This window comes from Loxodonta africana, chromosome 11, assembly GCF_030014295.1.
Source record: "Loxodonta africana isolate mLoxAfr1 chromosome 11, mLoxAfr1.hap2, whole genome shotgun sequence".
In the NCBI taxonomy this organism is placed as follows: domain Eukaryota; kingdom Metazoa; phylum Chordata; class Mammalia; order Proboscidea; family Elephantidae; genus Loxodonta; species Loxodonta africana.
In genome coordinates, this window is record NC_087352.1 from 18,176,606 (window position 1) to 18,428,014 (window position 251,409).

Genomic DNA, 251,409 nt, shown 5'->3' on the forward strand with positions numbered 1-251,409 from the left:
TCAACTCCTGACTCCATCTCCTGGGTCCCCACTCCTCGATGTCCCCTCCTCTACATCCCCACCGAGCACAGCATCCCCCCAAACTCCTCCTTCCAGGTTCTCAGAGCATGGGGTGACCCCACTGTCCCTCCCTTTACCCCTCTACCCAGTCACAGGGCCAAATTCCTGGTATCCTCTTCTCTCCCTCCCCACCCCCCAGAGTCCCCCAGGCCCAGTCATGTCCTCTCACTCTTCCTAGTCACCTCCTCTTTGTCACCCCGTCCTCAACCTCAGGACCCTCCCCCCAGCCTCCCGGCCTCTGGTCTCCCCCTCCAGTCCATCCCCACAGGGCCCCAGAGGGGTCTTCCTATACCCAGAGCTGACCTACCCTGCCTGCTCATAGCCTCCCTTCCCCACTGCCTGCTCCCATCAGCCTTCGGCCTGGTGCTCAGCTCACTCGAGGCCCTGCCTGCTCTGGTTCCTGGCCAGGATTCTCCCTCATCTCTTATCACCTCCTCAAACAACTGTGACAAATATATGTGCCTTAAATGTCCCAGGCCTCGTTCCAAGTGATCTCTAGTTCCGGAAAGGGCCTCCCCCCACTCTTCATCGTCTAATGTTGTTGTTGGGTGCTTTAGAGTCCGTTCCAACTTATAGTGACCCCATGAGACAGAGGAGAACTGTCCCACAGGGTTTTCTTGGCTGTAATCTTTACGGAAGGAGCCCTAGTGGCACAATGGTTAATGGCTCAGCTGCTAACCAAAAGTCAGACACAGGCAGGCTGAGAGCAAATCAGCAGGTTTACTGAGGCAGCAGCAGCACTGGGGGGCAAGGGCATGGGGAAGGGGTTGGTCTCCAAGGGGTCCAGGGAGCGGGGGCCTGGCCCTCCCCTGGCACAGGCAGCCAACATGGACCACACCAGGCAGGCAGCAGATGAGCCCCAAGGTGGCTGTGGTCCTCCTCCGTGGGGTCAGTCTGTCTGCAGCCAGCAGCCCTTTTCCTCCACCTCTTTGGTCACCACCAGCAGCACCTCACACAGGCCCTGGGCCAGTGCAGCTGCCAGGAAGGCCCTGTGTGGGAGGAAGGGGGAGGCTGAGGCATGGGAGCCTGGTGGTCCCTTCTGGGACATGGAGTTCAAACGCCCAGGCATGACCTCACAGTCACTGCTGCCCTGGCTTACCTGACGCCGTCCTCGTCCCCGAGGACCTCGGGTGCCCGCAGCTTGGAGTCCAAGTTATAGTAGATGCCGTCCACCTGGCGCAGGGCCACCCAGTGCCGCCGGCGCAGTGGCAGGGACAGCAGTCCCAGCGACACGGGCGAGGGCAGGTTCAGGATCAGCCCCAGCACCTGGGGCAGGGCCAGCTGGGACAGGGGCCTGTGTCGGGGGGAGGACACAATGGTTCCCAGTGTGTATCCACTGGTCAAATGTTACTGAGAGTGTGAGTCCCAGGTGGGTGTGGGCAGGGGTGGCCTCCTGAGCCCAAATCAACCCACACTTTCCTTTCATTCACCCACCCAACCAAACCTTCCACTCATCCATCCAACTTCCATCCACTCAACCAAACCTTCTACCCATCCAGTCAACCTCTATCTACTCTTTACACAGTCACCACTGATCTATGTGTTATCCACCATCCATCTATCCACCCATTTACCCAACCACCCAGCCGTCTGTCCAAACCTCCCATCAACCACCTAAGAACCATTCACTATCCAACTACCCTTCTACTATCCATACCCATTCATCCATCCATCTACCCACCCAAACACCAGCCAGACAGCCACCTACCTAACAACATATCCACCCAACTCCTCATCCATTCTCTACCCATCCACCATCAACCTATCCATTATTGATTCACTATGGAAGCCCTGGTGGCGTAGTGGTTAAGAGCTATGGCTGCTAACCAAAAGGTTGGCAGTTCGAATCCACCAGCTGCTCCCTGGAAACCCTATGGGGCAATTTTACTCGTCCTATAGGGTTGCTATGAGTCAGAATTGGCTCAGCGGCAATGGTATTTTTTTGGTTTTTACCTAGCCCGTGTGGTGCAGTGGTTAAGAGGTTGGCTGCTAATCAAAAGGTTGGCATGTTTGAATCCACCAGCTGCTCCTTGGAAACCCTATGGGGCAGCTCTACTCTGTCCTGTGGGGTTGCTATGAGTCAGAATCGACTTGATGGCAACAGGTTTGGTTTTTGGGTTTACCTACCAACAAAGGAGCCTTGGTAGTACAGTGGTTAAAGAGCTTGGCTGCTAACTGAAAGGTTAGTGGTTTGTAAGCCATTAGCCACTCCGCAGGAGAAAATGTGGCAGTCTGCTTTCATAAAGTTTACAGCTTTGGAAGCCCTATGAGGTGGTTCTACTCTGTCCTATAGGGTCTCTATGAGTTGGAATTAACTCGACAGCAACTTTTTTTTTTTTTTTAACCTACCAAGAATCTATCCTTTATCACTCAACCACCCCATTCACCCACCCACACGTCCACCCAACATCCATCCATCCATCCATCCAACTACTCAACTACCTATTTTCTCTCCACACCCATCAATTATTACTCAGTCACCCATCATCTATTCATGCACTTCATAACCCAACCACCCATTCATTTATTCACCCAATTACCATCAATCTAATCATCATTCATTCATCAACTCATCCCATTGACCATTTAGTCACCCCCTCTTCTACCCATCTACCAACCATCCACCCACCATCTACCATCTACCCTTCCTTCCTCCTATCCACCCATGCCCTCAGCCACCCTCTTCCCTGCTTTATTTCCCATTTACTAAGTGGCCCTCTGTGCCCAGCCCAGCTCCCATGATGCAGCGCTCTGGGTCCTACCTCCTTCTGTCCCACCACACAGCGGCCAGGCCCAGCCCCTGTAGGGCAGCCATAATCACATTGACATCATAGTTGCCGGTGCCCAGGAGGCTGCGATGGGGGTTCAGCCGGGAGTCTGGTGCCAACCTGTTTGGGGGTGGTCAGAGCCTGAGTTGGGGAGTCCCTGGAAAGGGCTCACCCTCCCTACAAAGCAGGAGAGTCAACCCAGCCTTTGGACTGTTTCCTCTCTTCAACCCCCACAACTCGTCAGCCCCTAGGTCCTGTCCCTCCTGCCTGGTGACTCTCTCTGCCATGTCCCCAAGGCCTCAGCTCGGGCTTTGTCTTCTCCCATCTGAACCCTCACCCCAACCTCTTCCCTGGCCTCCAGTCTCTCCCTCCAGTCCATCTCCTACATGGCCCTGCAGGGCTCTTTCTACACTCAGAGCTGGCCCTCCCTCTCCCCTGCTCACAGCCCTCCCTGGCTCCCTAGTACCTTCAGGATGAACTCTCAGCCCCTCAACTTAGCATTCAAGGCCCTGCACACCTCTTAGCCTCAGCCTCGCCCCACCCCTTCCCAGCCACCTGTTCCCCAACCCCATCACCAATGTTCCAGCCTCTCAGCCTTCCCTCCAGCTGTTCTCCCAGCCCGGGAGGCCCGGCCTGTCACCACTTGTTTCTGGGCCCCGCATCCTCTGAACAACAGTCCCTCTGTTCTCTATCTGCACCCTCAGTGGATAGGGCAGGGGAGGGACAGAGTAGGGGAAAGTCTAAGGATTATTTTCCTGTGTCTCTGTTTCCCTTCCCAGATCGAGGGCTCCCGCAGGGTCAGACTCTGTCTGATTCACTTCTGGGCCTCCAGCATAGTCTTAGCATGAAAGAGCTGATTAATCCCTGATTTGGATGATGAAGGAGCTGAATACATTGTATAAGAACCAGTCTGAGGGCTGGGACTCAACCTGAAGACACTGGGAGGTCTGGGAGAAAGACTATTCTGGCACCTTATGGGGGACAGGCTGGGAGGCTAGGGTGTGATTACAGGCTGGAGAGATCAGGGCCCGAGTTGGGGCTGGTGCTGCAGGGACAGAGAGGAGGGGAAGAGCAGAAGGTAAAGCAGTAATAAAGCAATGATGTGTGAAATCTTGAACAGTGAGGAGAACCATGCCAGGCTGCAGAAAGGAGGAAGCTATGCCAGCAGGAAAGAATAGCTTGTGCAAAGGCCCCGTGGTGGCTCAGTGGGTAAGTGCCTGGCTGCTAACTCACTAGCAGCTTCATAGGAGAAAGATGTGGCAGTCTGCTTCCATAAAGATTACAGCCTAGTAAACCCTATAGGGCAGTTCCATTGACTTAATGGCAATGGGTATACCTGTGGTAAAGGAGTCCTGGTGATGCAGTGCTTAAGTACTCAGCTGCTAACCAAAAGCTTGGCAGTTGGAACCCACCAGTTGCTCCATGGCAGAAAGATGTGGCAATCTGCTTCTGTAAAGATTACAGCCTAGGAAACCCTATGGGGCAGTTGGAATCAACCTGAGGGCAATGGTTTTGTATACTTGTGGTTACAGTCCCATTCAGGAATAGGTTTACTTTCTTATGTTAATGAGGCAGTAGGGTGTATCATAAATTAACCTTTTTTGAGATATAAGAGAGCAGATTAAGCAAGCAAGCACAAACAGAGGGGAAGATACATGCCACATGATCACCAGGGAACCAAGAAACAGAAGCTAAAAAGAGATAAGGACTTTCTCCCAGGGCAGAGAGAGAGAGCCTTCCCTTAAAGCCAGAGCCCTGAATTTGGATTTCCAGCCCTCCTAAACTGTGAGAAAATAAATTTCTGTTTGTTAAAGCCACCCACTTGTGATGTTTCTGTTACAACAGCGCTAGGTAACTAAGACAAGCAGTTTGAGTTGAGGGGTGCAGTGAGAGACAAAGCTTTAGAGATGGGTAGGGACTAGAGCACACAGGCCTTGGATCTCAGGCTGTGGGGCTGGGCTTTGTTCCAGGGTTACTGGCGAGCCATGGGAGGGATGTGAGCAGGGTCAGCTCTGGGGTCAAATGCAGGACAAACTAGAAGGGAAAGACTGGAAACTGGAAGCCCAGCAAGGAGGCTGGGACAAGGGTCCAGATGAGAGAGGGTGAGGCCTGACCTGGGACTGAGGCCATGGGGGCAGAGAGGAACAGGAGGAACATCTCCACCAGCCCAGGTGGGGTGAGCAGGACAGAAAGCCCCCCTGGCTCTGCCCTGCCTCCCTGTGAGACCCAGGCGAGTGGCATTGCCTCTCTGAGCCCTGTGTCTCCAGGTGCCAGCAGTTCGGGTGGGTGACAGTCACCTCTTGCAGATCTCATCGGCAGCCTCCTGGCTGAAGAGCTGCTGCTGCAGGACGTTGTTGAGGGCGTGGACGGCACACAGCTCCAGGCGCTGCCGCTCGTGGTACACGGAGGGCTGGCTCTGCCGGGCTCCTGGGGCCTGGGACATAACGTCCTTGGCTCCTGCGGTGGGGGGGCGGGGAGGAGTGGGACTCAGGGATTAGGATCTGGAGGCCCAGAGGCTGAGGCCCAACCTCCCAGCAGGCCCTTGGGGGCACCGCCATTGAGGTGGGGACTTGGGGGAGCCTGGGAGGACACTGGGCCCCGACCTGCTCCGTAGGCACAGAGGTATCTCCATTCCCTGCCCCTAAAAACAAGGCTCTCCTGTCCACCTAGCAACAGGGGACCCCCCCCCACCACATCCATAAGTAAAAGGGTCCCTATATTGGTCACCTAGCAACAGAGAAACGCCCCCCCGTCCCTAAGTAACAGAACCCCTCCCTGGTTGCTTAGCAACAGAGGACCTCCACCCCCACCTCACTAGGTAACCAAGTCTCTATTCTGGTTATCTAGCAATAGAGGACTCCTCCTTCGCTGTCTCTAGGTAACAGGGTCTCTTCTGGTCGCCTAGCGACAGAAGACTCCCCCTCCCCTGTCACTAAACAACAAGGTTTTCTCCTGTCACCTGGCAACAGGGCCCACTAGCTAGTCACTAAGCAACAGGGTCCCCTCCTAGTATCACCTGGTAACCAAGCCCCTTCCCCGTACATCAAGCAGTAGAACCCCTTTCCCTGACCCGTACCCCAACCGCGGCGCTCGCCCGTTGCCTGGCAACGCCGCTCACCCCGCCTGCCTCTCCTTTCCCCCGAGCCAGGGGCTCCCGCATCCCCCTGGGCGGTGGCTCTGTGTTCCGAATGCTGGGCGGGCAGCGCGGCGCTGACTGGGCAGGCCGGACGGACTACAGCTCCCGGCGGCCCCCGCGTGCCGGACTACGACTCCCGGTGGCTCCCGCGGAAGCGCAGGCTGCGTACGGAACGACCGGGCCGCGTGGACGGTCACAGCTAAATAAGGTGGGACTACAACTTCCGTCGGCCTCTGCGGCGAACCCGGAAATACACCTCTTAGAGGCCCACCCCCTCGCGCAGTGTGGGTACTACTGCGCCCCGGCTTCCCAGAGGATTCTGGGAAATGTAGTGCGTAAGCTCTCGCGATAGCTGCTTGGCTTATTGGCACCCCCCCCCCAGCCCCGCCCCGCCTTGTGCCAGTCTCTCGCTTGGCGTCACGTACGGTGTGCAGAGGCAGCGTGACGTCACAGGAGGGAAACTAGAGCCCAGAGAGACACCCGGACTCTGCAGGGGGCGGAGCCACCAATCTTTACTGAGACAGGAGGGAGATCTGGGGAAACTGAGGCCAGGGGAGGCGTGGGACGGCGGTGGGGGGGGTAAATGATATGCGGATGTTCTCTCGGGAGTGAAGAAGCTTCTCAGCAGAGATGGATCCCTGGCTTGGAGGGGAGCTGGCAGCAGCCTGCAGGGGAGAGGCGGAGAATTAAAGACTGGGACAGAGAGAGAGACAGAGATAGATATAAGGAGCATCCCAGCAGGGTTGGGGGGAGAAGTCCCAGAGAGAGGGGGACAGAGACCCAGAGAGAGGAGGACAGGGACCCAGAGAGAGGGGGACAGGGATCCAGAGAGAGAGGGATACAGAGACCCCCAAAAAGGACGGATATTTAGAGAGGAAGAGAGACCTAGAGGGAGGGGATGGAGACCTAGAGGGAGGGGATGGAGACCCAGAGAGAGGGGGACAGGGACCCAGGGAGAGTGGGTACAGAGATGCCGCGGTGGGGGGGGGGGGCCGAGGGAGACAGAGACCCAAAGAAAGGTGGTTAGATACTCAGAGGGGAACAAAGACCTAGATGGAGGGGAACAGAGATCCAGAAGAGAGACATGGACAGAGAGAGAGATATAAAGTTTCAAAGACTTGTAGGGGAGACAGTTAAGGAGCCTCAAATACAGACCAACCAGAAGGGACAGAATCAGAACCAGGCAGAGCCTGAAACCCACACTCTGTGGAACACAGGTGCCCAGGCCTCAGGGCAGGAGGGGCCCCTGACACTGGGGAGGGGCACAGCCGCACCCAGGAGGCTGCGCCAGAAGGCGGTGACCGTGGCAGAGCCGGTGACAGCGCCTGGCTCAGCAGGGTTCTCTCTGCGGGTGTGCACGACAAAGCTGCGGCCTGCTGGGCCCGGGGGTCCGGTTAGTTCCACATCCACCACGTGCATATCCGGGAGGCTGGGGCGGGCAGGGTGGTTAGTTGGGCTGGCTAGGCCTCGGCTGGCGCCATCCCCTCCTCGGCTCGGCTGGGCTCTGGGCTCACCTGAGGTCAGCCACCAGCACCCCGATGACGCGGTCGAAGCCCAGGCTGGGGGCAGCCAGGGCAGCAGCTGCCATGGTGTTTGAGTTGCGGGGGGCCCAGGGGCACAGGCCTCGGACAGGTCCCTGGTAGAGCACCGTTCGGGGCCCAGTCCTGGGGGCTGCGGCCAGGGGCCCCTCTAGCCGGAAGCCATCGGGGTGTGTGGCCATGGTGACGCGGAGGCTCTGGAAGCAAGACCTGGGGTCAGGGGGCCTCTGCAGGCCCCCTCCCAGTTCCCAGGGAGCCCTATAGGCCCTCACCTGAAGGCCCCCTGCCTTGTCCAATCTGGTGATGTCCTCAGAGCCCCACAGGGCCCCCCGGGCGACAAACACGGCATGGCCCCAGCGATGGGAGGCCTCCTGGAGCCGCTGCTCTGTGGCCTGGTCAGCCAGGGCTGAGGGGGACCCCACCTGGGGATGCATGAATGGGGGAGGGGCTGAGGTCAGGGCGTGTGGATGAGGTGGGGTTGAGGCTGAAGGGACAAGGTCCTGGGGTCACAAGGAGGGGCTTACCAGCAGATTCGCGTGGCGCAGGATGTGTGCCCCAGAATCATGGATTATTTTGGGGTGGGCCACTTCCACCACCACATCAGGGTGCCTGGAAGAGGGGAGAGATGGGAGAGGGTATGGGAGAGGGCTTGGCCCCCTGCCTCCCAATTCCTTCACAGGCCGTATGCGCCTGTCTCCTTTTACGTGTGGGTGAACTGAGACCCAGAGAGGCTAAGGGTTTTGTCTGAGATACAGCAGCTGAGAGCAAAGCAAAATCTTTCAGGAGCCCTTCTGGACCTGACGAGGTCACTGACCTCTCCCTGAGGGCAGCAAGATCCTGGAGCTGCAGAGAGGGGGGCACAGTCCCTGCCATTCGTCCTTGGTCCCGATTCCAGACAAACACAAGTTCTAGGCCCAGTTCTGGCCCCTGAGCCAGCAGGTGTGAGACGAGAGACTGTCCTGGGGGAGAGGTGGGGGAGAGGGCTAGAACCTGTGAGAGGGGGACAGAGGCGCAGAGAGAGGGGGGATAGAGACCTAGAGAGAGAGGGACAGAGACGGGGGGGGGGCAGAGATCCACAGAGAGAGGGGGGGCAGGGCGGGGGGGGCAGAGACCCAGAGAGAGGGAGACAGAGACCCAGAGAAAGAGGGGGATGGAGATCCAGAGATGGGGGGACAGAGACCCAGAGAGAAGGGGACGGAGACCTAGAGAAAGGGGGGCATGGAGACCCAGAGAGAAGGGGATGGAGACCCAGCGGGCACAGATAAAGACACAGGAGGAGGGGGGACAGGGACTTGGCCTTAAGTAAGAGGTCTGGAGAAGGAGGCCCAAGATGCTCAGGACTCACCGAGGCGTCCGTAGCCCACCACCCCCACCCTCCAGGGGGCTCTGTCGAGGGCCATGCCTGGACCTGACAGCAAATGTCCGAGCTCCAGCTGCTTCTCCCTGTCCCCCCGCCCCCAGCCACCACACACAGGAGGCCTGGGCAGTGGTGACCTTTGGACATTTGACCCTTGGGCCTCTCTGGAAACTTCCACTGAGCTGGGGGAGTGGGTTTGCTGGAATGAGGGTGGGTGAGGGTACTTCCCTTCCCTCCGAGGTGCCCTGAGTGTGCTGGTTTGAGACTCAGGGGCCCCGCATGGCCCCCACTCTATCCGGGCCACCTTCCTGCCTTGCACCCTCCTCCCTTCTTGCTGTTGTGGAAAATTTCCTCTGCAGTCCCCCGCCCCCTTCGGGCCGGCCAGGTTGCCATGGAAACTGCATCCTGCTTGGGGTGGGGGTTGAGAGTGCTGGGAGGGAGCGGGAGGAGCTGGGAATAGGGGACTCTGGACTCTCAGCTTGGTCCTCTTTCTGGGTCTCTCCCTCCGCCTTGGCACCAGTGTGCTTCTTGTCCATAAAAAAAGAAAAGAACAAAAAGCTCTGAACCCGTTACTGCCGAGTGGATTCTGGCTCCCTGCGACTCCCTGTGCGGACCCCTTGTCCCTCCCTGCGGTTCTCTCTGAGTCTCCACCGCGGGGCTCTCTCTTCTTTGTCTCTCTGTCTCCAGCCCTCCCTGCCCCTGCTACGTCTCCTCCTGGCCTGGTCTGTTGCAGTTCTGTCCCCAGCCTGGACCCAGTCTGCCTCTTCTCCCCAACCCGCCTGGCTGGTCCGCCTAGCTGGTCCTCGGGTGGCCTCAGCCCCGCCAGCTCCTGCGTTTCCCCAACCTGCCCTAGCCATGCCCTTGCTCCAGTGGGCCCTAGTCGTGGCCCGGCCCCTCCTCGCATCCCCCAGCTCCCAGGCCTTACCCAGCACCTCCCTCCTTCCTCTCATTGTCCTTCAGTTCACCTTGACTTTTCACCTTTCGCTCTCCCGCGCCAAGATGCGATCAGCCACACCCCCCCTTACATCCTCACTACCATGCCCTTCCCTCCCCGCCCAACTCCAGGGGCCAAAGAGATGGCCCGAGGCCTGGAGAGTTCCTGAGTGGCCCCCAGAACGCGCCCTGCCCGGCTACTGCGCCTCTGGGGTGCCTGGCACAGAAATGGCGGAGGCTGAGGCAGCCCCGAGCCCTGCCCCCAACTACCACCTGGTACCCGCTGCAGTGTTTCCATGGCAACCAGGATCCGCGCTGAAAGGGACCAAGAGGAAAAGGGAGCATGAAAGGGAGGCTGGGGGCCTGGGGACGCCCAGAGTCCTAAGTTGACAGGTGGTAGTGGCGGAAGCAGATAGTTGCAAACTGATAGGGCCTGAGACCCCAGACACCTCGCCGCCTGGGGAGGCTGGCGGGGGTGGGGGGGGCCTGATAAGAGGAGAATGTGCCTTAAGAGCCCCAGTGGGGTGAGACAAGATGCTACAGGGGCAGGAACAGTCAGGGGAGAGGTGCCGGCAGGGCTCCTCAGGCCTCCCCAATTAAGCCCTTTCTGCCCATCGCCCCGCCCCCCCCCATGGTCGTCACTTGACCTGGGCTGGTGTTCCACGGTGTCTGCCCACGTGAGGGGAGCAGGGGGGCCTGGAAGGGGTGCCTCCCTCTTGTGGTATGCAGCTGTCAGGCCCCCTCAGGCTCTGCTCACCCCTCTGTCCTCACCTATCTAGACAGGCAGCTGTCTCTCTCCTCTGTCTCTGTCTCTCTCGGCTGAGACGTGGGTGCCTGGGTCTCTCCTAGACATCACGCACTCCCTCTGCCCAGCAGCTGCCCCTGGCAGAGGGCTCTGTCCCTTCTAGGCAGCGGTGTCCCCTCTCCCTGTCCCCTCTGCTCCCCAGGCCTGGACAGAGTCCTTCCTGCCTCTTCACTAAAAAACAAGGAACAAACAGCTTCCCTCATGCTCCTGGGGCCTTGGCTACAGCCGGTACACTCCCCGTTCCCCCCTCCCCCAGTCACGCCACCCTCCACCCCCACACAACCCTCTTTCTACTGCAGCAGTGTCTTGAGTGGCTCTGGGGTCGAGACCAGCACATCCTGGTTCAGGCCCCCTCAGTTTCCTCTGCTGTGAAGTGAAAACCAAAATAACTAATCCTGTTGCCATGGAGTGATTCCAATTCATGGCAACCCATGTGTTACAGAGTAGAACTGCCCATAAGGTTTTCTTGGTTGTAATCTTTACAAAGCCCTGGTGACCCAGTGGTTAAGCACTCGGCTGCTAACCAAAAGGTTGACAATTTGAACCCACCAGCAGCTCCGAGGGAGAAAAGACCTGGTGATCTGCTCCCATAAAGATCACAGTCTAGGAAACCCTATGGAGCAGTTCTTATCTGTCTTATAGGGTCAAAATGAGTCGGAACGACGGCATGCAACAACAATCTTTATGGAATCTGACCACCAGTCTTTTCTCCGCAGTACCAATGGGTGGGTTCGAACAGCCAACCTTCTGGTTAGTAGCTAAGTGCAAACCATTTGAGCCACCCAGGGACCTCTGGGAAGTGAGGAGGACATTACCAGTGTCACATGCAGGGGTGAGACTGAGACCCATCTGGGGCTTCAGGTCCCTCCTGGACGCCACAGACAGGGTGAAAGAAGGGGCCTTCTCGACCCGGGGGTACCAATCCCTGCCCACCTTCTGGACTGTGCTCCCTGGGACACTTGGGTTTTCTGGCCTTTCACCCCACCCCCACCTCACCTTCATTTTGTTCATAACCCCAAAAAATATATTTTTTTACTTTTTCCGTGTTTTTTTTTTTTTTTTAAGTAATTACAGAGCAGGTAGTCGTTGACGCAAACCTCCCTTCAGTATCAAAAGAGTCTGTGGGGTGGGTTAGGGCACCGGCGAGGGCGAAGGGGTGGGACTGCCCCCCCTCAGCCAAGGAGGGCAGGGCTGGAGTGGAGCTTAGCGCTGGGAGACAGGGCCCAGGGTGTCAGGGAGGCTCGGACGACGCGTTCTGTCTCTTCAGTTTCCAGGGCAGAGGGGTGGGAGGGAGGGGCTGGCGTCAAACTGCAAAAAAAATGAACCATAAAAGGAGGGTAGTTGGCGGGGCGAGGGGATAGGACACCCCTCCAAAAAGCTCCTCTCTCCCCTGGAAGAAGGCGGAGGGCTGGGCAGGGTGGTCAGGAGAGCAAGGAGAAAAAACCCAGGGTTCTGGCCTTTCTCCTAAATTGTCGGTCACCGGGGACGCGCGGCTAGAAGGCCCACGGAGAACCCATTCCTGGAGGCGGCCCTGTCCTTGCCGCCTGGCCGCTGGGTGGAGTCCAGTAGCAGCTGGGGCTTACTGCCCGCCTTTCCGCACCTCCTCTGCGTGTCCGGGAGGGCGGGTGGGCGACACGGAAGGGGGTCCTGAGTCTGGCCCGTCCCCCGTGCCTGGGCGAAGGGTTCCTCGCGCCCGGCTTCAGATCTGCGTCTCTTGCACGTTCTCCTTGGAGCCGCTCTTGAACAGCAAAGGTTCGTGGATGGAGTTGAGGCCCGGTGGCCCCTTTCCCCCGCAGCCCCCGCCCCCGGGGTTGCTGCTGTAGTGCGCCTTGAAGGCTGCCGCCACGTAGTGGTGGTGGTTGAGGTGGTCGCGCTCTAGGGCGGGCAGGGCCAGGTGGCTGTCCCCGCCCACGCTGCTTCCGCCCGCCGCAGCGGCGGCTGCGGCCACGGACACGGCCGAGGCGGCGGGCAGCTCGTCCTCCACGTTGATGATCTCCACGGTGCGCGTGGGACCGTGGTGCTTATGGAGCTGGTGCTGCTTGCGCAGCTTGTAGAAGGCCACGAGCATCACCGCGGCCATGAAGGTGATGGCCACAAAGCAGCCAATGATGATCTTGGTGGTCTTCATGACGTCGTCCAGGTCCTTGAGGGCGTTCTCCGTCACGTCCGTGATGGGCACCGTGAACGCCTTCTCCGTGGGCCGCGAGGAGCGCGGAGCGGGCGCCGTGGTGGACGAGGCGGCGGCGCCCCCCGCGTCCCCGGGCCGGCCCCCGCCCCACGCTCCATCCGTCGTGGGCCCCGGCGGCTCCTTCTCTGTGCCGCGCGGCTGCAGCGACTCCTCGCCAGGCTGCGTCTCCAGGGTCTCCACGGTGACCGTGGTGAAGTAGGTGTAGCCGCCGCCGCCCCCGCCCCCGCCCCCCCCGGGGCCGCCCCCCGCGCTGCCGCCGGCCGCCATGGGGTCCACGGCCGAGACGTTGAGAGTGGCCGAGGCAGTGGTGTTGCCGGCTGAGTTCGTCACCATGCACGTGTACTGGCCCGTGTCCTGCACGGTGACGTTGGTGAAGTTGAGCGTGCCGTCGTGCAACACCGAGATGCGCACGCGGTAGGAGCCGTGCGTCATGAGCGTGCCGTTGGGCGTCAGCCAGTTGACGGAGGTCATGGAGGTGCCGGTGCGGCACTTGAGCTCAGCCGCCATGCCCTCGGTCACGTTCAGGTCCGTGGGCGGCTCCACGATGACTGGCGCGTAGCACGTGAAGTGGGACTGGTCCAGTTCGCCGATGTAGCGCCCCTTGAGGCCGGCGGGCGCGTGGCAGCGCGCGCAGCATGTGGTGTTGCTGGGCACCGTCTCCTTGAGCCACCAGCTCAGCCAGAGCACATCGCAGTTGCAGTGCCAGGGGTTGTGGTTGAGGTGCACGCGCTCGAGGCGGTGCAGGGGCGTGAAGAGGTCGTGGGGCAGCGACATCAGGTTGTTGTGCGACAGGTTGAGCTCCTCCAGGGACTTGAGGTCATCGAAGGCATTGCGCTCGATGGTGGCCACCTGGGCGTGCATCAGCCACAGCTTGCGAAGGCTGGTGAGGCCCTGGAAGGAGCCCGGGCGGATCAGGTCCAGCCGGTTGCCCGACAGCTCGAGCTCCTCCAGGCGCACCAGGGCCGTCAGGTTGGGGATGTCCTTGAGGTTGCACATGCCCAGGTTGAGGTAGCGCAGGTTGACCAGGCCCTCAAAGGCTGCCTCCGAGATGTACTCCAGCCGCTTCAGCTCGCCCAGGTCGAGGCGCCGCAGCGAGGGCACGCGGTTGAAGGCGTAGGAGGGAATGCTCTCGATGGGGTTGTTGCGCAGCCAGAGCTCTCGAAGCTTGGACAGGTACTCGAAGGCCTGCGTGGGCACCGTCGTCAGCCGGTTGTCGAACAGCTCCAGCGTGTTTAGGCTGGGCAGCCCGTTGAAGGCACCCACCTCGATCTTACGAACCAGGTTCTTGCTCAGTTGTAGGATCTCCAGGTGCCGAAGGTGTTTGAATGTGTCTGTCCGGATCACCTGGGGGGAGGGGGGACACTGATCAGTGCTGCTAATACTGATAATAAGAATATCAACAAGTGTTGGTAACGATGCAGAGCAACCAGATTGCTCACACTCTACTGGTGGGGGTAAAGAATGTTACAATTTTGGAAAACAGTTTGATAGTTTCTTACAACCTCAAGCATGGAGCTGCCTTATGACTTGGCCATTTCACTCCTTGGTACTGACCCAAGAGATGCGAAAGCATATGTCCGTCTTTACCGTGGAACTACAGCCCCAACTACGAACAGCCCAAATGCCCATCAAGGAGGGAATGGATGAACAATAGGGGGTACCTCCATACAACGGAATAAACTATTGGTACACTCAGTAGCCACAACAATGGGCTCAAACCTACTAATGATCATGAAGATGGCGCAGGACTGGGCACCAATCTGTTATACCTAAGGCCACCATGAGTCGGAGATAACTGGACAGCAACTAACAACAACATTGATACATTCAACAACTTCGGTGAATCTCATGGACATTATGTTGAGCGAAAGAAGCCAGGAACCCTGCGATAGGGTTCCATTCATAAGATGGTTTAGAACAGCAGAGCTATGTGGTTACCTCTGAGTGTCTGTGTGATGCACAGGGAAGACTGGGAGGGGGCATGAAGGAACTTTCTGGAGTGATGGAAATGTTCTCTATTGGGATGGTGGTTACTGGCTATATACAACCATCCAAATCCCCAAACTGTACACTTAAAATGAGTGCCCTTTATTATATGTAAATTAAACCTCAATGCAAAAGATGAAGACTAGCAGTCCTAACAGCTAACATGTATTGAGCATGTCCTTAGTGCCAGACACAGTCCTGAGTGCTTTATGGGTAATAACTCCCTGCAAGATGGGTATTATCACAAATCCTTATTCAATCCCTGCTATCCTGAAATCCATAAAGCTCTGCAAACCAGAATATTCTTCCTCACTTTGGCACCAATCCCATTTGGTGGCAAAACCTAATCAGAACTCCTGTGAAGCTATTTAAAGCATTTACTGATCCCACTCATGTGACTATTCAAACATTTCACTCTAGAAATATTCCCATGTTTGATGAGGGTTGAACACCCTCCGGGGCGTTACAAACTATATGGTACATATTACCTCTGTAATATCGAAATCCACCATCCGTCCATCAGTTTGTCCTACTGTGGTGGCTTGCGTGTTGCTGTGATGCTGGAAGCTATGCTGCTGGGATTTCAAATACCAGCAGGGTCACCCATGATGGACAGGTTTCAGTGGAGCTTCTAGACTAAGACAGACTAGGAAGAAAGGCCTGGAGATCTACTTCCAGAAATCAGCCATTAGAAACCCTATGGATCACAACAGAACATTGTCCAACAGAGTGCTGGAAGATAAGCCGTCTAGGTTGGAAGGCACTCCAGATACACAGTGGCCGCAACAATGCACCTGAGCGTACCAGTGGTGGCGAAGACGGCGTGGTACCCATCAGTGTTTTGTTCTGTGTGAACACAGGGTCGCCATGACTGGGAGCTGACTGCACAGCAGCTAACAACAGCAACTGTTGGGGAAAGAGGCCCAGAGAGCCAAAGTCACCTGTCCAAGTTTACGCGGCAACTAACTGGCAGAACCTGGCTTTGAACTCAGCTCTGTCTGCTTCTAGAGCTAATGCTTTTAATCCCACAATGTTCTGTTCTGTTATACATGGTGTTGCCACGAGTTGGAGCCAACTCAATGCAACTAACAACAGCAGCAACATCAATATTGGAATGCCAAGCACACCTGGCCTCAAGTGTCTCATGGGAAGAAAGGAAGGATTATGCCTAATCTCCACCTTAGCGTGAGGAAACAGATACAGAGAGGTGCAATGACTTGCCCAAGCTCACACAGAGGGTGGGGCGGGGGAGAGACTTGGGATTTGGACTCAGGCTGTACAGAATCAAGACTCTGAATCCCTGAGCTTGGTTACTACCTCTTGGGGCTGGGGTTGGGAGACCCCAGAAGGGGCAGTGCTGGATGTGGGAGGCAGGATCTCATAGGCTCTTCCTTTTGTGATGACCATGCCTGTCATACTGAGGCGAAGAAGGCTACGCAGCCGCCGGCTCATATTTTTGAAGCCTAGTTAACGATGCAGGAATTCTTATGCTACAATATCCGCGGCCATTGAGTGCGTTCTGACTCATAGCAGCCCTAGATGACAGAGTAGAACTGCGCCATAGGGTTTCTAGGGCTGTAAATCTTTACGGAAGCAGACTGACACATCTTTCTCCCACAGAGTGGCTAGTGGGTTCAAGCTGTCCACTTCTCGGTTAGCTGCCAAGCACTTAACCACTGCTTCAATACTGAGGGAGAAATGGAAGACTCCAAACAGCATACTGTGTGATCTCAACTTCACAAAGATAACAAAGATGATGAAGACCTGGGTATGCACATATATGCATGAAAAAAAAAAAAAAAGACTGGACAGAAATATTCCAAGACTTAGTAGTAAACTCCAAGTGTCGGGGATGGTGGGCAATTTTTATTCTTTTGTTATTTTTTTCTTTGATGGGCAAAAATTACATTTATAAGAAGCTGGGGAAAAAAAAGGTTTTTTTCAGAGGGCTACTTATACAGAACAACCAGAACGGAAATACCGAGAATGTTCACACGTTGTGAAGAGTGTAACCGATGTCGCTGAACAACTTGGGTAGAAATTGTTGAATGGGAACCTAAACTGCTGTGTAAACCTTCACCGAAAACACAACAAAATATTATTAAAAAAAAAGACTATACCTGACAGTGTCACTGAATTGTACATGTAGAAACTGGAATTGGTATCTGTTTTTGCTATGTATAGTCTCAACAACAACAACAACAAAAAAGACTATACCTGATGCACACCAATGCTCTAGTAGCCACATTAAAACAAAACACTAGGTGAAATAAATTTTATTTTTTTACATAATTTTTACTGTGCTTTAAGTGAAAGTTTACAAATCAAGTCAGTCTCTCACACAAAAACATATACACCTTGCTACATACTCCCAATACTCTCCCCCTAATGAGATAGCCTGCTCTCTCCCTCCAATCTCTCTTCTCCTGTCCATTTCACCAGCTTCTAACCCCCTCTACCCTCTCTTCTCCCCTCCAGGCAGGAGATGCCAACATAGTCTCAAGTGTGCACTTGATCCAAGAAGCATACTCCTCACCAGCATCCCTCTCCAACCCATTGTCCAGTCCAATCCATGTCTGAAGAGTTGGCTTCGGGAATGGTTCCTGTCCTGGGCCAACAGAAGGTCTGGGGGCCATGACCACCGGGGTCCTTCTAGTCTCAGTCAGACCATTAAGTCTGGTCTTTTTATGAGAATTTGGGGTCTGCATCCCACTGCTCTCCTGCTCCCTCAGGGGTTCTCTGTTGTGTTCCCTGTCAGGGCAGTCATCGGTTGTAGCCAGGCACCATCTAGTTCTGGTCTCAGGATGATGTAGTCTCTGGTTCATGTGGCCCTTTCTGTCTCTTGGGCTCGTAATTACATTGTGTCCTTGGTGTTCTTCATTCTCCTTTGATCCAGGTGGGTTGAGACTCATTGATGCATCTTAGATGGCTGCTTGCTAGTGTTTAAGACTCCAGACGCCACACTTCAAAGTGGGATGCAGACAGTTTTCTTAATAGATTTTATTTTGCTAATTGACTTAGATGACCCCTGAAACCATGGTCCCCAAACCCCTGCCCCTGCTTTGCTGACCTTCGAAGCATTCAGTTTATTCAAGAAACTTGCTTGCTTTTGGTTTAGTCCAGTTGTGCTGACCTCCCCTGTATTGAGTGTTGTCCTTCCCTTCACCTAAAGTAGTTCTTATCTACTTTCTAATTAGTAAATACTCCCCTCCCACCCGCCCTCCCTCCACCGTCTCGTAACCACAAAAGAATGTCTTCTTCTCAGTTTAAACTATTTCTCAAGATCTTATAACAGTGGCCTTATACAATATTTGTCCTTTTGCAACTGACTAATTTTACTCAGCATAATGCCTTCCAGAATCCTCCATGTTATGAAATGTTTCACAGATTCCTCACTGTTATTTATCAATGTGTAGTATTCCATTGTGCGAATATACCATAATTTATTTATCCATTCATCCGTTGATGGGCACCTTGGTTGCTTCCATTTTTTGCTATTGTAAACAGTGCTGCAATAAACGTGGGTGCGCATACATCTGTTCATGTAAAGGCTCTTATTTTTCTAGGCTATATTCCGAGGAGTGGGATTGCTGGGTCGTATGGTAGTTGTATTTCTAGCTTTTTAAGGAAACGCCAGGTCGATTTCCAAAGTGGTTGTACCATTTTACATTCCCACCAGCAGCGTATAAGTGTTCCAATCTCTCCACAGCCTCTCCAACATTTATTATTTTGTGTTTTTTGGATTAATGCCAGCCTTGTTGGAGTCAGATGGAATCTCATTGTAGTTTTAATTTGCATTTCTCTAATGGCTAATGATCGAGAGCATTTCCTTATGTATCTGTTAGCCGTCTGAATGTCTTCTTTAGTGAAGTGCTTGTTTATATCCTTTGCCCAATTTTTAATTGGGTTGTTTGTCTTTTTGTGTTTGAGTTTTAGCAGAATCATTTAGAATTTAGAGATCAATTTAGAGATGTCGTAGCTGAAAACTTTTTCCCAGTCTGTAGGTGGCCTTTTTACTTTTTTTGTGAAGTCTTTAGATGAGCATAGGTGTTTGATTTTCAAGAGCTCCCAGTTATCTGGTTTCTCTTTGGCATTTTTTGTAATGTTTTGTATTCCGTTTATGCCTTGTATTAGGGCTCCTAACGTTGTCCCTATTTTTTCTTCCAGGGTCTTTATCGATTTAGACTTTATGTTTAGGTCTTTGATCCATTTGGAGTTAGTTTTTGTGCATGGTGTGAGGTATGGGTCCTGTTTCATTTTTTTGCAGATGGATATCCAGTTATGCCAGTACCACTTGTTAAAAAGACTGTCTTTTCCCCATATAACTGACACTGGGCCTTTGTCAAATATCAGCTGCTCAAATGTCGATGGATTTATGTCTGGATTCTCAATTCTGTTCCATTGGTCTAGGTGTCTGTTGTTGTACCAGTACCAGGCTGTTTTGACTACTGTGGCTGTATAATAGGTTCTAAAATCAGGTAGAGTGAGACCTCCCACTTTGTTCTTCTTTTTCAGTAATGCTCTACTTATCCGGGTCTTCTTTCTCTTCCATATGAAGTAGGTGATTTGTTTCTCCATCACATTAAAAAATGTCGTTGGAATTTGGATCGGAAGTGCATTGTATATATAGATCGCTTTTGGCAGAATAGACATTTTTACAATGTTAAGTCTTCCTATCCGTGAGCAAGGTATGTTTTTCCACTTATGTAGGTCCCTTTTAATTTCTTGCAGTAGTTCCTCGTAGTTTTCTTTGTAAAGGTCTTTTACATCTTTGATAAGATTTATTCCTAAGTATTTTATCTTCTTGGGGGCTACTGTGAATGGTACTGATTTGGTGATTTCCTCTTCGGTGTTCTTTTTGTTGATGTAGAGGAATCCAGCTGATGTTTGTATGTTTATCTTGTATCCTGACACTCTGCTGAACTCTCCTATTAGTTTCAGTAGTTAGGTGAAATCAATTTTAATAATATATTTTATTTAGCCCCATGTATTTTTTTTTATACAACACTATATCAACATGTAATCAAGATAAAAAATTATTAGTGAGCTATTTACATTCTTTTTCATACTAAGTCTTCGAAATCTGGTGGGTGCGTGTTTTATACCCACAGTGCTCCTCCATTGGGACTCGCTGCAGCTCAAGTGCTCAGCAGCCACATGTGGGGAGCGGCCGCCTGTTGGACCGCATATGTTTATATCTGGTGCTTTCTCGGGCCTCCTTTATAAACACAGTTGCATCTTATCCTCCCAGCAGCCCTCCAGAGAAGGGATTATTATTGCCCCATTTTTGAAAGGAGGAAGTGGAGGCCCCCAGAGGGTGTGATACGGGCCAGTCCTGTGGCAGAGCTGGTCCCAGAGCAATGCTGTTCCCATCTGACAGATGGGTACACCGAGGTTGTGGAGGTGGCACATCCGAGGGGAGCAGCCTTCAGAGCCATCTCCCGCTCCCAGGCTACGGGTCTGTCACTTGATGGGCAGGTGGTAAAAGCTACTTCAGGAAGACATAAAGGGGTCAAGGTGGCCAGCACTCAGTGCAGTGCTGGCCCTTATCACCATGTTATTATTATTATTGTTATTGGCTTTTAGTGACCAGTGCTGCACCATTGGAATGAGGGCCTGAGCCTTCTAACCCAAGGCGGTGGCACACTGCCACCTGTGGGGGGTGGCTCTTGGGTGGCAGCCCTCTTATTGCAGGTCCCTGAAGAAGGGCAGTGGCAATAGTGTGACACCCCCAGGACCCGCCCCCACCTTGTCATCCCCAGGCCCTGTCCTCTGACCTCTGACTCTCTGCTCTGTCCCCCCTCCCACCTAGACACAACCTCACACTACTCATGGTGACCCCATATGACAGAGTAGAACTGCTCCATAGGATTTTCTAGGCTGTAATCTTTATGGGAGCAGATCGCCAGGTTCTTTCTCCTGCAGAAAGGCTGGTGGATTTGAACCTCTGACCTTGTGGTTAGCAGCCACGTGCTCAACTGTTGCGCAACCAGGACTCCTTGACACGGCCCTGGGGGGTCTTTATACACCCCTTGCTCACTTGTCGCTCCCCTGCTCACGACTCTCCCAGGGCTCCTTGTCCTTCGCAGCACAACATTCTTCCACCCCACACTGAGTTGGACACAGGACATGATGAGAGTGAGGTCCCATATAGGACACCGCCCTGCCCTCAAGCAGCTCCTTGGCCGGCCTAACCTCCCCCTTCCTCTTCCACTCACCCCTCCCCACAGCCCCTGTTCTAGGAATTTCCTGAACACAGCAAACAGGAGCTTGCCTCTAGGCAGCACTGGCTGATCCTCCTGCCAGGAACACCCTTCCTACTTTTTTTTCTGGCCACTTCCCATCTGCCCTTCAATGCCTGGCCCCAGTGTCACCTGCTCTGGAGGGTGTCCAGGCCCCAGCCATCCTTCCTCTGCTGGTCAGAGCCCCCCACTGGGCTCCTACAGCCTCCTGCGAGCTCAGCTGTGCTGAGCTGCCTGCGTCTGTCTCATCCACCACGGGGATGGGGTGGGGTGGGGGGGATTGGGTATCCACCACAGGGACTGCAGCATAGCAGCACCCCATAAAGTTTTGGGTTGGTTTGTCACTTCTTGTAACAAAGTACATTTGAAAGTAGCCCCTCTCAGAATCTCAAGTCTCAGTACCCCCTTCCCTGCGTGGAAACTGGATTTGCCCAAGAAACTTAAACCTGAGGCACCTCGCCTGATGAAGGAGTCTTTGTGGCCTTTTCCAGGTAGAAGAGACAGATTAGGAGATACATTTGGGCCCTTAAAATTATGCAATTCTCAGGTTACTTTGAATGGTTTACAGGGACTACTTTCTCTCTCTCTCTGCCTTCCACTCATGCTCCCATCTTTCTTTCCATACATCCCTCCAACCTACTTCCCTCCTTCCTCTCTCTCCCTCTCTTCTTCCTTCCTTCTTTCTTTCCCTCCCTTGCTCCTTCCTTCCTTCTTTCCTCTCATCCCTCCATCCCTCCATCCATCCATCCATCCATATACTCAACCGACCCATCCTACCTTCCTCCCTCTCATTTAATAAACATTCATTTAAGTCTCCTGTGTGCCAGGCCCTGGGCTGGGTACTACATCAGATATCACAACAAACAAAGCAACTTTTCAGATAACTTTTTTTCCCTGATGATCAAAATAATATGTGCTCATTTTGGGGGAAAGTATAAAAAGAAGAGAAATATCAGCCAAAATCTTTCTAGCCAGAGTTAACTCATGTTAATCATTTGGTACCTGTTCTTCCAATCTTTTTTTTTTTTTTTTCTATGCATCTGATGTAGGGATATATTTTTTCATCCTTTCATATTTTTTACAAAGTTGTGGTGACACCATGTACCCTGCTGGGCCCCGGGTAACAATATTATAGCATGTGCATTCCTCCATATTATTAAATATGCTTCCAAAACCTGCTTTTAATGGCTGTATTGAGTTCTGTCCCAGATGAAACCAACAGGGTCAACTTTATTTTCTTCAACACTGTTCTGCCTTCTCTCCTTCCTACAGTGAACATGGCTCATTGGAGAGCTGAAGGAAGGCGGGGGTGAGTGGTGTCTGTGGGCGCTGGTGAAGAAGCAGCCTGCAGGCTGACACGCAGGAGACATTCCAGAACCTGACTTTAGGGGAGGAGGAATGGGTGGGAGCAGGCAGTGGGTCTGTGAGGGTTGGGGGGGGGCTTGACCTGTGTCCCTGCACCCCGCCCGGGGCAGTGGGCATCTCCTGTCCTGGGGTGGTGGTCTGAGGAAGCCTGGCCCACCCCTGGCCCCTGGGAACATCCGGAAGGGACTCAGCCCAGCGCCCCTGCCCGCCCCCGACCCCAGTGTCCTCTGTCTATGCTCATCCCATCCCCAAAACAGCAGCAACAAAAAGCTTCCTGATCAAATAAGTTTGGGAACTCACGCTCCCTCTGGGAGGCTCGCCACAAGAGTTACAGGTTCTCTGAAGTCTGGGTTTCCCAAACAGTACCCCGCAGAACCCTCTTCATGGAGTGCTTTTATTGTCTCTGAGAAATGCGAGTATGCATGGAGCTGGCGCTGTTGCTACTGCTGTTAACAACAACAACCCTAACAGGATGAGGGGGTTGCAGTCGTTGCTAATCACCAGGGAGAGAATGAGGGGGACTAAAAGGTCAGCCTTGAGAGTTGGACAGAGAAGCCGAGAACAAGGAGCCCAGGTGCGGGCAGGAGCTCCCTGGAAAGTCACCCCCTTGCCCTGTCTCAGGTGCATTTGGGCAGCCCCAGGGCCTCCCCAGGTCCCTCTGACAACAAACACATCTGCGAGCTGCTTGTTGTTGTTAGTTGCCGTTGAGTCGATTTCATCTGATGGCGACCCCATGTGCGCAGAGTTGAACTGCTGCGTAGGGTTTTCAAGGCTGTGACCTTTCAGAAGCAGATTGCCAGGCCTTTCTTCTGAGGCATCTCTGGGTGGATTCGAACTGCCAACCTCTGGCTAGCAGTCGAGCACTTAACCGTGTGTGGCACCCAGAGGCTCCACCAGTGACCTAGCACCCAGAGTCACGAGCCATGGTCTCAGTGACAGACATTTCTGCACACTCCATTCCTTAGGCAGGGACAGAATCCAGGTACACAGAGGCCCGGTTACGCATTCAGTAGCATTCATGCAATCCCATACAAACACACAGCCACGTACAATCCTCCATACATAGAGCCTCAGGCAGTTATACAATCACAACTATTGTTGTTGTGTGCCCTCCAGTTGACTCTGACTCATGGTGACCCCATGTGTGTCAGAGAACTGCCCCGGGGGCTTTCAAGGCTGTGACCTTTCAGAAGCAGATTGCCAGGTCTGTCTTCTGAGGCGTCTCTGGATGGGTTTGAATTGCCAACCTTTTGGCTAACAGTTTGTGCCATTCAGGGACTGTTTAGGGACACGCTATGTGCCTCTCAGCTGCACCTCCCTCTTCCCAGGGACCTGTTCTCAGTGGGGCCCTGCCATCCCATCTCCCCAGTCAAAAGCCAGAGAGCTGGCTGCAGCCTGAATCCCCCGACCCTCACTGCCTCCCAGTGGAGTCAGACGGCAAGTCCTCATGGTTCTATCCCGTTTTTACTTTTCACAGCCACCTCCTCTTATCTGCCTCTGCGGCATCGGCTCAGGTCCTGTCCTCTCCCCTGGACCCTCCCTCTGGCCTCCAGTCTCTCTCTCCCCTCCAGTCCGTCTCCAGGGTCTTGCTACACCCAGAGCTGACCTTGCCTTACTCTGTTCTAGATCCCTCCATGGTTCCCCAGTGCCCTCAGGAAATTCAGCCTGGCACCTGAAGCCCCCTCTGCCCAGTCTGGGGTCTGCCTTCCTCTCCCTTCCCCTCTTGCATAGCCCTCATTTTGGCTGATATCAGTTCTTGGAACTCACCAGGCACTCCACTTTTGCATATGCTGTTACCTGTGCTCAGGATGCCCTTCCCTTTTCATCTACCTGGAGAACTCCTGCTCATCCCCTTGAACCCAACCCAAGTGGCCCTTATTCATCCATTGCTTACTTACTGAATGCATGCCAAGGCACTGCAGATAAAGTGGTTCTGAAGGAGCAAGTGTGAGGAGGGTCATTCCTTTCCTTACCTATGGAAGGCATCACGTCATCAACCTCACAGTTGTTTTGATGACTCAGGATAACCGATGGTACTCAGCGCAGCGCTTGGTGCCCAGTAGGTGCTCACCGAGCACTGGTGATGAAAGCCAGCTTCTGGCCTGGGCAATTTGTACCCCTCATCTCATCTTTTCCTCCACTGCCCCTGCCAAAAAAACCCAAACCTACTGGTACCTCATTGATTCTAACTTATGGCAACCCCATACGTGACAGTGGAACTGCCCCATAGGGTTTTCCTGGCTGTCATCTTTAAGGAAGCAGATCTCTGGGCCTTTCTTCTGTGGCGCCACTGGGTAGGTTTGAACCACCAACTCACTGGTAAGTAGTTGAGCGTTTGTACTACCTGGGTGTTATTAGGCATATTTTTCAGAGAAGGGAACAGCTCAGCAAGTCACGTGCTCCGGGTCATGGGCCGAGGAAGTGGCAAGCTGGGCTTTGGACCCACATAGGCACTCTCCACCCTCACTCTTTTGCCTCAGTTCCAGCTCTGTAAGGTCAAGCACTCTGAAGGGCTGCCCACCGGGATAGGGTGAAGCTAAGACTCTGGCCCAGAGACTCTGTTTTCCAAGCGTCCTGGCTTCCCCTGGGGCTTCTGGATGGAGTGGAGCCTGCAGGCTGCTCCCAGCTCAGCCTTGGCGAACTTTGCCCCTGTTGAGGTAGGAAGGGTGTGTGTGAAGGGAGATGAGGGGGCACTCCCAAAGGGGAGGGTGGTCCCCCTGCCAATCACTTTAATAATGTACTCGAGAACTAAGCAGGCTGGGGGTGTTGCTGCAAAGGGAAGCTGGGTTTAATTAAAAGATGTGTGGTAGGGTTGCTTTAAATAGTGAGTCCCCCCAGTCTGTCCTCCCCTCACCCTCCTCTTCTCTGCATGGTGCCTGTGGAGCAAAAGAGTGGGTAAGAGTCCGGGCTGGGTTTGAATCCTGGCTTTGTTGTTAGTCGGCTATGTGATCTTAGGCAAGTGTCCTAATCTCTCGGAACCCACTTTCCACAAATAACATGGGGGTTATTCGTGAGTCTTGGATGAGAGAGATCGTGAATATGAAGTGCTTGGGACGTGGAAAGCATGAAATGATACGTACAGGTACTCCCCGGCTTACGATGTATTTGAGCTGTGACGAAGCACACTTACAACCATCCTTTTTTTTTTTTGTGCATCTTCTCATTAGTACTATGTAGTACGTACAGTGTTGCAGCTCATAATTTGCTGATGTTATCATTCTCATGTCAACCCCCAAAGACAAATAAAGACCTGATTTATAAAGATACTGATAATAAAAGGCAATAATAATGAAAACTGAAAAAAAAAATGAGGTATTTGATTTACATCAGAACCGACTTACCACGGAGATGTAGGAAAGGAACCCCAAGGTAAATCAGGGACTACCTGCATTTTTAAGTCGCTGACTCAGCTGATAGTTATCATTAGTGGCTATCCTGTCTCTGTGCTCCTTGTCTCTTCCCCAGCATCTTCCTTCTATATTGGCTGTCAATATCATCTAAAATGCAGCTCAGACTCCACCACACCCCTGCTCACAGTCCTCCTGTGGCTCCCTATCACCCTTGGCTTGGTGTCGGAGGCTCTGCCAGACCTGTCCCACCGCCCTCTCCTCTACTCCAGCCCTGGGGAGACTCACGGCGTTCCCTACCCTCATCAGGCTTGGTCCACCTCTCTGCCTTTGCACAGGCTGAACCCTCTGCCTGAAACACCATCGTCCCTGTGCTCATTGGTCAGTTTTGACCGCCCTCCCCTGGGGAGCCCTCTATGGGTCCCTGCCCTTCACTAGTCACACACATTCTCCTTATTAGACCCTGTCACACTGGGTTGTAATTTGGTTTAACATGTCTGTCTCCTTGTCTAGACGGCAAGTCCTTATGACCAGAGACTGTCTGAATGATTTCTGCATTTCCGGCACCCATGGCGGACTTCAGCCAGTCTGTTGAGTAAATGGACTAGAATGGACGTGGTGCTTGTCCGACAACACCCCAGCTGCGTCGGCCAGTTTGTGCCTGTACACCTTTTAGACTGGGTGGCAATGTCAACATGTGGAAACCCACAGTGATAGAACTTAGGGGCTGAAAGTGTTCTGGTTTTTGTTTCTGATTCCAACTTATTTAGCTTTTTGACTTAAAGTCTATGTGTCTGATATTATTAAAGCTATGCTAGCTTTCTTTTGGCTAGTGTTTGCCATCTTTTTTCAGTTTAAGCCTTTCTGTCCTTATGCTTTAGATGTGGTCTTTTGGATTTTGTTTTTAATTCAGTCTGAAAAATCTCTGTCTTTTAGATGGAAGTTAAGCCTATTTATATTTATTATAATTACAAATATATTCGGAACTATTTCTATCATATTATTTGGTGCTTTCTGTTTGTCCTGATTTTTATAGCTTGTTCTTTCCCCTTTCCTGACATTTTTTGGATCAACTGAGTTTCTTCTTATTCTATTTCCTCCCTTTCATCTTTTAGAATTTGTGTATTTTCTTATTGTAGTGGTTAACCATAAAATTTAACATGCATACTTACAGACCAAAGCCAGCCGATTTCTCTGCTCTCATTCCAAACAATACAAAGTTGATCCCATCTCTGACTAACGCAGAGTGCCATCCTGGGCAGCTTCCCAATAAAGGAAAAGGGAAACTGGTATTCGTTAAATGCCTATTATGTGCCAGACCCTGTGCTAAATGCTCTGAGGTCATGGTCTCATTTAATCCTTGTGGGAATCTTGCCACGTGGGTGTTATCAGCCACATGCCCTGCTTCCCTTCATATCTTACAGTTTACAGCAGAGGAATCAGAGGTACAGCAAGGCAAAGTCACTTGCCCTCCATCTCACTGCTCCAGAGCAGCAAAACCGGGATTGGAAGCCTGCATCTCTTAAGTCCAACCACGAGGTCTCCACCACTCCTGGCCGCCTATAAACCAAGAAGGCTGTCTGTCTGTGGGTGTCCCTGTGTTTTCTGTGCTGCAGAGTCCTGTCCTACACTAACCCATGTGTGGATTTGTTCATTCAACAGACATTCCTGAGCACCTGCTATGTGCCAAGCGTCATGCCGGGCTTTGGGATCCAGCTGTGGACAAGGCAGAGGCAGCCTTGTCCTCCCAGAGCCCAACCTTGAGTGGGGACAAGAGATGGGAGATATTAATTATGCAAATAATCACATGAATGGCTATGGTACAAGCAGATCACAGCAGGAGAAGGCACTGCTGTGGCTGCAGGGGAGAGGAGGGGCCTGGGGCCTCTCCACGGCACAGTTTGAAACCCCCCAGACCAGGCCATCTCAGAATCCTTTCTGATGACTTGCACCAGGCCATCTTCAGGGCCACAGACACAGAGCGGGATAGGCTAGGTGGAGCTTGTTCTTGAAACAGGTAGATAGCTTTGCCTTGGGGGCTCCCTCAGGGGTCCACAGCACCCTGACCTCTTTGGCCTGACAGGATGCTGACATTCTTCCGTGCTGCAGAGACGCTAGGCATGGCCTCAGCGTGTTCTGCGTGGAAGGTGCCACGCAGGGACCATTCATTCGGACAAGGGGGTCCTGAGGGTTCCCTGGGGTCTGGCCTAACCTCCCATGTCCCCAAATCCCACTTCAGTGTCCACACTGCCTGACCTCCATGCCCACCCAGGTCCCTAGGTGGTGCAAACGGTTTGCACTCAACTACTAACATAAAGGTTGGACGTTTGAACTCAGCCAGCAGTGCCATGGAAGAAAGCCCGGATGATCTGCTTCCGTAAAGACCACAGCTGAGAAAACCCTATAGATTAGTTCTGCTCTATAACACATGGGGTCACCACGAGTCACAATCGACTCCCAGCAATAGGCTTGGTTTTTTGGTTTGGTTTACCCCTATCCATAACAGGCTCTTCATCAGGTCTCAAGGACACAGACAGGAATCGGGTGAGGCCAGGTGGCCCCTGACCTGGAGAAGCCCACCCTGACTGCCTCCCAGTCCCCACGGGGGCCTCCTGCCCCAGCTTCATCCTACCACTTGGCCTATTTGGGGGACTTTTCACTTCAGTTGTGGTAGGAAAACATGATTAAAGCTTAAAACAAAACAAAATCCACTGTGTTCTGTTGGATTTTTAAGAAAATAAATTGTCACAGAATTCTTTATTAAAAATCTAATCGTGGTAAGAACATGATTAAGGGAATTGTTCATCTTAACACCATTAAGATAAATTGTTCTCATACATTCGGAATATAATGAGCTGATAACAAAAGCTTAGTAAGCTTACTGTTGAGTTTTCTGTGTTAATTTTTTTACATTTATGATTTAAACAACATTGTTATTTTTCCCGTGAAATGATTTTATGACTCCTTCTCATGTTTCTTCCTTTTCCCTGGGATAAGGGGCTTGCACCTCCCTCTTCGACAGGGACACCCCAACCTCCAGATGTGACGGGCAGCATTGCAGCCCTGAGTCCAGCAGACTAGGGAGCCAGATCGGGCTCCTGACTCACAAGCTGAGCTGCTCGGGCCAGATTCTACCTCCCGGGGCCTCAGTCTCCCTTTCTGTAAAGTGGGGATGGGAGTGCTGACCTGGGGCTGAGGTTTAAGAGAGAACAGGCAAGTAACGTGGCCACACAGCCCAGGTCCAGGTACAGAGGGGGGCCCAGGAGGCAGCAGTCTCCTCCTTCAGTAAATTCCCATCATCACTGTTTTGGTCAATATTACCTCACCCCTCACCCTCAAAACAAATCCTAAACTTGTCCTGCTAGGATGCTCCGGACCCATGCCAGGCACTGACTTGTAGTTATGGGGGTGCCTTCAGGGTCGATTACATGCCCTGAAGAGCCACCCTGGGGTGAGGCAGCTGAGCTAACGTCTCAGTCTCCACCAGTGTCACCGCCACAGACAGGAGCATCCCCCGTCCACAACCTGTCCCATCATGGGGGTGCGAGGGGCTCCAGCCAGAGCCCAGCAGCCCCCATGTCTACCCGAGAGGAAAGAGCCCAAACCCCACGGGCCCTCGGGACCCCACGGCCTTGCTGGTCACAGCCCTCACCACTTCTTTGTCCAGATGCCTGCTCCAGACAGACCTGTCCTCTCTCAGCCCCGTCCCCCAGGCCTGGGCTCTTCTGTTGTGCTGAGCTGTGCAGCCTAATGGTCAGGGCTCAGGCCAGGACAGGAGATTCCTGATCCCACCTCCACCTTGCCAGGCCTCTGTGACTCTGGGTGCATCCTAGCCCTCTTGAGGCTGCTTCCCTATATGTAAATTGGGAGGATAGGCTCTGCCTCCCGGGTTTGGTGTGAGAAGGAAACGCCTTTTCACATGTCAGGGCTCATCACAATGCCGGTCACTGTCCCTTCCTGCTCACTGTGTCTAGCAGTACCTGGCACAGAGTAGGTACTCAAGAAGTGCATCAGGGAAGTGAGTGGGTCCTGAAGGAGGCCTAGGAGGGGCCAGGCAGACTACAGACAAAAGGCAGAGCAGGGTGTGGGGTTCATGAGCTACAACCTTTCTCCATGGCTTCCTCTCGGGTCTGTTTCCTCTTCTGTGAAGTGCAGGTGGGGACGCAGTTGCGGGGAGCGTACTGTGACCCAAGTAACACGCGCGGAAGAGTGCCTGGCACGCAGGGTGACTGTGGCTACTAAAGGACAGGAAGGGAGGCGCGGTCGCGCCTGGCGCCCAGTAGAGGGCGCTCCCGAGTCTAGTGCGGCTGGAGAGCACATGGCGCCCCTGGAGTGAGGGTGGCAGCACACTTGACCCGGCCTCACACACCCGAGGCTTTAAAGCTGAAGGACCACGTGGTGACGCTGGCTGGGATGGTGGAGGGGGTGGCGGAGACTGAGGCTGGGGGTCCTACAGAAAGCTGGGGCGAGGGTTCCGGGGAGAAAGAATGAGGTCTGAGCTGGGATGGATGGGCTGTGGGGATATGGAGGGAGTTGGGACTCCAGTGATAGTTCTGTAATGGAATCACCAGGGTTTAGGGCCTGGATGGTACCAGTTCCGAATCATCAGGAATACTGTTTGAGAAATCAAGTCCCAGTGGTTACCAGGGGCTGGGGAGTGGGAGGCGGGAAGGGGAGATACTGCTTAATGGGTATGGAGTTTCTCTTGGGGATGGTGAAATGTTCTGGAAATACATAGTGGTGGCGGTTGCACAACACTGTGGACATACTATAAGCCAACTATAAACAAATTTTACACTGTCGTTTTTACCACAATGAGAAGATTTAGGGAAGAAAAAAAGAAATGAAGCTCTACATCCAGCCTGCTGGGGTTAAATCCCAATTCCGATTACTAACTGTGGACTCCTGGATGACAGTCTTACCTGTTCTGTGCCTCCGTTTCCTCATCTGTAAAATGGGGATAATAATAGAACCTACTCACAGGGTAAACAGCCCTGGTGGTGGAAACAGGTAAGTGCTCGGCTGCTAACTGAAAGGTTGGCAGTTCGAACCCACCCAGCAGCTCCGAGGGAGAAAGACCTGGTGATCCGGTCCAGTGAAGACTAACCAAAACCAAATCCACTGCCCTCCAGTCAATTCTGACTCATACTGACACTGTAGGACAGAGGAGCCTGCCCCACAGGGTTTCCAAGGTGTAATCTTTTTTTTTTTTTTAATTATTGTACTTTAGATGAAGATTTACAGAACAAACTAGCTTCTCATTAAACAGTTAGCACACATATGTTTTATGACATTGGTTACCAACTCTACGACATGTCAACATTCTCTCTTCTCAACCCTGGGCTCCCCATTACCAGCTTTCCTGTCCCCTCCTGCCTTCTCGTCCTTGCCCCTAGGCTGGTGTGCCCCTTTAGTCTCATTTTGTTTTATGGGCCTATCTAATCTTCGGCTGAAGGGTGAACCTCAGGAGTAACTTCATTACTGAGCTAAAAGGGTGTCTGGGAGCCATACTCTCAGGGTTTCTCCAGTCTCTGTCAGGCCAGTAAGTCTGGTCTTTTTTTGTGAGTTAGGATTTTGTTCTACATTTTTATCCGGCTCTCTCTGGGACCCTCTATTGTGATCCCTGTCAGAACAGCCAGTGGTGGTAGCTGGGCACCATCTAGTTGTACTGGACTCAGTCTGGTGGAGGCTGTGGTAGTTGTGGCCCCTTAGTCCTTTGAACTAATCTTCCCCTTGTGTCTTTAGTTTTCTTCATTCTCCTCCAAGGCTGTAATTTTTACGGGAGCAGACTGCCACATCTTTCTCCTGCCTAGAGGCTGGTGGGTTCAAACTGTCAACCTTTCTGTTAGCAGCTGAGCACTTTAACCACTATACCACCTTCTCATAAAAATTTCAGCCTAGAAAACCCTGAGGCAGTTCTACTCCATCATATGGGGTCGCTGTGAGTCAGAATTGACTCTGCAGCACCTCCCCACAACTCCCAGGGTAGTTGTGAGGGTGGCATTCACTACCATGGAAAGGGCTTGGAGCTGCCCTGGGGGCCGGCACACATCCCGTCCGCCTGCAGGCCCCCATGTGGAGGAGTATCATCTCCGTTTCCTGGATGAGGCGGTGACTCAGAGAGGTGATGAGGCCTCTAGAGCCTGGAAGGGACTGGGCAGATGGGCATGCCGTGAACTGAGGATGAGATGGGGGTGTCATGAGTTGAACTGTGTTCCCCTAAAAGATATGTTGAAGTCCTAACCCTCCTGGTACCTGGGAACATGACCTCGTTTAGAAATAGGGTCTTTGAAAATGTTGTCAGTTAAATTAATATGAGGTCATAATGGGGTAGGGTGGGTCCTAAACCCATCTTAGTGGTGTCCTTATGTTGTTATTAGCCACTGTTGAGTTGATTCTGACTCATGGCAACTCCAGGTGTGCAGAGTACAACTGCAGAGTACAAGGCTGTGACTTTTCAGAAGCAGATTGCCAGGCCTTTCTTACCAAGTGCCTCTGGTTGGGTTCGAACTGTAACCTTTCAGCTTGTAGTCGAGCACTTAACTGTGCCACCCAGGGCCTTCAGGTGTTCTTGTAAAAGAGAAGAAAGGCACAGAGACAGACAGAGGGAAGACAGCCATGTGATGATGGCTGCAAGCCAAGGAAGGCCCGGGGCTACGGAAGGCAGGAAAGACAAGGAAACATCATCCCCTAGAGCCTTCCTAGAGAGCATGGACCTGCTGACACCCTGAATTTGGACTTCCAGCCTCCAGAACAAGACAAGACAGGAAGCTTCTTGTTCTCATAAGCCACCCAGGGTATGCTCCTTTGCTATGGCAGCCCCAGGAAACTAGCAGGGTGGGTTTCCTGCCTCTCAGGGCCTCAGTCTGCTGGATGAAGAGTGGGGATGATGGTCCCCATCCCGTCCCTCTCCTGGCTTGTCATGAGGTTCAGGGCCACATGGCTCTCTGCAAGATGGCAAGCAGCGCCACGCACTCCCTAATGTAGCCATTGGATTTCACGCACCTACAGAGCTGTGGCTGCTAACCAAAAGGTTGGCAGTTGGAATCCACCAGGCGCTCTTTGGAAACCCTTTGGAGCAGCTCTACGCTGTCCTGTAGAGTTGCTACGAGTTGCAATCAACTCGATGGCAATGGGTTTTTTAGACAGTGTGTCAGGAGCCCTGGTGGTACAGTGGTTAAGCGTTTGGCTGCTAATCAGAAGATCAGAAGTTCGAATCCACCAGCTGCTCCTTGAAAACCTTATGGGTTGCTATGAGATGGAATTGACTTGATGGCAACAGGTTTACAGTGCATCAGGCCCTGCACCAAGGGCTGGGGCCAGCGGCCAGTGAATGCCATCAGCAAACTTGGGAGTCGTGGGAAACCAATGGAGCATGTCCAGACAGGGGCTCCAAGAAGGCACCTCTGGGCCGTGATGTTTCACTGAGTCAAGAGGGATGACGATGACCGTAGCAGTAGTCCTACTATTCATGTTTGCTAGTGCTTCTCAATAACCAACCATACATCAGGCACTCTGCTAATAAAAAACCTGCTGTCAAAGAGTCGACTCCCACTCATGGCGACCCCGTGTGTGTCAGAGTAGAACTGTGCTTCATACGGTTTCAATGGCTGATTTTTCAGAAGTATGTCACCAGACCTTTCTTCCAAGGCACCTCTGAGTGTACTTGATCCTCCTACCTTTTGGTTGGCAGCCAAGAGCATTCAGCGTTTGCACCACCAGGGCCTCCACATTATTTCATCTAATCTGCCCAACGACTGCAATGCCTCAAAGAGCACCTGGCACATGGTGGCATTCAATACATGTTTGTTCAAAGAATGAATGCATCAAACCTTCTCAGGCTGTTATTATTCCCATTTTACTGATGCCAAAACTGAGGCCCAGAGAAGTTTAGTAACGTGCCTGAGTTCACCCAGCTGGGACCCAGTGGGGCTGCTGTGATTCAAACCTCAGTTGTGCCCCCACAGTCGTAAGCACTGGCATTACCTAGGTGAATGAGAAGGTGAATGAGAAGGTGGAAGAGTATTCTAGGTAGCGGGAATAGCATGTGTGAAGGCTCTCAGCTGGGAAAGAGCAGAGGAGGGAAGGCCAGAGTGACCAGTGCCCAAAGGCCCAGGAGGAGGCTGAGGCAGTGGACGGGCCACATCCTGAAGGGCACCTGCCCCTGCCCTGTGCAGTGTGTTATCCCTCTGAGTCAGCTCTCTGGAAGTCCTGGGGAGAGAGCCCTAGGGCGCGTGGTCAGACCAAGACTGAAGCCAGCCTGGCACTGACTCTGGCTCCAGACTATGGGTGCGCCCACCACATGCTGCTCTTACCTCAGGGCTTTCATCCCTGAACTACGTGAGAGAGTTCAACCAAAGTCTTGGCTCGAAAAGTTTCTACCCAAAAATCAGGCCGTTGTCTGCCAATCTGAAGGTTGGAGGTTTGAACCCACCTAGTGGCTCCACAGAAGAAAAGCCCTGGCGATCTGCTTCTGTAAAGATTACCGCCAAGAAAACCCTATGGAGCAGTTCTACTCTGTAACACATGGTGTCGCCATGAGTCGGAATCAACTTGACGCCAAGAAAACCCTATGGGGCAGTTCTACTCTGTAACACATGGTGTCACCATGAGTCAGAATCAACTAGACGCCAAGAAAACCCTATGGTGCAGTTCTACTCTCTAACACATGGTGTCACCATGAGTCGGAATCAACTCGACGGCAACTTTTTTTTTTTATACTTTAGATGAAGGGTTACAGAACAAATTAGCTTCTCATTAAACACTTAGTACACATACTGTTTTGTGACACCAGTTAACAACCCCACGACATGTCAACACTCCCTTCTCGACCTGGGGCTCCCTATTACCAGTTTTCCTGTCCCCTCCTGCCTTCCAGTCCTTGCCCCTGAGCTGGCATGCCTCTTTAGTCTCGTTTTTTTTATGGGCCTGTCTAAGCTTTGGCTGAAGGGTATACCTCAGGAATGACTTCATTATTGAGCTATAACGGTGGCTGGGGACCATACTCTCAGGGTTTCTCCAGTTTCTGTCAAGCCAGTAAGTCTGGTCTTTTTTTGTGAGCTAGAATTTCATTCTACACTTTTCTTCAGCTCTGTCTTGGATCCTCTATTGCATTCCCTGTCAGAACAGTCGGTGGTGGTAGCCGGGCACCATCTAGTTGTGTTGGACTCAATCTGGTGGAGGCTGTGGTAGTTGTAGTTCATTAGTCCTTTGGACTAATCTTTCCCTTGTTTGGTTTTCTTCATTCTCCCTTGCTCCAGATGGGGTGAGACCAGTGGAATGAATATCTTAGATGGCCACTCACAAGCTTTTAAGACACCAGACGCTACTCACCAAAGTAGAATGTAGAACACTTTCTTTATGAACTGTTATGCCAGTTGTGCTAGATGTTCCCTGAGACCATGGTCCCCACAGCCCTCAGCCCAGTAATTCAGTCCCTCAGGGAGTTTGGATGTGTCTATGGAGCTTCCATGACCTTGCCTTGAATGGCAATGTTTTTTTTAAGAGCCTCAAATGGAAGCAATCTAAATGTCCTCAACCGAAAACGGATATATAAATGCTGGTATGTTCAAAGGAAAGAATGCTATACGATGATGCTAAAGTAGAAATGAAAAAGCCATGGCCATGCACAGCAGCAAGGAGGAATTGCACCAACAGTGTGGAGAAAGACAGGCACACCTGGGTGGAGGCGACATGATTTCATCTGCACGCAGTTCAGAACAGGGCAAAGCCACCCTTGGAGCCCAAAGTCAGGTGAGCGGTGAGCCCTGGGGAGAGGGGAGAGGGGCTGGGCTGAGAGCAACGAGGACTTCAGCGGGGAGGGCTCCTTGTATTGACTGGACAACAACGGGTTTTGCTATTTCTTGACCTGGGTGGTATTTACATGGCTGTGCTTTTTGTGATAACTTTTTTTCTTTCTTTAAATTTGATTGTGGTGAAATACATATGACAAAAAGTTTGCCATCTTAGCTATTTTTTAAGTGTAGAATTCAGTGACATTAATCACATTCATCATGTCGTACAACCATCGTTACTATCCATTTCCTAAAGTTTTACGTCCCCCCCTAGCAGAAAATTTGGCTCTGCATTTGTCTGTTCTAGAGATTTCATAATGGGTGGGATCCTACAACACGTGGCCTTTTGTGTCTGACTTATTTCACTCAGTGTGTTTCCAAGGTTTATCCACATTGTGGCATGCATCAGGACTTCATTTCTCTTTATGGCTGTGTAACATTCCATTGTATGTATCCCACATTCTGTTTATCCATTCACTTGTTGATGGACACTTGGGTTGTTTCCACCTTTTGGCTATTGTGACTAGTGCTGGAATGAGCACTGTTATATAAGTATCTGTTTGAGTCCCTGCTTTCAGTTCTTCTGGGTATATACCTAGGAGTGAAATTGCTGGGTCATACGGTAGTCCTATGTTTAACTTCTTGGGGAACTGCCAAGCTGTTTTCCACAGCGGCTTCACCATTTTACATTCCCATCAGCAATAGGTGAGGGTTCCAGTTCCTCCACATCCTTGCCAACACTTGTTGTTTTCCTGATGACAGTCATCCCAGTGGGTGTGAAGTGGTATCTCATTGTGGTTTTGATTTGATCTCCCTGATGATTTATTGACTGTGAGAATCTTTTCATGTGCTTGTTGGCCATTTGTACATCTTCTCTGGAGTGTTATCTTCTCTTGGGCTGGACAGTTATGTTTTAAGTTCTACAGTGTACTATACTTTATAGGTCCCTGGGTGACAGAAATGTTTTGTGACTGACTGCTAACCGGAAGGTTGGCAGTTCGAATCCATGCAGCGGCACTATGGAAGAAAAGCCTGGTGATCTGCCTCTATTAAGATTACAGCCAAGAAAATCCTATGGAGCACACTTGTACTCTGTAACACATGGGGTCGCCATGAGTCAGAAATCAACTGGACAACAATGGGTGTTGCTGCGCTTCCTAATAAAAGAGAGTAAACAAAGATTCTGTAGAAGAATCTTGATCCAAAGGGGGAAATGTGAAAGAGAATTTCAAATTCTCATGGACTCCAGACTTTCTGGAGCCATGAAGGCTGGATGAACCCCTGCAACTATTGCCCTGAGATAATCTTTAAACCTTAAACCAAAAATATCCCCTGGAATCTTCTTACAGCCAAACAGTAGTTTAGCTTAAGTAGTAAAAATATCTGCTTTGAGCACTGTGTGGTTTTAAAGAACTAGCTATATGGGATCAAAATGACAACAGCAACTTGCAAGATTACATAGGAGCTTAGGAGGCATCGAGTTTATGTTAAAGGGGGAAGAACAACTCAGAAAAGGAGGGTGAGAATGGATGCACAACTCGAAGAATGTAATGAATGTCACTGAACTGTACATGAAGAATTGGTGTGTATTTTGCTGTGCATATTCTCAACAACAACAAAGTTAAGAAAAAACTGATAAAATATCAGGGGTCCCATTTGACAGGTACAGAAACTGAGGCCCAGAGAGGTGACGGGATTATCCAAGGCCACATGGGTGGGACGGGGACTCCTCCCCTCGATGATGTTCCTGAGGGAATGAGGGCAAAGCAGATGGGGTTGGGTGAAAGCTGGGGAGGCCCCAGTGGCACACGCAGTCCCGGCAGCCTGGGAATGAACAGCAAGGGGCAGCTCCTCTTTCCTGCCCAGGTCCTGCTCAGGTCACCTCTAGGTCAGGTCACTAACCTGCAGGCAGGGGGCTGTCCCAGTTGACCCCAAGAGAGGCCCCTTCTAGAGCTCTTCTCCCACCATTAAAGGGCTTTGCTGGGAAACATCCGTATCTATTCTTCATGCTGCTGGAGGGGATCAGCAGCCCAAAAAATCTCAAGCTGGTGGGTAATTGAAAAGCCATTTCTTGTGTTTGCCTTGGTAATGCCCTATGGCTTTGTCTGCACTTTCAGGGCCCCTGCTTCCCTGAGCTGGCTCCTCGGGGCAGGGCAGAGGCCTGGTGGGTTCCAGGGGCTGCTTCCTAGCTGGGTGACCATGGGCAAGACACTCAGAGCCACCTGAACCTCCGGTTCCACATCAGTAAAACAGGAGAAGTAATCCCACCCTCCTGGGAATACGTGAGATAATGAGGGAAGAGGATTTTGGCTCAGACTCAGGGCAGGGTTTTCTCCCCTTCTCCAGGGAGAGGCGAGCAAGTCCCAGGACAGACTTTTTCCTTATGCTTGTATAACATTTCGTATTCAGTATCTTTAAGTTTATGGGGACAGTGGTGGTTCCGCAGTAGAACTCTCACCTTCCACAGGGGAGACCTGGGCTGGATTCCCAGCCAACGCCCTTCGTGTGCAGCCACCACCCGTCTGTCAGCGGGGGCTTGCGTGCTGCTATGACGCTGAACCAGTTTCAGTGACGCTTCCAGGCTAAGACAGGCTAGGAAGAAAGGCTTGGCAATCTACTTCTAGAACTCAGCCAACGAAAACCCTACGGATCACAATGGTCTATTCCGTAACCGATCATGGGGCTGGTGCAGGACCATGCAGAGTTTTGTTCTGTTGTGGATGGGGTTGCCATGAGTGGGGCCACCTTGATGGCAGCTAACTACATTTTTAATTTTTTCCTAATTATAAAAAGCAATGAATGCTCTCGCTCAAAAAAAATTTAGGGAATGAAGAAAACATAAGAAAGAAATGAAACACCCCTTTTGCAACGCTTCTGCAGAGAGGAAGACACTGTTCACATTCCTGGGGCTTTCTTGGTCTTTTTCTTTTGAATTCATTTTTTAAAAAGCAAATTGGAGATCCTACTTGCATCCTTTATAAGCTCAATATTGTATCTTGAGGATTTTGCTGTGTCATCTGATATTCTTTGAAACGCCACTTTAAATAGCTGCATAATAACCAAAAAAAAAAAAAAACCAAACCCACTGCTGTTGAGTAGATTCCGACTCAGGGCAACCCCATAGGACAGAATAGAACTGTACCATAGCGTTTCCAAGGAGTGCCTGGTGGATTTGAACTGCTGACCTCTTGATTAGCAGCCGTAGCACTTAACCACTACGCCACCAGGGTTTCCAGTTGCATAATAGTCCACCTTAATATTGTAAATATACAGTGATTCATTTAACCCATCAGGATGAAGCCTGCTTCTAAATTTTGGCCATTGGGCCTTTCTTAAACATAACTCTTTGAAACACCTCTGATTATTTCCGTATACAGTAAAACCTGTGAAAGCCAGAACCTGTGTAAGGTGGAAACCTGTCAAAGAAGGAAAACTCAAATATTTCCCACTATGCAGCCACAGTAGTCAAAACATCCTGGTACTGGTACAACGACAGACACATAGACCAATGGAACAGAATTGAGAACCTAGATGTAAATCCATTCACCTATGGTCAGCTGATCTTTGATGAAGGACCAATGTCCATTAAATGGGGAAAAAACAGTCTTTTTTAACAAACAGAGCTGGCAAAACTGGATATCTGTCTGTAAAAAAAAATGAAATCAGACTCATACTCACACCATGCACAAAAACTAACTCAAAATGGATCAAACACCTAAATATAAAACCTAAAATGATAGATCATGGAAGAAAAAACTGGGACAAAACTAGGGGCCCTAAAACATGGCATAAATAGAATATAAACCATAACTAACAATGCACAAACACTGGAAGATAAACTAGATTACTGGAAGCTCCTAAAAATTAAACATTTATGCTCATCAAAAGACTTCATCAAAAGACTTCATCAAAAGAGTAAAAAGAAAACCTACAGACAGGGAAAAAGTTTTTGGCTATGACATATCCGACAAGAGTCTATTGTCTAAAATCTCTGGAATACTTCAAAACCTCAACAACAAAAAGACAAATAACCCAACTGAAAAATAGGCAAAGGATATGAACAGACACTTCACCAATGAAGACATTCAGGTGGCTAACAAACACATGAGGAAATGCTCTTGATCATTAGCCATTACAGAAATGAAAATCAAAACTACAACGAGATACCATCTAGCCCCAACATTACTGTTAGAGAGGTTGCAAGGAAACTGGAACTATTACGTACCGCTGGTGGGAACGTAAAATGGTACAACCACTATGGAAAATGATATGGCGCCTCCTTAAAAAGATAGAAATAGAGACACCATCTGATCCAGCAATCCCACTCCTAGGAATATATCCTAGAGAAATAAGAGCCATCACATGAATAGACATATGCATACCCATTTTCATTGCAGCATTATTCACAACAGCAAAAAGATGGAAACAACCTAAGTGCCCATCAACCGAAGAATGGATAAACAAATTATTGTATATACACACAATGCAATACTATGTAACAATAAAGAACAATGATGAATGAAACATCTAACAACATGGATGAATCCTGAGGGCATTATGCTGAGTAAAATTAGCCACAAAAACAAATATCGTATAAGACTGCTATTATAAAAACCCACGAAAAGGTTTATACACAGAAAAAAACAATCTTTGATGGTTACGAGGTAGGGGAGGGGTGGGGAGGGAAATCACTAACTAGATAGTAGACAAGTGTTAATTTTGGTGAAGGGAAAGACGACACACAATATAGGGGAAGTTAGCACAACTTGACCAAGGCAAAGTCATAGAAGCTTCCTAGACACAACCAAACACCTTGAGGGACTGAGTACTAGGGCTAAGGGCTGGGGACCATGGTCTCAGGGGACAACTAGGTCAATTGGCATAACAGTTCATAGAGAAAATGTTCAACATCCTACTTTGGTGAATAACGTCTGGGGTCTTAAAAACTTTTGAGAAGCCATCTAAAATACATCTATTGGTCCCAGCACACTCAGAGCAAAGGAGAATGAAGAAAACCAAAGACATAAGGAAAATATTAGTCCAAAGGATAATGGACCACAGCCTCCAGCAGCCTGAGTCCAGAAGAACTATGGTGCCTGGCTACCATCACCAACAGCTCTAACAAGGATCACAATAGAAGGTCCCAGATAGAATGGGAGGAAACTGTAGAACAAATTTCAAACGTACAAAAAAGACCAGACTTACTGGTCTGACAGTGATTGGGGGAACCCCCAGACTATGGCCCCTGGACACCCCGCTAACTCAGAACTGAAGCCACTCCCAAAGCCCACCTTCCAGCCAAACATTAGATGAGTCTATAAAACAAACAGTAACACATGTGAGGAACGTGCTTCTTAGTTCAATCAAGTATATGAGAACAAATGAGCAACATCTGCCCGAAAGCTAAGACCAGAAGGCAGGAAGGGACAGGAAAACTGGACGAACGGACACTGAGAACCCAGGGTGGAAAGGGAAAGGGGGAGAGTGCTGGCACAATGTGGGGATTGCAACCAATGTCACAAAAAATTTGTGTATAAAATTTTTGAATGAAAAACTAATTTGTGCTGTAAACTTTCCCCTAAAATGCAATAAATTAAAAAAAAATCCATATTATCAACCAAAAATTTAAACACACACATAAAAAGATATAGAACACATCCGTGTGTGCCTAAGCAAAGAATTGCTTTAAAAAACTCAAAAGAAAAAGGTCTTGCCTCTGGGGGGGAATAAAATTCCACTAATAGAGAATGATAGAAATGTGGTAAGACTGCAGCCTGTCAAAGAAAGAAAACTTGCCAGACTTGGAAAAACAAGGCAGTTCTGTTGAGTTCCAGCTCTCACAGGTTCCACTGTACCAGTTGATGTTGAGTGGCTTCTGACTCATGGAGATCCCGTGTATGTTAGAGTGGAACTTCTCCAGAGGGTTTTCAGTGGCTGTGACCTTTTGGAAACAGATTGCCAGGCCTTTCTCCCGAGGTATCTCTGGGTGGATTTGAACCACCAACCTTTTGGTTAGTGTTGTCGTTGTTAGGTGCCATCGAGTCGATTCCGACTCATAGCAACCGCTTGTACAACAAAAAGGTTAGTAGTTATGCTCTAAACCATTTGCACCACCCAGGGATTCGGATTATTTTCCTAGGATGGCTGATTTGTTCCTCAGGATAGAGCCATACTTCCTTGTCAAGGGCGTTCGCAAACATTATCTTGTATGACCTCACAGGGGAGCCCCTGGGAGGACACAGGGCAGTCTGTTAAAAGCCTGTGGTGGGTCCAGTAGTACTTTGTTAAATTAAGTACATGGGTCTCCTTTGACCCAACAATTGCCCCCCTGGGCACATATTCCAAAGAAATCAGCAGGAAGCTTCCAATGGGCTCCTGAGTGAGGCTTTGTGTGGGGGCACTTCAAGGTCACAGGGTTGAGTCTGAGGGGGAGGTGGGTGGTACAGTGTGGTGGGTGCGGGGAGGGGGGGACTTCTGCAGGGCTAAAGCAATAGGGGCAATGGGGTGGATGCACACATGGATGGCTCTTAAAGACACAGAGCGCAACACAACACAACAGAGAGACAAAGGGAGCACTCTAGATCACAGTTTCATTTACATAAATTAAAAATACATGCACACGAAGCAACAATAAGCATTTTGCAAGAACACACACAAGCAGAAAGATCCCTGGTAAACACATTAGGGGGATTAGCTGTGGGGAGGAGGGGAGGATACGGAAACGAAGGAGAAAGGGGAGCGGGAAGGCTTCGTCCTGCAGCCCAGTGGACTGGCGGTGGCTGAGCCCAGCCTGGTGCCCGGGGTACCATGCTGAGCCAAGGCTTCTAACTGGACCCACATGAAGCCGAGGGGTACCACGCTGAGCCGAGGCTTCTAACTGGACCCACATGAAGCTGAGCAGCGGGGCGGGTCTGGGACCCTGGAAGCTGAGGTCCCTGGCACCCAGCCCCGTTCTGCTTCTCCAGAGAGCTGCTGCAGGGGCAATGGCATCGCCCTGGCCTGTGTGGCACTGAGGCCACTGGGCAGAGAGGAGTCTAGTCACCAGCCTCTGCCTTCCAAGGGGTTGGGCTGGTACAGGACCCAGAGAAAGTTGCTGATTTAGAAATATATATATATATATATTTCCCATTAAAACAAACAAAAAACAGTTGCCTTCGAATTGACTGTGACTCACAGCAACCCCGTGTGTGTCAGAGTAGAACTGTGCTCCATAAGGCTTTCAGTGGCTGATTTTTAAGAAGTAGATTGCCAGGCCTTCCAAGGCGCCTCTGGGTGGATTCGAACCTCCAACGTTTTAGTAGCCAAGTGTGTTAACTGTTTGCGACACCCAGGGACTTCACATTTTGCCCATGAAGGGCACTAAAACCACCACCACCACCACCACCTACCATCCGTGTCATTTTATAGGAGGGCATTTTAACCCTCAGCAAAGGTGGAAGGACACAGCCCAGATAGAGACCGCTGTCCCTTGGTGCATCTGCAGTCCACGGGAACAGGTGATGGAAACCTCTGATCAGCCCAGGTCCTCCCCGCGCTGCAGGGCCTTGCTTCTGCTCCCGCTGACAGATGGTCCCGGAACTCTGCCAGGCTCCCGGGGCAGGGAGCACACTAGCTGGCCTTCCACCCACTGACAGAGATGTGCTGCGCACCTACTGCGCACCAGCCTCTACTCTAGGTGTGGGGACACAGTAGGGGAACAACATGGAGTCCCTGCCCTCACAGGAGGTGACAGTGAAGTGGGGGAGCCAGACAATGAGCAAGCAGCCATGTGCTGGGGGAAGCTCTCAGGTGTCCAGAATGCAGCCCATCCTTGCCAACACATGTGTGCGTGTGTGTGTGCGCACACATGAGTGCCTGTGTGTACATGTGTGAGTGTGTGTGCGACAGTGTATGTGTGTGCTGTGTGTGGTATGTGTGGGTGTGTGTGTGGTGTGTGAGTGCATGTGTGTGTGAGAGAGTTGTATATGTGTGTGGTGTGTGTGTATGTGGTGTGTGAATGCCTGTTATGTGTACATGTGTGAGTATGTGTGTGAGAGTGTGTGTGTGGGGAGGTCACTGCTGAGGTAAGGAGGACTAAATTTAAATGAGTAAGACACAAAGACCTCACGAACCACTGCTTCTCTGCTTCTCTCTCCCTCTGACCCAGTAATTCCACTTCCAGGGATTTACTCGAAGGGCAGAATTCAGAATGTTACGGGGAATGAGTACCCAGGATTCCCACCGCAGTGTTGTTTGCATCAATTAAAAAAATTGCAAATACTAAGGGAGTGGTTCAAGTAACCGAGGGGAGTGGTGGTTCGGTGGTAGAAATCTCACCTTCCATAAGGGAGACCCGAGTTACATCCCTGCACCTCAAGCGCAGCCACCACCCATCCGTAAGGGGAGGCGTGCATGTTGCTGTGATGCTGAAGAGGTTTCAGCAGAGCTTCCAGACTAAGACAGACTAGGAAGAAAGGCCTGTGATCAAATTCCAAAAAATCAGCCAACGAAAACCCTATGGATTACAACAGTCACATCCTGTTGTGCTTAGAGTCACCATGAGTTGGGGATTGACTCAATGGCACCTAACAACAACAGCAGTTAAGTAACAGGACCCCCATGTACTGCAGTACTATGCGGTCATTGAAAATGATGTTATAGAAGATTTCGTGTCATAGAGAAAGATGTTTATGGTTATGCTGACCCGTTGCTGTTGAGTCAAGTCCAACAGATAGTGAATCTATAGGACACAGTAGAACGGCCCCCTAGGGGTTCCAAGACTGTAATCTTCATGGAAGCAGACTGCCACATCTTTCTGGTGAGTTCGAACCTCCAATATTTCCGTTAGCAGGGGAGTGCTTAACCACCATGCCACCCAGGGCTCCTCATGCCTATGCTACCAGGTGACAAAAGCTAGTTGCAAGCCAGTATGAAACGATGTGATTCCATTTTTTTCTTAAAAAAAAGAAGTGCATGCACGTGTAAGCAAGAATCTGTTTACAAAACTCTGCCTAAATCACAGGGGTCATCCTCCAGGGTAGACCTGATGTTAGGTGACAAAAACAAGCCTTGACAGATTTAAGAAAGTTGAAATCATAGAAGGTGTCTTCTCTGACCACAAGGGTATGAAAGTAGAAATTAATAATGAGAGGAAAACGGGAAAATACACAAACATGTGGAAATTAAACAACACACTATTCGCCAACCAACAGGTCAAGGAAAAAATCAAAAGGGAAATTAGGACACTAAGTCTGAGGTACAACACACGGAGAATATGCGACAAAACTCTGGGTGGAAGCTCACCCACCTGTCGGCAGCTACCTGTGGCTGTGGAATGACGGCTGGCTTCCCCCCATCCCACGCCCCGTATTTTTACTTAGGTGTATTTTCTAGTTACTCTAACTTGTATTTATTCTGTAATAAATAATTAAACATTATGTTTACATTTGCACAGAAAGGAGCCAGGAAGGTATTAAACTCAAATGCAAACAATAGTTATTCATATCTAGGTGATGGGACTGAAGGTGAGTTTTTTTATTTGTATAATTAAAAAGTTATTTCCCCCCCGCCCCAATGTCTGTGATTGTTCTCAAGGCAGCCCCACTCCACTGCTAAGGCAGCTCTTTTCTGGACAGTGTCCATCCAGCGAAGCCAATTTGACTAAATGTGTACAAGCCTCTACTCTGGACCTCTCTCGGGGAATCTAGAGTCTGGGGAACAATGGGTGGTCTCCAGGGTGGGAGTGCAGAAACCCCTGGGGGTGAGAACCGAGTTAGAATTCCTACTTATATCTTTGCATCCTTTGAACTTGTCCACTTTTATGTATGCTTTATAAAGTACTTTTTTTTTTTTAAGAGATGGATGCAGAAGACCTACCCTACCTGTTGCCATTGAGTCGAGATTCTGACTCATAGTGACCTTACATGGCAGCATAAAACGGCCCCATAGAGTTCCCTAGGCTGCAATCTTTACGGGAGCAGATCGCCAGGTCTTTCTCCTGAGGATCAGCTGGTGAGCTGAATCGCTGACCTTCCAGTTAGCAGCCAAGTACTTAACGACTGTGCCACCGGGGCTCCTTGCAGTACACCTGGCCATGCCTTATCTATCAACTAATAGATGTCCATGGGGCATACATGTATGTTCTGATGGGACGTGATTACATGGGCCTGGAGGCCAGTGACCTGGGACAAAGGGCAGCAGACACATAGGCAGACAGGTCTGACCAGCTCAGACCCCAAACCTTGGAGTCATGTTTGGTTTCTCTCTCTCTCTCTCCCCGTTTCTCTCGGTCTCTCTCTGACTCCACCTCTCTCTCTTCATCTCACTCTGTCTCACTCTCCATCTCTCTCTCCACATCCAATCTGTTGGAAAATCCTATTGTCCCCACCTTCAAAACAGATCCCGAATCTGTCCACTTCTCACCAGTTTATTAAACCACCTCCCCCACAAACACCTGGGTCTGAGCTGCCAGCATCTCCAGCCTGACCCCCTGCATCAGTCTCCTCACTGGCCTCTATGCTGTCCCCCTCCAGGCTGTCCCCCACTTGGCAGCCTCTGCTTAGAGCCTCTTCTGGCACCAAGACCTCAATGCCCGTGACCCATAGGGCCCCACATGCCCTAACTGACATCACGACCGCCCTCTCCGCCTTGCTCACTCTGCTCCAGCCACACTGGCCTCCTCGCCATTTCTCAGACTCACCAGGCTTGGTCCTGCCTCAGGACCTTTGCACAAGCTGTTCCCTCTGCCTGGACTGCTCTTCCCAGATCCCCAAAAGTTCACACCCCACCTTCTCCACGCATTTGCTCCACTGTCCCCTTCTCAACCAGTCCCGCCCTGATCTCAGTGTCTTAAATGCAGCACAGGCAGTTTCTCCCGCACTAACCAGCTCTCTCCCCTACTCTCTTTCAACACAGCTGACTTATTTAACACGCCTGTGTCTAGAGCCCCAGCTCAGCAAGGGCAGGGCTGTCGTCCGGTTTGCACACTGCTGCCTCCCAAGCACTGGGAACAGGGACTTCCACAGAGAACACAGTGAAGAGATATTTAATGACAGAAACCATGAAGAGCAAGGGCAGGGGCGTCTGCTGGGGAGCTGGAGCCCCAGAAGAAGGCGATGAGGGAAGGTTGACCTGGGGGGACCAGGTGAAGGAAAGGGTGGCCAGGCCAAGGTAACGGCCTCAGAGAAATCGGCATCAGCTGAGTGGCTGGCAAGGGCCGGGCCCAGCTGGTGAGGACTTGGTTCTTAGTTAAAGAGTCATCAGGGGCTTTAAGCAGAGGAAGCACCAGGAGGCTTGGACTTCGAGAGATGGCTTACTTTGGGGTGGTGGTGGCATTTAGAGTTAGGAGTTGGCTGGGACTCTGGGAAGGGCCCTGGGTGGCCTAAACAATTTGTGCTCAGCTATTAACTTAAAGGTTGCTGGTTTGAATCCATCCAGCAGTGCCACAGAAGAAAGTTCTGGCAATCTGCTTTCATAAAGCTTACAGCCAAGAAAACCCTGAAGGGCAGCTCGGCTTTGTAACACATGGGGTTGCCATGAGTCAGAATTGACTCAAAGGCATTGGGTTTGGTTTTTTGTTTTGAGGTTCTGGGGAGATGCTGTTTGGTTGATAGTATTTATCAGTATCCTCCCAGGTCTGCAGGTGGAGACCCCGTGGTTCACCCCTGCCTGCCCCAGCACCTAGCAAATGTTTGCAGGACTGCATTGTGCACTGAGCTCTCTGCAGAGAAAACGGGCTGGCTTTGACTACAGGGACGTGGTGTGGCCTTGGGCTGTTGGTTGGGTGGACTCAGCTCCTCACCACTAACACACTCTCAGATGCTCCACAACACTCTTCACTTCTGGCTTCGGTTCTTTGAGCATTCATCCCAGCCTGCTGTCTCTTCCCCTTGCAAATGTAAGCTGCCCAAGGGCAGGGCAGGGCTTCTTCTGACTTGGGCATTAACCAGAGCTGGACTTGGTGCTGAGCCTGGGCTGTCAGTGTCTGTCTAATGTTACACAAATGAATGAGAGGAACGAAGGAGGGATGGAGAGGGTACAAGGAAGAGCCTCTTTAAGGGCAATGTGACAGATCAGCGTGGCTGCTGCTGAGGGATGGGAGGCAGATTTAAAGTGAACTAGTAGAAATGGTAACCTTTTGGAGGAGGCAGCTGGTGAGGGCCCTGGGGTCAGAGAGGTGCCATCCTGCAGGAGCTGGGGTGGGGTGATGTGATGAGAGACCTTTTATTTTGGGAGTCCCAGCTCCAGGTTCACCGGTCCTGGCCCACACCTCCCAGAGGAGACAAGAGCCTCCTTCCCTTTAGAAGCTCCCTTGACACTATCGCCCTCCCTCAGAAGGGAGCACTGGTTCCAGGGTCTCCAGGACAGTCAGAAGGGGGATGCTGTCTTCTGTAGCCCCTCCCCAGTTACAGAGCAGGAAGAAATACAGTGAAGAGAGGAAGATCAGATCTTGAGGACCTGGGAACCTAGCTTTATGCGTGGGGGTGGGGGAGGCCTGTGTAAGGGCAGGGGGACTGACCCAATGCCTCTGAAAGAGTGGTTCTCAACCAGGGGCCATTGTCCCCAGGGAATATCTGACAACACCTGGGACATGTTTGTCATGACCAGGGGTGGTGGTGCTATTGGCATCCATCGGGCAGAGATCAGGGACAATGCTCAACATCCTACCATGGACAGGACGGCCCCACAACAAACAATGGTCTAGCATCAAATGTCAACCAACAGTGCCAAGGTTGAGAATCTGCTTTAAAACAACACAGCTCTGCCCCCAAGCATCAGATGTGGCCCACCTTAATCAGGATGAACAAACGTCCAAGCGCCTACCATGTGCCAACAAGCACCCTCCCTGCATGTCCTCCCACCAGCTCCCAGAAACGGATGTGAGCCCCTTATCCACAGGAAATGAGGATATAAATAACTTGCAGGCACTGAGTGCTTGCCAGGTGCCAGGACGGATTCTAAACCCCTGACAAGGATTGAATCTATCAGCCCTCACACCAACCTCACGAGGCAGGAGCTGTTATCACCCCATTTTCCAGGTGAAGAAACTGAGGCTCAGCCTCATGCCACCCCTGGCCCAAAGCCACGCAGTGGGTATGAGCTGCTGCCGAGAGCTCAGACTCTCCCGGCCCATCCCTGGTGGATGGGACGCTCAGCACACCCGGTGACACCAGGGTCCAGGCTGTGAGAGCAGGCCCCGCTGGAGACAGCGCCGGGGCCGGGAGAATCAGTCAGCCGTGGCCGGCTGCCTGAGAAGTGGCTCGTGTTAACCCGCTGCAACCGCATTTCTCAGGTGCCCCCAGGGGGCAGGAGTGAGGGCCGGCCCCTTTCGCAGCCTCCTCCGTAGCCCCGAGGCGGAGGGAGGGAGTCTAGCTCGAGGTACAGCTCAGACACCTGCCATCCCGCGTACCTCCCCAGCACGCACGTACCCCGGCCCGGCTCACCTGGATGCCGTTCTCCTGCAGGTTCAGATAGCGCGTGTTGACCGGGATGCTGGCCGGCACCTCGGCCAGGTCTCTCCGCGTGCAGATCACCCGGCTGGCCTGGTTGCTGCACGAGCAGGCTGCGGGGCAGGAGGTGGCCGGCGGGGAGCCCCCTCCTGCGGCCGACGTCACAGCCATGCCGCCCCCGCCGGTCCCCAGGGGCGGGGAGAAGAGCCAGAGGAAGAGCAGGGCCCCGTGGGGCCAGGACATCCTACCGGGCGTCAGCGGGGGGCAAGGGGAGCCGCGGGCGCGCGCCATCCTCAAAGTTCATGCTCCGTTCGGACGCCGGGGGGCTGTGCGGAGAAAGAGGGGAGAGAAGCTTAGTGAGCAGCCAGGGACCCCGCGCAGCCCACTACCACCACCTTCCAGAACTACCCTCTGCCTACTTGGGAGGGGAGGGAAGGACATAGAAGAGACAGGCACACAGCGCAGGCGGAGGGAGGCAGAGAAGGGTGGCTCAGCCGCTCGCTCCCTGCATCATCTTCTCATATCCTCTTCCCAGCCGGGAAGATTTGACTCCCATTTTGCAGACGGGGAAACTGAGGCTGGGGGGAGAGGAAGTGCTTAGTCCCTCAGCCAGTAAGTGGAGCAGCTGGGATTTGAATCCAGGCTGAAAAGTTGTTGTTGTTGTTGTTTTGCATGGTTTCATACATACAGATAAATGGAGAGACAGACAAGACAATGGGGACAAAGAAAGGGTGAAGGACAAAGCCAGGGAGCCCGGATTAAGATCTGGCTCCCACTAGAGCACCCACCCATGCCCTCTCACCCTCTGCATGAGCCTCTGGGAGGTGTGTCTGAGCCTTCTATCCCCTCACCTCAGTCCCACACCCCTGTCACCTCAACAGTTGCCCTGTCGGGCAGCTTCTCCCACAAGCTCCCCTTTAGAGTCTAGCTCAGATCCCTCTAGCTGCTGTGAGGCCCCTTGGGTGACTGAGGAGCAGAGTCCAGGTCAGGACAAGTGCCATGACGGTGGGAGAGTCTGGGTTGGCTGAGGAGCTGAGGAGCAGAGAGCCATGCCTGGTTCCCAGCACTCCTTGGGGAGTGGGGGAGGTGAGGGATGGGAGGTCACAGGGGGTGAGAAAACCTGGCTTTGAGGGCAGGACTGGGGGTGACAATGGGGAAGAGTGGCCTCTGGAGGCCTGGCTGGGAGGCCCAGGCGATTGCAGGTGCTCTGGGCGTCTGGTGGGCCCTGTGCCAGCGGCTGCCGCAGGACCAGAACCATGCTGGGAGGGGTGCTGGGGAGGGGGATAGGGCCTGGGTTTCCAGAGGGGGTCAGCAGGGGGAGTTGGAGGAGTCTGAGGGGTCACTGCTGCCCCTTCCCAATCTGTCCTCCCACCCCATTTCGATAGGACAAGGGGGGGAATGGGCTCATCATAACAATGACAATGATAATAGTAGCAGCTCCCACAGATCGAGTAAGTCCTTTCTATGCGCCACACACTTCCTTTAAGCCTCACAAAAACCGCAGGAGGAGGCTGTCTGGAAGCCCATTTTACGGAGGAGGACACTGAGGCCCTGGGAGGGAGAAATGGCTGGTCCAAGGGCACAGAGCTGGCTGGCTAAGTGGCTGAGGGAGACTTGAGCCTGGGTCTGTCCCCTCTGGCTCCACACCCTCCCCTCCACGCTGTGTCTCGAGTACACACAAATGCACCCACGTCACAGGCTCTGCCCCAGCACACGCCAACCCCCAAAGAGTTTCCCACAAGTGGTGGGAGGGGAGCATCCACACAACACACACACACCAACACGCTCACACAGACACCCTGGAATGGTGGATACAGAGCCACTCCCACATACCCACACGGACACACGCACACATGCACAGGGACACACAGACACACAGACACACACGTTCACTTTCCTACAGCTTCCAAAATCATCTTCGCCTAGATAAACACGCGTGTTCCTGTGTCCCTGTGCAAGCCAGAACAGAGCTGTGGGGGGCGGGCTGGCTCCGTCTCTGTTCCAGGACTCATTTTCCACCTGCAGGGCTGGGGCTGCGTGTGCTTGTGCCTGTGATGGGGGTGGGGGGCTGAGTTTCTCCGAATGTCTCCCCATCTCCTGTGTGTGACCAGGACTGCTGTGCTTGGTCCTCCTCCTGTGTCCACCGTCCTTCCTACCTCAGCAGCAACCCAGTCCACACCCTCCGAGCAAGGGGCCCGCGCAGCCCAAGCTGTCAGGATTTGAGGCTGGGGGCCCGGCCCAGAGGCCCCTCGGCATGTGGACGCCCACGGCACCCCCACCCAGGTCCTCTGCGGTGCGCATTTGTCCCCTTCGCTCCTGCTGCCACTCCGCAACACCGCCCCACCACGGCTTCCGCAGCATCTCCCTCCCCTTCCTTCCTTCGCCCTCCGCCATCTCCCGTCCTTGTCTCTCCCTCCCCCCAGCGTTCCCCCCCAGTGAGAGACACTCACCCCGTGGCTTGGCTCCCGCTGGGCCTCTCCTTGCACCCCAGGCCCCCCTCCTCCACATGCCTCCAGCCAGCCGGGGGCTCCGCCTCCCCAGTTCTCCGGCGCTTGCCGTCGAGGTCGTTCTGGGGGGGGCGCAGGGGCTTCTTGGGTCTCCCCGCGCCCCCCCCTCCCTGCCTGTCGCCCTTCCCACCCCTCGGGGAGGCCGTCCTCAGTGGCTGCAGCGGCGATGGCCTCCTCCCCTCCCCGCTCGCTGCCTTCTGCCACCCCCACCCCACCTCTACCTTAGAGCTTCCCCCGCCGCAGCCTCCTGTCTCTCCACCCCGACCCCGGCCCCCTTCTCTGCTCTCCCTGCCGCTCGTGGTCTTCCCCGTCAGCCTCCTCTGGCCCTGAGCATCGCTTTCAGGCCCCCCTCACAGTCTCGCCTCCCCTGGGACCCCCAGGCCTCCTCTCTCCTTCTCTTCCATTTCTCCCTCACTCTCGCTCCATCCCCATCACCCTGTTGTCCTCCGGTAGCCTGTCTCGGTCAGGTTCTCTATCCGTCTGTCCGTCGGTCTAGTCTCCCTCCGCTGGGCTCGGTCTGCCTCCCTCTCTTTCTCCGCGATTACAATTTCTAGTCACACGGCAGTGCAGAACCAAGCTGTGCCCCCGCTCGCTCCCTCCCCATCCCCTCCCTTCTTTCTCTCCTTCGGAGAGGGGAGGGCGCCTCTCCTCCCTCCTCCCAGGCCCTTCTTCCCTGCTCCCGGGAGCTTCCCCCTCCCCCGCTAATCAAAGGCTCCGTTATCTAATTAACCCATTGGTTCTGGGCAGCCAAGGAAGGTCGGGGGGGAAGCGGGGGAGGGAGGTTGACGGCTGAGCTGCCCAGGGAAGGGGTGGGGGTTTGGGCTGTGCCAAGCTTGGGCCTCGTGGCACACAGACAACCTCCCAGGCAGCACAACCTTGTCAGCTGCACAGCCACCTCCCTGCACCGCCACCGCAGACCCATGGCTTACACAGGGTCCACTACAGGCCCCCTGTATCCCAGATACTCCTCAAAGGCCCCCATCCATATCACACAGCAATTGACTTCAACACTACCACCCCTGACATACCAGTGAACCTGGAACCTTACCACAGTTACCCCAGTCCTTCACTGAAGGCCATTTATGCCCAGATACCACAAAGAAACCCACTCCCAGATGCATCTCTCTCCCCCTGGGCCTTAGCCAACACGTCATATCTGCCTCCTGATACACGTCTGCAGAATGGGCAGGCAGCCTCACTCCTTCATTCAATCCATCACCCACTTACCCATCCACCCACCCACTTACCCATCCACCCATTCACTTACCCATTCACCTACCCACACACTCATTCATTCATCCATCCATCCACCCACCCATCCACCACCCACTTACCCACCCACCCACCCACCCACCCACCCATCTACTCATTCATCCATTCCTTCATCCATCCACTCACCAACCCATCCACCCATGCATCTTGCCACCCATCCACCCACCCATCCATCCATTCATCCATCCATACAACCACTCACCCACCCATCCACCCACCCATCCATTCACCCACACACCCTGCCATCCATCCTCTTCATCCATCCATCCATCCATCCATCCATCCATCCATCCATCCATCCATCCATCCATCCATCCATCCATCCACCCACCCATTTATCCACTCACTTACCTATCCATCCACCCATGCATCCACCCATCTACCCACCCTCCCATCCATCCATCTGCCCACCTTCCCATCTATCCACCCACTCATCCAATTATCCATCCACTCACCCACCCACCCATTCATCCATCCATCCAACAAATATTTACTGAGTTCCTACTATGTGTCAGACACTGGTATATAAGATGCTGATAAGTGCTACCTACACCCTCGAAGCCCAGGACACTCACGGACCACAAAACACAAGTAGCGATGGTGGAGCATCCTGATTAAGTGCCTGGGCACCTGGATTCAAATCCTGAATCCCTGCTGTGTAACCTGGGGCCAGTGACTTCATTTTTCTGAGCTGCAGTTCCCTCTACTGTGAAACAGGGATAATAAAAGTACCTACCTCATAGGGCTGTTGGGAGGCTTACATAGCTAACTGCTCAAGGGATAAGTCTACCTTCAAAATAAATGCAGAATCCAAGCGCTTCTCACTTTCTCTCCTTCCCTCACAGCTGCCATCCTCTCCTGCCTGGATGACTGCAGTCATCTCCTCTCCGGGCTCCTGGCTCTGCCCTCCCCCCAACCAGTGTTCCCCACAGGCAGCCACAGGGATTCTGTCAACATCCAAGTCAGCTCATGCCCCTCCTCTGCTCAGCACCCTCCTGTGGCTCCTGCTTCACTCAGAGTCAAAGCAAAGTCTTCGCTGGGATTTTACAAGACCCCGTTCCTCAACCCAGCCTGCTTCTCCAACCTTATCTCCTGTCACCTCCCTGTAATCACCAACCATGGGCCACACTGGCCTCTGCTGTTTCTACAAAGAGCTGTGTACACTATGGCCCCTGGGCCTTTGCACTGGCTGTTCCCTCTGCCTGTAACGCTCTTCCTCAGTGGTCCACAGGGCTCCCTCCTCCCTTCCATTGGGTCCTGCTCAGGTGTCACTTTCTCAGTGGGGTCATCTTGGCCTCACCATCTCCCTCCAACACCCTTCTCAGCTTTGTCTCTCTACGGAGCACTTACCACCCTCTGACCTTTAATTTGCCATACACTTGAGTGTAAGCTCCCCAAGGGCAGGGGCTGTGCCAGTTTTGTGCACTGTTCAGTGTCCAGCACTTACAACAGTGTCTGCCACCTGGTAGGTGCTCCATGAACACTGGCTGAAGGAAGGAATAAATAGCTCATCATTGCTGTTATTCTGTTCCTCCCCAGTTACATCTGCATTCCCTCCCACACGCACACACAGACACACAGCCTCCTTCTACACACCCAGCCCAGGATACACTCTCCGCCCAGGCCTGCCTGCCCCACTCGGGAGATCCTCTCCCACCCCAGGGGCCCTGCCTGGCAGAGGCAGCATGTCCATCTGCCACCGATGCAACTGCCCTCAGCTCAACACATCATGTTCTAGGCGTACCTCTGTGCCACAGCACCACCTGGCCAGCTAAGTTCCGAACAGCGGGTCCCCTAGGCGTACCTCTGTGCCACAGCACCACCTGGCCAGCTAAGTTCCGAACAGCGGGTCCCCTAGGCGTACCTCTGTGCCACAGCACCACCTGGCCAGCTAAGTTCCGAACAGCGGGTCCCCTAGGCGTACCTCTGTGCCACAGCACTACCTGGCCAGCTAAGTTCCGAACAGCAGGTCCCCTAGGCGTACCTCTGTGCCACAGCACCACCTACCTGGCCAGCTAAGTTCCGAACAGCAGGTCCCCTAGGCGTACCTCTGTGCCACAGCACCACCTGGCCAGCTAAGTTCCGAACAGCGGGTCCCCTAGGCGTACCTCTGTGCCACAGCACCACCTGGCCAGCTAAGTTCCGAACAGCGGGTCCCCTAGGCGTACCTCTGTGCCACAGCACCACCTGGCCAGCTAAGTTCCGAACAGCGGGTCCCCTAGGCGTACCTCTGTGCCACAGCACCACCTGGCCAGCTAAGTTCCGAACAGCGGGTCCCCTAGGCGTACCTCTGTGCCACAGCACTACCTGGCCAGCTAAGTTCCGAACAGCAGGTCCCCTAGGCGTACCTCTGTGCCACAGCACCACCTACCTGGCCAGCTAAGTTCCGAACAGCAGGTCCCCTAGGCGTACCTCTGTGCCACAGCACCACCTGGCCAGCTAAGTTCCGAACAGCGGGTCCCCTAGGCGTACCTCTGTGCCACAGCACCACCTGGCCAGCTAAGTTCCGAACAGCGGGTCCCCTAGGCGTACCTCTGTGCCACAGCACCACCTGGCCAGCTAAGTTCCGAACAGCGGGTCCCCTAGGCGTACCTCTGTGCCACAGCACCACCTGGCCAGCTAAGTTCCGAACAGCGGGTCCCCTAGGCGTACCTCTGTGCCACAGCACCACCTGGCCAGCTAAGTTCCGAACAGCAGGTCCCCTAGGCGTACCTCTATGCCACAGCACCACCTACCTGGCCAGCTAAGTTCCGAACAGCAGGTCCCCTAGGCGTACCTCTATGCCACAGCACCACCTGGCCAGCTAAGTTCCGAACAGCAGGTCCCCAGGACAGCTCCATGCACCCCTCACTAAATGTCCATGCTCTGGGGAGAGCCATGCCTTTGTCCCACATCTCAGATACCACCTCTGTGAGCTATGCTCCTGGATACAGCTGTGTGCCAAGGGGACTCCTGGGCCCGGGTCCCCCCAGATACAACCCGTCAACTCAGGTTAAAGGAAGGCTGGCTACCCTCTTCTGAGCACTTACACAAAGCCAGGTGCTCTGTAACCATCTGACACGTACAAACTCACTGGATAAAAATCACACGTAATGGTAATGTCCGCCAGACACACACACTGACTAGACTGTTGAAGGTGCTTTACTTGCTTTAACTAGTTTAGTTCTCCCATCAGCCCTCTGAGAGGAGACTGCTATTACTCTCATTTTACAGATAGAGAAGCGGAGGCACAGAGAGGCAAAATCACTTGCCGAGCGAGGGCCAAACACATAACCCCTCCAGGTCAGCCTCACCAGAGACAAGGGGCCTTGCAACCCCCAAGCTTGTCATGACAGCAGCAAAAATTCCCACAAAAGGTCTCCTTGGGCCCAGAGAAAGACACAGGCATTTTGACCAATGGCCTTTCTCCCCCAGACCCCTGCCCTGGCCCCCACTGCACAGGATGTGACCACACACCTAACTTACCCCCACCCCATCTGCACCTGCAGCTAGGGGAGACTTTGTGACCTGCCTTCTCCCCTAGCTTGCGCCTGAGCACCTCTGATAGTAACTGACCGAGTACTCACTATGTTCCAGGTGCCAGGCTGAGCACTGCCCATGCCTTGAGGCCCTGGCTGCTCACCATGGCCTTCAGAGGAAGGGACTGTTCTTATGCCGATTCAGAGGGCTGGAGACACTTGCTGATGGTCACAGTATGTATAAGTGGCAGAGGTGGAATTGGAACCCAAGGCCCAGCACCTCAGCCATGTCCCCACAAGGCTGCTCTCGCCCTGGTCCCCTGGGACAACACCAGGGTACCCTTGCTCTCCACCCCCACTTGGTGAAAAGAAGAGAAACAGATGCAAGAGGCCCCCAAGAGAGAAGAGGTGGAGAAGGCAGACAGAGGCAGAGAAAGCAAGACAGAGGAAACAGAGAGAGACAGAGGCCTGGAGACAAACAGGAACACGCACCCACGTGGGGCCACAAGAGGGGGAGAGATGGAGAGTGTGAGAGGCCAAGAGTGGGCTGAGGTCCAAGGGAAGGCTGAGGCACAAAGGGGCCCAGGTACCCAAGGTGTGGGGCCGAAGCCCTCAGCTTCAGCATCCTCCCCAGCCCAGGCTCTGAAAGATCTCAGGCACTGCACTCACCCGCCTGCCTGAGAGGATTCAGGCAGATGGCACATCGGAAACTCTGGGCCCAGGGGATGGAGGGCAAGGAGAAAAGGGAGGTAGGGAACATTCCTGTCAGACACACTCATTTTTCTGGGGGAAGTTCAGAAGGTGAGAGAAAGCATAGGAAATTGACTGCCATCACAGCGAGAGGGATGGAGGTTAGATCTAAAGAAGAACTTCCCGACTGCGAGAGACTGGGGCGGAAGTGGAGCCTGGAGCCAGGAGGGTGGAAAGACATCAAAGCCAGGAAGAGTTGGGCACTTCTTTCTCTGGAAGCCCTGTTACATAGAAAAGGCGTGGAGCTGCTAAGGTTTGGGGGGAGGGTATTGGATGGATGAAACAACTTCACACGAGAGCTTCCGAGCCAGTCTGCGTCCTAAATGCTTTTAAAATAGAAGCAACTCCACAGCCCCCAAAATTGACAGTCCCCCACTTTTAAGGTGGAAGAAAACTTGGGAGAAGAGGAGTCCGGGCCCCTAATAGCTGCTGATGAGGAAACGGGGCTGGGAGGGCTGAGCTCCTCCTGCCTTACCCAGGCCACCAGCTAGGGGGGCAGGCCCTGGGGACCACAGCAAGGCTTGCTGGGGTGGGGGGCAGTTGTCCTCTCCTGTCTTCCCGCAGGTCCCCACAGAGGCATTAACCAGCCATTCATTGGGTCTTTCCTGTGTTATCACTGAGTGGCTCCTCCTACCCTCTGCCCCTTCTCACTTCCCCTCTAGCCACAGGCATCTCCATCCTTGAAGCTCCTCCCCATACCAGGCACCACCCCTCCTCAGGGCCTCTGCCCCTTCTGTTCCCTCTGCCTGGAATGCTCTTCCCTGGATCTAGATGGCTCTGTCTCCATTCTAGTCTCTGTTCTAATGCCACCTCAGAGGGGTGTTCTGTGACCGCCTCCCCATGTAGCTCTAGATCCATCCCTTAACCCACTGCTCTACAGTCGATTCCCACTCAAAGCGACTCCATGTGTTACAGCATAGAACTGCCCCATAGGGTTTTTCTGGGCTGTAATCTTTACAGAAGCAGATCACCAGGTCTTTCTTCCACGGTGCTGCGGGGTAGGTTCCAACCGCCGACCTTTCAGTTAGTAGCCAACAGCAAAATGTTTGCGCCACCCAGGGACTCTTAACATGTCTTTATTTTTCTTCACAGCACCTGTCACGACCAATGTCAAACCCCAAAACACCAAACCCATTGCAGTTGAGTTGATTCTGACTCATAGCCACTGTATAGGACAGAGTAGAACTGTCCCATAGGGTTTCCAAGGCTGTAAATCTTTACGGAAGCAGACTGCCATATCTTTCTCCTGCGGAGCAGCTGGTGGGTTCGAACTGCCAACTTTTCAGTTAGTAGATGAGTGCTTAACCACTGCGCCACCAGGGCTCCTTGGCCAATGTTACCTGCCTACAATGTGATTTGGTCACGTTTATGGTCTGTCTCCCAAGGGTAGGGGTTCGTGTCTGGTTTGTTCCCTGTGGCATCCGTAGTGCCCAGGACAGGGCCTGGACCCCAGTAGACCTCAGTATTTGCCAAATGAATGAATGAATGAGTGAGCGAGTGCACTCCTCCTGCCGCTGAGCCCACCATGGGGCGAATGAGACCCGGCAGCGAGTTGGAGGTGCAGGGGGAGACACACAGCGCTAAGCGAGAGGTGGGCACATCTAGGAGATGCCTCCCTCGCTGAGTGGTGGTGGGTTCAGAGGAGATGATTCTAAGTTTCAGTGAGCTGGAAGACAAACTGGAGTTGTGCTGTTAAGAAGGAAGGGTGTGCGGGGAAGGGGGATCAGCTGTGCAAAGGGCCGGGGGCAAGGGTGCAGGCCCAAGTGCAGGAGCTGCATGGAGTCCAGTTCAGTCAAGAAAAGGGTAGTGATGGGGGTGGGCAGCAGCGGGGCGTCCAGACCTTCATCTGACCTCTGATCTCAGGCTGAGGGGCCGGGAGCCAGGGAGGGCTGGGACAGGATGAGCGGTCAGCTCTGGGGGTAGACTAGCAGTGGAGAGGCTGGAGGCAGAAGGAGCTGGGGCGAGGGTCAAGGGGGAGAGGGTGAGGCTGGCTCTGGGGCCCAGGGCATGGAGAGGAGGGAAAAGGTGAACCCATTTGGCAAATGTATCAAAGCAACAGAACTTGGTGGAGGGCTATAGGAGGTGAGTGCGAGGGAAGAGCTAGGCCACAGTGTCCCCTTCTTATGGATCTGGGGGTCAAATTCTTAAAGCCAGGCGCTCCAGAAAAGGGAGAGGGCAGGGAAGGTATCAGACACAGGAAGATGGAAAAGTCCCCAAACCCAGAGCCCCAGCCCCGCATCTTTGCTCCTAAGAGGCAAGTGTTCCAGTCCTTCTGGGAGAGGGCCTCGTCCTAAACACAACCACGGTGGAACAGGATGGCCTGCCTGCCTGGGTCCCAGCCCAGCTCGCTGTCTGTGTGGCCTTGGGCAAATGCCTTGGCCTCTCTGGGCTTCTGCTGAGTTTCTGTCAGACGGGGGCCGTGCTCACAGTCAGTATGGCACAGCGCTGTGGCAAGGGGGCCCTGGACAGGGCCTGGCACATAGCAAGAGATTAATAAATGTGACCTAGGACTCAGAGCCTGGGTGGTAGGTAGGAGAAGAAGAAAGCTCAGGTTCCAATCCCGCGTTGCTGCCAATTTTCTGCTGGGAGCTGTACATGGCTGCTATTTCCTCACCTGAGAAATGGGAATTAATACGAGATACCATAGGACAAGTAATACGAGGGTGGTGCAAACGATTAACATGCTCAGCTGCTAATTGAAAGGTGCCATGGCAGTTAGAGTCCACCCAGAGGCACCTTGGAAGAAAGGCCTGAGGAGCTACTTCCGAAAAATCAGCCATTGAAAACCTATGGAGCACAATTCTACTCTGACCACAAGGGGTTGCCATGAGTTGGAGTCGACTCAACAACAAATGTTTACCATATGATAAAGGGCGGCTGTGGTGGCTGGCCAGGACACAGAGGGCTTGGGTTAGTAGCTGAGAGCCGAAAGCAGCTATTTTTTTATGGGATGATTTCAATACGTTAATCCAAGAGAACTGTCTGTGATGATGGAATGTTCTAGATCTGTGCTGTCCGACAGGGCAGCCACCAGCCAGGTGTGGCTACTGGCACTTGTCATGTGGCAAGCATGACTGAGGAACTGAACTGTTAATTTAATTTAAATTAATGTAAATGGCCACATGTGGCTATGTGGACACGGACAGCCGAGTGTGAAACTCAGCTGTGACCGCCCAGTAGGTCCAGCTAAACCTCAGTCCTGACTGGAACCATTCTGCCTGCCACCCAAGAGCAAGGTTCCTTCTATCTGAGCACCTGTGACAGGACGCCCAGGGGAGCCAGGGGATCGAAGCTGGCTGGAAAGAGAACTTTGGGGAAAGCAAGCTGCCTGAGACCAACGGCTCTGTCCCGCCTCTGTAGCAAGAGGGCTTCTCTGTGCCAGGCACTGGGCTGAGTGAGTTGGTGGATTAGCTCATTTAATCTGACTAAGAAGCCCCTGAGGGAGAAACTACGGTAGTCCATTTTACAGAAGCGCATACTGAGGCTTGGTGAAGTTATTAACCTACCCATGGACACTCGGACCCAGTCCAGCTCCCAGGTAGAAACTCTGTGGGTAGGGCGGAGGGGGCATAAAACTTCTGAATCATCCCGGAGAGAATCAGGCCCTGGCCTGGCATGGGTGGTTTTTGAAACAGTGTTCATTAGCCGAGACCTCCATGCGGCTGTGTCAGGGCATGTTTTCGGGCAGGGAGGGGGTCTTACTCTGGCCTTGTCTCTCTTCTCCGTCCCTCCTTGCCATCAACCCAAAACGTGCTGCTTCGATCTGCTTTCTGTCTCAGGGTTTTGCATAACTATTTCATAAAAACAAACAAAAGGGTTCTACCAAAAATAATAAAAAGTTGCAGTGTGCACACAGATCACCTGGGGATTTATTAAAATGCAGATAATGACTCAGTGGGAGGGGCTCAAAGGGGGGCCTAGGAGTCCAAATTTGTGGCAGGCTCCCAGAGGCTTTGCATGCTGGACCTGCTCTAAGGAGCAAGGCGCTAAAGGGTTGCCAAGTGCCGTCCATATTCCATTGCGTGATTAATAATGACCCTCCACGTTCTGTATAGGGGTGTGCTTCAAGAATGGGCTTTGGAATCAGCCAGAAGACCTAGGTTTGAACCTCGACTGCCACATTACTAGGTAGACTACTAACCTAACCTTTGGTGGTTTGAACACACCCAGCAGTGCCATGGAAGAAAGGCCTGTCCATCTGCTTCCATAAAGATTACAGCCAAGAAAACCCTATGGAGCAGTTCTACTTTATAACACACAGGGTCGCCGTAAGTTGGAGTCAGCTCGACAGCGATGGGTTTTAATCTTGGAATGGGGACCTCGCCATGGGGGCCTCGGTTTACTCATCTGTAAAATGGGGATAATGGATGCCTTACCTCCTGGGGCTGTGGCGGGGATTCACCTGCCCAATAGTGGTGATGGGCTTAGCCCATCGCCTGGCATGTGGAAAGCTCCCAATAAAGTTATCTTGTAGCTATGAACATCATCAGCCTCCTCAATATTGTCAAACCATCATTGTAAGAGGAGGAAGCAGAGGTGGAAAGAGCTTTGGTGTCAGGCAGGCATGGGTTTAAACCCTTAGTCAGCCACTTTCTTGCTCTGGCCCCTCCCCAAGGCTCTGTCTTGGTGTCTGTGAAGACAATAAACTTGACATGACAGGGATTCAGGGTGATGATGCTCAGTGCTGGACACTTCACATTAAAAGTTATCATTTATTCCCACTAGGTGAGAAGAACACATCTTTTCCCTATTCTGTGACTCAGTTTCCCTCTATATGTAAACCTAGCTTTTCTGGCTGGACCAAATGCTCATTTGTCAGGGAGAGGGGGCCTATAGGGTCCCTGGGTGGCACAAATGGTTTTCCACTGGCTACTCATCTAAAGGTGGGCAGTTCAAACCCACCCATTGGTGCCGTGGAAGAAAGGCCTGGCAAGCTGCTTCTGTTAAGATTACAGACAAGAAAACCCTATGGGCAGTTCTACTCTGTCCTATAGGGTTGTTATGAGTCAGAATCGACTCGATGGCAACAGGTTTGGTTTTTGTTTTTTGGGGGGGCCTACAGAATCAACTGGGGGGTCTCTGTCCCCACACAAGATTCTGACACCCCCCTCTTGGAGAGGAAAGTCCACAGTAAGAATCAGTGTGGCGACCCCCTTCCCCTCTGAGGTCTTAGTGCATTAATAGGATTGAGGACTGAGAAGCTGAGGACCCCAAATTATAGCAACTCTGTATCTTTTAGTCTAACCTTCTATGAGTCTATTGTATGAACAACCTAATTATTGTTATTATTGTTGTTGTATGCTGTTGAGTCAATTCTGACTCATAGTGACCCTATAGGACAGAGTAGACTGCCCTATAGGGTTTTCTAGGCTGTAATCTTTATGGGAGCAGATTGCCAGGTCTTTTCTTCAAGGCAGCGGCTAGTGGGTTCCAACTGCCGACCTCTCAGTTAGCAGCCGAACAGTTAACCATTGTGTCACCAGGGCTTCTTTTATTATTAACAGTCCCAGTGTCCATGTGGAGGGCCTGAGGGACCAGAATGTTCCCCTCTCTGGGCCTCAGTTGCCCACCCTGCGCAACAGTGGTCTCAGTGGGAGAGGTAATTTGCAGGTTATTTGATGCCTGGCTTTGAAGTCCCAGCTTGGCCACTCTAGCTGTGTGAACTTGGGCAAGGGAGCTCTCTTCCCTGGGCCTCAGTTTCCCCATCCATAAACTGGGTATGATGATCACAGGGCTTCCTCCAGGACGTGAAACGCTTTGCACAGAACCTGGCTCCTGGTAAGCTCTCAGGAAATGTTAGCTATTCCTTTACTACCTGCAGTTCTGCATTACAGGGGTCTAGAGGGGAGGGTTCCTCTCCTCTTTGTGTCCCTGCCTGGGGTTTGCCCCTCCAGGAAAGCTGTGCCTGCTGCTGCTTTCTGACCTTTGTCGCAGTGTTTGAATAAGAGCTGTGAGGCTTAAGCTCGAATCCCTGGGCAGGAACATGGGCCAAGACAGACAGGGAGTGGCTGGGATGCTGCCAGCCCCAGCCCAGCCTGGCTCCATCTCTCCTCCTGCCTGGGTCATACACACGTGTCCAAGTCCCCATCAGGACCCCAGACACCACCAGACACTCTGCTGCAGCACCGTCACTCTCTGCAACCTCTTGGGGACCTAGCTGTCCCCAGGGATGGATACTCCCGGACTCCTGTCTGCCCCCAACTGCAGAGCCCCCGCCAGCCCATCTCCCAGGCTTCCAGCGTAGCCCCTCCCCCTCGCCTGTCATGGCAACAGTCCCTTGTGGGTTTCCAGGCAATGAGGGGGCATCCTGCCGTGCCTCCTACTACTCTCCACCACCCCGTCTGGCAGAGCAGCCCCATTCTCAGGGACCAGGAAGGGGGTCTCTCCCTAATAGAAATGGAGGATCCCGACGACAGGAGGTGGTTTCCTGCACCCTGACAGGTGTGAGGTGGAGGCACTAATGCCGAACCTGTCACCTGCACGGATCTGGAGTGGGGGGCAAGTGAACCCCGCATCTGCTCCTGGAATAGGGCGCTACAGCCATCATCATCACTAGCAGATAAGAACCACATCCTGTCCCCAAGGATGGCCACAGCCCTCCACCTACACAGGATCCAGGTGAACCCAGCCAGTGCCTGTGCCTTAGAAAGGAGCCACGCTCACTCAGATGAACTTGGCAGTGTGCAGCCACTCCACCCTCCACCTCCCCCCGCCCACATACACCCAGGGAAACCTCTTCTCTGCCTATTGGTAGCCACCTGACACACGACAACCAGTGCGTGGGGGCTGTGGCCAGCCAAGGTTGCCGGGCTGTAGTATGGTGACCTCGTGAAAAGCTAACTTGGCAATGTTGCCTGGGATGGGAGGTGTCACACACACTTTGGCCTCAGAGTGCTTATCTGTGCTCTGTGCCCTTGTGGTCCTAGGGACCCCAGCTCCTAAAACCCACCTCTCTCAGGCAAGGTATCCTTCCTGGCCTCAGCAGGGGAGGGGGGTAGTTTAGGCCCAAGCAGGGCTGGGCCCCAGACAGGCTCAGTGCTCAGAGGATGACCACGGCAGGAGAGGGGGCAGGGAGAGATGCTGGCCAAGGGTCCCTGAATCAGAAAGAACCAAGGGGAGGGGTGTGGAGAGAGTTACCGCAGAAAGAGAGCACACAGGAGTGGAAAAGAGAAGAAAAGCTAGTAGAGGTTGAAGACCCAGGTGACTAAGGCCAGAGCACGTCAGGGTGTGTATAGGAGGGACAAGCCCAGGAGGCCAAAGAACAAACAGCTGGAGGGACTGGGCACTATTATTACCCTGGGGAAGAAGTTTCCAGGAGCTGGCAATCTGAGGTTGTATGTGAAATCGCTATTTTCTTTTTCCATGTTGCCAACAAATTAAACATTTTCAAAGGATGGGGGTTGGGGACTAACACTTCTGGCTCACAGAACACCAGAGTCAGGACTCAGAGCGATGGTAAGACGCTGAGGAAGGCCACGAGATTGCCAGAGAACCAGAGCAGTGAGGTGAGGGAGGCCCACAGCGAGGCTCGGAGAGCGTGGGGTTGAAGCGCAGAGCAAGGTATAGAGGCAGGGCGGGAAATCGAGGCAGGGTCTCAGGCGCTTGGGTGTATTCGCCAAGGCTCTATAAATGAGTGCGCAGGCACGCACCCATGAGCCAGAACTAGGAGGCATGAGGTGGGGTGGAGTGGGGGGGAAGTGTGGCAGGGGAGACAGGTCAGACAGGGGTGGGGGGCGGTGGAAAGCGGAGAGACGACGAGGGAGGAGTGGGGGAAGGAGGGGAGACCAGAACCCGTCTGGTAGAAAAAGAAGCCGCGGACGACTACACATGAAGGCAGACCCCTGGCCAGCCTAGCAGAGAGAGGGAGAGTGATGGGGAAGTGATGAAAGAATGAAATGATGAAGCGAGAGAGCCACGGGTCAGAGCAGCAGGACAGGTGCTCCATGGGTGGGCTTGAGGAGAGCAGTGGGCAGGGCCCTGGAGGAGTGAGGTTTCAGCCCTCCCAGCCCTCCCAGTCCCTCGCACAGCCCCTGGCCTGTGGACCTCCCTCTCTCCACGTGGCCTCTGAGCGTGCGTGTTCACCAGTGTGTACGTGCGTGTCCATGGGCCCCCGTGAGCTTGAAGATGGCTCTCGTAGGAGATGTGTCCATGGCCCTGAGGCCTGGTGTCTTAATTTTGTTCTCCCCTCGGGTGCTGAGCCTGTCCCTGAGCCCCTCTGGCCCTGCTGGAGCATTCTGCCTACCACCTCTGAGTGTGGCTATTGGTGCCCTGGGGAATGATGGGGCTGCAGGTCGTCAGCACACAGGTGCATTCTTGCTGGGTGCTCGCGTGACCCCAGCAGGCATCTTTGTGGCTGTTTTTAGGCAGCAAGTGAGGCTGGGTCTCCGTGGCTCCAAGGGCATCTCTACGACCCGCACTACGTGTCTCCCTGGCTGAGTCCACTGGACGACCCTTCCTGCGGGCCTCTCTGACCAGCAATGATGTCTCCCCTTGTGTGCCGCTTTTGTCTTTCCTTCGGTGGGACTCTCTGTGTTTGACTCTGTGTCTGCAACACTCCCTCTCTCTCCTGGCCCCTGGCTGACTTCAGTATCACAGCCATGTCTCTAACTGGGTCTCTCTGAGCCACATCTGGGGCTCTGGCTGCCTGTGAATGACTGATCGTGCGTGTGTGTGTATACGCGTGTGTGAGACACAGAGAGAGAGCAGGTGCACCTCTACCCACACATGCTTCTGGGTCTTTTTCACACTCTAAACTCCACTGCCCATTCCTTTCAGGATCCCCTTTCTCTTCTTTCTGCTCAGAATCCCCAGCCTCTGCTCCTTTCTCCCCAGACCTATCTCTTTCTGGGACCCCCCTCTCTGACCTTTTTTCATTCAGAGACCTCCCCCCATCCCTGTTTCCTCATCCCGCAGTATCTCCCAACCCCAGAACCTGCCCCGCAATCCTAGACCCTTCTCGCTGGAACCTCTCCTCTCAAAACTTCAGGTGCGTCGAAGTCCATCTAGCCTTAGGGAGCCCAAGGCCCAGGCCCTGTCCTGAGTCCCTCCCACTTTTCTGTACCCCTTCTTCCAGGGGCTCCTCACCCTCTGGGGCCAGGGGCCCAATCAGTCTCTCCCCAGGGCACCGAGTCTTCTGGGGCTGGTTTGGGGTCCCTCTGAAAAGTTTGAAACTGTGCCTCTTGTTGCCCCCTGCACCTCTGGAGGCGGGTATTTCTGGCTCTTTCTTGTAGGTACCCTGGGCAGCCCCACTCTCCCTGCATCTGTGTCTCCCTGTGTCTCTGCCACTCCGCTGGCTTGCTCCCTTGCTCTGTGTGGGAATGGTGTGTGCTCTCTGTCTCCCTGACTCTCCCTTTCGTTCGGAAATTAAGTGAGTAACTGTGTATGTCTGCCTCTGCTGCGATGTTCCCTAATTGTGTGTGTGTGTCTGTTTGCGAGTCTGGGTCCCCCTCTTCCCCTCTGCCTGTGCCTCCCTCTCTCTGGCTCCTACCCATTCCCTCCTTGTCTGAGTGTCTCTCTCACACCTCTCCGTGGCTTCAGTCTCTGTCCCTCCTTTCTGTGTGTGTATTTGGAGAATCAGGTTGCCAGGATTAGAGGACACCCAGGGAAGAGAGGGAGGAAGGTGGGAAGGGGAAGAGGAGGCTGTGAAATGCAGGTTAGAAAGATTGAGGAGACAGAACAGAAGATGCTACAGGAAGAGGGAGGCGGCTGGTCCTGGCCCCCATGGGAGGGGTGGATTTTAGTGGGTAGAGGATGCTGCCGGCTGCCTGGACCAGGAGGGGAGCCGGCTCCGGCTGCTCCCAGCTGCTGCTGGAGCCAGAGTTCCTGTCTGGCGGCTGCGCGACCGGGACTGGGGATGTGAGGCGCATAGCAATGGGCGCTGCGGAGGCTCCACTGCAGCTCCCAGCTGGGGCGGGGGGCAGGGAGGGGCTGAGGGGCAGCCCTGAGGCTCCCACCCTCTCCTAGCTGGGCTCTCCCCAGGGGAATTCCCCACCCCTCGAAAGTGTGTTCAGGAGAGGAGGCTGGAGGCTGTAGGGCGCAGGGCTGGGAGAATGGGGAGGGGGCTCTGGAGGAGCTCCAGAGCAGCAAGGTAAGGTGTCAGGGAAAGGCAGGAGATGGGGGTGAGGAGAAAAGTGTCAGGGTAGGAGAGGTGGGGGGAAAGTCCCAGGGACTCAGAGCCCTGGGGAGAGACTGGTCCAGCCCCTGGCCCCAGAGGAGGAGGAGGAGCCCTTGGAAGAAGGGGCAAGAAAAAGTGGGAGGGACTCAGGACAGAGCTTGGGCCTTGGGTTCCCTGGGACTAAATGGGGACTTCCAAGGACCTGTGTGTCTGAGGAGGAGAGGTTACAGTGATGAGGGTCCTAGAATTGGGAGGGGTCAGGGAGTGGGGGATATTGTGTGGTGAGGAGACAAAGATGGGGGTCTCTGAACCAAGAAAAGTCAGAGAAGGGGGTCCCAGAAAGAGATGGGCCTGGGGAGAAAAGGGCAGAGGCTGGGGGTTCTGAGCAGAGAGAAAAGAAAGGGGTCCTGACAGGAATGGGGTGGGGAGTGGGGGTAGAGGAGAATGGGGATAAAGTTGGGGTCTCATGGAGACAGCGTCAAGGAAAAGGGTATCTGGTAAAGAGGATCAGAGATGGGGTGAGGGATCCTGAGGAGAAAACGAAGTGCAGTTAGAAGTCTTAGCAGAGTGGGGTGGGAGGATGGGAAGGCTTAGGAGACGGCAGCAAAATCACGGGGGGTCCCCAAGAAGGGGGGGTGAAGGAAAGTGGGAGAGAGATGGGGTCCCAGAGAGACATGTGCAGAGGACAGAAGGCTCTGAGGGTAATGGGATCAGGGAAGGGGGTCTTGGGGAGAGAGAGGGATGGGGGCTCTGCTGTCTACCAACAGGGGTTCGGAGACCCCAGAGGGAGAGGGGCTGAAGATTGGGGAGGGGGCTGTTTCTCTCTCCAGTCCCCCCTCCGTCTTTCCCATTCTCACTTCCCAAACTCCCTGGTTCTCCCCGGTTGCCACGGCAACCGCTCCTGCCAGGCGCGGTCACCAAGGAAACCCCGTGCCCGCCTCTCCCCCCTCCCCATCACTGGCGTGCCCCCCCACCCCAGGCAGCAGCGGTGTGGAAGGTGGGAGGGGCAGTGGGGGGGAGAACACGGACTACTGCCTTAGAAGGGGGGACCAGGACCTACTCCCGGCGAGACCCTCACCCTGAACCTACATCCTTGGTCCCACAGCTGGGTACGCAGCGACCGCCAGACGAACGCCGTCCCCCCCGCCCCTCCCCCCCGGCAGGCGGCGACCCCCCAACCCTGAACTCGCCAGGCTGGAGAACCCCTCCACCCGCCTGTGCTCTCCGCCAGGCCCCGCCCACTGTACTCTGCTGTCCCCCCAGAGGAGGCCTACAGACCACTGTCCCCCAATTAGAGAATGCCCCCCACCCGCCCCCCGCGGTTCCGCCTCCAGCCCCCGCCCCCGCCCGGCGCCCTTCAGCGGCTACTCACAGCGAGGAAAGGGCTCCTTACGGGGGGGCAACATGCCCGGCCAGCGGGGGGGACCCCCCCAATGAGGCACAGGGATTCGGGGTACGAGGCCCGCTGTGGGGAGGCGCGGGGGGCGGGGCTGCGTCCGGCCGGGGGTCTCTTGCGCTCGCCCCCCTCCCCGGCTCCTGGATGGGGAGGGGGCTTCCGCAGCGGTATTGGTGGGGTTGGGGGGGCCGCTCTGCCTCCTCGCCCGGCCCGGCGCCCTCGCCCGCCGGCCCGCCGCCCGCCTTCCTTCTTGCCTTCCTTTCTTTCCTTCTTTTTTCCCTTGCTTCCTTCCTTCCAGCCTTCCTTCCTTCCTCCCTCTTCGGCCCGCCGGCGCCGCTCTCCCCCCACCCCACCCCCCCCAGGCCCCGGCCCCGGCCCCGGCCCCCGCCTCGGACGGTGCGGCAGCGGCCGAGAGCAGCCGAGAGCGGCGGAGACGGGAGCGGAATACAGATGATGGTGGGAGCGGGCGGAGGGAGGGGGAGGGGAGGCTGCCCGGGAAGGGGGGCGGAGGGAGGGAGGGCAGGGAGGAGGGGGAGGGAGGGGAGAAGGGAGGATGGGGAGGGCAGAAAAAGGAGGGGGAGGAAAAGGGGGAGGAACGAGAGAGGGGGAGGGAGAGGGGAAGGAGAGGGAGGGTAAAAGGGGGAGAGGAGGGAGGGAGGGAAAGGGAAGAAAGGAGGGAAGGAGAAGAGGAGAAAGAAGGGAGAGAGAAGGGGATGCAGGAAAGAGGAGGGAAGGAAAGAAGATAGTGGGGGTGGGAGGGAGAGAAGGGGAAGGAGAAATGGGGAGGGAAAGGGAGGAAGAAGCGGGAGAGAGGAGGGAAGATGGGGAAAAGGAAAGAGAAGGAAAGCACTGAATGAATGGGGCAATGGATTTGGGAGGGAGGAACGGGAAATCTGTGCTGGGGAGCAAGAGGGGTTGGGCACAGAATGAAGAAGAGGGGAGGAAGAGAGGGAGAGATGGTGAGAGGGCCCTGGGCAGGAAAAGACCGAGAGCTGGAAAGTGAGGGGATGGAGGAGGGAGGGAGGGCAGAGAAGGGCGAGGCCCTGAAGGGACAAGAGAAAAGGCAAAGCTTTGAGGGGATTATGGGGAGGGGGGATCTAGGGGGTGGATGGAGAAGAATGGGGGGTGATAGGTGCTGTCAGAGAGTGAGAGAGAGGTTGGGACACGGAGGAGGCAGGAAGGAGCGAAGCAGGGCAGAGGTGAGAGGAAGGAACATGAAGGGAAGGACTGAGGGGGGTGAGGGAGAAATGGAGAGACCTCCAGGGAGGGGAGAGACTTCAGGGATGAGAAGAGAGCTCAGGGGAAGGGAGAGATCTCAGGCGAGGGGAGTGATGGGGTGGGGAAGGGGGTGTCTCTTGAACCCTACTCTCTGTCAGCTTCATCCTCACCCCAGCACCCAGAAAGCAGGCTCCTCAGACCTATTTTCCAGATGAGGTCAATGAAGCTCTCAGAGGAGGGGGTGGGTTCAAGCCCAGATGCCTGTGCTCTGGGAGCCTGAGGGAGATGGAGCGGAGGTGGCCCTGGCTTGGAGCCCCGGTCCCCAGCCTGGCCAAGTAGGTTCTGACAGGTGAGCCTGCTCTGGGCGGCTGAGAGTGCTAGCCCCACAGCTCCTCCTCGTGTTCCTCTCACCTCCCTAGGTGTTGCATCGGGCGTTGGGAATACATTTAGAGCTGTGAAACACACTCGGTGCGGGAAGGGGGCAGGGAGGGTGCAGAGGAGGAGTCCGAGAGGTCACTGCGCCCCCCCCCACCTGCTGCCTTGTCCATCCCCCCAAAGGCCTGGGCACTAAGGTTGGGGAACATTGGGAATTCAGGGGCAGAAAAACCCAGAAGGGAGCTGAAGGAGGCAGCCCCAGACCAGGGCACTGACCTTCCTCTCAGGTGCTGAAATTAGGGCATACATTTCACCCCTGCCTTGTCCCGGCAAAAAAGTCCAGCTACTAATTTAGAGCATGGAGGCGAAAAGACAAAGGGTCCTTTCTCCAGTTCCAGGATCCCACAGAGATCAATGATGCTCCCCTTTTGCGCTTCTCCTTCCAGAGCCCCAGGAAGGGGCAGGTGACTCCCTGGGCAGAACCCAGCACTGGGCAGCAAAGGCCAGTCTGGGCAGGGGGGCGGGTGGTGGTGGCAGGAGGTCTGGGAGGCTGGCAGGAAACTGGGCCAGACAGACTTCTGTGAGGAGCCAGGGCGGAAGCCAGGTCCTGAGTGGGGAGGGGAGGTGAGGTCACAGCTGGATTCGTAAGAAACAGTTGGGGTGGGAGTGGTTAACACAGAAGAGACTGGAGAACTCCAGGGTGGAGAGATGGAGCCAAGGGCCTGAGAGCAGCAGGTGGGATCGCAGACTGTGGGTTTAGGAGTGCAGAGAGGAGCATGTGCGCCCTCTCCCCTCAGTGTAGCACCAAGGAGTGCAGGACCAGCGACCAGCGTGTTGCCCCATCTGCCCATAATAATAAGGTGGCTGGCAGGTCCTGCCTGCTCACAAAGGGGCAGGCCTGTGCTGAGCACTTAACCAACATCTCATTTATCCCTTACAACACCCCGTGAGTGACTCCTCGGGATCTGGGCACCAATGGGCACCAGGCTAGAGCAGGGTCTTGGGGGCTCCTACTTGGCCCAGTGTTAACCCTTTAGTTACTAGGAGGTCAGTGCTGGAGGGGCATACTGAGAGCTGTTTGCCAACTGGTAGGCAGGGAAGAAATGGTTAAGTGCCTGACTATTAGCCAAATGGCTGGCAATTAGAATCCATCTAGAGGTGCCTCAGAAGAAAGGCCTGACAATCTGCTTCCAAAAGGACACAGCCTGGAAAACCTTATGGAACAGTTCTCTGCACAAGTGGAGTTGCCATAAGTCAGAACCGACGCCTTGGCAACTAAACAACATGTAGGGCCCTCCAGGTCCACCCTGTGTATCAGCCCTGCCTGTCAGGTATCACTCTCCGCATTTGACATCCACCCCCAGTGTTTAAACCATGCATGCTGCTGGGTGCCAGGCACTGTTTGAGGCCCTGGGAACAGGTGAAGAACAGGACCAGGTAGGCCCCTGCCCTCGTGGAGCCTACCTTCCAGCCCATAGGATAACTCAAGGGCCCGTTTCAGGACCAGTAGGTGCTATGAAGAGGGCAATAAGGAGGGGAAAGGCTGATGGGGAGCTGAGAGCGTGGACTTAGGGTGACCAGGGGAGGCCTGCTTGAGGAGGTGACTTCGAGCTGAGACCAAAATGATAATGAGGAAGAGAGAGTCTCACGGAATTCTCAAGGAACAGCCTAAACTCATGGCAGCCCCACATGTGCAGAGTAGAATTGTCCCATGAAGTTTTCCAGGCTGTGACCATTTGGAAGTAGATTGCCAGGTCTTTCTTCCAAGGCACCTCTGGGGTGGGTCCAAATCACCAACCTTTTGGCTAGTAGTCAAGCACCTAACCATTTCTTCCCTATCTACCAGTTGGCAAATAGCCCTTGGTGTGCCCTTCCCCCTCCCCGCCAGACAGAAGGACTAGCAAGCACAAAGGCCTGAGAGGAGAGCAAGCTTGGCATATTTGAGGGTTGGAATAAGACCTGTGTAGCTAAATCATCAAGGTCCCTGGGTGGTGCAAACAATCTTTAGTCAGCTACTAATCTAAAAGTTGATGGTTCGAACCCATGCAGCAGTACCATGAAAGAAAGGCCTGGCGATCTGCTTCTGTACAGATTATAGCCAAGGAAATCCAATGGAGCAGTTCTATTCTGTAACACCTGGGGTCGCCGTGAGTTGGAATCAACTCAAGGGCAATAGGTTTGGTTTTCAGGTTTTTAGCTAAATCATTACAAGAGACAGGGAGAGTGGAAAAAGATGAGGATGGAGAGAAATGGTCCAGCCAGGACTCGATACTCCTAGCACAACCCAAAGTTTAGCTCAAATGCAAAACCGAATCTCCATGCTACTCTCTGTCCCCTAAACTTCGCCCTAAAGCTTAACCCTAATCTCCAACTCTCGTGTCAGTTCCGAGCAACCTGAACCCTGACCCCCATTTTTCATTCGCTTCTTCACCATCTACTGGGGCCTCTGATGTGCAACGTTCTGTTGTGATCCACAGGGTTTTCCATGGACTCAAACATACCAATGGTCGTGAAGATGGCGTGGGGCCAGGCTACGTTTTGTTCTGTTACACATGAGGTAGCCATGAGCCAGAGTCGACCCAACAGCAGCTAACAACAACATGATGTGCTAGGAACTGTATTAGGTGAGTGGGGGTGCGCTGAACCCGGGAACCATCACTAGTAGTGGAGGTTCAAAGGTATTTTCACTGTGTCAAAAAACCAAATGGAAATTATACATTTCCTTTGGGATAGGGTTTCAGAAGTTAACACAAATACCACATTGCCCTGCTTCAGGCTATAATTTATATACACATGTATAACCAAAAAAACCGAACCCAGTGCCATCAAGTCGATTCCGACTCATAGCGACCCTATATGTAGATATAAATGTGTATGTATACACATATATGTATTTTAATCCACTCAGTGTGTTAACCGATCAGAAGCTCTGGTTGGCAGCTAGGGATACCTCTGATAAACTAAATATGGGGAAATGAATTAACTTTGACTTAACGTTTGGTTTGGTAGGAAAAGTCTTTCAATGTGAGATTTACGGGGGAACGATGGCTGATGAACCCATTAAAAAAAGTGTATTTTTTCAACATACTTTTATTGGTCCCTAGGTGGTGCAAACGGTTCGTGTTCAACTGCTAACCTAAAAATTGGCAGTTCCAACTCATTCATCGGCACCACGGAAGATAGGCCTGGCGATCTACTGCTGATAGGGTTACAGCCAAGAAAACCCTGTGGAGCAGTTCTACTCAGTTACACATGGGTTCACCATGAGTTGGAACTGACTCAACAGCAACTTACAGCAACAACGACGTATTGAGCAACTACCAAAAGCCAAACCAAACTTGTTACTGTCAATTCCAACTCATAGCAACCCTACAGGACAGAGTAGAACGGCTCCATAAGGTTTCCAAGGAGTGTTTGGTGGATTCAAACTGCTGACCTTTTGGTTAGCAGCCGCACTCTTAACGACTGTGCCACCGGGGCTCCAAGCAACTACCATGTGCAGGTAAATAAACACGATTGTCCCAGATGGGAGGCCCTAGACCATAACCCTAATTCTAACCTTCACTGCCTCTATTCCAAACCCTGACCTTTGACTCTTAGGAGGGATGAGTGAGTAGTAAAAAAGTACGGAGTTGGATGCTCGATTCTCACAGCTAAATACCATCCCTGTTGTTCACCTAGTTTCCAAAACATATGTCTTTGCCTTAGTCATAGTGGCAAACTGTAAATTCCAAAGAACCCAACCCAGTATGATTCCAAAGATGGCTGCAATAATATTTCTCATCCCACATGTTCTTCTTACAGTGCAACTTTGGCACTTCCCCACGTGCCCTCCCCTTGAGACTGGGAGGGTTTTTGTGACTTTTTTGGCCGGTGGAGCGTGGTAGAGTGACCCTAGGTGACTTCCATGGCTAGGTCGTAAAAGGTGATGCAGCTTCTGCTCCATTTGCTGTAATATTTGCTCTTGAAGGCTTTTGTTGTTAGCTGCTTTCGAGTTGTCTCTGGCTCATGGCGATCCCAGGCACAACAGAAAAAAATGCTGCCCTGTTCTGTGCCATCTTCGCCATTGTTGGTATGCTCAAGTCCATTTGTTGTGGCCACTGGGTATTTTGAGTGCCGTCCGACCCAGGGGGCTCATCTTCCGGCATAATATGGAACACTATTCTGTTGCGATCCATAGGGTTTTCATTGGCTAATTTTTGAAAGGAGATCACCAGGCCTTTCTTTCCATCTTAGTCTGGAAGCTCCACTGAAACCTGTCCACCATGAGTGACCCTGCTGGTTCTTGAAATACCAGCTTCAAGCATTATAGCAACATGCAAACAGGTGGCAGTTGAAGCCTTTAGCTCTATATAAGCTGACTGACTGCACTGAGGCTGCCATGTTGGAAGGAAGCTCAAACTAACACAAATGGAGAGCCCACATGGAGAGGCCTTGAGACTACAAGATGAGAGAAAGATGCCTGGCCATCTCACAGCAGCCATAGCCTCACTCTGTTCTAGCTCTAGTCATTGTCTCACTGTACCCGGTTTAGAGGCCCCAAGTCAGAACCACCCAGCTGAGCCCTTCCCAAATTCTTGACTCACAGAAACCTTGAGAGATAATAAAACGATTTTGTTGTTTTAAGCCACTAAGTCTTGAGATGATTTGTTATGCAGCAATATATAACCACAACAGTCAGCAACACAGAATACTAGCACTCCAGTCCTTTACCAGACAGGACAGCCTCAAACCATCTGCTCCCAGAAGTGATTGAAAGTTTGGGCTGAAATGGGCTTGTACACTACCTCGGTATTGCTTTCTAGGTATAGTTGTTGTTGTTAGGTGCCATCGAGTCGGTTCCAACTCATAGGGACCCCCTATACACCAGAAGGAAACACTGGCTAGTCCTGCGCCACCCTCATAATGCTTGAGCCCATTGTTGCAGCCACTGTGTCAATCCATCTTGTTGAGAATCTTCCTCTTTTTCACTGACCCTGTACTTTACCAAGCATGATGTCCTTCTCCAGGGACAGGTCCCTCCTGATAATATGTCCAAAGTATGTGAGTCGAAGTCTTGCCATCCTGGCTTCTAAGGAGCATTCTGGCTGCACTTCTTCCCAGACAGATTTGTTCATTCTTCTGGCAGTCCATGGTATATTCAGTATTCTTCGCCAGCACCGTAATTCAAAGGCATCAGTTCTTGTTCAGTCTTCCTTATTCATTGTCCAGCTTTCGCAGGGATATGACGTGACTGAAAACATCATGGATTGGGTCAGGGACATCTTAGTCCTTAAAGTGATATCTTTACTTTTTAATACTTTAAAGAGGACTTTTGCAGCAGATTTGCCCAATGCAATGCACCGTTTAATTTCTTGACTGCTACTTCCATGGGTGTTGATTGTGGATCCAAGTAAAATGAAATCCTTGACAACTTCAGTCTTTTCTCTGTTTATCATGATGTTGCTTATTGCTCAAGTTATGAGGATTTTTCTTTTCTTTATGTTAAGGTGTAATTCATACCAAAGGCTGAGTCTTTATTCTTCATCAGTAAGTGCTTCAAGTCCTCTTCACTTTCAGCAAGCAAGGTTGTGTCATCTGCATAACGATGGTTGTTAATGAATCTTCCTCCAATTCTGATGCCACATTCTTCTTCATATAGCCCAGCTTCTCGGATTATGTCCTCAGCATATAGCTTGAACAAGTATGGTGAAAGTATACAACCCTGATTCACACCTTTCCTGACCTTAAACCACGCAGTATCCCCTTGTTCTGTTTAAACTGCCTCTTGACCTAGGCTGCTCATGAATACAATTAAGTGTTCTGGAATTCCCATTCTTTGAAATGTTATCCATAATTTGTTATCATCCACACAGTCAAATGCCTTTGCATAGTCAATAAAACACAGGTAAACATCTTTCTGGGATTCTCTCCTTTCAGCCAGGATCCATCTGACATCAGCAATTATATCCTTGGTCCCACGTCCTCTTCTGAATTCTGCTTGAATCGAGCAGTTCCTTGTCAATGTACTGCTGCAACTGTTTTTGAACTATCTTCAGCCAAATTTTACTTGTGTGTGATATTGTGTTCAATAATTTCTGCATTTTGTTGAATCACCTTTCTTTGCAATGGGCATAAATATGAATCTCTTCCAGTGGGTTGGCCAGGTAGATGTCTTCCAAATTTCTTGGCATAGATGAGTGAGCACTTCCAGTGCTGCATCTGTTTGTTGAAACATCTCAAATGATATTACATTAATTCCTGGAGCCTTGTTTTTGGCCAATACTGTCAGTGTAGCTTGAACTTCTCCCTTCAGTACCATTGGTTCTTGATCGTATGTTCCCTCCTGAAAATGACTGAATGTTGACAAATTCTTTTTGGTACAGTGACTGTGTGCATTCCTTCCATCTTCTTTTGATGCTGCCTGCATTGTTCAATATTTTGCCCATAGGATCTTTCAGAATTGCAACTCAAGGGTTGAATTTTTTCTTCAGTTCTTTCGGCTTGAGAAATGCCTGGTGTGTTCTTCCTTTTTGCTTTTCTATCTCCAGGTCTTTGTACATGTCATTATTATACTTTGCTTTATCTTCTCAAGCTGCCCTTTGAAATCTCCTGTTCATCTCTTTTACTTCATCGTTTCTTCCGTTTGCTTTAGCTATGCTATGTTCAAGAGCAAATTTCAGAGTCTCTACTGACATCCATTTGATCTTTTCTTTCTCTCCTGTCTTTTAAATAACCTTTTGCTTTATCTATGATGTCCTTGATGTCATCTCACAACTCGTCTGGTCTTCAGTCATTAGTGTTCAATGCGTCAGATCCGTTCTTGAGATGGTCTCTAAATTCAGGTGGGATATACTCAAGGTCGTACTTTGGTTCTCATGGACTTGTTCTAATTTTCTTCAGCTTCAACTTGAACTTGCATGTGAGCAATTGATGGTCTGCTCCACAGTCAGCCCCTGGGCTTGTTCTGCCTGATAATATTGAGCTTTTCCATCATCTCTTTCCACAGATATCAATTTGATTCCTGTGTATTCCATCCAGTGAGGTCCATGTGTATAGTTATCGTTTATGTTGTTGAAAAAAGGTATTTGCAATGAAGAAGCCTCTGGTCTTGCAAAGTTCTGTCATGCAGTCTCTGGCATAATTTCTGTTGCCAAGGCCATATTTTCCAACTACCAATCCTTCTTCTTGGTTTCCAGCTTTCGAATTCCAATCACCAGTAATTTTCAGCGTGTCCTGATTGCGTGATCAATCACTTTCAGACGGCATAAGTTGGTAAAAATCTTCGATTTCCTCATCTTTGGCCTTAGTGGTTGGTGCGTAAGTTTGAATAATAGTCATATTAACTCGTCATCCTTGTAGGTGTATGCATATAATCTTATCACTGACAGCATTGTGCTTTAGGGTAGATCTTGAAATGTTCTAGATGTCATTCCCACTAACAGGAACCAGGCTTTTTGGGAAAATGGCTACTTCCAGGTTTGGGGCAGGGCAAACACAAAGTAAGCCTGAGACATCTTTTGTGTCAAAAAGGCAAAGAAGTGCTCAGAGACTAATGGGACCATGTCAAAAGGACATAGGAACCATCTTGAAGGGGCTTCCACTGGCAAAGTTGGAATAATTTGCTCATCAAAAGGAATAAAGACTATAATTCATTGTAGTGTATGCACAGACACACACACACAAGTTGCTAGAATTAGATAATCATCATTTTTGGAACCCCCACCGAAAGAATTCATTCCTGCAAGGATCATCAGGATAGTCACATGTTGCCAAAGTGTCCCTCTAAAGATTACTCACTAATTGTGAGGGGGAAAATATATCTTTATAAATAGAAAGATATAGTGGTCACCATCTTAACAAAGTGATGAAACTTAGCGTCAGTATAGTGGGACAACCTGACATATGTCTTTTGGTGTGGTGCAATATGAAGGACACAACAGCACTTATGAAATTTTCTTGCCAAGAGTGTTTAAATTGAATCTAATTAAATCGCCAGACCGGTGGTTCCCAAACTGTTTGCCAAGGTACCCTGGGGGACTGTAGTAGTATAATGATAAGTGTTTAGCGACCTATTAACTGGGAAAAGGATCTGATTTATAGTGTTTTTTCATTGCTATGATGTAAATACTTCTACCGTGGCCAATTTCAAGCTACCCATGTGATGCAAATGTTCTTCCTTCTTTGAGAGCCAGTACCAGCTGGCTCCGGCACACAACTGGTGACAAGTTATTTAAAATTTTCAAGTGAGACACAGGGGCACTCAATATCTGTTGGGCACCATGTGACTTACTAGCTCAAGGTAGTTTACAGTTCCCACCTTTGATCGACCTACATTTTTCTAGATATCATATTTTTGTGAGGCTGTGTTCTGGGATAAAATGCAAGTGTTGCCCAAAAATCTTTGTGGAACAGGAAATGAGGATGGTTGTGTCCAATCTGATCGCAAGGCTTGAGGGGTTGTGCATAGTCCAACAGCTGCACATATCCCTGTAGCAAGTAATCAGTGTCATTTAAGAATGAAATAAAATATTTTCATTTTCATTCGTGTCCATTACTTTTTTATTTGGTTCTAAGTTGTTAGAACATAAACATTTTTAAATTATATAGTCCTAAGTACTTAATAAGTGGAACAGAGAAGTGTTTCTTTTAGCCTAGGGACACCATGAAAGAATTACTGTGACACTGAAGGTGCTGTGAACTGAGAAAGTCTGGGAATCTCGCTCCAGATCTCATTTCCATCTTACAGGTTATAGGTGGAGGAACAAGTTAAAAGATACCTTGAAGAAACCATCAGACAAAACCAGAATGTGGGCAATTCTACAAGACAATTGGCCTGGTCTCTTCAGATAGTCAATATCATGGGGAAAAAAATGTTGGCGGCCATATTAGTTTTCTAGGGCTGCCTTAACAAATTATCACAAAGTTGGTGGCCTAAGACAGCAATTTTTTCTCCCACAGTTCTGGAGGCTAGAAGTCTGAAATCAAGGTGTCTATAGGCTGTGCTCCCTATAGAGGATCTAGGGGAGAGCACGTTCCTAGCCTCTTCTAGCTTCTGGTAGTTGCCAGCTTCCTTGGCTTGTGGCCACATCACTCCAGTCTCTGCCTCTGTCTTCAACTCCCCTTTACCTCTGTGTATCTCTTATAAGGACACTTGTCGTTGGACTTAGAGCCTAACCAGATAGTGCAGGATGATCTCCTCATCTCAAAATATTTAACTTAAGCACATCTGCAAAGACCCCGTCAATATAAGGTAACATTCTCTGATTTCGAGGATTAGGACATGGCCATAGGTGTTTGGGAGCCACCAGCCAACTCGCTACAGGGGAGTTGCTCTAGATTAAAAAAGATTAGTAGATGTACCAACCAAACGTAATGCATGAACTTTGATTGGATTCCCTAAAAGTCAGTCTCTGGACAAATGGGAAAATTTGAATTTGGACTTGAGCTTGGAAACATTAGGGAATTAATGTTAATTGTCTTACATGTGATAATGACATATTGTGGTTATTTAGGAGAATGTCCTTATTCTTAGGAGATTCATGCTGAACTATTTAGGGGTGAAATGCGTGTCTGCAACTTATTTTCAAGTGACTCAGCATTTGACATGTTAACAGTTATTGAATGTAGGCGGAGGGTGTATCAATGTTCATTAAAAGTCTTTTCAGCCGAGCTACTGCCACAGGGATCACAATAGAGGGTCCTGGACAGAGCAGAAGAAAAATGTAGAACAAAATTCAAATTCACAAAAAAAGACCAGACTTACTGGTCTGACACAGACTGGAGAAACCCCAAGAGTATGGCCCACAGACGCCCTTTAACTCCGTACTGAACTCACTCCTGAGGTTCAACCTTCAGCCAAAGATTAAACAGGCCTATAAAACAAAACAATAACACACATAGTTCAACCATGTATACGAGACTAAATGGGCACACCAGCCCAGGGGCAAGGACGAGAAGGCAGAAGGGGACAAGAAAGCTTGTCATAGGGAACCTAAGGTCGAGAAGGGGAGACTGTTGATATGTCGTGGGGTTGGCAACCAGTATCACAAAACAATATGTGTATTAATCGTTTAAGGAGAAACTAATTTGTTCTGTAGGCTTCTACCCAAAGCACAATTAAGAAAAAAAATTTTTTTAAATTTTCTCTATAGTTGACATTTTTAATAAAAGACTATGAAAACATATTCACAACACACATATATCGCAAATATATCAAATGCAAAATATAGAAACAACTTCTAAAAATCAACAAACAACAACAAAACCCACTAAAAAAATAGGCAAAGATCTGAATAGACACTTTATAAAAAATATGAGCGGTTGGTAAATACATGAAAAGGCATTCAGCATTATTAATTATCAGGAAAACACAAAACCACAATGAGATAGTACTTCACATCAACTAGAATGGGTAAAATTAAGAAGACAACAACACCAAATATTGGTGAGGATGTGAAGAGACTGGAATTCTTATCCATTGTTAGTGGGAATGTAAAATGGTCTGACTACTTTGGAAAAGGGGTTGGCAGTTTCTGAGAAAGTCAAACATAACCTACCCTATAACCAAGTAGTTTTGCTCCTAGGTATTTACCCGAGAGAAATGTGTCCACACAGTCCACATAAATACTTCAGTAAGAGTTTTTAGAGCATCTTAATTACTAATAGCACGAAACTAGAAAGAACCCCAATGTTCATCAACAGGGAAATAGATAAACCAATTTAGCATATCTGTACAGTGGAATATTAGTTAGCAATAACAATATTAGTCATTCGACAACATGGATAAACCTCAGGTATTATACTCAGCAAGAAAAAGCCAGACACAAAAGTCTATACACTGAATGATTCTATTTATATAAAGTTCAATAAAAGGCAAAAGTAATCTTTGGTAATAGAAGCAGATTAATGGCTGCCTATGGGGTGGTAGAGAGGGATTAATTGGAAGAGGGCATCAAGGAACTTTCTGGATTGACGGAAATGTTCTATTATCTTGAACGGGGTATAGTTACATATGTGCGTAGATTTGTGAAAACTCACTGAATTGTATCCTTGATATTTGTGCATTTCACTGTATTTAAATTATTCCTAAAAATAATTTATTGACCTCTACATGATTCACAAAAATAAATTCTAGATGGATTATAGATCTAAATCAATACAGCTTTTAAACGAGAGCATACGGGAGTACCTTCATGAGCTTGGAGTAGGAAAGCTTTCTTAAACAAGACCAAAAAGAAGTTAATCCTGAAGGAAAAAGTGGTATCTGGACAACATTAAAATTAAGAACTTCTGTTTATCAAAAGACCATTAAGAAAGTGAAAAGGCAAGCCACAGACAGGGATAAATTCTTATCTGGAATATGTAAAGAATTCCTTCCAATCATTGAGAAAAAGTCAGACAAAGTAATAGCAAAATGGGCAAACTCTCATACACTGCTGGTGGGACTATAAATTGGTACAACTACTCTGGAAAACACCTTGGCTGTATCGTCTAAGGCTGAACATGTGTATATCCTATGACGCCTAGTGGCCCCTGACTCATGGTAACCCCTTGTACAATGGAACAAAATGGTGCCTGGTCCCATGCCATCCCCATGGTTGGTGGGGGAATCAAACTGTCATGATACGTAGGGTTTTCATTGGTTGATTTTTGGCAGTGGATCGCCAGGACTTTGTTCCTAGTCCACCTTAGTCTGGAAGCTCCTCCATTCAGCATCCTAACAACATGCAAGCCTCCACTGACACATGGGTGATGGCCGTGCATGAGGTGCACTGGCTAAAAAGCGAACCTGGATCTCCTACATGGAAGGCAAGAATTCTACCACTGAACACCGATGCCTCTTCTAGGTGTACACCTGCTAGAAATGTGTACATTTGTTCACCCAAAGACATATACAAGAACTTTCATTGCAGCACTGCTCACAATAGCCAAAGCCTGAAAACAGTCCAAAAGTGCTTTAACAAGAGAATGGATGAGTGAATTGTGGTATATTCAAAACATGGCATTCAACATAGATAGCAAGGAGAATGATCCACAGTCAGGCAACAACATGGATGGCTCTCACAAACATAATATTGAGCTAAAGAAGTCAGCCACAAAAGATGAGTCCATTGATATATAAAATTGTATGTATACATATACATACATATACACACACACTCATATATTATCATATTCATAGCAACCCTATAGAACTGCCCCATAAGGTTTCCAAGGCTGTAAATCTTTATGGGAACAGAGTACCACATCTTTCTCCCTCAGAGCAGTTGGTGGGTTTGAACTGTCAACCTTTTGGTTGACGCTGTATTTTTCTCTGGGTATAGTATATATATTTTTAAAGGTGTACTTTTTTTTTAAGTAACTTATAATCATATCAGTTTCCTACTACTACTGCAATAAATTACCATAATCTTAGTGGCTTAAAACAATGTAAATTTTATTTTCTTACAGTTCTGGAGCTCAGAAGTCCAAAATCAGTCCCACTGGGCTAAAACGAAGGTGTGTTTCTTCAGGAGGTCTTAGGGGGGGAATCAGTTCCCTACTTGTTTCCAGCTTCTAGAGGCAGCCTGTGTTCCCTGGCTCGTGGCCCCTCATCATGCCAGCCTCTGCTTGCATCATCACATTGCTTTCTCTTTCTGCTTCCCTTGTCATATCACTTCCTCTAACTCTGACCCTTGTGAGTACATCGAGCCCACTCGGATAACCCAGGGTAATCGTCCCACATCGAGACCCTTAACTTAATCACACCCGCCATGTATGGTAAGATAGTCACAGGTTCCAGGGATTAGGACGTGGACATCTTTATTCTGTCGCCACAATAATCATGAAGAATAGGTGGGAAACAAAACAAGCAGAGAAAGAAAAATAATTTTCCATACTCTTACAATCCAAGTGCAATCACTCTTTAGCAGTTTAGTGCATTTCCGCTTTGTCTTTAAATGCATAGTTAGGTTCATATTTCACATAAAATGTTTGTTTGCATTTTGCTTTTGTTCACTGAACATTACCTCAGAAGCATTTCTGTATTAATATATATTCTTCAAAAATGTCACTTTAAATGGCTGTGTAATATTCTATCAAGTGGATGTAGCAGAGTTAACCATTCCCTTCTAGGTGAATACTCTGGTAATTTCATTAAAAAAAAAAAACACTATTATAAATAGCACCATGTATATAAAGCTGTGTTCCCAGGCATCTAAGGGTATGATCATTTTTCCTGAGCTTGACACCTACCACCAAATTGCTTTCCAAAAGGGGGGTAACAATTTACATTCTGACAGCCAACTATGGGGATGAGCGTCTGTTTGGCTGCACTCTCACCAGCATTCGGTGGACCCTTAAAACATTTGTTGCTCATTTGATGAGTAGAAAAAAGAATCACTGAGTTGTTTTAACGCATGCCTGTAAAAATGGCGTGGGGGAGGTGTCTGACCGCCTCTAACTTCTCAAGGCGGAAGGAGAATCAAGATCAACAGCCCAAGGCTGATTCCTATGAGGTGGAGGTCTGACATACCTCCTCTCCCCAACTTTTTACCAGTTTTGACACCAGCTGTCCCTCTCACGGAACTCCCTACTTCTCTGCTGGGTTAGGTAATTCATTGCAATGGCCACACAGAACTCACAGACCATAGTCACAGTTAAGGGACTTATTGGGGAAGTAACAGGTTACAGTTCAGGATCAGGAAGGACTCAGGATACAGCTCTTTGATCGGGACAGCCTCTTCTCAGCCTTCCCTGCAGGCAGGTCCCTCAGCCCCTTGGCCCAGCCCCTGTCCTGTTTGGACATATGTTAGAAAGCTCTGTAGCTCTACCAGTAAGTGCCTGAGGGCACCGCTTTCTGCCAGGAAGCCTCAGCCTGCAGGCACTCAGCTCTTTAGCTCCATGGGTTGGCAAGCCTAGCTCTACCAACAAGTGCTAGAGGCAACCCACTTAGCCAGCAAGGCTCGTGATCAACGGGCTCAGCTTTCTTGCTCTATGGGCTGGGAAGTGCACTGCACCATTTTCTCCTGGTCTGCTGGTTCTGCTGCCTCTGCTGCCACCGTTTCTCTGCTGCTGCTCCTTGCTGTCTCTTCACCGTTTCTGGTGTTACAGCTTTCCCTGTTTCCTTGGTCCGGAAGGTTCTCAGCACAGGGATCCCAGGTCCAAAGGACATGCCTTGATCCTGTGTCTTCTTCTTGGTAGTGAGATTCCCCCGTCCACCTCTCAGATGGCTAGTTTTAAGCCTAGCGGGATGGCAATCATGACCAATGCCCTTGTTAGGGTTCCATACACCTTATTTGCATTATTAGCAAGCTATCCAATCCCCTTGGCGGGCCACAAGCACCTCATTTGCATAGCCTCATCCAATCATTTGGTGTGAGTTACAAGACCATAGCTAGGCCACATAAAAGCAATCCATCACAACACAGGTTACCCCGGCTTTTCTAGCCATGGTTCTTTAATATTTGGAGGATAGCTTCCCCCTCCTAGTCATTTTACCAGTCTAAAACGGTCATTAACAATTCATCCTTCAGTAGGGCACAGTCCTCAGGGTGAGGTTACTCAGGAACCGGCCATTCAGGTCTGCTGCAGGTATCCAGATGATCTGGTCAGGTTTTCCAAAAGTTGTCTCACCTCACTCTGTCTGGCCTCTGATAAAATTTAACTGAGAGCAGATTATTCCCTAGCTAGAAGCCTCATGAGGTATCAGCATATCAAAACCTTTAAGGGACTTTAGGTTTGGCCACTGTACTCCAGTCCAGCAGTGCCTCCCCAAGTCCACTCTTTCACAGCTATTGCTTCTACAATTACATTTTTCACAATCACAATTAACCCTGCTAACAATCAGCTCTCACAAATGAATCATATAATCCTATCAGCATCTTTCCCCACCCTCTCTTTTCCAGACCCATCAGGAAAAAAGGAATCTATTCAGTGAGGATCCTCCTGTGTCCCCCCATTTTGAGTATATGCACACTCATGAAAGCATGTAAGCCCAGCCACTTCATGTCTTTATCTCCCCCCATTTTAGATAGCCAATGTTTAAATTGCCCGTCCCTATGGGCAATTTAAACATTTTTTTTTAATCAAACCAGTACGCTGAGGAGACAAGCATGTTCTTTGGTTTGAGCTTCAGACTCTGAAAAATTTTCTATACCAGTTGGATCTTTGAGCATCTGTATCCATAAGGAAAGACCAGTTGCAGCAATCTATACCAGCTCATGGTGTCACACATCTTTCTCTTTATTTGGCTGGGTTCTGGCCAGCTCATCCAAGCTAGGTCAGTGAGTACCAGCCTTAGGCTCAGGAGCTTGCACAACTGCCTGCACTTCAGACCAGCCAGCCCTTTCTCTGTCTCATCCCTATCCCCTGTGGTCTAGGTCAATGGGTACCAATGGAACATGTCCAAACTCAGTCTGTCTCTTTATTGCTATGCCTCCTCGACTTCCACTCATTAAATGGACCCAGGTGGCCACCACAAGTGAGCACACTGGGCTGTCTACTTGCTGGCTCCCTTTAATTTCCAGTCCTGTTGCGCACTGAGTTTTCCTGCCTCAGTGCACCCAAAGGGAAACCACGCTCAAAATTCAAAATAGTCATTTTTTTTCCTGCAAGTCCTTCTTTCAAATGCAAATTTCTTCTTCTCCAGCAGTTCTGAGTGGGTCTACAAGTCTTTTCAAATGCAGATTTCCTGGGTGGGGCTCAGGTTTTTGACCTAAGCCCACAGTACTCTATACACAGGGCTACTGCATTCAAACCAACAGCCTGTGTTTCTTTCGGGCAAATCTTAGTTCCCCTTTTAGCATATCCAATCAAGTATTGGCTGAAGGGTGAGTTATATGTTCTCTGTAATTTATAATACCCAATACATTTTCATTTCCATCATACATTTTAGGTCTGTTTTACAACTCTAGGTAGGGGAAACATTCAATACCCATAGTACATTCAGACAAACTATAACCCTTTTTAAAACTTTCCAGTTTCATCTTCTCTTCTATGCACCTTGACTATCTTCCCATTCATATGCATATGGCCTTGGGCCTCTAGCTGGGTGAAACTAGAACACCCTGGCCCCCTGACAATCATCTTGCTTAACTGGCCTGGCTTTTGCCTCAAGCCCCTACAACAGATGCAGCTTTTCTCCCCTCAGCTGTGGCTTAACATCTCTTACTTTCCTTTCAGCATTACAAGTAATAACAACCAAAGTAATTGTCATGGATTGAATTGTGTCCCCCCAAAAATATGTGTCAACTTGGTTAGGCCATGATTCCCAGTATTGTGTGGTTGTCCTCCATTTTGTGATTGTAATTTTATGTTGAGAGGATTAGGGTGGGATTGTAACACCACCTTTACTCAGGTCACCTCCCTGATCCAAGGTAAGGGAAGCTTCCTGGGGGTGTGGCATGCGCCACCTTTTACCTCTCAAGAGATAAAAGGAAAGGGAAGCAAGCAGAAAGTTGGGGACCTCCTACCACCAAGAAAGAAGCACCGGGAACAGAGCGTGTCTTTTAGACCTGGGGTTCCTGCGCGGAAAAGCTGCTGGTCCAGGGGAAGATTGATGAGAAAGACCTTCCTCCAGAGCTAACAGAGACCGAAAGCCTTCCCCTGGAGCCGATGCCCTTAATTTGGACTTATAACCTGCTAGACTGTGAGAAAATAAATTTCTCTTTGTTAAGCCATCCACTTGCGGTATTTCTGTTATGGCAGCACTAGATAACTAAGATAGTAATCCTTTAAGAATCATCAGTTTCACTTCCCACACCCCTTTGTTCTTTCTCTTACAAAGTTCCATACTTCTGTGAGTCTGGAGCCATTGCAACAAGTCCCACTCCCGACGCCAACTGTAAAAATGGCATGGTGGAGATGTCTGAACTCCTCTAACTTCACAAGGCCAAAGGAGAATCAAGATCAACAACAGCTCATGGTTTCTATGAGGTGGAGGTCAGACATATCTTCTCCCTCCAACCTTTTTACCGATTCTGACACCAGCTGTCCCTCCATGACAGTTTCTACTTCTCTGCTGCGTTTGATAACTCATTGCAGTGGCCACACAAAACTCATAGACCATAGTCACAGTTACGGGATTTACTAGGGAAGTAACAGGTTACAGTTCAGGATCAGGAAGGACTCAGGATACAGTTCTTTGATTGGGACAGCCTCTTCTCAGCCATCCCTGCAGGCAGGCCTCTTTCTGGCCCTCAGCCCCTTGGCCCTGCCTCTGCCCTGCTCAGGCAAGTGTTACAAAGCTCTTTAGCTCTACCAATAAGCGCCCCACTCTGCCAGGAAGCCTCGACCTGAAGGCGCTCAGCTCTCTAGCTCCATAGGTTGGCAACCCTAGCTCCACTGACAAGTGCCCAGAGGCACCCCATTCCACCAGCAAGCCTCCTGCCCAAAGGTGCTCAGTTTTCTCACTCTGTGGGCTGGGAAGCCCACCATGCCATCTCCTGCCAGTCTCCTGGTTCTGTTGCCTCTGCTGCTGCCATTTCTCTGCTGCTGCTTCTCATCGTCTCTTCGCTGTCTCCAGTGTTACAGCTCTCTCTCTTTCTCCTGGGTCTAAGAAGTTCTCAGCACAAGGGTCCTGGGTTCAAAGGATGTACTCTGCTCCCATGTCTTCTTGGTGGTGAGGTCTCCCCTGTTCACCTCTGGGATGGCTTATTTTAAGCCTAGCAGGACAGCAAAAATGACCAATCCTCTTGTTAGGGTTTCATACACCTTATTTGCATGGGCCCTCCTCAAGACTTCCATGCACCTTATTTGCTTTACTAGCAAGCTATCCAATCCCCCCGGTGGGCTACAAGCACCTCATACGCATAGTCCCACCTAATCATTTGGTGGGACTATAAGATCATGGCTAGAAAGGCCTTTAAACAAAATCCATTGAATCGCAATGCCCTTGGGCTTTATCAAAAGGAATGAAATGAAACAGTTATCTGGGAATTGCTTTGGCTTTTGCTGCAAAGCTTTGTCAATGACCCAGGTATGCAACTCACAGGAACTTACATTAAGGAAATAATTAGAGACATGAGCAAAAACATACACGCAAGGATGTGTATATCATAGCATCATTTATAAAAGCCAAATTTGAAAACAACTTAAATGTTAAAAATTCACAGGTTATATGTGATCTTGGGAATGTCATTTTACCTGTATCCTGTTATCTTCATTTCTAATCACGCCTGCCCTATCCACTTATTAGTCAATTCTTTCATTTATCTGATATATGGACTAAGATCTGTGCTGACAGCTGGGGATATAATGATGCACAAAACAGTAGTAAACAAAAAGCTGCCCTCTTGGAGCTTACAATTCAATCTAGTAGAATGACCTACTTTAATGAAGGGTTTCTTCACTTCAGTTCCCATTTTTAAAAGAGTGGAGTTAGAATAGATACCCACCATGTCCTTCCAAGTCCAAGTTCTAAGCCTTTAGTTAATCTACTTATTATTCCCCTCACTAGACTCTTTGAGGTAGTGTAGTGGGTTATCAGTTATCTTGTTGTCCTAGTATGTATTTTCTCCTCTTTTCTGGTAACAGCACCCTGATTTTCCTTTGGGGAATTCTGTCTTTCTTTTATTCTATGTGATCTCAGTTGGGCTAACTCCATCCTCAATCCTCATCATGGTAAATGGGGAAGATATTGAAGTCCTTAAGGATTTCATTTTATTCAGATCCACAATAAATGCCCATGGAAGCAGCAGTCAAGAAATCAAACAACATATTGCATTGGGCAAATCACCTCTTTAAAGTTTAAAATGTCACTTTGAGGACTAAGGTGCACCTGACCCAAGCCATGGTCTTTTCAATTACCTCATATGTATGCAAAAGCTGGACAATGAATAAGGATTACAGAAGAAGAACTGAAGCTTTTGAATTATGGTGTTGGTGAATAATACTGAATATACCACAGAATACCAGACGAACAAACAAATCTCTCTTGGAAGAAATACAGCCAGAATGCTCCTTAGAAATGAAGATGGTTAAGACTTTGTCTCACGTACTTTGGACATGTTGTTAGGAGGGACCAGTCCGTGGAGAGGGACATCATGCTTGATAAAGTAGAGGGTTAGCAAAAAAGAAGACGACCCTCAAGGAGATGGATTGACACAGGGGCTGCAACAATGGGCTCAAACACAGCAATGATTGTGAGGATGGTGCAGGAGTGGTCAGTGTTTTGTTCTGTTGTACATGGGTTGCCATAAGTCAGAGACAATTGGATGGCACCTGACAACAACTACCACTACATTCTAGAGATTCTGGGAAGGCAAATGAGTCAGCCCTGGCCAATGAGAGCATTGAATTCTCCCAGACAATGAGAACCAATCTTGTCACCTTTTCTGGAGTTATCAGGAAAAAGGTGTTGGTTTAAGACTGGAGTTGGTTAGCTGGTAGAAATGCAACCTGGAGCTGCCAGTGATCATCTTGCTGCCCTCAGCACTGCTGCATACATTTGGGCGATCTGTGCTCTGCACAAATTTAGATCGTGCTCCTCTTGCCAAACCTTACATCCTGAGTGCAGGACTGCTGGAAGTAGTGCCTTTTTAATATTTATCAATCCAGAGTCAGTGGCTTTTTGAAATTTTTTCACCCAAGAGGTCTGTTTTTTGTTCTTGTTTTTTTAAAAATAATTTGGCCATAAGACATTTAACCACCCTGCAATAGTAGAGAAGAGGCTGCCTGAGGATGAAGACAGAGTGAAAGTCGAGTAGAGAAATGGAGAGATGTATTCCTGACAGCAATGTTTGGGTGCCTGATCCAACCATTCCTGATGCTGAACCCAGTCCTGAACTTTTCAGTTACATGAGTCAAGAAATTTGCACTTCCTCTTCTTTTTTTGTTTAAACCATTTGGGGTTCTGTTATGTTCCTTGCAAGCATAACAGAATTGACTGATGATGTGAGGGTCTGCCTGCCAACTGTTTCTAGCTTCTCATACTGCTCAGCACACCCTCAATGTCCCCCCACACCCCTGGTGTCAGTTTCCTTAACTCTAACTTGAAGGAGTTGAATAAGCAGTACTTCAGATGACAATACTGATAGTACATACATGATTTTATAGAAATCCTGCTACATAAAGTAGAGAAGGCAGAGGTTTTTTAAAAATTTTTATTGTGTTTTAAGTGAAAGTTTACAAATCAAGTCAGTCTCTCACACAAAAACTTATATACACCTTGCTACATACTCCCAATTGCTCTCCCCCTGATGAGACAACCTGCTCCCACCCTCCACTCTCTTTTTGTGTCCATTTCACCAGCTTCTAACCCCCTCTACCCTCTCAACTCCCCTCCAGGGAGGAGATGCCAACATAGTCTCAAGTGTCCACCTGATCCAAGAAGCTCACTCCTCACCAGCATCCCTCTCCAACCCACTGTCCAGTCCAATCCGTGTCTGAAGAGTTGGCTTCGGGAATGGTTCCTGTCCTGGGCCAACAGAAGGTCTGGGGGCCGTGACCACCGGGGTCCTTCTAGTCTGTCAGACCATTAAGTCTGTTTTTTTGTATGAGAATTTGGGATCTGCATCCCACTGCTCTCCTGCTCCCTCAGGGGTTCTCTGTTGCGTTCCCTGTCAGGGCAGTCATTGGTTGTAGCTGGGTACTGCCTAGCTCTTCTGGTCTCAGGCTGATGTAGTCTCTGGTTTATGTGGCCCTTTCTGTCTCTTGGGCTCATAATTACCTTGTGTCTTTGGTGTTCTTCATTCGCCTTTGATCCAGGTGGGTTGAGACCAATTGATGCATCTTAGATTGCCTCTTGCTAGTGTTTAAGATCCCAGACGCCTCTCTCCAAGGTGGGATGCAGAATGTTTTCTTAATAGATTTTATTATGCCAATTGACTTAGATGTCCCCTGAAACCACGGTCCCCAAACCCCCACCCCTGCTATGCTGGCCTTCAAAGCATTCAGTTTATTCCGGAAACTTCTTTGCTTCTCGTTTAGTCCAGTTGTGCTGACCTCGGAGAAGGCAGAGTTTATTGACCCCATTCTCTAATCAAGATAATGGCACTTGGGAGAGATTAAGTGATTTGTGCAAAGTCACATAAAACACATTTGTCCAAAGTCACAGGAGCACACAGCTACTGGCATTTGAAACTTAGGATATATGGCTCCAAATTTTGTGCTCCATTTGTAGATGGGAAGCTTAGATCTGTATGGAGGAAGCAACTTTAAAATCACCGAGAGTGGGTAATTAGTGTCAGGCTCTTGTAATTTCCACCTGATGCTTCTTCCTCTGTATTGTGCAGCCTCTTGGCTGATAGGAACTGTTACGGATTGAATTGTGTCCCCCCCAAAAATGCGTGTTGTAAATCCTAATCTCTATGCCTGTGGTCATAATCCCATTTGGGAATGGGTTGTCTTTGTTATGTTAATGAGGCAGGATTAGTGAAGGGTATATCTTGAGTCAATTTCTTTTGAGATAGAAAACAGATTAAACAAGCAAGCAGAGCAGAGATAAGGGAAGAAAGATGTCGAGCCCCATGAAGATTGCCCAGGAGCAGAAGCTCAAAGAGACAAGGATCTTTCTTTGAGCTGACAGAGAGAGAAAGCTTTTCCCTAGAGCCAGCTCCCTGAATTTAGACTTCTAGCCTCCTAAACTGTGAGAAAATAAAATTCTGTTTGTTAAAGCCACCCACTTGTGGTATTTCTGTTATAGCAGCACTATATAACTAAGTAACCATAAAAGCATACGGGAAAAAAAAATCAGTATATATTTTCCCCACAGGATTGGCAAAAATTAAGTTGACTGATGTATTAAGTGTTGATGAGGCTATTAGGAAGCAGATTTTCTGGCTCATTGCTTGCAGAAGTGTAAATTGTATGCCTACCAATGTATCCACACACCTGCTATGGCCTTAACATTTGTGGAGGGTACTTCCCTGCCCCTTAACTCTGCACTTGGCCACTTGATTGCTTCGGCCAATGGCATGTGGGTGGAAACAACTGTCTGTCAGTTTTGAGTCTAGGCCTTAAGAGGTCTTGCATGTTGCCATTGGTACGCTTGTGCTTCTACCATTGCCATGAGAAGCTTTCCCTAGTAGCTGATGGTCCCTCAGGCTGGGCCCCAGAATAGACATATGGCAGAGACCTGAGCCAGCCAGACCTACACAAGCCTAGATCGACCACCACATAAGCAAAAACAAGTGATTGTTGTTGGGAGTCACTGAGTTTTTGGTATTTGTTATACAGCAATAGTTGACAATTACAGGAAGTGTTTGTTAAAATTAAAGTGTGTATACCCACATGACCTGATAATCCTACCTCTCCTTAATGACCCCAAGGAAACATTCATGGACCTAAGGAAAGCTATAGAAAGGTCCTTACAGCAACGCTATTTGTAAGAACAAAGAAACGAAGAATAACCAAAATTCCCAGCAAGAGAGGAATGGATAAAGAAACCATGAGTTTTTCACACTCTGGAATACTACTGTAGCTCTTAAAAGGAATGGGACAGTGCTATTTAAATAAATCTGGATAGATTTCCAAGACATATTGTTGAGTTAAAAAAGCAAGCTGCATAACAATATGTACAGTATGATCTCATTTATGTTACAACACGCTCACATGCTTGCTCAAAACAATACTACTCATTTACTATACAATACTACACATACACTATATTACTACACACACACACACACACACACACACACACACACTTTAATAGACAAAGCGCTGGAAGGATCCACCATAAACTGATGACAGTGGTTACTTCTAGGGAAGAGACTTAGACTGGAGAGAGGTGATCAAAGAGGACCTTAGCTTTATCTGTAACACTTTTTTTTTTAAAGCCAGGACAATCTATCCATATACTACTTGCACAATTGAATATTTTTAAAAAGGAAATAAATATATATGAATATACACGCACATACATGCATAATGCGAATATAAAGATAAGGCTCTATTTTAAGGAGCCCTGGTGGCACAGTGGTGAAGCACTCGGCTGCTAACCAAAAGGTCAGCAGTTCAAACCCACCAGCTGCTCGACGGGAAAAAGATGTGGTAGTCTGCTTCCATAAAGATTTACAGCCTTGGAAACCCTATGGGGCAGTTCTACTCTGTCCTACAGGGTCACTATGAATAGAAATTTACTTGATGGCAATGGCTTCGGCTTTTTCTTTTTGGTGGCACAGTGGTTCAGCCCTCAGCTGCTAACCGAAAGTTGGTGGTTTGAACCCACCAGCAGCTCTGAGGGAGAAAGATGTGGCAACCTGCTTCCATAAAGATTATAGCCTTGGAAACCCTATGGGGTGGTTCTACTCTGTCTTATACGGTTGCTATGAGTCAGAATCTATTCAATGGCATCCAACAACAACAAAGGTGCCCTAGTCCCTGGAACATATAAATAGGTTATATGGTAAAGAGGAATTAAGGTTGCTGATTTTAAGACAGGGAAATGATCTTAGCTTATCCAGGTGTGTCAAATATAATCACTGCCCCCCCAAAAAAAAACTCATTGCCATGGAGTCAACTCTGACTCATAGAGACCGTGTAGGACAGAGTAGACCTGCCCCATAGGGTTTCCAAGTGTCTTAGTCATCTAGTGCTGCTATAACAGAAATACCACAAGTGGATGGCTTTAACAAAGAGAGGTTTATTCTCTCACAGTCCAGTAGGCTACAAGTCCGAATTCAGGGCATCAGCTCCAGAGGAAGGCTTTCTTCTCTCTGTCAACTCCGGAGGAAGGTCCTTGTCATCAGTCTTCCCTTGGTCTGGGAGCATCTCAGCGCAGGAACCTCAAGTCCAAAGGACATACTCTGCTCCCGGCACTGCTTTCTTGGTGGTATGAGGTCCCCAGTTCTCTGCCTGTTTCACTTTCCTTTTATCTCCTGAGACATAAAAGGTGGTGCGTGCCACACCCCAGGGAAATTCCCTTTACATTGGATCAGGGAGGTGACCTGAGTAAGGGTGGTGTTACAATCCCACACTAATCATTTCAACATAAAATTACAATCACAAAATAGAGGACAACCTCACAATACTGGGAATCATGGTTGAACCAAGTTGATACACACATTTTTGAGGAGACATCATTCAACCCATGACACCAAGGGTGTAAATCTTTATGGAAGCAGACAGCCACTTCTTTTTCCCGAGGAGCAGATGGTGGGTGTAAACCACCGACGGTTTGGTTAGCAGCTGAGTGCTTTAACCACTGTGTCACCTAGGCTCCTTAATGTAATCACAAGGGTCCTTAAAAGTGGAAGAAGGAGGCAAAGAGAATCAGAGAAAGAGATGTGACAATGGAAGTGGGATTAGAGAGACGCTATGTTGCTGGTCTTGAAGATGGAAGAAGAGGCCATGAGCAAAGAAATGTGAGGAGCCCCTAAAAGCTAGAAAAGGCAAGGAAATGGATTCTCCCCTAGATCTTCCAGAAAGGAGTGCAGCCTTGCTGAGGACACCTTGATTTTTGTCCCACGAGACCTGTGCCATACTCCTGACCTCCAGAACTGTAAGATAACACGTGTGTGGTTTGTGGTAATTTGTGATGGCAGCAATAGGAGACTATACACCCCTGATTCCCACAAAGACACCTCCATTTTTAGTTGCAGAACCACCTTTCCCTCCACTGGGTCCATGTGATTGGGGTTGGACTGATTTCCCCTCAGGAATGGGCATATGACCCAGGCATGGCCAATCAGAGAGAGCACTGTCTCCAACCACAGTGATTGGTTCAAGGACAGGCATGTGACCAAAACCAGACCAAAGCACTCGATATTTCTGGGGTTGCTATGGGTTGCTATAAGTCAGAACTGATGGCACAACAAGTTGGCTGGATGTGAACTTAAAGTTGCTGATGGTCATATTGTCACTATGGATTAGGATCTCTTAGCAATTTCAGAAAATTTGGAAAATCCACCATTATTTCTTTAAAATCTTTTTTGCCACATCCTCACTTTCCTTTCTTTGAGAGTTAGACTAAATATAGATTAGACCTTCTCACTCTGTTCCCCATGTCTCCTACCCTCTTTTATATATTTTCTGACTTGTTTCTTCATGGTATACTCTGAAAAATTTCTTTTGACCTATGTTCCAGTTCACTATTTCTCTGTTCAGTAACAATGATTTTACTACATACAATGATTTTACTTTTCATCCTATTCACTGTTTTTTATTTTTTAAAGTTTTGTCTTTTCAAAGCTTCTAGATAATTTTTTAATAGTTTCTTGATCCTTGCAGAAAATGTCAATCTTACATTCTATACAAACAAAGCATATTGGTTTTTTTTTTTTTTTTTTTTGATGTTTGTGTGATAATCCCAGTATCACAGTATTAGTGGGTCTGTTTTTAGTGTCTCTTATGTCTGTTGATTCTTGCTCATAGCACTTTGTCTGCTTAGTTATATCTGTGTTCTGCTCACTTTCATTGAAAATATATTTACAATGCTTTCAGGTCTTTAATGAAGGTTCTTTTCACCAGAGATAATATTTTGGGGTGTGTGTATGTGCTATTGACAAGAGTTTAGAAACACTATCTGAGGTCTTTTGGATCACCCAAGTAAATAAGCTTCAAATTTGCAAAAGACAGCAGTTTATTTCTAGTCCCCTTTACACTGAAGATGTAGCTCTTGCTTTTCCAGTTTAATGTGGACTCCCCACTTTGGCTGACCCTGAGCTTTTGTTTTTATTCCCCTCATCTAAGAAGCCATTTAGATACAAATTCAAATTTGCTAGGATTGTAAAATTTCTTCAGGGGCTTCAGTACTCTGCTTACTTCTTTGAGTTTCCTATATCCTTTCAGTTATAGTTTGATAGGAAGTACAGCCAGAATGCTCCTTAGAAGCGAGGATGGCGAGACTTTATCATATTTACTTTGGAGACAACATCAGGAGGGACCAATCTCTGGAGAAGGACATCATGTTTGGTAAGTAGTAGAGGGTGAGTGAAAACGAGGAAGTTCCTCAGTGAGATGGATTGACGCATTGGCTGCAACAATACACTCAAACATACCAACAATCATGACAATGGTGGAGGACTGGGAAAAGTTTCATTCTGTTGTACATAAGGTCACTGTGGATCAGAGCCAACTCAATGGCAATTAACAACAAACCAAACCTGTTGCCATCAAGTCGATTCCGACTCATACAATAGCAATGATCTGATAAATCCTTACTATCTTATGATATCCTCAATGCTTTTAAGATTAAAAATAATTTCACCTAATTGTTTCATTGGAAGGGTTGGTCTGAGTAACCTAGCCTGCCATTATCAGCAACCTCAGTGACTTTGTCCTCTCAGCTTTGTCTAATTTTCTTCCTAGTACTACTTGATATTAGTATTTTTAAATTTACACTGTCCATCATCTAGGTTGAAAGCTCCTTGGGTGCAGGTACTTTGTCTTGTTCATTGCTGCTTCACCAGCACCCAGAATAGTGTCTGGCACATAGTGAGTATTCAAAATGTTGAACGAATGATAAAAGAGTGATTTCACACATCTCTTTCTGCTATGGCTACAGTGAGCCAAAGCAAGAGGACTTAGGGATTCAGAAACATGGCACAATTCTATAGCTTGTTTGGAGATCTTTCAGAACACAACCCCAAATCAAGATCACAACTTACCACAGTGGTGTAAAGAAAAAAACCTTCAGTACTTCCCAGGATTAGGTATTAATAGGCTGGGTGGTGGGTCTCACTTGGAATCCATAGATTTTAGTGTCCTTTTTACTCTTTCAGAACTTCTCCACCCATCTTTGCTTTTGTCTATGTCATTCTTGTATCTCACAGGGTCAAGTGACTGACTCCCTCATTTCCTTTGTCTTTGCTCTCTCTTCGTCTCTATTTCTTGGTCCCTATTTCTGTGTCCTTATCATTCTCTTGTGTCTTGGTTATGGTCTCCATCTGTCTCTATCCTCCTCTGTCAGATACAATTCCAACTCTTTCTGACTGCCAGTACCCCTACTCTCTAGCTTTATCTTCAGGATGTCTGCCAACCCAACATTTTTATCTCAGTCATTGACCCCTCTATCTTTGCCCCCGTTCTTTCTTGTATCTATGTATTTTGTTTCTACGCTCTGTCCCCACCGCCTTTGCAACTGTCCCTTCTATCTGCTGCCATCCTCTCTGCCTCTATCCATCTCTCTGTGTCCCTGAATGTGCTGTTCCTCCCACTCTGGAAATGCCACCACTATTGCTCTCCATTCTAAATTTGTGTATCCTGTTGCTGGTCTCTCTGAATGTTTCACCTGTGTGTCTTCTCTGTCCCAGACTTTGTCTTCTTTTACTCCGAATCCTCCATCTCTGTCCCTTACCATGCTTCTGTTTTATTTCTGCCATGGTCCCCTCTATCTCTGCCTTTGAACCTTCTCTCTCTGTCTCTGTCCCCTCTACTTCTTCCTTCCATCTCTCTCTGCCACTTTCCATCCTCTTTCTGTCCTCTCTGTGTATGGGGCCACTCCTTAGCTAATATAGACTCCTGTATCTCTAAAAATCATCACTTTTCTCACTGCCCCTCTGTTTGCACATGTTCCCTTTGTGCCTGCCACTGTTGCCTCCAACTTTGTCTCTTGTGCTTTCTCTTCTATTTTTGTCACATTTCCCTCTATTATCTGTTATCTCTGTCCTCTCTGTCACTGCCCCCTCTAACTCTGTCACTATTCTATCTGTATCACCTCTGAGTCTCTGTACTCTGTCTTTGACTTTCACCTCCTCTATGTCTGTCACTGTCCCCTTTATCTCTTTCCCCTCTATCACTGTCCTCTTGGTTTCTGTCCCTTCTCTTCAGACCCTTTGGTCTCAGTCCCAGACTCCTTGGTTTCTGTCTCAACCCCCTCAGTCTCTGTCACAGTCCTGTTTCTGTCTCAGGCCCCTAAATCTTCATCTCAGTTCCCTCAGCCTCTTTCATGGTCCACTGGCCTTCTATCTCCTCTGCAACTTTCATGCCTATCTGACTCACCCTCTTCTCTGTTTCTGTCACTTTGCCTCTGACTGTCCTTTTCGTCATTGTTGACTCCACTCCTGACATGGTTACCCTGTGGACTTCTCAAACTCTGCTCTTATATCTCTATCGCTGTTCCACTATCCCTGCCTTGGTCCCCTCTGCCTTCAGGCGCTCCATCCGGGACTGTGGGCTCTGTCCCCTCCTTCTCTACAACAACCCCCCTATCATTTCTGATCATGGTCACTGTCTCTCGCCCTTCCTCTTGCCTCATCTCCTCTGTCACTTCCTGCTTGTCCTTCACCGTGGCTTCTCTTCCATCTCTGAATCATCTTATGTTTGTGCCAATTTGTGCACGTGCAGGTCTCTGTCCCTTTAGGCTCTGTTTCTCCCAATCTGTCTCTGGATATCTATCACTTTGGGGGTTCTAGGTCTCTCTGCTTCTCAACAAAATTTTCAAGGGATTTCATCCTCAGGTTTTTTCTGGGACAGAGGGGGTCCACCTCAAGATCCATGGCGGTCAGTCAGGCAGGCCGTCCTTTCTCGCACCTCACGCTATACGCCTCGCCTCACTCCCTTTCCCGCCTTTTATCTATCCCTTTAGCTAAAAAGAAAACGGCGCACGCGCACCAACCGCCAAATCGGACAAACTGAGCGCCACGCGCCTGCGGGGCTCGCGGGAGCTCACGCGCCTCCGCGATCGGCCTGGCAACTAATGACGTCACGGAGGCCTCGCTCCGCCTCGTTGGTGGTCTTCCAACCAGCAAGGGCTTGAGCGTGTAGGTGGCCAAGCGTTGCCAAAAGCCAGGTGGCGCGCGACGCTGAAAACCCTGTAGAGACTCGTGTCGTCATGGTAACCCTGCCCTATCTAATTGGATTCCTGAGTTATTTGATTGGATCCGGTTATCTGATTGGGTGCCTGTGGAATGAATGCCTGTACCTGACTGAATGCCAGGAAATTTTGACCTTCCTCTCAGCATTTCTCTTCCTGCTGGGTTTCTCTCAGAAGCGCTGGCAATGTGGTGATGGAAAGTGACTTGAGTCGCCAGGGGGCGTGAGGGCTCTTGTGCACGGCGCCGGAATTACACCAGAGATTTCTGACTAGATTAGCTTTCTCTCAGATAAGCAGTTCCCTTTCCCCTAGCCAGAGGGCGCCACAAAGTGCTGGGCCCTCAGAGGCCTTGGTGACATTACTGCTGGCCCTGCTCCTGATTGGCTATATCTCTCACTGCAATAGCGAGTCATAAGGGGAGGTCCTAGGTGGCCCAGTGGGTTTGAGCTTGGCTGTTTACCGTAAAGGTTGGTTGTTTGTTCCACTAGCACCATGGAAGAAAGTCCTGGCAAAATGCTTCCATTAAGATTACAGCCAAGAAAACCCTATAGAGCAGTTCTACTCTGTAACACATGGGGTTGCCATGAGTTGGAACCAACTTGACAACAACAAGGGAAGGCCTTGAGAGCTTTATCAGAAGATAAAAGAGGAACTGTGTGCCCAGGAATAATGACCTTTTTCTCAAATATTTAAGTATTTGCAAAGGACATCCACCTTATTATCTCTTCTAATCTCCATAATCGTCCCCAGACGTGTGAACAATAGTGGGCACCTACTGCCCGTATGGACCGGTGTAATGGACACCTATTTTTTGTGCCTGGTTGACATCTGTTACCCCTGATTATCCTATCACCATAATCCCATGCATAATCCACATTCTTTGGGTGAACCAGACCCCCTGACAGGGATCCAAGTATTGGAACAAGAGTCAAGTTTGGCCAATCAGAATAGTTCATCCTTCTGCTACAATGATTGGCATAGAAGTGGACATGTGACCCACGTTGGGCCAATGAAAGCTTATCATGGGACTTTTGTAGCAACATTCAGGAAAGTGGCTCTGCCAAATTGCTGAGATGAAAGGATATAAGCTTCCAGCTGCCAAGGGCTCTTTGCCACTATGAGGGAAGAGACCTGCTTGAGAGGGAAGCCAAGATACAGAAAATTCTACCTCAGACATAAAGAAAGATATATTCCTGATATTTCTTTCGTTTCCTGGATCCAACCATACCTCAGTTGGCTCAGCCATATAAACTGATGCTCCCTTCATCAAAAAAAAAAAAAAAAAAAAAAAAAAAAGGCAGAGGACTTACTAGATAGCAAGACTTATAAAGCTAAAATAATAAAACAGAGTGGTATTAATGCAGGTGCAAGAAAGACAAAAACCAATGAAACATGATTTAAAAAACCAGGATAAGATTCACATTTGGTTTATGACAAAATGACACGGCAGTATGGTGATAAAAAGATGATCTGTTTGAATAAATAGGGCTGAGCCAATAGATATCCACATGAAAAATAAAAAGAATCTTGACTCCCTTCCTCACATCATACACAAAAATTGATTTCAGATGGATTATGGATCTAAATGTTAAAGCTTAAACAATAAAACCTCTAGAAGAAAACACTGCAAAATATCATCAGCACCTTCAGGTTAGGCAAAGAGTTCTTAAGCAAAAACCGAAAAGCTCTAATTATATAAAGGGAAATGTTGATAAATTGGAATACATTAAAATAAGAACTTCTGTTCATAAAAAATGCCGTTAAGAAAATGAAAAGACAAACCACAGAAGAATATAAATATTTGAGAAAGAAGTCATATGCATTACATATAAAGAACTCCTACTAATCAGTACAGGAGCCCTGGTGGTGTAAATGGCTAATCGCTCAGCTGCTAACTGAAAGGTTGGTGGTTCAAACCCACCCAATCTCTCTGCTGGAGAAAGACCTGGCAATCTGCTTCTGTAAAGATTACAGCCAAGAAAACCCTATGGGGCAGTTCTACTCTGTCACATGTGGTCACTACGAGTTGAATCGACTCGACACAACCAACAACAACTAATCAATAAGAAAAGGCAACAAACCAATAGGAAAATGGACAAATGATTTGAATTGGCACTTCACAAAAGAGGATATCCAAATGGCCAATAAACATTTTGAAAGGTGCTAAATTTCATTAATCATTGGGGAAATGCAAATTTAATACACTAAGATACCAATACACGCCCCCCACACAAGAACTGCTAAAACTAAAGACAGATAATATCCAATGTTAGCTAGTAAAGGAAACTCTCACATACTGCTGATGGGTATATAAATTGAGACAATCACTTTGGAAAATTGGTTGGCAATGTCTAGTAAAGCTGAACATACACACACCCTGTTACCCAGCAATTACACTTCTAGGTCTATACCCTACCCAAATGCCTGCATCTGTTCACCAAACAGCAAGTACCAGAATGTGCATAGCAGCACTATATGGGAGAAAATCACATCAGAAACCACCCAAATGTGGATCAACCATAGAATGGATAAATAAATTATAATATATTCACATAATGCACTGCTACACACTAATAGCAAGGAACAATCTATAACAACCGGCAATGACATAGATGAATCTCACAAATGTCATTGAGTGAAAGAAGTCTGACACAGAATTCATTTCTACGAAGTTCAGAACGCAGGCGAAATCAAACTATTTTTGTATCAGAAATCAGGTTAACTTTGGGGTGAGAGAATGATGTAAAGTGAGCATGAATGGCTTTGGGGACGCTGGTACTGTACTATTTCATAACCAGGGGGCTGGTTATATGGGGGGCCCTGGTGGCGCAGTGGTTAAGTGTTTGGCTGCTAACTAAAAGGTTGGCAGTTCAAATCCACCACCTGTTCCTTAGAAACCCTTTGGGGCAGTTCTACTCTGTCCTATAGGGTCGCTATAAGTTGGAATTAACTTGATGGCAACAGGTTTTGGTTTGGTTATACAGGTGTGTCTAACTGGCAAACTTTCCTTAAGCCATACCCTGGTGATTCATGCATTTTTATGTACCTATGTTATACTTCAATCAAAAAAAATTTTTTTAAGGCCAACTTTCTGTCACAAGTTGAAGAGCCTTGACTAATACAAGTGGTCACGCTGTTTTTATTTCTCTTTTTCCCCACTGGAGCCCTGGTGACACAATGGTTAAGAGCTTAGCTGCTAACCAAAACGTCAGCAGATTGAATCCACCAGCCACTCCTTGGAAACCCTATGGGGCAGTTCTACTCTGTCCTATAGGGTCCCTATGAGTTGGAATTGACTCAATGGCAACGTTTTTCTTTTTTTCTCCCCATTATCAAATGAAATTGTGGGAACTTTCCTGTGTTTCCTCCACCGTTATACGCTATGGTGGGTTGGAGATGGAGACAGTTTTCATTTAGCATTAAGTTCCTGGATAAAAGAAACTCCACATGGTCTTGGTAAAAGCAATACCAAAAAGCTTGAGAGCCTAGGCTTGGACCTGTATTAGTTTTCTAGGCCTGGCGTAACAAAATACTACAAATTGAGTGGCTTTAAAGAACGGGAACTTATTGTCTCACGATTCTGGACGCTAAAAGCCCAAATCGGGGTATCAACTGTATTGATTCTTCATGAGGGCTGTAAGAGAGATAAACTGTTCCATACCTCTCTCCTAGCTTCTGGTGGCTCCTGGCAATCCGTGGTGCTCCTTGGTTTGCAGCCATGTCTGCTTCCATCATCGCGTAGCCATCTTTCCTCTGCCTATATCTGTCTCTGTTCGCCTCCTTTTTAAGACACCACTCAGATGGTGGCGTAGTGGTTAAGTGCTACAGCTGCTGACCAAAAGGTCAGCAGTTCAAATCCGCCAGGCGCTCCTTGAAAACTCTATGGGGCAGTTCTACTCTGTCCTGTAGGGTCGCTATGAGTTGGAATCAACTCGACAGCATTGGGTTTTCTCAGATGGGATTAGAATCCACTCAACTTTGGTATGTTGTTGGGAGGTGCCTTCGAGTCAATTCCAAGTCATAAAGACCCCGTGTAACAGAGTAGATCTGCCCATATAGGGTTTTCTTGGCTATAATCTTTACAGGAGCCAAGTCTTTCTCCCCTGGAGCCACTGGGTGTGTTGGAACCACCAACCTTTTGGTTAGCAGCTGAGTGCTTAATCGTTGTACTACCAGGGCTCCTTTTATTTCAGTATAGCCTCATGTTAACTGATCACATCTTCAAAGACCTTATTTCCAAAAAAGTTTGTGTTCACAGATACCGAATGTCCAGACTTCAACGTATCTTTTTGGTGGACACGACTCAGTCCGTAACAGAGTTGATCCAGGGATTGGGTGTGTCTTTGGGTGACTTCTCTTTAGAAGTTTTTTTTTTAATCAACTTTATTGAGGTGTAATTTGTGTACAATAAAACATACCAATTTTAAGTGCACAGTTCAATGAGTTTTGACAATATATACAACTGTGTAAACCATCTCCACAGTCAAGATATACCACTTCCAATTTCCCTAGATTCATACTTTGCGTATTCCACATTCTGATTATTAATGGATGCTTGCCGCTGTTCTCATTTTGAGTTGTGCCACTTCAGCAAATGGAGGTCCCAAAAGGTTTACTCCATCCATGTCATTAGGCCAACTCTATTTTGAGGAGGCAGCCCTTCCCCAGTCGTATTTTGAGTGCCTTCCAGCCTGAAGTTCCATCATCCTAAAATGTTTCCTCATGCCTGTTTGCAATTAATTCCCCCATCCCCAGACCCCTGGCCCCAGGAATCCGTTGATCTGCCTTCTCTCTATATAGATTAGTATTCCTTTCCTAGGATTTCACATAAATGGAATCATACTGTATGTATCTCTTGTGTCTGGTTTCTCTCACGAGGTGTAGTTGTTAAGCACTCAGCTTCTAACTAAAAGGTTGGTGATTTAAACCCACCCCGTGTCTCCACAAGAGAAAGGCTTGGCAATCTGCTTACATAAAGATTATAGCCAAGAAAACCCTGTGAGGCAGTTCTACTCTGTCACATGGGGTCACTGTGATTCGGAATTGACTTGACAGCATCCAGCAACAACAGGATTCCATTCTATGGGAATATCACATGTTTAATTTTATAAGGTTTTTACAGGCCAATTTTTTTAAGAAGTAGATTGCCAGGTCCTTCTTCCTACTCTGCCTTAATCTGGGAGCTCTGCTGAACTTGTCTACTGTGTATGACCCTCCTAGTATTTGAAATACACGTGGCATAGCTTCCAAAATTACAGCAACATGGAAGCCACCACAGTATGACAAACTGACAGATGAGTGGAACATTGTCTGGTATAGTGCTGAAGATGAGCCCCTCAGGTTGAAAGGCTCTCAAAATACGACTGGGGAAAAGCTGCCTCCTCAAAGCAGAGTTGACCTTAATGACGTGGATGGAGTCCAGCTTTCGGGACGTTCATTTGCTGATATGACATGACTCAAAATGAGAACAGCTGCAAGCATTAACAATCGGAACATGGAATGTGTCGAAGTACGAATCTGGGAAAAACGAAACTTGTCAAAAATGAAATGGAACACGTAAAGATCAATATCCTAAGCATTAGGGAGCTAAAAGGGACTGGTATGGGTCATTTTGAATGGGGCAATCATATGTCTACTATGCCAGGAATGACAAATTGAAGAGGAACAGTGTCCCATTCGTTGTCAAAAAGAACATTTCAAGATCCCGAAGTACAATGCTGTCAGTGATAGCATAATATCCATATGCCTATAAAGAAGATCAGTTAATACGACTATTATTCAAATTTACCACCAACTACTAATGCCACAGATAAAGAAATTGAGGATTTTTACCAACTTTTACAATCTGAAATTGATCAAAAATGCAATCGAGATGCATTGATAACTACTAGTGATTGGAATGCAAAAGTCGGAAACAAAGGAGAAGGATCGGTAGTCAGAAACTATGGCTTTGGTGATAGAAATGATGCCAGAGATCACGTGATGGAATTTTGCAAGACCAATGACTTCTTCATTGCAAATACCTTTTTTCAACAACACAAACAGCAACTATACACATGGACCTCCAGGATGGAATACCCAGGAATCAAATAGACTATATTTGGAAAGAGAGGATGGAGAAGCTCGGTATCATCAGTCAGAACAAGACTAGGGGCCAACTGTGGAACAGACCATCAATTGCTCATATTCAAGTTCAAGCTGAAGCTGAAGAAAATTAAAACAAGTCCATGAAAGCCAAAGTATGACCTAGAGTATAACTCACCTGAATTTAGAGACCATCTCAAGAACAGATTTGACACATCGAACACTAATTACCAAAGACCAGATGAGTTGTGGGATGACATCAAGGATATCATATGGGAAGTGAAAGGTCATCAAAAAGACAGGAAAGAAAGAAGAGACCAAAAGGTATGTCAGAAGAGGCTCTTAAATTTGCTCTTGAGAGTAAAGTAGCTAAAGTGAAAGCAAGAAATGATGACGTAAAAGAGCTGAACAAAAGATTTCAAAGGGCCGCTTGAGAAGACAAAGTATTATAATGAAATTTGCGAAGACCTGGAGTTAGAAAACCAAAAGGGTTTTCTTAAGCTGAAAGAACTAAAAAAATTCAAACCTCGAGTTGCAATATTGAAGGATTCTATGGGCAAAATACTGAATGACACAGGAAGCATTAAAAGAAGATGGAAGAAATACACAGAATCACTGTACCAAAAACAATTGGTTGACATTCAATCATTTCAGGAGGTAGCACATGATCCAGAACCAAGGGTACTGAAGGAAGAAGTACAAGCTGCACTGAAGGCATTGGTGAAAAACAAGGCTCCAGGATTTGACAGATAACCAGTTGAGATGTTTCAACAAATGGATACAATGCTAGAAGTGCTCACTTGTCTATGTTAAGAAATTTGGAAGACAGCTACCTGATCAACTGACTGGAAGAGACCCATATTTACGCTTATTCCAAATAAAGGTGATCCAATAGCATGTGGAAATTATTGAACAATATCATTAATATCACACACAAGTAAAATTTTGCTGAAGATAATTCAAAAATGGTTGCAACAGTGCATCAACAGGGAACTGCCAGAAATTCAAGCCAGATTCAGAAGAGGACATGGAATGAGGGATATCACCATTGATGCCAAACGGATCTTGGCTGAAAGAAGAGGATACCAGAAAGATGTTTACCTGTGTTTTACTGACTATGCAAAGGCATTCGACTGTGTGAATTATAACAAATTATGGATAACATTGTGAAGAATAGGAATTCCAGAACACTTAATTGTGCTCATGCAAAATCTATACATAGACAAAGAGGGAGTCATTCTAACAAAACAAGGGGATACTGAGCGATTTAAAATTAGAAAAGGTGTGTGTCAGTGTTGTATCCTTTCACCACACTTATTCAGTCTGTATGCTGAGCAGTTAGCCTGAGAAACCGGACTATGTGAAGAAGAACACGGCATCAGGATTGGCGGAAGGCTCATTAACAACCGGCATTATGCAGATGACACAACCTTCCTTGCTGAAAGTGAAGAGGACTTGAAGCACTTACTGATGAAGATCAAAGACTACAGCCTTCAGTATGGATTACACCTCAACGTAAAGAAAACACAAATCCTCATGCCTGGACCAATAAGCAACATCATGAAAATATTGAAGTTGCCAAGGATGTCATTTTACTTGGATCAACAATCGATACCCATGGAAGCAGCAGTGAAAAAAATCAAATGACGTATTTCATTGGGCAAATGTGTTGCAAAAGACCTCTTTGAAGTATTGAAAAGCAAAGATGTCACTTTGAGGACTAAGTTGTGCCTGACCCAAGCCATGGTATTTTCCATTGCCTCATATGCTTGTGAAAGCTGAACAATGAATATGGAAGACTGAAGAAGAATTGATGCTTTTGAATTATGGTGTTGAAGTATGAACAAGTCTATCTTTGAAGAAGTACAGCCAGAACGCTCCTTAGAAGGAAACATGGCAAGACTTCGTCTCATGTACTTTGGATGTGTTATCAGGAGGGACCCGTCCCTGGAGAAGGACTTGGTAGAGGGTTAGCACCCAAGAGGAAGACCCTCAAAGAGATAGACTGACACAGTGGTTGCAACAATGGGCTCAAGCATAGCAACGATTGTGAGGATGGTGTAGGACCGGGCAGTGTTCCATTTTGTTGTCCACAGGGTCGTTATGAGTCAAAACTGACTCAACAGCACATAACAACAACTTTATAAGAAATTGCCAAACTGCTTTTCAAGGTGGTTGAAGTGGGTTGAGTGGTGGCCCCTAAAAGATATGTCCATGCCCTAGCCCTTGGAACTTGTGGATGTGTCCTTATTTGGAAAAAGGGTCTTTGCAGATGGAATTGTTGATTTTATTTTTGTTGTTGACTTGTGACTTAAGAAGCCCTGGTGGCACAGTGGTTAAGCGCTCAGCTGCTAACTGAAAGATTGGCTGTTCGAACCCACCAGCTGTTCCGCAGAAGAAAGATGTAGTGGTGTGCTCCTGTAAAGATTACAGCCTATGGGGCCGTCTACTCTGTCTTACTGGGTTCATAGAGAACTGACTCATGGGCAAGGGTCGTGACTTAGGGGACCCCATGTGTTACAGTGTAGAGCTATTCCGTATGGTTTTCTTGACTGTAATCTTTATGGAAGCAGATTTCCAGGTCTGATTCTTCCATGGTGCTGCTCTGGGAGGGTTTGAACTGCCAATGTTTTGGTTACCTGGCCAGTGCAAACCATTTGTACCACCCGGGGACCTTTAAAAAAAAATCTTTTTTATTGTACTTTAGATGAAGGTCTACAGAACAAACTAGTTTCTCATTAAACAGTTAGTACATGTATTGCTTTATGACATTGGTTAACAACCCCCACAACATTTCAGCACTCAACCAGGGACCTTTTTGAAGATGTAATTAAGTTAAGAATCTCAAGATGAGATCACCTGGGTTTAGTGTGGGCCCTAAAATCCACTGAGGGCATCCTTTTAAAAGAAAGGCAGAGGGAGATTTGAGACACAGAGATACACAGAGGAGATGAAAATATGAAGACAGAGGCAGAGATTGGAGTGATGTGTCTACAAGCTAAGAAAAGCCATGGTTTGCCAAGAAGCTAGGAGAGAGGCATGAGAACAGACTCCTCCTCAGAGCTTCTAGAACCAACCCTGCCAACACCTTGATTTCAGACTTCTGGCCTCTAGATTAAGTAAGACTGAAATCTCTGTTCTAAGCCACCTTACCTGTTGCCCTTGAGTGGATTCTGACTCATAGCAACCTTATAGTACAGAGTAGAACTGTAGGCTGTAGTCTTTCCGGAAACAGACTGCCACATCTTTCTCCTATGTGGCGACTGGTAGGTTCAAATTATTGACATTTCTGTTAGCAGCCGAGCACTTAACCACCACACCACCAGGGCCCCTCCTAAACCTAGTTTGTGGTCATTTGTTACAGCAGCCCTAGGAAACTAATACAGTGGTGGTATCATTTCTCATGGTAGGAGAATTTTTCAAAATGGTGTCTATGGGAAAATGGATGTGAATGAACTCTGAGTAGCCAAGGGTGGAATGTATTGGACATCTACCACTTTGAGAGACTGTCCCTTACCCATTGTCATGTGATTCATTGGGCTGTCAATCAAATGACCCCATGTTCACTACTAAAGAATGTTGTGGCTTCAGGGAGGTGAATTCATGGCCCAGGCAGGAAGAGATGGAGTCCTGAGGGGGTTTAGGCTCGAGACCATGCGTGCCAAACTGTGTGTCCTGGTCTTCTGGATACAACGATTGCCTGAGATGGCCACCTAAGGCTTGGGCAGGACCAGTCAGAGTCCTTCTCCTGAATGCTATAGAGACAGACAAGCCACATTATTAGATGTCATCAAGCCCTATTTCAACTCATAGTGACCTCATGTGACAGAGTAGAACTGCCCCATAGGATTTTCTAGGCTGTAATCTTTACTGGAGCAGATCACCAGGTATTTTTCCCACAGAGCCACTGGGTGGGTTCAAACCACCAACCTTTCGGTTAGCAGCTGAGTGCTTAACCATTGCACCACAGGGCTCCAAGCCACAGAGCAGAATAAAAGGGATACCCAATACCCAGAAATCCTAGGTTTGGAGTGTGTGTTAGTTCCCTTGGGCTGCCATAACAAAATACCACAAGCTGGGTGGCTTCAAACAATAGAAGCATATTGTCTCACAGTTTGGAATCCAGAAGCCCAAACCAGGATATCAATGGTTGATTCCCTCTGAGGGCTCAGAGGGAGGAACTGTTCCATGCCTCTCTCCAAGCTTCTGGGGCTCCTGGAAATCCTTGGCATTCCTTGGAGTCCCTGGGTGGTGCAAACTGTTAAGCGCTCCACTACTGGTTGAAAGGTTGGTCGTTCAAACCCACCCAGAGGTATCTCAGAAGACAGGCCCGGCAATCTGCTTCTGAAAGGCCACAGCCTTGAAAACCCAGTGTGTTCTAGCCTAGCTTCCAGGTCCCAGAGAGGACACGAGCCATAGGTGGAATGAGACCCATGGTGTGTGTTTATTCTGGCGATGAGAGCAGCAGCAAGTCGGCGGGGGGGTCAGCCTGACATGGGGTAGGATGAAGCCGTTGTACTCTGCAACACGTGGGTCTCCATGAGTTGGAATCTACTTGATGGCAACTAACAACAACACAGAGGCCAAGGGAAGGAGGATCCTGAATCTATTTCCTCTGAAATCATCCACTCTGGGAGATATTGCAGCAGGTGCTATTAATTTCCAGCCCCCAAATCACTCCCCTGCCCGTCCTTTTTTGCTGGCAAACCCATACCCCACAATAAAGGCTAGGGATGACAGATGTTCATGTCCCCAAACTGCCTTGCAAATTAGGTGGCCATGGAACCAGTTCTGGCAAATGAGAAGTCAGAGAACTCTTCCAGGTGAACACAGAAGGGGAGACCCCTGTCCACATTTTCTGCTTTTGACAGCACTGCGTGAGAACATCATGCAGACAATTTGTACTTGGGAGGGAAAGCCAAAATGAATCTTGGAGATGCTAACCCAGTGCCTGACGTTGCTGAGCAGCTGAACGAACTGTCTGTCTTTGAAAGATCTGTTATATGAGAAAAAAGAAATCTCTAGCATGGGAGCTCTTTTAATTGGGAATTCTGCTATTTGCAGCTGAAGCCATCATCACAGATGCAGCATTATAAGCCTGAAGCTCCAAGTGGCCACCTTATTATCACTGCAAAGACTCACCTGAGAACAAAGCCAATAAGGAGGAAATCAGGAATGAAAGAGTTCCTTGAACACCTTGATCCAGCCATGCCTGAAGTCATCTGTACCACTTCAAACTCTACTGTTTGTGGCTGAAGGTAGTTTGGGTTCCATTTTGTCTCCTATTCTCCAAATGGTCCCAGATAATATAATATTTAGGAAGCAAAGCTCAGATCAATTAAGTTGTCCAAGGTCACCCAGTCAGCAACTGAAAAAGACATTTGTCTGAACACAGAGCCAGTGTGTTCCAGCCCAGCTTCCCAGTCCCAGAGAGGACACAAGCCCTATGTGGAGTGAGACCCATGGTGTGTGTTTATTCTGGCGTCGATAGCAGCAGCAGTTGGGGTGATTGGCCAGACGCGGGGTGGGGCAGACAGAAGGGTGTACACAGGACATAGGTGTGTGTGTGTCTGGGGAAACACAGGATTGGTCCGTTGACATTCACAGAGACAACAGGGGTCAGGACACCAAGTCTTAGACAAACAGCAAAGGGACAGATAGAGAGAGGGTTTTAGGGGGCAGGGGTCCCCCAACATGCATGGCCCCTCGCCTCGAAGGGGACCCCTGGAGAAAGGAAGACTGACACAGTGGAGACTGAATGGCCCCCACCCTGGAGACTGAATGCCCCCCACCCTGAAACAGGGAGCTGGACCGGCCTGCCTCCCGCCCTCACACCTCTGGGGGTGGGAAAGATGAGGCCCAGGGCTGCCCCGCACCACGCAGCTCGGACGTTATGGCTTCAAGGAGATGAATTCACGGTCCGGGCAGGAAAGGATGGGGTCCTGAGGGGCCTGGTCCAATCCCAGGCCTACGCCAGACCTGTGGGATGGGGCAGGGGAGGGGTAGTCAGAGATGGCAGAAGTGAGCCTAGGAGCTATGCAGCTCCATCACCACCCTAGGGACCCAGGAGTCCTGTCCTGAGCCTTTCCTCTCTCAGACCTGGGAGTCCTAGCCTCTCTTCCCCAGACCCAGGAGTCCTGGTCCCGAGCCCCAATACTTTCAGACCCAAGAGTCCAGGCCTCCAGCCCCACCTCCCTCAGACCCAGGAGTCCTGGTCCCGAGCCTCCTCCTTCATCAGACCCAAGAATCCGAACGCCAGTCCCCTCCTCCACCTGACTCGGGAGCCCTGGCATTGGTCACCTCCCCGCTCAGATCCAGGAGTCCAGGACCACAGTACCCTCCTCCCTCAGACCCAGGAGTCCAGGCCGCCAGCTTCTCCTCCCTTATCTAGGCTCCTTACCCCTCACTCTGAGTTGTCTTTCTCTGACAGTCCTTTGCTGCCTTTTGTGAAGCTGGTCAAAGTCTTTTCCTGAAGGGGGAAATCCAGAAGGTTCAGGAGAGAGGGACAGAGGCACCATCACTAATAGTCAGGCCTGTTTCAGCATTTATAGGGCTCTGTCTTCACTCAGCTCTGAAGGGATGGGGCCAGTGATATTACAACCCTATTCTACAGATGGGAAAACTGAGGCACGAAGAAGAGAAGTCACTGGAAGTGTGGGGAGAGATGAGGCTGCAGGGGTGGAAGAGGCAGACCCTGCAGGGCCTCAGTGGGGCTGGGACTTTATGCTGGGGATACTGGGGAGCCACAGGAGGGGTGTGAGCAGCAGCGGGGCAGGCCAGTTCTGGGTATAGAAAGACCCTCTGGGGTCATACTAGTAATACTGGCTGAAACTCAGGGTGAGGGCCAGGCCTGGGATGACTTCTCTCTGTGCCCAGCATGGACTGTGGCACACAGAGGGAGATGGGCGGGGGGCTTCTGGAGAAGACTGTGGACTGACTCAGGGTAAAAGTAAATGACAAGGAGGGAGTAACCACCATCTTGTCCACCTAAGAAAAGTCAGTCTTTTGAAAACTCAAATCTGAGCTCCGTGCTCCAATGCTTAAATCCCTTCCATAGCTCCTCATCACACTCAGAAAACAGTCCAAAGCAAGGCACAGGCTGTTGTTGTTGGTAGGTGCTGACAAGTCGATTTCAACTCACAGTGAGCTCATGTGACGGAGTAGAACTGCTCCCTAGGGTGTTTTTTTTTTTTTTTGGCTCTAACCTTTACAGAAGTAGGTTGCCAGGTCTTTCTCTTAAGGAATCACTCGATGAGTTCGAACTACCAAGCTTTTGCTTAGCAGTTGAGTGCTTAACCTTTGCACCACCAGGGCTCCTTAAGGCCCAGACTAGGGTGAGGCAAGCGAGGCATTCACCCTGGGTGTAAACCTTAACAGGGCACCGACAACTCAGTAATCGAGATAAATAATATCTGAATGCAGTATTAAAAAAAAAAAAATGCAACAAAACAGGCCATGATGAACAAAATATCAAAATTTTAAATAAAGGTCAATCCATGCTGTCTTGGGGCCTGAGACAAAAGGAAAAACGTGCATTTTGTCGTCAGAAAAAACATCTGATCAATAAGCCAACTAGAGTTAAAAGGTTTTATTGGGTGGGGGGAAAAAACTGTTTGGGAATGGAAGCACCCCTCTAAAGAGATGAGCTCGGCACATTACAATTTTGATCAGCTTACATTTTTTTTTACACACAGTGCAAACTGTTAGGTGATTTCCCAAAAGGACAATTTAAAATGATTGGCTGTCATTCACTTTATTGGCAGGAGGCAGCTTGGTTGGTTTATTAAGTGCGCGTGCCTGCATTCTATAGGCTAGCTATGGCTTATCTAATTTTTTAAACTTCCCCCAGAGCTGCCTTACCTCGTGAGTTTTTAGTTTCTGTGAAGGGTTAAGAGTTAAGTTTAAACAGGGTGGGGATAGGTGAGGTATTTTCTTTAACAATCCCTGTTATATACATTTTTATGTCTTTTTAAATGGCTATTTTTTCCCTATTACATGTTTCATGTCTTTTTTTTTTATGGTTAATTTTTTCCAGAACATTAAACTCATTGAAAAAATGAAAGAAAAGTAACTGTACTGAAATTCACATTATTCTAACTTGAAATATCTCATCTATACCCCCAAATAGAATTTATTGTAGTTTTATTTTTTTGGTTTTAACAAAAGCAAGCTTGTCAGTCATGTTTTCAAAATCGACTCCTTTGCTTTCTTCATTTTCAAATAAGAGAATGGCTGATGGACAATTTCTCTTGATTTGTAATAGTCTTAAATGATTTTAATTTAATAAGTGGCCTGCTTGTTGTCACGTGACCCACATGGCCCCATGTGATCCGCCCCCCTGCCCCAGCCCTCACCTCCCCACCCTCTGCTCCTGGCTCTCTGTCCCAGCCTCCTCCTCACTGCTCCTGAAAAATGCCCAGCCTTTCCCTGCTTCCTGGAGTCCCTGGGTGGTACAAATGTTTAATGCACTCAACTGCTAACAGAAAGGTTGGAGGTTCAAGTCCACCCAAAGGCACCTCAGAAGACAGGCCTGGCAGTCTACTTCTGAAAAATCAACCATTGAAAACCCAGTGGAGCACAGTTGTACTCTGACACATATGGGGCCATCATGAGTCAGAGTCAACTCCACAACTGGTGGTTCTCTGCTTCCTGGTTGTTGTAGATTGAACTCTGTCCCCCCAAAATACTTGTTGTATATCCTAACCCCTATACCTGTGGTTGGAGCTCTGGCGGCACAGTGGTAAAGAGCTCAGCTGCTAACCAAAAGGTCGGCAGCTCAAATCTACAGCCGCTCCTTGGAAACTCTATGGGGCAATTCTACTCTGTCCTGTAGGGTCGCTATGAGTCGGAATGGACTCGACGGCAACAGGCTTGTTTTTTTTTTTTTGTATACCTGTGGTTATAATCTCATTTGGGAATGGGGTTTTTAGTTACATTAATGAAGCAGCATCTTGGTTATCTAGTGCTGCTATAACAGAAATACCACAAGTGGATGGTTTCAACAAAGAGAAATCCATTCTCTCACAACCTAGGAGGCTAGAAGTCCGAACTCAGGGTGCCAGCTTCAGGGGAAGGCCTTCTCTCTCTGCTGGCTCTGGGAGAAGGCCCTTGTCATCCATCCTCCCCAGTCGAGGAGCTTCTCTGCACAGGGACGCCAAGTCCAAAGGACGCGCTATTCTCCTGGTTCTTGTTTCTTGGTGGTATGAGTTCCCCATGTCTCTCTTCTCCCTTCTCTCTTTTATGTCTCAAAAGATATTGGCTTAAAACATAATCTAATCTTGTAGATTGAGCCCTGGCTCATTAATGTAACTGCCACTAATCCCATCTTATTATCATCATAGATACAGGATTTACAACACACAGGAAAATCACATCAGATGATAAAATGGTGGACAATCACACAACACTGGGAATCATGGCCTAGCCAAATTGATGCACATATTTTTGGGGGACACAATTCAATCCATAACAGGCAGTATTAGTGTAGAGTGTGTCTTAGGCCAATCACCTCTGAGATATAAAAACGAGCAGAGAAGTAAGCAGAGATGGGGGAAGATACTTGTCAAGCCACATGAAGATCACCAAGGAACCAAGGAACGAGGACCTTCCCCCAGAGCTGACAGAGAGAGAGCCTTCCTCTAGAGTCGGCGCCCTGCATTCAGACTTCAAGCCTCCTCAACTGTGAGAAAATAAACTTGTGTTTGTTAAAGCCACCCCTCTTGTGATATTTCTGTTACAGGAGCACTAGGTAACCAAGACACTGGTTATGCAGTACCCTTTCCCTTCATCTTTCTCCTTCCAATCTTCACCAGAGTCCACTCCTTAACTTCCAGGTTTCTGCTCAAATGTCACCTCCTCAGAGAGGCCCTCTCTGACCCCTTAATCTAAAAGGTACCTTCTGCCACACACACACATCTGGACCCCTTCAATTTCCAGGACCTCCACACTTTTTGAACTAAAATCCACAGGGGGAAAAAAAAAATGACACCATGATCCTTAGGATGGGTCCTCTATTATGATATTTTCTAATCTATCCTATTTTACCTTATTCTTTTTTTAGTCATTATTTTAAAAGAAATTGCTGAACTCTTCCCAGTAAACAGGAGCCCTGGTGGCACAATGGTTAGGAGCTCGGCTGCCAACCGAAAGGTTGGTGGTTCCAACCCACTCAGTGGCTTCCCAGGAGAAAGAACTGGCAATCTGCTCCCATAATGATCACGGCCTAGAAAACCCTTTGGGGCAGTTCTACTCTGTCATATAGGGTTCTTGTAAGTCAGAATTGACTCAGCGGCAATGGGTTTGGTTTTGGGTGTTTTTTTTAATCATGGGTAATAATCATAACAACAGTTGTTGTTAGCTGTAGGATGAATAACCCCCAACTCATGGCAACCCATGCACAATGGTTCAAAACCTTGCCCGGTCCTGTGCCATGCCCGTGATCGGTTGGGGATCTGACCACTTTTACGGGCTGATTTTCAGAAAGTAGATCACCGGGCCTTTCTTCCTAGTCTGTCTTAGTCTGGAAGCTCTACTGAAACCTGGTCAGCATCATAACAACATGTAAGCCTCCACTGACAGACGGGTGGTGTCTGCACACGAGGTGCATTGGCCTGGAACCACCACTGCCACCAATAATAATAACAGTGACTGACCATTTTTGAGCACTTATTAAGTGATAGGCACACATTCTGTAGTAAAACACTGAATCCTCACATTTATTCTAACTGGTAGATTCTGTATTACCAGAAAGTCAAACCTGTTGCCATCTAGTCGATTCTGACTCATGGTGATCCCAGGTGTTACAGAGTAGAACTGCTCCATGGGGTCTTCTTGGCTGTAATCTTTATGGAAGTAGATCGCTAGGCCTTTCTTCCATGGGTGGTGCCACTGGGTTTGAACCACCAACCTTTAGGTTAGTAGCTGACAGCAAACTTTATGTACCACCAGGCACCTGTAGATGTAATTAACAGCCCCGTGTTCCAGTGGGGGGGGGGTGGGGGGAGGAACAGAGAGGTTAACTAACTTGCTCAAAGTCACACAGCTAAAGACGGTTGATCAGGGATTCCAACCTCAGCAGTTTGGCTCTGGAGCCCATAGAGACAGGTTTGTCGCATGAATGAAGGGGCAAAGAAGTGAGCTGGTGAATGGAGGGGCGGCCTTACTCACCTCCACCAGCTGATGCCAGTGCTCCACAGGCTTGCGGGGGTTGGCTAGCATCTCAGCCCAGTGCTCGCGACCGTGGGGGTCGGTGGCGTCGGGTCCCACGCGGCACACGCCGATCACCTCGTTGTGGCCGATGCTGGGGGGGCGGGGAAGATGAGCACATGCAAAGGGTGTGAGGTGGGCATGCACCATCCCCCCACCCTCCCCCCCCGCCCATGGCTCTGCTCACCAGTCGTAGTCCACCACTGCGATGCTGAGCCCCACGTTCTCCACACTCTCTGGGGCCACGTCGAATACCAGCGCCTCGTTGTACGTGGGGTTCAGCGTGTTCTTCTTGATGGAAGTTTTCCGCTTCTTCAGACGCCGACCCTCGCTGATCAGAGAGGCTTTCACATAGGGGTCTGGGGGCGGGGATAGAGAATGCTGAACGGGCCCCCAGCCCCCTTCTCTCTCAGACTCAGGAGTCCTGACACTCCCCTCAAGACGCAGATACCCTGACGCCCCCTCCTCCCTCTGACCCAGTCATCCTGACCCCCCAGCCCTGCAGCCAGACCCACCTGAGAAGCCAGTGAGGTCCATCGCTTTGAGGTTAGAGGCTTTGATGATGGTCACGGTGAGGCGCCCAGCGGTGGGGAGGTAGCAGAGTGAGAAGTTGAGCTCCCCAAGATCTGCCTTTTCCTGCAGTTAAGGAAACGGAGTCAGAAGTGTCCTGCCTCAGTCTCCTCCCTGTCATTCTCAGATTTTCTTTCCTGTCTCCTGCCTCAGGCACTCCTCTCCTGACATCCAGGGCTCAGGCTTCCAATCCACTTAACAATTTGACTCTGGGCCAAAGCCTGGTAACTCCCCAGCCACAGCTGCCTGCTTCCCACCCGCCCTCCAGGACTGTCAAAGCCTATTTGTTCTGCCGGGAAGACGGAAAGAGGCATGAGTGTGGGGGAGGGGGAATAAGAAGAAGAAAGGGTGACAGACCACAGTGAGAAACAGAGCGAGAAAGAAGCCAACACACTGAGAGATACAGTTGGAAAGACGTAGAGAGTCCCAAAGCGGGAAAGACAGAGACCCAGAGAGAGGGGTAGAAATCAGACAGAGATGGGGACAGAGACCCAGAGAGAGTGGGACAGAGATCAGAGAGAGAAGGGGACAGAGACCCAGAGAGAGGGAGACAGAGACTCAGAAAGAGGAGGGAACAGAGACTGAGAGAGAGAGAGAGGAACAGAGACACGGAGAGGGAGAGGGAGACAGAGACTCAGAGAAAGGGGAACAGAGATCAGAGGGGGACAGAGACAGAGACCGAGAGAGAGAGGGGGACGGAGACCCAGAGAGGGAGAGGGGGACAGAAATGTAGAGATAGGGGGACAGAGACCCAGAGACAGAGAAGGGGACAGAAACCCAGAGAGAGAGAAGGGGACAGAAACCCAGAGACAGAGGGTAACAGAGACTCAAAAAGAGAAGGATAGGGACCCAGAGAGGGAAGGACAGAGGCCCAGAGAGAGAGGGACAGAGATCCAGAGAGAGGTGGCAGAGACCCAGAGAGATGGCGACAGAAACTGGAGAGAGAGGGGAACAGAGACCCAGAGAGAGAGGGACAGACCAAGAGAGAGGAAGCTTCATCTTGGCCCCTGCCTCCCAAGCACACTGACCCAGCCGAGGTCCCTGGACTCCCAGCACTCACTGCCCTCAGGGCCTTTGCCCAGGCTGTCCCCTCTGCATCAATAGCCTTCTCTCCCGCCTCCTCCCCACTCTTCAAGACTCAGCTTAGTTGTCACCTCTTCCCAGAAGCTTCCAGGTCCCCTAAAGCCCGAGTTGATACCCCTCTTGTGTGCCCCTATAACACTGTCCCCTGACAGCAATCTGCATGACAACCTAGATCAGGAGCTCCCAAGGCCTGTCTGGGGTCCCCAGGCTCCAATTTTGAAAAAGTAGTTGAATCAGGGCTTCAAAGCGTTAGTTCTGGCTCGATCCCCTGCTGATAAGTTGCATTTCCACCTCAGATATACTGAATCAGGATCTACATTTTAACAAGATCCCCAGGGGATTCTTACATACAACTTCCTGGGAACCAGTTCAAAGCCCTGAAATGAATGAATGAGTGAAGACATTGAGTGATGATAAAAAACAAGCCCATTGCCCTTGAGTCAATTCTGACTCATGGCAACCCCATGTTTTACAGAGTAGAACTGTGACCCTCAGGGTTTCCTGGGCTGTAATCTTTACGGAAGTAATTCGCCAAGGCTTTCTTCTGCAGCGCTGCTGGGTGGGTTCGAACTTCCAACCTTTAGGTTAGCAGCACATTGTAAGCCCTTTGCACCACCCAATCTCCTCTAGTGATAATGAGGTGGGAAATGAGAAGCGACAGATACAAGGAGAGAAAGATGAATGCAGAAAGGGGCCCTTGCATGGGGCTGCCATGAGCAATGACAGGGACTAGGGGTTGGTGGGACAGTTCGGGGCCCTGGGAGTAGTGTGGGGGACCCTGCAACTTGGCACTCGGTTCTCAGAAGCTGGGCTTGGGGTACTAAGCAAGCATGGGGAAAGGCCTTATGAAGGTGACTGAGGGAAGGGCCCTGGGCATCAGGTTTAACTATATCATTGCACAGCTGGGGAAACTGAGGCTGAACGTGGTCATCTGGTGGGCAGCTACAGCTCTCTCCTGACATGAAGCTAGGGCTCAATCCCCCTACATACAAACACACACTGATACTCCAGCTTGACAGAAAGTTGGAAAACTGGGAAATCCACACATTGGGGCTGGGGGTCTGGGGCTTGGGGGGCAGAAGGGATCAGGACACCCAATGGGGACCTATAAGCTGGGCTGGGGGTGGAGTTGGGCATACAGGAGATTGAGGGGCCAGAGGGTGGAGGTCATACGAAATGGAGGGGGCCAGTGGGGATGCTGGAGGTTGGGGTCCTACAGTCAGGCTGCTAGGGGAATTGTGGGGTATCAGAGTATTGGGGATCCCAGTATGTCTGAGGCCTGGAGGGATCAGGCTATTAGGATCTGGGTGGGGACAGTGAAGAAACAGAAGTTTTGGAGGTCAGTGGTTTAGAAAATTAAGAAGTACAGATATGGGAGGGGTTGGGGGATCTAGAAGTCTAGACATCAGGAAGTTAGGAGTTTGGAAAGTGGGAGGAAGTTGGAAAAGCATAAGCCCAAGAACTCTGGGATCAGGAAGTCTGAGGATCAGAAAGTGGAGGACGGAGAGTAAAAGTCATGTGTCATGGCAGGGAGTTGAGATTGGATAAAGCCAGCTGGTGGGTACTTGGGTGCACATTACTATTTTCCTGATTGTTATTAGAAGTCAAAACAAAACCAAAACCAAACCCACTGCTGTTGAGTCAATTTTGACTCATGGGGACCCTACAGGACAGAGTAGAACTGCCCCATAGTGTTTCCAAGGAGCGGCTGGTGGATTTGAACAGCCAATGTTTTGGTTAGCAGCTGAGCTCTTAACCACTACACCACCAGGGCTCCATTAGAAGTCAAAGGGGGTTTAAAAAAAAAAACAAAAAAACCCAACCCACTGCCGTTGAGTCGATTTTGACTCATGATGACTCTGTGTGTTACACAGTAGAACTGCTCCATAGGGTTTCCTTGGTCGTAATCTTTACAGAAGCAGGTCCACATGCCTTTCTTCCGAGGTGCCACTTGGTGGATTTGAACCGAAAACCTTTAGGTTAGTGGCCAAACACAAATTGTTTGTGCTACCCAGGGACTCAAAAGGGTCAGCAGTTGGGAACTTTTGGGTTAAGGCACCACATTACTATTTAACATGCTGGGGACATGGCTGACCCTACCATCACTCTCTATTATTGCTTTTATGTTTGCAATATCTCTCAGTAAAGTAAATGTTTAAAGAAAAAAGAAGTCGGGGTCCTGACGTTAGAAGGTTATGAAGTCAGAGGGTAAGGAGGTTGCAAACCAAGGGGTTTGGCGTCTCCAGGAAGGGGGAGGTCAGGGAAGGGACCAGCAGGACGCAGGACACTGACCGAGCCGCCCTCCACGATGTCCCTCCAGAGAGGGCGGTCGGGAGGCTGCTCAGCCAGGTCCAGGAGGTTGTCCAGCACCACCTGGCCAATGAGGTCATGCCGTGAGAAGCGGTCAAAGTCATAGACGCTAAAGTGAAGTTTCCGCTGCGCTAGCTCAGCCAGGGGCACGGAGAACTGGAACGTCTCGTTGAACACGGGGTTCAGGGTCTTCCTGTGCACCTGGTGGGGGTGGAGAGGGAGAAAGACACGATGCCCACCGCCCCCTCCTCCCCGGCACCCAGGAGTCCAGGGCTCCCAGGCCCCTCTTCCCTCAGACCCGGGAGTCTGGACCCCCAGCTCCTCCGCGAGACCCAGACGTCCAGCCCAAGGCCCTGACCTTGGTCTGAAACTTTTTCTTGCGATCGGGCAGCAGGTAGATCTTGACGTAGGGGTCCGAGAAGCCGTTGGAGTCCTTGGCTGGGAGGTCTAAGGCCTGAAGGATGCGTACCACCAGCTGGTCGGAGCCATAGAGGTAGCGCAGGGCAAAGCTGATGCGGCCACACGGTGCCCCTGCCTCGCCCGAGCCTGGGGCCCCGCCGCCACGGCGCCCGCCCGGCCCGGCGCCCTGATACAGCTCTGGCTTGATCTGCCCAATGAGCTTGGCCTTCTCCTCACCGCCGGGCAGGGGTAAGGGAAGGGCTGGTGGCCGCTCCTCACTGCCTGCGTCAGGCTGCTGAGTCAGGGTTTGCTGGGTGAGGGGCCGGGGCAAGGCCGGATACCTGTTGGGGCGGGGGCAATGTGGGGAGACCGAGGTGGGGTCAGCACCTCCCACCTGTGACTACCTCTTCTTCAACCCTCCACAGCAGGAGGCCCCAATCCCCACCCTTGCTCACTATGTGACTTTAAGCCAAGTCACTTGTGCTCTCTGAATCTCAGTTTCTCCATCTGCCTGGGGGAGATTATCCTCACCTCTGAACTGTCTCCAGCCTCTAGAAACTTCCTCCCAGCCTCCAACTGGTGACCCAAAGCAACTTCTCCTTGAACCGCTGGGTCCCCACACAGCCCCTGGGTTCCCTCTATGAACTCCCATATGCCCTTCTGGAAATCTCTCCAACTCTTCCTCTCCTCCCCATCCCCACAGCCCAGGCCCCAGCTCAGGCCTCATACTGTCCCACGTGACCTTCCCTCCACCCTGGCCTAGAATTTTCCTCTTCCTTCTCACTCCCTTCCTCCCTTTCTTCCTCTCTTCTTTTCTTTGTTCCCCAGCTGTCCATAAGAGTTGTTGTTGTTAGGTGCTTTCCATTTGGTTCCAACCCACAGTGACCTTGTGTATAACAGAACAAAATATTGCCCAGTCCTGTGCCATCCTCACAGTCATTATCCTTGAGCCCATTGTTGCAACCTTGGTGTCAATCCATCTCGTTGATGGTCCTCCTCTTTTTCACTGACCCTCTACTTTAGCAAGCATGATGCCCTTCTCCAGGGACTGGTCTCTCCTGATAAGTGATGGTGAAGCCCAAAGCTCCATCTTCACCATCATCTCCTCCTGTCTTCTCCCCTCCTCACTTCCATGCTTTCTCCCGCCTTTCTTCTCCCCCTCAAACTCATCTACACCCCAGGTTTCTAAGACTACCCACAGGCTGGTGTCTGCTCAGTCTATCTCCTGAGCTCCAGCCTGGTTCAGCCCCCAGCCCTCAGCCATCCACTAGACCCCCACACACCCCTCACATCCCCCCTGAACTCAGCACCTTCTCCCAAACTCAGTCCTCTGGATTTCCCATCATCTACCTAGATTTGCATGGCAAATACCCAGGGGTCATCCTGCTTCCTCTCTCCCAATCACCAAGTCCTTTCCCTTTTGTCTTTCGTAAGTTTCCCATCCTCACAACCCCTGCCTGGGCCCTGTCCTCTCCTGCATGGACTACCATATCCAGGGCCTCTGGTGATGAGCAGTGCTCAACAGCAGCAACTGTACATGGAGCTCCACCAAGGCAGCCTCAGCACAGGCTGAGTTGTCAGACACATGACTGGGGGAAGTGAGGGTACTGAGTCGTAGAAAGGGATTTAGGGGAGAGAGAGTTCAGCTATGGATCATCTGGCCACTCCTTGCTCCCAAGGTGACTTTGAGTAGGTCATTTGCCCCCTCTGAGCTTCAGTTTCTTCATCAGTATAATGGGAGCTCAGACCTATGTATCCATCATCCTTGAGAAGGCCTCCCCCTGGAACTCAAACTACATTCCCCATGAGCCCCTGGGCTCCAGGCCAGCCCTGTGGATGGAGTACCGCTTCTCCCATGAACCTCTGGGGCCAGGGCAATCCCTTTGGGAGGCTGCTTCCCCACCCTCACCCGTACCCCACCCCACTGCCAATCTGCTGGGCTGCTGACCCAAACTTTGATGGTTCTAGTCCACCTAGAGGTGCCTTGGAAGACAGGCCTGGTGGTCTACTTTTGAAAAATCAGCCACCGAAAACCCTATGAAGCACAGTTATACTCTGATACACACAGAGTTGCCATGAGTCAGAATTGACTCGATGGGCAACTGGTTTGGTTTGTTTGTTTGTTTGTTTTTCCCCTCCCTGGATGCTGCCCCAGGCCCCTCACACTCACAAAGATCAAGGTTATCTCAGTATCTCCTTCAAACCCACTCCTCTTCACACTTTCTCTGATGGCCCCACCATTTACCCAATCACCAGGTCAGACCCCCCGGGTGCTGTCCTTACCTCTTCCATCCTCTGTCTACCCACACTCATCCTCCTCTCGTCTGTCTCCACCCCCTCCTCTCCATCCCCACAACCCCTGCTTGGCCTTATGGTGTCTTGCCTGGACTCTCTCCTCCAGTCCATTTCCCATGTTACCCCAGAGGGGTATTTCTACACCCAGCACTGATCCTGCCCCTCCCCTGATCACAGCCCTCCTGTAGCTCCCTAGTGCCCTCAGGACAAAGCCTGGCGCAAAAGACCCTGCATGGTCTGGCCCCCACCCACGTCCACAGCCTCATCTCCCAAGCTTCTTTTTTCAAACTTACTCTCCAGCCACAGTGACTACTGGCTGTTCCCAGAATGCACTGCGCTTTCCTTCCACTCTCGCCTTTGCACAGGCTGTTCCCTCCATCTGGAATGCCCAGCTCACATACTGCTCCCTCTTTGCTAACTCTTCCTCACCCTCCAGGTCTTAGCTGAGACACCACCACCTCCAGGAAGCTCCTGGGCCCCTCTCATCCAGGTCTAGGACCTTCTCAGGACTCCCTAAGTCCCAGTCTGCAACTCTGACCTGGCCCGATGGGGATGGCCGATTCAACAGCCCATCTCCCTTGGACTCTGAGTGATACCAGGGCAGAGACTGTCTCACCACCATTTTCCAGGCACACAGCTTGGGCCTAATATTAAACAAAACAAAACTCAAACCAGTTGCTGTGGAGTCAGTTCCAACTGATGGCAATCCCATGTGTGCAAAGTAGAACTGTACACCACAGGGTTTTCAAGGCTGTGAACTTTTTGAGGCAAATCACCAGGCCTGTCTTCTGAGGTGCTCCTGGGTGGGTTTGAACTGCCAACCTTTCGGTTAGTAGTAAATTGCTTAACTGTTTGTGCCCCCCTAGGGACTCCTAGCTCATGTTGTTGTTGTGTGCCATCAAGTCAATTCTGACTCAAGGCAACCCTATAGGGCAGAATAAAGCTTCCTCATAGGGTCCCTGGGCTGAAATCTTTATGGGAGCAGATCACCAGGTCTTTTCTCTTGTGGAGCTGCTGGTGGGTTCGAACCACCGATATTTTGGTTGGCTGCTGAGTGCTTAACCATTGCGATACCAGAGCTCCTTCCAGCTTATATTAGGTGCTCAATATATATGTGCAGAATAGGAACAGTGAATGAATGAACTCCAGGTCCCACCACTACTCCTGGCTTAGACAGAGAGAGGGATGAATTGCCTTGTGCCTCAGGGACTCAGAGGTCCAACCCTCATTTTCTTTCACCTCCCTGATCTTGGAATTTGGACCCCCAGATTCTTCCTCCCTGAGACCCCAAAATCCTGGACCCCAGTTTCCTCTTCCCTCAGATCCAAGAGTCTTGATCCCCAGCTCCCTTCTCCTTCAAACACAGAAGTCCTGCCCCCCACGCCCCTTCAGACTCAGGCATCTAGATCCCCACCCCTCATTCCTCAAACCTAGGAATCTGGGGTTCCAGCCTTCTCTTTCCCCAGGATCCCAGTGTCCACACCCCAAGTCCCCTCCTGCCCCGGGACTCAGGACTCTGGACCTCCAGTTCTCTCTTTCCCCAGGACTCAGGAGAGCCACAGATGGGAAACAAACATAGAGGAAGAGTAGGAGCTCAGAGTGGGACCCCAAGCCCCAGTATTCTCTCACCTGGTGGTGGGTGCCAGGCTTGTGACCTGCTGATGAGACTGGGCACTGGGCAAGCCCCCACCACTGGGGGGCAGCAGGAGCAGCCCAGAACCTGCCCCACCCTCAGAGGGCAGTTCAGGGGATGTCTGGCTTGGTTTAACCCCAGTGACCACTGCAGCTGCCGCAGCCTCTGGATATGAGTCCATGTCCAAGTAGGAGGGCTCAGGGGGGTCAGAGCCTCCCAGGCTGCCTGGCTCCAGCAGTTCGGCGAAGGGCGGATGGTGGGCAGTGTGGGCATGGTGATGTGGGCCACCCAGCAGTGGATGGCCACCTAGGCCAGCCCCCAAGTGGTGCCCGCCACTGCCTACCAGGCCTGCTAGCCCGACCCCAGGGCCTAGGTCTTTTCGCAGGGGGCCGCTGCCCACCGCTGAGCCTCCTTTGTCCCGCCAGGGCACCCAGCACAATTTCCAGGACACGAAGAGGGAGACGCCCAGAAGGACAATGCCACAGAACGTCACGATGACCGATAGCAGGCTCACGGAGATGTCTGGAGAGGGTGAGGACAGAGGTCAGGAGTCAGGGTAGGGTTCATCCACCTACTGCTTTTCCCAAAGAGCTAACCCTTAGTATTTGCCACACATTGTCATAAGCAATTTTTTTGTTGTTGTTGGGTTTTTTTTTGTCATAAGCAATTTATACACATTTCTTAACTTAAACCGCATAAGTCTATGAGGTATGTATGTCTATATAACCATTTGAAAGAAGAAGCACAGAGAGGTTGAGCACCTCGTTTAAGGCAACACAGGTAGTAAATGACAGCTCTGGGATTTGAACCCAGCAGTCTGTCTCCAGATTTTATTCTCTTAATCACTAGCCCACACTGTCTTTCTATAAGAGGACACAATGCGTAAGACCAAATCAAAACTCAAACCCGTTGCCATCCAGTCAATTCCGACTCAAATCGACCCTCTAAGACAGAGTAGAATTGCCCCATAGGGTTTCTAAGGCTGTAATCTTTAGGGAGGCAGACAGACACATCTTCCTTCTTTGGAGTGGCTGGTAGGTTCAAACTGCGGACCTTTTGGTTAGGAGCCAAGCGGTTTACCAAAGTGCCACCTGGGCTCCCTGGGTAGGATCAAGGTCTCCCAAAATGCTCAGAGATGATCAAGGAGAGGGGAGACTGGCCAGGGTTCAAATCACAGCTTGCTGTGTAGATTTGGGAACATGTCTTAACCACTCTGAGCCCTTGATTCCTCATTTGCCAAATAAGAAACATCAGTCCTGACTCTTAGATTGGTTATAAGAAATTCAGAAGGTAAAGGTATGCATAGCTGCATGATACAATAGCAAGAATTTATTGAGTGATAACTGTATACCAGATACCTAAGTGTTTTATGGGTATTAGCTTACTTAAGCTTGACGAAGGCCCTATAAGGCAGGCAACATTATTATTTCCATTTTCCACAAATGGAAATTGATGTCAATAGATACAGAGTCACCTGCCTAAAGTCATACAGCCAGTAAGCAGTGGAGCCAGGATTTGAGCCTAGGGTGCTTGGCTCTAGAGCTCATGCCCTTAACCATTATGCTGTAACACCTTAATGCTTCCCAATAAATGGTAGTTCAAATATGAATTTTTATTACAAAAATAAATCCTATTGGTGTTACTACATGTACCCAACACCACCAACAACATAGCTAACATGTTCTGAATGCCTACTATGTACTGATATGTCTTTCAGAGAAACTTGAGCACAAACTAGCTCCTTGCAACAAAGGTTTCTGGCTCATTCCATAATTGGTACCAGGAGTGGGGTGGCTCAGAAGACTTTCGAAGAAATGTGACTAGGAGGTAACTTACAAGCCCTTGGAATGTCCTGCCTGTCAAGAGTGTCTGTTTACTGGGGACCTCGGGCCACATCAGATAAAAAAAGAAAAAAAGATAGTCTATGTTAAAGATGTGATTTATGGTGGAGGCCCTTGGGTTATAGGGTATCAGCTTGACTTCTGGAGGGGCTGGAGAATAAGGTCAACCATGTGGGTGGTCAGTCATGCCTATGTCAACAATCCCCAGTAAGTCTGGACACCAAAGCTTGGGTGAGCTTCCCTGGTTGGCAATACTCCATGCATGTAGTTGCATATCATTGCTGGGAGAATTAAGTGCTGTCCATGACTCCATTGGGCAAGGATAACTGGAATCTCATATTTGGTCCCTCCTGGACCCTGCCTCATGCACTTCTTTCCTTTGTTGATTTTAATCTGTATCCTTTTGCCATAGTACGTTATAACCGTGAGTATAATGGCTTTTCTGTGGTCTGTGAGTCCTTCTTTTAAATCACTGAACCTGAGCATGGTTTGTTGTTGTTAGATGCCACAGAGTCTATTCCGACTCATGGCCACCCCATGTGACAGAGTAGAACTGCGCCATAAGGTTTCCTAGGCTACAATCTTTACAGGAGCAGATCACCACGGGGCTGCTGGGTGGGTTTGAACCACAAACCTTTCGATTAGCAGCCCAGTGCTTAACCACTGGACCACCAGGGCTCCCAAACTGTAGTGGTGCTCTAGGTACCCAGGATCAAACTCTGGCTCTGCTACCTACAGGCTGTGTGATGGAGCAAGTGACAGCAACTCTCTGGTCTTATTCGTCAGGTGTAAAAGAGATATAATGACAGTGCCCATCTCAGAGCATTGTCATCTGGCCATCCCACAGGTGACAAACCAAGCCCTGCCCTGGCACACAGCAATGTGACTGCTTTTATCATCTCCCAGCACACACTTCCTAGAGTGAGGGTTTCCTCATCTGGACAATGAGACCAATAGTATTTCCTAGTCCTCAAAACCCTGCTGCTTTCTAGCTGTGTGACCTTGGGCAAGTCACGTCACCCTTCTGATCCTCATTTTCCTCATTGTAAATGAGGATTATAGGTATCACCAATGGTCGCTGTACATGGTCAATGAAATATGCAAAGTATCTTTTGCTTAGAGGGCATTGAGTGTATATTAATGGTGGTGGAAGAATTTGGAAAAGGATAGCAAGAATGGGTGCATAACGTGAAGAATGTAATGTCACTGAATTGTACACGTAGAAATTTTTGAATTGGCATATGCCTTATTGTGTATATCTTCACCACGATAAAAAAAAATGCTAAAAAATATGCAAAGTATCTCACATGCTGCCTGCAACACAGTAGGTGCTCAAATAAGCCTCAACATTTATTGAATGATCTCTGTGTGCCAGGCATTGTTCTAGGCACTTTGCATGAGTTGTATCATTAGAGTCTATCACCTGCCCTATGAAGTTGTCACTTTTATTATTTATTCCTATTTTTCAGATGAGGAAACTGAGGCACAAAAGAAGAGTCGCTTGCTTAAGACTACCTAGTTAGCAAGTGGGGGAGGTGGGATTTGAACCCACAGAGCCTGTGCTTTTAGCCACTATGCACGATGCATAAAGATATCTGAAAGGAGATGTTTGGTGGGTTGTTGTGGGGAGGACTCACAGAGCAAAACCCAAAAGATCCCAAAGTCTCAGAGAAGAAACTAATCTACAGGGCTAATAGCCTATACAAGCCACAGCCTCATCTACCCTGAGGCCAGAAGAACTAGATGGTGCCCAGCTACCACTAATGGCCATTCAGATCAGGGCCACAATAGACGGACCCTGATAGAATGGAAGAAAAATGTGGAACAGAGCTCAAATTTTTAAAAAGTCCAGACTTAATGGACCAGTTGAGACTAGAGGACTCCCTGAGACTATCACCCTGAGAATACTCTTGAAACCTTGAACTGAAACTATCCCCTGAGGTCACCTTTTAGAGAAATAACAGATTGGCATACAAAATAAAGGATATTACCCGTGAGTATGGTGATCCATTAAAAACCCATCTACATGAAACTAAAAGTTGAACAATTACTCCAAAGCAAAGATGAGAAGATAAGGGGACAGGGAAACTAGGGTACTGAAAACCAAACAACCAGAACACAATTAAAGAGAATGTTGACACATTGTGAAAAATGTAACTAATGTCACTGAGTGCATTTTTATAGAAATTGTCAAGTGGGAACCTAATTTGCTGTGTAAACTTTCACCAAAAACACAATAAAATATTATAAAGCAAACAAACAAAAGACAAGCATCAAATGGATCACACAGCTCCTTCTGTTTAGATCAGAGGTTTGAGATGCCAGCAGCAGGCAGGATGGTGGCAAGACTTTGAGAGGGGCTGGCCCCACAGGGAACACACAGCTGAGTGGACCTGCTCTGAATCTCCAGAAACCCTGGCTGTTGCAGAGGAAAGGGGCTGGCTGGGACAGCCTGGGGTGCTGACCTGCATCTGGGCCCCGGGGATAGCCTCGGATCCGCAGGTCGTTGAACTCTTGGCACCTGTCACTGGTGTCGGCATCTCGGACCCGCGCACAGAGGTCAGAGACTAGGATAAGTGCCCGCCGGCAGAGGTCGTCCTCGTAGTCTCCTGACATGATGGCCGGCAGGTCCTGTGCTTGGGAGGTCCCAGGCAAGGGTGACAATGGGGAATGGGATGGGGGACAGGGGATTGGTGGGGGTGCAGAGATAAGGGGTGGAAAGAGATAAGTAGGGGAGGGATAGGAAGAGGACAGAGATTAGGGGCAGGTGGACAAGGGTGCAGAGATTAGGGATGAACGGACAAGGTGACAGAGGTTAGAGGAAGAAATATAACAGGACAGAAATTAGGGGTGGATAGACCAGGAGATGGTAACAGTGGTTGAACAAACAAGGAGGTTGAGATTGACATGAATGGACAAGAGGGCAGACAATAGGGACAAATGGACAAGGGGGAAGATACCGGGAAGTCCACTCAAGGGGGTAAAGATAAAAGGTGTGTAGACAAGGAGACAAAGATTCAGGGCATACAGAAAAAGGGACAGAATTTAGGATGGACAGACAGTTGACAGCTATTCATCGTTCATTCATTCAACAAATACCAACACTGAGTGCCAACTACATGCCAGGTACCGTTCTGGCCGCTGCAGACACAGCAGGGGAACAACCACACGTTCTCTGGCTTCCTAGTGTCGTAATCCCACAAGGAATGACAAAGAGTAAACAAGTAAACCAGCAAATATAAACAAACAAAATACTCTCAAACAGTGAAAAGTGCTTTGAAAAATGTGCTAAGATGGAACTGGGAGGGGTTGGTCAGGGAGGCCTGAAGGACGAGATGGAGACAGCCATGGGAAGTTGGGATGGGGTAGGGGAAAGAATTCCAGGCATCAGGAACAGCATGAGCAGGCATTTAGAGTGGTAAAGAGCTTGGAGTATCTGAGGAATAGATAGGAGGCCAGATTGAGGCAGGCAGAGAGAGGAATAGGAAAGGGATGGAAATGAGAGAGAGAAGAGATGGATGTGTCTACTCCATCCTGGGGACAGAAGGAGATGCAGGATGGAGAGATAGGGACCAAGCTGAGGGAGGGAGAGAAGAGGGGAGCAGGGACAGAGATGATGGGAAGGGCAAGCTAGGGCCGAGGAGAGAGGAACAGATGAACAGACAGATGGAAAGTCGGGGATTGAGACTTGAGATGGACTGAGATCAAGAGTCAGCTGGTGTATCATTCATGGGGGTGAAAGGGATGGGTGGACAGAGGATTGCGGACAGAGATATCTTTGGGAGAGGAACAGTGGACTGGAGAATCAGTGGGATGCAGGAATAAAGGACAGACATACAGATAATAGCCAGAGACCAGGGATGAACAAAGGTGTAGAGGAGAGCTGGGCAGGCAGACGTGGGTCCAGAAAGGAAGGGCAGATGGGGGGCATACCTGAGAGGGGACCAGGAAAGAGGGGTGAGGAGAGGGGGAATGAGGGGCCCATGGTCTGGGGCCAGACATCAGAGAGAGGACGGAAGGAGGAGGGGCGGTGCAGGAGAAATTAGGGACAGACAGATCAGGGCTCACAAGTGGACAGGTGTCGTGGAGGGTGCTGCAGAAGGCCAGGACTCCGAGACAGTCATGCTCAGACTCACCTGCGCTTATCCCTGCCGTGTCCTGGGTGGCAGCGGAGGCGGTGGCGGGCGGCAGCCCATGGGGGTTGTAGGGCAGACAAGGGGCTGCGGACCAGTCCCCACACACGCCGGGTGGTGAGAGGGGGTGTCGGATCTGGGGACTGTGGCGGGGACAAAAAGCTCAGTCTGAACCTCACACTCTTGCCCTACCCGGGCCAGCTGTCAGACCCCAGGCTACCCCCGGGGGAGGAGGGGTCCTCCCACCTCCGGGCCCCCAGCTCCTGTGAAGAGCTTAGAGACTACGACTCCCGGCAGCCCTCGCGCTCGCGCTGCTGTGGCTTCATAGGCCCGGCGCTGCAGGGCCTGCTGGGAGTTGAAGTCCTTCATGCCTCTCCCGGCTGCAGAGAGGATGGGAATTTTTTTAGAGGCGGGGGGGTTATGATGCCGGGGGTCCCAAGGCTCTGCAGGGGAAGGGGTCGATGTCCGGGACCCTGAGAGGCCGCGGATTCCTAAGTCCATGGAGGTAATGGTGGGTGTAAACTGTCCCTACGCTGGGGTATGGGTGGGCGAGGGGTGGGGTACACCCAGGTGTTACGGGACCCCCTATTCCAGGGCCACTTGCCCCTCCCCCGGGGCGGCCCGCGAACGCTGCAGCACTCCCAGTCCCCGGCCCGAGATCCACGCGCCTCTGCACCTTCCCGCGCCCCCCAGGACAGGGCTGGGGCGGGGGCTGTAGCAGGGGTAGGGGAGGAGCGGACTCACCCGGAGCCACCGCCGCCGCAGCAGCAGCTCCGTGCGCCCGCCGCGGTGCCCGCCCGGCTCCTCCCCCTCCCCCAGTCGCAGGTCCGCGGCTCCTCCTCCTGCACCCCCTCCTTCCTCCTCTCCGAACCTGTGGCCCAAAAGCCGAAATCGCGCGGCCGCCGCGAAGGAGGGAGATTTCCCGGGACCGAAGCGTCAGAGACCCAGCGCTGTTCCTCAGTCGGGGACCCAGAGATCTGGAATTAGGACCCGTCCCTCTCCACCTCCGCCACCGAGATCCCCTCTTCTCCCAGGCACAGAGGTGTGGGCCTCCAGCCCTCTCGCCTCCCAGGAACCAGGATTCTGAACTCCCACCCACCTCCATTTCCAGATCCTGGAATTTGCCCCCTCCCTCACCGGCCTCTAGCGCCCATGTTCATCAGACCCACGAGTCGTATCCCCAGTCCTGTCCTCCCTTCCTGGAGTTCAGGTTCTTCCACCCCAGCAACTCTGAGGGTTGGTGGTGGGAGGGGAGGCGGAGATTCAGTCAGCAGGAAAGTGAATCTCAGCCAGGTGTGGAAGTGCACGCAGTGCCCAGGGTTGAAATCCTGCCTGAGGCCCTTCCTGCCTGCGTGATCCCGCGCTCCTTACTTGTCCTCTCTGAGCCGGAGTTCTTCATTATCAAAATGAGACAATAACCCTGTTTCCTAAGGGATCCACAGGCTTGAAAGTCCAGTCAATATAGATAAAACTTTGGCACCACGTAGGCGCTGAATAAATATTTCTTAAGAGCAGCAAACAGCTACTGGTGTATTAATAGGAGCCCTGGTGGCGCAGAGGTGAAACGCTTGGCGGTGCGAACCTACCAGTGGCTCTGCAGGAGAAAGACGTGGCAGTCTGCTTTCTTAGAGATTTACAGCCTTGGAAACCCTGTGGGGCAGTTCGCAATGAGTCGGAATCCACTCGATGGCGATAGATTTTTTTTTTTTTTTTTTTGAATGTTCTGGGAACTGCTAAGTGCTTTGAAAGCATTTTCTCCTTTAATCTTCCCTTCGACCCTATGAAGTGGGTGTTGTTGTCATTAGGGGACATGGAGTTGTTCCACTCGTAGCGACCCCATGTGACAGCAGAACTGCCCCATAGGGTTCCCCCCCCCTTTGGATAATTTATTTTATGTTTTGTTGATGTTATTCAGACTATACACAGCAGAACATACACCAATGCAACGATTTCTACATGTGAAATTCACTGACGTTGATTACATTCTTCAAGTTGTGCAGCCATTCTCACCCTTTTTCTGAATAGTTCCTCCCCTCATTGACATAAACTTACTGCCCCCTAATTTTCCTATCTAATCTTTTGAGTTGCTGTTGTCAATTTGATCCCATATAGATAGATCTTAAAAAAACACCATGCTCAAGGCAAACATCGTTACTAGTTAAGCTAAACTATTGTCTGGCTTTAAGAAAACTTCAGGGCATAATTTTGGCTTTAAGGTTTAAAGATTATCTTAAGGCAGTAGTTTCAGGGGTTCATCCAGCCTCCATGGCTCCAGGAAGTCTGGATTCCCTGAGAATTTGAAATTCTGTTCTTTATTTTCTCCCTTTTGATCACGATTCTTCTACAGAATCTTTGATCAAAATGTTCAGTACTCACAGGGTTTTCTAGGCTGTACTCCTTTTGGGAACTGATGAACAGCCACTGGGTGGATTCAAACCACCAATCGTTTGGTTAGCAGCCGTAGACCCTCCCAGAAATGCCTCCTGGGTTCATCCTGAGTCCTACCCTCAGTGCTTCTTGCATTCTTCCCAGTGGACCTACATTTGCACCCAAGAACACTCACGTGGTGTGTATGCAGGTCCAGGCAGCCGAATGCCAGAGCTCACAACCAGTGGGCCCTGAGGAAAGACACACAGCAGGAAGTATGCAGTGATGCACACACATGCACACAGATGGGCTCATAAGCCTGAGACCAGAGCCAAGCTCTGGCCTTGTGTTCCAACAGAGATGCTCAGATCTGTGGCTTCCCAGGCATTGAGAGGCAGCTGTGGTACACTGGTTGTGTGTCTAAACTTTGGGGGCCGAATGCTGGTGTTCCAGTGTCAGCTCTCCTCTCTAGTCGCCATGTGACTCTGGCAAAATTTTCACTGCCTCAGTTTCCCCCTTTGTCAATGAGGCTAGTGAAAAAAGTAGATTCTACCTCATTACTTTGAGGATTAAATTCATATGAGGTGCTTAGAAAAACTGGTAGTGTTTTGTGTTGTCATAATTAGTATTTATATGCCTTTGCTTATTTAATCTTTAATGATATTTGACCAAGGAGATTGAACCTCACAGAGGAGAAGTGCCCTGGCCAAGGTCGCACAGCTGGGAAGTGTCGGAGTTGAGATTCAAATGAATTTAGAGCCCTTGCCTTTAGCCAGGAGCCCCTGGGTGGTGTAAATGGTTAAGCGCCTGGCCACTAACCAAAAGGCTGGCAGTTCAAACCCACCCAGAGGCACCTCAGAAGAAAGACCTGGCATTCTGCTTCTGAAGGATAACAGCCATGAAAACCCTATGGAGCAGCTCTACTCTGCACACATGGGATTGCTATGAGTCAGAATCGACTCAACAGCCCCTGCTACTGGTGCCTTTAACCACTATGTCATTTGCATCCCCAAAGTTTGAGGATCTTGTGTGTCATTACCACTGGGTAGAACTGTATAAAGAGTACTGGATGGGGAACCAGGAGACAGGAGAGAGTCCGCCACATTCATTCAATTCAATTCAGTCATTTGATGTATATTTAATGAGCACCTACTGCATGCCAGGCACTGTTGTAGGCACTGGAGATTCAGCTGGGAACAAGGCAGACAAAAATCCCAGCCTTCAGATAACTCATGGTCTGGTGGAGGAGACAGATAATAAATAACTACATGTACTAGGACTCCTGTACTAGGATTGATGCTATGAAGGAAAGGCCACAGTGCTGTGTGTCTGAGAAGGAGGTCAGGGAAGGCTTCTCTGAGCTAGTGACATTTCACCTTTGCTCAGAATGGTGAGTAGGCTTGAATCAGGTGAACATGAGGGAGGGGAGGGAAAAGGCTTCAAGGAGAATGAACAGCCTGTGCAAAGGTCTGGTGGCAGAAGGAAGTCTGGCACACTGAGGAAGAACTACCAAATGTACAAGGTCCATGGGGGTAGCACTTTGTTTTGTTCACTGTTATGTTTCTGATGCCTGACACAGTGCCTGGCACAGAATCCAAACAAACAAACAAAAAAAACATTGCTGTTGAGTCAATTCTGACTCATAGTGACCCCACAGGACAGAGTAGAACTGACTCATAGGGTTTACAAGGCTGTAAATCTTTACGGAAGCAGACTGCAACATCTTTCTCTTACAATGTGGCTGGTGAGTTTGAACCACCAACCCTTCGATTAGCAGCTGAGCACTTTAACCACTGCACCACCAGGTTCCTTGGCACACAACAGGGGCCTCTCTTGGTTACCTAGTACTGCTATAACAGAAATACCACAAGTGGATGACTTTAACAAAGAGAAATTTATTCTCTCATAGTCTAGGAGTGTAGAAGTCCAAATTCAGGGTGCCAGCTCCAGGGGAAGGTTTTCTTTCTCTGTCGGCTCTGGGGGAAGTTCCTTGTCATTAATATTCCCCTGTAAAGGAGATTCTCAGCACAGTCCAAAGGATGGGCTATTCTCCTGGGTCTCATTTCTTGGTGGTATGAGTTCCCCATATCTCTCTGCTTGCTTCTCTTATATTTCAAAAGAGATTGACTTAAGAAACAACCTAATCTTGTAGATTGAGTCCTGCCTCATTAACATAACTACCAATAATCCTGCCTCAGTAACATCATAGAGGTAGGATTTACAACATGTAGGAAAATCACACCAGATGATAAAATGGTGGACAATCACACAATACTGGGAATCATAGCCTAGCCAAGTTTACACATGAATTTTTGGAGGACACAATTTAGTCCATAACAGGGCCATAAAGTATTGGTTGAATGAATGAATAAGTGGGTGAATAAATGGAAGGATCTATGTATGTATGTATATACATATGTACATATGGATGGATGGAAGGTTGAATGGAAAGATGGATGTTTGGCTGCAGAATGAAGGGATGGATGGATGAATGGATGGGTGGATGCATGAATGGATGTATACTTGGATGAATGGATAGATGGATAAATGAATGAATGAATGGATGGATGGATAAATGGATGGATGGATGGTTAAATAGATGTATATTTGAGGGACAGATGAATGGATGGATGGATGGATGAGTGAAAGGGTGAGTTTGCACAAATACCTACAGATTCACACACAAAGATGCCTGGGAGTAGATGTTGACACACCGAAAGAAATGCACACGTGTGTAAAAACAGGTTCACTTCTTCTCCTAGTGCTCCCCTTGGAGAGAGCAAACACTGAGGTGGGAGGTAGCTAAGTTGGCCAGGGATGGGGAGGTGGAGAGGCAAATCCTTCCATCAGGACTACAACTAGCCCCACCCCCACTGCAGTGCTGACATCATTTCTGAAATTGAGGAAAATGCTGATTCAGGGATTTATGTCCCAGGCTGGGTGCCAGGCTAGACAGGGGGACAGGGATTGCCTGAGAGAGATGGGGTGAGTTACAAGGGAGGCAGGTGGGGGATGAGGCAGTGAGACAAGGAATGAGATAGAGAGATAGACAGAGACACAGAGATGGCAAAGACAGTGATGGAGACAGAGAGAGACACACAGAGAAAGAGTAGAGAGGGAGAGATGGGGACACAAAGAAAGGTAAAGAGACAGAATGAGCGAGAGACACACACAGAAAAGACAGTGATGTAGAAATTCAAATTAAAATAGAGAGACAGTGAGGGTTCTAGAGACAGAGAGGTAGAGAAAGAGGAGGAAAGGTAAAGACAAAAAGCGAGAGCAATGGAGACACAGAGATGCAGACACAGAGAGCCAGACTCCAGAAAGGAGGAGAGAGAGTTACAGAGACACAGAGAAATTCCCCTAAGAGGGAAGAAAGAGAGAGCTCCAGAGACAGCTAAAGCTAGATACAGAGATAGAGGACTGGGAAGGGGAACGGCTTTCAGCTGATTGCCTCCCCTGTGCTTGACTCCAGGGCTTTGCTGTACCTTGCTTCATTTAATCCCCAACAGCCCTGAACAATGTCTATTGGAGGTAGCATTATTGGCTCAGAGAGGGAGAGACATTTGCCCAAGGTTGCACAGCCTGGGCATGGCAGTGTCGCATTCGACGCTGTCCTGTTTGACTCCAGTCTTTGTTCTCTTCTTCATCCTGTGTTGCCTCATGAGGATCAGAAAGGTCAGGGCAGACAGAGCTGGGACCTGCCCAGTGTGTGTTACAGAAGGATAAAAGGAAATACTCACTTGTTTATTCATTCAGCAATCACAGCCGAAGCTCCCCACGGCCCTCAGGGAGCTCCTGATCTGGCGTTGGGCGGGGGGGAGGGCAGACACAGTTCCAAATCCCTGAGCAAGAGCAGCAGGGTAGGTAGATAGTACTCAGAGGTCTAGGAAAGAAGCACATAAAGAAGGCACAGAGGAGGGAGAGAGAGAACCCAACTTGTAGGAGGAGTCAGAAAGGACTTCCTGGAGGAGGGGGCATTTGAGCTTCTTGAAGGCATTCTTGAGGGTGTTTGGGATATGGGGTACTCTCTCATACCCAAGAGTCTGGGTCCCCAGCCCCTCTTCCTCAGACCCAGGAGTCCAGGCCCCCAGTCCCCTCCTCCCCCAGACCAGTGAGTCAGGGCCCCAGCCCCCTCCCTCAAACCTAGGAGTTCTGGCCCCTAGCCCTTCCTCCCTCAGACCCAGGAGTCCAAACCCCCAGCCCCCTCCTCCTTCAGACCCAGAAGCCACAGCCTTCAGCCCTTCCCCCTCCCTCTGGAGGTGCCATGGCAACCAGGTCACCTGCCCACCTTCCCCTCCCCCATATAGAACCCAGTTTCTGTTTGAATCTTACCTGTTTCTAACCAGTTCCTGTGTGAGACAGGGATGAGCGGAGGGCAAGTGGGAACAGAAAGGGGATGACAGGGGAGAGGGGGCGGCTAAAGGAGGTGGAAGAGGCAGATATAACAGAAGAGACATGGGGAAAGAGAAGAAAAGGAGACTGGATAGAGACGGGGAGAACCTTAGGGAGAATGATCGATCTAGAGGGGGTGATAGGGTTAGAGAGAGGCACAGAAATATGAAGAGAGGGAGGGAAGGGGGCTTGAGGAGATGTTGGGGAAACTGACAGAGACTGGGGTGATGCAGCGAGGGAAGGGGAGCGAAATGGGGAGGAAGGGAATAGAGAAATCATATGAGAGTGGAGGAGAGATGGTGAGAGAAAGGGGAGGTAGGGGAAGAGAGATGGGGAGAGAGTGGGAGGGCAGGGCTGAGAGACAGAAAGGTGGGCAGAAGGGTGGAGAGAGAATGAGGAACAGAGATGGAAAGAAGAAGGTGGGAGGAGAGACTCTTCGGGACAGGGAGTGATAGGGGAAGAGACTGGACAACATGGAAGAAGGGATTGGGACGCACAGGGAGTCACTGAGGTTAGGAGAACCAGGATCCCTATCTGGTCTCAGCCTTCCAGTTCAGCCATATTGTTGTCCCAGGGCTTCAAAGAGAAGGAGGAAGTATCATCGGGGAAAAGAAGCTGGGGTGGGTGACCCAGTCAGAGCTCTTGTCCCCACCCACCTGAGACATCCCCCACCCACCTTCCCAGGATGCAGCCAGAGGTGGAGCCTCTGCGTTCCTCCACCATGGGGAATCCCAGCATACACAGAGAGGCAGGTACTGAGAGACAGAGTGTGTGTGTGTGTGTGTGTGCGCGCGCGCGTATATTCCCTTCATCCATGGGTCACATGGTAGCCTTTGCTCTCATTGTAGCCTTAAGTGAGTCACTGGTCCTCCAAACAGAGTCACGCCAGACTCCCATATCAACCAAGTTATGGGCAGTGACCCTTGGCAGTCAAACTACATTTCCCATGAACCTCTGCAGTCCGCTGGCCAATGTTCAGGACCTAGAACTATACTTCCCATGAGCATCTGAGGCCCAAACAACTCTTCTGAGGCCATTATTCCCCAAGACACTCCTCCTTGGTTCCCACTTTTGGATGGCCCCACTGCCAACCTGGTCACCCAGCCAGACCTTCCTCACCCTGATATTCCCTCCTTACCTTCCCCCATTTCCTTCTCACAGTTCATCAGCCCCCAACCCCATCTTCCTGTCCCCCTGCCTCTCTCTGCCCCGTCCCTTCCTGTCCTCACAGCCCTGGTTCAAGTCTTGTCCTCTTCTGCATGGACCTTCTCTCCATCTCCTTTCAGACCTCTAGTTTCTCCCCTCCAATTCACCACCCATATGGCTTCAGAGTGGTCTTTCTGACACTCAGAGCTCACTCCATCTCTCCCCCTGCTTACACTCCTCCTGTGGCTCCCCATTACCCTCATAATAGAGTCCCAGGCCTTGGTCTGACATTCGGGGCCTCTCATGGTCTGATCCATGCTGACAACTTCAGGCTCAAATTCTAGGGCTTCCTACTTGCACTCTCTGCTCTAGTTCACCCACCCACCCATCCATCTGTCCGTCCGTCCATCCATCCATCCATCCACTCTTTCAACATTTATTGAGTAATGTCTCTGTAAGGATGCCTTTGGCTGCAGGTAACAGAATATACCATGGACTGCCAAAAGAATGAACAAATCTGTCTTGGAAGAAGTACAGACAGAATATTCCTTAAAAGTGAGGATGGCGAGACTTTGTCTCACTTACTTTGGACATGTTATCAGGAGGGACCAGTCCCTGGAGAAGGACATCATGCTTGGTAAAGTAGAGGGTCAATGAAAAAGAGGAAGACCCTCAACAAGATGGATTGACACAGGGACTGCAACAATGGGCTCAAACATAATAACGATTGTGAGGATGGTGCAGGACCAAGTAGCATTTTGTTCTGTTGTACATAGGGTCACTATGAGTTGGAGTCAACTCAATGACACCTAACAACAACAGAAAACTAAAGAACTCTGGTGGTGTAACGGTTAAGCACTTGGCTGCTAACTGAAAGTTTGGCAGTTCAAACCCATCCAGCTGTTCTGTGAGCAAAACACCTGGCAAACTGCTTCGGTAAAGATTACATCTTAGGAAACCCTACAGGGCAGTTCTACTCTGTCACATGGGGTTGCTAAGAGTCAAAATCAACTTAACTGCAACCTAACGACAACAGAAAACAGGACTTAGTATTGGTGTAAAGAATAGGAAAGCTATGTCACCCAAAAAGAAGCCCAGAGGTGGGGCAGGGCTTGTCAATGAGGACCCAGATTTTTTTTTAATTCCTGGCTTTTATTCCAGAATATGCCAACTTTGCACACCAACTTATTTACCTCATTGTCACAAGATGGGTGTCACAGTTCCAGGCACCACCTGCAGAGGTCTCCATTTTACAAACCAGAATCTTCAAACTGACCTCTCCTCACATGTCATTGGCTAGCACGCAGTCACCTGCCTACTCCTAAATCAATCCCTGGCGAGAAGGCTAGGATTATCATGATTATTTTAGTCGGGGTCCTCAACTCTGGCTGCGCATCAGGTGGGGTGATTTAAAAAAATATATCTATACCTAACCCCACCTCAGGCCCAACGTAATCAGAACCTCTGGACTAGGCTGGCATCTGTATTCTCTGAATGTGCGCCAGGTAATTCTGACGAATAGTGAGGGCTGGGAGGCATTGCTTTAGACTGGGTGGTTCCCTAAGGGAACTGGGCACAAGGGGGTGAAATGAATCTTCCCCAAGTGGGGGAAGAAGGGTGGGAATGGCTATCGGGTCTCCTACTGTAGCCAGGTACTATCCTAAGCACAAGAAGCCCTGGTGGTGTAACAGGTAAGCACTTGGCCACTAACTGAAAGGTTGGCGGTTCAAATCCACCCTGCAGCTCTGTGGGAGAAAGACCCGGCAATCTGCTTCCATAAAGATTACAGCCTAGAAAGCCCTATGCGGCAGTCCTACTCTGTCACATGGGGTCACTATGAGTTGAAATTGACTTGACAGCACCCAACAACAACATCCTAAGCACAGAGAACATCCCGATGGTAAAACAAAAACCACCTCTCTGCTCTTGGTTCTTTTAGTGCCTTTGACCAAAACCCAAAAAACAAACCCATTGCTGTCCAGTCAATTTCGACTCATAGTGACCTTACAGGACAGAGTAGAACTCCCCCACAGGGTTCCCAAGGTTGTAGTCTTTACAAATGGAGCCCTGGTGGCACAGTGGTTAAAGTGCTTTGCTCCTAATCGAAAGGTTAGCAGTTCGAACCCACCAGGAGAAAGATGTGGCAATCTGCTTCTGTAAAGATTTACAGCCTTAGAAACCACAGGGGGCAGTTCTACCCTGTCCTATAGGGTCACCATGAGTTGGAATTGATGTCGGAATCCACCTGATGGCAGTGGATAGTCTTTGCAGTAGCTGATTGCCCCATCTTTCTTGGCAGCTGAGTGCTTAACTGCTGCGCCATCAGGGCTCCTTAGTGCCTCTGAAGGTACCTTTACTTTGGAGACCCCACTCCACACCACCTCCAACCGAGACCAAGGCACCCACATAATGAATATAGTTTAGGTACAGCTCCAGAAAAATTGAGCACAACTGAGTTCATCAGCTAATTGGCCAGCTTCATAGACCTTCTAATCAACATTCATTTATTCCAGTTTTCCTGTTTTCTTTGGAGCCAATGACACTTTTAGTTTATTAGGTTGCAAACTTCTACACAGGCTGCTAGAAAGCTCATAGGTCCCAAGTACTTTGCCTGTGGTGCCTAATGGATGAAATGACTCAGCTCGTTCTTATGCAGGGAGGGGGCCATGAAACATGCCATCTCACAAATAATTAATAACCTATGAATGCAATAAGCATTTCTTAGTCTCGGGGCTGAAAGAGTTCTGGGAAGTTCCTACAGCCAACCATGCTTTCTTTTGCGTAAACACCTTTGCCTATGTTGGTCCCTTTGCATGAAACACTACTTCTCCCTGTCACCTCCTTACTTGAGCAAACTCCTTTACTTAGGTCTTTGTACAGGCATCAGCTCCTCTGGGGAGCCTTCCAGGACTGCCCCCAGGCTGGGCTTCCCCTCCACTTCATGACACCTCCACTATGTCATATATTGTTCTTTATAACGATTGGCTCCTCCACTGACTAGGAGCTCCCTGAGGGCTGGGGCAGGGTCTCATTTATCTCTTGGTCTCCAGCATCCTCCAAGGCACACAAGAAGCCTGAAAGATACCTGTTAAAGCTTGAAATTGGTGCAGTTACTCAAAAAGTCAATACACACTTACTTTTTAAAAATTACTATTCTATTTTTGGTGAAAATATACACAGCAAAACCCACTCCCATTCAATAGTTTCTAGATATAATCAGTGATGTTGATTACATTCTTCACATTGTGTCAACATTCTTGTTATTTCTGTTCTAGTTGTTTCACTCCCCTTGACTTAAACTCACTGCCCCTGTCCCCCAACATTCTCCTCTATGCTTTACAACAGCTGCTGTTCATGTGGTCTTAAATAGATTTTTTTTTTTTTTAAAAAAAAGGAACGCAATACTTCTGGGAAGACAATCTTTACTTTTTGAGCTAAACTGTTACTTAGTTTAAAGGTGACCTCAGGGGATAGTTTTGATTCAAGGTTTGAAGAGTAACTCAGGGCAATAACTTCAGAGACTCCTCCAGCCTCACTAGGTCCAGAAAGTCCAGATTCTTTAAGAATTTGAAGTCCTGCTCTGCATTTTTTCTCCCTTTCTATCAGGATTCATCTATTGTGTCCCTGAATACATACTTACTTTTAAATTTATACTTTTTATTAGTTTAGTTACACATATCCACTTAAACTAATATATTACAATTGCTATTTCAATTTAGAAATATTTCTGATTTCATGACAAACTAATTTATTTCCATTTTTCATACCTATCTTTGATTTTTATCTTTGATATTGCTAAAGTCACTTTTCAAGTTGCTTAACACACTTGTCCAGGTTACATCATTTTTATTATTGAGCTCTGGGGGCACAATGGCTAAGCGCTCGGCTGCTAACCAAAAGGTCGGTGGTTCGAACTCACCAGCTGCTTGGCAGGAGAAAGATGTGGTAGTCTGCGCCAGTAAAGATTATGGCCTTGGAAGCCCTATGGGGCAGCTCTACTCTGTCCTATAGGGAAGGGTCACTATGAGTCAGAATGGACTCGACAGCAACAAGGGTTTTTGTAACAGAAACTTACAAGATGTGGCAATGGGAGGGACTATATACATGTAGTTGTTGTGATTGTTAAGTGGGCATATTTCAGAAGATGACTGTGCTTGCAGGATGGAAGGGAGGCCAGTATGGCTGGAGGAAAAGGATCAGAGAAGTCAACAGGGGTGGGCACATTCAGGGCCTCACAGGCCAGTGCTTTTCAAACGTTAATGTGAATACAAACTGCAGGGGATCTTGTTAAAATGCAAATTCTGGTCCAGTGGCCCCAGACCACTCACTGGGGAGTAAGACTGTCAACCTCAGTGAGGACTTGATCCTGAGAGCAAGAGGAAGGGTCTGGTGGTTTGTAAGCATGGAGTGATGAGTTTAAAGATCCCACCACTCTCCAGATAAAGAATATCACTGGTGAGTACTGTGCTCCTTTAAAAAGTCCTCTGCTGTATACAAAACCAAATGGTCAACAATGACTTTAAAACAAAGACGAGAAGGTAATCCGGTAGGGAAACTAGATGAATGGAAATGGAACGACCAGAATGGAAATAATGAGAATGTTCACGCATTGCAAAAACCGTAACCAATGTCACTGAACAATTTGTGTAGAAAGCGTTGAATAGGAACCTAAGCTGCTGTGTAAACCTTCATTGAAAACACAATAACATATCATAAGGAGAAAAAAAAAAAAAAGGATCCCACCAGCTGCCCTGGGGAAGCAGTTGGAAAGTGGGGTGACAGAGAACAGAGAGGTGTACTCATTATGGTACAAGCTAAGCTGTGTCGATGCTTCGAAGTTAAAGACCCAGGAGTACACCTGTGGCAGTGTGCTAGAGACAGCCTGTGCTGGCTCATGAGACCCAATTGTTTGTACTCGGCAAGCTGGTTGTTTAAACTGTTGCTAGCTTGAAATTGACCGTGGTGGGAGTCCTGACACCATGGGAATTGGCAAATGCTGCACATCTCTATATGTGTGTGTTTTAAGAGCTGGTTGTGAAACATTTACCAGTACAGCAACACCTATAGTCAAACAAAGTTGAGTTTATTGACTTGTTATGGGGGAGACCACACACAATGGGAGTCCATGGTGGCTCCATAGAGGGTATTGTTAGCTGTCACTGAGTTGGCCCTGACTCATGTGACTCTGTGCACAACAGAACAAAATGCTGCCCAGTCCTGTGCCATCCCCATGATCAGTTGAGGATCAGACCATTGTGATCCACAGGGTTTTACTGGCTGATTTTCAGAAGCAGATCACCAGGCCTTTCTTCCTAGTCTGCCTTAGTCTGGAAGCTCGGTATCATAGCAAAATGCAGGCCTCCACTGATGGACAGAGCATAGCTGTGCGTGAGGTACACTGGGTGGGAATTGAACCCAGGTCTCCTGCACAGAAAGCCAGAATTTTACTATTTGACCACTACTGCCTACACAAGAGGGTGTTAGGACCCGTTGCTGTTGAGTTGATTCCAACTCTTGGTGACCCCATGTGTTACAGAGAAGAACTGCTCCATAGGGTTTTCTTGGCTATAATCTTTATTGGAGGAGCCCTGGTGGTGCAATGGTTAAGTGCTTGGCTGCTAACAGTAAGGTCAGCAGTTCAAACCCACTAGTGGCTCCATGGAAAAAAAAAAAAACTTGGTGATCTGCTCCCACAAAGATTACAGCCTAGGAAACTCTATGGGAAAGTTCTACTCTGCCTACTCATCACTATGAGTTGGAATCGACTGGACAGCACATAAAAATAACGGTCTCTGTGGAAGCAGATCGCCATGTCTTTCCTCCACAGCACCACTCGGTGGGTTCAAACAGCCAACATTTAGGTTAGCAACAGGTTGCAAACCGCTTGTGCCACCCAGGGGCCATAAGAGGGTATTGGAGAGGGCCTGTAGGAGTTGGACTGTGTTGGGTGATTCTGGGGAGGGTTCAAGGAAGCAGGGCTTTGCTCTGAGTTGGATGTGGCCAGGATGTGGGGCAGGTCTGTGACTGGGTGTCTTGATTCTCTTCAGAAGCAGGAGGAATGACGGAGCTAATGCTATGGTTGGTGAAGAAGTAGCTATCGAAGTTCTCAGCAGGATGAGTGGTTGTTGTTGGATGTCCTCAGCCTGATTCCCACTCATAGAGACCCATGTGACAGAGTAGAATTGCCCCATAGGGTTTTCTAGGCTGTAATCTTTACGGAAGCAGACCACCAGGTCTTTATCCTGCGAGCTGTTGAGTGGGTTGAACTGCCAACCTTTTGGTTAGCAGCTGAGCTGTTAACCACTGTGTCACAGGGCTCCTTAAAATGGATAGTGTTTGGTCATTTTGTGGTTTGCACAATGTTTGTGCTGTGTTGTATTGAGACATGATTCCAGGGCAGCTGTATTTTTGTCTTGATCCATCAAGTGCTCAGGACACTGATGTTGGGTTCTCCGTTCCCAGGAGCCCTCCTTGTGGACCCTGAGACTCCAGAGGAGATGCAGACTTGCTGCCTAAGCAGGCCCACCAAATCCTCGTGAGTAGCCCCTGACCCCCTGACCTCTAACCTCAGCTCCCCCCAGTGCTGATGGCAGTGACCCCTGACCTTCGAGGTCCCTGCCCATTTGCTCTTGTCCCAGGAAGCAGCACCTGCGACAGGTCATTGCAGAGTACGAGGCCCTGGACCGCGAGCTCCCATGCATCCGGAAGTTCCCCACACCGCCTGCTGCCCAGCCCCTGTGCCTCAGCATGGAGACCTTGGTAAGGGCCCACAGACCCCAGTATCCGCACAGTTGGGGTGGGGAGGTGTGAAGAGCAGAGGCGCAGAGCGAGTTAGATGGGATGAAATCCAGGCTCTGCAGCTTACCAGCTGTGGGCCCGGCACCACCAGGACAGTTGACTGGAAATTGACTGAGTTTGTCAAAGGGTCACAGTTTATCACTGCTGATCCCAGAGGGGAGAGCATGGGGTGAGGAGGGAGGGGCTGAGGGGAAGAAAGAGGGAGAACTGAGGAATGGGGGAACCAAGGGGCAGGGAGGGGGGACAGAGGGGCAGGGGGAGGGGGTACCAATGTACAGAGGAGGAAGACTGAGGGGTAGGGAGGGGAGACTGAGAGACAGAGATTAGGGACTGAGGGACAGGGAGAAGGAGGTCAAAGAGCAGAAAAAAGGGAACTGAGGGGTAGAGAGAGGAGGACTGAGGGACAAAAAGGAGGAGACTGATAGGGGGAGGGAGACAGAGGCGCAGAGAGAAGGGAAGATTGAAGACAACAGGCATCCTGCTAATCTAGTATGAAATTCCGTAAAGTTTACAAATATCACAAAAACTCATTTTTAAAAAGTCCATGTTTTTGTCAGATTCAGCGAACTTTGGCCATCCTTGTCCTCAGCCAGAGGAGGCAGAGATAGGGTCTCTCACTTGAGGGTGGACAGGATTGAATGAGGAGAGCTGATTTAAGGGCACTTTTTTTTTTTTTACTGAGCACTGACTGTGCACTCAGATGCTAACTGAAAGTTTGGAGGTTCTAGTCCACACAGAGGTGCTTCAGAAAAAAGGCTTGGCAATCTACTTTCCAAAAATCAGCCATTGAAAATGCTGTGGAACGAAGTTCAATTCTAACACGTGGGGTGGGGGGATGGGGGCAACAAGAGTAGGAATCAACTGTTTTTTTTTTTTTTTTTACTGTGCGCCAGGCAGCAGCCTCAGAGGCACTATCCTGGCTGATCTTTGAGGCTTTACTGCAACACAAGGATTGCTGTCCTCCTTTTATGATCAACCTCCACCCCACTGCTCCTCCTCTTTGTGGCTTTGGAAAGACCCCCCCTTACCTGCCACCCCAGGCTTGTCATGATTTCGTTTTTAGTCCTCTGCAATTTTATATGCTATGACAGTTGTATGTTACCTTTGACCTGCAAATCTCGTGCTAAAAATGTGGCTACTGATGATCCATATATTTTTTTCTGAATGAATGAAATAGATTGACAAGAAGTCAAATCCCCCGTGACCCTTAGCTTTTGACAAACCGAACATTCCTTAAATGGCTAATATGGAGGTGGTGGGGGACAAGAAAAATGGACAACTGAAAACCTCACAGAATTCTAACTTCAAGAGCTGTTAAAAGCTTGCCAGCCAGTACAGGTTGCTGGAAAATCTTCGGTAGATTGGTAAAGGTTGCAAAACAGGTTAATCATTTAGCCAAGTTGTGGTTGACTTTTGGTCAATTGGCTCAGTGAGAATTGATTTTTTGGAGGATGACCTAGAGTGGCAGTAGATGCTTTCTACCTGCGAGCCCCTGCTCCCCACCCCCACAGAGCGACAGGACCCTAGGAGATCCCTGTACCTCAGTGCACCTGGACTCTGATACTTTCCGCAGGTGGGGTCTAGCATGGGGACTTCTGAAGCCGGATCGAACTCGGGTGTTGCGGAATAAAACTTTCTCTCGACTCCCAGCCCGAGGCGGACTTTACCCACCTGGATGTGTTGGAGGCGCTAGAGGCCGAGCTACCTGGGGCCATGGAGAGCGGGCGCGTGAGCAGTATCCGCTTTGAAAACATGAATGTCATCTGTGGGACCGCAGGGCGCCGGGACCGGTGAGCCTGTCGCGGGGGCGGGGCCGGGAGCGACGTGCGGGGCGGGGCGGTGAGCTCAGGAGGGGGCGGGGCCAGAAATGATGGGGGGGCGGGCGACTGTCGGGGCGCTGAGGGGGCGGGGCCGGGAACTGCCGGAAGGGACCGGGCGGTGGTTAGCTCAGTAAGGGGGCGGGGCTGGGAGTAAACTCAGTGAGGGGGCGGGGCCTGGAGCTACAGGGAGGAGCCGGACAGTGCTGTGCTCAGTGAGGGGGCGAGCAAGAAGTGGGCTCGGCGAGGGGCGGGGCCGGGGTAAGTCGGCGGGGGGCGGAGCCGAGAACCACGGGGAGAGGAGGGGCGGAGGTGAGCTCAGTACCGGAAGGAAGACGGCGAGGTGAGGGGTTAAGTGTGACAGTTCGGAGGGCAGTGAGGGACGGGGCCTGAGGTGAAGGAAGTAAAGGGGCGGGGCTGCGAGCAACGGAACGGTTACGCGGAGAGGTGGGCGGGACTAGAGTCAGCGCAGTGAGGTGGCGCAGAGGGAGTGCGATAAGGGGGCGGGGCCAGGTGAGATCAGGGGGAAGGCGGGATCTATAGTAGGAGTCCGACTACGATTGAACCATATAGGGGCGGCGATGCGCGAGACCGAGGCAAGGGGTGGACGGAGCCTGGAATGGCAGTTACGAGGGGGTGGAGCCTTGACTGAGCACATTGTAGGGGCGGGGCTGGGCGGGGCCAGACCAAGTCAGGGGGCGGGGCCGGGCGGGACGGAAATATGGGGGCAGGTCCAGATCGAGTGAGGGAGCGGGGCCCAGAATTACCCAGGTGAGGGCTCGAGGCGACTTACGGGAGAGGGCAGGGTTGCAAAGAAAGCCAGGGACGGAGTAACCGGTGGACTCACCGGAGTCGGTAAGTCGACACAAGGACTAGGCAGGGGCCACCAGCGAGTTCCCCTTCCGTCTCTGCCCCGCCCCTTTCCTCTCGGCTCCGCCTCCCCTCCCCGCAGGTGGCTCATCACGGTCACTGACTTCCAGACTCGCTCGCGCCTGCTGCGCTCTGGGCTCAGTCCTCGCGGGCTCGCGCACCAGCTCGTGCGACACGACGAGCTGCTGCTGGGCGATTACCGCCTGCACCTGCGTCGCTCTCTGGCCCGACGGCGCATGCTCGAGGCCCTGGGGGCGGAGCCGAACGAGGAAGACTGACGCGTGGGGGCGGGCCCTGGCTGCGCTAGCACACCGCCCCGCTGGCTTCGGCGACTCCACCCCTGCCCAGGAAGAAAAGGGGCGTGGCCTACCCAGGAAGGAGGCGTGGCCGGCTCAAGGGGGTGGATACTGTGAGTTTAATTATAAAGAATGACCTGGTACAAAAGCCATTTCTCTCTGCAAAATCTTGGTGGGGAGTCAGGGGGAGGAAGGTGATGGGAGGTAGGGACGAACCCCCATATTATAATGCCGACTCTCTAATCTTCCCCCAGCCCCTGCAATGGACACGTGGGTCCTCGTCCCTTGAGGGGTAAACTGAGGCCCGAGAGAGGGAAGATCTGGGCGCTGGGGCTTTCCAAGAGTGCCCACCACTGTCTCAGCGAGAACCAGACGTCCTGACCCGCCCCCCTCTTCTTCCCTCTCCCGCCCTCCCTTGGAAGACAATTTTTGGGCTTTTATTTCAGGGTTTTTTCCAGGATTTTTTGTGTTCTAGGTTTTTTTTTTTTAATATTCTTCTTTTGTTATTGTTCCTCTTTTTGCTGTGTCTCCTCACTGCCCCGCGCTGCCCCCCATCCAATTCCCTCCCACCCCACCCTACCTCTCCTCCCCCCCTCCCCACCCCCTACACCCTCCCCCAACCCCGCGGCACCAATCCAGAATGAACAAGCCCTTGATAGATGGGCGCCGCGCAGGCCCCCTGCGGACGGGGGCAGCCGACACGAGGGAGGGGGCGGGTAGGGGCCCAACGCGATCTCCGCCCGGTTTGCCACCCTCCCCCCTCCCACAACCCTCCCACAAGGTACCCCGCAGATCCCTGACGTGGTGAGGGGAGGGGGCTGCAAGCCCCCCACCCGTGGACGGAGCGCCCCCCCCCTTGAGGGTAGGGGGCAGCAGAAGGGGAATGGGCTTGGGGGGAAGGAGGGGGAGCTCCCTTCTTTGGCAGCTGAACATGGGGGGACCTGAGGGCGAGGCCCTCCTCCCTTTACCCACAGCAGGAGAGGGGGCTTTCTAGGGGAAGGGGTGGCTTAAAATTCCAAAGCCCCAGGAATGAGGGGAGGGGGGCGTGCGGGAGAAGAAGAGCCATGCTGGAGGGAGAGGGGGGTCTCTTGGAGAGAGAGAAAGGTTAGGAGGGGGGAGGAACTTCGTGCAGAATGGATGGACAGATGGCCCAGGAAGGACCCTGAAAGGGGGTGGGGGCGATGAGAGGCTTGAGGCAGGGAAAAGAAGAATGGCGGAAGCACGGTTTGCAGGAAGCAAATGAGCATAAGGTCCTCTCTCACCAGGAAGAGCAGAGAGTGCAAGGAGGTAAGAGATGATGAGTGAATAAGAGTAGGGTGCCAGGGAAAGAAACAACAGATCAGCCCGAGTGTGTGAGATGAGTGTGCAACAGGAAGGAGATGGTGGAGAGCAGGAGTTCTCCAAAAGAAGGAATAAGTAGAAAGACAAGAATGAATGTGCAGCCAAGTCATGGTGTGCAAGAATATTGTTGCGGGGGGGGGGGGGGAAGCCTGCAAGAAAGCAAGTGAAAGTGCTGGGAGGATGCATGTGCAAGTGGGCTCACTAAACAATAAAGAGTGAAGATGGATAAACATCTGAGAAAGAAGGGTGCAAGGGAGTGAGTGCCTGGCAGAAACAGAAGGATTTGAGAGAGAAGGTGTGCAAGGGGTGTGATCAGAAGTGACAGTGCAAAGAGGACAAGGAGGAGAGGTGTAGGTTGTGACTATGGGAGGGAGAGGTGGGGTAAGAGTAGGAATTTGGGGGTTACAGAATAAGAAGGGGAAAGTGAGTGTGTAAGTGCAAGAAAATGGCAGTAAGAATGTGTTAGGACAGGTGCAAACAATAGCATGTGTGCAAGGGCTGAACAAAGAGAAGGGCACCACAGAGAATAAATATGTGTGCACGGAGTCCATGAGCCAGTGAGGGAAAGTGTGCCCCAAGTGTGTCTGCAACAAGGGTCCAGAGATTTCAGGAAGTGGGGTGTGCAAGGGACAGCTCATGGGACAAGAATGTAAGCAAGAGCCAGAGAGAGCAGAGGGCATGGAGCATGTCAACAGTAATGCAACGTGTGTGAGAAAAGCAGTGTGTGTTTGAGAGCTGAGTGGGCCTAGAGAGAGCCGTAGGTGAAGGTGGGCTTGTGCAAGAGAGCGAGAGGGCAAATTTGTGCAAAATTGCAGCCCAGGGAGGGGAGGGGCAGGGGAGAGAGGCAAGCAGGCGTGCAAAGGAGCGTGCAAGAGGCTGGGGGCAGCTGTGTGGGGAGAGTGGAAGGGGGGAGAGCTGAGGGGCTTGGAGAGGGGCGGAAGGGTTGTTAGAGGGGCGGCAGGTGGTGGAATCTGAGGGCACCCCCTTCCCTTGCGGCTTGGGGAATGGCCCCCATCCCATCAGGCTCAGGGTTGACCCTCTATGGCTCTGTCTGTCCCCCCCAAAAGTCGACCCTTCCCTCCTTAATCTGCCCTCTGTAACTCTTTCCATCCCCCCTTCACACACACACACGCACGCACGCACGCACGCACGCACACGCACAGAGTCATATGTCAGCTGCCCCCTCCTGTGAGGTGCAAATGTCCAGCCGGACTGGCCACCTGGTGACTTCTGGCCTTGGGGAATAGGGCAGGGCGCGGTTTCAGCAGAGTCCCTGGCCCAGGGCAGGGAGGATGACAGTCAGAGGTCAAGAGGCCAATAGGCTCAGGGGTTCTGTGGACGGGCTGGTCCGCCCAGCCCAGCCATCACCTCTCCAGGAAAAACTTCAGGGCTCGGTCAATATTCATTCGGTGGCCCACCCTGGTCACACCCAGATCGACGTAGTCCTCCTTGGTCAAGGCGGGCAGGTGGGAACCATCAATCTCGTGGTCCAGGAACCGGGCTCGGTGCTCAGCCAAGCCCAGCCACTCCAGCCAATCCGCCACGTCAAACTTGGTCCAGAACCCCAGGGGTTTAGCGCCAAACGGCTTGTCCGGGGGCAGCGAAAGCAGGCGGGTTGGTGAGAGGGAGCGGGAGGCCCCCGACAAGGCCCCCCCAAGGCCCCCAGATATCCCCGGGTGGGGCGGCACGAAGACAGGAGCAAAAGGATCAGTTGAGCCTCCTGCCCCTCCAGTAGGGGAGCCACGGATGTCAAAGAGGCCCGGGTAGAGGGGTCCAGAGGGCAGTATGGGTAGGGATGAGGGTCGTGGAGCAGGGCTGACCTTGTGCTCCGAGGCAGGCAGCAGTGAGGGGCTGGGGGCCCGGCGGAGCAGAGGGGGCCGCATCTCGAACTCTACGCCCTGCAGGTGGCGTGTGGACGTGGAGGATGAGGAAGCCGAGGGCGAGGTGGCCCCCGGGGCCGCAGCAGCTGAAGGGGGGACCCCTGTTCCTGTGGGGAGTGATGGCAGGGGTGGCTTGGGCCAGTTCTGAAACAGGCTGCTGACCGGTTTGGAGAGAAGTGAGGACTGGGAGTCGTCTGAGAGTCTGGAATGTGACAAGCAGGCAGGGGTGGAGGGGAGATGAGGTTTGGAGGGCAAGGGTAGGGGTAATAAAGAGGCAGAGGTCAACGTATAGGGGGAGAGGAAGAGAGACGTGGGGCGGGGTTAGAGAGATGGAGAAGGGAGATGATGAGAGATGGAAGGAGCAAAGGGGTAAGATGAATGTCAGAATAGAAATGAAGGGAGAGAAAGATGAGAGACCAGGGAGAGGGTGACAGTCAAGAGAGATGAAAGAAAAAGAGACATTAAGTGATAATAATAATAACAGCCACCACTTACTGATGCTCACGGTGTGCCAGGCATTGTTCTAAGTGCTTTACATATCGAATCTCAAACTCCCCCATGACAGCCCTGGTGCAGGTTACTATGATTATCAGCACAGAGAGGTTTAAGTAACTTGCCTAAGGACACACAGCCAGAAAGTGGCAGAGCCCGGTTATAGGGCACCAACGTCTGAGCTCTTAACCACTACTCTACACTGCCTTTTGGGTTATGGCCAGTCACAGCAGAGTGGAAGATGGGGAGACAGTGAGAGAGGAACAAAAAGAAGGTGAGCATCCAGGGGAGAGAGATGGAAGGGGACGGGGACAGAGAGAGAGAGATGAGGAGAGGGAGATGAAAGAGAGAAGAAACAAGGGGAGTAAAAGGTTCCCCTTATCCCTTTAGCTCCCTCAAGCATGGTCCCACCGCAGGGCCTTTGCATTGGCTGTTCTCTCTGCCTTGATGACTTTTCCCCCAGGTAGCCGTGTGATTCGCTCCCTCCCCTCCTCTAGTTTCTGCTGAAGTTGCCCATTACTAGAGAGATCTTCTCTAACCATCCCATTGTATTTTTTTCTAGAATGGATACATTAATTTTGTTTATTGTCTGCCTCCCCCACCCCCACCCTGTGTTCACCACCACCCTCAACTAGAATATGAGCTTCATGAGGGAAGGGCTTTTCCTGTCTTGTCTGCTCCTGTGGGGTCCCCATCACCCAGAAGGGCACCTCACACATATCAGGTGATAAATGAATAATTGATGCATCTATTGACCAAATTCAGCATCCTCTCTCTATCCAGAATACTTAAGAATAACCAATGAGTTGCATTAAGGTCTCAGAAGCCTGATAAAACCATGTTCCAATATCAACTGTAAAGATATTAGACCCTAAAATAGAATTAGAATGAATTCTACAGATGGGCAAGGGGATTTAAAAACCTCTCCCTATACTCTCTGTGTCCAAGTCAGGAATGGGATTCCATTTTCCCTAAGACTTGGGGATCCTGAATGGCTCAGAGCTTTATCTGTGGCAGTCCCAGCAAGCTGCATCGGGAAACAGCAGTGGCATCCTGTATTTCCCCCATTTAGACGTTCCTGGGCTTTTGCAAGAGGCCCCACCTTTCCCACATCTCCTGTTCTAACAATGGCCCATCCATCTGTACTCCTCTTGACAGCTCCATTTGGCAGGTACTGTGCTGTCTCCTTTCTGCAGAGAGGGGGGTTCCTGACCTAAGGTCACTCAGGCAGAAAGTGCAGAACTGAGACTGGAACCCAAGCAGCTGGGTTCCAGAACCCACACTCGTGACCACTGTGCCCTAAAGCATTATGTCTTGAACCAGACTGAGTTCAAGGGACTGCCTGATTTCAGGGACTGTCAGACACAACTGACAAACCCACCAAGGAAACAGCCATCAGCAAGTTTTACTCCAGTCTCCTTGGTTAATAACTTCTTTTCCATCAGGGAATGTGGGTTGTCATGAAAATGGCAGGCGACCACAGAAGCGACTGAGATAAAGGGAAGTTTAAAGTATTTGCAAAAGCATGCTCCTTTGAGGGAAACTTCCCACCAGCCAACCGGGGACCCTAAAGGGACACAGCTATGGGGGAGGTGGATTCCGGTACCCACGACATCTGCCCCTCAGGCCTCCGTTGCCAGGCAGCTGCCAGCCCCTGCTCACCTCTGCCGCTGCAGGGAGGAAGTCCTCTCAGGTACATAGCTGGCTCCCCCATGGTGGCTGTCCCCGCTTCCCCCGCTGCCTCCCCGGGCCCAGGGCAGAGCGCCACCAGCTGCTGTGGAGCCCCCAAACTGCTGGAGCTTGGAGCTGAGTTCACTGATGATGCTGGCTTTGACTGTCGCCAAGGCTGAGGCTTGAGGTGGGGCCAAGGGCCCGGGCAGGGGTGGTGGTGGTGGGCCTGGACCCTCCTCCCAAGGTAGCAGCTTTCGAGGCAGGGAGGAGGCTGTTGGCAAGGGCATGGGTGGGCCTTCTGGTTCTACAGACAAGGGACCCCCGGCCACACCTGCTGTCGGGGGTCCTGCACAGCCACTCAGGGCCAGCAGTCCATCGGTTCCAGCCCCTGTCACTGAAACAGTGGGGCTGGTGGGGGTGACCGGGTCCCGGAGTCCACTACTGGGGCCGGGCCGCAGGCCTCCGCTGCTCCCCAGTGCCCTTCCCCTGAGCTTAGAGGGTGTCAAGAGCTGCGGGGGGTACGGCGGGCCGGCAGTACTGCTCCCCCCAAAGGCCTGGCCATCCAGGTAGGCCACGTAGGTGTCCAGAAGCTCCGGCCCACTGGCCCCAGTGGCCCCACCGGCCCCACCACCCACACCACCCCCTCCGCTGCCGCCACCTTCGGCAGACAGGCTGCTCAGCGTGGAGGCACTGCTGATGGTTTCCAGGGGGTGGTCACTGCTGCTCCGACTATCCACTTCCTCAATGCCAGAATCTGTGCCAGGTGGGGGGTCTGGGCCAGGCTGGGGGGCCGCAGGGGCCGGGGCAGCGGCGGCTGGAGGACCTGGTGGAGAGGGGTCCCCAGGAGTCGTGGGAGCCCCCTGGGTCAGCGTGGCCACCTCACTGTCATAGGAGGTCAAGCTGGATGCGGTGGAGTCCAGGGTAGGAGGAGCAGCGGCGGCCGGGGGTGGCACGGCGGGCAAGGGGGTGGCGGGGGTGGGCAGATCGGGCAGCGGGTGGGGAGGCCCCGGCGTGAGGGGAGACTCGGGCTTTTCGAAGCTGTTGGAGAACTCGAGCGGAGGGGGCAGCGGCTCCACAAAGAGGAATTCGCCGTCCTCCACGTCCACCGAAGGCGCTGGCGGCGGCAGTACCAGCAGGGGGAGCCCGTTCTCTTCGCCGCCTCGCGGGGAGGTGGGTGAGGGCGGCAACGAGCGGCGCGGGCTGGGCGGCGGGACCCCCGGCCCGTCTTCTGCTGGGGGCCCCCGTCCGCCCGCCCCGCTGGCCCGCGGCTGGCAATTTTCAAGGAACCGTACGTGCAGGGGCAGCCGCTCCGGCTCTTCAGGGGCGCTGGACCTCCAGGCCTTGCTCACCCCGGGATGGGGGGCCGGGGGCTCAGGCCCCAGCTGCAGCAGGAGGGGTCCGACCCCGGGGGCCGTGGGGGGCAGGCGGTGCAGCAGAGAGCGGCGCGCGGCCGGCGGACTGGCTGGGAGCACCTTCTCCTGGCTGCCCAACCCTGCCCGGTACCCCAGCTCCCGGCGGGCGGGATCCGGGGGGGGCGCCCCCCAGAGACGCAGCACCGGCTCGTGGTGGGCGTGAGGTGAGTGGTGGTGTGGGGTGGGCGGCGGGGCCTCGTAGCGGGGCGATGGGGGCCTGGGAGGGGGCTGGGGGGGTCCGCCGCCCTCTGAGGACTCCTTCAGCGCGCGTTCCCGGGCGGCCAGGGCCAGCCCGAGCGGAGACGCGGGGTCCAGGGCCTTGCCGGTCAGCGGGTGGACCAGCGGCCTGGGAGGCAGGAAGCTGGTGAAGGCGCTGCTGCTCCCGCTGCCCCCGTAGGCGCGGCCGCCTGCTCCGTAGCCCCCGTAGCCGCCGCCACCCGCGGAGCTCCCGGACTCCAACCGCAGGTAGGGCTCGGCGGAGAACATGCCTTCATCGATGGACTTGGAGTGGCGTAGCCGGGGGCCTGGCGGGACCCCTGCACCCAGCCCGGCGTCGCCATCCTCATCCCCCGCATCGGTGGAGAGGAAGAGCGTGGACCTCCGGCGCGCTTCGTTCTGCCAGCCCCCTTCCCTCCGGGCCGCGCCCACTAGGGCGGCTCCGAACTGGCTGGTGAAATCCAGGGTGGCTGGGCCGCTGGGGGAGGCGGGAGTGGGCACGGGCGAGGGGGACGGCGGCACCGGCGACATGGCTGGAGCGGGGCTGGGCGCCGAGGACCCGCCGCCTCCCGCGCCCTCCGCCTGGCTGGGGGGCTCCGCCTCAGTGCTGCTGCCCTGGCTGCTGCGGCCGCTGCTACTGGTGGACGGTGCCTTGATGATGATGGTGGGAATGGGGATGGAATTCTTCTCGGAGGAGGCGGGCGCGGCCGGCTGCGGCTGCGGCTGCGGCTGCGGGGAGGCTGGCGACGTGGGCGACTGGGCTGGCGGTAGGCCGCCGGCGCCCTTTTGGGGCTCGCCCTCGACCTTGGTCTGCTTGACCAGGGGGCCCTTGCGGCCGCGGCCGGAGCGCGCGGGCACGTACATGGCAGCGCTGGCCGCCCGCGGGGGCAGCTGGAAGTAGCGCAGGGCCGGGGCCTGGGAGGGGCCGCTGACCCCGCCGCCGCTGCCGTGGTGGGACGGGGACGGAGCCCCAGGGGTTGGGCTGGGCCCGCCGCCCCGCCAGCCACGCAGGCTGGGCTGGGGACCCAGGGCCAATCGGGGTGGGGGATCATCCGGGGAGCCGCCCGTCTCCATCTCCGGGGGGTGTGGGGGGTGGGCATGGTGGTGGTGGGGCTGCGGGGGCGGGGCGTGGTGGTGGTGGTGGTGCGGCGGGTGGTGGTGGGCAGGGGGCAGGGGTCCGCTGTGGTATAGGCTCTTCTCCCGGCCCCCCACACGGGTGTCGGGAGGGGCGGGCCCATCAAAGGAGGAGGGGGAGGAGGCTGGGTGGGTGACCCCTGAGCTGGGGTTGAAGGGGCCTCCCCGGAGGGAGGGGGTGAGGCGGCCAGAGGAGGAAGGGGCAGGTGGTGTGCTGTAGGGGGGCTCTGGAGGGGACGTGGTGGGCGGCGGAGGAATGTCCTCCGACCCAGGCACAGATAGGCTGCGGCTGAACTTCATGGCTGGGGGCGCTAGGTAGGGTCTGTCATCCTCCGCAGCAGCCCCTGGGGGAAAACAGAGGTTCGAGGATGGAGGAGCAGACCTTGGGGGAGTAGGCCTCCCTGCTCCCCTGCCCCACAGAACCACAATACATAACGATGATGATAGCAATGACAATAATGATACTAATAGTATACGAATACTACTACTAATGATGGCATAATACTACTACTCAGTATATGCTCAAAATTTGACATGGATTAGTCCAGAGCTTCCCCAGCCAGCACAAGTCCGCTTGATACAGCCGTAAGGGTTGTGTACTGAACAACAGCAAACAACAGAGGGACCGCAAACCATTTGCCCTCTAGTGGATTCCAACTCGTGTGTCAGAACAGAACTGGGATTTTCAACGGCTGACTTGTCCGAAGTAGATCACCACACCTTTCTTCAGAGGCATCTCTGGGTGGACTTGAACCTCCGACCTTTAGGTTAGTAGCCCAGCACCTTAACCATATGCATCACCCAGAGATTCCAGAGGGAGTAACCAAAAAAAAAAAAAACCCAAACCCGTTGCCGAGGAGTCGATTCTGACTCACGGCAACCCTAGAGGGCAGTGTAGAACCGTCCCCATAGGGTTTCCAAGGAGCGGCTGGTGGATTGGAACTGCCAACCTTTTGGTTAGCAGCCATAGGTCTTAACCACTGCACCAGCAGGGCTCCAGAGAGGGGTCAAGGAGGGCCTGAATTTCCTTCCCAAGCCTAGACAGGGCACCTTTTCCTGATTCGCACAAAGGTGCCCTATATTGTAGTGGTGGCTTGGGATGGGTAAATGTGCCTTGGGCTGGGAAGGGCTCCCCATGTTTTATTTATGGTTATATATTTCTTTTCATGTGTATTCAGAATAGAAATGTAAGTAGCACATCAATCCTGTGATTTAATGGATATAACTGCTTAGGATGAAGCTAATGTTTACAAGCCAAAACCAAACCCGTCGCTGTGGAGTTGATTCTGCCTCCTAGTGACCCTAGAGAACAGAGTAGAACTGCCCTTCAGAGCGTTTCCAAGGAGCGGCTGGTGGATTCGAACTGCTGACCTCTTGGTTAGCAGCAGTAGCTCTTAACCACTATACCACCAGGGCTCCAATGTTTATAAGAGGGTGCCCGTATATAGAAAAATACTAGGTAAATGATGAGAAAGGAGCCCTGGTGGTACAATGGCTAAGCACTCAGCTGCTCACCAAAAGCAGACTGCCGCTCAGCAGGAGAAAGATGTGGCAGTTGGCTTCCATAAAGATTACAGCCTTGGAAATCCTATGGGGCAGTTCTAGTCTGTCCTATAAGGTCGCTATGAGTTAGAATCAACTTGATGGCAATGGGTTTTTGTAAATGATACGATACAGGTAAAAACAAACAGTTGCATCTAGTCAGTTCCAACTCATGAAGACCCCATGAGTGTCAAGTTAGAACTGTGCTGCATAGGGTTTTCAACGGGCTGATTTTTTGGAAGTAGATTGCCAGGCCTTCCAAGGGGCCTCTGCATGGACTCAAACTGCCAGCCTTTTGGTTAGCAGCCAAGCACGTTAACTGTTTGCACCACCCAGGGACTCCGAGATACAGGTAGACCTCATCAATGCAAGAATCACACTGGTGGACCGTGAACTTACGAAGTTTAGAAACAGCTGGATCCAATCAGCAAAACCACTCAGGAAGGCTTGGAGAAGTTAAGTCTTTCGCCTACTGATCCAACTGACCAGTCTGTGACCCTCATCTGGTCTGTAACTCCTCACTCCAATGAGGTTCTCAACCAACATCACAGTGTCATGGCCTTATACACCAGCTCTCTGCTGATGACTTCTCCATCCAATTCTCTCCCCTGAACTCCAGGCTCCTGTATCCAATATCCACATCCTCTTAGACATCTCACCAAAAAAAAAAACCCCAAAAGACCAACTTACTGGCCTGAGGGCTGTGGGTACCATGGACTCAGGGAACATCTAGCTCAATTGGCATAACACATTTGATAAAGAAAATGTTCTACATTCTACTTCGGTGAGTAGCATCTGGGGTCTTAAAAACTTGTTGACCGGCCATCTTAGATACTCCATTGGTCTCACCCTGTCAGGAGTGAAGGAGAATGACGAAAACCAAAAGACATAAGGGAATGATCAGTCCAAAGGACTAATGGACCACAACTACCACAGCTTCACCAGACTGAGTCCAGCACAATTAGATGGTGCCCAGCTACCACCACTGATTGCTCTGACAGGGATCATAATAGAGGGTACTGGACAGAGCAGGAGAAAAATGTAGAACAAATTCTAACTCTCTCACTCATACACACACACACACACACACAAAAAAAGACCAGACTTACTGGTCTGACAGAGGCTGGAGAAATCCGGAGAATATGCCCCCCAGACATCCTTATAGCTCAGTAATGAAGTCACTCCTGAGGTTCACCCTTCAGCCAAAGATTAGACAGGTCCATAAGACAAAGTGAGACTAAATGGGCACACCAGCTCTGGGGCAAGCACGAGAAGGCAGGAGGGGACAGGAAAGCTGGTAATGGGGAATGTAAGGTTGAGAAGGGGGAGTGTGTTGACATGTTGTGGGGTTGGTCCAATGTCACAAAATAATATGCATATTAATTGTTTAATGAGAAACTAGTTTGCTCTGTAAACTTTCATCTAAAGTACAAAAAATGAACAAAAAAAAACCCAAATCAAACCGTTGCCATCAGTTAATTCTGACTCATGGTGCTCCCATGTGTTACAGAGTACAACCGCTCCATAGGGTTTCCTTGGCCGTAAGCTTTATGGAAGCAGATTGCCAGGGTTTTCTTCCACAGCACCACTGTATGGGTTTGGATGGCCAACCTTTCTGTTAGTAGCTGAGCGCAAACTGTATGCACCACCCAGGGACTCCTTTGATATCTCACCCAAACCAAAAAACCAAACTCATTGCCGTCGAGTTGATTCCAGCTTATAGCAACCCTACAGGACAGAGTAGATCTGCCCCCACAGGTTTCCAAGGAGCAACTGGTAGATTCAACCTGCCAACCTTTTGGTTAGCAGCTGAACTCTTAACCACTGTACCATGAGGGCTTCTTGATGTCTCACAGACACCTCAAATTCAGCAGGTCCCAAATCGAGCTCCTGATCTCCGCCAAACAGGCTCCCCTCACCCCATGGTCTACCCCACCTCAGCAAACAGCAGCTCCTCTTCCTAGGTCCTTAGGCCCAAAAACCTTGGAGTCATCTTTGACAGCTTTCTTTTTCTCACATCACCCATATCCAGTCCATCAGTAAACCCTGTTGCTTTGAAATGCACCCAAGCACTTCTCATCCCTCCACAGTCACTGCCCTGGCCTACTCACTGCCAGTTCCCACCTGAGGGACAGTTACCATCTCTGGTCTCCCCGCTTCTGCCCTCAACCCCCCTCAGTCTGTTCCCCACATGTCTACCAGAAGGTGCCTGTGAAAACCTAAATCAGCTCATGTTCCCCCTCTGCTCACAACCCTGCCCTGGCTCCTGCCTCACTCAGAGTAAAAACTGAAATCTTCACCATGGCCCACAAGCTCTGGACCCTTTTCCCTCTTTGATCTCATGTCCTGCCCTCTCTGCCTCACAAACTTAGCTCGAGCCACACTGGCCTCCTTGCTGTTCGTCAAACATGTCAGGCACACAACTGCCTCAGGGCCTTTGCACTGGCTGTTCCCTCTGTCAGGAATGCCTCATCTTCAGATATCTCCAAGGCTCCCCCTTACCTCCAGGTTTTTGCTCAAACCTTCCTCCTAGCATTCCCAATCTCCCCTTACTTTACTTTTTTTTTTTCTCCATAGCACTTACCACTCCTAACATGCTATATAATTCTCTTGTTTCTCATCTTTGTACTTTTTGTCTTCTTCTGCTAAAAGATAACCTTAATAGGGGCAAGGCCCTTTAGTCTGTTTTTTTCTATTGATGCATCCCTAGGAGTCTAAGAATGCTTGGCATTTGGCTGGGAAAAAAAAAATCAGTAGCTTTTGAGTTGGTTCTGACTCCATGTGTATCTGAATAGGACTGTGCTCCATACGGTTTTCAATGGCTGATTTTTCAGAATTAGATCACCAGACCCACCACCCATCTATCAGTCTGTTGTATTGTGGTGGCTTGCCTGTTACTGTGATGCTGGAAGCTCTGCCACCGGTATCTCAAACACCAGTAGGGTCATCCATGGTAGACAGGTTTCAGTGGAGCTTCCAGACTAAGACAGACTAGGAAATAGACCCGGTGATCTACTTCCAAGAATTAGCCAATGAAAACCCTATGGATTACAACAGAACACTGTCCGGTATGGCACTGAAAGATGAGCCTCTCAGGTTGGAAGGCACTCAAAGTACCACTGGGAAAGAGCTGTCTCCTCAGAGTAGAGTCATCCTTAATGAGGTAGATGGAGTAAAACCTTCTGGAACTTCATTTGTGGATGTGGTACAATTTAAAATAAGAAGCAATAGCTATAAACATTCATTCAGCAATGGGGTCAAGCAGCAATAATTGTGAAGATGGCACAGGACCAAATAACATTTTGTTCTGTTATACATAAGGTCACTATGAGATGGAGCCGACTCAACAGCAACTAACAAGAACGGATCACCAGGCTTTTCTCCCGAGCCACCCCGGTAGACTCAAACCTCCAACCTTTCAGCTAGCAGCTGAGCCCTTAACAGTTTGCACCATCCAGGGACTCCATATGGCAGGCGCTCTATAGACATTGGTGGAATGAATGAATGAATGGAGCCAGGTCTAAGAAAGAAGGAACCAGGGTCTGTGGCAGGAGCTTAGATTCAATGCATCCAAGTAGGGGTGATAAACAAACCTTGCCATCAAGTAGATTTGGACTCATAGTGACCCTACAGGACACAGCAGAACTGCCCCCTAGGGTTTCCAAGGCTGTAATCTTTACAGAAGCAGACTGCCACATCTTTCTCCCACAGAGTGGCTGGTGGGTTCAAACCACCGACCTTTCAGTTAGCAGCGCAGTGCTTAACCACTGTGCTGCCAGGCTCCTGTAAGGGCGATGATGCCCCCATTTTCTAGATGGGAAGCCAAGTGAAGCCACCTGTCTCGGCTCACGCAGCTGGGAAAGGGAGGAGCCAGGATCAACCCTAAGTTTGGCCAGCTCCAACGCCTAATCTGTTTCACAACTTGATGACACTATAGTCCCTTATGGAAGTGGATAAGAACATTTCCAAGTCCCCTTACTCCCTCCCCCAAACTGTCACCTGCCCAGGACACCCTGAGGCATCCCCCCACACCTTTACATGCCATTCATGCCCCCATCAGGTGACATACCGATAGATTTTTGCCGGAGCATAAGCCCAGGTCCTGGGGGCAGGTATGAAGGACGTTCGTAACTCGGCTGGGAGCGGTGATGGGGATCGAAGCTCGACTTTGGGGTGGCAGTCAGAGGAGAGAGAGAAAAGACAGTAGAGAATGGTCAGTCAGGACGGGAAGATTAGCGGCTTCTTGGCACAACCACCCCCCATTCCTTCACCCAGCCGGGCTCCAAGCCCCTGCAGAAAGAAAGAGGAGTGTGGAAGGGAAAGGGGTTTCAGGGGAAGGGAAAGACTTCTGAGTCTGGACAGGGCAGAGGGGGAAAGGACAAGAAAGCAGATTATCAACCAGCCCTGTTTGCACTACCAAAAAAAAAGAAAAAACCCGTCTCCATCAAGTCAATTCCAACTCATTGCAACCCTATAGGACAGAGTAGAACTGCCGTGTAGGGTTTCCAAGGAGTGGCTGGTGGATTTGAACTGCCAACTTTTTGGGTAGCAGCCAAGCTCTTAACCACTATACCACCAGGGCTCCTACGTTTGCACTACAGTACTTCCCAAACCCATTACTAATCTTTGCCCTCCTCGTCATTCCCTCTGTCACTGCCTTCAAGTCACCACCATCACTTGCCTGGTGTCTCTTCCTACTGCCACTCTCTCTCTCTCTCTTTTTTTTTTTTTTTTTTTTGGTGGAAGTATACACAGCCAAAGATACACCATTTCAACAAACTCCACATGTTCAATTCAGTGACATTGTTTACATTCAAGATGTGCCAACCATTCTCACCCTTCTTTTCTACACTCTTCCACTGCTGTTATCTTAAACCCACTGCCTCTCAAGCTTCCCATCCAAACTTTCGAGTTGCTGTTGTCAATTTGATCTCACATAGATAGTTCTTCTAAGAGCACAATTCTCAACAAGGATGTACTTTACTAATCAAGATAATCTACTTTTTGATCCAAAGAAGACTTCAGGGGATAGTTTTGGTTTAAGGTTTAAAGTTTAAATATTATCTTAGGGGGATAGTTTTGGGAATTTCATCCAGCCTCAATGGCTCCAGAATGTCTGGATTCCATTGACAATTTGAAATTCTGTTCCGCATTTTTCTCTCTTTTGGTCAGGATTCTTCTATAGAATCTTTGATCAAAACATTCAGTAATGATAGCTGGGCACCATCTAGTTCTTCTGGTCTCATGGCAAAAGGGGCAGCTGTTCATGGAGACAATTGGCCATGTACTCAATTTCCTCCTCCAATTCCTGACTGTCCTTCTTCCTCTGTTGCTCCAGGTGAATAGAGACCAATTATTGTACCTTGGCCTGCTTTTACTCTTGACTCTAACCTTGCCACCTGTTTTCCACATGAGTCAGAGGGCTCTTTCAAAAAGAAATTCAGGTTATGCCACTGCCTTGCTTGAAATCCTGCAGTAATATCCCATATCAGGTAGACCACTTGCTGTCAAGTCAGCTCTGATTCATGGCGTCCCCACGTGTGTCAGAGCAGAACTGTTCCATAGGGTTTGCAACGGCTGATTTTTCAGAAGTGGAGCAACAGACCTTTTTCCAAGGTGCCTCTGGGTGGACTTGGGCCACTAAGCTTTCAGTCAGTAGCCGAGCATGTTAACCATTAGCACCACCCAAGAGGTACATCAGCTAGATCCAGTTGACCAGTTGCTGCCAAGTCAGTTCTGACTCATGGCGCCCCAATGTGTGTCAGTAGAATTGTGCTCCATACGATTTTCAAAGGCTGATTTTTTTGGGAAGTAGATTGCCAGGTCTTTCTTCCAGGGCATCTCTGGAGGGATTTCAACCACAAACCTTTTCATTAGTAGCCAAGTGCCAACAGTTTGTGCCACCTAGGGACTCATGGTGTTCTAAAAGCATATGTCAAATGAACAAGTGGCTGGATGAGAACAAGCCAACTCAGGCACTCCTGGGCCCTGACTCCTCAGCTTCTGCCCGTTGACCCCACATGCCTCCCTTTTTCACTTCTGGCTTGAGACCAGAAGTGCAGAGAAAAGAAACACCCCTAGGTGAAATTCCAGCATGTAAGGCCCTTTGGTGTGTGACTCTCACTGCCCTCACCCTCAACACATCCCTTCCTGCCCCCTCATTCTAGCCATTCACAACCATTCACAGTACTCTGAATTCCCCGTGCTGTTGCTCATCTTTGGGCCTCAGCATAGGCTGTTCCCTGTGCCTGGAACATCTTTTCCCCATTCTCTACCCAGAAAACTCCTTGTCATCCTAGTCCTCCTCTCTGGCCTGACTGCTCTTCCGTAGACCTATGCTGTCTGATACAAATAAATCTATTTAAATTTAAATGAATGAAAGTTAAACATTCTGTTCCACATTATACACACGACTAGTGGTTTCCATAAGATCCCTGGGTGGCGCAGATCTGTTTGCACTCTACTATTAATCTAAAAGGTGGTGGTTTGAACCCACCCAGAGGTACTGTAGAAGAAAGGCCTGGCAATATGCTTCCGAAAAGATTGTTGTTTATGGTGCTGCCAAGTTGATTTCAACTCATAGCAACCCTATGTAACAGACTAGAACTTCCTCACAGGCTATTCTAATCTTTATGGAGCCCTGCTGATGCAGTCGTTATGAGCTCCTCTGCTAACCAAAAGTTTGTCAGTTTGAATCCACCAGCTGCCTCTTGGAAATCCTATAAAGCAATTCTGCTCTGTGCTATAGGTTCTCTATGAGTCGGAATCGACTTGACAACAATGGATCTGGTTTGGTATGGGTTTAATCTTTATGGGAGCAGAATGCCAGGTCTTTCTCCTGTGAAGCCACTAGGTTGGGGGGGTCAAACCACTGAGTGCCGAACTGTTGTGCCACCAGAGCTCCTTCTCTGAAGATTTTAAAAACCTGTTGCCATCGAGTCAATTCTAACTCATAACAACCCTATAGGGTACAGCCCTAAAGGTTACAACCTTGAAAACCCTATGGAGCGCAGTTCTACTCTGTAACAATAGGGTTGCCATGATTCAGATATGACTTGATGGCAATGGGTAGTGGCTACTACATTGGATAGAGAAGTTGTAGAACACTTCCATCATCACAGAAAGTTCTACACCTTCACAGGAACGGTGCTACCCCTCTCACTGCACTCCCCTCCCTGGACTCAGACTGTCCATATCTGGGTTTATGCCATCCATTAATTCCACAAAAATTTACCGAGTACCTGTTCTGTGCCAGGGACTGTTCTAGATGCTGCAGATACATCAGGAAACAAAACAGACAAAAACCCCTGCCCACAGATGAAGGGCAGGCAGACCATAAAGAAAATAAATCGGTAAAATAGAACATGGGTTAGATAGAGGTAAGGGCCAGGAGACAGGGAGAGTATAATTTAAAATAAGGTAGTCCCAGCCACCATTACTGAACATTTTGATCAAAGATTCTATAGAAGAATCCTGATCAAAAGGGGGAAAAAGCAGAACACAATTTCAAATTCTCATGGAATTCAGACTTTTTGGAGCCATAGAGGCTGAATGAACCCCCAAAACTATTGCCCTGAGATAATATTTAAGCCTTAAACCAAAAATATCCCCTTAAATCTTCTTAAAGCCAAACAATAAAAGAACGTCTGCCTTAAGTATTGTGCTCTTTTAAGAACTATCTATATGGAATTAAATTGACAACAGCAACTCGTGAAATATTAGACAGGAAGCTTAGGGGGCAGTGGGTTTATGTTAATGGGGGAGGAACAACTCCGAAAAGGGGGATGAGAATGGTTGCACAACTCGAAGAATGTAATCAACGTCACTGAATTTGTACACATAGAAACTGTTGAATTGGTATATGTTCTGCTGTGTATATTCTCAACAACAAAAATAAACTATTTTACAGAATAAAAAAAACACGACAGTCAAGGAAGGCCTCACAGAGAATGTACCTGAACACCTGAAGGAAGTGAAGGGGACCATGTGAATATCCAGGGGAAGAGTGTTCCAGGCAGAGGGAACAGCCAGTGCAAAGGCTCAGAGGAGGGAGCAGGTCTGATTTGTTCAAGGAATAGGAAGGGGGCCAGTGTGGCTGGAGCAGGTAAGCGAGTGGCAAAGAGGTGGGAGATGAGGTCAGACGTGGTGGAAGTTTCAGATTCCCTTCCGATTTCCACTCCAATGTCCCCTCCCTGAAAAGGCTTCTTCCTGTTACTCTACATCATAACTCCTTTCTCTTACTACAGCTTGGAGCAATTATAATTATTTCCTTGCTTGTTTATTGCCTGTTTTCCTGGGCAGACAGCCTATCTAATACCTGTTTTACCCTTCTTCCTGAATAAGAAAACCCCAATCTTATTTGGCACCTATTGCAAGACTGGGTGGTGCCAACGGAGAACGTGCTCAGCTGCTAACCGAAAGGCTGGAGGTTCGAGTCTACCCAGAGATGCCTTGGAAGAAAGTCCTGGAGATCTACTTCCAAAAAACCAGCTATTGAAAACTCTATGGAGCACAGTTCTTCTCTGACACACATGGGGTCACCATAAGTCGGAATCGATTACAGGGTGGATGGTTACTGAAAGACGACATTGCTTAGCCTCCCTTGCAGCTAGATGTGGCTATGTGACTAAGGCTGGCCCAGATGCATAAAATGGAGTGTTGTGTGTTACTTCTAGAAAGTCCCATTAGAGAGAGCCTGAGAAGCAGAAAGATGCCCTCTTTTGCCTTTTTGCCTTTCCTCCCTTCCTTGTCCCCGCTACCTGGAATGTTAATGCAATAGCTAGAGCCCTAGCAGCCACCTTGGATTATGAAGTAACCTCGTGGTCAGAGGCAAAGGTAGAATCGTAGAGCAGAAGGGGAGGAGGATCCTTGATCTTCATGACCTGCATGGAACACCCTACTCCAGACTTCTTCCACATGAGAGAGATACAAACATTTATCTTGTTCAAGCCACTATTATTTGGAAGTTCCTGTTCCATACAACCCAATTCTGCTCTATTTACCCACCAAAACGTAAATTATCTAAGGGCAGTGATCTTGTTTGACTGGCTCACTCTTACACCCCCAACCCCAAAGCCCAGCAGCAAGTCCAACACACAAAAAAAACCAAGCTCATTGCCTTCAAGTTGATTCCAACTCATAGCGACCCTATAGGACAGAGGAGAACTGCCCCATAGGGTTGGCAAGGAGAGCCTGGTGGATTCAAACTGCCGACCTTTTGGTTAGCAGCCATAGCTCTTAACCACTGAGCCACGAGGGTTTCCATAAACACACAGTAGGTGCTCAATAAATATTTGCACTACCCTAAGACCAGAAGAACTAGATGGTGCCTGGCTACCACTACTGAGAACTCTGATCAGGGCCACAACAGATGGATCCTGATAGACTGGGAGAAAAATACGGAGCAGAATTCAAGTTCTTAAAAAGTCCAGACTTACTGGACCAGTTGAGACTACAGGACTCCCCAAGGCTATTGCGCTCAGACATTCTTCAAACTTTGAACCGAAACTATGCCCCAAAGTCATTTTTTAGCTAAATAACAGACTGGCTCACAAAATAAAGAATATCACCCATGAGTACTGTGCTCCTTTCAACAATCACCTCTATGAAACCAAACCATCAACAATTACTTTAAAACAAAGATAACAAGGTAAGGGGGCAGGGAAACTAGATTACTGGAAAGGGAACAACCAGAACGGAAATACTGAGAATGTTCGCGTGTTGTGAAAAATATAACCAATGTCTCAGAACAGCTTGTGCAGAAATTGTTGAATGGGAACCTAATTTGCTGTATAAACTTCCACCAAAAAATAATAAAATATCATTCAAGAAATATATATCTGTAGAATGAAGGACTAGCAGGTGGTAACACAAGATACCACAGCAAGATGGGGAAAGATTCTGAGGGTAAATCTCAAAATTCCTGTGAAACAGCATCAGGCCAGCCCCAAGAACCTCCGTTTTGGCCAATTTCCCCCCATTCTGTTATTCTCTGAATATGATTCTTAGCCTGCCCGACTCTGCTTGACTTTGCTAAATTTCTTTTTCCCTACCTTTCCCTTCTTCTTAAACCATGGCCAAACACTCTACTTGGTTTTCTGTCCTGTTCCTGCAGCTGGTAATGAGCTGTGTTGTATCAAGAAGCAGATCCCCGCAAAGGACAGAAAGAGTGTGTGGAGGAGCAGAGAACAAGAAGCAGAAAGAAACGGGAAACATTTCTGCATGAGCCCCTTTGCCAGCTGCTTTGCGTGCTTATCCTCATGGAATCCTCAAACCCACAGACAGTGAAGTTAGGTTTGATTACACCCATTCTTGAAGCCCTGGTGGCGCTCAGCTACTAACCGAAAGGTTGGCGGTTCAAATCTACCTAGGGATGCTGGCGATCTGCTTCCGTGAGGATTACAGCCAGGAAAATCCTATGCGGCAGTTCTACTCGTCACATGGGATTGCTATGAGTCAGGATCAACTCCATGGCACACAACAACAACACGCCACTCTGATGATGCCATAAAAAAAAAAAAAACTGCCATCCCGTCGATTCGACTCAAGCGACCCTAGAACAGAGAGAAGGGTCTTGCCCTAGATGAGCCAGTGAGTAAGGAGATTAAAGAGGCTTTGGAGAAAACCCATCAGAGTGGTTAGGAAGTCATAAGATATAATGAAAACGGTGAGGAAAGGGGTATGAAGAGCGAAGAGAAGAGGACCAGGTCAATCAGAAAGAATGCAGAGACTGCTGAGGGCGGAAGAAGGCCGGAGAGGGAAATTAAGTCCAGGCTGGGGGGGGGAGTGGGAGAGGGGGAAGACCAGGAGGAGGGAAGGAAGGGGAGGGAAGTTCCTGCAAGAGGGAGTGGGGGATTACAGCATGGGACAATAGAGAGAGAGAAAATGGATGCTGAAAAGGGGAAGATCAATTGAGGGACAGGCAGGAGGTGAGAGATGGCAGGCTGGGGAGGGGTCAGACAGATGTAGGAGGGGCCAGAGAGACAGGAGAGGGGTCAGAGTGTTACGGAAGGGGTCATGGTGACAGGGGAGGGGTCGGAGTGACGGGAGAGGGGTCATGGTGACAGGGGAGAGGTTAGGGTGACAGGGAAGGGTCAGACCGGCGGACTGACAGAAGAAGCTTCCAAGTCCAAGAGGGGTAGTCAAAAATGGACTAGCATGACATAAGAGGGGACAAACTGACAGAGATGATGTCGGACTGACAACGGAGACATACTACTGTCCCAGGAGGCGTCGGGCTGACTGCCCCAGGAGCTGACCGACTCAAGACGGAACAGGCTGACCTCAATCAACAAGCGGGGAGCAGCGGCTCCCGCCCAGAGGGGACAGCCAATCAGCGTACTGCAGAGGTCAGTGACGTCACCGAATGCCGGGCAGGCTCCTCTGCAGTGAGTCGCCAACAGGCTGGCCCTCCACTACACCGCGTGCCTCCTGGGCCTCTGGCCTCAGTGGCAGAGTGTATGCCCTGGCACTGGGGGGACATGGGCTGGAGGCTGGAGATGGGCTGGGAATATTCCCCTCAGGGAGCCAGCCCCTGACAGGGGCAAATGGGGAGAGACTGTAGGGGAGACAGATGGAGAGACCCTGAGGGAGTCGAAGACACAGACAGTGGGGGGAATAAAGACAGAGATGGGGAAAGAGAGACAGAGAGAGGGAGACAGAGACAGAAGGGTAGACAGAGACAGGAGTGGAGGACAGAAACAGAGATACGCGAGAGAGCGATGGGGGGAGAGAGAGAGAGAGAAGAAGGGACGGGGCTGGCGGGGGAGACAGAGATGGAAATGGGGAGCCAGAGAAGGGAAGAGACACAGAGGGGTGAGACACTAAAACGAATGGGAGATGGGTAGCCAAGGAGAACAAGACCAGATCCTGACCCCAAGAGCAAGCCCACTGCAGCACAGGAACATCAGGAAGGGCCCTGAGTTGATTCAGGGGATGAGAAAGATCAGGGTGGCAGATGGAACGGAGACTGTGGCAGAGATTGGGGCAGAGAGAGCCCCCAACATGGCAGAAGGACCTGGAAAGGCCCAGGGACAGACCCAAAAAATGAGAGAAGAGGGGAGTTTCTCCTCCAGGACGTGGAGGGAAAGGGGGTGCCACGGAAGAACTTGGGTGAGTGCCCGAGTGTCATTTCAAAGAGGTGGGGACAGACAGGGCAGCTGGCTTTATTACTGGCAGGTCTCTCGTCCATCTGGGGGTCTTTGGTGCTCAGACCGTAAATTCCTCCAGGGCCCAGATCCCGTGTGTCCTATAACCGTGGGTTGCGAAGGGCAGGCCTAGCTCAGGGTGACCATGCACCTCATGCACCCCATGCACCCCATGGGTGCTCTGTGCATTTGCTGACTGAATAAAAACAGGTCTGGCTCTAACTGGCTATTGGAGACTCCACTCTCATCCTGATATGCTTTTGTGGGAGTCTCTGGTATTAGGGAGGCCCTAGTGTTATTGTAGGGTCTCTGGGGTGCATCTTGGGCTCACTGGTGAGTTCTGGCAGGGGTCTCCCACTTGTTATTTGATGGCAAAGGGGGGATCACCATTTGTTGAGAGCCTGCTGTGGTAGGAGTTGGTTGCATTTAATCCTTGTAAGAACCTGGTAGCACAACGATTAAGCACTCAGCTGCTAACGGAAAGGTCAGCGGTTCGAACCTACTCTGCGGCTCCACCATAGAAAATACCCGGTTATCTGCTCCTGTAAAGATTACAGCCTAGGAAACCCTAAGGGGAAGTTCTCCTCTGTCACATCGGGTCTCTATGAGTCAGAGTCAACTCAAAAGCACCTAACAACAACAACAAGAGCCGGCAAGGTTGGCTTTAGCCCCATATTACAGAGCAGGAAACTGAGGCTGGGAGTAATGAAGCCATGGGGTCCCAAGTGACACATTAACTTAGCAGAAGTCAGGATTTGGATCTCCATCTGTCTGTGTTATTATAGACTTTCTGGGGACCAGAAACAACGGGAGGCATCTGGGGAGTGGTTTATGGACATAGGGAAGGGAATTCAGTAAGGAAAGGGAGAGAGACAGACTGGAAGGAGGCAGGAAGAAATAGCATTGTTTGGGGTACATCCCAGGTCTCCAGTAAATACTGAACAAACGAATGAATATGGTGGCATCCTGGATCTAAGTCCGCTTAGGATCAACCCAGGACTGAAAACCTTCTAAACCTGGGCATGGAGTGGACACTGGTTTTCAGCTGGGGATGATTTCCCCCACTCCTACCCCGGGGGACACTGGGCAATATCTGGAGGCATTTTTGGTTGTCATGACTAAGGATGGTGGAGCTACAGGCATCTAGTGGGTAGAGGCCAGGGATGCTGCTAAACATCCTACAATGCACAGGACAGCCCCCCTGGACCATCTTGGCAACAAAGAATAATCCAAACCTAAATATCAACCCCATTGCCCTGGAGTTAATTCCAACTCAATAGAACCCTATAGCAACCCTATAGGACAGAACAGAAGTGTCTTACAGGGTTTTCAAGGCTGTAAGCTTTACAGAGGCAGACTGCCACATCTTTCTCATGTGTAGTAGCTAGTAAGGAGCCCTGGTGGTACAGTGGTTAAGCACTCAGCTGCTAATTGAAAGGTTGGTAGTTCGAACTTACCAGCTGCTCTGTGGGAAGAAAGATGTGGCAGTCTGCTTCTGTAAAGATTTATGCCTTGGAAACCCTATGTGGGCAGTTATACTCTGTCCTATAGGGTTGCTATGAGTTGGAATCGACTGGATGGCAGTGGGTTTGGTTTTTTAAATATCAGTAGCGCCGAGGCTGAGAAACCTTGGTGGAGGGGAGGGAGAGCTTGGATTTTGGTTCTGATTGGACACCCCACCAGGCAAGTCAATTCAAACCTCTGGGACTTGGTTTCATCTTCTGTAAAATGGGGATGAAGTCTCTCCCCCGCCCTAACCTTCTTCCCAGGTGGCTGTGAGGAATCTTGCTAAGTAATTGGAAGATGGCACTGGAGGGATGGAGGGTGGAAGGAACTGGCGCGAGGAACATGCTCATAGAAGGAAAACACATTGACATGAGGTAGACACCCAGGGGAAGTAGACTGGGGCTCAGTATAAGGAAGAACTTTCTAACACCCTGTCCAAGAACAGACCATGCTACGTCAGGAAGTGGTGAGCCCCTCATCTCCAGAGGCATTCAAGCACAGGCTGGAAAAGGACTTGAGAAAGAGATGATCAAGGGGATTCAAAGATAAGATGTGGTCACTGAACTAGACGCCTTGGAGGCCGTGGAATTAGGAGCCTGATATGAAATTTCAGCGTGGGTGTTTGGGAAATGGGGTAGAATCTTGCCCAGGATCAGAGAAAACCAAACAGACTGCCGTTGCATCAATTCTGACTCATAGCAACCCTATAGGACAGAGAAGAACTGCTCCAAAGGGTTTCCAAAGCTGTAAATCTTTACAGAAGCAGACTGCCACATCTTATCTCCCACTGAACAGCTGGTGTGTTCAGACTGCCAACCTTTCAGTTAGCAGTTGAGTGCTCTAACCACTGTACCACCAGGACTCCTTGTCCAGATCAAAGGGCACCAGAAAAACATCTCTGCGACTAGGGAAAAGGCAAAAAAAAAAAAAAAAAAAAGGAAACCACCATTTGTAGAGATCCTGCTGAGCTAAAGTTGTTCTCATTTAATTCTCATAAGGTTGAGCCCCTGGTTGGTGCAATAGTTAATGCTCTCAATTGCTAACTGGAAGGCTGGAGGTTCAAGTCTGCCCAGAGGTGCCTCAGAAGAAAGGCCTGGCAATCTACTTCTGAAAAAATCAGCCATTGAACTCCCTATGGAGTACGGTTCTACTGACACACATGGGGTTGCCATGAGTCAGAGCTGATTCAATGGCAACTGGTTACTGGTTAATCCTCGTAAGAGCAGCAAGGTCAGCTTTGGTCCCATTTTACAGAACAGGAGGCTTAGACTCAGAGAAATTAAGTAACGTGGTGCAAAGTGATTCAGTCTGCCCTCATACTTCTGATTTTCACATTGAACTTGGGAGGAGGCGCGCACACAGAAGATGACCCAAACAGCCTCCGGACTTTTGAATTCCTTGAGAAATCAAGGATCTGGGTAAGATGAGGGCTTGCTGCACGCAATTACTCTATGTCAAGTCTGAAAAGTTAGCCAAGGAGTCCAGGTGCAAAACCTGCCACGTGCTCCTTGTTCTTGTCAAATAATTAGACCTTCTAGAGTAAGGGGTCTAACTCCTAAGAGGGGCTCTGGAGAGACTTCCGGGGCTTGTGAACTTCATCAGGAAAACTATTATGCCTTTATTTTCCTCACCCTCCAACTAAAATGCAGTATTTCCTGAATTAAGTATGTAGGCAACAAACCACGTTGGTCTTAGCCAGACTTGTGACTATATCGCTAATCACAGATATTTCTACATCACACACATAGTTGTAGATTTCTCGAAATAGTGTTTATGTTTATCATTACTTTGAAATTAGAGTAGTTAAGATCCACCATCTATCCTGCTGTCTAACGTTTTGACGAAAAAGACACCGATATTACTATATGACACCTTTACTTTTAAAAAATATTTTGATAACTGTATTTCCGTGTAACTGGCTTCCTTGGTAATCTTAGGTATTTTATGCATTTATAAGCGTTATTCTGAGAAGGACCACACCAGCCTGCCAAATGGGTCCATGGCCCCCCAGAAGCGAAAGAACCCTGCTTCAGAATAAATAGGCAGCAGGCCATCGGTTGGTGGGTGTGGCTTTCGAGGAGAGGGAGCCAGGGGGCTGGGGCCAGAGGGCGGGTGGGCCAGGGGCGGGGCCCGAGGGTGGGTCCAAGGCGAAGAAGACAGCTGTCTCAGCTCCATAGCAGGCCCCCTGGGTGTTGTGCGTGAGTGCGAAGGGGTACAGTCTAAATGGGAGGGGCCCGCAGAGCCCCACCAGAAGAGCCAGAATCGTAGCTGAACCATAGGTTTGTTTGCCTGATTGCCTGGTTGAAATCCTGGCTCCCTCTCTGTGACTCAGTTTCCCCCTCTGTAAATGGGCTAATAACCCTTTATACCTCACAGAATTACTCTAAGAAATGAATAAAATAATCCATGTAACACACAATGTCTAAAAATGTTGAAACACCCACCACAGGTTTGCCTCTATTGTGGGGGAAGGCAAGTGGAGGGATAATAATAATAATAATTTCATAACATGTTGAGCACCTGTTGTTATGGGCCTGGGCCAGGGGGTTTCCATTCATGACATCATTACCTTCCCAGATACTCCTGAGGTGGGACAGAGATAGACAGACAGAAGGGGAACAAGCAAGCATGAGGAGCAGGAATAGAGAACGGGATGAGGAAAGGAGAGGCAGGATTTGAGGAAAGAATAAGGAGGAAGAGGATAGACAGGGAGGAGAGGAGGCCCCCAGAGTGAGGAGAAGGGAGGAGACCCCCCTCGGAGCTTGGCGCCCCTCCAGGGTGGGCATTCAGTCTGGGGGTGGGATTTAGGGGAATGGGATCCACTAGGAAGGGTTTGGCGCAACAATTAAGTGCTTGGCTGCTAAATGAAAGGTTGGTGGTTTGAACCCAACCAGTGGCTCCAAGGGAAAAAGACCTAGGCAGTAAAGATTACAGCCTAGGAAACCCTGTGGGAGCAGTTCTGCCCTGTCACACGGGGTTGCCGTGAGTCGGAATCACCGCAGCAGCGTCCAACAAGATCGCTACGTGGTTCACTTTCTCACTTCATTCAGGTGTTTGTTTGCTCAGACTGCACCTTTTCAGAGAATACTTCTCTGACCAGCCTGTCTAAAATAGCCCCCCTTGCCCTGTTCTTAGGAGTCCTGGTGGAGTGATGGTTAAGCACTCGGCTAACTGAAAGGTGGGTGGTTTGAACTCACCCAGCTGCTCCACAGGAGAAAGACCTGGAGATCTGCTTCCTAAAGATTACAGCCTAGAAAACCCAGTGGGGTTGTTCTATTCTGTCACACGGGGTTGCTATGAGTTGGAATCAAATTGACAGCACCCAACAACAGCAACACAGGAAGGGTTTGGAAAAGAGAAAAGGATCGAGGGTCCAGGTTGGCGTGTGCATCCCCCCCGCCAAGCTCCCTCCCTCCCACACCCCCTGGTTTCCAGGCCAGGCCTCCTACCTCAGTGGCAAAGAAGCCCTTGGGCCGGTGTTTGCCCAGGGACGCCAGGCCACCAGGCCCAGGACTCTCGCTTGCACTGATGGTCTGTTGAGCTGCTGCCAAGATTTCATCCAGTTTGTCTAGGGGAAGCAGGAGAGGGGTGGAGGAGAGACAAGGAAATGAGTTAGCTTTGGCTTGGTCTGCAGGCAGGGCTGCTGGTAGCTCATACAGCACCTGGTATGAACCAAAGATGCCCCTTCCTCCATCCCTGGAACAGGCACCCTGGAGGCCCTGCCTGGAGACACGAGCTCCCAGCCCAGCAGGCAGGACGGAAGTAGGGTCCCAGAGTGCAGGCAGAGAAGAGGACAAGCCACTGTGGGAGGGAAGGAGGGTGAAGGGGAGGCAGGAGGGAGGGGTGAGAGGAAACTGTGGGGAGGGGGAAGAGGCTGAGGGCAGAGGGGCGCTCAGACTGGATGGACTCAGCATGGCTGGGTTATGAAAGTGGTCAAGCACAGACGTGGCTGAGGATGGCCAGCATAGAAGGGGGCGGTGGATGGAGTCGCGCGTGGGGTCACAGGCAGCCCGGAGAGCAGGGCCAGGGCCATCTTACTGAGAGCCATCTGATACACGGTCCGTTTTTTCTCCATGCTGGGCATTGGTGCAGGTTGGTGCTCGTACTCTGTGGGCAAAGGACTCGGATGAAGACCAGGGGCGCCCCGAGGCGGCGAGGCGGCGCGGGCTCGACCAGTGGGCGTGGCCAGCGGGCGAGCGCAAGCGCGAGGGGCCGGGGCGGGGAGGGGCGGGGTCGGGACCGGGGCCCTCCCGCCAGTCCTGTGCCCACTCACCACTCTTCTTCTTCCAGGGGGAGACTAGCCCGGGGGAGAGGCAGTAGAGGAGCCAAGAGTTAGGATGTCAGGGGGGAGCGAGGGGCCCCTCTCTGGAACTCCCGCCTCCCTCAGGGCCCTAGGGTGGGGGCGGTCAGCTGCCCGACCCGCCCCCTGTCAGGGGAGACCGGACCCCCCAGGTCCACTGCGCTCTGTCTGGAGGGAGTGGCTCTCCTTCCTCTCTGCGGGCTGGAGGGTGGGGGAGTAGGGTGGGGTGAGTTTGGTGGAGGGAGAGATGGGGAATTGGCTGGGGGCGAGGTGGGACAGATGGAGGTGGGCTAGGAGAAATGGGATAGAGTGACCCGCGGAGAGGGACATACATAGACCTCGAGAGAGAGCCCACCAGAGAACAGAGACACAAGTAGACAGAGGAAAATCGAGTCTCAGAGACTTCTTCCTAGCGGCACACACACACACACATACACACACACACACAGGCTAGGGAGAGTCCGACCCATGGATTAGGGGACAGGATGAGGACGTGGACCCCTGGTCACTAACAACACTAACGAACTCGGGGGGAAGGCCCACCGCCCCGCCCCCATCGTCCCCTCACCCTCCCAGAACCTTGTTCCCAGCAGGCTCACCCATCTCCTCCAGCTCCGAGGTCATGGACTTGGAACGCAGGGAGATGGCCGGGGGTGGGAGCCTCTTCGCCTGCTGAGGTGCTGAAAAATGGGAGGGGGGAGGGCCAGCCATCAGCTCCCTGGGGGAGAAGGCCCCTTGACCTCTCCCTCCGTGCTCCTACAGCTCAGAAAAAAGCTGCTCCCAGGATGCTGAGCCCTCCCTGCCTCAGTTTCTCCCCAGAAGGGTCACAAACAAGCAGCCTTTTTAGGAAAGGGGTGGCTGGAGGTAGGGACCGACCACTGGGGCTCCTGGGGGTCTTAGACTTGCGGCAGGGTGGTTCCCGAGGGCCTGGCCACACTAGTGGGTAGAGGAGGGGCACCTTTCTTGTGGACGGCCTCATCCATGTCCGGGTGTCTGGTGACCATCACCACCTTGACCATCAGAGTGTTGCCCCCTTGGCGGATCATGTTCACCACCTGTCGATGGCCGACCTTCACCACATTCTGCCCATTCACCTGTGGCACAAATGAAAAAGTCAGGCACCGTCAAGTTGACTCTGACTCATGGCGACCCCATGTGTGTCAGAGAAGAGCTGTGCTGCATAGGGTTTTTAAAGATGGAATCTTTCCAAAGTAGATCGCCAGGCCTTTTTCTTCCAAGGCACCTGAGGGTGGATTCCCATTGCCAAACTTTTGGTTAGTAGCTGAATGCTTAACCATTTGCACCATCCAGGGACTCCATACCTGTGGCACAGACACTCCCAAACCACACCAGGCAGGTGAGGGGAGGGGCACTTTCAGTCCCAGAGTCCCCAGGGAGGTGGCCTTCCACCCTGCCCTTTCCATGGTCCTTCACCACCGCTTTCCCCTCCCTCCAACCCTCCACACCTCCAGTCTCCCTATGCAGGGCCTTCACCTTCCTGTAACCCTCCTGGCTTCTGGGTTGGGGAAGCAGCTTGCCTTAACCTAGTCACATCTATCTCCCTCTCTGTCCCCCAGTATTGTGGGTTGGGGGACAGTTCTGGGTAACTCTTTTGAGATGCTCCAGAAAGGCCTTTAAGTGGAATAACTGAAGCAGGCAGAGGCTGGCCAGGAGGTGGGGCAGGGCACTGAGAAGCCTGGTGCCAAAGGAGAACATCTGGGCATCGGGCAGCCTGATCCTGACACAGCTCGTGAGGGACCTGGGAACTGGTCTTCTGGGTCCCGGCAGGGGGGTGTCAGAGGCCCCCAAGGGAGCCAGGCAGGCCTGTGGAAGGAGAGCTGGAGGCTGGGGCTTGGAGAGGCCCCCCCGCCCCGCCAGGGTGTTGTGTGCCACTGAGTCAATTTCGACTCATAATGACCCCATGTGAAAAAGTAGAATTGTGCCATAGGGTTTTCCAGGCTGTAATCTTTACATGGAAACCGTTGTGGCGTAGTGGTTAAGTGCTACGGCTGCTAACCAAAGGGTCAGCAGTTTGAATCTGCCAGGCGCTCCTTGGAAACTCTATGGGACAGTTCTACTCTGTCCTATAGGGTCGCTATGAGTTGGAATCAACTCCACGGCACTGGGTTTGGTTTGGTAATCTTTACACATTTCCAGGTCTTTTCTCCCTTGGAGAGGCTGGGTGGGTTTGAACCGCTGACCTTTTGGTTGGCAGGGAAGCACTTAACCCTTGCACCACCAGGGCCCCTAACAGGTACTGTGGAGTTGATTCCAACTCATAGCAATCCCATGTAACAGCGTAGAACTGCCCCATAGGATTTTGATCTATTCCCGTAAAGATTAAAAAAAAATTAAAAAAATTTTTTTTTAATCTTTACGAGAATAGATCACCACGTCTTTTTGGAAGTAGGTCTCCAGAACTTTCTTCTAAAGTGCCTCTGGATGGGTTCGAATCACCAAGTGCTTACATGTTATACCACCAGGGCCAGAACTCACCTCAATAAGGAAGTCTCCCATCCGCAGTCCGGCTCGCCAGGCCACACCACCCTCATCCACTGACTCCAGGTACTGCAGCGCCGGGAAGGCCGGGGTGGGGGTGAACTCCTCAATGGGGGTCTGCGCTGCAGATGGGGAGGAGCCGGCGGGGTCGGAGGGGAGGGGGTGGAGAGGCCGAGCAGGGGATGGGGCTCAGACCCAAGTCACGGAGGCCTTGCCATAGCTGAGGGACCAGCACCCCAGGGTGGGGTGGTGGGAGGGCTGGGGTCACTTCCCTTCCCCTTTCCATGCCCACCCCCTTGACCCTGCTTCCTTCTCCCATCTCCTCCCCGGCCAACACTCACCCTTGGCACCCCTGAGCACGAACCCAAACCCCTCGCTGTCTTTCTTCTGCAGCAGAACCGTCTTCTCCTTAATGATGTAATCGCTGGTGGTGTGGTGGGGGAGGGGAAGGGAGAAGAGGAACAGGCAGGGGTGGGGTGGGGTGGAGAAGGCATCGTGAGTCTCTGAGCCTGTGCCCCACCCACATCCCAATAACCCCAGAGAAGCCCCAGCTCCAGCACCGCTCATGGCAACTTTTGGGATCTTTGTCACCCACTCCCTGTGCTCAGAGCATCCCTGACAGGCCTCCCCCTCAGAGCTCAATGTGCGTTTTCTCCCACTCACTCTCTCATTCATCCATCGGTGCATCCATCCACCCATCCATTCAGCAAGCAGCTACCCAGCCCACTGTGCACCAGGCACCTTGTGAGGGACCAGGGAGAAGAGCCGCCAGGTTACCAGGCAGCCTGGCTCAAGGCCCCACTAGCTACTTCCTGTCTGTGACCTTGAGCCCAAGATTTTCATCTTCAGTGCCTCAGTTTCCTCATCTATAAAAACAAAGATCAAACCAGTTGCCGTGGAGTCGACTCCGACTCATGGCGACCCCATGTGTGTCAGAGTACAACTGTGTTCCACAGGGTTTTCAATGGTTGATTGTTCAGAAGCTAGGTTGCCGGGCCTTTCTTCCGAGGTGACTCTGAGTGGACTTGAACTGCCAACCTTTCGTTTAGCAGCCCAGCACTTAACCGTGTGTGCCACCCAGGGACTCCTATAATAGGGCACAATACCAGACCCTACTTGATGCAGATGCTCCGAGATTTTGGAAGGGTAACATACATACGATATTTTGCATGGCACCTAGGCATATAGTAAGAGCTTGATAGGATTCATTTGTTCTTCTGAAGCCAAAGTATTTTTAAGCCAGAAGGACATACATACTTCAATAATACCCATTCCCCTCCTTTGCTGTTGTTCTTAGCTACCATCAAGTTGGCCCCTAAATCATGGCAACCCCATGTGCAATGGGATCGGATCGTTCTGATCCAGAGGGTTTTCACTGGCTGCTTTTCAGAAGCAGATCACCAGGTCTTGGTCTGGGAGCTCCGCTGAAACCTGTTCAGCATCATAGCAACATGCTGTCCTCCACTGACAGATGGGTGATGGCTGGGCTTGAGGTGTATTGGCCGCGAATTGAACACAGGTCTCTCGCTTGGAAGGCAAAAACTCTACCACTGAACCATCACTGCCCCCACCGACTCCTTTCCTATATAGAGAGAGATTTACAAACCTGTTGTCTTCAAGTTGATTCTGACTCATAGCAACTCTATAGGACAGAGTAGAACTGCCCTATAGGATTTTCAAGGAGTGGCTGGTGAATTTGAACTGCTGACCTTTTGGTTACCAGTCAAACTCTTAACCACTGTACTATGCTTATTCTGTACTGTCCAACATGGTAGCCACTAGTTATATGTGGCTATTTTATGCTGAAATCGATTAGAATTAAATTTAAAAACTCAGTTCTTCTGCCTTACTAGCCACATTTCAAAGTGCTGAACAGCCACGAGTCACCAGCGGCTACCACACTGGACATCGTCCATATAGAACATTTCTATTGCCACAGAGTTCTGTTAGACAACACTGACTTATATCCCCTGCAATATCTCAAATACATCTCCTTCATGCAGTCAGTATATTCCAGTAAAATTCAAACTACCTGTGCATATGCTGATAAAAAAAACAAAAACCCAACCAGTTGCTCTTGGGTCGATTCCAACTCATAGTGACCCTGTAGGCCAGAGTAGAACTGCCCCATAAGGTTTCCAAAGAGCAGCTGGTGGATTTGAACTGCTGACCTTTTGGTTAGCGGCCATAGCTCTTAACCACTGCGCTACCAGGGCTCCTATATGCTGATACCAAAAATCCATTGCCGTTGAGTCGATTCGGGCTCATAGTGACCCTACAGAACAGAGGAGAACTGCCCCATAGGGTTTCCAAGGAGAGCCTGGTGGATTTGAACTGCTGAGCTTTTGGTTAGCAGCTGTAGCACTTAACCACTATGCCACCAGGGTTTCCTATATGCTGACAGTCCCCAGTAAAACCACCAGCACATTTTGGTAATGCTCACAAGAGTTGAGAAACATCCATTAAACTCAAGTGCCTTCCCCTTCAAGGGAGAAAGATGGAGGAGTGGTCTACTTCCGTAAAGATTACAGCCTTGGAAACCCTATGGGGCAGTTCTACCCCAGTTTCTTGAGGCGGAATTTGTTTTTGGTTTGGCATTCCCTTTATCTCAACACCCACCAAGTTTGCTCGAATAGCAGCCCAAACCCTTGACACCAGCACTGTACACCTCAGGAACACACACCCATTCTGTGCCTGGAGCATCCAATATGGGAGAAGGAATCGTTGAGTGGCACAAAAAAGGTCTGCTAACCAAAAGATTGGAGGTTCGACTCTGCCCCGAGGCACCTCAGAAGAAAGGCCTGGCAATCTACATTCAAAAAGTCACAGCCATGAAAACCCTATAGAGTGCAGTTCTACTCTGCACATATGAAGTCTCCATAGGTCAGAATTGACTGACGACGACTACTGGTTAAAAAAAAAAAAAAAAAGTATAGGAAAGGAATACCCAAACACTGGCTCCAACTCCACTTCCTTTGTAATACCTGGAACACCCAGGAGACACCAACGCACATGCCCTGCCATCCCCTAAGCATCCCCCAGCGATGTTTGAAAACGTCCCACTATGTGTTTGTCGTGCCTCCACTCCCCCGATACACAATCCAGTGCATTCCAATATCCAGACCCCCTCAGCAGATCCCAACAATATCCAGGCTGCCCTAACACACTCCAATAATAGCCAAGAGTGCTCCCCGGTGCATTCCAATTACCTGCCCCCACAGATTCAGCAAAACAGCCCTCCGCGAATACTCCAGTATCTTTCAGCAACACCCCCACACATCCCAGTATGCTCCAATAATAACTCCCCCTCACTCCGATCTCAGTGTATTCTCATAACACACCCCCTGAACACTTGCCAGCACATGCCAATAATACCTAACGTGCTCCTGCTGTATCTCGGCAACACCCCCTACAAGCACCCCTGTACACGTCCATGCCCCCTACGACTCTTATTGTAGAATCCATCCTTTTCTACCAGAGTGACAGTGTTCTGCACGTGCGCCTGTATTGCTAAGCATGTTCCCACCTCCTTATACCTCTGTGTGCTCAACGAGCAGGCACACACATATATACATACCCAAACAACGCCCTTGCCCAAAGTTTAAACCCGTTGTGTCCAGTGGATTCCAAGTCATAGTGACCCTATAGGACAGAGAACTCCCCCATAGGGTTTCCAAGGTTGTTATCTTTACGGAAGCAGACTGCCTCATCTTTCTCCCACGGAGCTGCGGGTGGGTTCGAACCACCCAACCTTTTGGTTTACAGCCGAGCGCTTAACCACTGCTCCACGAGGGCTCCTGTTCAAAGTTTAGCATGATCCAATAAACACATCCCCACCATACAAGCCATGCCATGCTACTTCTGATCTTATACTCATCACAGAGGGTGGCCCCCTTTGTAGTTGGGTGGAGGGGTGTTGGGAGAGAAAGAGGGAAGAGGTTGAAGGGCTGAATGAAGAGGGATAAATGGAGATGAAGAGGAAGGAAGGGGGCCGAGAAGGTTGAATAGTGAGCGGTCAGGAGGGTCAACAAAATGGATCCAGAGGTCAGAGCTGCCTGCTCCTGACACACCATCTGTGCCGCCCACCCTTGTCCCCACTGTATACCCCTACAACCTCCTCCAACTCCTCTTGCCTTTGTTGTTGTGTGGCGTTAAGTTGATTTCAACTCATAGTGACCCCGTGTGACAGAGTAGAACTGCCCCGTGGGATTTTCTAGGCTGTAATCTTTATGGGGGAGTCCTGTGGCACAATGGTTAAGAGCTCAGCTGCTAACCAAAAAATCAGCAGTTCGAATCCACCAGCTGCTCATTGGAAAACCTATGGGCAGTTCTACTCTGTCCTATAGGGTCGCTATGAGTCAGATTTGACTCTATGGCAATGGGTAATCTTTATGGGAGCAGATTGCCAGGTCTTTCTCCCACAGAGATGCTGGGTGGCCTTGAACTGCCAACCTTTCTGTTAGCAGCCCAGAGCTTTACTGTTTGCACCACCAGGGCTCCTCCTCATGCCCTTGCTACCCCTGTTCAACTCTTCAGCCCCCTCCAAGTAGCCCCATTTTCCTTCATTTATGTCACTAACCTCAACCATTCCTACATCTATCCCCCTGGACTCTTTTTCTCATCCCACACCTCCCCGAAACCAAACCAAACCAAACCAAACCCACTGCCATCGAGTTGATTCCAACTATAGCGGCCCTATAGGACAGAGTAGAACTGCCCCATAGAGTTTCTGAGGAGCGCCTGGCGGATTCGAACTGTCAACCTCTTGGTTAGCAGCCATAGTATTTAACCACTTCGCCACCAAGGTTTCCTATAAATAAAATCCAGAAACAAACAAACCTGTTTCTGTCAAGCGGATTCCAACTCATGGCGATCCCATGTAGAACTACCCCATAGGGTTTTCTTGGTTGTAATCTTTACAGAAGCAGTTCACCAGGCCTTTCTTCCACAACAATGCTGGATGGGTTTGAACCACCAACCTTTAGGTTAGCAGCTTATCGCAAACTGCTTGGGCCACCCAGGCCCCGATCTCCTTAAATAAATCTTGCCCAAATATTCCGTCCCAATATAGGGTTCAATAAAATTCCCATCTCCATTCTATGCCAAGAAGAAGCACTTCCTATACGCTGGACAATATCTGAAGCACTTCACAGGTAAATAGCTCAATTGTCTCCTTACAACCAATCTCTGAGGTAGGTATCATTACTATTTCCACTTTAACCAGTGGCCATCGAGTTGACTCTAACTCATGGCAACCCCACGTGTGTCAGAGTAGAACTGTGCTACATAAGGTTTTCAATGGCTGATTTTTCAGAAATAGATTGCCAGGCCTTTCTTCCGAGGCATCTCTGCGTGGATTTGAACCACCAACCTTTCAGTTAGTAGCCAAGCACTTAACCATTTACGCCACCCAGGGACAGGGGAGGAAACAGGCACAGAAAGGTTACATGACTTGCCCAAGGTCACACAGTAACACTCTTTAACAACATCCGAGAAAATACCTGGATAACGACAGCAATACCTCAAGCACATATACATCAGGGTGAAATCCACCAAGAGCATGCCCTCTCGCACCTGACCTTTATTCTAGGTTATGCCAAGAACACAACAACAACCAATAACCATTACTAAGCTTTTGCTGAATGCCAGCCACTGTTTCAAGCACTTTACATTTATTTAATCATTTAGTCCTGGGAGGGATTGACTGTTCCTATTTTACAGGTGAGGAAACTGAGGCGCAGGGAATGAACTAGCTCAAGATCACACCAGCTAGAAAAATGTCACGGTTGAAATTCAGACTTGCCACAGGCAACTTATATACCCTGATCACGTCCAAATACCCCTCGATCATCACAGAGTCCCCTTCTGCCCCTCCCCCACAAATCACCCTCTCTCCTCCCCACCCCCTGGCTCTTTCAGTCAATCCCCAGTGGTAAATGGTGTCGCTTTGCCCTGTCACATTCTCCTCAAACTTCCAAACCGCTCTCTTCCTCCCACAGCTTCCTGCAGCTCTACTTCTTGTCCCCCACTGCTGTAGGTGTCCCCCTCTCCTCTCTGCACCTCGTTGCCTGCTCTTCCATGTCCTCTGGAAGGTCCACGTGGCCCTAGCCCACCTCCATGTGCCCTTACTTCTGAGAGACCACCTCCCCACCTCCCATGTTGCCCTCACATGCCCCTCAGCTTCACCACATCCTTGGCAACCCCTCCAAAGTCCTCCTTAGATTTTTAGGACCTCCTCACCCCTCTAATGCCCACCTCTCCCCCCTCCCTTCCTTCATCCCTCCTTTATCCTCTTCACCCCTCCGTAACCCCACTGTGCCCCTTTAAAGCCCCCTAGGTTCCCGTCATACTCCCTGGCTCCCCCCACCACACGCACACAATTTTCATCCGTGGAAACCTCGTCCTACTTTTGCATATTCAACTCTGTTCCTCGCACACCCGTCTGCCACCTTTTACTTGCAGCTGCATTTCATCTACATTCCCTGTGTCCTCTCTCCATCCTGCCCAAATCCCCACCCTCAAATCCTCTCCAGCTTTCCTGTATTCTCTCCCTACTCGTTTCTCTTCTCTGCATACTCCATGCACTCCTCCTTCCTCCCATTCGCCACTATCCCCTCCTCCCCCTGCAGGGGCCCTGCTCAGGAGGCCCCCCATTCCTGCCCAGTACTGCTAATGACCTGCCCTGCTGGAGCTCATACAATGTTCACCCCCAGGCCACCCCTGGGGGGCCCTGCAGGGCCCCTGGAGCCCAGCAGCCAGCTCTTGTTCCCACACAGAGCAACTGCAGCAGCATCCACACCCCCACCCCCACCCAGAGTCCCTCGGCACCCCCAGGGTCCCAGAGTCCAGAGCCTGCTGCTGCACACAGTGCCCCTTTGGTGCTCAGCCCCTTTCTACGTGCCTCTCTGCACAGGCTGTCCCAGAGGCCCCCATGCAGAGAAGCCAGCCCCCTTCATGCTGAGAAGTGGCAGAGACATGCAGCCGCAGCTACCCATGCAAAGCTCTGCCGTGGCTCTGCACACGTGCCCCATGCAGCCAGAGGACAGGGCCAGCAGCTCAAGTGCCCACACAGGCACAGAACCCTGGGCGCAGGGAGAGGGGCACACTGGGACAGAGACACATGGAGGGACTGGCATGCAGGGAAGGGGGGCACTTCGGGGGAGTGGACAGGCCTGGCAAGGAGGGTGGGTGTTGGGAAATACAGCCGCAGTCCCTGGGACAGATCCACTTCATGACACACACATACAACACACACACACACACACACACACACGAGTCCCCAGACAGCTCCGCCATCACTCCAAGTCACACACAGAGACAGACACTGTCAAACAGGGATACAGGATGGACACAGCTTTGGGGGTGGGCTAGGAGCCCACCACCTCTCCGTCTTCCTTTCTCTCTCTCTCTCTCACATAGCTGCAGGCAGTCTCTCACACACGCACATCGACACAGGCACACTGACACAGGCACAGTGACACGCAGCGGAAAAAGGGGAGGAGAGGGGAGGGGAGGCCGGGGGCGGGATGTGTGTGTGACGGAGGGGGGGTGGCGATGACTGTGAATGGAGAGAGGGGTATGAATGGGGGGACTAGCCAACTCCGTGAAGGGGTGTGGGGATACGGGATGCAGAGGGGCAGAGAGCGGGGGTGTGGGCGCCTGAGAGGAGGTCAGCGTGGCTCCCCAGGGGGAGGGCTCCCCAGAGTAGGGGCGCTAAGGGCGGCAGAAAAGGCGAATGGGTTCTGAGGCCCGGAGTGGGGTCCATATGGAAGGCCTGAATTTGGGGAGGGCTGAAGGGATTTTCAAAGGACCTGTGATGGGGTGGCGGAGAGATTCCTAGGGCCGGAGGAGTGCGGGGGCGGGGGAAGGGGGGAAGGACGCGGGGAGAGGGGCCCAGAGAAGCGGATGGAGAGAAGGAAGGTTGAGAAGAGGGGTCCGGAAAGGTTTAGCGCTGAGAGAAGATTAGGGGCGAGGGACGAAAGGGGCGTCTTGAGGGAGGGGGAGGAGCCCAGGGGTGGGGGATTCTCGGCGGGGCAGGGTCGTCAAGGCGGGCCTGGGCCGCCGGGCCAAAGATGAAGGGGGTGGCGCGCTCCGTTACCTGTAGATGTACCAGACGCTGCGCCGCCGGGGCCCCAGGGCCGGCCAGCTGGAGGAGAGCGCGGGGGGCGGCTGCGGCGGAGAGCCCCCACTGGGGCCGCCTCCAAGACCCCCGCCGCCGCCGACCGCAGACAAAGCCATCGCAGCCGCGGCCCCGGCCCTGGCCCGGGTCCCGGTGCCGGCCGCCCCCGCCGCCGCCGCGTCCCCGTCCCCGCTCGGCCGAACCCCCGTGTCCGGGCCCCCAGGCCCCGCCTCATGCTGACCCGCGCCGGGAGGGGGGAGGGGGAGGGGACGCGCGCCCCTCCGCGGAAGGGAGGGCAGGGCCGGGGGCTCACATGCCTGGGGGCGCGGGGGTGCGGGGCGCGGGGTCGGGCCGCGGCGGGGGCGCGAGGACCGCGGACTGCGCCGGCTTCAGCACCGCGGACAGCTCCGGAGGCGGGCGGCAGGCGCTAGGCTTAACCCCTTGGCGTCCTGTGCCGGGAGGCGGAGGGGGCCGGTCGGGGGGGAGTGGGACGGGAGGGGAGCGCGGGGGCCCCCTTGGCGGGAGAAGGGGGAGGGGCGAGTAGCGGGGGGAGGAGAAGGGGGAGGCACTTCCGGCCTGCCCCCCCCTTAGCCCTCCTCCCCCCTCCAGAGCCCTCCCGCGCAGGTGCAGAGCGAGGGAGCGCGAGGAGAGGGACGCACATCACACAGATGCCTCGCGACCGCGTGCAGGGACGCGCGGACCAAGCCCCACTGCCCGGCAGGGATGCCACCGGCGAGAGAGGCCCCAGGAGGGGACAAGCAGCCCACCACCACAGACCGACACGCCACGTCCGCAACACAGTCTGGAAAGGCCGCGAAAAGAAGGCCAGAACATTCATACTGGGCCCCGAGGCAATGAGAGACACCCCCCCGCCCCCCGCCACCGCGAGAAGCCCAGGCGGAGGGACATCCACACAGCAGAGCTCACACGGGAGCCATGGACACCGACGGAGAGGGGAGACTGGGGCGGGGGACGCATGTTAGGAGGGATACCACGGCAGGACCACAGGGTTCCAGCAGGGGTGCTGGAAGGAAGAAATGAGGCGGAGCGGGGCGCACAACACAACCCATGCCGCGCAACCACGGTCAGGGTCCCAGAGAGCAGGGGTAGGGGGGAAGGGGACACTCCAATACCCCCCATACAGAGTAGCACATGGGAGCAGGCACCAGGAGGGGAGGAGAATGGGAAGAAAGGCTATTGACAGGACAGAGCTAGAGGGCGAGAAGGAGGCAGAGAGGGTGAGAAGGACCACGCCCACCCAACTGGTGGAGCAAGTGACCCCCAGACCAAAGCGGAGGAGAGGCTCACAGAGACTCTGAGGGAGACCATAAGCAGAAGCTGAGAGGCAGAGAGATACAGGTTGGGAGGACCTCTATACTCACCGGGTGCCCAGAGCCAGAGATGTGCCCGGCAAACCCGCACAATGGTCAAGCGCCTCAGACACTCAGGGCGCAGGGTGGCACCCATGTCCCTCCCTCCCCCGCCCCACGTTGCTATTTCCCTTCCCCCACCCTCGACCCTTCCCCATGGCCAGAACACAGACACAAAGGTTTGGACACATTTAATGGAAGGATGCTACGAACAAGGGGACCCTTCCCTGGATTGGGGATAGTGGGGGGGGGGAGGGTGTCATCTTTCAGACACCAAATTATGATGACCGGCACTCCCCCATAGCCCTGCCCTTCTGGAAGCCCAAGCTCTAGAGCCTCCCCACCACCTCTTCACACCCCCTCCCCCGCAACACCCCAGGCCCTGAATTCCAGATTCATCAGACAGATACATGCACACGCTTTGACATGCGAATGCGTGCGCACAGTGACATGCACAGAGAGGGACAGCTGTGTGCAGAAACCCACCTGCCCCCATGTGTAGCAGACACACCCACACCACTGCCCACATCTTCAGACCCACAGATTCCGAGAAACACAGGTATGCAGGGCCAGGAATGCACCCATGTACCCAGAGCAGGATGGATGCATGAGGACAGGGATGTACGTCCACGTGGGGGCACTCCAGCCACACATGCACACAGACACAGATCATGCTCACCTAGAGACATGCAGGGAAGGACACGCTGGGGGAGTCCATACGAGGACGGTCATTCGTGGTTTGGGGAGCTTCAGCTCCAGTCGTGCACACACGTGCGTGCACGTGCTCACACTCCCCCACAGACACCCCCTTCCTTCCCGTGCCTGACCCCAGCGCCCTCCCTTCCCCTCCCCTCTCACCTCCCTGGGCCAATCCCATCCATCAAGCTTCCGAAGCAAGTCAGCCAGCAGCCAGGGAGGGGAAAGGCGTCAGTGGGCCCTCTCCAGGCCCCATCCCACCCATCCCTGCCCTGCCTGCCCCCCTCCCCACTCCCCTGCACACACACTTCCGCAGCACATGACTTCGGCCTCCAGCCAGCTGTACACGTGAGCTCCTGGGTCTCCAGGCATCCCTACCCCAGGGGGCCCACCTGTCCATCCCCTGCTCCCCCCACTGGTCACCAGAGCTGAGCAGTCTCAGTGGCTGCCCAGGATGGTGTGGGGCAGGGCAGTGTTGTCTGAAACTAACTCTGCCTTCACTCTCCCCCAGATCCAATCTTAGAAGGAGCAAAAGAGAAAGGGGGCCTGGAGGAGGTGGAAATATTTAGTGGTGTAGAGTGTGAAGGGAGGTTGGGGTTGGGGGCGCCCAAGAGTGTAAGGACCTTTACCTTGGGGCATCGAAGCTGTCGTAGGAGCCCACAGTATAATGTCGGAAGAGTCTCTTTGCCTTGTCGCTGCGGCTTTCTGCAGGGGGGAACAAAGGACAGCACTGGATCCTCACTCTCAAAACCACAGGCTCACCCACCTCCCAGCTATCCCATCTGCATGGGGAAAGGAAGGGGCACTAGAATCTTAGGGAACACTGGGGACAAGAGGGGGCTCCTCATTACCTTGCTTCCCCTCCTGGGAGCGGTTTGCCACCTCTTCCAGGCAGTCAGAGGGAAACCAGCCAACACGACCTTTGACTTGACCTTCCCAGAAGCCTCCTTCCCCGATGCTAAGCACTGGGTGGGGGGACAGGGACATAGAAACATTTCTGTGTTTCTATGCTGCTCGAAGTCCTCCGTGCCCAGTCGGCCCACAAGTCCCAGCATCTAGCACAGGTGTATCTTCAATAAGTTCTTGGGGGACAAGATGATGTCACTTCTGCATTCCTGCTTTCTGGATCCCATGGGGACATCCAGAGGCATTGAGGAAAAGGGCTGTCTTCCATGACATGGTCCTCGTATGTTAGGAGCATGTCCACATTCTGTCCTTCCCTCCCCTGGTTACCGGTCACAGCTCAGTTGCTCTGTAATTTCCCCAAACCCTGTGGATTTAGATCTGTGGACTTAGATTACCTTTGCAGGGACAAGCTGTACACCCCCACCTCTGTCCTGCCACCTCACCCAATCTCTTTGCTGCTTAATCTTTTTTATATTTTGCTCCCAGGACTTTCCTTCCACCTCTATTTGCCGCTTCTGGCTCTAGAAGAGAGACAGGAGGAAAATGACATCTTTGCCTCTCTCCACCACGTCATAACTTGGAGGCAGTTTCCTCCCAGCCCCACCTCTTAGCCATTCAACACACAGTTATGGCCCGCCTGCTTCATGCCCAGCACTGCACTGGGCATTGAGGTACCAATAAGGATGACAAGGATGACTGATGTTTCTCCAGCTCTCACTTTAGGTTGGAACCCTAGGAGGGGACATGTTCATTATCTTCATTTTACTGACAGGGAAACTGAGGCCCAGAGAGCCAAGGTCACTTGCCCAAGGCTACACGGCTAGTAAGTGGTACAGCCTGGATTTGAACACGGCTCTATCTGCTTCCAGAGCTAAAGCTTTTAGTCACTCACGTTTTGCTACCTCTAATGCTTTTAATAAGGAGCCCTGGTGGTACAAGGGTTAAGTACTCAGCTGCTAACCAAAAGGTCGACGGTTTGAACCCACCAGAGGCTCAGAGGGAAAAAGAACTGGTGACCTGCTCCCATAAAGATTATAGCCTAAGAAGCCCTATGGGGCAGATCTACTCTGCCCTATAGGGTCGCTATTAGTCAATCACCTCGAGGGCACACAATGACAACAATGCTTTTAATCCACCGCCCATCTGTCAGTTTGTCCTACTGTGGTGGCTTATGTGTTACTGTAATGCTGGAAGCTATGACACCAGTATTTCAAATACCAGCAGGGTCATCCATGGTGGACAGGTTTCAGTGGAGCTTCCAGACTAAGACAGACTAGGAAGAAAGACCTGATGATCTACTTCCAAAAAACAGCCAATGAAAACCCTGTGGATCACAACAAAACAGTGTCTGATATAGTCCTGGAAGATGAGCCCCCTAGGTTAGAAGGCACTCCAGGTACACAGTGGCCACAACAATGGACTTGAGCATACCATTGATGGTGAAAATGACGCAGAACCAGGCAAAGTTTTGTTCTGTTGAATAGGGGGTCGCCGTGAGTTGGTGCCTACTGGACAGCAAATAACAACTGATGGGGAAACTGAGGCCCAGAGAACTGAAGTCACTTGCTCAAATCTGCATGGCTAGTAACTGGCAGAGCCTGGATTTGAACCCAGCTCTATCACCTTCTAGCACTAATGCTTTTAATCGCTCATGTTTTGCTACCTCTCCATCTAAAGGATTTTGATGCTGCTTTTGCTGGTGATGATGGCAGCAGTAACAAACACACAGTCTCCTATTTTCTCTAGAATTTTTCAAGGTGGTATAAATGGTTTGTGCTCAGCTGCTAACCTAAATGTTGTCGGTTCGAATCCACCCAGTGGCACCATGGAAAAAAGGCCTGGCGACCTTCTGTAAAGATTACAGCCAAGAAAACCCTATGGAGCTCAGTTCTACCCTGTAACACACGGGGTTGCCATCAGTCAGAATTGACCAGATGGCAAGGCATTTGGTTTTGCTTTGGTCCCTACTCTGCCCTTCACCTATTTCCCCACACTAAATTTTTACACCCACAGGTGAGCTAATAAATGTTTTCCCATTTTATAGACAAGGAAGCTGAGGCCAAAGCAGGAAAGTCCCTTGCCCAGAGATGGCTCAGGCCAGCCTAGGATTTGAGTCAGGGCCATCTGATGCTTCTCAGGAGGACCTGGGGAAGCCGAATAGAGGGGAAATGTGAGGATGTGGAGGGCAGGAGATGAAGGGTCAAGAAGTCTGGGCTCTTGTCTGGCTCTGCTGTGCCTGGCTGGCTGGTCTTGTAATTATTCATCCACTGAGCAAATATTTATTTAGTGCCTTCATAAGTCAGACCCCAGACTAGGCACTGGGCATGGCTGTTGAAACACAACAAACATGGTTCCTGCCTTCATGGAGCTTCCAGACTTGCGGCCATTACAGGCATAAACCCACCAAAAAAAAAAAAAACCCACAAGAGACTGTATAATCAGAAACTCAGGTCAGTGCTCAGGGGAAAAGAACAGATTGTCTGAAGAGAAGCTAGATGGGAGTATATAAATCAGATGGCAAAGGTGTCCCTGAGGAAGTGACATATAAGCTGAGAGCTGAAGGATCCTAGGAGTTGAGGCAAAGAGAGGCTGGAAGGGGTTTCTAGGCAGGAGGAACAGCATGTGCAAAGAGTTTGGTGCAGAAAAGGACTCAGAGCATCTCAGTGATGGAGAGAAGGGTGAGGTCCCTGGAGCCTAGTGGGTGAAGCAGAGAGTGGCATGAAATAAGGCTGGCGAGGTGGGCCAGGGCTGGAGGTCCTGGGGAAGGGCTTGGAGGCCAAGTTAAGGCCTCCAGATTTGCTTCTGAGAGCAGAGGGAGACCACTGAGAAGCTCGGTGGCCCTGTGGACATGGGCTTGCTTGGAGGCAATAAAGTGCCTTTTAATGAAGAGAACTAAGGGGAAAAACAAAAGCAAAAACAAAAACCAAACCTATTGCCATTGAGTTGATTCTGACTCATAGCAACCCTAAAGGACAGAGTAGAACTGCCCGATAGGGTTTCCAAGGCTGTAAATCTTCACCAAAGTAGACTGCCACATCTTTCTCCCATGGAGCGGCTGGTGGGTTTGAACCACCAACTTAACCCGCTGAGCACTTAACCACTGTGCCACCAGGGCTCCTTTTTATGATGAAGTGCCGGTATAAAAACAGAGGGCAGTGGGCTCTCTCCCTACACAAAAGTATTGGGCTTGAAGTTCAGGAAGACACAATGGAAGATACTGTGCACGGTGCTGTCTGCCCAGAAGGTCCCTCACTCCTGGCCTCAGTTTCCCTTACTTCTTTGCTACTCTCTGAAGCACAGACACCCATCGCTCCATGTACACACACCGCAGGCACGCTGGCTCCCAAAGACATTTCACCTGGCCCTGCATTTTGTCATTCATTCACTCAGCTAGTTCCTACTGAGTCTCCTGTGTGCTGGGTCTGTAGATTAGGTCCCGGTGACCCTGAGACCAGTGACATGGACATTGCCTCAAGAGCTCAGTCTGTGAGGAGACAAACTACAAAACAGATGATAATGCAATTATGCAAACTGCCTGATGGTCTGATTCCTGCACACCCTTCAAGGCCCTGTTCAAGCCATGCCTCTCACAGCAAGACCCTCCCGGCTTATGCAGGCGGTTGGGGCCTCTCCCCTCTAAATGCGTGTAGCAGCAGCTGCCTGTGACAATGGTTGTTGACGCTTATGTGGCATTTGTTCTGTGCAAACCATGGTAGAATTCTCACCTTCCACGCAAGAGACCCAGGTTCCTTTCCCGGCCAACGTGCCTCATGCGCAGCCACCACCCGTCTGTCAGTGGCGGCTTTTGTGTTGCTATGATGCTGGGCAGGTTTCAGTGGAACTTTCAGACTAAGACTAGGAAGGAAAGCCTGGTGATCTACTTCTGAAAATCAGCCAAACAAAACCCTATAGAGCACAATGGTCTGATCCCCAATCCATTATGGGGGTGATGCAGGACCAGGCAGCATTTCATTCCGTTGTGCATGAGGGTACCATAAGTCAGGCCCTAACAACACCAACGCTCTGTGCAAAGCACTGCTCTGAGTGCTTTAGATGTCCAGACTCCTTTAAACCTCACAAGGGTTCCCTTTTCAGATGAGGAAACTGAGGCCCAGAGAAGTCACTTGCCTGAGGTCACACAGCTAGGAGGCGGTGGATCTAGGACTTGAACCCAGGACACCTGGCTCTCCACTACCACACTACACAGTTTCCCTGTAGGCTAGAGTTTGGCAAAGAACCACTCCTCCACATGTGCAGCCTGCTTCCCTGCCCCCAAAGCCCTGTGCTATCCAAGGACACAATCTTAGGGTCTGCAGAGTAGGGGTTCTTCCAGGTGAGAACGGCAAAGCCAAAGAGTTTTCGCCGTGGACCACACATGACACATCCACTCTCTCATCACAGCCTCATCCCAGCCCCACAAGACAGGCACTGCCCCATCCTGCAGGTGACAACACCCAGCAGAGCCTGGCTTCACGCTCAGCACCAGGTAAGAGGAAATACCTTGACCCAGAGCAAGTCATGTCATCTCTGGAAATCTCCGTGTCTTCTACCATACAACAGGGCTCATAGAGCCCACCCTGGAAGGAAGACTGTGGCCAAGATGAGACTATGCAGGCAAATCACCCTAACAGCGCCTGGCTCAGCACCAAAAAAAAACAACTCGTTGCCATCGAGTCGATTCCAACTCATGGCAACCTCAGGTGCTTCAGAGTAGAATTGTGCTCTACAGGGTTTTCAATGGCTGTAATCTTTGCAGATGGAGTCTCTGGTGGTGTAGCAGTTAAGCCCTTGGCTGTTAACCAAAAGGTCAGTGGTTCAAACCCACCCAGTGGCCTCATGGAAGAAAGGCCTGGCGGTGTGCTCCCGTAGATTACAGCCTAGAAAACCCTATGGAGCAGTTTTACTGTGCCACATGGGGTCCCTATGAGTCAGAATCGATTCAACAGCACCTAACAACAACCTTTATGGAAGGAGATCGTCAAGCCTTTCTTCCACAGCACCACTGGCTGGACGTGAACCACCAACATCTTGGTTAGTTGTTGTCAGTTGATGTCTACTCAGCTCCAACTCATTGTGTCCCCATGTGTTACAGAGTAGTCTGTAGGGTTTCCAATGGCTGTGATCTTTATGGAAATAGATTGCCAGGCCTTCCTTCTGTGGCACCACTGGGTGGACTCAAACTGCCAACCTTTTCGGCTAGCAGCTGAGCACAAACTCTTTGTGCCACCCAGGGACCCAGGTCAGTGTCCTGCAAAGGTTCATTTCTCCTCCTTTCGCCTCAATACTGCCTCCTGCCCGTGTCACCTCAGCTACATATGATGCTCCTCAAAGGCAGAGGGGCCATCTCAGGGCTCACCCCAGTGCACTGGGCATACTAGGAGCCGGACCGTTGTTTGTTGAATGACTGAGTGACATCTCCTGCCTGAGTTTTTAGCTCACCTACCCCCACCCCGCCCTTGCCCCACCGCCCCACCCCCCACCCCCGCCCCAGGTACCTTTGATTTTCTCGCCCTTGCTCAGGGAGATCTCCCCCTCGCCTTGAGCCTGGTATGACTTCACCGCCATGAAAGAGCGTCCAGGTACAGCCGAGTAGAGTTTCCTCCGTCTCCCGCGACTGCCCAGGGAGCCCCCAGGGCCCCCTGAGCCCCCTGTGCCCCCGGCCGGCCCTTCTCTGGGCGTCCCGCTGGAGCTGCGTACACAGAGGGTGTGAGAGGCAGGGGAGAGTGGAGAAAGGGAGCACCACTGGGAGAACAGGGGTCCTTAGGGTGCGGGTGAGGGGAGATGGAGCATCAAGGTAAGGGAGGTGATTTGAGTGTGTTTCCCAGCTCTGGCATCCTTGGGGGAAGGGGGAGTTTGGGGGCTCCTTCTGCCTGCCCGCTGCTCGCCCCCCCAGCCCCTTCTCCTTCCTCCTGGCTTCCGGCCTTGCTCCCTCCCACCCTGCAGCACACGCAGCCTGATTCAGCTTCCTGGAACTGAGCTCCGACTTTGTCATCCCTCAGCTCATGAGCCTTTAGTGACTCCCAGCTTCCTTCTGGGTCAGCTCCAGCTCCTCCCCCCACCACCTCCATTTCCTCAGGACGTGGCTGGCCCCACCAGCTCCCCTTCCTACCCGTCCTACCCTCTGTCACCCCAAAACATATCCTTTCCGGAGTGACCTCTCTGCTCCCCCTCCCAGCCCATCTCCTCCTCCAGGCTCATCTCCAAGCCTCTGACACCCTTCCCCAAGCTCCTCCTCAGCCCTGCCACCCTCTCTCTGCTGGGCTTCCCCTCACCTCCCCCTGGCTTTCTGTCTGTCCTCGGGGGCTAGAACTGCTCCCCTCCTCTCCCAGCACTCCTAGGTGCCCCCCTTCTTCCTTAACTTCCTCTGTCTTCTTTGTGTCCTCCCAATGCCAGCCCCTGGAGCCCTGCCACTGCCCTCCCAGCCCCAGACCTGGAAGGGGCTCTGTCCATTATTATTCTTCCGGGTGTCTTGCCCCTACTTCCAGGCCCTGGGTATGGAGCAGACACTTAGCTAAAACTCGGGGTGATGGGAATCAAGAGAGGACATGGAGAGTGATAGAGGCTCCGACGGTGGACGAGGGACTTGGATGGATGGAAAGAAGGATTGGTGAGGGACCAGCCACTTATGGGACAAGGTGAGGAACTGTGGCTCCAAGGAGGTTGGGCTGTGTTGGGGACTATGGGGCCAGGGCTGTGTCTCTTCCCTACCTGGGCCGTCCACGGGGCTGCCTCTTGGCCTCCTCAGGGTGTCTCCCACGGGAGGGGGAGCGGGCCCGGGCTCCCCGGGGGCTGCTGGCACTTCGGAGTGTCCCGCTGCTGAGCTTGGTGCTGGGGGCTGAGGGCTGTGACTGGCCCTGGGGCCCTGAAGTTGGGCCGGGGGCCCCAGAGGACGAGGTCCCTGGGGCTGAGAAGACCATCCAGTCGGGCAGGGCCATGCTGGTGTCACTGTTGGCTCGCAGCAACGCGGGGGGCACTGTCAGCCCTGCACCCGGGGGTCCTCGCCGCCGGGCTGCATACTTGGGGGACTCCTGGAAGGGCACTGGGGGGGCAGAGGAAGTGGGGGAGGCACAGGCAGACAGGCAAGAGATGGGTGGGGGGAGAGAGGCATGAGGGAGGAAGGTGGAGATGAGAAAAGTGGGGGACTTGGAATCATTCCCCTAGGAGCACATGACAACAACAGGAGTCCCTGAGTGGTGTGAACAGTTAATTCCCTCAGCTGCTAACCAAAAGTCCACTCAGAGGCACCTTGGAAGAAAGGCCTGGCAATCTACTTCCAAAAGATCAGCCACTGAAAACTCTAAAGAACACATGAGGTCACCAGGAGTCACAGTCAACTCAACGGCAACTGGTCAATTGGTTCTAGCTGATGCACTTCCTGGGTGGTGTGAACGGCTAATGTGTTAGCTGCTAACTGAAAACTTGGCAGTTTGAAGCCATCCGGAAGTGCCTAGGAAGAAAAGTCTGGCAATCTACTTCTGAAAAATCAGCCATTGAAAACCCCATGGAGCACAATTCTATTTTGACATACCTAAGCTGTGAGTCAGAGTCAAATCGACTGCAACTGGGTGGTTGGTTGTTTACCACTACTCCGATGTTCACGGCCCCCCAGGGTTTCCTCCATCCCATCCTGGCCCCCCAAATCAGGTCCTCCCACTCTCCAATCCCATCCCCTGCTCCCAAGTGCCCCAGGTTCTCCCCTCAAGCCCAGCTCCCACTCACTCACCCACATCCTGCTCTCGATGGTTTCGGATTAGCTCCCCCAGCTCAAAATTCCCAGCGATCACTGCTACCTGGAGGGAGGGTGTGGGGGTGAGGGGGTGGCAAGGGACATTGTAAGGTCCCTGGGCAGCCCTTCCCGCCCCAAATCTTCCACCCCAGCAATACCTCCCTCTCTTCTCTCCCACACTTCTAAATGTCCCCCCTTCTTTCTTAACCCCTCTGTTTTCTTCTTGTCCCCTCTCCCAAGGCCAGCTCTGCAGTCCCAGCACAGCCCTCCCAGCCCCAGACCTGGAAGGGGGTCTGTCCATTGTTATTCTTCACGTCCTTGTTGGCCCCTCGGTACAGGAGGATCCTGGCGCAGGTCTCCTGAGGGAAGGGCAGTGGCACAGGGTGAAGGGAAAACCAAGCACGGTCACCATTAGCGGATGCAGCGCCAGGCACCGTGCTAAGAACTTCAGGAATCGTAAACTTGCACCGCCCAGTCCTGAGCCCTTTAAATGCGGCTGGTCCACATTGTGATGTGCTGTGAGTGTAAAAAGGAGCCCTGGTGGCCCAGTGGTTAAGCGCTCGGCTACTAACCGAAAGTCTGGTGGTTCGAACCCACCAGCTGCTCTAGCCTACAGGATCACTACAGGATCACTATGAGTCTGAATTGACTTGATGGCAACAGGTTTGTTTTTTTGGTCAATGTAAAATACACATTGGATTCAAAGATCCAGTCCACCTGGGTGGCGCAAAAGCTTAAGCACTTGTCTGCTAAGCCAAGGTAGGCAGAGGTGCCTTGGAAGAAAGGCCTGGTGATCTACTTGTGAAAAAATCAGCCACTGACAACCTGTGGGGCACATCATCTACACTGGACTCATTGATGTTTCTCCAACACACCAGGCACTCTCTTGTCTCAAGGTCTTTGTACCTACTGCTTCTTCTGCCTGGAATAGTCTTAGAAATCCACAGGGCTTGCTGTCTCACTTCCTTCAATTCTTCATTCAAATAATAACTTGTCAGTAAGGCTTTTCCTCATCATCCTGTGTAAAATGGCAACCCCTTCCTCACCAACACTTCCTATTTTATTTCTTGCATTTATCACCAACTCATACTTTATTTATTCTTAAATATTTTGTGATCTCCCTCCACTAGAATGTTAGCTTCATGAGGGCAGGGTTTTTTTTTTTTAATTTTGTTTTAATTTAATTTTGTTGTTCTTGTTCTTGAGAATGTGCACAGCAAAGCACACACCAATTCAAGTTTCTACATGTACAGTTTAATGACGGTGATTACATGCCTCGAGTCGTGCAGCCATTCTCACTCCCCTTTTCTGAGCTGTTCCTCCCCCATGTACATAAACTCACTGCCCCCTAAGCTTCCTACCTAATCTTTTGAGTTGTTGTTGTCAGTTTGATCCCATATACATAGATCTTAAAAGAGCACAGTGCTCAAGGCAGACATTTTTTACTATTTAAGTGAAACTCTTGCTTGGTTTTAAGAAGACCTTAGGGGATACTTTTGGTTTAAGGTTTAAAGATTATCTCAGGGCAATAGTCTCAGGGGTTAATCCAGCCTCCAGAAAGTCTGGAGTCCCTGAGAATTTGAAATTCTGTTGAGGGCACAGATTTTTATCTATTTTTTTTCATGCTGAATCCCCAGCACAATGCCTGGTACATAATAGGCACTTAATAAATATTTGTTGAATGAAAAAAAAAAACCTATAGAGCATGGTTCTACTCTGACACATGGGGTTGCCAGGAGTTGCAGTCGACTCGGCAGCAACTGGTTTGGTTGGTTGTTTTTCTCAAAGACTTAGTACTGAAAAAAGAATTTAAATCTCTCCAGTAACTGTTATATTGGTTATATATTGAAATGATAATACTTTGGATACATTTGTTTAAATAAAATATACTGTTGAAATTAAAGTCACCGGTTTCTTTTTCCGTTTTTTTTTTAAATGTGGCAACTAACCAGTCCCGTTGCCATAAAGTCAGTTTCGACCCATGGTGACTCCACATGTGTCAGAGCAGAGCTGTGCTCCATAGGGTTTTTAATGGCTGTGATCTTTAGGAAGTAGATTGCCAGGCTTTTCTTTTGAGGTACCTCTGGGTGGGTTCAAACAGCCAACCTTTTGTTTAGCAGCTGAGCGGGACTCCCAATGTGGCTACAAATTACACACACAGGTGGTGGAATAATTTGGAAAAGGGTACCGGGAATGGCTGAACAAGTTGAAAAATGTAATTACTGTTAGTGAATTATTCATGCAGAAATTGTTGAACTGGCATAGTTTTGTTGCATATATTTTCACCACAATAGGAAAAAAAAAACTTTTAAATTACATACCTGGCATACCTCACATTCTATTCAACAGTGTTAATCTAAACCAAGATTTATTAACCTCTCCACTACTGACAGAAGGAGCCCTTGTGGTGCAGTGGTTAAGCGCTCCACTGCTAACCAAAAGGTTGGCAGTTCGAGCCCCCAGCCGCTCCGAGGGAGAAAGATGTGGCGGTCTGCTTCCGTAAAGGTTATAGTCTTGGAAATCCTATGGGGCAGTTCTACCCTGTTCTATAGGGTCGCTATGAGTCGGAATTGACTTGATGGCAATGGTTTTTGCTGTTGTTGTTTTGTTTTGTTTTTGCACTCCTGACATTTGAGGCTGTCCTGTGCACTGTGGGACGTTTAGCAGCATCCCTGGTCTCTACCTACTATACACCAGTAGCACCCCTCCCCCGCCCCCACTCCAAGGGTGACAATATCTCCAGACATTGCCAAATGTCCTCTGGGGGGCCGAAGCACCCCAGTTGAGAACCACCCGTCTAAGCCTTATAGAGAGTTTACTATGTCTTATGCCAGGTGTTCAACACTTTAGAGGCAAAAAAGCTCATCGAATCGCCCAATAACTCCATGAGGTGGAAATTACTGTCTCTATTTTAAGGACGAGGAAACTAAGATAGTTCCAAAAGGACAAGCTCAGTGTCGGCACCAGGATTTGAACCCAGGTCTGTCTGACTCCAAAGTCTTTGTTCCTAATCACACCCTCCGCTAGACCCAGAAGGAAGAGGACACACATCACAAAGGGCAGTGGGGTAGGATGTCTACATATAGATTAGTCCCCTACCAATATCAACTGCAACATGTCACACCCCCATCGTTGGGACCAAACCCAACGTCCTTGCCCCCTTGCTGTGGCCCAGGAAGCCCTAGTGATCTGGACTCTCAGCCTCAACAACTTCCTTTTCTACCACCTTCCCTTGCTCCCTGCTTTCCTTGTTCCTCTGACACTCCAGGCACAGTCCTGCCACAGGGCCCTTGCACTTGCTGCTCCCTCTGCTTGATAGTCTCTGCCCCTAGATCTCCACATAAGGAGCCTTGGTGGCACAACGGTTAAGCACTCGGCTGATAACTGAAAGGTTGGCAGTTCGAAAGCACCCAGCAGCTCTGGGGGAGAAAGACCTGGAGATCTGCTTCTGTAAAGATTACGGCCTAGAAAACCCTATGGGGAAGTTCTGCTCTGTCACATGGGGTTGCTGTGAGTGGAAAATAGGCACCTCACAACAACGGAGCCCTGCTCTTATTTGCTTCCTATTTATTTTTATGTCTATGACACTCACCATGTGCCAGGCATTCTTCTAAACCAATCTTAACACATTTTCTTCCTAACACTTTCTCTGAAATTGCATTTTCTGTTTCATTTGTCTCTTTGAGCATCTCTCCCACACTAGACTGTAAGTTTCATAGGGGCGTGAGTTTTGTCTGTAGCACCCACCACCGGGAATGGCGCCTGGCCCATAGGAGCTGCTCAGTAAACTGTCGTTGAAGGTGGAAAAGTTCTTCCCCTTTGTCTTGGCCTGGCCAGCCCCAACCTGGTCCCCAGTGCAACTCCATTCCTGCTTCCCCTGGTGCTAATTCAACCACCATTCCCCAAGCACCTTGATCCTCCCTGCCCTGCCTGACCACCCCACCAAGGATGCCTGCACAGGCCCATTCTACAGGATGGGCTCAGAGAAGTCCTCTCTAGTGCCCAACGTCACACAGGCAGCGAGTGGGACAGTTAGGTTCTGAACCTGGACTTCTCGTTCTAGTGTTCATCTGTCTCCTAGGAACGCACCTTGTGTGCATGTGTGTTTATGTGAGAGTGTGTGCGATTGTGAGTGTGTGTGTGTTTTTGTGACAGAGCATGTATGAATGCTAACGTGAGTGTGTGACTATGTGTGTGTTTATGTGTGTTTGTGGGAGTGTAGGTGTATGCATGTGTATTGGGAGCATATGCATGTGTGTGTGCATATGTGCTTTGTGAGTATGTGCATGTGTGTGTGCACATATGAGTGTGTCTGAGTGTATGCCTGTGTGTGTGCATGCTGTCTCCCCAACCAGACAATTCCTGCCATGTTTTTTTTCTTATTTGCACTCACCACCCCATCCCTCCCTAGGATCAGAGCCTCATCCACCAGTTCACCAGTCAGCTCTTCATCCTACTTTTACTAAGTTGAGAAAGTGTTCCAGCCTAGTTAGTGGCTCCCTCCCTGGGGCTCCTGGAGAACCTCGTATTTACTGGAGTTCTAACACTTATCTCATGATATTGTAATTATTTGTTTACGCGTCTGCCTCTTCGCCAGACTGTGAATTCCCCCCACCCTTCCAAGGGCAGACATAGTGTCTGATTCAGCTCCAGATCCCCCAGCGCCTGGCATGTGGCACACAGTAGGTGCTCAAAGAAATCCGCACAGAAAGAATGAGGATGGAGTTGAGTCATTCAAAATTCATTTGTTTGAGTCATTCATTCGTTCATGGATTCACTCAATTGATCGTGAAGCAAACACTTGTTGAACATTCTGAGCCAGGCACTGTTCATGGTCCTGGGGGAAATCCAAGATGGCGGCTGCATCATCTCCTCATTCATCAAACATGTACCTGGACCTACTATGTGCTGGGGCTTTGGGACAGAGCAATTCAGCAGGCTCAGCCCCTACCCTTGAGGAGTTCACAGCCTAGACATGGACCCAACAGTCACCATGAGAGGCTAACTAGGCATGGCAGAAGGCCAGGTGAGCAGCAATGGAGGAAAAACTGTCAAACTCGGCAATAGCCGTTGAAAAGCTCAAAGTCACACACAAGGGGAGAGAAGTAGAAAAAGAATCCATGTTTGCTAAACATCTATTTGTTAAGTACCATGCCACAAGCAAGCACAATGTTAACCCACTTGATTCTTTGCACGGTGGGTGTTATTAACCCATTTCACTGGTGGGGAAAGGGAAGCTCGAGGAGGGGAAGTGATTTGCTTATCTGTTCCGCTAAGAGTAAACGTGCACACTATGTCATTCTTCATACTGAATGTTCCCTGTTCAGTGCAAACAACCAAAACGTCCATCAACAGATGAACGGATAAACAAAATGTGGTACATACACACAATGGAATACTACTCAGCTGTAAAGAGAAGTGAAGTCCTGATAGATGCCACACGGATGAACCTTGAAAACATCATGCTGAGCAAAATAAATCAGTCGCAAAGGACAAATACTGTATGCTATCACTTACATTGAATAACCAAATACATAAAAACCAAAGATTATTAGTGGTTACCAGGAATGTGGGGGAGGGAGAAAGAGGGATGTATCCCGATTGGACCCTGACACAGTAATGATGATTTTATTAATAAATGTTAATATTGATTATTAATATACCACCACCTAATTAATATTAATGAATCATTTATATTACATTATACTATATAATGTTTATTATATTATTATACTACATAATATTACTAGTAATAAAATGTATTACGGTTACGGTTTTTGTTGAAGGATCCCTGGTGGCTCAACGGTTAAACACTCAGCTGCTAACAGAAAGGTTGGTGGTTTGAACCAATCCACTGGCTGGCTCCGTGGGAAAGACCTGGCGATCTGCTCCCATAAAGATTACAGCCTAGAAAAACCTATGGGGCAGTTCTACCCTGTCACATGGGGTCGTTATGAATTGAAAATAGACTCTACAGCACCTAACAACAACAATATACTGTATAATATTAATTACATTATTAAGCTATTTAATATTAATAGTAATTAAAGGTATTACGGCTATGGTTGTTGCTATACCTGCCTTCTATAAAAAAAGTTTTTTTTTTTTTTAGATGGTACTTAATATACATGGTTATTCATCTCCAATCAGTTGACATTATTCCATTTCCGGGAAGGGGATGGAGCCTCAGAGAGGGGAAGGGGATTGTTTGGGACCTCCTGGTCTGCCCACGGCTGGGGCCTCTGCCCTCTCTGTGGCACATGGGCTGTGGAGTCAGAGTTGCTGGGTGGGAGGCCTGTCTTAGGGAGCAAGAAAGTCAGTCCCATACACAGGGACTGGGAGTGACGGACCCGTGCTGGTTTGGTTTTACAAACACGGAGTCCTCTCTCGTGCCAAGCATACTGCTTGCCGCCACAAGGCAGCCCATGGCTACTTGCCAGAGTCCCAGAACTGCAAGTTCTGATGAGGCAGAAGGGGCTGGGGGCTGTTTTGGAAGACTTCCTGGAGAGGTGGAACATCATCTCAAAACCCTGTCCCTCTAAATCCCCACAGAAGCCCTTCAAGGGCGAGGGTGTCAGGAACCAGGTGGGGAGACTGAGGCTCTGAGGGGGGCTGAGTTGCCAAGAATCACCTGGGCCCACGCATGGGTGGCACAGCTGCTAAATCAGACTAAAAGCTCCAGCTCTTGCCAACCATCACCACAGTATGGCGTGAGCTGTGGCATGGTAACAATCCTGCCAGCTCTCTATGCCACCTCTCCGGCGCTTTCCTGAAGTGGGAACCATCTACCCAGCCCTGAATTGTTATAACTTGCAACGCACTGTTGCCTCACTGACCCCCTTCCAGGGCTGTGGCTCAGCTTTTCCTCTGTCCCCTGCAGTGCCCCTACATAGTGCCTGCACACAGTAGGTGCTTTATTGCCAGGTGAATGGAGAAGCACAGAAAATGAGCACCACTGAACACCTTTCGCTTCCTGTCACGGGCCCTACTATCTCTCAACTCTGAATTTTTGCACAGGCTGTTCCCTCTACCTGGAACACCCTTCCTCCCCTCTCTGACTTGGCCAGCTTCTGCTCATCTTTCAGCTCTTAGCACAGGGGGTGGTCCATCCTCCAGGAAGCCCTCTTTACCCCCATCCCCAGGTGCAAGCCCAAGTCCAGGATTAGGCTCCCTCAGGGACCTGGGTTCCCTGGGATTTGGCTCTGAACACTCTGGATTGTAGTGGCATCATTTGTGGCCTGACCCCTGCTAGACCACAAGCACCCCAGGGGGAAAGAGCTGTCCATCTTGCTCACCACTTTATCCCCAGTACCCAGCTCAGGGCCTGACACAGGGAAGGCGCTCAGTAAATATTTGTTGAATGCATGAGTGAATGAATGAATGAGAACAGTGAAGGAGCTCAGTAAATATTTGTTGAATGCATGCATGTGTTCTCAAATGAATGAATGAGAATAATAAAGGAGCTCAGTAAATATTTGTTGAATGCATGAACGAATGAACGTATGAGAACAGTGAAGGAACAGAAGGTGGGGAGGTGGCTGAGGGTGGGCACGTGGGCCCCTGGGGCAGGCACTGCCAGGCAGACCTTGTTGTAGAGGGCGCAGATATGCAGTGCTGTGTTCCCCGAGGCGTTCTGGGCTCCGGGCTCAGCCCCATAGAAGAGCAGGTGTTCCAGGTGCTGGGAGTGACCCCGCTGGCAGGCCTGGGGAAGGGGGGACAGTGAGGAGAGGAGGTCCGATTCAGACCCAAGTGTGAGTCCTCCCTGGACTTCCAGGGCCAGAAGTCAGTCTATGTCCTCTGCTCTGAGTCCAGGAAGCCCCCATTCACTTCCCCGTCTCCTTTCAGTCCCTTTTCCTGCTTAAGGACCCAGATGGTCAGTTTTACAAGTTCAATCATTCCAAGGCCCAGGTGTCCACCCATCTCGGGGATTAAGGTATCCACCCCCTTAGGGTCCCTGTGTTTACACCCTCATCTTCTTCCTCTTTGGAGATCATGCTACCCCCACCCTCTGTGAGGACCCAACCATCCGGATCTCTAGCCCCTTGGACTTTAGTGACCAACACCAGGGTCCCTGTCTCCCGCCTCCCTCAGAGCCCAGGCCCCCTCAGCTTCCAGCCCCTCTGGCCCATTCGGGAGCACCTGGTGGATCTCCTGCCAGCCGTTCTCATCAGCGATGCCCAGCTGGGCTCTGTTGTACAGTAGCAGCTCACAGCAGCGAGGGTCGCCCCCCACCATAGCCGTGTGGAACAGAGGGGTCAGCCCCCGGCGGTCCTTGTAGTTGGGGGAGCCCCCAAGGTCCAGAAGTGCCTAGGAAGGGGTAGAGGGTCCAGGAGAAAAAAGATGACAGTCATGGGGGAGAGGTGGGGTAGGGGTCCTGGGTCCCCACATCAGCCAATGGTGGTCTCGGTTCTACCATTACTCCCTTGTGTGACCTTGAGCGGAGTCTTTAAGACTCAGGTCTTGTACTGAAATGGAGGCCAGGGATGGGGTGGGAGCGGGGTGGATTAACCAGCAAGCAAGGTACCCGCACAGGCTTACATTAAGCAAGGTACACACAGGCTTACATTAAGCAAGGTACGCACAGGCTTACTTGTGTTTACTAACTAGTCTATAGAGCACAGTTTCACATGGGTTTCACCACATTTAACCCAGGTGAAATTGTACACTACAGATTAGTAAGTAAGCACAAGTAAGCCTGTGCATACCTTGCTTATTGGGTAATCCGTCCCTGGGCAGAAGGAGAGATTCAGAGTCAGGGGTGTGGCGAGGAGAAGATGGGGAAGCAGGGCCTGCCTCCCCCACTTCCAAGCCTCTCCCATCCCCTGTGAACAGTAAGGGGGCTGGGGAGAGGCATCCAGAGGCCCCTCTCACTCTCATATCCTGCTCCAACCTTCCCCCCATGGGTGACTTGGATGAGCCATTGAAGGACCTGAAGCCTCAGCAGCCTTGACTGGCCACCTACTCTGCAGGGTGATTGTAGGGGACGAATGAAAGACAAAAGCCTAGAAACAATATGGTCTCTGGTCAAGTAGGAGCTGTTACTAGGACAAGGATCCCCAAGATTGGCACAGAGGAGGAAGAATCCTGAGAGGGCAAGTTGAGTTAATGGAAGTATTGGATGAGCCCAACTGGGGCTGGGGGCTTGGGGACAGGGAGTGGTCACACATACAGGAAAGCACACATGGGAGGCTGACAGCGTGAAGAATTATTAGGAGAGAGTGTTAGCAGTGGCGCTAACATTCCTCGAGGATGGGAACATCCCACATCTGTGCTGTCCAATATGGCGGCCATGTGCAGATACTGAGCTCTTGGAATGTGGCAAGTGGGCCTGAGGAACTGAGTTTTTAATTTTATTTCATTTTAATAACTTTAAATTTCAATAGCCCTACCACAATAGATGGACCCTCATAGAATAGGAGAAAAATGTGAAACAGAACCTCAAATTCCTTAATTAAAAAAAAAAAAAAACAAAAACAGACCTACTGGACTGGTTGAGATTGGAGGACTCCCGAGACTATTGCCCTGAGATACCCTTCGAACCCTGAACTGAAACTAACCCCTGAGGTCACCCTGTAGCTAAATAACAGATTGGCTCAAAAAATAATGAATATTACCCAGAAGTACTGTGCTCCTTTAAAAAATCATCTATGTGAGACCAAACAGTCAACAATTACTTTAAAACAAAGAGGAGAGTGTAAGGGGGCAGGGAAAGTAGATTAATGGAAACGGAACAACCAGAACGGAAAAAAAGAGAATGGTCACACGTCGTGAAGAATGTAACCAATGTCACTGGAACAACTTTGTGTAGAAACTGTTGAATGGGAACCTAAACTGCCTTCACCAAAAATACAACATTATTAAAAATTTTTTTTCAATAGCCACACATGGCTAGTGGCTATTGTATTGGCCAATATAGGTCTGGAGTCTTGGGGGAGGGTTTGTGAGCAGGATCTGTGTGTGATCCTAGGTGTTATGTGCAATGCAGCTACGTAAAGAGAGTCTGTTGATTCCAGAGGAATAAAGCAGATCTCTGTGCTTGACTGCATTGGGGGTTCTTCAAGAGGGATTAACTCATCTGTCCTGAGACCAGAAGAACTAGATGGTGTCCAGCTACCACCAAGAACTGTTCTGACCAGGGACACAATATACGGTTCTGGGTAGAATGGGAGAAAAATGTAGAACAAACCTCAAATTCTTAAAAAAGACTTACTGGAATGGTAGAGGCTAGAAGATCCTCCAAGACTATCGCCCTGAGATACCCTTTAAACTTGGAACTGAATCCACTGCCAGCAGTCACCTTTCAGTCAAACAATAGATTGACTCACAAAATAAACAATATCACCTGTGAGTACTGTGTGCCTTTAAATAATCTTCTCTCTGAAACCAAATGGTCAATATTTACCATAAAGCAAAGATAAGAAGGTAAGAGGAGGAAGAGAAGCTAGATTAATGAAAACAGAACAACCAGAATGGAAACAATGAGAATGCTGACACTTTGTGAAAAATGCAACCAATGTCACCGAACAATATGTACAGAAATTATTAAATAGGAACCTAATTTGCTTTGTAAACTTTCACAAAAAATACAATCAAAAAAAAAAAAAAAAAGAGAGAGATTTCAGTTTGAGGAAGGGAGGAAAGGGTTCATTAATTGGGAGCATTTAGGAGCTAGGATGGTTATCAACAGCCGGGTATTTCGGGGGCAGTCTAGTCTGGCACATGTATGAAGAGGGGACAAATGACCTGAGCTGTGGGAGAGGAAGGATCTTTTTAAACAAGACTGCGTGCAAGCTGACTCTGTGTATTCTGTGGGTGTATGGGGTTTGTAAGGAGCCAAGATGGTGCAATGGTTAAGCGCTCGACTGCCAACCTAAAGGTTTATGGTTTAAACCCACCCAGCTGTACTATGGAAGAAAAGACCTGGCAATCTGCTTCCAAAAAGATTACAGCCAAGAAAACCCTAGTGGACAGTTCTACTCTGTGACACCTGGGGTCGCCATAAATCAGAATCAACTTGACAGCAGCTAACAACATGAAGTTTGTAAAGTCCCTAAGTAGCACAGACAGTTTGCCCTTGACTGCTACCCTAAAGGTTGGTGGTTCAAAATCACTCAGCCATACCGAGGAAGACAGGCCTGCAATCTGTTTCCATAAAGACTAAAACCTGCTATCGTTGAGTTGATTGCAACTTGTACTAACCCTATAGGACAGAGTAGAGCTGCTCCACAGGGTTTCCAAGGCCGTAAATCTTTATAGGAGCAGACTGCCACATCTTTCTCCTGCGAAGTGGCTGGTAGCGTAGTACCGCCAACCTTTTGGTTACCAGCCTAGCATTTAACCACTGCACCACCAGGGCTCCTTTCCTATAAAGATTAAACCAAAAAAAACAAAAAACAAACCCATTGCCATCAAGTCGCCTGCGACTCACGGCAACCCTATAGAACATAGTTGAAGTGCCCCATAGGGTTTCCAAGGAGTGCCTGGTGGATTCAAACTGCTGACCTTTTGCTTAGCAGCCGTAGCTGTTAACCACTACGCCACCAGGGTTTCCCTATAAAGATCACAGCCAAGAAAGCCCTATGGAGCCCAGTTCTCTTCTGCACACATGGAGTCGCCATGAGTCAGAATCAACTTGATGACAACTCACAACAACATGCGGTTTGTATATTTGGGAAAGTGAGGGATATAGACTGCACTTGGGGACTGTATTGAGGAGAGGAATGTATCTGCATGTGAGAGAAGAGGGAGTGTATTTGGGGGATGAGAGGGGGCTGGGTTTGGAAGCACAGATGTTGGGATGTGTGAGGCCAGTGTCTGGGGTATGCACGGAGGGTCAATATCTGGGGACACAGAAGGAAGCTCACTCTGTATTTAAGGGCATATGAGAAGGATAAGGTCTTGGCTCCTAACTGAAAGCCTGGCAGTTCGAATCCACCAAATGGCTCCATGGGAGGAAGATCTGGTCATGTGTTCTCATAAAGATTACAGGCTAAAAAACCCAATGGGGTGGTTTTACTTTGTCACATGGGGTCGCTACGAGTTGGAATGGACTTGACCACACTTAACGACAATGAGGAGGGTCTGCACCCCAGGCAGAGAGAGGTAGGGTGTCTGTGTTGAGTTAGGTTAGAGAGAGTGGAGAAATTCCAGGGGAGAAGGCTGTGACCTGGGGGTGTGAGTGAGAGGACATGATCTACCAGGGGGTGGAGGAGAAAGTCCGTGAGGGTCAACTGTAGCCAAGAGGGACCCCAGGAAGGTGGGTGCACCTGTGGGCCTGGGACCAGGGGGTGGAGGAGAAAGTCCGTGAGGGTCAACTGTAGCCAAGAGAGACACCAGGAAGGTGGGTGCACCTGTGGGCCTGGAACCAGGGGGTGGAGGAGAAAGTCCGTGAGGGTCAACTGTAGCCAAGAGGGACCCCAGGAAGGTGGGTGCACCTGTGGGCCTGGGAGAGGGTCTCTGATTCAGCTGGAGAAGTGACAAGGACTGTGTATTTGGCAGTTCCTGGGTGGGGCAAATGGTTCGAACCCACTCAGAGTTGCCTCAGAAGAAAGGCCTGGAGAACTAATTCTGAAAATCAGCTATTGCAAAACTTATGGAGCAGAGTTCTACTCGGACATGCGTGGGTCGCCGGGAGACGGAGTCGATTTCATGGCAACTGCGCAACTGGTTGTAGCTGATGTGTTACTCGCTGAGTAGTGTGAATTGTTAACACACTCCTCTGCTAACTGAAAGGTCGGAGGTTTAAGCCCATCCAGGGGCTTTTTGGAAGAAAGGCCTGGTGATCTACCTCCAAAATCCAGCCACTGAAAACTCCGTGGAGCACAGTTCTGCTCTGACACACACCGGTCACCCTAAGTCGGAGTCAACGGGAGAGCAACTGATGCAGCTATTTGGCAGTCTGTGGAAAGGGACTTTGTGCAGGGGACATGAAGAAGGACTATTTTCAACCCAAAAGAAAGAGCTGAGGTTCGAGAAATAGCAAAGCAAAAGTGGAAAAGGGAAGAGGGGTCTGGGAGGCAGACAGGAGGGTCTCGGGAGTAAGGAGGGAAAGGAAGGTAAGAGGAAGAGTCTGGGGCGATTAGCTTTTGGAGATCAGGGAAGTCACAGGGATGTAAACTGAGGGTTGGGGAGCAAGGTACTGGGGAGTAGACATGCTGGGGTGGGGGGTGATCCTTGATTTGGTTGAGATTTGAGGGGATGGGATTGGAAGTACTACAGGGTGTGTCTGAAACGGCCCCTACACAGAGAGAAACTAGGTGTCAGGGCCACAGGCCAAGGGCAGGGGAAGTGGTCCATGGTAAGGGGGGCGGGTCTCTGGGATAGGACGTCTGGGGGTCTTGAAGCCTCACCGTGAGAGCAAGGCAATGGCGTGCGCACGCGGCTTTGTGCAGCGCCGTCATGCCATCCCGCGCCCGGAAGTCGATGTGGGCCCCGCCCAGGCACAGGGTTCGAATCACCTCCACGGAGCCTTCGGTCTGCGCAGCTAGCGTCAAAGGGGTCTCTGGGGGGTGGGGAAGCCCAGTCACACGCAGCCCTCATTCCCCAGACCCCACGTTCTCAGCTCCTCAGTTTTCCGCCCACACTGTCTGCTCCCCTGGCCTCTCTCCAAGCTCCGGCCCCCTACCCACCTCCCGAATCCGAGTCATGATAATTGGGGTCCAGCCCCTTGTCCAGCAGCCGTGCCACCTTGTCGGACGTCCCGAGCTGCACATACTCCAGGAACTTCTTCAACCCCGTCTGAGCCACGGACAAAGAGAGAAGACAGGGAAAGGTTGGCTGTTCAAATCCACCGAGAGACACCTCGGAAGAAAGGCCTGGCTATCTACTTCTGAAAATTCAGCCACTGAAAACCCTATAGGGCCCAGTTCTACTCTGACACCCATGGGGTCGCCATGAGTTGGAATTGACTCCACTGCAACCAACCACAAGAACAACGGGCATCGCCATGGGATGGAGATACACTTCGAGCAACAGGGGTCATTTAAAATGTGGTTATTTGGCAGTCTATGGAAAGGGGCTCTGTACCGGGGACGTGAATAGGGCATATAGAGGGACTATTTTCAACCAAAAAAAAAAAAAAGAACTGGGGTTTGTGAAAGAGCCAGGCAAAGGAGGAAAGGGAGAGAGAAGGCAAGGAAGGAGAAGAACAGCAACCCCGTTGGACTGGGGGTTGGGGGGTGGGCTCTAGCAGTTACCTTAAGAAAAGAGAAATCATTTTATTGAAATTAATTTTAACCGTCTCTGGTATTTAACTTCAATGGTTAAGCCCTTGGCTGCTAACGGAAAGGTTGCGTTGTTCGAACCCACCGGCCGCCTTCAGGAGAAAAATGTGGTAGTCTGCTTCCGTAAACATTTACAGCCTTGGAAACCCTGTGGGGCAGTTCTACTCTGTCCTGTAGGGTTGCTATGAGTTGGAATCCACTCCATGGCAATGGGTTTGGTATTCAATCCAAAATGTCACTATTTGAACATGTCATCCATATAAAAATTGTTAATATCCTATTAACATAAGATAAGGTTTAAAAAAAATCAAACCCTTTGCCGTCCAGTTAATTCCAACTCATAGAGACCCTATAGGACAGAGTGGAACTGCCCCATAGAGTTTCCAAGGAGTTTCCAAGGACTCAAACTGCCGACCTTTTGGTTAGCAGCTGTAGCACTTAACCACTACACCACCAGGATTTCCAAGATAAGGTTACATTTTCTTTTTGGTACTAAGTCTCTGAAAGCCAGAGTGTGTTGGACACTCCGTTGGGACCTGCCACATTGGGAGTGGCTCTCTCATTGGCAGAAATGAAACATTTAGGAGAACGAACAGTTGAAATGTGTGGTATGGTGGGAGTGGAGTGGGGGGCTTTGGATGATCACAGGGTCTTTCTTTGTGAATGTCAATACTCTTTTACATCACCTCTGACCAAAGGAGTCCCCCCACCCCACATCTTCCTAGCTCTTAGGAGATCAGGGGAGTTGCAGGGAACATAAGTCGAGGATTGGGGGACAACATACTGGAGGATGGATATGGCTAGGGGTAGGGGAGTGAGACTTGGACTTGGTGAGATTTGGGAGATGGGGTTGGGGGATGCAGAGTATGTCTGAAATGGGCCCTAAGCATGGAGAAACTGGGTGTCAGAGTCACAAGCCAAGGACAGGGAAAGGAGCCTGAACAGGAGAACTTGGAGGAGATGAGAAAGGCAAGTCAAAGGGTGGACAAAATGGGAGCCAGGTGATATGGGACTGGGCAGGGGGATGAAGGGTGGAATGAGGACTTAAGAAGGGGCTCTGAGAAGCCTTGGTAGCACAGTGGTTAAAGCGCTCAGCTGCAAACCTAAAGTTCAGCTGTTTGAAGCCAGGAGCTGGTCCGTAGGGGAAATTATGTGGCAGTCAGCTTCCACAAAGATTTACAGCCTTGGAAACCCTATGCGGCAGTTCTACTCTGTCCTATAGGGTCACTATGACTCGAAATCGGGTATGATGGGGAGAAGGGGGGGCTTTGGGTTATCCCAAATGGCATGGGGCATCCCAAGTTAAGTGGGGGGCCCTGGAAAAGGAATAGGTGGGTTGAGGAATATGGAAGGTTGTTGGGAAGGCGTGGAGAGTTGGGGAGAGGGTCTGGGGAGGGGCATGGGGAATAAATCCCAGCTTTGTTCTCTCACCTTCGTGTGCAACTTGGCCAGCTGCTTCTCATCCAGGTTGGTCTGTTTGTACACTCGGGTCTTGTATCGAAACTGAGGCCAGGGGCAGGGTGGGAGGAGAGACACAGAGACTCAGAATCAGGAGCCTGGGGAGGAGAAGTTGGGGGAGCAGGGCCTGCCCCATGCTTCCGGGCCCCTTCTGAGCCAGGGGCCAGCTCAGGGTTGAGAGGAAGGATGCGAAACTGCCATGGAACCTTAGCTGGGCGGACAGAGGGGTGGTAGCTGGCTTTTCTGAGAGTGCCAGGCTGTTGTGGGGTATGTACACTGCAGCCTCTATCATGAAGAAGTAGGAGTCTGCAGTGAATGTTCTAGAATGCTTATCATGTGCAAGACCTTTTACATCTATCCGCTTCCCTGTAATTGGGAGGCCCCCATTCTATCTGGTGGGTCAGGAGAAGCTTAGGGTGGGGAAGGGACTTGCCCAAGGCCACTGAGATCTGAAATCACCCACTAGGTTTCCCCTAGGTCTTGGATAAAATGGAGGAGAGGGTAGATGTGTTGGGGGACACTCCTCGTGTTGTCAGCAAAGGGCGTGGGGAACGTGGGCCTCACCTCCAGGTAGGGCACCCCCTTCTCGAAGGACTGGGGGTACTCGCGCAGCAACCTCTCCTCCTCCAGGAAGTTGGCGTCACGGCCCGAGGTGGCCGGCTGGAACAGGCCGTAGTTGAGCACGTCCTGCAAGCTCTCGCTCAGGGCACAGAGCACCTGCTGCTTGGCTGTCCAGATGGTGGCATCGGGGTTGAAGCGCAGGCATTTCTGGTGGGGGAGGGGATAGGCCAGGAAGAGGGTGTGTCAGGGGCCAGGGAGGAGCCTGAGGTGGGTTGGGAGGAGATGAAGGGCTGGGGGAGGGCGATGATGGTACTGAAGGCAGGAGGGGGACAAAGGGGCTTCCTGGGACGGCACCCAGGATCAGAGGTCCACCCATGTCCCCCTGTCCTCCCCGCGGTCACTCACCGTCTGGTGCAGATCCGGGATGCCTATCCTGAAGACCATCATGCTGAAGTGAGCGTCGTCGGGGACAGACATGGAGCGGCCCTGGAGGCCTCGCACTGAGGCCAGACTACCAGGTGCCCCGCTGCCCCGGCCCCGGGTCCCCCGGGGGCCTCTCCCGGGCCCGTCTGGGGAGCTGTCGGACTCTGAGCCCCCCTCGGGACACTCGCTGGCACTGTGGCGTTCCTCGTCCTCGCTGGACGCGGGGCTGTGGGGCATCGTGGGGCCACGGGGCGACGGGGGGTGGCAGCATCACAGGCGGCTGCGGGTGCCAAGGGAAGCCGTCAGACTAGGAGCCTGGGACCCCTCAGAGGACCCGGGACCAGCGGCCACGGGCGCACCTCATTGCATATATCTGCCGGCAGGAAGTAGGCTGGGCACACCCCCAGACACTCCGCCCCTCGGCCGCCTCCGCACGCGCACGCACACGCACACACCCCCAGCCCGGCCACGCTCCCAGCACATGTCTCCTTCCCTGCCCTTGGCCTTCCTCGCAGCCCCCCGCCCCCCTGCGCCCCACTTTGCCGCTGACCCAGCGTCGCTGTGTCCCAGAAACCGCAGAATCACCGCGGGAGCTACTGGCCCACTTTGTCAGGCCACAGAAAAGGCAGCTAAAATTAGCAGAGGACAGACAGGTGGACTGAGCGGCCGGCATCCTGCCCTCCTGGCCCTGGCCTGGCCCCTCACCCTGGGCCCTCCCTTCCTCTTCTCCTGGGGAGCTGGGGGGAGGCTGAGGCTGCGAGGTAGTAAGGGAGAGACGGAGATGCTGGCAGCCTGGGGCGGGAGGAGCGGGTGCTGGAGCAGGTGGGGCTGGTGACTCCACAGGCGTGTGGCTGCCAGCGTGTGTGTGCACAGAGCTGTTAAGGGATTGACCGTCCCAGGAAAGCAAGTGGGCACCGAGATGGGATGTCACAGGGCAGGGCATCGTGAGTGGGCTGTTCCTGAGGGAATCACCAGAGGTGGCCTAGGGAGGTAGTTGGGAGTATCCTGAAAGGGCGTGCGGGTGGGCGAGAGGCTGACCCCGGGAAGACCAGAGATGTGGTGGCCTGGATCGGTGTCGGGCGGCTGCGGGTGACCTATGGGTCTGTTCCAGGACTAGCGCTGCTGGCGGGTGGATTGGCATGGACTGGTACTGGTGGCTCCACTCTGTGGGGGGGTTGGAGGGCTGGTAGGGAGACTAAGAAGTGGGGTGAGGGTCTGGGGACTGGGCTGGGAGGTCATCTGCAACCCCCCGCTGTTCTTCCTGAGGTGGCCTTATAAGGATGGGTCCCAAGTGGGGTCCTCTTCCCCCATGTTCTCCCCCACTCCCACCCCAGCACCGGAAACCAGGATGTCTGGTCTGGTCCCTCCCCCCCACGCCAGGCCCAGCTCCTGCACGGTTGCCATGGAGATGGGAAGCAGTGGAGGGTACTGCTGACTTTGGGGGAGTGGGGATGGGCTGAGGGGTGGGGGAGGGAAGACAAAATGTGTATGGCGGGCAGGAGAGTTCCAAGAGCCAAGGCGAGCGAGCATCTAAGCACCAGCCGGCCAACCCCTCCCCCACGAGGGGCCAGCGCTTCGTAGCCCCCTCCCCCTCAGGTACCCAACAGCGCTGCTCCACCCTGCCCTTCCGGGGACCCCGGTCTCCTTCTAACCCTTCTCCCGGCGCTCACCCAACGTCCCACCTCCGGCCCTGGGGCCCCGCAGCCACTCCCCCTTGACTGACCCTGGCTGACCCTCAGCTTCAGTTCAGCACTAAGGAGGTGACTGAGTGGATGAAAGGAGAGCCGGCCCTGGCCCCCCGCGCGCGCGGCTGTCCCCAAGCCCCTGGACCAGCGCCGGCCCCTCCCCCTCAGGCCCCGAGGGAGGGAGCGGGCACACTCCGCCGGGGCGGCATGAATCAAACGCTCCTCGGCTAAGAATAGCTGGCACGCAGCTGGTACCGAGACGGGCTGAGGAATCGGCAAGGGGGGTGGAGAAGAGGAGAGAGGGGGTGCCCTGGGAGGCTGCGAGGGGACGGGGGGCTGCTGGCGGGGCCCAAGAGCCGGCCCGGGAGAATGAATGGAGGCGGGGAGAGGCGGGGAGAAGGCACTGGGGCTCAGGCCGAGACACTGGTGGGGGAGAGCTCTGGCCGGAGAGAGGGGGCGGGGGCACCGGGAACGGGACTCGGGGGCGGGAGGCGAGGGGGCGCGCCGGCCGGTGGAGCAAGGAACAGAGACGGGGTGGGGGTGGGGGGAGCATGGGGAGGGGTGGAGAGGGGATAGGAGGCGCCTGGAAAGAGAAGCAGGAGTGTGAGAGGGTCGAAGGGGGCGAAGAGACAAAGGCCGAGACCCCTCGCCGAGGTGGGAATTGGGATGATCTGGAGAGGGCCTTGAGCTGTGGGACCGCAGGAGGGGGCTAGGAGCCCATGTGGTCCAGGGTGGGTGAGGCGGGGGAGTGGCCGGCAGGGCCAGGAGGCGGGCACGGCAATCGAGCCCATGGCCCTGGAGCACCGGGAGGCGGGTTCGGGCTGGGGGTGCTGCTGGCGGGATATAGGGGTGCATCTTCCCAGCCCGGCTGTCATCTGGGACGGGACACGGGGGACTGGGGCATAACCCACTTTGGCGTCGCCCGGGTAACGCTCCCCTCCTCACCTACACCCCACACCCAGGCCCCGGAGCCCGGCGCGCGGCCAAGGACATTCGGGGCGCCCCTGCCTCCTCCCTCAGCCTTAGCCCCCCCGTTCACCCAAACCCCGGATCCCCGGCCCCCTTACCTGCCTGGCGGGGCTGCAGAGTCCCGGTCGGCGGCGCCCGTGGCCCCTCCCCCCTCCCCCCACCCCCCACCCCCCCGGAGACGGGGGACCCTCAGGCCATGCCCCACCGCCCCGGAGGGCGAGCGGGCCCGGGGAGGGGGCGGGCGGGGGCCGGGGGGGAGGGCGAGGGGGCCGAGAACCTCACCCCCCCCGCGGACCGGGCTTGGCCATCCGCAGAGCGCCCCCCCTTCCGCCGCGGCCGCCGCGCCCCTCCTCGCCGGCCCCCGGCTCGGTCCGGCCCGCTCCGGGCGCCGCGTCTCCGCCTGTCTTCCTCCTCCTCTTCCTCGGGCCGCCGCCGCCGCCGCCCGCTCCGCGCCTCTTCTGCCTCCCTTCTCGCTCTCTCGCTCTCGCTGTCTCTCCCTCACCCTGTCTCTTTCTCTCCCTCCCTCTCTCCCTCCCTCCCCTTCCTCCGCCCTCTCCCCTCCCTCCGGGAGCCGGCGGAGGAGACATCGCCCCTCCCTGCGCCCCCAAACCTCGCCCATCCCCCCCACCGCTGGCTCCACCCCCTCTCCAAGCCCTCCCCCCCACTCCTCCCTGCCACCGGGTCCCCATACCCTGACTCCACCCCCACTGGCTTCCATACCCCGAAAACGGGCCCCACCCCCCTGGGGTACCCCATGCACACCCCAGGGCAGCCCCTTCCCAGAGCGCCGCTCACCCCCTCTAAGCACGGTCGGGTGCAGTAAATATTTGTTGCTGAGATCTACACCCCAAATTGGATTATGAGGGTTGTAGATCCCTGTCCCCTTGTCCCCAAACACACACACACACACCCCTTCTACGGGAACACAGGGCACATGTGGACACACCTGGTGGCATACTTGAACACAGGCACAGCAGGGGGCCCCCAGGCAGACATCCCCACTTAGACAAGCCCTGCAGGGCATGCACACCCAAACACAATGCACCTGGGTGCACCTTACCCAAACCCACCCAGCTTGAACACAGGCATATCAGCTCATGGGCCACAGCAAACCTGCTGCCTGTGCGCACGCACATGTAATCCCCCATTCCTCACAGCGCAAATCGCCACATTCATGCCCAGATCTCCAGCCCGAAACAGGAGGCACCCAGCTGTAAGGGATGGATGCATGCATTCCCAGCTCACTCATTCCCCACCTGTCACTCAGGTACTTACGCACACACGAATTCAGATGCCCACCACAGCCATGGCCTAGCTCCCCTTCGTGACAATATAGCTGACATTTACAGAGACCTTCCTGTGTGCCAGGCTCTGGGTTAACTCATCTACTCCTCACACAACCCTATGGGTGAGGAAATTTGATCATCCCCATTTTATAGAAGGGGAAACTGAGACTCAGAGAGACCAAGTAACTTGCCTGAGGTCACACAGCTAGGCAGAGGTGGTGCCAAGCAGGCTGGCTCTAAAGCTGTCACTCAACCACTAGTCCATCCTGCCTGGCACACACGTAGTTGCACATTCTCATTCATCCCATGCATATACAGACATATCCAGCTCGCATGTGCACACATGCACACAGCACACATAGTGTATGCAGATAGCTCATTCATGCCCAGAACACACCCACAGGCACAGGGCAGGTGTCAGAGGGCAGTGAGTGCACGTCCTGGGGGCCCAGGCTGCCACCTGTCTCCCCAGCCCCAACAGGACCTCCAAGGCCACCAGCTTGAGCACAGGCACCTACAGTTCCAGGCACCCTCTGGGTGTACCTACAGCTACAAGCACTCCAGAGTTCCCGCCCCCCCCCCCAACCACCACCACCATGAGCTAGAGCAGAAAGACCTGCTTTTGATGCACACCCGGCCCAGGTGGTGAGCAGCTGGGCCTGGGGAGAGAACAGCTGCCCGTGTTGGTGCCAGCAGTGAAAGAGGTTGCACAGCCCTCTACAGTTTACAAGGCCTTTCCGGGCCTATGCAGGGGTTCTGGGCCCTGAGAGGCTGGGGCTCTAGTGAGCAGCCTACCAAGGTCACACTGCCCTTTGCTGTGTAGCAAGCTTTCTTGGAAAACCGAAGGCTGGATGTGTTCATTTCCAAGGCCCCTCCTGGGGCTCCCGGCAGCTGAGGGCAGATGCCCTGCTCTTGCTCAGAGCCAGAAACCTTGGCTAGCTGCCGCCATGCTGGTGACCTCCAGAAGGCCACAGTCTCCCCTCCCTGAGCCTTGGTTTCGTCCTTTGACAAGTGGGCCCCGTGATCCCTGGCTAGGGTGCTCCATGCTTGTTGGCAAAACCAGCTCAGCCGTGGCTGGGGAAGCCCTGGATGACTCACCAGGCCTGGCTGGAGCAGGCTTGGCCTCTCCACCTCCTCCCCCACTGCCACCGCCACCTACTACAGGAGACTCGGGGTGTCACCTGAACAGCCCATCTGCGACCTTGGGTGTGTCAAGTCCAGTCTAATGCAGGCAGCCTGGCTCCTCGGAGCCCTGATGGTCCCCCAGTTCCTTGGCTTTAGCTGTGGGGCTCAGAGGGGCCAAGAGGGGGGTGGGAGGGAGGCTAGGGAGACTGACCTTTGGTCAAGCTCTTACCCTGCCAGGAAACACAGCCTCAGGATGCTTCCCCAGACCCCCAATTTTAACCAGCTTACAGCCCCTGAGCTATTCTGGAACAGTTAAACCAGCTGCTGCAGAGCCCAGTCTGACTCATGGAGACCCCAGGGCGTCAGAGTAGAACTGTGCTCCGTAGAGTTTTCAATAGCTGCGGTCTTTTGGACATAGATTCCCAGGTCTTTCTTCCAACGTGTCTCTGGGTGGACTTGAACCTCTGACCTTCTGGTTAGCAGCCAAGTGCATTAGCTGTTTGCACCACCTAGGGACTCCTCTGAAAAAACAAGACCGGGGTGCCCTCAAGTTGATTCTGACTCACGGAGACCCCAGGACACCCCAGACACAGAAACAACTTGTGGAGGGGAAGTTTCTTTAAATGAGGTGGGCAGAAAAACTGAAACCCAACCCACTGCTGCTGAGTCGGTTCCAATTCACGGCAGCCCCCTGGGGTACCGGGTAGAGCTGAGCTCCTAGGGTTTTCTTGGCTGTAAGATTTATGGAAGCAGATCACCAGGCCTTTCTTCCAAATCACCTTTGGGTGGATTCAAACTGTCACCTTCAATTAGTGTTGTTTTGTTAGGTGCCATGGAGTCAATTCTGACTCTTAGTGACCCCGTTGACAGAGTAGAACTGCCCCATAGGGTTTCCTAAGCTGTGTCTCTCATGGAGCCGCTAGGTGGGTTCAAACCGTCAACCTTTCGGTTAGCAGCCGAGCACTTAACTGTTGCACCACCAGGGCAGTAGTAGTCACATGCAAACCCAAACCATTTGCACCATGCAGGGACCTAAGGTGGGCAGAAAGCCCTCAACAATGAGAAGAAATTGGGCAAAGAGCGTGTAGGAGGAGGCAATGGCTGGCACAAAGGCTCTGGAGTGGGGGTGAACTTGGCATTCTGTAAATAGCAGAGACCAGTGTGGCTGGAGCTGGGGGGCGAGGGGAGGGGAGATGGTGCAAAGGGTTCATCTTCCCCAGCTCAGCCAGGCTAGCCAGGCTGGGTTTGGCTCCACTCCTGCATCTGATGGGAAGCTGGGGGCGCAGGGGAGTGGGGAGTGACGTGATCTGACTTACTGGTGGGAAAGATTGCTCTGGCTGCGGCAAGCATCGTGGATTGGAGGGGCTCTGGAGGAAGGAGGGGGAGAGCAGGGAGGAGGCGACTGCAGTGGTCCAGGCAGGAGACAGGCACCTTGCCAAATGCTCAGAGCTCTCCATGAGCCCAGCATCTCCTCCACCTTCTGAAGGAACCTGTCCTGACCCTACCTTTCCCTGCTTGCTCCCTCCTCCACCCCCACCTCCTCTACTACCCCTCAGCCCCAGCCTCTCACCAAGTCGGACTGTCTGTCCAAGTCCACTTGTCCGTGAGCAGCTGGAGTACCCAGCACGGCCTGGCCCGGGTCTGGTCTGCAGGAGGCATTCAGTAAAATGTGGTAAATGAACCCTGGGGCACATATGTGTCCCCACAGGCATAACTCACTCACATACACGCACCTGGGACAAGGGCTTGGAGGGTGGGAATAGGAGATTTGAGGGCAGGAGTCACCCTGGAGCCTGAGACTGGTTGGAGAGATCTCTCTCTTGGGATGTGTGGGCGATGGTGGCTGGGGGTAATAACAACCTTAGCTGAAACCCCTTCCTCAGGAATGGCTGGGGGTGGGAGAGAGGGGAAGGGGACAGGGCCAAACCATTGCCTGGTCCTGAGGGGCCCTGGTGCTGGCCCAGGCTGGGCCTGCCACCCTCGAAGAAAGCCAGTCCCAGGCTCTTCCTGGCCCTCTGAGCCAGGGTAGAAAGGAAGGAGCAGGGAGGGACCGAGCTCTGGAAAGTGGAAAGAGGGGTGTGTGTGAAGGAGACCAAAGGCAGGCGGATCCAGGCTTTGGAACGTTGGAGGTTTCCGGCCACAGAGGCAGGCCTCCGGGGAGCCAAGAGGGGCGGGGAGAGACACACACAGAGGAGACAAACGAACAGAGACAGGAATTGGGAGGAGAGGGACAGGAGTCCAGAGAAGCTGGGAGAGGCAGGGACCAGGGAGCCAGTGACCTGCAGACAGGGCAGGGCACAGTCCAGTCTCCAGAGACTCCTATAGACAGCAGGACGTCTGTGGCCTTGGGTGCCACAAGCCTAGTCCGATGAGGACAGCCTGGCTCCTTGGGGCCTTGGTGGTCCCCCAGCTTCTTGGCTATGGCCATGGGGCTCAGGAAGCTGAGAGGGAGTGGGAGGGAGGCTGGGGAGGCTCCCAGGAGGAGGAACGGGAAAGGGAGGCCCTGATGCTGAAGGTGAGCTGGGGTGTGTTGGGTCTGTATGGGGGAGTCCTAGGCTCCAGAGGGGGGAATTCCAGAGTTAAAGAAATAGGCACAGAGGATAGGGGTGACGGGATCAGAGAAAGGACTCTGGCTCAGAGAGCAAGTTAAAGTTCAGGGCTGGCAAGGGGAGGGTGGGGAATGGGGGGGTATGGTCCAGCGGCCCTGACCTCCTCTCGCCTGCTCCAGCATTTACAGGAGGCCCTGGGGCTGCCTGCTGGGAGAGGGGATGAAAGTCTTTCCAGAACCTCTGAGGGCAGAGAGGCCCAGGGGGCAGAGGAGGATGGACAGGGAGAGGAAGAGGAGGAAGAAGCAACCCTGACTCCCTCCTCCAGCCCCAGCCCTTCTCCCACCCCTGAGGACGCCATCTCTTACATTCGTGAGTACCCAGAAGCCCCGCCCTGTCCCCAGGCCTCGGTGACCACTTTCACAAAAATGAACCCACAATCCACTGTCTGGTGACCTTTCCGCAGCCCCGGCCACTGAGCCCTACCTTCCAGAAGTCCTGGGGTCCCCCTAGTCTCGTCCCTGGGAGCCCCAGGTGTTCACCCCGCCCCTCCCCAAGTACTCGGGTCCCGGAACCCGCTCCTAGCCCCCACCCAGCGCACACCCCTTCGCTCCGCAGTGGGCCGCCTGGCCGGCCTGGACGCTGGCCTGCACCAGCTGCACGTCCGTCTGCACACGTTGGACACCCGCGTGGCCGAACTGACCCGGGGGCTGCGTCAGCTGCGGGAAGCGGCGGGCGACACCCGCGACGCTGTGCAAACCCTGCAGGAGGCGCAGAGCCGCGCAGAGCGCCAGCACGGCCGCTTGGAGGGTGAGTCCGCGCCAGACCCGGCGGGGGAAAAGTGGGCGACCGGGGCGAGGTGGGAGGCTAGTCGGGGGGGGAGTTCTGAGGCTAAAGGGGGACCCGGAGTGTCAGGGGCAAAGGGTCCCTGGAGATTTGGTGTGCGTTGGCAGATGGGGAGGGTAGAACAGCTGGAAGGGTGAATGCGGAGAGCAGGAGGGGCACTGGAGGAGGCGCTCGCAGCTTTTGGCGGCGCAGACCCCAGTCAGCCGGCGCCACGCCCCCTCCAGTTCCTCCGGGGACAGTCTGGCCCCACCCCTGGAGGCCGAGCAGTTCTCACTCCACCTCCCCCCAGCCCCGCCCCCAGAGGCTCTGACTCCGCCTTCCCCCGCCCCCCGGGGACTCTGACCCCGCCCCTCCTTTTTCCATCTCGCTTACAGGCTGCTTGAAGGGGGTTCGCCTGGGCCACAAGTGCTTCCTCCTCTCGCGCGACTTCGAGGCGCAGGCGACGGCTCAGGCGCGCTGCGTGGCGCGGGGCGGGAGCCTGGCGCAACCGGCCGACAAACAGCAGATGGACGCGCTGTCCCGTTATCTGCGCGCGGCGCTCGCGCCTTACAACTGGCCCGTGTGGCTGGGCGTGCACGACCGGCGCGCCGAGGGCCTCTACCTCTTCGAGAACGGCCAGCGCGTGTCCTTCTTCGCCTGGCACCGCGCTCCCCGGCCCCAGCCCAGCGCCGCGCCGCACCCGCTCAGCCCGGACCAGCCCAACGGCGGCACACTCGAAAACTGTGTGGCGCAGACCTCGGACGATGGTTCGTGGTGGGACCACGACTGCGAGCGGCGCCTCTACTACGTCTGCGAGTTCCCCTTCTAGCGGGCCGACCGGCGCCGTGCGCCCTTCCAGGACGCCCTGCCCTCCCTCTCTGCCGGCCGACGGAAGTGTGTTCCTCGGCTGGAGCACCTGCAGGCCGGGACCCCTTCCTTGCCCTTGGCTGCCCTTGGAGCAGCGAGCACCAGGCTAGGTCTGGCGCCAATAAAGCCTTGTGGAATCTGACTTGAGCAGCCTGAGGAGAGGCCTGGAACAGCAAGACCTTAACCTTTGGGCTCCTGTCCTGTCTTGCCTTTACAGGTATTTGAACTAAGGAGCCCTGATGGCGCAGTGGTTAGGCGCGCATTTCAGCGGTTGGAACCCACCCAGCAGTTCCTGCTCCGCAGGAGAAAGACCTGGCTATCTGCTCCCATAAACATTACAGCCTAGGTAACCCCATGGGGCAGTTCTGCTTTGCCATATAGTGTCGCTATCTGCACACAACAACACGAGTCCCAGAATCAGTGATGGAGAATATATTTGCGTATGTACACATGGTCATCTGTTTTCCCACACTGATTCCTGGAGTACACGCGTGCACACTGCTAGCAGACACCTCCATCCCGGAAGTGCCCCCACTGGTGGCAGTTGGGTCCCAAGGTCTGTCGTTCATTGTCCGTGGCCATGGAACAGGGAAAAGAGGTCTGGGAAACATGGAGGAGCTAAAGACTCTGACAAGCCCTGCAAGAAAGAGTTTATTTAATTTTGCTTAACCAGTGTGTAAAAATGATGTGGTATGGTGTCATGACACCTCCTCATCTGCCTTCACAAGAGGGAGGAGAGAATCAAGATGAACAGCCCAAGCCTATGAGGTGGAGGTCAGATCTATTTCCAACCTTTTTACCAATTCTGACACTAGCTATCCCTCCCACGGCACTCTCTACTTCTCTACTGGGTTCCATAATTCGTTGCAGTGGCCACACAGAACTCATAGACAATACTCAAGATTATGGGGTTTATTAGGGAAGTACCAGGTTACAACTCAGGATCAACAGGCTATAACTTGGGATGAGGGTCAAGAAGCATGTAGGCGAAGTCTCCCTTCTTCAGTGCAGGACAGCTCTCTCTGTCTTCTCTCAGCCATGTGGGGCTCCTCCTGGCCTCCTAAGTACAGCCTCCTCTCAGCCTCTTCAGGACAGGCTTCCTTTCTTGGCCCTCAGCCTGGCCTCTGCCCTGCTCAGGCAAGTGTTACAAAGGTCTTTTAGCTCTGTTGATAAGTGCCTAGAGGCACCCCTCTCTGGCAGCAGGACTTCTGCCCAAAGGCACTCAGCTCTTTCACCCTGTGGGTCAGCTCACCCACTAGCCACCTGCTTGGAAGCCCACCACACTGCCTTGTGCTGGTCTCCTGGTTCTGCTGCTGCTGTTTTTCTGCTACTTGCTGCTGCTTCTCACTATCTCAAGCCTTCTCTGGTGTTACAGCTCTCTGTCTCCCAGGTCTAGGAGGTTCTCAATGTAGGAATCCCAGGTCCAAAGGACACACTCCACTCCTGGCTTTCTTGGTGGTAGTGAGGTCCCCCCTCTTCCTAACTCTGGGATGGCTCATTTTAAGCTTAGTGGGATGGCAAAACTGACCAATCCCTTCATTAGGGTTCCATACACCTTATTTGTGTGGTCCCACCCTGGCAAGGGTTCCATGCACCTTATTTGCATTGTTAGCAAGCTGTCCGATCTCCCTGATGGACTGAACCAAACAAAAAAACAAAAAACCCATTGCTATGGAGTCAATTCCAACTCATAGTGACCCTACAGGACAGAGTAGAACTGCCCCCAAAAAGTTTGCAAGGAGTGGCTGGTGAATTCGAACTGCTGACCACTTGGTTAACAGCCAAGCTCTTAACGACTGCACCACCAGGGCTCCCTTGATGGGCCACAAGCACCTTATTTGCATAGTCACACCCAATCACTGTATGGGAGTTACAAGACCATGCATGTCTAAAAGGGCTATATTAAGTGATTCACTGCACCACACCGTGTGTCTCAAACTTGTTTCACCAGACAGATGGTGTCTTTTCATGTAATATCTGGCTTTGGTCTGAGGTGAGAGACACCGCCTATGCCCTACCCTGATCCCCAAGGGCATGTGTTGAGACATAAACTTAAGGGTCCATCATACACAAGCACCAAATTGAAAAGCTCAGGTTCCCTGCCAACACTTTCCCCTACTTCCTGTCTGGAAGAGCATAGGTCAGTCACTTCCCCTCTCTGAGCCTCAGTTTCCTTATCTGAAACATGGGCACAGTCACCCCCCTCCCCCAGCCCCGGTATGGCCGATGCTCAAGTGAGGCCAGGGAAGTGAGCATTTGGGAAATGGTTGAACACAAGCCCCACACTACCTTCCTGTCAACATCTTTCATATCTCTATTGTCTGGGCACAGTGAGGATGTCCAGGAGGTCACCAGCCTGGGCCCCAGCATCACAGACAGCACTCTTTGGGAAAGGCCCTCTTCCTTTGGAATTACTCCCATTAACTGACCCTGACATGGTCATGGAACGCAGGGAGGGAGCAGATGTGTGACTCTGTCTGTCCTCACACCTGGCCCTTCCCCTCCTTCAGCCATGGTACCACCCAACTAAAGTAACTCCATTGGATCCACCAATGGGAAGAATGAGCTACCGCTGTCATCTCTAGAAGGGAACTGCTCCCCTCCCCAGTCCTTTTAGGAGTCAGTGCTTAGCACCAAAACCCCATACCGGTTGCTGTCAAGTCAACTCTGACTCATGGCGACCCCATGTGTGTCAGAGTAGAAATGTGCTCCGTAGGGTTTTCAGTGGCTGATTTTTCAGAAGTAGATTGCCAGGCCTTTTTTCTGTTTTTTTTTTTTTTTTTTCTGAGGTGCCTCTGTGTGAACTCAAACCACCAACCTTTTAGTAGGCAGCCAAGGGTGTTAACCATTTGTATCACCCCCCCAAAAACCTAACTCATTGCCATTAAGTCGATTCTGACTCATGGTGACCCTATAGGACAGAGTAGAACTGCCTAACATGGTTTCCAAGGAACAGCTGGTGGATTTGAACTGCCAACCTTTTGGTTAGCAGCCATAGCTCTTAACCACTGCACCACCAGGGCTCCTTGTATCATCCAGGGACTCCCAAACCAAGCCAAAACCAAACCCACTGCTGTTGAGTCGATTCCAACTCACTAACCCTATATGACAGAGTAGGACTGCCCCATAGGGTTTCCAAGGCTATAATCTTTATAGAAGCAGACTGCCACATCTTTCTCCCATGGTTAGCAGCTGAGCATTTTAATAACTGCACCACCAGGGCTCCTTCCACAGCCCCATAGGAGGTGCAGAATGGAGTGTGCATGGCTTCAGGTCAGGAAGGTTTCACTGGGGGGACTGAAGACCTCAGGTCAAAATTCTTCCTACTCTGAGCTTCAGTTTCTTGGGATGGGTGGGGGTGGGGCAGGAGGATGTACTGAGGGCACCAAGAGGACAGATTAGGCAGACATTGACTAAGCACCTACTGTTGCCCAGATGTTCTGGAAAGTATGTGGGTAGGACAGTGCAATGACTACCAGCTTGGATTCTGGAGTCAGACAGCCCAGGTTCCAATTTGGCTTCTGCCACTTAACCTACTGGGCAAACATGGACAAGCAAGACATAACTCACTGTGCCTCAGTGTCACCATCTGTACAATGGGGATAATAATATCTACCTCTTAGAACGGAAGTCCTGGTGGCATAGTGGTTAAGAGCTACAGCTGCTAACCAAAAGGTTGGTAGTTCGAATCCACCAGGCGTTCCTTGGAAACCCTTTGGGGCAGTTCTATTCTGTTTTGTAGGGTTGCTATAGTGCTGGACATAGAGGGGTCTTTGCCACACTCACCGCTTGGCAAGTCAGCCTCATCTTCAGTTCTGTAGGGCTGTCTGCTGACACTGTGTCTTTGCATGTGTGAAGGTCCCAGTTCTCCAACCCCTTCTCTGCTGGGTGAAGACCACTAAGAATCAGCCTAACACATCACCCTGAACAACTCCACCCAACCCTGCCTCAGGCAGGGTTAGATGCCCTCTTTGGGATCCCAGAGCTGCTGGCACCTCTCCTGATCCAGCCCTGATTAAGCTGGCTGTTACTCCCACACCAGACTGGGGGACCCTGGGAGTACTTTGAATGAAGGAAGATGCCTGTGTGGAGCCATGATGGGGACGCTGAGTCCAGTCAGATGCTTGAACTGCTTCTCTTTCCCTTCCTCCCCATCAGGCTCCACCAGGCTGGGCCATCCACCTCCTCTGGGCTCTCACCGGGTCCTAGGCTTCCCCTATTACAGCCCCTATCACTCTAGGTGCTACTGTATGGTCAATGTGCGACTCCACCTCTGGGTCAGGGGTTGCCATGTCTCCCCAGCACCAGTGAAGTCCAAAGCGGGGAGTGGAGGACATCTGCAAGGACTGTTTACGCATCAGATCAGCACGCCTGTTCGCAGCAGTTGAGGCTGAGTCGTGACTCAGGCCTGGCATTTGAGGGTGATTCGTGACTCAGGCCTGCGTGTGGGAGCCCTGCCCCCTCCTCCAGGAAGCCCTCTGGGGCCTCAGCAGGCCACGGTTTGCTGATGTCCCATCCTTGGCTCTCAGCAGTGTGCCTGCGGTTTGAGAGGCCACAGCGAGTACCATGGAAGGCCTCAGCAGATGGTTGGGATCAATGTGATCAGGGATCCCTGGGAAGTGGTAGAGCAAGAGTAGCGAGGCCAAGACCACCTGGCTGGAGGAGGAAGAACGAGGGATCTCGTAGGGCTTTGCTAGGACTACAAATCCCAGGAGGAATAGCTGAAAGCCCACTATCTCCTTCCCAGAACCACGTTTCCCAGCAGCCACAGGGAGACCCACGCAAGATACGTCCAAGCCGCCTCCTCTTCTCGAGGGATTTTGCCTACATTTTCCAGCAAGCCTGGAATTCACGCCCCTGGAAATGAGGTCAGAGCTTGGCGGCTTCCAATCAGAGCTCATTCCTGCTCCGCACTCACCCCGAGGCACTTTGGGAAATATAGTCCCACCAAGCATCAACGGGGATGAAAAGCTGAAGTACCCTAGACGGTGGGACGTGTGCTCAGACCTTTCCGAAGAGAGATTTTCCAAAATATGAGTAGATATCCACGGGTGGATCATTACCATTTTTAAGAAACGAAGTAAATCAAACAATAAACCAAACTCGTAGCCGTGGAGTCGATTCTGACTAATAGCAACCCACTAGGACAGAGTTGAACTGCCCCATAGGGTTTCCAAGGAGCGGCTGGTGGTTTCAACTGACGACCGTTTGGTTAGCAGCTGAGCTCTTAACCACTGCACCACCAGGGCTCCAATCAAACAATGTTGTTGTTGTTGTTATTAGGTATCACCCAGTCTGTTCCCACTCATAGCAACCCCATGTACAACAGGAGGAAACGCTGCCTGGTCGTGCATCATTTTCACAATCGTTAAGCTTGAGCCCATGGTTGCAGCCACTGTGTCAGTCTATCTCCTTGAGGGTCTTCCTCACTCTCGTAGACCCTCTACCAAGCATGATGTCCTTCTTCAGGGACTGATCCCTCCTGATAACATGTCCAAAGTAGGTGAGACAAGTCTCACCATCCTTGTTTCTAAGGAGGATTCTGGCTGTACTTCTTCCAAGAAAGATTTGTTTGTTCTTCTGGCAGTCCATGGTATATTCAATATTGTTTGTCCACAACATAATTCAAATGCATCAGTTCTTCTTCCGTTTTCCTTATTCATTGTTCAGCTTTCGAATGTACATGAGGCAATTGAAAATACCATGGTTTGGATCAGGAGCACGTTAGTCCTCAGGGTTACATCTTTGCTTTTCAACACTTTAAAGAGGTCTTTTGCAGCAGATTTGCCCAATGCAATATGTCGTTTGGAAACCCTGGTGGTGTAGTGGTTAAGTGCCACGGCTGCTAACCAAAGGGTCAGCAGTTCGAATCCTCCAGGTGCTCCTTGGAAACTCTATGGGGCAGTTCTACTCTGTCCTGTAGGGTCGCTATGAGTCGGAATCGACTCGACAGCACTGGGTTTGGTTTTGGAATACGTCGATTGCTTTCTTGACTGCTGCTTCCAGGGGCGTTGATTGCGCATCCAAGTAAAATGAAATATTTGATGTCAGTATCTTCTTCATTTATCACGATTTTGCTTATTGGTACAGTTATGAGGATTTTTGTTTTCTTAATGTTGAGGTGTAATACATACTGAAGTCTTTGATCTTCATCAGTAAATGCATCAAGTCCTCTTCGCTTTCAGCAAACAAGGTGGTGTCATCTGCATAACACAGATAGTTAATGAGTCTGTCTCCAATGCTGACGCCCTATTCTTCTTTATATAGTCCAGCTTCTGGGGATTATTTGCTTAGCATACATATAGAATAACTACGGGAAAAGGGTACAACCCTGACACATGCCTTTCCTGATTGGAAGCCATGCAGTATCCCCTTGTTCTGTTCAAACAACTGCCTCTTAATCTATGTACAGTTTCCACGTGAGCACAACTAAGGCTTCTGGAATTCACATTCTTGGCAATATTATCTGTAATTTGTTATGATCCACCCAGTTGAATGCTGATAAAATCTTCAGTTTCCTCATCTTTGGCATTAGTGGTTGGTGAGTAAATCTGAATAATAGTTGTATTATCTGGCTTTCCTTGTAGACGTATGGATATCATCTTGTCACCGACAGTGTTGTACTTCAGGATAGATCTTGAAATGTTCTTTTTGACGATGAATATGGTGCCATTCCGCTTCAATTTGTTATTCCTGGCATAGTAGACAGTGTGATTGTCCGATTCAAAATGGCCAGTGTCAGTCCATTTCAGCTCACCAATGCCTAGGATATTGATCTTCGAGCGTTCCAAATTTCATTTTTGACAATTCCCAATTTTTCTAGATTTCATACTTTGTACCTCCATTTCAATTATTAATGGAAGTTTGCAGCCGTTCCTTCTCATTTTGAGTCCTGCTGCATCAGCAAATGAAGGTCCTAAAAGCTTTACTGTATCCATGTCATTAAGGTCAACTCTGCTTTTAGGTGGCAGCTCTTTCCCAGTTGTATTTTAAGTGCCTTCCAACCTGAGGGGCTCATATAGCACTGGAAGCAGCACTATATCAGACAATGTTCTGCCCCTATTCATAAGGTTTTCACTGGCCAGTTTTTTCACAAGTAAATCACCAGGTCTTTCTTCCTAGTCTGTCTTAGCCTGGAAGCTCTGCTGAAACCTGTCCACCATGGGTGACCCTGCTGGTATTTGAAATACCTGTGGCATAGCTTCCAGCATCACACTAACAAGCAAGTCACCACAGTACAACAAACTGACAGATGAGTGGTAGATCCAGATAACCCAGGATAATTCCCAACTCAACATCCTTGACTTAGTCACATCTGCAGTGTCCCTTTTGCCACTTGAAGTAACACACTTACAGGTTCCTGGGATGACAACATGGACGTCTTTGGGAGCTATTATTCAGGCAACCACAAGTGTTAGAAGGTAAGTGAGGTCTGGATTATACAGCACTGAGCTGATATGGGGTCAGCAACTGGACACTTGAGAGCAGGGATGATGTCCCAGTGACTCTGTGCAAAAGAAGGCTCAGAGAGAGAGGAGTCCAGGTGTGAGCCCACATGGTGAGTAGTTAGGATTTCAGCCCTGGGGGCTGCCCCTACCCCACCTCTCACGGTCGCTGCCATCTGAGGCCCAGCCCTGTGGCCCCAGGAGACAAACAGCCCTGCACGGGCCCTCAATCTCCTCCCAGCACCCCAGCCAGAGCTGCTCTTTCTTCTTTGCTGAAGGACCGAGACTCTGGCCAGGACCCCTGCCACGCTCGGGGTAGGAAGCAGGAGCTGCTGGACAGGGGAGGACTCTGTGGCTCCTGGTCACAGGCCTGCTGCTTCTGGGTGAGAGCTGTGCATCTGCAGGGGATAAGCCAGACTCTCAGGGCCCTGCTGGGGTGCGGGACTTGTTTTCACAACACCTTGTCTCCCACAGGGTCCTCCTGGGGCACCTTGATGGAGGCTGAATTACACAGTAGGATCTGGACAGCCTCGGGAGTCAGCATGGTCATGGGGTGGGGGAGGGGCAGGCAGTGGCCTTAGAAAACCTCCGACTTCTCCCCACACCCTGGGGAACCCCTAACACTGGTTCTTCCTAGTTTTAGATGACAAGCCAACTTTTTGGTCTGAGGCAGAATCGCTTGTCCATCTCTGGGACAATGTGAGTCTAATATGCCTGACCTTCCAGAGACCGAAGTTTTCCAGCTACTGCAGGACAGTATGGCACACATTCCTGGCCACGTCGGCTTTCTTAACCTATGAGCACCAGTTTCCCCTGAGGAAGGTGACAGCAGACACCAGGGGCATCTACTGGTGCTGCTATAAAAGCCCCAAGTCCTGGTCCTGGGTCAGTGACTCCGTGGAGCTGACCGGGAAAGGTGAGTCTTGACCACACGGAGACCCCTGCTCGGATGAAGAGGGGCTTGGGAAGCAGGAAAGGAGCAGAGGAATGGATGGGGGTGCCTGGAAGCCATGGGGCTGTCTCTGGAGAGGGTGGCCCTGACACAACACCCTCCCCGTCTGGTCTGCTGTGTTTCTCCTCTTCTTTGCCTGATTCCTCTGACCCTCCACCATTTCTCATTTTTCTCTTTCTCAACCTCCGTTCTCTCTCTCTGCTTTTTCCCTAACTGAAGTTCTCTCCCAGTGCTGTTGTAACAAAATACCACACACCAGGTGCCTTGTAACAACAGAAATTTATTCTCTCAAAATTTGGGGACTAGAAGTCCCAAATCCAAGTGCTGGCAGTGTTAGTTCCTTCTGGAGGCCCTGAGGGAGAGAATCTGTTCCATGCCTCTCTCCCTCCCTGTTTCTAGTGTCAGCTGTTCACTCTTGGCCTTCTTTGACTTGTAGTCACATCACTCCAGTCTCTTCCTCTATCTTCACATGGCCTTCCCCTCGCTGGGTGTCTCCATGTCTCTTCTCCTTCTCTTGTAAGGACACTAGTCCTACTGGATTTCAGGCCACCCTAATCCAGTATTAAATTAACTAATTACATCTGTGAAAGGATAACTAAAAACCTGGTGCTGTAGAGTCAATTCCAACTCATAGCGACCCTGTAGGATGGAGTAGAATGGCCCCATCGGCTTTCCAAGACTGTAATTTTTAGGGAAGCTGACTGCCACATCTTTCTCCCAGAGAGCACCTGGTAGGTTTGAACCACCGACCTTTTGGTTAGCAGCTGAGCACTTAACCACTGCACCACCAGGGCTCCTTTGAGAGAATAACTACAGGAATAGAAATCAGCATCGAGCTAGTTCCTATGAGGTGGAGGTCAATTATATCCCCGCTTTCCAACTTCTCCATTACCTCTGACACCAGACCCACCCCTTCCCCTTCACAGCCATCTTTTTCTCTGATGTTGTTGCTGTTAGGTGCCATCAAGTCGATTCCAACTCATAACAGCCCCATGTGACAGGATAGAACTGCCCCACATGGTGTTCTAAGCTGTGATCTTTATGGAAGCAGATCTCCAGGTCTTTCTCCCTTGGAGCCACTGGGTAGGTTCAAACCACCAAACTTTAAGTTAGCAGCGAGTGCTTAACCACTATACCACCAGGGCTCCTTTTGTCTGTTGGGTTCAGTAATTTGCTGTAACATTTCACAGAGCTCACAGACTATACTTATGTTTATGTGGTTTATTAGGGTAATAAAAAGGATATAACCAGAACAGGATAGAACTAGAAGTAATAGTGTACAACCCAGACTCAGCATCAGGAAGAGGTATATGAACAAGGTCTGGAAAGGCCCTTGAAGTAGAGGGCACATGCCTCCCTTCATTTAACAATGGCGTGGTGGAGGTGTCTGACCTCCTTTGACTTCACAAAGGGGAAGGAGAATCAAGATCAATAACCCAAGGCTGCTTCCTGTGAGGTGGTGGTCAGACATGCCTCCTGTCTCCACTGTCTTTACCAATTCTGACACCAACCATCTCTCCCACGGCACTTTCTACTTCTCTGCTGGGTTTAGTAATTCATCGCAATGGCTGCACAGCACTCATAGACCGTGTTCACTGTTATGGGGTTTATTATGGAAGTAAGTTACAGCTCAGTTTCAGGAATGCTCAGGGTACAGTTCTTTGATCAAAACAGCCTCTTCTCAGCTATTCCCGCAGCCATGCCTCTCTCTGGCCCCTCGGCCTCTGCCCTGCTCGAGCAAGTGTTACAAAGCTCTTTTAGCTCTGCCGATAAGTGCCCAGAGGCACCCCACTCCACCAGTTAGCCTTGGCCCAAAGCACTCATCATTCTTGCACCGTGGGCTGGGAAGCCCACTGTGCTGTCTCCTGCCCGGTCTCTCCTGCTGCCCTTTCTCAGCTACTGCTTCTCACCATCTTCATTGTTACAGTTCCATCTCTCTCTCTTTTATGGTCTCCTCATTCCAGGAGCTTCTCAGTGCGGGGATCCTGGGTTCAAAGGACATGCTGCACTCCTGGCTCTTTTTCCTTGGTGGTGATGAGATCGCCTCCTCCCACCTCTGAGATGGCCATTTTAAGCCTCGCAAGATAGCAGAACTGACCAGTCCCTTCTTTAGGGTTCTATAGGCCTTATGTGCATAGTCCTACCCCTACACAGGTGCCATGAACTTCACTTGCATTATTAGCAACTATCCAATCCCCTTTGTGGGCCACAGTTAAGACAGAGGTCCCCAGGCTGCGGAAAATTCCACTGCCTCAAGCGACGGCAACGGGTTTGGTTTTTTTTTTTGGTTTCAAGAAGCTTGCTTGGCATGCCCCCATAGTTTTACATTAGAATCCTGGTTCCCCTCTCCTTACTGCTTCCTCCAAACTAGAGGAAATTGGCAGAAACCAGTTTAGGTCCCATGCTGACATTCAGGATAACCTTTTACCTCATTAAATACCTCATGTGTAGTAACCTCTCCGGCTCTGGGTGGAGTTTAACCACCATTTTCTGAACATGGGAGGCGTGAAGTTATATGTAAACCCCATTGTACCTGTGTCCAAACAAAAACCCAAACCCAGTGCTGTCGAGTCGATTCTGACTCATAGTGTATTATAATTAAAAATGTTGCTGATGTAACGTGTATGAACTTCCTACTTGTAAACCCCTTGAAAGTAACTTTTCCCCTTGCCCTCACTGAGGAGTCTTGGTGGCAGCAGCATCAACTACTTTCCTTGTGCAGTGAAATAAAGATGCCTTTCTACTCTCCCACCTCAGTCTCTAGTTACTGGCTGAGATGAGGAGTACCAAGCAGAACCCGGGGTTTCCACTTGGCAACACAATTACCTTGTCTTCGTATTCCCACCCAATCACTTAACAAGACCATGGCAGGAAAGGCCATACAAAAGCAATCCATTGCACTGCACTTTGGCAATCGGGGCAGCTCTTGCCCAGGACAGCCACTGGAGCAGATCTGCTCCCTGCTGATGCGGTTCTGGGAGCAGCAAGGCTCCTTGCTGGTACAGCGCTTACAGATCTTGAATAGGACCTCGGACAGCTCTCTGCTGAAACAGTTCTCTAGTGCGTCTCTCTGCAAGCTGTCTGCAGTTGATATTTTTGTATGGCGTGAGGTAGAGATCAAGATCCACTTTTTTCACCCATGGACATCTAATTTATTGGAAAGACAATCCTTTCCCCAACACAGAGGTTAGTCTTAAGCAATCCTGTGCTAGTTTCCTGGGGCTTCTGTAACAAAGTACTGGAAACTCGGCTCAAAAAAACAAAACAAAAACAATTTCATTCCCTCACAGTTCTGGAGCCTAGAAAGTTCAAATTTAAGGTGTAGGCAGGACTATGCTGTCTCTGAAGACTCTATGAGAAGATCTCTTCTGGCCTCTTCCATCTTCTGCTAATTTCTGGCAATTCTTGGTGTTCATTGTCTTATAGATGCATCACTCCACTCTCTGCCTCCGTCTTCACATGGCCGTCTCCCCTCTGGGTCTTTGTGTTTCTTCTCCATGTTTAGGAGGACACCACCCATGCTGGATTAGGACTCATCCTACTCCATTTTGACCTCATGTTAATTTAACTGGTAATGTCTGAAAAGATCCTATTTCCAAACAAGGTTACATTCATAGGCACAAGGACTTCCGCATATCTTTTTGAAGGACACAATTTAGTCTGTAACAGACCCCTTGTAAACAGGGCTTACAGTGGGTGTATGATTTGTTATACTTAGGCAGAATTCAGAGAAAACTTACTAGAATGGGAGGGATTATCCATGATCCTTGAAGTATTTGGGCACGTGTTCCTGGAAATACCTGAGTAAGCATTCCAGGAAAAGGGTATAACGTGAGTCAGGACATGGAGACATTTGCAAGAAAAATGGAAGTTAGATGTGGGATGGAAAAGGCAATTCAAGCCCCATCCTTTGGCAGCTCAAACCAGAGGTGATTTTATGAGTCCTCCTGTTTTGGATGAAAAGTCCTCCAACCTTATATTTTAGATGGTGTCTCGATCATTTGTTCTTCTTATACATTTTAGCATCAGCTTCTCATACTCCATGAAATTCCATGTTGAATTTGTCATTAAGATTGCTTGGAATCCTTTATTTGTAGAGAACAACTATCTTTGGAATATTGAGTTCCCCTATCTATGAACATGAAGGAGCTCTGGTGGTACAGTGGTTAAAGTGATAGAAAGGTCAGCAGTTTGAAACCACCAGCAGCTCCAAGGGAGAAAGATGTGACAGTCTGCTTTCATAGAGATTTACAGCCTCAGAAACCCTATGAGGTCGCTATGAGTCAGAATCAACTTGACAGCAGTGTTTGTTTTTTTTAATCCATGAACATAGTATATTTCTCCATTAATTATATGTTCTTTACTGTCTTTCAATAAGACCTTAAAATTTTCTTCGTGGAGGTTGTTAGAACTATTCTTCTGTACCTTGTGTTTTTTTTAATATTATTGTAAATGCTATTTCATTTTAGCACATTTCTGCCTGTTGCATAGAAATTAACTTGATTTTTGCTTATTTACTTTTTTATTGAGCACCTACTATCCGCCTGTCACTTCTTTTATGTTTTCTACATAGATGCAGTATTATCTGAGAATGAAACCAGTTTTATTTCTTCTTTTGCAATGCTTTGCTTTTTGTCATTTTTCTTCCTATTGTGCTGGCTAGGAATTCCAGTTTCTAAATTTAGAAGAAATATATTTAATGTTTTACCATTTAGAATGCTATCTGCTGTATCTTCAGTAGGTACCCTTTATCAAGTTGACAAACTTTCCTTGTATTCCTATTTTGTTTTATTTTATGACTCATTTGCAGAGATTGAACTCTCTGTTCAAGGCACATCTGCATCACTGGTATTTATAAGGCCTTTGTAGCCTTTTTTATTAAATGAATTTCCCCCCATAGACCAGTGGCATCACTAGAGGAGTTCAGAGGGTATGGACCGTACCAAGTGATGCTGTCAGAAGGGGTGACACCAAAATGACTGTCTATAAAACTTTTGTGCAGTGTTTCAACAGAAATTTGTTATTTTTTTGTAAAAATATCCCTGTAGTTACTTATAACAACTAAAACATTTTTCGTAAGCCCAGCTTACATGTATCAATATACCTACAAGGCTAAAACTCTATGCTAATTTACTTTTTGAACCTTCTAATGTGCTCAGGTCAGAGCTGTCATTATTACTCAGTTACAATAGTGCTTCCAATCACGTAGTTTCGTCTACACGGGCTACTAGGATGGGCTGTTGTTTTCGCTGCTGGTGGTGTTTTTATAGTCCCTGATTTTGTCCAAATTTCTGGTGTTTTAGCTATAATATTGTGGTAATTAGTGTTTCTGAACCTATATCAATAACTTTTTTGAGAATGAAGTAGTAATTAAAGGAAAAGAAGGATTGATATGCTTAAATTACAATTTGCCAGTAATATTAGTACAAAGAGGCCCTGGTGGCGGAGTGGTTAAGTGTTTGGCTGCTAACCAAATCAACCAGCCACTCCTTGGAAACCCTATGAGGCAGTTCTACTCTGTCCAATAGGGTCGCTACGAGTTGGTATCCACTTGACGGCAATGGGTTTGGTTTTTGGTTTGGTATTAGCACAAAAAACGTTACTAAGGATTCTGCGTGGTCTGGTATAAGAGGAGGTCCATGGGGGGGGTGACACCATGAGTTACTGCATTAGGTGACACCAGCCCTAGTGACACCACTCACACCATTTCCATTCTTCTCCACACCCTGCCTGTGGTATACACAAATATTCTAATAAATTTAAAGTTACCTTTTTGTTTGATTGTGTTAACGCCACATGTATAGCCTTTTCTACTAATTTTAAAAAGTTACAGAAATTATTCTACATTCTGTATCTCATTCCATTTTAATTTTTTCATGAGCTCTGTACTTTTTGGATACATCCTTGTAGCTCTGTGTACATTTCATCCATTCTTTCTTATTGCTGAGCAATGTTCTATGGCATTCTCTATCTTTTACCCATTCCTTCTTCCTGTGATGGACATCCAGGTAGCCTCCACTCAACACAAACAGATCTGCAGTAAATGTGTTTGTACACATCCTCATATGGACTTTAAGGGACATATTTTTGGGACAGATTCCCAGGAGCAGAATTCCTTGATAACAGCACGTGCACATATTTGATTGAATACATATTGCCAGATGGTCTTCCACACGCCAAACAGCTGTGCCTGGATGTTCACACACCACCACCACCATTTGCCATTACCCAGGTGCATAAATTTTGCTTGTATAACAGATTGGTTTGATATTTTCTTGCATTTTTTTAAATCTATAGACTAGGGACATATAGTTTAAACACCGTGTTCAAAAGTTATATGCATAAGCAATGAGCATTCTGAAAAGGAAGTTAAGAAAAAAATTTTATTTACAATAACATGTAAAAAATAAAATACTTAGGAAAAAGTTGACGAGGTGAGAGACTTAGACACTGAGAGCTATAAAACATTACCAAAAAGATTAAAGAAGATTTGAATAAATGGAAGGGGATTCCATACCCATAGACTGGAAAACTTAATATTGTTAAGGTGTCAATACTACCCAAAGAAATCTATTGAGCTGTCTTAGTTATCTATCGCTTCTAAAACAGAAGTACCACAAATGGGTGGTTTTAACAAACAAAAATTTATTTTCTCACAGTTTAGGAGGCTAGAAGTCTAAATTCACGGTGCTGACTTTAGGGGAAGGCTTTCTCTCTTTGTTGGCTCCGGAACAAGGTCCTTGTCTGTTCTGAGCTTCTGCTCCTGGGGAATCTTAATGTGGCTTGGCATCTCTTTTCCCCCATCTCTGCTCTGTTCACTTATTTAATCTCTTTTATAAATATCAAAAGAGATTGTCTCAAGATACACCTTACACTAACCCAGCCTCATTAATATAACAAAGACAACCCATTCCCCAATGAGATTAGAACCGCAGGTATAGAGGTTACGATTTACAACACGTGTTTCTGGGGGACACAATTCAATCCATAACATTCCACCTTTTGGCCCCTCAAAATTCTTGTCCTTGCCACACATTCACCCCATCATAGTATCACAAAGGTTTTAAATACACTTCAAGTTCAAAATCTCGTCTTCTGAATCATCTAAATCAAACGTGGGTGAGACTTTAGGCATATTCTGTCCTGGGGCAAAATTCTTCTTCATCTGTGAACCTGCGAAATCTAGAATATCTGTCTCCAAAGTACAATGGTGGAACAGGCACAATTAGACATTTCCATTACAAAAGGGAGAAATTAGAGGGAAAGAAGGGATAATAGGCACCAAGCAAAATCCAAAACCCAGCAGAGCAAAATTACTTTAGCTCTCAAGGCTTGAAAATAATCCTCTATTCTCTGAGACCATCTGCTCAATGGCTCTGCCCGCCATACTTTGGGGGTTGGCCATGCCCTCTGGATTCTGGGTGGAGGACCTTCCACTTCATCTCTGCTGAAGATGGCAGCTCTGCTCCCTCAACTTTAGGCAGCCCCATTCTCCTAGTGGTGAACCCACTCCCAGGCCCTGTTCTTCTGCCCTTTGGGCATGGAAGCCCCACCCCCTCAAGGAGGACTGAGTGCATGTCTTCAAGTCTGCAGGAAATGCAGGAAAGGGCACTGGGAGGTGAGAGACAGAGTGGTGCATTCTCACTGTGGAGGTGACTCCTTAGAGTGATCTCTGCCTGGAGCTCCATGGGGTCACTGTCCTCAGACCTGATGAATGATTCCCTTAGAGGCAGCTGTAGTTTCCTGTGTCCCGGGGTGCCACATTGGACAGGATAAAACCTGCTATGCAGCTGTTCAACGCACACCAGCTAGAGAGCACTATGTCTCCAGCTTGCAGGAGCTCAAATTGCATCTCTATGAGTTGGCTCACACACTGCAGTGTTGTGCTGCTCCTGGAGTCATGGTACCACACCCCATGAACACCAGCAAGGGCTTTGGGAGCAAACATGGAGGACAGGCAGGACAGCATGTACTGCTCGTCTCAACTGCCAGCCTGAGGGTCTCGGGCCACAAAGAGGGGACTTGTGACATGCAGGGTCTAGCCCCAAATTCAGTGTAATGAACTGCCCAATATGATCCCACCTCTGAAGCCTTCCCGGGTGGAGAGGAAAGATGCATGAGGAGGATTGAGGGCATGAAGGTAGACTGAGGTACTGCATTGGCCACCTAGGGTTTTACACCAATTTAATTTAAAGATAATTGTAAAAAAATCAGGTCCTCAGTCACGTGAGCCACAATAAAGTGCTCAACAGCCACATGTGCCCAGAGTCTACCACATTGGTCAGCACAGATATAGAACATTACCATCGCTCCAGAAAGGTCTACTGGACGGTGCTGAGTTCCATATCAGGTATCTCCACAGGCTCCATGCTTGCTCCAACTGTTTTCCCAGCTCCAAACCCACCTCTCCTGTATCCACACCTGGGGAGCTTACCCTCTACAAGCAGCTCCAGAGCCTCACTGAGCCCATACTTGGCGCTCCCATTCCCATTCCCCAAGTACAGGCTGCTGAAGTTCCCGTCTGGAAGGTGCAATTTCTGGAATCTGGAAGTCAATGCTGTGCTCCGCTGAGCTCACCACCTGCAGGGGACGCTGCACATTCTCCTTGAGCAGCACAGATGTGGCTGCAGCCAGAAGTCCTGGCACCACAGGACATGTTGCCGCCCATGTCAGATTCAGGTCTTTGGACACCAAGGACAACACAGCCTTGGGGAGAGACCCTGGGGAGGGGGAGATGCAGGTATTCAGCCATTACATGGTGCTCGGGCCCCGGTCAGAATCAACTTGGACCCACCCCAGTTAAGGATTGAATTGTGTCCCCCCAAAATATGTTGTAAATCTTAACCTCTATGGCTGTGGTCATAATCCAATCTGGGAAAAGGCTGTGTTTTTATGTTAATGAGGCAGGTTTAGTGTGGGGTGTGTCTTAAGTCAATCTCTTTTGATATATTAAGAAACGTGTTGCCATCGAGTCAATTCCAACTCGTAGCAACTCTATAGGACAGGGTAGAACTGCCCCATAAGGTTTCCAAAGAGAGGCTGGTAGATTCGAGCTGCTGACCTTTTGGTTTGTAGCCATAGCTCTTAACCACTGCACCAGGCCTCCATTTTTTGATATATAAAAGAAGTTAAACAAGGAAGCAAACAGAGATGGGTGAAGATAGATGCTGAGCCACGTGGATATCTCCAAGGGACCAGGAAACAGAAGCTGAAGAGATAAGGACCTTCCTCCAGAGCTGACAGAGAGAGGGAAAGCTTTCCCCTAGAGTCAACACACTGAATTTGAATGTCTAGCCTCCTAAACTGTGAGAAAACAAATTTCTGTTCGTTAAAGCCATCCACTTGTGGTATTTCTGTTATAGCAGCACTACATTACTAAGACAGAATTTGGTACCAAGAATCGGGTGCTACTCTAACATATACCCAAAATGTGGAAGTGGTTTTGGAATTGGGTAACGTGCAGAGGCTGGAAGAGTTTTAAGGTGCCTAAAAGTAAAAGCTTAAATTGCCTTGAAGAGACTGTTGGTAGAATTATGGACATCATAGACAATTCTGGTGAGGGCTCAGAAGGAAGTGAGGAGAGCTATGGAGAAAGTCTCATATGGCACCAGCAACATTGAAATGTGAACATTAAATGTGTTTCTGGTGAGGCTTTAAAAAGAAATGATGAACACGAGATTGGACAACGGAGGTAGGGCAATGCTTTTTATGCGGTGGCAAAGAACTTGTCTGAATTATGTTCAAATGTTTGTTAGAAGGTAGAACTTCTAAGTGATCAACTTGGATATCTGGCTGATGAGATTTCTAAGCAACATCTTAAAGGCGCCACGTGGTTTCTCCTTGCCACTTACAATGAAATGTGAGAGAAAAGAGATGGACTTAAAAATGAACTGTGCAAAATGAAAACAAAACTTAAAGATTTGGAAAATTCTGTTGTACAACCTAAGAACAACTGTTGTAAAATTTTCACCAAGGACATGACTACACACCTTTTGCTAAAGAGATTAAACCTGTGACTGATGAATCTAACCAACTACCACAGCAGAAAACCCATTAGCTTAAACTGAAGGGTACAGAGACAGGACAAAAGGGAGGAAAGCTGTCTGCCTTTTGGAATTTTATAAGCAGTAAACAAGTTAAAGGAGCTACATCTGTTGTCCTCCAAGAAATGGAAAGAACCATCCCTGGAGCAGCTTGGACAACAGCAGAACTGTTGGGAGGAGCATGGGAAGCAGAGCTGCATTGGTCTTAAAGAGTGGGGGCCACAGCCTCTGGGATCTTAAAGGGTAGAACCATAGCACCTTAGGTTTCAAAAGGTCAAAATTTCACCAATTTGGATCCAGAGTGTGGGACTGCCATTCAGTTTGGCTAAGAGGATGGGCCTGCTGCCCAAAGAGGCAGAAGAAAGGGGCCTGCAGAGGCTGAGTGGGTGGGGTCACCACTCAGATGGACTAGGAGAATGGAACCGCCCAAAACTGAGAGAGCAGAGTTGTCATCCCAGTAGGCCTGGATGTCAAGGCTGAAGTCCAGTGCTGAGAGGCATCCGCATAGAATTCAGAGAGTGTAGCCAATACCCAGACTACGGAGGGTAGGCCCATCGCCCAGATGGTCTCAGAGAACAGAGGATTATTTTCAATTGAAAATACATTGAGAACTAATGTAGTTTGTTCTGCTGGGTTTTGGACTTGCTTGGTGCCCATTATCCCTTCTTTCCCTCTGATTTCTACCATTTATAATGGAAATAGCTACCTTGTGCCTGTTTCCACCATTGTACTTTGGAAACAAATTACTTGTAGTCTGGATTTCACAGGTTCACAGATGAAGAAGAATTTGCCCCAGAATGGAATGAGCCTAAAGTCTCACCCTTTGATTTAGATGATTCAGAAGATGAAATTTTGGATTTGGAGTGGATTTAAGACTTTTGGTATGATGTGATGGGGTGAATGTGTTTTGCACGTGGCAAGGACATGAATTTGGGGAGCCAAAGGGTGGAATGTTATGGATTGAATTGTGTCCCTCAGAAATGTGTGTTGTAAATTCTAATTTTTTTTTTATACCTGTGGTTATAATTTCACTGGGGAATGGGTTGTCTTTTGTTATGCTAATGAGGCGGAATTAGTGTAAGGTGTGTCTTAAATCAATCTCTTTTGAGATTTAATAGAGATTAAACAAGCAAAGGAGCAAGCAGAGATGTGGGAAGATAGATGCCAGGCCACAAGGAGATCTGCAAGAAACCAGGAAACAGAAGCCGATGAGACAAGGACCTTCCCCAGAGCCGACAGAGAGACAGAAAGACTTCCCCTACATCCAGTGCCTTGAATTCAGACTTGTAGCCTCCTGAACTTTAAGAAAATAATTTTTTGCTTGTTAAAGCCATCTACTTGTGGTATTGCTGTTATAGCAGCACTAGATGACTCAGACACCCAGGCACAGGAGCTTTTGTGCTCACAGTTGGCACATGGAAAGCATAATCATTATCGAGTAATCTGGGCCACTATAACTAGGTGGTGATAGAGACAGAGGTAACATTTCAATTTACATCCAGGTGAGGGAGTTTCACAAAGGCTGATTTGAAAATGTACAAGGCAGTTATGGGAGAGTGGACAGCCAGGCCCTAGACCGGGTGTTGTAGGTCATACAGTGAACAAGTCAGACAGATATCTTTGTCCTCAGAAAGCTGGTTGGAGGATAAGGTCTTCGTCAGCACCCCCGTGGAGACACCCTGTGGCCATTGGGGACCTCACCTAGGCAGGATAAACCCCATGGTCTCCCCAGTAGGCTCCCTTCAAGACCTCGGCACCTGGAATCTGTGCTCCCCATACGTCCTTCAGCCCAATGTCCAGGGTAGGTTCTGCTGAGAATGTACCTGCATGGTGTGTAGTCAGGGGTCTCCCGTGTACCCGATGCCACTCCAGGCCCCTGAGCACCCTCCAAACATTTTTCATTCACCCCCACATTGCAGGGTCTCACAACCTTTATGCAGGTCAGTTATATTCCCTTGGACCCCGCTGCATCTCCACCAGGTATGTGAAATCCTCCTTTCTCAAAGTTCCAATTCAAGATGCATGAGCAGGACAAGTTCCAGGAGCTTAGGGGTCATGGAAACACCCAGCACCGGAACTAAACTCATGTCCTGAGACTTTAGTTACCACTCTGAGGCTATTGTTGGACCCTTGACCCTTGTCTCAACTTGCATCTCACTGCCTGCCACCCCAACACTTCCCCATCCCAGAATCCACACTGACCCCCATGCCTCCACAATCTCCTTCTGGCTTCCATTTTTCCTCCGGTCTGCACTGCAATTATAGAATCACCCAATACAAGGTGTCATGGACTGAATTACGTCCCCCCAAAAATGTATGTATCAATATGGCCAGGCCACCATTCCCTGTATTGTGTGGCTGTCCTCTATTATGTGATTATAATTTTATGTTAGAGAGGATTGGGGCGGAATTGTAATTTTATGTTAAAAAGAATTAGGGTGAGATTATAGCACCCTTACCAGGCCACATCCCTGGTCCCATGTAAAGGGAGTTTCCCTGGGGTGTGGCCTGCACCACATTTTATCTCTTAAGAGATAAAAGGTAAGGGAAGCTGGCACAGAGTGGGAACCTTATACCACCAAGAAAGCAGCGCCGGGAGCAGAACGCGTCCTTTGGACCTGTGCTGAGATGCTCCCAGACCAAGGGAAGATAGATGACAAGGACATTCCTCCAGAGCCGACAGAGAGAAAGCCTTCCTCTGGAGTTGATGGCCTGAATTTGGACTTGTAACCTACTAGACTGTGAGAGAATAAGTTTCTCTTTGTTAAAGTAATCCACTTTTGATATTTCTGTTATAGCAGCACTAGATGACTAAGACACGAGGGTTCTGTGTGATGAGGTTTATGCTTTCCCTCGGCCAGCCGGCCAGCTCAGAGCCAGAACGTCGCTCAGGTAGAGGCTTCTCCAGTCGCTCCTGGGTGCAGGGCACATGGTGGACGCCACTCTACCACTCACTGTCACTCACCAAGAGCTCCACGGGACTACTGTCCCTGGACCAGTTAGAATAAGTTCTTCTGCATCTATAGTGGCAGATGAACTGGCCTCTCATCTAAGCAATGACTGTGAACAAGGCTGATACAAGACTTGACTTAAAACTTGATTTACCCGACACTATTTCTCTTGCCTTCAGCAGTATAAATATCACATTCGATATGTCTGCTGAGTACCACAGGGTCACCAGGGACCCTGGTTTGTACACCACACTGGGGCTCCACTTGCGAATCGTGGGTGAATGGAAGAATTCTGCAAGGACAAGCCGGGCATCAGTCCCCTGATGTGTCTACACTGGGGCCTTGTGTTCAGGCCCAGGTCACCATCTGCCCTGTGTCCTTGACTCTCTGCCTCTCCCAACACTTCCCAGAGAATGCCTCCCAGCTGCACCCATGTTGTGGCTTTTCCCTATATTTGCTCTCCTTTCCATCCTAATCCAAGCCTCCTGGCTTTCGTAATACATTGCAACCTCCAAGAAGGCCATGCTCCTCAATGGTCACTATCTAGCTGAGCTTCGAGCAGGGCCCTGAGGGGAAGGTATTGTAGCTGCAGCTCCCAGGTTGGAGAAAGGAAGGCAGCTGTCAAAGATTGAATTATGTCCCCCAAAAAACGTGTGTATAATTTTGGCTGGGCCATGATTCCCTGGATTGTGTGGTTTTCCTATGTGCTGTAAATCCTGCCTCTATGATGTCAATGAGGGAGGATGGGTGGCAGTTGTGTTGGTGAACCCTTTGCTGTCAAGCTGATTCGCACTCATTGTGACACTATAAAACAGAGTAGAACTGCCCTATAGGGTTTCCAAGGAATGCCTGGTGGATTTGAACTGCCAACCTTCTGGTTAGCAGCAGTAGCTCTTGACCACTATGCCGCCAGGGTTTCCTGTGTTAGTGAGGTAGGACTCAGTCTACAAGATTGGATTGTGTCTTGAGGCAATCTCTTGAGATATGAAAGAGAGAAGTGAGCAGAGAGACAGGGGGACCTCATAACACCAAGAAAGCAGTTCCAGGAGCAGAGTGTGCCCTTTGGACTCAGGATTCGTGCGTAGAGAAGCTCCTAGTCCAGGGCAAGATTGATGACAAGGAACTTTTTCTAGAGCCGACAGAGCTGACACCCTGAATTTGGACTTCTAGCTTCTAGACTATGAGAAAATAAATTTCTCTTTGTTAAAGCTATCCACTTGTGGTATTTCTGTTATAGCACCCCTATTTTTTTTTTTTTTTAGATAACTAAGACAACAGCAAACTGGAGGTTCTCCTTCTTCCTTAGCACAAAGGTCACTCCACTCAGGGGTTCTCAGCAAACCAGTGTGGTCATCTCACCTGGGTTCAGCCAGGGGCTAAGTAGAGTGGAGAGAGGGGGCAGGGGGAAGGAGCCTGCAGGGGAGGGGTTGATGGTGACCAGTAGACCCCATCACCAGCTTCTCCCTCATCCAGGTCCACAGAGCAAACATGTGAGAATGGGCCACCCCCCTCCTTACATTTTGACCTGGTTCAGTGACTCCTTATCCCTGGACACACCAACCAGTCAGTGATTGAGGAATAGGAGAGAGAAGGGAGAAGAGAGTGAGGGAAAGAAGTATTTGGAATGAGGGGAAGGAGAGACAGAGAGAGGGGAGAGGTAGAATGCGAGCACTCTGGGTTGAAGAGCAGTCTCCAAAATCCATCCACCTGGAATTTCAGATGTGACCTTTTCTGGAAATAGGGTCTTTGCAGAAGTAATTAGCTAAGTTAAGAAGAAGTCATACTGGCTTAGGGGATAGCTGAAATCAAATATGGCTGGTGTCCTTGCTTGAAAAGAAGAGACACAGAGACACAGAGAGGAGAAGATCATGTGAAGACAAAGGCAGAGATTGCAGTGATGAGTCTACAAGCTTCTACAAGTCAAGGAACACCAAGGATTGCCAGCAAAACCAGAAGCCAGGAGATAGGCAAGGAACAACTTATCTCTCACAGCCTACAGGGGGAACATGGCCCTGACAGCCATTGAATTGGAACTTCTGTCCTTAAAAATTGTGAGAGAATAAATTTTTGTTGTTATAAGGAATCCAGTTTGTGGTAATTTGTTACATCAGCTCTAGGTAACTCATACAGTTAGGGAAGAGGCAGAGATAGAGCAGAGTTTGAGAAAGGGAACAATGAGAAAGGAAGGAGGATTGGAGGGAGCAGAGGCAAAGAAGAAGGAGAACACAGCACAGCTGGGTGGAGGGTTAGGGTGCAGGATCAGGGCCACCCTCTCCAGAGATGCCTCCCTTGCTCCAGACACACCACCTGTCCTTTCCTCTTGCCTTTTCTTGCTACACAAGCCCCTTAGGTTCTGAGCAGGGGTCTCTGTGTGGCAAAGACTCACCTCTCCTATTTATCTCCATGGGGTCCCTGATCCAGGACCAGAACTTGGAGTCTTCATAGTGGCACCGGTAGATGCCCCTGGTGTCTGCTGTAACCTTCCACAGGGGAAACCAGTGCCTTGAGGCCTGGAAGCTGAGGTGGATGGGGTTTTGGGCCACCCTATTTTTCAGCAGCTAGAAAACTTGAATCACATGGGCAGTGTTGCATCTCAGGGTCACATTGTCCCTGGGAGGTGGGAGTGATTCTGCCTCAAACTGGAAGTCTGATCTGTCATCTGAGCCTGGAAAGAACCAGCAGCTGAGTTTCCCTGGGCAAGAAGAGGTCAGTGGTTTTTTATGGCCAGGCCCCAACCATGCTTATTCCCTGGGATGTCCAGGTCCCTGCTTACGAAATTCATCCAGGATCAAGGAGCCTCAGGAGAATCCTGTGGGAGAGAGCGTGTTGGTGAGCGCCTTCCCCCACAAGCAGGGCCTGAGAGTTTAGCCCTCTCCCTCTCCCCCCTCCCTGCCCTGTGCACAGGCCTCACCCAGGAACAGCAGGCCTGTGACTAGGGTAGACCCAGCATCTTCTCCTCACCATGGGCTCCTGCTTCCTGCCCAGAGCATGGCGAGGCCCCGTCAGTAGTCAAAGTTGCCTCAGCAGAGGAAGAAGAGTGGCTCTGGCCAGGGTGCTGGGTAGAGGTTGAGGGCTTCTGCAGGGCTGTTTGTCCTCCAGGATCAAAGGGCTGGGCCTCAGAGGGAAGTGACTCTGAGGAGGTGTGATTGTTAAGGTTGCGTGTCAACTTGGCTGAGCCAGGATTCTCAGTGGTTTGGCAGTTGTGATGTAGTTTGGCAGTCGTATAATGATGTAATCACTTCCATGATGAGACCTGATATAATGCGATTGCCTCCATGATGGAATCTGCTGTGAGTAGCCAATCAGTTGAAAGGGAGTTTCCTTGGGAGTATGGCCTACAGCCAATACAGGTGGACTCTGGCAATGCTCGTGGACTTCTGCTTACTCTGGATCCTGCAGCCGGCTCCAGTTCTTCTGACCTCTGGCTCTTGGGACTTGATCTTGCAGCTTACCTGCTGTCTTGTCTGCCAGTCTTGGGTTCCTCAGCCCCCTGCAACTACATGAGTCAGGAGAAGCTTCCAGCCTGACCCACAGACTTGGGACTTTCCAGCCTCTGCAACTGTGTAAGTCATTTCCTTGATATAAATCTGTTTATGGAACCCTGGTGGTGCAGTGGTTAAGAGCTCAGCTGCTAACCTAATGGAAACCTTATAGGGGCAGTTCTACTCTGTTCTATAAGGTTGCTATAAGTCAGAATTGACTCAATGGCAACCAGTTTGGTTTTTTTAATATATATATTTATATGCTTTACTGGTTTTGCTTCTCTAGAGAATCCAGTGTAAGACATGAGGGAGGGCAGTGCTAGCCCCCAGTGCCCACCTTCTTACCTATTTACCACGTGGGCTAGTGCCTGAACTCCTCCGTCTCTGCCCTTTATTCACCCTCCTTCTCTGCCCTTCATTCACACTGTTGTCACTGGGATGTCTGCCCTGCTCTTGTGTGTCTGGCTGCTAACCTCGTGTTTGCTCAGTGTTGGACAAGCTGGACCTCACTTATCTTCAAACACCTGTGGTTGGTTGAATAATGGACCCCATGAGCTCGACTTCCTAATCCCAGAAAACTGTGAATACCTTACTTCACATGGCAAAAAGTACCTTGCCCTCACACCACTTCCTCACTTTCACATGATCTGAAAAAAAAAAAAAAAGGAAGAAGAAGAATCTCTGCTGTGCTCTGACTTGCCCTGGGAACTTCGCCTCTCTGAGCCTCAGTTTATCCACTCTATAAAATGGAGACAAATACTTCCATATCTCATGGTTGAGTAGAGGATTAAATGATACAATGAGTGAATATCAGGGAGGATAGAAGTGCCTTAAAAAAATAAACTGGGCAAAACCTAAGTGCCCATCAACAGATGAATGGATAAACTATACGTATAAACAATGGAATACTATGCAACAATAAAGAACAATGATGAATCTGCAAAACATCTCAGAATGTGGATGAATCTGGAGGGCATTATGCTGAGTGAAATAATTCAATTACAAAAAGACAATTACTGTGTGAGTCCACTATTATAAAAACTCATGAAAATGTTTACACACAGAAAGAAACAATCTTTGGTGGTTACCAGTGAGGAGAGGAGCGGGGAGGGAAAAATACTAACTAGACAATAGCTAAGTGGTAACTGTGGTGAAGGGTAAGACAGGACACAATACTAGTGAAGTCAGCACAACTTGACCAAGGCAAGGTCATTGAAGCTTCATAAACCAAACCAAACCCAGTGCCGTCAAGTTGATTCTGACTCACAGCAACCCTATAGGACAGAGTAGGACTGCCCCATAGAATTTCCAAGGAGTGCCTGGCGGATTCGAACTGCCGACCCTTTGGTTAGCAGCTGTAGCACTTAACCACTACCCCACCAGAGTTTCCTGAAGTTTCTAGACACATCCAAACTCCCTGAGGGAGTGAATTACTGGGCTAAGGGCTGGGAACCACAGTCTTGGGGAACATTGGCATCATGTAGTTTATAAAGAAAATGTTCTACATCCTACTTTGGTGAGTAGCGTCTGGGGTCTCAAAAGCTTGTGAGCAGCCATCTAAGATACTCCACTTGTCCCACCCTATCTGGAGCAAGGGATAATGAAGAAAACCAAAGACACAAGGGAAAGATTAGTCCAAAGGACCCATGGATCACAACTACCGTGAACTCCACCAGACTGAGTCCAACACATCCAGATGGTGCCCAGCTACCAGCATCAACTGCTCTGACAAGATCACAATAGAGGGTTCTGGACAGAGCTGGACAAAAATCCGGAACAAAATTCTAACTCACAAAAAAAGACCAGACTTACTGGTCTGACAGAGACTGGAGAAACCCCTAAAGTATTGCCCCTGGACACACTTTTAACTCAGTACTGAAGTCAGTCCTGAGGTTGGTTCATCCTTCAGCCAAAGATTAGACAGGCCCATAAAACAAAACTAGACTAAATGCGCACATCAGCCCAGGGCAAGGATGCGAAGCCAGGAGGGGAAATGGGGAACCCAAGGTCGAGAAAGGGAGAGTGTTGACATGTCGTGGGGTTGGCTCAGTGTCACAAAACAATATGTGTGTTAACTGTTTAAAGAGAAACTAATTTGCTCTGTAAACCTTCATCTAGAGCATATTAAAAAAGAAAAAAATAAATAAACTGGGCAAAATGGTTTATTAAAAAAAAAAAACACTTCAAAGTAGTTGTATGCACATGGTATAAAGAAAATGATTCTCCCTCTCAGTCTAGATCCCATACTCAGTTCCTTGCTTTTTCTCACTAGAGACTGTTACCAGTTTCTTGTGTATTTTTCCAGATAACCTATGCATGTATAAACATTTTTAACGCAAATAGAACATGCCATATCCACAATCCTACACCATGTATGCGTGAGTGTGTGTGTTTTAGTAAGTGTTGGCGATGGTTGCGATATAAATACGAGTCTGTTGTTGTTGTGTGCCATAGAGTCGATTATGACTCCGTGTGTCAGAGCAGTCAGCCCCATAGGATTTCCTAGGCTGCAGTCTTTGTGAGAGGAGCCCTGGTGGAGCAATGGTTAGAAGCTAGGTTGCTAACCTGAAGGCTGGCGGTTCAAACCCACTGGCAGGTCCATTGGAGAAAGATATGGCAGTCTGCTTCTGACTGAGGGTCGCTATCAGTCGGAATGGACTTGACAGCAACAGGTAATCTTTGCAGGAGTGGATTGCCAGGTCTTTTCTCCTGTGGAGCTGTTGGTGGGTTCCGACTACCAAATATTTAGTTAGCAGCTGAGTGCTTAACCATTGAGACACCAGCACTGCCTTATAAGAGGTAAACCACATTGTGTTTCAGCAGTGGTGGCCAAGAATTCCCTTGCATGGATGTACTGTGCCCAGAGGAATTTCACCAGTCCCCTGCTGATGGATATTTAAGTTGCTTTGAATCTGGCTGGCGTGAGACTTTTGAAACTTAAAAATTATTGCACGCCACCCACATTCTGAACAATCCAAACCAGGAAAAGGGAAATTCATTGATTCATCACAGAGTGAACACCCACACAACTCAGCCAAGTCACGAAATAGAACTTTGACAACCACCCCAGAAGTCTCCTTCCTGCCCCTCCTAATCACTCCTTCATCTTCCTCAAAGACAACCTCTAATCTAAATTTTATATATTATTGTATTTTTTACCTTTTTTCTTCTAAAATTTTTTATTTGAAAAATTTCAATCCTACAGTTGCAAGAATAATAGAATATACTTTTCAGTTATATTTGCCCACATTCGGTTCTTTCTTTCTTTCTCTCTCTCTCTCTGTATATATATGGGGCCCTAATGGTGCAACAGTTAAGCACTCGGCAGCTAACCAAAAGGTCGGCAGTTTGAAATCACCCAGTGGCTCCTCAGGAGAGAGACCTGACGACCTATTCCATTTCCGTAAGGATTAAAGCCAAGAAAACCCTAAGGGACCGTTCTGCTCTGTCACATGGGGTCACTATGAGTCAAAATTGACTTGATGGCACCTAACAAGATTTGTATACATGTGTGGGCACATGTATACACATATATGCAAGGAGCACTGGTGGCGCAGTGGTTAAGCGCTTGGCTGTGAACGGAAAGGTTGGAGGTTTGAACTCACCAGCTGCTCCTTGGGAGAAAGACGTGCCAGACTGCTCCCGGAAAGATTACAGCCTTGGAAACCCTATGGGGCA

The 251,409-nt window shown here is 50.6% G+C and overlaps 7 protein-coding genes across 8 annotated transcripts; 2 read left to right on the forward strand and 5 right to left on the reverse strand.

Annotated features, from left to right (window-relative positions):
- Window positions 1-761: 761 nt before the first annotated feature.
- JOSD2 (Josephin domain containing 2) lies at window positions 762-6,055 on the reverse strand. 2 transcript variants are annotated; one of them, XM_064294076.1, is made up of 5 exons: window positions 5,947-6,055; window positions 5,126-5,285; window positions 2,823-2,948; window positions 1,160-1,354; window positions 762-1,049 (listed from the first exon to the last, which is right to left on the reverse strand). In XM_064294076.1, the coding sequence occupies exons 2-5, from the start codon at window positions 5,269-5,271 to the stop codon at window positions 950-952; spliced, it is 567 nt and encodes a 188-aa protein (XP_064150146.1). In that variant the 5' UTR covers window positions 5,272-5,285; window positions 5,947-6,055; the 3' UTR covers window positions 762-949. The 2 variants fall into 2 exon arrangements, with proteins under 2 accessions (XP_064150146.1, XP_064150145.1); XM_064294075.1 differs by having other exon boundaries at window positions 5,905-6,048.
- A 436-nt stretch (window positions 6,056-6,491) lies between these two features.
- ASPDH (aspartate dehydrogenase domain containing) lies at window positions 6,492-9,645 on the reverse strand. The gene is made up of 7 exons (XM_064293449.1): window positions 8,848-9,645; window positions 8,317-8,461; window positions 8,027-8,111; window positions 7,775-7,924; window positions 7,479-7,699; window positions 7,239-7,393; window positions 6,492-6,629 (listed from the first exon to the last, which is right to left on the reverse strand). The coding sequence occupies exons 1-7, from the start codon at window positions 8,900-8,902 to the stop codon at window positions 6,586-6,588; spliced, it is 855 nt and encodes a 284-aa protein (XP_064149519.1). The 5' UTR covers window positions 8,903-9,645; the 3' UTR covers window positions 6,492-6,585.
- Window positions 9,646-12,296: 2,651 nt separating this feature from the next.
- On the reverse strand, window positions 12,297-49,237 carry LRRC4B (leucine rich repeat containing 4B). Its single transcript, XM_003406838.4, has 2 exons — window positions 48,941-49,237; window positions 12,297-14,129 (listed from the first exon to the last, which is right to left on the reverse strand). Exons 1-2 carry the CDS (start codon window positions 49,235-49,237, stop codon window positions 12,297-12,299), a joined length of 2,130 nt encoding a protein of 709 aa, XP_003406886.1.
- A 61,391-nt stretch (window positions 49,238-110,628) lies between these two features.
- Window positions 110,629-130,148, reverse strand: SYT3 (synaptotagmin 3). The gene is made up of 9 exons (XM_064294077.1): window positions 128,579-130,148; window positions 124,269-124,794; window positions 120,304-120,685; window positions 119,928-120,146; window positions 116,498-116,618; window positions 116,170-116,341; window positions 115,944-116,076; window positions 111,178-111,246; window positions 110,629-110,756 (listed from the first exon to the last, which is right to left on the reverse strand). The coding sequence occupies exons 1-8, from the start codon at window positions 128,727-128,729 to the stop codon at window positions 111,181-111,183; spliced, it is 1,770 nt and encodes a 589-aa protein (XP_064150147.1). The 5' UTR covers window positions 128,730-130,148; the 3' UTR covers window positions 110,629-110,756; window positions 111,178-111,180.
- A 6,242-nt stretch (window positions 130,149-136,390) lies between these two features.
- C11H19orf81 (chromosome 11 C19orf81 homolog) lies at window positions 136,391-148,480 on the forward strand. Its single transcript, XM_064294078.1, has 5 exons — window positions 136,391-137,760; window positions 144,617-144,689; window positions 144,793-144,913; window positions 146,603-146,742; window positions 147,722-148,480. The coding sequence occupies exons 1-5, from the start codon at window positions 137,694-137,696 to the stop codon at window positions 147,915-147,917; spliced, it is 597 nt and encodes a 198-aa protein (XP_064150148.1). The 5' UTR covers window positions 136,391-137,693; the 3' UTR covers window positions 147,918-148,480.
- A 2,140-nt stretch (window positions 148,481-150,620) lies between these two features.
- On the reverse strand, window positions 150,621-213,801 carry SHANK1 (SH3 and multiple ankyrin repeat domains 1). Its single transcript, XM_064294079.1, has 23 exons — window positions 213,538-213,801; window positions 213,136-213,339; window positions 212,545-212,616; window positions 210,520-210,628; window positions 210,241-210,392; window positions 205,031-205,198; window positions 204,477-204,593; window positions 197,173-197,250; window positions 196,889-196,955; window positions 195,874-196,204; window positions 194,661-194,854; window positions 189,111-189,224; window positions 188,889-188,964; window positions 188,422-188,448; window positions 178,416-178,498; window positions 178,072-178,196; window positions 176,534-176,669; window positions 176,175-176,255; window positions 175,314-175,382; window positions 174,725-174,843; window positions 161,693-161,789; window positions 153,311-156,425; window positions 150,621-151,358 (listed from the first exon to the last, which is right to left on the reverse strand). Exons 1-23 carry the CDS (start codon window positions 213,790-213,792, stop codon window positions 150,641-150,643), a joined length of 6,507 nt encoding a protein of 2,168 aa, XP_064150149.1. The 5' UTR covers window positions 213,793-213,801; the 3' UTR covers window positions 150,621-150,640.
- A 6,592-nt stretch (window positions 213,802-220,393) lies between these two features.
- CLEC11A (C-type lectin domain containing 11A) lies at window positions 220,394-223,000 on the forward strand. The gene is made up of 4 exons (XM_064294080.1): window positions 220,394-221,135; window positions 221,349-221,538; window positions 221,785-221,976; window positions 222,387-223,000. Exons 1-4 carry the CDS (start codon window positions 220,989-220,991, stop codon window positions 222,818-222,820), a joined length of 963 nt encoding a protein of 320 aa, XP_064150150.1. The 5' UTR covers window positions 220,394-220,988; the 3' UTR covers window positions 222,821-223,000.
- The last annotated feature ends 28,409 nt before the right edge of the window (window positions 223,001-251,409 follow it).

What these genes read in the sequence shown, in the direction of transcription:
- JOSD2 (XM_064294076.1), bottom strand. Translation starts at nt 5,271, where the DNA reads ATGTCCCAGGCCCCAGGAGCCCGGCAGAGCCAGCCCTCCGTGTACCAC. An exon ending in GTGTGGTGGGACAGAAGGAG is followed by an intron (nt 1,355 to 2,822) that starts GTAGGACCCAGA and finishes CCCCCGACACAG; the next exon opens with GCCCCTGTCCCAGCTGGCCC. An exon ending in GGGGACGAGGACGGCGTCAG is followed by an intron (nt 1,050 to 1,159) that starts GTAAGCCAGGGC and finishes CCTCCCACACAG; the next exon opens with GGCCTTCCTGGCAGCTGCAC.
- ASPDH (XM_064293449.1), bottom strand. Translation starts at nt 8,902, where the DNA reads ATGGCCCTCGACAGAGCCCCCTGGAGGGTGGGGGTGGTGGGCTACGGA. An exon ending in GGTGGGCTACGGACGCCTCG is followed by an intron (nt 8,462 to 8,847) that starts GTGAGTCCTGAG and finishes CCTCTCCCCCAG; the next exon opens with GACAGTCTCTCGTCTCACAC. An exon ending in TGCGCCACGCGAATCTGCTG is followed by an intron (nt 7,925 to 8,026) that starts GTAAGCCCCTCC and finishes ATGCATCCCCAG; the next exon opens with GTGGGGTCCCCCTCAGCCCT.
- LRRC4B (XM_003406838.4), bottom strand. Translation starts at nt 49,237, where the DNA reads ATGGCGCGCGCCCGCGGCTCCCCTTGCCCCCCGCTGACGCCCGGTAGG. An exon ending in TGCAGGAGAACGGCATCCAG is followed by an intron (nt 14,130 to 48,940) that starts GTGAGCCGGGCC and finishes CCCTCCCCCCAG; the next exon opens with GTGATCCGGACAGACACATT.
- SYT3 (XM_064294077.1), bottom strand. Translation starts at nt 128,729, where the DNA reads ATGTCAGGAGACTACGAGGACGACCTCTGCCGGCGGGCACTTATCCTA. An exon ending in TCCCCGGGGCCCAGATGCAG is followed by an intron (nt 124,795 to 128,578) that starts GTCAGCACCCCA and finishes CACCCTCTCCAG; the next exon opens with ACATCTCCGTGAGCCTGCTA. An exon ending in ACTGGCATCAGCTGGTGGAG is followed by an intron (nt 111,247 to 115,943) that starts GTGAGTAAGGCC and finishes TTCCCCCTTCAG; the next exon opens with GAAAAGACTTTGACCAGCTT.
- C11H19orf81 (XM_064294078.1), top strand. Translation starts at nt 137,694, where the DNA reads ATGCAGCCAGAGGTGGAGCCTCTGCGTTCCTCCACCATGGGGAATCCC. An exon ending in CAGCATACACAGAGAGGCAG is followed by an intron (nt 137,761 to 144,616) that starts GTACTGAGAGAC and finishes CTCCGTTCCCAG; the next exon opens with GAGCCCTCCTTGTGGACCCT. An exon ending in ACCGCAGGGCGCCGGGACCG is followed by an intron (nt 146,743 to 147,721) that starts GTGAGCCTGTCG and finishes CCCTCCCCGCAG; the next exon opens with GTGGCTCATCACGGTCACTG.
- SHANK1 (XM_064294079.1), bottom strand. Translation starts at nt 213,792, where the DNA reads ATGCCCCACAGCCCCGCGTCCAGCGAGGACGAGGAACGCCACAGTGCC. An exon ending in TCATGACTCGGATTCGGGAG is followed by an intron (nt 210,393 to 210,519) that starts GTGGGTAGGGGG and finishes CCCACCCCCCAG; the next exon opens with AGACCCCTTTGACGCTAGCT. An exon ending in CGTGTATCAGATGGCTCTCA is followed by an intron (nt 174,844 to 175,313) that starts GTAAGATGGCCC and finishes TGCTTCCCCTAG; the next exon opens with ACAAACTGGATGAAATCTTG.
- CLEC11A (XM_064294080.1), top strand. Translation starts at nt 220,989, where the DNA reads ATGAGGACAGCCTGGCTCCTTGGGGCCTTGGTGGTCCCCCAGCTTCTT. An exon ending in GGGAGGCCCTGATGCTGAAG is followed by an intron (nt 221,136 to 221,348) that starts GTGAGCTGGGGT and finishes CGCCTGCTCCAG; the next exon opens with CATTTACAGGAGGCCCTGGG. An exon ending in GGACGCCATCTCTTACATTC is followed by an intron (nt 221,539 to 221,784) that starts GTGAGTACCCAG and finishes TTCGCTCCGCAG; the next exon opens with TGGGCCGCCTGGCCGGCCTG.